A 288,358-nucleotide genomic window follows, 5' to 3' on the forward strand; every position below is an offset into this window, starting at 1 on the left:
ACGCGGGAGGGTCCTGCCCTGAGAGGCCGAGTGGCACGACTGCAGGTACACACACAGGCCCCTCGGTGCTCCTGCCTCCCGGTCTCATGCACTCCCCACCTCCATGCGTCCAAGGCAGGCTGCATTCAAGGCCCACGTGGCTGTGGCCATGGCCACTCCAGGCCCACCAGCCAGAAACAATCCTTGGCTCCTGGAGCAGCCAGTCACCCCCATGTAGCCGCCCCTGTGTGCTGGGCCTTTGCTCCATCCGGCATCAGTTACACGAAGATCTTGTCTCCTTCCTTAGGCCAAACCTTCACAGTAGGTTTTTCTTCATGAAAGTTCTTGTCACTGTACGTGCCAGAAACACATTGGGTCTAGCTTAAAAGGGAAATGTAATGGGGCTGGGTGTGGTGGGTGTGGTGGCTTATGCCCGTAATGCCAGCCCTTTGGGATGCTGAGGCAGAAGGATTACTTGAGGCCAGAAGTTCAAGACCAGACTGAGCAAGAGTGAGACTCCATCTCTACAAAAACTAGAAAAACTAGCCATATGTGCATGGTGGCTACTCAGGTGGCTGAGCCAAGAGGATTGCTTGAGCCCGGGAGTTTGAAGTTGAAGTGAGTTATGATGACACCACTGCATTGCAGCCTGGGCAACAGAGGGAGACCCTGTCTCAAAAAGAAGGAAATTTATTACCACAATCCTGGGTTAGCTCATGAAGCCTAGAGCCGATTTTGCTGGATGTCTGCCCAATATCTCTTATACTCATCTTCCTCACTGTATTAGCTTCCTAAGGCTGTGATAGCAAAGTGCCCCAGACTGCATGGCTTAAATAACAGAAAGTTATTATCTCCTGGTTCTGGGGATGAGACGTTGGAGACCACAGTGCCTGCAGGCCCGGCTCCTGTCCCAGCCTCTCGCCAGGAATCTTCAGTGTTCCCTGGCTTGTGGAAGCATCCGCCCAGCCCAGACTCTTCCTTCCTCTCTGCACAGCATTCTCCCTGTGTGCTGCTTGTCTGCTGCCAAAGTCTCCTTTTCTTAGAAGGACACCACCAGTCCTAGTGGATCAGGACCCACGCTGCTCCCTCTGATCTCATCCGGAGTTAACTCATCACATCTGCAACAACCCTGTTGCCTGATAGGATCACATTCTGAGGTACTGGGGACTAAGGCTTAACATATAAATTTGGGGAGACCAATTAACCCATGACACTTTGTAACAGAACCCCACCCTCCACCCCCATTTGATGGCAGTGGCAAGGTGGCCAGTCAGAAAGACTTCTTGAGAACCAGCTCTGGCAAATGAGATGTCAATGAAATTCTATTGGATGGGACATCTGGAAAAACTAGTGTCGTTCTTCACCCTCTCCCCTTCATCCTCCCTGAGCATGGATGTGATGCAGGAGGTAGAGCAGCCACTTTGCCACAATGAGGATGACCTCCATTTGCTAAAAATGGAAGAGAAAGGAGTTAGAAGCAATCCGGGTTCATGATGACTTTTTTGAGCCACTACCACACTATCTGTAGACTGACTATTTTCTACCTGAGAAAAATAAACTTCTCTTTATTTAAGTCAGAGTTTCTCAACTAGGAACAATTTCCTGCTGCCAGGAGACTTCTGGCAATGTATGAAGGCATTTTTTGGTTGTCACAGCTGGGGACAGTTCCATCAGTAACTGGTGGGTAGAGGCCAGGGAGGCTGCCTCTTAACATCTCACAGTGTACACAATAGCCCCTCAGCAAAGAATTATCCATCCTCAAACGAAAACAGTGCTGAGGATGAGGCACCCTGGCTAGAGTCACTGCTGACAGGTTTTTGATAAATGAAATCCAAACCGATAGGCAGGGACCTCACAGAGCCAGAAGAGGGGCCAGACACAGGGACTGGAGGCCACCAGGAATCGAACTGTATTTTTTCTGGTTCTCCAGGGTCACTGAACCTCCCCTTCTGTTTCTCTCTGCAACTAGTCTCCTTTTTCCTGACTAGTACTCTTTGCTTCTACTAAGTATGTAGAAAAACCTAATGTTCTTTCATCTCTTGAATTTGTGTGTCCTGAATTTAAGCCACCAGTAGAAACTCTCTTGTATCTCTGAATCAAAATCCCAATCCCTGGAATATAGACTCTGATTGGCCCATGTTGAATCAGGCAAATCAACATTGCTCAGGGGAAGCAGGTGACATAGCTCACTACAGCTACTATATCCCTGGCCACAGTGTGGTAGGACAGGCTAGAAGGAGGAATTTCCTACAAGTGGGGTGCTCTGGCTGCAAAGATCACCCAGTCAGTGTCTCCTTCGGGGGGGGGGGGGTGTCAGACATTTTCTTAGTTTTGTACCCTTCCTAGCACCTCGCATACAGTGCTCAGTAAACAAATTAGGAATGCTTAAGAAGACACAGAAATATTAACAGCAAAATGCTCTGTAACTAGGAGCCTGTGTCATCGCAGCATTTACTCAGGAGTCCCGGGCGTGGGGGCAGTTAGACAAGACCCTCTTCTCTGTCAGTCTACAAAGGTTGATGAAGTTAGTAGTATGTGGTAAGCTTGTGGAGGCCCCCACTCACACCTACCCCGTGTATTCTTACTAAAGTATTTTTTCTGGGTTTCCAGAATTCTTTGGCACCTATAGTGTATTTACTGTACTTTTTTCCAATAGTAAAAAAAAAAAAAAAAATGTGGACCCATTGCTTGAAGTTTAAAGTACTTTACCTAGAATGGTATCAGAAGTTAAATAAAAATACACTGAGCATATTATTTGAAAACAACTAACACTGTTTAAAGATAGATGTGTTAGAAACTTTGTAGCTTTTCAGATATATCGGATACTCTGTAATTCAGGCTTTACACCCCCACGCTGCCCACCCGCCCTGCCCATTTGGGGGGTGAACACTTCCTTCCTATTCCCTAAGGTGATTCTCATGCCACCCCTCCTGTCATCTTGCCTGATGTTAATTAACTAATAAATTACAATTAATTGCGAATTAACTGGTTGACTTGATAAACTAGTTCAGACAAAGGTATTTCTAACTAGGCAATCTGTTTCTTTTCCCAGCCCTAGGAATAAGGGCTGTGTTTTAAAGGAGCTTTTTGGTGGCAAAATGTGATGACTGAGTGAGTGGTGACAGGAGTTTCCTTCAATGACTCGGGTCTGTGGGGAAAATAATTTTGATTGAGTCTCTCCCAGGACCCACCAATCCTTAATAAAAATCTCCATGTAATGTGCACTTTACAAACATTGTCACATGTCACAAAGATCTTGAAAGGTAGACATCAGTAGACACACTTTGCAAACTAGGAGCAAAGGCCACAGGGCTAACCAATTTTCTTTCCGAGGCCACACAACCAGGTAAGGACTGGACCTGCAGTCCGAACCCAAGTCTGTCTGTCTCTCACCGCATAAAACCCTGGCCCCCTTCCTTGTATTCAGCTGGCTTCTCAGTGAACTCCAGGTGACAATAGCTCCTTTAGGGACAGAAATGCACAGAGGAGGGGCCTTCAAGCCGTGGATCTCCGGCAAGGTCTCCCGCCTTGTCTCCCATTGACTGTCCCAGAGAAACTCGCTGCATCTACGGCCACATCCTGCAGTCACATCTGCACCTACTGAGAGGGCACTTGTTGAGATATTTAGGGAAGAAAGGGCATCACTCAGAAAGTGCTAGAACAGATTCTCCAATACCAGCTCTCTTCCCTTCCCCCTCCTCTGTAGCGCAATGTGCAGTCCTGAACTCTGAGCTCTGCAGCCCAGGAAGGGGGCCCAGGAAGCTGGGGCCACAGCGAGGTGCCTGCAAGCCCCTCTCTGTCCCATGTCTCACCCCTCCCCAGGAAGGCTGTAGAGAGCAGCCCCCAGCCTTCATCACGTCTGAGGGCCCCCTGGGGCTGTTGCCATCAAAACCCATGGACAGGCTGCAAGCTTGCACCTGGCCTTCCCACTAGACATATCTACATTGACAGAATTTTTGCAAATCTGATCATAGCAAATTGGAATTAACTGTACACTATTAAGTTCATGGCTGTGGCAGAGCCTTGGAAAACAAAGAATCTCTTTGTAATCAAAATAAACACATTTCAGCTCACCTCTTTCCCTTTCCCTTCCTATGCCATCCTCTGAGCGTGTGAAAGGGAGGCAGGTTCTCAGGCCCGAAATGTGGCAACCTGGAATGTCCACCCCTTTCTAAACATCAACCACAGGGTTCAGCCTGCGCTTTCCTCCCTGAAGCTCAGGACTCTGAGGAGCAGGCAGGGGATGGAGGGCTGTGGGAAGGGCACTCTCGGGCTCTTCCCCTCCTGCATTTGGAGACCTGGCAAGAACCTCCGAGGTAAGAAACAAACCCAAATCATCACCCAGGCCACAGTGGCCAGCTCAATAATAAGGCCTGTGTGTTTAATCCCCAAACTGCACGTGTCCATGACAATGTGCATGGCCCATCTGATATAATACACACAGGAATATTAGCAACTCTAGATAAAAACTAAAGAAAAATATTCTTCAGAGTAAAAAATTGTTATGGGATTTAAATAAAGGCTGGGAAAAACTATTTTTTTTCTAAGTTTCTTTCATACCAGTGGGTGTCAAAATTTATAATAACGGAGTGCTCTTTGGTAAAGAGTGGCAAGTCTGGGGTTTCTGATTATAACTACATGTGCTTTAAATAGCTAGCATAATTAATTATTAAGAGAAGCAGTCTTCCTCTACACTTAGAGGACTAAAATTGTAAAGAAAAAAAGTACAAGATGTCATTACATGATCGCTTCCGAGGCACTAGAGCTTTAAACGGGATTAATGTTGGTCAGCATTTCAGGAGGCAAGATGTCACTTTTGAGGAAGTGTCTCCAAGAGATGTTTTTGCTCTCAGAAAGGCATGATACAGAGCAGGCTGTGCGTCTCCCACTGCTGCCGCTCTGCACCACGGGGGGAGTGATCAGACGGGCCCTGTGAGTGCTTCCCTGCTGTGGTCTGCAGACACGGTTTGACCAACAGCAAACTTGTTGGAAGTGACACAAAAAGGTCTAGACAGTGTCCACAAGGTGTGGCACACCAGTGCGCGAGGGGATGAAGAAAGGAATACAGCCAGCTAGATTCATTTCCTTTTTTGAGTTTCGGGAGGCCCACTTTCGTTTCCCCAAAAGACATTCGGAATTGGCTTGGAAGCTCCCAGTCTGGCCAGCCCCTAGCAGGAGCTGCAGACAGAACCTTGAGATTTGGGGCTAAATGTGCTGAAACACAAAATACCAGCAACTCCTACAGATCTGATGGCGTTCTGTCTCATGGTCACACACCCCAGCACCGTGGGAGGACAGGGGACTCAGTGTGGGCTAGAGAGCAGTTAGGGAAGCACTTGCCTTGGGTGTGTGCACACCTGTGCCTAAGTGTGGGTTGTACACATGTGCATGGGTGTAAGCTCTGCTTTGTTAGCAAGAGTAAGAGCTAGAAGAGCATTCAGAGGTACTTTAGCTAGGAGGCAGCTTTTTTTTTTGCTTTTTTTGCCTGCTTGGCTACACTGTCCAGAGGAAGTGAACCCACACTTGGTGATGACCTCATTTCCACGGCTTCTGACAGTCCTGCCAGCCCTTCAGGAAGAGACCCACTCAGCCAGTCACTCGGGTAGTGGGAAGGAGGGCACGGCCACAGCTGCACTCCACCTCCACCGCCATTCCTGCCAGGGCTGTGGGGGCCAAGTCATTCCCAGGATGAAGGGCTAAGAGCACAGTCAGGCCAACAGGATCCAGCAGAAGTTCTGTGCAGAGTACAGGACTGGCCGTGAGAGAAGTTTCCTGTGATCATCCCATGAAAATCAGTCACCCAGGGCGGCGCCTGTGGCTCAAGGAGTAGGGCGCCGGTCCCATATGCCGGAGGTGGCGGATTCAAACCCAGCCCCGGCCAAAAAAGAAAATCAGTCACCCAACAGAATCAGCAAAGCATCTATTATTGACATTTGCCAGACTGGAGAAAAACTGAGTCCTTTATCTTCAACCAGTGACAATGATAAATGACTTTTATTAAATCAATAGATCAATTCAAAACCAATAAGTCAAGACATCTAGAGGTTGATCAAAGCCATATACCCCTACAGGGAGCCCAGAGGCCAGCTGTCCACGAGCAGGAGCTTGTGAATGGCCTTAGACAGCCCAGGAATTCACAGAAAGTCAAAACCCACATTCTTCCTCTCTCCTCTCATTTCTTCAATTTCAGGCTGTATGAGCAGTTACATGCACCACACACACTGTTTGCAGGGGTCACGTCCGCTGCAGAGCTCGCGGGAGAGTCTCCGTGATGTCCAAGGGCTTCAGTTCCCAGAGCCCTCCAGGGGCGTCACCCACCGTGTCCTCCAGTATTCACTCGTGCAGATGGCAGGGTCACCATTTTACAGATTAAAATGTTGGGGTTCCCAGAGGGGGTAATGGTGTATGCTCGCAATAGGAGGGAGAATCATGAAGCACACATCGAATGTGGACATGCATCACAAATTCCGAACCGTGGGAAGGCCGTGGAGCCACACCTGGTACCTCACTGTGGCTGGAGTGGGCGGAGCCCGCTGGCGCCGCCCCGCCCCTGCCACCGCCCACACCCTGCCCACCGCACTCTGCATGCCGGGAGCTGCTCCTGCCTGCACCATCTGCACACACAGACACGCTGCCCACGCACACAGGTACACACAGACACATCACACAGTCACGTGCACCCTCATAAATACACATACTCAAAAACACACAGGTACATGCTCACAGGAATATACATGCACATCGGCACACACATACAGTAAACATACACATAAACACACACTTTCACACACAGACATGCACACGAATACACAATATCTACATACATTTGCACACATAAGACATACATAAATATACACTATCACACAACACACCCAAACATGCACATATACTCACACATACACGCACAGACACACAAACATGCTCTTCCTCACACACACACACACACACACACAGAGGTCACCAAGGCCAGCCCGGCCAGCACCTTGGTGAAGGCTGCAGGGAGTTCTGTCCATTTCTTCCCTTAAACCCGGCGCTGCCCTTCCGTGTAGTAGGCTCAGATAGCAAAGCAGAGACTGAAAAATCCCATTCCTTTTTCATGGGAACACTTAAAAAGAAATAATGTTGGCAGAGGATAGAAAGGCAATACTGAAATAAGAAAAAGTACTGGATTCTATGAGTGGCCTTTCTGTATATTAAAGAGAAGTAGATGTTTATTTAAGATTGCTGGAGCCTGGTGTGAGTGGCAACAGGCGGTCACAGAGGGGGAGAAGGGACTGCTGTGACATATCCCTTAGAGCTCGATCTGGAGAAGAGGGGATTTGGGGGTGTAGGTCAGGTTTACCAAGTACAAACAAACTGGGCTCAGGAACCCTAAAAGCTTTCTCAACAACATCACAGGACTCACAGACTGAGGGAATAGTGGGATGTGGACTTGCAGGAGGCTTCAGCAAAGCTACTCGGGAGAGGCCTGTGGCTCTCTCTTTGCACCGGTAGCTCAGGAGGACTTGGGTGAGTCTCCGGAGGGTGGGTTCGACCCCCAGGCCAGGCCGTTAGCAGGAGCCTTGTGGATGCCAACAGCACAGAAGGTGTTCCAGGAAGGGTGAGCCCACCGGACGCTGCGGGGTCAGCCTTTGGAACTGTTCACTGAGCAAAAAGGCATCGACCCTAATCAGGCAGCTTTTTTTGTTAGTCCACCAGGAAGGTCACAGGCTTAACAAACTAAAAAACTAATGGCATCATCTTTAATGGGACACTCATTGTATTCAAATCACATTTATTTTTTTTTTTATTAAGTCTTTTGTTCATAGATCATAAATACATTTATGCCTATTTCAGTGTGTTGATTATTTGTACAAATTGGAGTGCTTACATCATACTAATCAGCGTAGCTTTCATCTCATTTACCCAATTACAGCATTAGGACATTTGTGTTCTACACATGATAGAACCAACTTGTGCTTGCAATGTGCTCCATAGTCGTGGTCCCCCTACTATCCCTCTCAAATCACATTTTGTCAAGCTTCTTGTACAGAAAAAAAGCATTTGGAATAACACTTTACCAAAGTGCACATATATAAATAAGATAAGTTGTTAAAGGACACAAAGCCTGAATCCAAAAAGCTTACATTCAAAGAGTCCAGAAAACAAGCCTTACAGAAACAGAAGAAGAAATACATTATGGCTGTTTGTAAATGTCAAGGATTCGCTAAAAATAGCTGGGGTGACATGGACTCCTTCAGAGAATTTGATTCAAAAACTTCTTTAAAAAGTACGAAGAAGTGTGAAAGGGGTGTGGGTTGATGTCCAGGAGGACGGAGGGGATGACCAACAGCACATCTTGCACCAGGCAAGCTGGGTGGTGAGAGCGGCCGAGTCCTGGCAATGGGACCCATCTGGGGAGCAAGCTGGAAGAGCATGGTCGAACTTCATCCACATCTTAGGCAGGACGGATCCCAGTGGAGAGCCATGAAGATCAAGAGTTGTAGGTGACTGGGGCTTGCAAGGAATATGGTCCAACAGCCAGGGAAGTTCTGCGGAGGTGGGATGGGGGAGCGTGAAGGGGACCAGAATCACATGCCCTGTGAATGGGAAATGGAAACAGGTGACAGCTTTGCAAACAGGTCAGAGATGGGCTGGTTCTTGGAGACGAAGGAGAGAAGACAGGCTGGTAACCTGGAAGTTGTTAGTCTAGGCACGGGGATGGCGGGAGTCTGACGATGGAGAAACAAGGGAAAGATGACAGCACAGGGAAACCTACTGTGGGTCTTGGATTTGGACATGTGCAGCTTTCAGTGCTGGTGGATCTCTTTTTCTTTTCTTTTCTTTTTTTTTTTATTGTTGGGGATTCATTGAGGGTACAATAAGCCAGGTTACACTGATTGCATTTGTTAGGTAAAGTCCCTCAGTGCTGGTGGATTTCTAAGTGGAAACTCCCTAACAATGGAAAATCAAAGACAATGGCTGCACTTGGTCTGGACAAGTACAGTAGAACTCACAGTCTTAGAAGCCCCAGGATCTGTAGCGGCAAAGATGCGTCTTCAGTGGCTGGAGGAAGCCCCACCTGGGGGCCTCTAGCCCACAAGAAGGAAGATCTGTGGTCGACCAACAAGAGGTCACTGGTTGAGTACCCCAGAATACTTCTTGTCTGATTGAACACTTTTTTTCTCTAAAGTTATTTCTTTTCTTTGCTCTTTTTTTTTTTTTTTTTTGCAGTCTTTGGCTGGGGCTGGGTTTGAACCTGCCACCTCCAGCATATGGGGCCAGTGCCCTACTCCTTTGAGCCACAGGCACCGCCCTCTTTGCTCTTCTTTTATTGTATCAATATTTTGGGAGGATTAACCTTAGATCCTTGGATATATGAATAGCGTAGTCCCAGCTACTAACTTCAGCCACCACCTACCTTGCCTTTGAGGGTAGCTGGACTTGGTGACTTGTAATATTTCCTTAGTCCCCTCTGCTCTGTGACAGTTTCTTGGTCTGTCCTCGTTTTTAATAACCTTGACAATTTTGAGAATTACTGATCAGTTATTTTATTTTGCGAATGTCTCTCCATTTGTTTTTTTCTGAAGTTTTTCTCATGAATAGACTGCAGTAAATGGGTTTGGGGAGGAAGACCAAGGAGGTAACACACAGCCAGGGGACATATTGTCCATATGACTTATCACTGATGACAGCAACTGCAATCACCTGGCTGGGAAGTGTTTGCCAGGTTTGTCCAGAGCAAAGCTGCTTTCCCTCTTTTATATGGAGTGCTCTATTCTTTGGAAGCAAGTCACCAAGTCTAACCACCATCACGGGCAGTGTAGGGTGGTGGGTGAACTTACACTCCATGTTGGAACATGTGTTCATCCTTTCTCATTTATTTATTTATTTGATCATTTATTGGAGTCAATATGGGCTCATCCATATCTATATTTATGTATGGGGGGGCAGAATCTTGCGCTGTCACCCTAGCTTAAGTGCAGTGGCATCATGAAAGCTTATAGCACATCAAACTCCTGGATTCAAGTGATCCTCCTACCTCACCCTCTGGAGTGACATGGACTACAGGCACCCACCACCACACCTGTGTAATCGTTTTATTTTCAGTATCTTGCTCAGGCTGGTCTTGAACTCCTGCAGTAGAGCAATCCTCCGCCTCGGCCTCCCAGAATGCTGGGATTACAGGTATAAGGTCTATTTATTTGCTACTTTAAGCTATAATACAGTACTCCATTTCCTTTTTTGCTCAGACTTCTACAGCTCTGGGTGTTGGGCCCTTTCTCAGTTGGCTCCTGTCCTTCCGATGTGCCTCTGTCCTTGTATTATGTGAGCAGTTTCTCACTTTGTGCTTCCTCAAAGTGCTGCAGGCTCATCTTTTATTTTCCCTGAGCCAGCCCTAGAACCAGCCATTTCTGCAAGGAGCGCTCCTTCCTCTCATTGGAGAATGGTATTTAGAAACCAAGATGTGAGCCCAGGATGTGCTTGGTGCTACCGGGCTGTCCTTGCTCCCAGGCCCTCTCAGTAGACAGAGCAAGTAAACCGAATCGATGTACCTGTGCAATTCATGTGCACACACACATGCTTCCATTGGTCTTTGCCTTCACCCCTGCATCTAAACTGACAGTGCTGATGACAGTGCTGATGCCTCTGACTGCCATCCACTAGGCTTCTCCCGTCTGCACCTGTAACTTCCCTCCCTGCCAAGAAGAAAGCCAGCTCCCTGTCCCTGCCACTCACTTGCTGATTTGCTAAAGCCCAGGGTACAGGTAAACTCATTGGAAATCATTAGCCTTCTGCACCCTCACTGAGTGCCATCATCTGTGCTTCTGACACACAAAACGTTCATGTGTTCAATTTGTACACAATAAAAGCATGGAGGAAACATAAAGGTGCAGGAAAGAGTCAGGATTCAGAAAGATTCTCAGAACCAGCTAGAATAACCAATCCAGGTAACATGACACACAGGAGTTTAAAAATAAATACGTGACATGAGCAGGGAATAATAGAAAGGGGTGGAGGGGTCCGGCTGACTGCAAGCTCGGAGTATGACAGTGCTGCTAAACAAAACCGGTAGGTCTGAGTCTGCTCCGATGAAAATAGAATATTCCAGTAAAGGAAAGAAAATGCCCCACTCTTCTATGCTCAGGCCGGACAACATCTCTGCAGACACAAACATTTATATCCATCCTCTAAAGAGAGCAGGAGAGGGAAGAGCTGTGCAAGGGGAATAGGATCACACTCTTAAAATACCAGCAGGGATTAGATGTACCCAGGGTGGCTCCAGAGGACAGAACTGAGACCATTTAGATTTGTCTGATGAGATTCCCAAACTGAAGCGGCTGAACCACATGGGGCAAATGCTCAGCCCCGTGTTCTCCTGCTTTGGGGGACAGCACACTCTGAGGACAGTTAAGACCCCTGAGACAGAAGGACAATGCCACAAAGATCCTGAAGAAAGAAAGCTTCAAGGAAAAGCTGCAAACGTCAGGCCCACTGGGCTGTTAATGACGATTTCAGTGAAAAATGCAAAAAAAGTGAGGAGCACCAATGAGGGAGACCAAGGGACCAAGAAAGCTGAGATCAAACTTGGGGCCAGAGGGACTCCTGAGTTTGAAAATTACACTTTTTCTAATGGCAATGCTTGCCTGCAAGCCACGTCCATTTGAAAGGTGCAAAGAAAAATGGGCATAATGAGGACGGTTAGAGGAAGGCAAGCTTGTTTGATTGGAAGAAAAACTTACTACAATTAGAGTCATCCAAAAATAAAACATAACCCCTCTTGAGAGAGGTTTCAAACAGAGTTGATCAGGCAACATTAGCAGAGATAACTGCCAGTGACTGTCTGATGCAGACAGGCCATGACTATAACAGATTAATACAGCGTGGGAAGAGATACCTGGGTTCTGCTGGGTTTGGGGGGCAGTTGAGCCAGCGTGAGCTGACAGAGTCCCCCAGGATGTAAATAACAATAGTTGGAGATTCCAGATGCCTGGGATGAACTAGCACGTCCTGGTGCCATAAAACACTGGAAACGTGTTTGGTTTGATGTGGCGCTAGAAGTTGCTTTTGCTCTTTCTTTTACATATACACTTTCAATAAAAAAACAAAAAGTGAACTTTAAAAATACTCAAACTACATTGAGGCCAGGAGTCCAGAACGCTAACTCTGACTCAGGCATGGGCTCCCTGTGGGATCCCGGGCAAGTTCTTGCCTCTCTGAGCCTTGAATGCTTGATAAACCAGGAGATTTCCAAGGTCTCATCCAGCTCTAAACTTTTATGAGTAGAGAGGCCACTATTTAAGACAAGACTACATAGTAGCCTGGGTATAGTTTCTTTAATATTCTCGCTGACAGAAGGAAAATGGATTGAAAAACACAAGAAGGCAGCCTGCATTTGATTCCCCACGTAGTTCAAATAGTGATAAGGAGAAAAATATGAATGGATTCAAAGCTTACAAATAAAGGAGCCAAAAAAGTCAACTTAGATCTATAACGGTCCTTCACAATGTGTGCCATGGCGAGGCCGAGTGGAGGGGAGGTGAGATGAGACGTGATGTCAGTGTGAGTTTAGAAAGGGACAGGACACACAAAGGCCAGCGCTATTTTGGTTCTCACATGGAAAGACATCCTGTCACGGGATATTATCTTCTGTGTGGGCACCTCTGAGTGCGGTAACCAGAAGGGCTCCTGAGGGATGAAAGGGAAGGCAGAAAGCCAAGAACTAGCACAGAAGCAGACACACACACACCAGTCCAGCCCGGAGCCCGGCATCTCACAGAGGCTCAGCACGTTTGAGTTCAAAGGACGACTCAGAATGAACGGCAGGGGAGGCTAACCCACCTGAGAGACACGTATGTCTCTGTGTGTGTGTGTGTGTATGATTCATGAAAACATGTAAGGTTAATACCTGGACCTGAGCAAAAGATTTTCAATAAAGGTAAATGAATGCAGGATCACAAACAGAACGTATATGCTGGTTACCAGGGAATGGTGAGATTATTCCCCAACAGGATGACAAAGAGCACTATTGCAAACCATCCTGCGGAAACCCCCTTTCCATGTGGTGGGACTCAATCCTCCATAGCCCTGGCTGTGTCTCCAGGGGTCTACTTGTGTCTCTGGGGCCGATTATCCATAGCCCATGGTACAGGCTCAGGGATCCCTCCTGATCCTGCATTCTAGGGTTTGGGGAAGACAGTAATTTATATGAAAGGAAAGTCTTGGGTTTGGGAAGCTGCAATCATTCTGTTAGTCTGTCAGCAACCTCTTGAGCTTCTAAGGTGGACAAAACACTGAATGGGTGAGGAGTTGACAGAGGAAAGGCGTGTTCTTTTGAAACTCCATCATAATATCAGAGGAGGAAAGCAATAAAAACAGTAAATGTACTTTAAAAAATGGCAACTTTATTAATAGCAAAGCAATAAGAGGATGTAGGGAATGGATTTGGGAATGAGATAATGGTTATTAGATGTTTTGGTGTGACCACGGTGAGTTCAAATGCATGGAGGAATTTTTTTCCTTAGGATAAACTTTGGAAGGCTGAAGGCAGTGGTGGGTCTCTGACAGGCATCTTCCAAAGCCAGATGCACTCCGTGGCCTTCTGTAGCGCTGATAACTCTGGAAACTGGTACAGGGGCTTGGTTCTAGTTTACACATGAGGAAACCAAGTCTCGGAGACATTAGCCACTTGCTCAAGTCTCCATAGCCAGCGATGGGAAGGGCACAGATCCAAACCCAGATGGCCCCCCAGAGCAAGCTCTTCTGTTAAATGCCTAACTGACAGGGCAGAAGAGCAAAGGAGAAATTTCGAGGTCCAATCTTAGAAAGCGCTCTGTGGAGATTTCAAATGTGGCACTTCATGGGAGAGCTCTTCCTGTGGACAGCGTCTCCAGGTCAGGCTAGCCTGGTCCTGGGAAGAGCTTGGCTCTGCCTTTCCCAGGTTTCTCTGCTACCGCCACTTCCTCAAGCAGGATCATCTCAGGACTCGGGAGAGTCGCATGTGCCAGGCCGCAGGTGTACCTGGGCGTGTGTGCAGAGACAAGAACACAGCCTGCGTGGGTCCGGCCTGCTTCGCTCCCATAGATTCTGCCTGTAAATCAGAGACTTGGCGCCTAGGAGCAAACATTTTACCTTTTTTTCTTTACTCTTTGTTAATTTGGGATTTAAAAAGTTGTCGGAACATGAGAGCTACTTGGCTGGTATTTCCACCGCAGGGGTGGGTGGTGAGGGGGTGGGGAAAGCAAGGCTACTGATAAGCCTGTTTCCCTCTTTCCAGCTCCATTTTGTTTTCTGCTGCCATTTCTCCACTTCCATGGAGAAGAGGGCCACACGGGTACTTAATTCTAGAGCCAGAAATTTTGTATTCCCCATTAGAACTTGCTACAGTGGAGTCAATTCTGAATGTGAATGTCATGTTTAAGAGCTTTCAAGGTTCTCATAACACTCTATGGGATTTCCACATTGAAATATCAAGTTCTAGAAGAAATGGGTCAAAATACAACTCTTCAGTATTGTGGTTCCCAGTATGATCCTCTACTTTGGGCCCACCAGCCTTCTAAGAGGTCCTCCCTCACTGGCCACAGCCTAGCCTGGGGCACCAGGTCTGATTTCCAGCCTTCGCCACAGGACACAACGTGATGTGGGAAAACCACTTACCCTCACTGATCCTCAGATCCAGATGTAAGACCTGCAAACTCCCTGGCCCAAGCTCCAGAGTCCCAGTTACGAAGCTTGCATTAGAATCTGTACCACATGGACACAGGTAGTCAAGTATCTCATGATGCATCTGTGGAATAAATGAACAGACAAATGAACGATTGCCAGTTGAGACCCCCAAAACCGTTTCATTTCCTTGAAAACTCTGAAAGGACAAAGGCAAAGTTTAGCAACCAAAAGCTGAAGACTTTGATTTGCTGTCACTGAACAAGTTGAAAAATCTTAGTAGGAGACACTTGAACATTTTAAGTATCATCTTGTGATAATAATGACCTCTCATGCATATTTATACACTTAGCTTTAAAATAGCCACTTGAAAGACCAGGTTCCCTCCCTCCCCCACAGGGAATGAAGCTATGTGAAGTGTAACAAAGTATTCCTAGTTCAGAGGCCCAAATATGTAAAATACAAAATGTTGGAATTCCTTCTGTAGGTAGAAAGCACCTTGGTGCCTAAGCAAGCCCACATATTTATTGATTCAGGGAGTATAGTAACACTCCAGGAATCCTTGAAAGTTGTCAAACCCTTGCCTCCCCCAAACCTGGCATTCGGAGGAACACTGGCCTGCTTTGCTAAAGTGTGTGCAGTCTACTTTGGGTCAAGACAGGTAACATTTGCAGAGGGAAAAAGCCGGTACTCAGTCAAATATTTAACAAAGAATGCCAAACAGGCTCCACGGCCAGAGTTGTTCTACAACCCCTTTTTGTTACAGTTATTCAATGTCATTCATTACCCTCTCAAAGTAAAATCATATGACCCCATTTCCTCAGTAAGTTAATTATTTTATTTCTTTGTATGAAGCAAAACACTACTTTTATTGTTAATTAATATACTAAAATTAGGTTAGACCATTCTGGACATGTGAAATTGAGTTTAGTACTTTCAAATATATTTTTTTAAAGGCGGCTAAAAATAAATGCCTTAAACATCTTTTCTTTTCCCAGCTGAACATAAATTTCCTTCCTATGAAACTCCATTTCTTCTTGCTGATATGAATGACATAATGCCATTTATTTCTCAAAGGGCGGATAAATGATAATAGTGAGACATTCGGTTCATATTTCAAAATTCAGATATTTAATAATTGAGAAAAATAAAAAAACAAAAATGCAACAAAAGACAGAGGTAATCTTCCTAGAGTTTCAGGACCAAAATCATTAAATGGAAAAATGAAAAGAATTCTTTATTTTGGGACCAATTTCAGGCACTTAAGATTTTTCCTTTATTTTTTCTCTTGGCCTTGATCAAAGTCAAGATATAATAGGAAATTCAGAAACGTCTCTTTTTGAAGAAAAGCAGAGATAATGTGTCCATCCTAGAGACAGCACGAAGGATTCTTGCACAGTGGACACAGAAAGACCTCTTCATTCTCTTGTTCTTCCAGCCCTAATGGAATCCCACCTGATACAGCAGCCATAGCATGCTGTTAATTACTTTCTATTTAGTTAGTAACTCTACAAGAGAAGAGCAATCCACTGCTAGGGCATTGTGGACTCCTATGCCGAGTGGGTGACATTCCAATCCCAGGAGACTGAAGTCCACCAAAACCAAACTTGTATTTCTTGGTTGTGTCAAATGAGCCCCCAGCAGGCCCTAGATTCGAAAGGGATCTTTTTTCCTTCACTGCAAATGACCAATAGCTCTCAGAAGCTAATGAACTGATAATGGACGTCTCTGTCTCTGGTTTTGTCAGAGTCTACTCCTTTTCCCCTCCTAAAATGAAAGGATAGAAATAATTAAATGCAGAGTTTACATGTCAGGAAGTGTCTTTAGGCCAGACCTAACTGTAAGACCATACATAGCCTTTCAAAGCCGCGATGTCTCCCAGAGATGGTGTCTAAGTCCCCTGAGATTGAGAAGTCGTGATACGGCTTTATTCCTTCATACAAGTTCTCATCAAGCGAGTGTGTGAGTCGGTGGCCATGTCCACGTGGGCCTGACAGCCTCTCCACACTGCGGGCATCTGGTGGTCAGAGGAAAGTAAAGAGAGGCGGAGGGGAGATGTATCTTTGCCCCCCTCACTGGGCTCCACAGGCGCTGGGGAAGAAGCAGATGAGGGAAGGTCCAGCAGAGGCAGTGGTTATTTAAAGCAAAGAGGAAGGAACACAAATCCCATGACAAGGCCCACACGCTCTTCCCGCACCCAACAGAGGGAGAGCCCTTATGGGTGGGTCGCTCACCACTCAGCACTGGAAAATAAGGCCCTCCCTCCACTGCAGTCTCCTCTCAGCTGTTGCTCTCCTTCCTCTGTTTTTTCATTTTTTGGCTTTTGTTCTTGTAAGATGGTAAGACGCCTGGTGTCTCCGCAGAACATTTACATGAGCCCTGAGGAGAGGTGCGGTCGTGGAGGGAGCCCAGGGAAGGCAGCAGCCCTCAGCACGCGGCCCCTATTCCGTCGGCTGGGGCTGTTCCCTTCCTCGAGCCCTCAGATCCACCGAGCGACTGTTCTGCACAGATGGCGGCCTCTGTGCACTCAGGCTACACAGACGCAAGCCCAGAACCCTGAGGGTGCCCACCTGGCCAGCTCAGGTTTGCCCCGGTCACTCACACTGTCACGGCTCCAGGCCTGTGCCAGCCAGTGGCCCTGCATCCTGCCTGGCTCCTGCCTTCCACAGGACCTGGGGGGGAGGGGATACACTGAGACTCATAACCCCAAAAAGGGGAGTAGGGGCTCCTGACACGAGATAGCAGCCCCCACCCACACCGCCCTCTGCGTCCTCCCCTTTCCTTTGTGCCTTTGGTCCGGCTTCACAGCTGGATGCCATCCAGCTCTGCAACTGGGTCTAGTTTCTATGCTCTCCACTAAAGCCTCTTTATGGAAGGGACATGTCCCATCAACTGCCAAGACGGTCTTGCCCAGGGCTGTCCCCTCCATTGTCTTCTAGTCTCTCCCTGACTTTGCCGAGCTGACAATTGTCCCCTACCTCTTACCCCGTCTGTGTGGACAGACACCGTCTCATTATGGGAATGTTACTTTTGCCAGGGCTATGATTAAACTCCCTTTCTCTTTCTCTCCTGGTAGGAGAGTCAATTATGCATCAGAGTCTATTAATCTTATAAACAGTTATGGAACTGAAGAGGCCGAATCGAACAGCTGAGGTTTTAAGAAGTTGGAGGAGCAGGGCCATTATTATAATGAAGGTCTGAGATGTATAATCATGTCTCTGGGTGACCAGGCACAATTCTTGCCTGAGAAATTGTAAATTATGTGGGTTTTTTTTTTTTTCTTGTTAATGTATACCAAGTAGCCTCCCTGAAGCTGGTGTTTGTGAGCAGCGGTCCCCAGGTCCTTCTCTGGAGGCGGCACCTGCCCCCAGCCAGACCTGGGTGTGCTCATGTCCAAGCTGAGGCACACGGCAAGCTGGAAGGGGCTGGCTCCTCCCCCTGTCCTGTCCCCAGAGGGACTGAGAAGGACAGCCAGGCTAAGGAGGAGGTGCTGCTGTCCTCTTCCACTGAGACCTGTTTGTCTCTTAAATTTTGTTCAGTGGCATAAAAAATGGAATTTAACTTTCTTCCCAGATGCAACAAACAGATGCTAGGGACCAGAGACCTTGCATAGTCAATAAAAGATAAGTTATAAAATCTATAAAACTGCTGAAAGAAATCAGAATTTCAGCAAATTCCATTTTTTTTTTTCTTCAGGCTGCTCCTTTTGATCAACAATGGGGGACGGCTAGTTGTGCATAAAATTCCATCTGTGATGATAGCACGGAATGGCCGTGAGCAGAAGAGGGAGAGAGGCGGAGTGGTATGTGAGCTGTGATATCGGAGGGTAGCAATGGGGAAGGGTGCCAGTGATAAAAACAAAGTTGTCATCATCAATTAGCATTTAACTTTTGGTAAAGATCTTGGAGGTGATGGGTTCTTTAGATTTTAATCTGCGTCTTCAAAGTAATTTTGTAAGCTATTTAAATGATGCTCCCTTTTTACAACTCTACATAATTTGATTATACAAGCCATCCTCCGATCCTTGGATATGCAAATGAAAACATCAAAATGATTTTTTCCATATTTTGATAGAATTTGATGTTGGCTGCAGTGATAAGAAGTGACACAAATTACAGCAAGGCATCAGGAGCCTGTTCGTCTGGCATACTGAGGACATTCGGATTTTAAACGGCCACTTTTTGAGAATCACCTTTAAGAAAAAATTTGGAAACCGAAAGCAGGGCACTGACAGGGCTTTGTGGTCTGACTGACTGCCTTAGACTCTCACCTTAAGGCTACCGGGATGCTCAGCTTGTGAATGAGATTCTCAGAAACTCAGTTTTCCCACCTGTAGGATGGAAATAAGGCACAGTTCCCAGAAATGTGGTTAAGGGTTAGCAGTCAGAGTGAACACCCTGGCAGGACATGGAGAGATGCTCACGTGGCCCCTCCTGCTGTGACCACTACTACTGTGACCCTGGCCACTAACAGAAATGGGGACTATTCCTTGGCAAAGGTGTGTTTTAAGCAAGTATCAGGTAAGCTGGCCCGGAGTTAGCGCCCACCCCAGATTCTGGGGCTCCAGCAGAGCCGAGGCTGGGAGGGAGATTCTGGGGGTTGGAGGTATATTAATGGACTTTTGATCACTTTTGAGCATTAAAAACTTGGATTTGTTATATATGAAATATTCATAAATTGGCCCAATTTCACATTCTTATTGATTCATGTAGAGAGACATGTATCTCAGCAATATAAGTCATGGATACCATAAAACAGATTTTTTTTTAATGATCATCTTTGCTGAGATACCAGCCCGCATCTCATCTTTCGGACTGTTGCTTCAGTAGCTACTGAGAACACAGCCTCCACCTACACACCCTTAGCATCACTGGTCCCATCACGTGTCAGGGACAGTCCTCGGGGTCCAGTGCTAGCCCTGGGATCTCCCTCTTGGGCTGCGAGCCAGGACTGCGCTGTGTCATAGGGAGAACGTTCTGACTGCTCACTCCGTGCTGTTCTCACTAGTTTGTGTGTTTTGTCTCTGGTCCTCCACACACAAGGAAGAGACCCTTAGCACCTCATTTTTGGCTAGAGAACGGAGGTACTGAATGAGATACCTGCCCAGCCAGCTGTGTCAGAGCCAAGTTCAGCTGTGCTCTGAGATCAGGTTCTGAACCAGGACACTAGCAGTGCCCCAGGAGTGAGTGGTCCAGTGACCATGGGCAAGGTTCTTGCAGACAGTCTCCAGTCTCCATAGCTGAGGACGTTTGTGATAGCACTAAGATGTCATTTACCTTCTTCTCTCGCACTCTTGGGAGGGTACAGTGGCGTGTCCCACAGGCTCCTGGAAAGGGGCTGCCTGAGAGCGCTAACATCTCAGCTCTGACAACCAGTGGAGTGAATTCCTGTGTCCTAAAAATATCTCAGGGTCAAGCACAGGGTGCTTCTGTAGTGCCAGCCACTCTGGGGGCTGAGGAGAAAGGAACACTTTAGTCCAGGAGTTCCAGTCCAGCCTGGGCAACATAGCAAGACCCTATCTTTAAAATGAAAGAATAAATAAATTTCTTAGATGTCTCAGGCTTTGGGGCCCTCAATAATTTTTAAGGGTGCTAAGAGGTCCTTAGACAAAAGCAGATCTGTGTTCTTCTTTGGGTCTTACCACCCATCCCATCCCTTTTCTCCCTCTGGTCCCTGCAGTCCGAAGCCCAATTCCCAGCCCCAGTCCAGTTGCTGAGGCCCTGTGCCTCTAGCTACCTTCTACCCTCCTAACTCTGAGTATCACTGCCTGAGACCCCAGCTGGGGTGACTTCTCCAGCCCCACAGTATTCCCACAGGGGCTCATCAGTGCTTCCTGCCATCTGGGCCCATCAAACTCTCTCTCCAGAACTGAAACTTGAATGGGAAGAGAGCTGGGACATTATTGGAGAAGGTGCTCGTTAACTGCAGAGTTGTAGAAAAATGGCAGAGATCAGTGAGGGAACTGAGTTTGTGTCTAGCCTTGTATTCTGCGCTGGGTCCTGAAGTGGGTTGTTCAGCTCTTCTGTTAATCCTCTGAGCTGTCAGTTATCATTTTACCACTTAAGGTGGCACACAAAAAAACCAAAACAAGCAACTAATATGAAAAACTTAATACACATTTTTTATCCTATCTGCTTATCATAATCAGTGTTTTTTACCCACTATTTCACATGACTTTATCCTACCATTTTTTTCAAGTTTTTAAAATTTCGGATTAATATAAGGGTACATATATTTGAGTGACATTGCTTGGGTTTGTTAGGTAACCTGCAAGTTGTAGTTGAGCCCTTCACCCAGGAGGAGGTGTGTCTATACATTGTAGCTGTTAGGTGGGAGATTACCACACCCCCTCCTCCCTTCCTCCTTCTGGCTTCTGGAATTTAATTGTGTTTTTCTCTCATGTGAACATGTGGTTGTTCATCTACTAGTTTCATATTAGTATTGAGTACACTGGATGCTTGCTTTTCTGTTCTTGAGATACTTTACTTAGGAGGCTGTTCTCTAAATCCTTCCAGGTAAATACAAAAGATGTAAAGTCTCAATCTTCCTTTATGGCTGAATGGCATTCCATGGCATATGCAGTTTATTTATCCATTCCTGGGTTGATGATGACTACTCATTTACTTTGGCCCTGTCCGCTGGCCAGTGGCTTGCCTGCTGCCTGGCGTCCCCATGTGTCTCCATCACCGGGCATTGCTCACCTGACTACACATCCTAAACCAGGCTCTGCAGCCATGTCAGCCCCGCCCTGCCCTGGTGGGCACCTGTGGCTTCCTCTTCTTCCTTGCCCATCCCACATCTCCATAAGGAAACATCGTGCCTCAAGCTCAAGTGTTAAAATGGGACAAATGGAGCTTGTGGTACAACTAGTATGGGTATCCCTTGGAAGGATTAATTCTGCTGGCTCAAACCCTACTGAGAGATCTGGGCACCTCTCTTTCCTGAGCAGCCCAGTTGACGGGCACAGAATCCTCCCTTAGAAATAATCTGGCCATTGTGTAGTAAGAGAAAGTGGAATTAAAAGGAAATCAGCAAATACTAACTATGACATGTGTAACGGGAAAGGTGCGTGAGCTCCATGTTCCACTCCGTGTTCCTTCCCTGCTATTTGCCGTCAGGAGTGTGTTGAATGGGGGCTCCCAAACGATTTCATCTCCCAACTCCAGCAGCCTGTAAATGTGACATTTTTTTTTGGAAAAAGTGCCTTTGCAGGTGTCATTAAACCAAAGGTCTTGAGATGAGATCATCCTGGATTACCCAGGTAGGCCCTGAAGGCAATGACTAGCGTATTTAGAAGAGGAGAGACTGGGAGAAAGAGGACTCCGTGTGAAGGTGGAGGCGCAGACTGGAGTGAGGTGGCAACAAGTCAAGGTGCACTTGTGGCCTCCAGAAGCTGGTGGAGGCGAGGAACAGGATCTTGGGAGAGCCTTTGGGGGGCAGTGCAGCCCTGCTGACACCTTGGTTTGCGGCTTCTGCTCTCCAGAACCACCCAGTTTCCACACTAGGAAACTAACGCACCATCTTAGATGAACAGCCTCACACCTACGGAGTGAACTGCTGTCCACAGGTGCCATTTGCAGCCCTGGACATTTCATTATTGTGCTCACTTTCGCCCAGCACAGGGATGGTCCTGTCCCCACCCTCCTTGGCTGTTTCTAAGAACCAGGTCCCACTGTGTAGTTATTATCTGTTGATGAACTTAACTCATCTTTGTTCCACTGCTTTCTGCAACATTCTAGAGTTGCCCAATATTGTCTATAGCTCTCCTTTATTACTATGACTAGGTAAAGTTTGTTTTTGCTTTTGGTACAACTATCATGACCCATGCGAGTTTCATCAAAAAACAAAGGAGAATTTACTCTTTGGATAAACAGTATCTAGAGTTGAAAGTGTAGTCCAACCTCACCAGGACCAAGGGCTGGTGCTGACGGCCCCTCAGAACCCTGGCAGTCACTTCATGTCTAACGAAGCTTTTCTCTGCCTGCTTTGTCCCCCCATCCCATAGAGTCCAGAGTCCAGAAACAGAGTCCGCTCTCCTTGGTTCTGTCAAACAGATGGCCACCCACAAAACATCATTTTCAACTTCCCGATTTCATCTCAGTTCAAGTGAGCAGGAGAAAGTTAGTACTCAGAATTCCAAACCCCAACTTGGAAAGCATCTAATTGGGAAAGACCCCAGGATAAGAACAGAAGAGGGACAGGATAATGATGGTGATGTTCCTATCAGCCCTTGCAATGAGGGGCCGCGTCCAGGGCACATTTACAGTGACCTCTCCACACACATAAGGGTAACTTTGAAGGATCTTTGCCACTTTCCACTGTCAGCCCCTTCCTTTTGAATTGTCCCCTGCTAGGCTCATGTGGAAGAAACTGTTGTGGAAGAAGCCAGCTTGGCTCCTTTGATTCCTGCAACACCTGGGTCCTTCCACACCCCCAGATGGAGCATCTTCTAGAAATTCTCGCCTTAATCATGTTTGCCTACAAGCTTTGACCTCTCCTACCCCAGCTCTTCCTTCACCCTGTCAGATACAGGTGAAAGGGGGAAAATAGCCCTCCCCATTCGGGAGCATAAGTGAGTTCTTCATTCTTGGAGTGAAGACACAAACTCAATGTTAAAATCTCTAGGAGAGGACACCAAGTTGCATAGTTTCCCAGACATCTACCATGAGCTAAGCAAAACTGACCTGGGAAAACTGAAGCCACGCATCTTACAAAGCTACCAGGAGAAATGAAAAGGCAAAATGAATAAATTAAGACTGATTTGTTAAATGTGTGTACTATCTTTGTATCAAGTGATTTTTACTGCCAAATTATAATTTGGTAAATGATTAAAATGTTATGAAGTATTAGTTAAAAAGGAGTGTTCTCATTCTAGCTGATTTCTAAGCATACGTGCCTGGACACTCATGTTCACCTCTTGTGGGCGTGAGTGTGAGGGGGATGAGGACTCAGGGTTGTGCCCCAGCGGACCAGAGGTCATCAACCTGGACTTTCTCTGGTTCCTGGGGACCCTAGAAAATGTATCCTGATTTTGCATTTGACAGTGTGTGACACTCTAGATTAAAATCCAAGTTTCCAGTGAAGTGAGAGAAGCACAACCAGCAAAGAGGGCGATGGGAAGCACTGTGCCTGTGGCCCCTCCGGCGGGACCTTTGCGTTTCCATGACCCCTGCCTTGGCATCATGGGATTTGAGAAGGCCTTCCCAGCACAGGCCCAGCACCCTGCGAGGTGTGAAAGTGAACAGTGGTGAACCCCAGGCTTAGTCCTGCTTGGATAAGGATAAATAAAATTAAAACTTGGAAATTTGCTTTAAATGGGTTGTTAATTGCTGTTGAGCTTTAAATATTTGAGTTTATTAATTTCTCCCTCACCCCTTGAATTATATTTCAGCAACATTCCCCTGTTATTAGGCTATTAAATCAGACGTATCAAAAAGGAAGCATTTATTAATATCTTCAGAGACATGTACATCTAATTAAGATAGTGTTGCTGTGCATATTTTATATCAGGCAAATGCTGCCTGTGAATTCAGTCTAATCAGCTCTGAAGGGCCTTCAGAAGTGTGTGGAAGATTTGACTTGGGCTTTAGGAGGACAGCCTGTATCTACTGAACAGTAATTTCTAAAGAGCCTTCACCCTAAAGAAGTAGCTGTTCCCCAGGACATTGTAAAACCCCTCTCCAAGTCAGAGAACTCAATAAGGCCACCTCCAGGAAACAAAGGGTTTCAAGACTGGCTGTATTACTGGTATGTTTCTGTGTTAATTAGCGAACATTTAGAGATCACCTACTGCATTCCACAAGCTCTTAATGAATATTCATTAGCTCCTGTAATCCTCACAACCACCCAAGGGGGAAGGGAATGTTTTTATCCCAATTTTACAGATGAGCAAAACAGAGGCTTAAAGAGATGAAGCAATTTGTTTAAGAGGCATAGCCAGGACTAAAAACGAAGCCTGAGAGACTGAGGCCTACCCAGGCTTCTACCACTTTGCTCCCTGTTGTTGCCAAGAAAAGTTAATCATTTCTAGTACATTCTCAACCAGAGAGATATTGCCCCACCTTCCTTAGGCAGATGAAAATTGGTTCTTTGGGAGTATAAAAAAAAAAAAGAAAGAAAGAAAGAAAAGAAAAGAAAGAAAGAACGAAGGAACCACATTCTTCTTATGCCTAAAGCATAGGTCTACATATCGTACATAAACAGATACGCAGCTCATCTGTGGTACTGAAACTTCACAGGTGACAGCCAATTAGAAAAAGACCTCTAAAAGGCACTTTAGGGAGATGTCCACTAGAAAGGGTACCAGGCTCCAGAGTATGAACACAGAGGCAGTGCAGTGTGGCTTTGAGTCTGAGCTGAACAGCCTGGGGAAATTTACTCCCTCTGAGACATAGCTTCCTCTTCTGTGAAATGGGTATACTAATAACTTCACAGGATTGTTGCAAAGGTTAACTGAGGAAACAGAGGTCAAGGGTTGAACACAATTAGAGCTCTTCTCAGTCAGATAAAAACCAGTTTGTCCAGCAGGTATTACTCCTGCTTTCTGGAATGTGTGGTCTGTTATTAAGGCTCTATGTCATGATGTTCCTAGTAGTGATTTGATAAAAATGATTCTAGAGTTGTGTTTAGAAAGCCATTGAAATTCATGCTTTAATTCACACTTGAGAATTAATTGCTCACATAATAATCTTAACATTCTTGCTGGGATTGGTCGCTATATTTACAGACGCTTGGAGCCTGAAGAGATTTTAGAGAAAATATACTTGAATTCACCTCTGATAAAGATAAGGAAAATAAAACCCAGGGAGGGGGATTTGTCCAAAGTCACACTGCTATTTAGTGGCAGAATAAGGACTAAACCTCAGGTCTCAATTCACCAAATACAGTGTGTTCTTAGCATTTCAACTCATTTCCTTCTCTTTTTATTGTCCTGACAACTGCTTTACCTCACAAAAGAAAATTAGAAAAAAACCCAAAACTGTTGGTCATGCATAAGACACCTAAGTCTACCTCACTTCTGGACGCCAGAGCGAGTGTTTGTACAAAACAACACAAAAGGTACATCCTGGAAAGCACTCTGGGACTGCGTGCTAATCACTGTCACACCCAGGCAGTGGCGGTGGCCACCACCTTTCCTTATTTTAGTTGTTATATGTGCTGTTCCTCCTCAGCATCTCAGTTCTCTGCCTAAAACCACATCCTGAAAGAGGAGTTGCTTTTCCCCTTTATACTATTTTATCTCAGGAGTTCAGGGTACACCCAAAAGGAGACACAAGCTGGTCACTTCGTGTTTTCTGGAAACTGGATAAAAGAGAATCTTGTACTTCAACCATTTTTAGTGACACTCTCAAATCTTGAAAGAAAGAGAATTAGTATTAAGAGAAATAGCACAGGCTCCGCACCTGTGGCTCAAGCTGCTAAGGGCCCAGCCTGGGCCGCCAAACAACAATGACCCCTGCAACCAAAAAATAGCCAAGCGTTGTGGTAGGCACCTGTAGTCCCAGCTACTTGGGAGGCAGAGGCAGGAGACTTGCCTGAGCCCAGGAGTTGGAGGTTGCTGTGAGCTGTGATGCCACAGCACTCTACCCAGGGGGACAGCTTGAGGCTCTGTCTCAAAAAAAAAAAAAAAAAGAAAGAAAGAAATAGCACATATAAATTCTTGGGTACAAAGAAGGGAATGCAATTCTCAACCAAGTTTTAACTTTTCTACCAGAAAATAAAAGATTTTACAAAAGTGATAAATTTTCCTCCATGGGCAGTGAGACTGAATAAAGGCGGCTTTTTTTTTTTTTTTTTTTTTAAAGACTTTTTCTTGTTTCTTCTCCTTCAGAGTCTAAAATGTTTTTTATATTCCCTAGAAAGCACTGGGAATGAACGTTACAGTCCAGTCTGGATTATTCCTTATCTCCTGGTGTCTCCCGAGTCTCCATCCAATTAGGTGGTTCAGGCCAGTGAGGACATGGGACTCTCCCCCTGGCCACGTCCCTCCCTCTCTAGCAGAGAGAAAAGAGAAGGAAGGCATCCCCCCGCCTCCCTCCAAATTGTGGCATCTGAAAGCAAAATAATATAGGAAGAGTAACCAGTCACCAATCAACTGAAATTACTAGTGAGATTATAAACTTGGATAGCCACGTGTTCCATGATTTTGTCAGGAAATCTTTCAAAGAATTAAAAATCTTTAGTGTTCAAGCAGCAGGCACGAATACCACTCTACCTTTGTATGAGCCAATCGTAGGGTTTTGAAATATTTCAGTTTTTCAGCCCTATGGCTAAAGTAGATACCGAGACTGACTGACCTTTCTTTCTTTCTTTTTTTTTTATTGTTGGGGATTCATTGAGGGTACAATAAGCCAGGTTACATTGATTGCAATTGTTAGGCAAAGTCCCTCTTGCAATCATGTCTTGCCCCCATAAAGTGTGACACACACAAGACTGACTTTTCAACAGAGAGACTGAACTCTGATGGAGACCATCAGTGAGCGCTCGTGTTTCCTTTGGAATCCTAAGGCTTGTGGCAGGTGCGAAATGTCGCAACAGGAAGAGGAGGGGAGAGGAGTAAGTGCCGGCCGTTGAAGTGCGGAATCAACCTCAGAACCGCCTCGGGCCCATCCCCGCGCACGTGGCCAGCCCGCGAGGTAAGGTCATTTTCCTCGCGGGATGTGACGCGGCGCGGCGTGGCGTGGCGTGGCGTGGCGCGGCGTGACGTGACGTGACACCGGCTGCTGCAGGGTTTCTCTGCCGCACCAGAGCGCTCTGGACGCCCTGCAGGGGCCACGCCAGAACCGGATTGATTTCTACTTGGAGGAAGGTAACGTGATTAAACCCGACATTGGCTCTGGGTGCATCGCACTTGTCTGGGATCAGGGTAACTAAAGAGTGGCATTTCCAGCCCGTCCGTGACCAGTTTTAAAGCAGAGATCAGAATTCACTGGAGGAGTCCTGGGGGCGTGAGGGTCGATCCAGTGCAGGAACTCCTGGCTCCCTTCTGGCCCCACAGCTCCCGCACAGCCCGACAGCCGGGAGTGGACACACCTAGATGACCTTGGCCAGTGTGGCCTGTCGCCCTTGCTCCCTCTGTGCGCTCTTGGCTTTCTCTGTAGCTTGGCACCACTCACTTTGGCTCGGTAACTCGGCTCCCAGTTTTCCAAGTTACTTTAATTTATGAGACGATTTGGACTCACTCACTGGCCATGACCTTGGCCCTCACCCCAGGGTATTATTTTCAGCATTTATCCTCTAGTTTCTCCCCTTGCAGGAGAGAAAGGAGGTGTTCATCCGTCACGGCCCCACACTCTGGCCCCAGAGAGACAAGGCCGTTTCTGGACCCCAGCTCCTGGGCAGGTCAGAGACCCAGGGGACAAGGGGACTGTGCCTCCTGCTTTTCCTATGGCAGCAAGTTGGGGGGAGGGTCACCGCCCATTCCTCCCGCAGAGACACTGGCACTCACCCAGGTTCTAATCCTTTGGAGAGACAAGCCCTACGTCGCAGCAACTTGAGAAGACACACACAGCGGTGCCTGGAACGCGCCAATGAATGTGGTCGGGTCACATATTCACACAAAATCAAGAGCTCCTCAAAGGGAGAGGGCCAAGGGGCTCGATGTCCTACAGCCGGGAGTTCCAGCTGGGCCCGGATGGGCAGCGAGAGAAAGAGGGAGGCCCTCTGGGGGGCAGTGCCCATAGGGCTCAGCAGAGCAGCTGGATGGACCCCACCCCCTGAAGCCACTGCAGGGAGGGATGCGGTGCCCCTCACAGGGCCACAAATAGCTCCACACGACGGGGACAGCTAAACAGACACAGCTTCCATTATAGGCAAGACTCACCCCAGAGAAAATCGTTCAAGAATGGAAAACTGCTGACAGACCTGGAAGGAATGAGGCGGAATATTTAAACTAGCTCAGTATCAAGGAATCTCCATTTGTGTTGTTATTCTTCTGTGGTTTCTTTAGGCGATATTTATTCTCAAATATAGCCAACGATGTGTACATTATACATAATGTATTTTGTAATTTATAAAAAAAAATTTGTAATTTTCTGAGTGAAAAAATTTCAGGGGTTGCCCCAAGTAAATGTCATGCATGATTTAATAGGTGATGAATAAAATTTTAACTCTAAAAAAAGCTCTGAGTTCGTGCTGTTTCTTAACAAAATGGAACTAGAGAGTGGTCTTCATCTTCATTTCTGTACTTCCCTAAGAGAACTATTAGAGAATAACTCAGCATATCTTTTATTGGCACAGTGATTTGAACTTTTTAAGGCACGTGTAAATCTATTCTGTAATTCGTCCCTTGCATCCACCATGTGAGGCCGGGGTAGGCTTTGTGTCCGTGCCCCTATTCCCCAACTGCAGAGTTAAGTCAGTTGGCCTAAGGCCATCCTCACTATAGAGCCAGAAAGTAGGACAGAGTCTGGGTCAATCCTCTGCCCATTTGTGTGATGTGCGTTCATTGCCTCGACTGCCTAGGACCCTAACTCTGTTCTGAGGACACCTTCTCCCTTCTTTGGGAAAACTGCCTCTTTCTCACTCTAACCATCTGGTTAAAATACTGCTTACCATGTCCTGCACCGTCCAGGGTCTCTGACCTGAGCTCAGCCCATGAGATAGCGATTTGCCTGGGACTTCTCTGGCATCAGGCTTGGGGTGAGGAGGTGGGCAACTTTAGCTCGAGTTTCTTTTTGTGGTTGTTTCCTTGTAGCAAAGTTAAGAGGTGTGTAGACAGGAGTAGCTGGTGGGTGTCCAGCTATGTGCAGGAAGTTGTGAAAGAATAAAAACAAGGAGAAAAGTGTAGGTCTTGTTAGCATTCAAGTTTCTGGTTCCAGTAGTTTTTAAAGCTCAGTTGCTTCTTTGCCCTTTCCATGGTTACTTGCAATAAACAATATATACTTTTCTTTCTTCTTTTTTTTTTTTTTTGCTTAAACTATTTCTTTTTTTTTAATTAATTTATTATTTTTTTTATTGTTGGGGATTCATTGAGGGTACAATAAACCAGGTTACACTGATTGCATTTGTTAGGTAAAGTCCCTCTTGCAATTATGTCTTGCCCCCAAAAGGTGTGCACACACCAAGACCCCACCCCCCTTTCCTCTCTCTGCTCTTTCTTTCTCCCACCCCTCCCTCCCTCCTTTCTCTCTCTGCTCTCCCCTTCCCCCACCCCACCATGACCTTAATTGTCATTAATTGTCCTCATATCAAAATTGAGTACATAGGATTCATGCTTCTCCATTCTTGTGATGCTTTACTAAGAATAATGTCTTCCACTTCCATCCAGGTTAATATGAAGGATGTAAAGTCTCCATTTTTTTTAATGGCTGAATAGTATTCCATGGTATACATATACCACAGCTTGTTAATCCATTCCCGGGTTGGTGGGCATTTAGGCTGTTTCCACATTTTGGCGATTGTAAATTGAGCTGCAATAAACAGTCTAGTACAAGTGTCCTTATGATAAAAGGATTTTTTTCCTTCTGGGTAGATGCCCAGTAATGGGATTGCAGGATCAAATGGGAGGTCTAGCTTGAGTGCTTTGAGGTTTCTCCATACTTCCTTCCAGAAAGGTTGTACTAGTTTGCAGTCCCACCAGCAGTGTAAAAGTGTTCCCTTCTCTCCACATCCACGCCATCATCTGCAGTTTTGAGATTTTGTGATGTGGGCCATTCTCGCTGGGGTTAGATGGTATCTCAGGGTAGTTTTGATTTGCATTTCTCTAATAATTAGGGATGATGAACTTTTTTTCATATGTTTGTTAGACATTCATCTGTCTTCTTTAGAGAAGGTTCTATTCATGTCTCTTGCCCATTGATATATAGGATTGTTGGCTTTTTTCATGTGGATTAATTTGAGTTCTCTATAGATCCTAGTTATTAAGCTTTTGTCTGATTGAAAATATGCAAATATCCTTTCCCATTGTGTAGGTTATCTCTTTGCTTTGGTTATTGTCTCCTTAGCTGTACAGAAGCTTTTCAGTTTAATGAAGTCCCATTTGTTTATTTTTGTTGTTGTTGCAATTGCCATGGCAGTCTTCTTCATGAAGTCTTCCCCCAGGCCAATATCTTCCAGTATTTTTCCTATGCTTTCTTTGAGGATTTTTATTGTTTCATGCCTTAAATTTAAGTCCTTTATCTATCTTGAATCAATTTTTGTTAGTGGGGAAAGGTGTGGGTCCAGTTTCAGTCTTTTACATGTGGATATCCAGTTCTCCCAACACCATTTATTGAATAGGGAGTCTTTCCCCCAAGGTATGTTCTTGTTTGGTTTATCGAAGATTAGGTGGTTGTAAGATGTTAGTTTCATTTCTTGGTTTTCAATTCGATTCCAAGTGTCTATGTCTCTCTTTTTGTGCAGTACCATGCTGTCTTGAGCACTATGACTTTGTAGTATAGCCTAAAATCAGGTATGCTGATGCCCCCAGCTTTATTTTTATTACTAAGAACTGCCTTAGCTATATGGGGTTTTTTTCTGGTTCCATACAAAACACAGAATCATTTTTTCCAAATCTTGAAAGTACGATGTTGGTATTTTGATAGGAATGGCATTGAATAGGTAGATTGCTTTGGTAAGTATAGACATTTTAACAATGTTGATTCTTCCCATCCATGAGCATGGTATGTTCTTCCATTTGTTAATATCCTCTGCTATTTCCTTTCTGAGGATTTCATAATTTTCTTTATAGAGGTCCTTCACCTCCTTCGTTAGGTATATTCCTAGGTATTTCATTTTCTTTGAAACTATGATGAAGGGAGTTGTGTCCTTAATTAGCTTCTCATCTTGACTGTTATTGGCGTATACAAAGGCTACTGACTTGCGGACATTGATTTTATATCCTGAAACATTACTGTATTTTTTGATGACTTCTGGGAGTCTTGTGGTTGAGTCTTTGGGATTCTCTAAGTATAAGATCATTCGTCAGCAAAGAGGGAGAGTTTGACCTCCTCTGCTCCCATTTGGATTCCCTTTATTTCCTTGTCTTGACTAATTGTATTGGCTAGAACTTCCAGCACTATATTGAATAGTAAAAGTGACAGAGGACAACCTTGTCTGGTTCCAGTTCTAAGTATATGTTACTTAAAAAAATGGTAGAAGATACCCCTCTAAAGATTATACTACAATATAACTTATATCCCCATGAGTCCATTATATATTTCATATATGAAGAAATATAGGCTCAGTAAAGTTGCATAAAGTTGCCCTATAACTTATGTTGAATTATTGATAAAATTACATTACTTACCAGTATGCATTAAGATCCTATACATGTAACTTACAAAGTTTGGCGTATACTATCTCTGTTGATTTTTATGATAAGCCTTCAAAATAGACTGAACAAGCATTGTTAGGTCTAATTTTATTTATTTTTTTGAGACAGAGTCTCATTCTGTTGCCTTGGGTAGAGTGCTGAGGCATCTTAGCTCACAGCAACCTCAAACTCTTGGACTCAAATGATCCTCTTGCCTCAGCCTCCCAAGAAGCTGGGGCTACAGGTGCTCACCACTATGCCTGGCTAGTTTTTCTATTTTCAGTAGAGATGGGGTCTCATTCTTGCTGTGGCTGGTCTTGAACTCCTGAGCTCAAGCAATCCACCTGACTCAGCTTCTGAAGTGCTAGGACTATAGGAGTGAGCCACCATGCTTTAGTGGTTAGCTCTAATTTTAGATGAGAAAACTAAGGTTCAGAGATATTAGATGACTTCCTCACTGTCAGCAAGTAGAGAAACAGGGCTTGATCCCCTGTCACATATGATACAAAAGCCAATGTCCTTCTAAACACACCTCATTTTACATCATGTATAAATGGACCCCTGTGCACAGGGGTCAAATCAAATTTAGTGAAATCAATTGTCCTCCATGGGATTATTTTAAAAGTCTTTTAAGATATAGTTGTCTATAATTATTTGTTCTTGTATACTCTTACCAAAATATCAATATAGGAATCACCTAACTCTTCTGTAGCATTAAACATTTTCCCGTTGTCTAGAGACAAAATAGAAATAGCTTCTCCTTTGTCTCTCTTGGTGTTGATACCTAATGAAATGTGGAAAAGCAAGATGACACGTAAGGAAAGCAAAAGATAACAAATACAGAGATTAACCTTGGGAAAGCTCCAAAATTAGATCATGTAATTAGTTCACAGTTTAGAAGCTTTGGGTGGAATTGTATTTATGCAAAGAAATTTCATTCACATAGTTTAGAAAAACTGCATGATTTTATAGATGAATTATGCGCAACATTGAGGGTTATTTAAGTATTGTTCCTCATTTTCTTCCTTATATCAATTAGTTTTAACAATTAAGAAAGCCAAGATCTGGTTTCCTGGGGAATCAATGGTGGAAAGAAGGATGCAACAAGCTAAGTCACAGGAGCCCTTCCATAGACAAGCAGCCAAGGTTGGTAGACTCTAACTAAATTCGATCTAGCCCAAATGATCTAGCTCATTTCTTTGTGCAATACTGTACAGGGGTGAGATGAGTAAGAGGCTAGATTTGATCAGTAGTTGTCAAGTTGCATTTTTTGTTGCTGGAAGTCTAACATATAAAACAGTTAAAGGTGGACTGGCTGAGATTATAGCACTCAGGGAAGGAATATAGATGGGCTCTTCCACAGCCACTGGCTAAAACGAACTCCATGGGGATGTCCCACTTAAAGTGTTTATGACTCCATATTAGTTTCCTTTAACAATATGCTTAAATTTTGATTACAGCAAAGTGATTATAACTTAAAACATTACTCAGGAGGGAATTCTTCCTTAGATTATGAGAATTTAGATTCAAGTTCAACTATGTAGATAATTTAATGATTAACCAAAATAAACCATTCAACTAACTCATCACAAATTTTTTAAAGAAAATGTTTGCTTTTTTTTCTCCCACTGAATTGGCTAGTTGTTTCTTGGTATGGGCAAAATAAAATGATTATTTCTTTGTGGGAATGCTTCTTGGATAGTCTCTCCCTTGTTTATAAGCCAGTTCTTCTCAGACAAGTTTGCACGTGTACACACCGGCAGAGAACAGAGGCAGACAGGTCAGGGTAGTTGGAAATTTGGCAGTTCCCCAGTAAACTTTTAAATTCAATTTGGATTTAGGCTCAGCTGAAACATTTGTCTCAGTCCAGGGCAATAACAGTTTTAGGCTGGAGAAACATCACAATGTGAAACAGCCACTCTCAGGGCCTCTGTGGAAACAGCTGGAGGCTGGTCTGCCAGTTTCTAGCATGTTTGAGAACCATGTGTAAATATTCTGAAATAGGCAGTAGCTTTAAACTTTACAATGAGTTGGGTGAAGGTTTCAGGGATAAAATATTTGAAAATGCTTGAGAAACAAAGATCATGTCATGAGATAAATGTTTGTGAGAGAAGCAGTCATGCCAACTGTCATTTTTAATCTGTTTTCATAAAGACAGTTTTAGTTATTCCTTGATGTTTTAATAACAAATTTGAATAAGTTCTGGTTTGAGGAAAGATGATGTTTTGCAATGTTTTTCTATTTGTATGATTATTCCACGGAGGAATGTGCCCTAGAAAGAAAGAGAAGTTAGACACAAGAGGTCGTCTCCAAGTTTAGAATGTGCAAATGCTAAGTGTTGCCTGTATTTTGTGTGCATTTGGTTGTATTTTAAAAAGTGAATGAGAGACCATTTATATACTCTGGTAGTTTCAGAAATGTGCTACATATATTTGAATTTACTAAAACTTTTAAAACATTACTCAAAGGAATTTTTAATATTTTGTTTTGACATCAGGAGAGGCACGGTCTTGAGAGTATTTGCACACAGGTTTTACCTATGTCCTTGGACTCACGCATTTCTGTGACATGTAGTAGTTCCCATGAAGTTCCTGAAAGAGATCCTTTTAATCAATAAATGCCAAAGGAGCTCACTGACTATGGACAAAATTTTTTCTTCAATTTTATTGATGAGTTCTTAACACATAATTGACTCATGTTTGGTATTGAAATTATAGCTAAGCAAAAAATAATAAAATGATAAGTAACAATAAATAATAAAATAAAAAAAAATTTTTTTTTTTTAGACAGTCTCTCCCTCTGTCGCCCTAGGTAGAGTGCCATGGTGTCATAGCTCATAGCAACTTCAAACTCCTGTGCTCAAGTGATCCTCTTGCCTCAGCCTCCTAAGTAGCTGGTCTTGCTCAGGCTGGTCTTGAACTCCTAAGCTCAGGCAATCCACCCACCTAGGCCTCCCAGAGTGCTAGGATAACAAGTGTGAGTCCCCAGGCCTGGCCTAAAATTCATTCTTCTAATTTTTTCCCATTTGAAATAGTAATATTGCTATCTACATCTTTGTCCATTCATGACTATTTATACAAAATAAATTCCCGGAAGTAAAACTGCAGCACAGAGGCACAATCCTAAATCTTTTGCTATCTATTACCAAATTGCCTTGTACAAATCTTCTATCAATTTATAATATCATCATCAGTATATGAGAATGTTGGTTTCCTCACCTTGTTAAAAGTAGATAATATAATTAAAACATACATTTCAATATTACAAGTTTACAAAAATCATTTTTATGTTGGTTTCTTTTTCCTGGACAAACTTCTGTGCTGTGCAGACGCTGTCCTCAGCCCCTTCTGCCCTGCTGGCTGAGTCTCTCTGGTTCTTCAGCCCCCTCTGCCCTGCTGGCTGAGTCTCTATGGTGTGCTCAACCTGCATGCTGCCCTCCCCCCTTCTAGTGCAAGGTCCTAGTTTTTCCTCTCTTTGTGTATTTTCTGTTTTTAAATACAGCCCCCCTCTATTTTTTCCTGCTCAGATATTATACACAGCATAATTATACTCAGTAAATCTAGTAAGGGGTTAGCAATTGATAATGATATCCTCCCCTCAAACATGAATATTTGTTAAAGGCTTATAAATAAAGGAAATTTTAAGAAGTACATTGGTGAGGAGCATATTTTTAGTCAAAAGAAATCTTTCATGGAGACCCTCAAATTACTCATGCAGATCATGACATCCTAGTATGGTCACTAGTCTGCTCCACTGTTTTCTGAGTTTGGGTGGAGATCTGGGGATGGGTGTGATGAATGAGGCAACATGTGCCTCTAGCAAACCCTCTAGCTTGAAGTGTGGGACACTCCACAGCTTTAGCAATGTGACTTCAATAGAGGGAAAGGTTCGGCTTATGTATGTATATTTACTTATGCATAAAATGATCACTAAATGTATGTGTGCACATAGCTTATTTGTCCAAAGCCATGCAACATTCATTTAACAATGTTTACTGGAGGCCCATACTGATTTCCAAAGTTTGCTACAAAATGCCCTACTGAAATAGCTTTCAAGCAATGCACTGCCCTCCCTCCCACCAGTCCCGGGGGGATGTGAGAGAATTTTTGAACATTTTCATTAAATTTCTCTTTAAAAAACCTAGATATGATCATCTTTAAACTTACATATTGCCAAGTACCTACTCATTCAGACAAGTAATAAATGCCTAGGTAACAAGGCTGAGTACCATTCGGTGTCAGTGTATTGGGTCAAAGACTGTTACAAATTTCTGTGTGAACTTTTTGTCTTTGTTTTTTATTGATGAAACAGATTTAAAGACATCCTGGTTGTAAGGTAAGAATATGTAAAGCTTAGATTATAACAATAGTTACATAAATACAGTCAGTTATTATCTGGACTTCTGAAATAACAAGAATCAAGTAATCAGACATTTTCTGGTGAGCGGGGGTGGAAAATAGGAGAATAGGTTCTTCACTTCAATGTGCAAGAAATATTATCAACGGCTGGGCGCCTGTGGCTCAACCGGCTAAGGTGCCAGCCACATACACCTGAGCTGGCAGGTTTTAATCCAGCCTGGGCCGCCAAACAATGACGGCTGCAACCAAAAAATAGCCGGCGTTGTGGCAGGTGCCTGTATTCCCAGCTACTTGGGAGGCAGAGGTAGGAGAATCGCTTGAGCCCAGGAGTTAGAGGTTGCTATGAGCTGTGATGCCACAGCACTCTACCCAGGGCGACAGCTTGAGGCTCTGTCTCAAAAAAAAAAAAAAAAAAAATACATTGCATATATATATATAATCAACAATTGATTTTCAGTTTATCCCAAAAATGTGTAGGGAAGCCTTCTGTGCGCTTAACAGAAGTTGATTTATTTTCTGCTTTGCCTCCCTTCAACTAGAGAAGCCGTCTGGGCCATCATGGGGCCTGAGGTAGTATTTCCCACAGGATTTCCCTGTGAACGTGGATGAAGAGAGGCAGGCTGATTATTTCTTGAATCCTGAATGAATTTGCAAAAATAACCAATAAAATCTTAATCTTTTTGCATACTAAGAGAAAAAGTACACTTTTCAATCTGTTTCCTGATGTACATACAGGAAAGATAATGACAGCCCCCTGGGTACTTCCCAGCCAGTCTGACCAGCAGCTTGCGCACCCAACCTATGCTCACCTGAGAACAAAGGGAAGGGCAGGCTGGGAGATGATTAAAGGCTGCTAAGATGACTGTTTCTGGCAGTAAGATATTAAGGCTATTAATATGTCTGCACCTCAGTTCTAGTGCACTAATATATTATTCTATCTGTTAAAATACCATAAGGAACAGCTGTAATTAAAGATGATTTACACTCTAAGCCATAACTAGGTATTATTTTATGCAAACACATTTAAGGTAAATTCACTTTAAAGTGGAATTTAGCTAAACTAATGAAAACTGTCTAGAAGCCACGAAAAAGGAAAAAAAGACACCGTTTGTGGGCCCTATGTTAACAACCTAGCCGCCCTTTAGGTGTCTATGCCCAAATAATCTATATTGAAGGAACATGTAAAAATACTTCTTAAAAGACTATGTTGATTAGTTGTTTTCTAATAAACCATTTATTTCCAATATTGAAACTCTGTCCTCAATTGTTTCACCACCGGAAAGAGCTAGGCAAGCCTTCTTCCCTTGGCAATGAACATGTCTCATTTCTACTGACTCCAAACGACTGAAGGTTTCCTTTGCAGCTCCAGAAAGCAAAGATGAAACTTTTCTTTTGTATCCAGTTGTCCACATACCATTTCTTTCTACCTGGCAACAGATTCTACCTCTCCCTTCCTCCCCCTCCGCTTTCTTCCCGGGCCTGGGAACTGTTTGGGGAGCGCCCACGTCCGGCACGCCGCGCGCTGCATGTGTGTGAGTGCGCGTGCGCGGGGAAGGTGCGCGCGTGTCTCGGGCCGGTGCCCGCGTGGGCAGCGCGGCCGCGCATCCGGTAACGTGATTCCTCCGCACCCCACGGGAGCGGGCAGAAAACGGAGAGCGCAGCCTTCCAAGAGGACGGCGTAGAGGAGGAGGAGGTGGCGGTGGGAGCGCGAACGCACACCCGGCGGGCTCCCGACCCCGCCCGCAGCCACCCTCGCGCCGCCAGGCCTCGTCCTGCGCGTGCGCGGACACAGTTGGCGTCGGGCGGTTGAGTCGCGCAGGTTCACAGGCCCTCGCTCTCTCCGTGGTTCTTCGCAGTTGCTGCTGTCCGTAAGAGTGATGCTTCTGTATGCAGTAATTTATACAAGTATACGGGACGGGAAGCATGAGCAAGATTTTTATTCGTGGTAACAAAGTAGACCTTAAAACGACCATTTTGATCACTTTAAAATGTTGGATTCAGTGGCTTTTTGATCATATTCACAATGTTGTGTAACCATCGCCATCTATTTCCAGAACTTTAAATCATCCCCAACAGAATCTTTGTACACATTAAAAAAAAAAAAAAAAACCTCCCCATTTTCCCCTGCCCTCAGCACCAGCAAGGTATTTAAGACTCCGTTCTTAGAGCTTCTGCCTCCTGGGGGATAGGGGTAGGGGTTAGGACCCCTGGCACTTGATTTTGGAGGAGCTGGGGTGTGTAGGGCAAGGGACAGTGAGAGACAGGAACGTTCAAGAGATGAGCTGAGGCTACAAAAGTCTTTTTTTCCTAAGTGTGCTTTCACTTGGGTGATGAACTCAAAGCCTGGAAATGAATATGGGAAAGAAAACCTGGCTGTCCAATGGTCAAGGTGGTTTCCCCCAAAATGAAAGAAAATGCTAGCAACAAGTTAAGCGGCTTTTGTCCTCTTATTTTGATAAGGGATTGGTATATATAAGTAAGAATTTCAAAGTAAAATTCAAAATACAGTTCAAAAATAAAGGCCTGGTAATACCTTACAGTGTTTGAGATAAAACAAGTGGATTACACATTTTACAGAACTGTCCCATCACATATTTGGGGACATCTTATACTTGATCAAAAGACCAAAGTAAAGGTTGGGAGAACAGTGTGTATAGTTTATGGTCAAAATTAATTTATATTGTTATTTCCCATTTTGCAAATCTCTGGAGTTGCCACTATGTTGCTTTAAATGAAAACATTTAGAATCAAATTCCATTAAAAGGAAACACAAAGTGAAGTAAATTCATAAAAATTTCCAAACCCTCCAGATTAATCGCTTAAGAAATCTTTTATATGACAAAAGTTCAGGGCAGTAAGTAAAAATGAGTAGATCTAATGTGTTGTTACTAACAGGATGTACAGCAAGGCTCCCTCCCTAAGACTGAGCATTATCTGTTGAGACCACATGTGAGTAACTAACTACAATCTAAGTGGAGGTCATGCCTATTACTGTCATTGATTATTTAAGGAATTTTAATATTTTATGTACTGTGAGGATGGGCTTATCAAGATGGCACTTAGAGCAGGTGTTGGGGAGGAGGGAGTGTGTCCTGCCAGAGGCCAGAAGGGAACCAGACAATGGGAAAGCTAATAAATTACTAACTTGAAATTACAAGTACTAGGAAAACTAGCTTTAATCATCTTAAACAAAAAGAGATTTACTGACAAAAGTAATTGGGAAATGTGAATCAAACATTAATGCAAGAGCTTATTTTGCAAACTCTTTTTATGACCACTAGGATTCCTAAAATATCTTCATCCTCTAGAACAGCAATCCCATCAAAAAGGTGAGATCCCTTTTCTCCTGAAAGCTTCAGCATGAGATATAGCAATGATTGATTAGCCTGCCTTGGGTCAGGTGGTTACCCTGGAACCAGTCACTGTGGCAAAGGGCATGGAGCCTAGGGTATGTATGGATTGTCTGATGATTTTCCACAGAACAAGAGAAGTTTTCTTGTGGAGAGGAGGAGGAGGGGAAGGTGGAATATGCTGATAGACATTAACTGTATCTCTTACATCTTACTGCAAGGTTGCCTCTTCACTGAGCTCAGGGTATGTGAATTGCATTGGTCAGGGCTGGCCAGGCTACCAGCCAAATGTATGTGTGCTTACTTACGTGGCAGAAGTGTGCAGTGGAAAGGCTGAAGGGATGGTCTTTCTCTATGCAGTCATTCTGGGACTCCTGTCTTCAACTCAGTTCCATTCTAGCTGGCCTGAATGAGACAGAAATGGTGGAGGGTAGGGGCTAGACTTCATGAGGCACCCTGGAATGGGTACTCGCCACCTCAGCTTGGGTTCCACTGGCTGGAACTCAGGCACACAGTCATACCTAACTGCTAGGGAGGTGGGAGTGCAGATCAGCTACATGCCCAGGAAGAAGAGGACATGAATTCTTGTGAGCTGCCAGCTGTCTCTGCCTTAGCAGTCAGAACTATTCTGCAAATGGGTGTGAAACTAGAGGCTGGAGTGGCAGAATGACAGCCACTGTTGAGTTCTCACTATGTGCCACCATCTGTTCTAAGGGGTTCACATATTTTAATGCATAGCATCCTCTCACGGGGTGGGATGAGTAGCTCCTCTAGAAGATAAATAACTTGAGGCACAGCGAGACTACTTGACTTGCCCAGGGATGCAAAACTAGAAATCATAGGATCCAGGATTTGACACAAGTTGACCATACAAGGTCATTTTGGGGAGACTAAATGAGATGATGTTTGTAAAGGCCCCGGAGCACCAGATACATAGAAAACAGTCATTGGAAGTTGTACCGTCCTGGGGTTAAGCATGGCATCTCAAAGAAAGGCTTACCTGGAGATGGAGCTTTGAAGCTGAGAGATAGATGTCCATGGGCACCAAAGTACTTTTTTCTACTGAATCCACATGGCCACGAAGGGGACTGGAGCCACTGGTTAAATCAGAGCAACTGTTGGACCAGCCAAGTGTCACTGTGGGCAGGACTGGCTTTCAGCCCCAACTCTTCTTCCTTAGTAGGAACACTTTTCTTCCTTTTACCCCACAGAGATTCCCTTCCAGTCCCTTCCTACTCAGCTCACATCAATTCCTACCTCCTTGCTTCTTGTTCAGCATTCCTAAAGGACCCTGAGCATATTCACATTAAGACTTAGTTCATTGCTTTGTAATTTTTAGTGCCCACTTTACCACCCTGCAGACTTCTTAAAGGCAGAAACCATTACTCAACTTTGTATCCCCAGGACCTCACATTGTGCATGACAAGAGGAGGCAGACTAAAAGTAGTGATTAGGTGTTGGTAAGAATTATCATAGTCAATATTTACTAAGTAGTCACTGCATTCTAGGCATAGGCTAAGGGTTCTACCTCACAGTAACATGATAAGAGTGGGTATTATTAGTATCCCCATTTTGCAGCTGAGAAAAACTGAGGATTGTTGAGCTCAAGCTGCCTGACCAATGCCATACAGCAGAGATGGAGTTTTTCATCATCAAGCCGTATTGCCTCACTGGGCTGATTTTAACTCAGTGACAAAGAGGCTTGCACCCTGCTCTGCACCAGAGGTGCAGAGATATCCAGCAGAGACACAGAAGAGGAGGAGGGGCAGTGAGGACTGATCTCCAACAGCTCAACCAAGAGGTGCTCTCTGAGGAACCATGGTGGCAAACTGAAGGTCAGAACAAATGGCCGGAAGCCTAAGGGAGAGGCCTCGAGGGGCAGAAGGACAACTGGCTCTTTTGTTAAAGGGTCAGGGAATGGCCTGGGCCCTAAGAGCCTGGCAAAGCTCAGTGACAGAGAAGAAAGTACCTGCAGGACCTCCTACTACACAAAAGATTAATAAGAATATTTAGGAAATATTCTTTTTTTTTTTCCAATTTTAAATACAGCTTTATTTAAGACATTGCATTTTCCACTTACAATACAGTACTTTAAAAGTGCAATGTTATTTCCTTCCCCTGTGTACATGTTCCATATTCAAGTATTGAGAATGCCTAGTAATTCACTATAGCAGCCCAACTTTAAATCTGCCACGTAATTTTCTACAAATTTGGATCCTTCAATATTTTACTGTGTGGAACAGTGTTACATATACACTTGGGCTGGCTTAATCAACCTCTTCAATGGTGGGGCCAGAGTAAGCACCACCAGAAGGAGGAGCGCCACCACCAGGGAAGCCCCCAGGCATTCCTCCAGGCATGCCCCCTGGTATTCCTCCTGCACTCTGGTACAACTTGGTAATGATGGGGTTGCAGACTTTCTCCAGCTCCTTCTGCTGATGTTCAAATTCTTCCTTCTCTGCAGTCTGGTTCTTATCAAGCCAGTTGATAATTTCATTACACTTGTCAAGAATCTTCTGTTTGTCCTCATCATTGATCTTGCCTTGAAGTTTCTCATCTTCAACAGTTGCTTTCATGTTGAATGCATAGGACTCAAGTGAATTCTTTGAAGAAACCTTGCCCCTCTGCTTCTCATCTTCAGCCTTGTACTTCTCAGCTTCCTGGACCACATGTTCAATGTCTTCCTTGCTCAAATGTCCCTTGTCATTCGTGATGGTAATCTTATTTTCTTTTCCTGTACTCTTATCCACAGCAGAGACATTGAGAATGCCATTGGCATCAATATCAAAAGTGACTTCAATCTGAGGAACACCACGGGGAGCAGGAGGGTATGCCTGTAAGTTCAAACTTGCCAAGCAAATTGTTATCCTTGGTCATGGCACGCTCACCTTCATAAACCTGGATGAGCACACCTGGCTGATTGTCAGAGTAGGTAGTGAAGGTCTGTGTCTGCTTGGTAGGAATAGTATTATTGCGCTTAATGAGCACAGTCATAACTCCACCAGCAGTCTCAATACCCAGAGAAAGAGGAGTGACATCCAATAGTAGCAAATCTTGAACATTCTCAGATTTGTCACCAGATAACATGGCCGCTTGGACAGCTGCACCGTAAGCAACAGCCTCATCGGGGTTGATGCTCTTATTCAGTTCTTTTCCATTGAAGAAGTCTTGGAGAAGCTTTTGGATCTTGGGGATAAGGGTAGAACCACCAACCAGGACAATGTCATGAATCTGTGACTTGTCAAGTTTGGCATCTCGAAGGGCTTTCTCTACAGGGTCCAGGGTGCCACGGAACAGATCAGCATTCAATTCTTCAAATCGGGCACGGGTAATGGAGGTATAGAAGTCGATTCCTTCATAAAGGGAATCAATCTCAATACTGGCCTGGGTGCTGGAAGATAGGGTACGCTTAGCTCGTTTGCAAGCGGTATGGAGGCGACGGACAGCTCTTTTATTCTCACTGATGTCTTTCTTATGTTTGTGCTTAAACTCAGCAATAAAATGGTTGACCATTCGGTTGTCAAAGTCTTCACCACCCAAGTGAGTATCTCCAGCTGTAGATTTGACCTCAAAGATTCCATCCTCAATAGTGAGGATTGACACATCAAAAGTGCCACCTCCAAGGTCAAAAATTAGCACATTTCTTTCAGCTCCAACCTTTTTGTCTAAGCCATAAGCAATGGCAGCAGCAGTTGGCTTGTTTATAATCCTAAGAACATTGAGACCAGCAATAGTTCCAGCATCTTTGGTAGCCTGACGCTGAGAATCATTGAAGTAAGCTGGTACTGTGACCACAGCATTAGTAACAGTCTTTCCAAGATAGGCTTCTGCAATTTCCTTCATCTTTGTCAGAACCATGGATGACACCTCCTCTGGATAGAAACTTTTTGTCTCTCCTTTGTATTCTCCTTGGACCTTGGGCCTGCCTGCATCATTCACCACCACGAAAGGCTAATGTTTCATATCAGACTGGACAACAGCATCATCAAACCTGCGTCCAATCAGATGCTTGGCATCAAAAACTGTTGGTGGGGTTCATTGCAACTTGATTTTTCGCAGCATCACCAATCAATCGTTGGGTGTCAGTAAAGGCAACATAACTTGGAATGGTTCGGTTTCCCTGATCGTTAGCAATTATCTCTACTTTTCCATTCTGGAAAACACCCACACAAGAGTAGGTGGTGCCAAGATCGATACCAACCGCAGGTCCTTTAGACATGGTTGCTTACTCGTTGAGTCGGCACGGATTACGTAGAACACACAGAAGACCCAGGAGCTGCCACCGCGTTCAATGAGCAGGAAATATTCAAAGTGGTTGACCCAGGTCTCTATTGAAACATCAGTGAGGCCAGGCTCTGAAAACCACTGTTGGTAGTTTTTGAGATTCTCTGGCAACCTTGTAATTTCCCCAATGTTGGTAATTTTTAAAACTCTTTGACATTCCTATAATTAAAACTCCTTTATCCTTTTTCTAATCTGTTTGGGAGGTAGGAGGGATGAGGAGAGGCTGGGGTGCTGTGTCCAGCTCTGCAGCGGGCCTTGAGAGAAGAGCTTGGCAGAGAAATCGTGGGAGTGGATGGAAAGGAGAAGTGAGGTGCCTCAGCGCTGGGGGGTGCTGAAGAGGGAGGAAACAGCTGGGAGGGCACCAGCTGGCAGAAAGGGACTGGACACAGTTCTTTTAAGATCTGTAGCACTTAACTGTCAGCCCCAAGGAGGATCTGTATCAGACAGAATTTCATGTTAGTACTGGGGAAAAGAGGTACTTACCTCTTTATCATAAGTGCAGTTTAGATTAATTTAGGAAGGAGAGACCACAAACTCTGCAAAGCTCCCTTGTTAGATTTTGAGTGAACACAGGTTCCTGAACTGTTTGGTTGAAACAGCTGGGTCATGGAAGCTTCTGGTTGCTGTGCAAGTCAGGTCTAGGTAGGACAAACTGTGAGGTTTAACCAGCATGAGAATTTTCTCCCCAGCCTGGGGACCTCCTTTGACCCTTAAAGGAAAAGGTATAGCAAATGACAGCATTTTTTGGTTTTGTGAAGTTGAGAAGTAATTCAATTCAATTCCAATTAAAAATAAATGATAGATCCATGTATTTTGAAATGTTTTCTAATATTTTCCAATGGTTAACATTATTTACAAACTAGCATCTTTTATTCAACCATGCAGACCAGACCTTCCCAATGATTTCCAAACAGGACCAAGAATCTTTGTGCTGCCTTGAATAAACATGAACTGGAGGCTCACAGGGAGACGGGGCCACACGAGCATCATCATCCTCAGACAGATGAGCTAACCACTGTGCTAGCAGGCAATAAGTGGTATTTTTGTGCTTGGAATTAAAAAAAAAAACAAAAACAAAAAACCCCTGCTTTTAGGTTCACTTCTCAGCAAAGGAAATTTTGTGGGGGAGGGGCAGTTTGACTTTTTGAAACTTTTTCCTTTTGCTCTCTTCCTCAGTGCAATCCCCCTTTCCTTCCTTTATTGGAATGACATTGTTAATGAATGCTCTAAAAACAAATTTGGGACTATGAATACAGTGTCACATGCAGGATAAATAATAATAAATCATGTGTTAGGTACTTTTAAAAAGAGCTCTATTAAGATGCTACCAAACTCCTACACCCAGGCATTAAGGACAAGGCTATAGGTTGTATTACGGTGCTAATGTGCATACATTATACACATATTATAAATAAGAAAATGATCCGGTGGCGCCTGTGGCTCAGTCGGTAAGGCGCCAGCCCCATATACCGAGGGTGGCGGGTTCAAACCCGGCCCCGGCCGAACTGCAACAAAAAAATAGCAGGGAGTTGTGGCGGGCGCCTGTAGTCCCAGCTACTCGGGAGGCTGAGGCAAGAGAATCGCTTAAGCCCAGGAGTTGGAGGTTGCTGTGAGCTGTATGATGCCATGGCACTCTACCAAGGGCCATAAAGTGAAACTCTGTCTCTACAAAAAAAAGAAAAAAAAGAAAATGATCACATCACAACAAGTAGTTTCAAGATTAGAGTAACCCATGGTTCCTTGGAGTCTTTACTTAGAGGCTGTGGGACAGATGTGAGGGTCCCCCAGGCCACAATGAGAACAAAAAGAAGGGGAGAAGGCCCAGACAGGGGCTGCTGAACTGAAGGCTGGGGTGCTAAGCTCCAAGATGGAAGCTTTGTGCTGAGTTCATATTTGTGTAGCTTACTCAGTGAATGGCAGTTCAATGATTTGACAAAGATTTTGCTTTGGGGAAATCTCCTGCAAAAACAGATCATTTAAGCTTTTTGTAGTGGTCTACAGCATTACCCTTACTTAGTGCATAACCACTGCATACAAGAGACAATAAATCATGTTTGCAAAAATAGATCTCAAGAGGAAAAGTCTTACCAAGTCCCTTATAATGTCAAGGATTCAATTATAGTTCAGACTGAATCACATCCCCAGGTATCAGTAACATGTTGCCCTCTTGGTGAGCAAGAAAACATATGATGCAAATGTAAATTTTGTTCAAGATTAGTATTACAATGGAGTGTGTGATTCACTGTGAAGCTGGACTTATAACTGAATCTCAAAACTCTTTATTTGAAAGCTTGTTTCTTTCTCCTTTCAACTACTTTGATTTAATTGAATGGGTCCTGGCCTTCATTTTGAAATGATGTGCTGAAAACTGATACCTTGAAAATCACTCACTGAGGGAAAGTATGGGCTCCATTAGTAAATATTCTGGAGGTTACATGTGCGGACTAGGGACTGGGGGCAGGTGGATGTGGAAGTCATAGTCTCAGGGACCAAGTCTCCAGAGTCTTGCTGAAGCTGAGCCTTGCAGGGGGCGCACTCTAACGGGTGAAGTTCACATTTGGGAAGGCCCAGAGAACCTACAGGGAGCCACTGTTTCTAGTTCCTTCACACAGGATCTAACACAAAGCCAACCTGTAGAAACTACGTGTGAACGTGTGTACATTGTCTTTACACTTGTTTAGGTTCTTTAAAACAAGAGCTATTTTTCCCCCACTATATCTGATTAAAGCTTATTGCTGTCACTTACCAAGTGTCTGGGGAGATAAGAAGAAAGCAGGGTCTTGCAGAGTGGTCTGGTAGGGTGGATGCCTACAGAGTCCTTTCATTGTCCTGCACTTGTGGCTATAGCCACCATGGGGCAGGGATTGGAGAAAGTCTTTGAACTGGCATAATGTAGCCTCTCAGTTGCTTGGACATCACATTTTAGACCCTGGGTCAGCCCACAGCTGTCAGTGCTAGAACATCATGACAGAATCTATGCAGGTGCCATGGTTATCTCCTGTGAGTCTCTGAAAACAGGGTGTGGACACCCCGCTCTGGACCTTCCAGAAGATGTGATTTTCTAAGCTGCCTCGCCAACTGCCAGGCCAGTTCTAAGGCAGGAGCAGAAGGGAGGCAGCCTCTCCTTTTCCAGATTTGCCCCCCGTTACCAGAGCTGGCAGGCAGTTGAAAACTGGTCTTGGAGAACATGGAGACCCCTGGCCAGCTTTAGATCTGTTGCTGTTGCTCAGCCAGCCTGGGGCTGGGGCTCCTCTGCGCCAGGTCGTTTGTCCTTTTACTTCCTAGTGTCAGCAGTCCTGGGAACAGGAAATGGTTTGTGCAATAGGAAGCAGCAGAAAACTGATGACTACAAACTTTTGAGTTTTGTAAAGAAAATTTCAGTGTAGAGATATTTACACACATTCCAAAACATGTATGCATTGATACATATGAACTCCATCTAGGCCTCATTGTTTTTAATTTTTAAATGATGTTGTTTGTTGAAAGCTTACTGTGTGCAAGGCATATTGCTAAGGCACTTGTGTAATCCTAATGTTTTTGTATTGCATATCCCATTTTACAGGTGAGAAAAGAGAGGTTATAAAAAGAGTTTTAAGTAGCTTTTGGTGAGTAGCGGGGCCAACATTTGAACCCAAGGCCTCTTCAGCTCATCTCTGAATCTATGTGCTCTGCTGCCTTTTTAGAGGGCCAATAAACTCTTCAGGAAGAAGGTTTTAGGACTTTCATTACTTAGGGTCTAAGGGCAGTTTGTATGTACATAATCTCTGAGAAGCATCTTTATAAACTTGACAGGTGATTATGCAGTGGGACTAAGGTATTATTACTTCTCTTTTTCACAGTGCAGAAGGAGTACTTATTAAAAGGGCCCCAAACCAGTTGTCTGAGCCTAGAGATGAAAGGCCTCCTTCCCCTTACTTCTCCGTGCTGAGTGGCCCCAACCCAGGAGAGCCTGCCTCACAGAGTGACAGGGCCTGGTTGGAGCCGCTGTATTAAGCACAAGTCTGCCTTCATGAAATCAGGCATGGGACCAGCTGAAATGTTGAAAGCTGGTCAGCTGAGGGACAGAATAAAGTCAAGTCTGGCTATTGGTCTACAGAGGTCAAGAACCTGGCTCAGAGAAGGGCCTGCTGGCTCTGCTACCACCAGCTCAGAGGAACTGGGGGAGGAGGTGGTTTATTACTGGCCTGTCAGCTGATGGGCAGATTTACAAGATTCTCTTTAAACTCCTTGAGTAGGCAGTGGAGCATCCCTTTTCTCTTTCCTGATCTCACAATTTAACAGTTTGTTTTCCTGATTCCCTACTCACATTCTTTTTGCATCTTTAATAGCTTAACCTGCACAGAGAAATGATACAAGATGCAGCTCTCCATGGCAGGTTCAGCTCAGTTTCTCACTACGACTTAATTTCAGGCTCACACTATAAATTTAGGGCATGCATTTTAGAGCTGTTAAACAAAAAGTGTTACTCATTTTACTATGCTGCATGTCATTTCCATCCAAGAATTGATGCTCATTATCAATAGATACAGAGAAAAATGCAGTGTAATTAATGCCAGCTAATCAAGTTGGTGGCCCTTGAAGATCTATAAAATCTAACTGTTAACACATTTTTACAGACTGGCTTACACAGAATAATTAGGAAATGGTGAATGCTGGCATCATCACTATTACTTGTACAGCTCAGCAAAGGAACATGAATGGCTCTACAGGACTGAGGAGAGGGCAGAAAAGAGACACCTCTGGTGTGAAATGTGAAGGGTTTATCATGAGGAGGAGGATAAATCACTTTTCAGCTTTGGCAACAACCTGTTTTTTAACATATTATTTGTGCAAAGATGGAAAGTACAACCGAAGGCTTTGGTATTTCATTCTAATTGGGCAAACTTGATTTCCGTAAACCTTTCTAAATTGGGATATATGCCCAAAGAACCTATACATATTTTAGACCAGGCGTCCTCAAACTTTTTAAACAGGGCCAATTCATTGTCTTTCAGACCGTTAGAAGACCGGACTATAGTTAAAAAAAACAAAACAAAACAACTATGAACAAATTCCTATGCACACTGCACATATCTTATTTTGAAGTAAAAAAACAAAACGGGAACAAATACAATCACACTGCCTCATGTGGCCTGTGGGCCATAGTTTGAGGACTCCTGTTTTAGACCAAAAAAAAATCCATTTTCATTGCAATTAGTAAAGACTAGTAATAACCCACATTTAATGGAGATAAAGCCGTGAAGTAAAATAACTTTCTGACTACATAAAGAAGGTAACATAAACAGGTAATCAAAAAGCCTGCAACAATTGGCCCAGCATGGAAGCCAAACCCTCAGAATGTCTGCCAGCCCTGGTCGGGGCAGGGTGCCAGGCCTTCCGCCTTTGGTTGCTGGGTCAGGGGAGATTCCCAAGGGTTCTTGAAGAGGCTGGATAGTGTGGCTCAGACTGTGATTGTTCACTGAGTGATGTGGGAAGATTTCAAAATTTAAAAACTGACAAAGCTGGACTGGTGTGTCCCAGTTGAGTATCGTGGCTGCATATGATTGCTTTTCATCTTACACGCGAATGACAAAGTGAAAATGATTCTCATAGCACATCATTGCCACACAAGCACCTTTAATGCTTAAATAAGAGGTCCTCACCTTCTGACCCACTATAGACTCAGGATATTCTGGTCCAGTTGCCTCACATGGTATGTATCTTAGGAGTCAGACTTCTCTCCCATGCCAAAATACTATTCAGTGTGCAAAACCCGAAAACACAGCATCAAACACGGAGTCCCAGCCCCACTGCCCCTTCCGTATGTCTGAAGGCAAAGACATCCTTTGGATCTTCAGATGCTTCTGGGAGCAGCTGACACAGCTGCCTGCTCTCCCTAGAGTCCAAGTATGTCTATGCATTTCTTTTTGTTTTCCTTTGGTTCATTCAAACAATTATTGAAAGTGGACTACTGGTAAAGCGTTTTAAGAGCAGAAAGAGGAATAAGACCTAAATTCTACCTTGAAGGAATTTTTATGTTCTACTTGTAGTAATTTTGTCCATGAAGAGCTCTACATGAAATTTTTTAGTGCTTTTAATACAACTTTGTGTAAAAAAAAAACAACAAGATTTTGAAATTATAAAAATATAAGATTTTCAGCCAAATATGTTGTATTGCTCAAGGGTAACAAAAATCATTAAAAATATTTGTGTGTGTGTGTCTATATGTTTTATTTCAAGGAGTGAAAAACTGGATAAAGATTTAAAAATTTTCTTACTGTCATTACATGACCATCTAAATATAAGGTTTTCCTAGGCAGAGACATAAATTACAACATAGTCAATTTACTGATCTCAATGAGGACATCTTATTTTTTGTTATTGTTTCAGGTTAATTTGAGGGTACAAAGAATTAGGTCACAATGTTGCATTTCTTAGGTTCAATGAGGACACTTTATTTAGAATCACAGAATTTTAGAACTTTACAAGACTTCTGAGATCACTTAGCTCGACTCTCATTCAGAGTTACTGTTATATGGCTTATTATGAGAGAACTATAGTAAGGCTTTTTTATACCCAGCACAGCAATCCTTTCTCTATATACTACTAGCAGTATTTCAATGTTAGAAGATTTAACATCACTATCAGCTGGAATACTGAAAAAAAGACTCAAGGAAATTAGATATCTTAATCATTAAAAGACACAGCTTCCAGTATGTCCAAATTTCACTTAAATAAATGTGCCTTAAATCACTCAGGACATTGAAGGTCTGCTTTGAATCCTGCCCCCAGCATTTTCCAGTTATGTGACCTGAGTCACAGTACTTAGTTAACCCTTTGAGCCTCAGCTTCAACTGTAAAATGGGGGTAATTTTTTTTTTTTTTTTTGTAGAGACAATCTCACTGTACAGCCCTCAGGTAGAGTGCCGTGGCGTCACACGGCTCACAGCAACCTCCAAATCCTGGGCTTACGCGATTCTCTTGCCTCAGCCTCCCGAGCAGCTGGAACTACAGGCGCCCACCACAACGCCTGGCTATTTTTTTGTTGTTGTTGTTGCAGTTTGGCCGGGGCTGGGTTTGAACCCGCCACCCTTAGCATATGGGGCCTGCGCCCTACTCACTGAGCCACAGGCGCCGCCCGAAATGGGGGTAATTATTAACTTGAGCTGTCTTGCACTCACTGATAGAGGTGCCTGACAATTCACTTATTCTTGGAAGTGTTCTCTTTTTGGTTTCTCTCTGGTCTCACCAGTAACTCAGTTCAGAAGGCATGGATGTACAGAAATTACTGGAAAAATACACTTAGGCCCGAAGTTAAATTTTAGTAAAGGATAATGGCATTTGATTAAATCTCTGGGACATGAGTAGTCATTTCCCTTGCCTCTAAAATGTTTACCTACATTAGTTATTTAAAATAACTCACAAACCAGGAACCAAACAGTATCTGTTTAGTGTGTCAAAAATCTAACCATAGAGTCATCCTGAAGGGTCCAGATCCCTGAAGAAAAAAACTAAAAACCACCGCCCTCTCCCCACCCCCAAATAAGCAAACAAATCAACCCAATCCAGGGCAACCCTACTGAAATAGTTTTGCAATCATAATACCACCAGTATGAAAGATCAAAACAAATTGCATTTTAATTCACTCATGTTCCTGTAACAGTTATTTTTTAGGGAAGTTTCTGTTTAAATATGGAATGAAGGTTGGATTACACAGCAGAAGGGCCTGCATCCTGGCTGAGACTGTCTTTACCTCTAAAGTTTCTCTTTGGGTCAAGTAAGTAGAAACCTTACACTGTCAGTTAACCAGTTAACGTTTAACCACTGTGCAGTGGGTTAAGCTAACATTTTAGTACTTCATTTGGTGCTGTTTGTGGGTTTAAAAGGCAGCAAAATTAACATTAGAACAGATATGAGGAGGAATGCCTTTCACTTTACAAATGCTGTATCTGTTCTAAGAGATATAAGTAGACTTCACTGAAAGGAATCCATGTTACTGATTGATTCACTTCCTTGTATTAAAATAAATTCCCCAAGCTCTTCATCTACAAACATTTCAGCTTGACATTTGGTATTCTCCATGGAAACTCCTACCCTAACGACCGGTACTTTTCCACTTTCCAAGTCTTCCAACTCCCAGACCTTCTACTCTTTCACCTCCATATCTACCCCCAGCCCCACCTCCAGTGAAGTCTTGCTATGGCCTCCAGGCAGGGCATGTTAGTACTCATTGACATTTTTTACAGAATTTGTCTTTGGCCCTTACCTGGCAGTTAACTTTTCAAATGTATCTTCACATGCTATTAACTTCCAGCTTGGCCTCTAAGCCCCTTAGTTATAGGTTAATGGCATGCATTTACATATTACAGGTAATGGAAATATTTGGTTAAGATATTCTAACTTGAAATGTTTCATTTTCAATCTTTTAACTAGTTACCTGATGAATCATCACAATTTAAAAGGATACTCTAAAAATCTATTAAGACAATAATTACTTTCCTTTTTAGGAAAATTTAAGGATTAAGATTTTAAAAAAGAACAGTGGGACAAAAAGCCATTAAATGCTGAATCTTAAATCCAAGGAACATTTTAGTTCCTGTATAAACTCTGTGATAAAGAGATGTTTAGAGTATTGTAATTTTCTGTTTTAAACATCAAGAATAGCAGTAAGCAAATATAACCAAATTTAAGAGGACAGAAAATATTCTCACTCATGGTTAATTACTGATATTAGAATGTGGAACCATTTTTTAGTGTCAACATATTAGATGACATGATTTTTCACAGTGAAAAAAGCTATTAGAAGGATCTTCAAATGAAGCTCATTGTATATTCAGTGTATTTTGTAATTTATTTTGAATGTTAAGGTGGTTATTTTTGAAATAATGTAATTAAGAATCTTTCCACAACTTAATTTTTTTTTAAGACAAGCATGAAAAAGGTTTCTTGAGAAAGAGAAGGGTTCACAGAATTAAGAGCAAGGTGCAGGCTTACATAGCACGATACATTCACCATAGACGGCAAACACACCTCCATTGTTGCAAGAAGGAAAAAGGGAGCAACTTAAAACATTTTAAGGAAAGCCATGTATCCCTAAGAAATTTTGTATTCCTCATTGAATTTATCATATGCTAGGTAATTAATGCTATGATACATACCTAATACGCTTGAGGCAGGAGTGTGACAGCAAAGCAAGGGACACCGTGGCTACTTGGAGATAGGTCAGCTGTTTCCAATGAGAGGCCTTATACTGCATGGACCCAGTTCTGCCTCCACTGTCTACTTACCACTCTGGAGCATCAGTCAACTCATCTCTAAAATAGGGCTAACCATGCCTACCTCAAATGTTAAGGATTTAAACAATGTAGGTAAGGGGTTTCCAGAGTTCCTGGAACATAACAAGCACTCAATACTTCTTTCTGAACACATTTCATAAGTGCTCACATGTACTATATACTGTTCTAGATGTTAAGAATTTTCAAATATAAGAAAGTCTTTGTTCTTACGGAACTTGCAGTGTAGGGGCAGGTGGCAAACTGACCCACAGACACATCATGTCAGGTGGAAACAAACGCTATGAAAAGAATGAAAAGGGGGTAAATAGGATAATGGAGGAGGTGTGTGTGTGCACCCATGTGCTATTTTGTATGGGGTATGAAGGGTCTTAAGACTTGATAAGTGTGAGAACAAGGCTTGCACATGTATGAGGAAAAACTTTCCAATGAGAAGATACAGCAAGTGCAGAGTCCTGGAATAGGAAAGCATGCTTGTGATGTTCAAGGATCCAGAGGGAGTCCAGAGGGTTGAAGCCAATTGAGCTGGGGAGGAGGAGGACATAGAGCAGAGAGATGTGCGAAGGGCCACATATGCAGGCTCACGGTCCTTGGTGGACTCTTCAGATTCTTTTTTTTCCTTGGAGAAGAAACCATTGATATACTGTGAGCAGGGATGTTGTTCGCATGTATTTGAAAAGGTGATACATAATACCTGTTATCAAATGCCGTAAGCGTTAGAGATTTAATAGGAAATGAGTATTATCTACTATTGTTCTGTAGTGTAGTTTTAGTTTAAATTGTAAATGGTTGAGACTTAGGAAATTGCAGTTTCTATGGGCCAAAAATGGTGGAATCTTGTCATAATGTTCAACCCTTTTTATTGGATAAAGTCAGTAAAAAAAGAACAGGAGTTTTAGAATAAAATGAATTGGATTTGAATCTCTGACTCAGGACTCATTAGCTATAGTCTTGGACAAGTTACTTAACCTTTCTCCCTACATTTCCCCATATGTAAAATGAGGATGACAGTATCACCTATGCCACAAGTTTATACTGATGACTAAATGAGATATATATGTATTTAGCATAGGGTCTAGTAGCTTAATAAATGAGTGAGCAAATCGAGGAGGATTGCATCTTTTACACTAGTCAAATGAATAATTCAGCTTAAAACTACCTAGCATTCTTGGAGGTACTGAGGACGTATACTTTAAATTGCTTAAAGACACAACAGCTTTTTGATCAAATTACTATTCCCTGCATTTATACATCTTTATATAGATAATTTGGTAGGCAAATATTCTATGGCTCTATAAATAGCTATGGCTGTTGGAGAATTTAAAATATTTGATTGTTCGGGTGGCGCCTGTGGCTTAAAGGGGTAGGGCGCCGGCCCCATATGCCGGAGCTGGTGGGTTCAAACCCAGCCCTGGCTAGAAACTGAAAAGAAAAAAAAAAATTTTTTTTTGAGAGTTAGATGCTTTAACTTTTCCTATTAAGGCAATTCCATTTTCTCTATCATAGTAACTTAATTTTAACAATGAACTCCGTGTTCTATAAATGAAAAGGCCAGAAGCTACCGGCTAATTTGTTTGAGATTCCTTTAGCACCTTCAGTACTCTTCAGAATTTGTGTGAAGCAGAACTTTACAATAAAAATTACTTTGAATGACACGATTGACAGAAAATACCAACCACGTATACTCTCACTACAGTCAACTTTGCATTAAGTTTATCTGTATTCTTAACTGTTACAAAGGACTCGCAATAAAACGCATATGCAGATGTAGTGACTGACTTCTATACACCAAAGAGGACTTCATTGCTGTAGCTCAAAAAACTCTCCCAAACAAATCTAAATACGTGTTTGAAACCCACTATACTGCACGTAAAAACCTCCTGCTTACAACTATTTGTCGGTGAAAATAAATGTTGACTTTAGCTTTTCAAACTGTGTACGTGCTCTGTAAATTTCACAGCGCAGCTTCATTCCATTACTGAATATTGATACCATCGCGAAGTGAAACATTCCAGTCACTACTTACGTTCCCCTCGTCACCTAGAAAAGCGCTGTGCTCATTTCTAATGTAACTAGCTTTTGGAATAACGGAAGGGTGCAACCAGCACACCCTCCCCTACAGCCGCGCGTCACCCTGCGCGGACAGGCGGCGGACCGCCCACGCCCGCGCCTCGCGGGTGCGCACGCGTGTCTGCGCGCAGTCCGCGGGGGCTTCCCGCCCCGGCATCGTGCGCTTCCTTTCCAGCATCCCAGCAAATCACGAAAACCGTAGGGAATTACGGAGACGACTGGAGGGTCGTGACGCGGGAGTCGGGCGCGCGCAACGAGGGCGCTCAGTGAAGTTCTGCGGAGGCGAACACTGCAGCTCGGGGATCCGGAGACCCCAAACTCCTTTGCTTTGGCTCCTCCTCCCCACCCAGCACACCGCAGCCTGGACTTGGCTGTGCTCCGGACGCACCGGCCAGGGCTAACGCAGCACAGACCCATGCCCCGGCACCGCGGGCTCCCAGCCAAGGCCCGGCTCCAAACCCAGCGCCCCAGCCCCGCCCCTGCCCGACGCAGGCGCGATCTAGGCTTCTCCCCTCCCCCACCACGCGCTCGCGGGGCTGGGAGGGGGCGGGGCGACCTTCGGAAGGGGCGTGGCCACCGGCCTGGACGCGCGCACGCGCTCTCGAGATTCACGGCTACGTGTCTGTCCACGTGACGCCCACCCCGAAAGTCCCCCGTGAAGCAACAGGACGTTAAAAAATTTTTTTCTGGGGTGACGGAGAGGGTGGGTGAGAGGCTTATTAAAAAAACTGTAGTAACGAGAGGAAAGACGGAAGGGCAGGGAGGCGGTGAGCGCAACACTGTCGCGGCGCGTCCCGCTGGAATTCTCGTCTAACGCGCCACCCCGACCGCGCCCGCGGCCCATAGGGGCAGGAGCGCGGGGGGCGGCTGGACCCCGCCCTGCCCCGTGGAAAGCACGGCCACCCGGCTGCCCTCCCGCCCCGCCCGGCACCCTCCCCGTCCGTCGACTCCGCAGCCCACACCCGCCCCCTCCCTGCGGTCTCGACCACACGGGCAGAGACCCCCGTCCCGGCGCCCAGGCCCGGGCTCGCCGAGAGCGGCCTCGCGTCACGCCCCTGCCGTCCCCGCCGGCCCGCCTGAAGGCGGAGGGAGAAAACACGGAGGCGACCCGGGCCGGGGGGGCGGCGGCCGGCGGCGGGAGCGCGCCGGCCGGGCCCCGCTAACGGCCGCCCTGCGCGGCCCCGCCCGCCGCCCGCCCCCGGCCCTCCCCGCGCCGCGCCCCTCCCCCCGCCGCCGCCGCCGCCGCCGCTGGCAGCGCCGCCTGAACTGAGGCGAACTCCGCCGCCAAGTGAGTGAGGAGGAGGAGGAGGAGAAGGAGGAGGAGGAGGAAGAGGAGGAGCGCAGTCAGAGCGCGGCGGCAGCGGCAGAGGCGCCGCGGCGGGGACCAGCCCAGAGAGACCCCGAGCCCGCGGCACAGGCGGCGGCGGCGCTGAGCGGGCGCGACCAGCCGTGCGAGCGGCGGCCCCGGGTCCTCCTCGTCCGGCGCCAGCGGCCCGCGCCCGCACTCGGCCCGCCGAGACCCGCCTCCCGCCCGCCGGCCTCGTGAGGGACGCGCCGAGCCGGCGGCCGAGGAGCGGCGGCGCCGGGAGCGCGTCGGGCCCGGGCGGAAAGTGCCTGCGGGGGGCGGGCGAGCGCGCGGTGCCGGCCGGCCCGGGGCTCGGCGCGGGAGCCGGAACCGGAGCGGGAGCCGGCGCGGAGTGGGACGCCGAGTCCCGAGCGGCCGGCGGCCGGGGCTCGCCCCCGCCCCTCCCTCCTCTCCGGCGGCGGCGGCGGGAGGAGTGAGCTGCGGAGCCTGGAATATGGTCGGGGAAATGGAAACGAAGGAGAAGCCGAAGCCCACCCCAGATTACCTGATGCAGCTGATGAACGACAAGAAGCTCATGAGCAGCCTGCCCAACTTCTGCGGGATCTTCAACCACCTCGAGCGGCTGCTGGACGAAGGTGAGCCACCTCCCGGGCCCCAACCCCCGAGCCCCACCGGGGGTGGTCCCTTTCCCCGCTCGGGATGGTGGGGAGGGCGGGAAGGTCACGGCCGGGCGGGACCGCGCGCCCGGGGGGACGGGGAGGCCGAGGGGAGGACGCACAAAGGAGGCGCAGGGCCCCGCTCGCGGCGGGAGGGCCGGGGCGGACCCGCTGGGGCCGGACGCCCCCCGCCAGCCGGCTCTGCCGGGACTCCGCGCCGCGAGCGCCGAAGTTTGTGCGCTGGGGAAAGCTGCAGGACGAGCCCTCTGGCCTTGCTAGTTTTTACGGTCACGTTCCGGAAAGCGAGCGGGCACTATTTGGGCTCGGTGGTCCTTCCCGAGCCCTCCCTGAGAGCAGGGCCCGGGCCGCGCCGCCGGCCTAGAGGACATGCGTGTCCCTGGTCCCCGCGCGGCCTCCGAGCTGCTCTCAGCGCGGATGTGCGAAGCCTCTCCGTTTGTGGGAGCTCTGCTTTCCGAGGACTTCGGTGGGATTCGCAGGCGAAGATGTTTAGGGTGCTTTTTGTGTTTTGGAGTTTGTGTAGCTTGTGAACATTCAAGTTGAAGTCTGCATGGGGCTTGTTAATTTAAAGAAATTCCGTAGGAGATCGAAAGTAATGCTGATGTAGCCCAAGGCGACGTCAAAATGACAGCGAAAACCACTTTTTGTTCTTTTGTTTGAGGAAGCGAGAACTGTTAGGAGTTTAACTTCACTTTTTGGGGGGAGGGGGGTTGGAGTACGAAATACCGCGATGACAGATCTAAACGTAATCCCGAGTTTGAAAGAACTTGGGCGGAGGGTTTGCTCCCGGGACGCAGCCGCCTTAGTTTGTAAAATGGGAATTGAGACGGTTCAAGAGGGCGAAATGATTGAGCCAAAGTTTGCAAAAGGCTTTGTTGGTGAAGCTCTGTGGGGAGCGAAGAATGACAAGATTGTTGATCGACTCTGGAGTTTCTTTAAGAAGTTCTTGTACCAATAACCTGGAGTATTAATTTCTAATAGCTGTGGGTTTCTGTGGATACCTAGAGAAAAAGCTCACAAGAAGTCTTATTTTGGAAGTCGAGTAGCAAAGAGTGTTAATTTTCTTTAGCGGTATTACTGTTTGAAGGAAATTGAAAACTGTAGGTTGAAGAGGTGAACGGTGGATTTTAGATTTTTCATAAGGTTGGAGATTTTAAAAATAGAGCTAGGGAAAGAGACTGAAGCTTAGGGAATTGGAATGGCACTAAAGAACAAAAGACCGGAAATATCTCCATGATAAAAAGATAGTTAAAAATCCCAGGAGCTTTTGTTGTCTTGAAAGTGATGGAAACAAATTTTGAAGTAGAAAACTGTTAGGTTATTACTGCTTTCGTCGTAGTTTTGCTTTGTATAATATTAAGCGTACGGCAATAACCCATTATTAGAGTGGGCATTTTCCACTATTGGAATAACAAATCTGTTAATTGAAAGTATCTCCAGAGAAAACTTGAGCTGTCCCTTTAAAGGGTTCTGCTTTTCCTATTTGTGTTGGCATTTGAAAGATTGTGGAGGCAGAAAACTTTCTGGAATGTCAGAAAAAAAAATGCTGGAACTCTTTAACACTGAGCATTTCCAACCATGGGCGCTAAGGGGCGCCAGTTATTTTTTTTTAAGCTTGGAAATGTTTGTAATGAAATGTGTAACACGCTCAATAACCTGACCTATATTAAATTTAGTTGAAAGTTAAACTATAAATCATTTCATTTGTCATTGCGTGTCTGTAAAAGTGTTCATGAACACTGAAAACACTTTCTTTAAAAATATTGGTACTTTATCCCATTTTAAAAATAATGTGCTCTTGGTGTATTTGAGTTAAAAGTTTTAGTAGTGTTAGTAACAATTTCTGGTGAAAGTTTTTTTCTTAAAGAATATTTGTTGAGAAGGAATATCTTACAGACATGAAACTGGAAGTAGGCTATGAGAATTTTTAGGGTTAATTAAATCGAAATAAAATTGCATTCTTAATGTTGAATTTAATCAGAGAACATAGGATATAAATACGTTTTGAAATATTTTCACCGTATGTGTTCTTTTTAAAAAGCTAAATAATTTTAAGTTTTTTTATTAGTTATGAAAGACTTCTCACTTGTGCTTTTATGTTAACCTAACATTTCTAAATTTAGAGTGATTCTTTGTTAACAAGCTTTTAATTTTGGGCTTTAGTAATTTTAATCTTCCAAGTCTAGAAATTGCAATTATGTCAATATTTCTAACAAAGTATTCTTTATTTCTTTCTGGTTGAAAGTAATAACCATTTGAGTTTTAAATGTAGGAGACTAATAGAATGAATGGTATGTCTTCTAAATAAGGTTTGCTTTCCCTTTTAATATGGTTTATTCCATTTCTCAGTCTGTTGTTTGTTTTAGTTTTTTTCAACTCCTGAGGGTAAAGATGCTGTATGGTCGCTAGTATGTTTAAAATGGGCAGCATAAACACAAGGAAGTTTGATTGTTTTTTATCAGACCAGTACAAACATGCAGGAAAAAGGACTATTCCTTACTGTGGAATAAGCTGCTTCCTGTAATTGTTAGCCTTATTATAAACTTAATTTGAGTTAAGAAAAATACTGGTTTCTGAAGTGCATCACATTTTTTCTTGCTGGATGATTTAATTGTGAAATTTGGCAAGTTGGCATTACCCTTTTGGCTTGTCATTGTCCAAAACGAATTAATCTTGACTTCTCTTTGTGGTCAGGAATTACATTTTACTTGGCCCTTGATACTTGGCCGAAAAATTACTTTTAAATTTACGGAAAACTGTAAATTTTATTTCAGTGAATGAAGTATGTTGTACTTAGAGTAGATGTATTTTCTGATAACTAGAAATTTTGAATGAGACTTTGGAGTTTTATTTTAAGATATTTTTTAAATAATAAGCTTTAAAAACTTACCAGTTCTAGAATTTTTACTTGGCTAGTTACAAATTTGAGAATTAAGTGCGAAAGATTTCTTAGCTGACTAAAACTTGAATGCTGAGCATTTTAATTCTTTCCCGTTAATCTTCAGTCCTGTATCTTGGCTATGGATAATCTTTTTGTTTCACAATCTGTTTTTGTTTGGGCAGGGTGGGGATCGTGGGGGAGGAGGGAGGGCGGCTGTCAGTCTTTTCCTTCTACATATCTTCGGCCTGGTTGCTTTTTAAGGTTGTGAATACATTCTAGGTTGGGCTAGTCATGTAAGGGGCATTAACTTCAGTTTGGAGTCTTTTACTGAAGATAGAGATGATTATAGAATTACAAGATAAAATCTAGGTCTTAAACTGATCTCTCTTCAGAGGGTTTTCTACTAAATCCTCAGATCATCTTTGGGAAAGAGCAGTTAAAACACAAAAGATTGTTTAAAAGAAATACCTTTCTTTGTCATGAAAATGAAACTTAATACCAATAGTTGAATGGAAATTATGCTTTCTTAGGATTTTGCAATTTATAATATGAGGTGAAGAATAAAATCAGTTTGACTAAAAAAATCCCAAATGAAGGGAAACTAGAAAATGAGGTATTAAAATTAGATTTTGTGTTTTGTTTTTAAGGGAGGTTAAAGCTGCTGATGTGAAAATGTACAGTTTGTGAGGAAGGACAGTCTAAATCTTTTTTTTGTTGCTATCAGAAAAATTAGTGTGTGGCTCAGAAAAAGTGAGCAGATTAGATGCTCATTACTTATTTGAAAAATACATTTCCATTTTCTGATGGCTTTTTATTTTTATAATAAAATTTCTTTTGACCTCAATTTAGTTTCTCACCTATCTGCTCTCTCCCCCTTAAGCATGTGAGCAAAAATATTTTCAATTAAAACTTGCTTTACTAATCATTTTTTCATGTTAATGTTTATTTTTATTTATCATGGGATCATTGTTTGCATCATACTTCATTTTTCCTACGTTTAATTAATTTTTTATTTTTTAGAAATTTTCCTCATTTATAAAGACTTTGGTTAAAAAGACAATAAGGCTGTTGGCAATGAGGGGACTCTTGCTATATGGGTTTCTTAACAATTTAGTGTTTTCTGTTTGAAGAATCGGTCAGTTATTGTTGACAGTACTTGTGTCTATGATAAACAGATTTTCCGTAAGGCGGAGTACTGAATTTATTTTTTAGGAGCTAAAATTTTGCTGTTGTACACAAACTCTTTGAATTAGTTGTAATAAGAAGGAAGCAGGTATTTATAACCGTTTCTTTCTATTGCCTTACTTCCTCACCCAGGAGATGTTAGCACCTTCATGTAGCAGTAATGGAAAGGACCCTGTGTGTCACATTATGGGTTACTTATTCCGCGGTCATTTATACTTTCAAATTTAACTCTCCTGTTGTACATTTTATTTAGTTTTTATATGTTTTATAGTAAGAGTTGTATTCTAAAGGATAGAACACAATTTGGTTAATAATGTAGGTCTTTTTGTCGTTACGTTACTAGCATTTGGTATGACCATCTTTTCTTAAATGTCTTTTGAGTAATAAGTTAAAACATGGTAATTTGATTTCTTAAATGATTTGTTCACATCCTATTTTTGTTGTTACTGCCTTACTAGTCACTGTCACTGTGTTGGAGCTGATCAAAATTCGTCAGTTTTCCATGAGAACAAGGGGTGTAGACTTTTGGGTTTCTTTTTTAAGGGAAATAGAGATTCCTGTGACCTGGCCTTCCTTCACTGAAGCATACTTCAAATGCTGTACTTTTGATACCAATATGCTTATATGTTAAGGATTTTTTCTTTCTTCATTTTTTTGTTTTAGTATTATAGGAATTAATCATAACTTGTTGGGTTTTAATTTACTGATAACTACAGTTTAATTCAATGTAAACAAAATGCTGTTCTCTGTTGGAGATGGAAAATAACTATGACATTGTTGGATTTTATTTATTGATAACTTAAAGGCATGCCACTGAGCAACTTTCTGCTATTCCTATGTCAACTGCTATTAAATATACCAGGATTTATTTTAAGGCCAGGGGATCATAGGTAGTAGGCCTATGTTTGAAGGTCTACATACCAGTTTTTAATTTACATAATAGCACATCATTGTTTTCTCCAACTCTTACTTCTTTATTTGACATTAAGACAGTTCAGTGTTAATTTTAAGTGCAATAGTTTGTGATTTTTCACTTTAATTAGAACTTTCAGGGAATAGTTTGGTGCCCAAAATAGCTGGATTATTTGGTGTACAAGTGAGATTTCTACATTTTATTTTCACATTATAGAAAAGCAAAAGTAGCGTTAAACTTTACTAGTGTAAACAGTTTGTTATGTCAGTGTGACTGATAAGAAATTTGTTTACAAACAAAACTCTAGTCTGTGCTCGATATTGCTTACTATGTAATTATCATAGTCTATATTGGAATAGTACCCATTTTGTGTTTGCCTGGTCTATGTGTATATGACTTAATAAAAGGAAAAAAAAAAAGAACTAGTTCCTTGAAAGTGACCACCTCAGAGCCTGGCATGTACAACACATCTTGGTTGAGTTCTAGTTTCTCTAAAATAGGAGATGTGCACATAAATTTTTTAAATGAAAATCTAGAATGACATCATAAACATTGTCTAATGACTTTAAGAAATTAAGCAATTGTATAATGGTTAGTGATAGTTTGGGATATTTAGAGAAAAGGTGTGCATTTTTTTCTTAAAATGACATTTTAAGAAATCTCATTTTTAGTACTTACTCTCCAGGTGTTTAGTCTTAATTTTACTTTAAAGTCATTGGTATAAATGAGAATTAGAAAAATAAAATTGCTTTACTTAAATAGCATAGTTTTTAGTCAGTCTTTATACCAAAGTATATCAATCCATAAGCAGAGAAAATCTAAGTACTTCACCTTTTTAAAGATTTGGACTTTTTGAAATTATGTAGGTCAGTACATATAGGTCTTGTATTTTATGTAAAAGCACAATAGATAGGAAAGATTCCTTGCCCCTAAGTGCTGCTTTGCTGTGCCCAAGATAAATAAGCACTATTTAAATGGTTTTAGTTATGAAGAAAGCCTAGTATAATCATATGTGGCAGATTGTCATTTAACACACACAGCAATTTTTAAACACCAGATGTATCTTTAAGCTAATTTGAAACAGTGCCATTACTTAGAAGACTGATGAATTGAAAATTTTAGTTAACTGAAATTTAACTCTTATTTCTGAAGGGAATCTTCTACTCTGCAATAACAATGTTTGAAAATTTGTGGTGAATTTTTAAAAAATAGGTAGATTGCAGAAGATAAGTGATTTATCCAGAATTCTTATAATTATCAATCAAATGACTGCACTGACTTTCATTTCTTCATTTTCTTGAAGCAAAAACTATTTTGAAAACTCAATCCTATTGTCTAACAAAAAAGGATTTGTATTTATAATGTTGCTTTGTTTATTACTGATTTTTTTTTTTTTTTTATTGTTGGGGATTCATTGAGGGTACAATAAGCCAGTTACACTGATTACAATTGTTAGGTAAAGTCCCTCTTGCAATCTGTTTATTACTGATTTTAATCTATGTGTTTTATGGAACTAAATTTTGAGGCTGGTGAAATGAGTCAATTCACTGTAACATTTCTGTCGCATTATTTATGATAAGCAGAATTTGTCAGGTTGGGTTGTTGTGGATCTTTCCAGAGATACTGAAGTGTTAGAAGAAAACATCAAATACAGTTACATCTATGAAGTGATTTCATGTTATAGGCACAAAATAAGGAGAGGTCATGTGTGTTAAGACGTGTGTGTGGGCATTTATGTCTGTAAGGAGAGACAGTAGATGTGAGTTCACCTTGAAATATTTTGAGAGCGGGCGCTGGTGATGTTCCAAATTGTAAAGGTTTTTGAAATAATGAAGTATCTAGTGGGTCCCTGAATTGAGAAGGTAGCAGGTCTGGAGTTAAACACCTTGCTTTTGCTTTAGTGTAGGATAGGTCATTATAGAGACAGGTTGTGATCCCCTGGTCAGTAGCAAATTACTGGGGAGCCCTTGGCTTCAAAGCTAATTGTATAGTTTGAAATGCAATGTATTTAGAAAAAAATTAAACAACACAAAAATGTGATACGTATTTGTTGTATTTTAAGAGTAGAAGTTGGTTGGAAAATGCATAGAAAAATCTTGCAGTTTTTAAATTTGAAAGCTTTTTAAATTCAATGTTTTTAAATAAATTCTCAAATATACGGTGTCTCAAATTGTCTTAACAACCAGTATTTGAAGAGATGCATAACAAAAAATGAAAAGAAATGAACGTTTTTTGATGGATGTGGATGTCTTGAGTTGGTAGGGAAAATTAAAGAAGTATCAGTGGTTCTGTTTCATAGCTGCAGGGGACCTGAGACTTGAGGGGTATATTTTATGATAAAAAATTTTGTGATAATTATGAAGGTAAAAGTGAGAAAGTACAGACATTTGTAGAGGGTTTCAGTTCGTTCACTGAAATTTCTTTGTAACCAAAGGAGAGAGCCTCAGTTCTTTAAAAAATGTGGTACAAAAAAACCTGTATACATTTAATAGTGTTGTTGCTATTATTATTACTATCATTATTTTTACTGACTACTCAAGAGGAAACACTTGTGATTGGAAGATTTAATGTAGAGATGTAATATTGTTAAGTGATTCAAGTCAGGAACATACACATGTATCAGTTTTACATGATCATTGGGTGAATAGCCCAGTGGTTTGTCAGGTAGATAGAATTGGTGGAAATGGTGCTGCACTAGGAAACTACCACACTGGAAACCAGCAGAGGTCCTCAAACTTTTTAAACAGGCGCTAGTTCACTGTCCCTCAGACCGTTGGAGGGCCGGACTATAGTTAAAAACAACAACAACTATAAACAAATTCCTATGCACACTGCACATATCTTATTTTGAAGTAAAAAAACAAACGGGGAACAAATACAATCACACCGTCTCATGTGGCCTGCGGGCTGTAGTTTGAGGACCCTAGTATAGAGTCTACTCATCTCAAGTAGTATATTCATAGGAAGTAAGTATAAGCTGCACTTTTGTTCTTCGCTGTTAACAATAATTGTGTTCCTTTGATATAGTTGTTATGTGGCAGGTGAATTTTTTTTTTATTTTTTTTATTTTTTTTTGTAGAGACAGGGTCTCACTTTATGGCCCTCGGTAGAGTGCCGTGGCCTCACACAGCTCACAGCAACCTCCAACTCCTGGGCCTAAGCGATTCTCCTGCCTTAGCCTCCCGAGTAGCTGGGACTACAGGCGCCCGCCACAACGCCCGGCTATTTTTTGGTTGCAGTTTGGCCGGGGCCGGGTTTGAACCCATCACCCTCGGTATATGGGGCTGGCGCCTTACCGACTGAGCCACAGGCGCCGCCGAATTTTTTTTTTTTTTTTTAATGTAATTTTCAAACCCAGGATAAATAAAATTTATCTGAAATTGTGTATGTAATCTTCTATTGTTGCTACCACCAAGCTTGGGTGATATCGCCATCATGATGTCAGATATTCAAGTGTTAACTCTGCATGTGTGTGGATGCAAGATGAAAATGAGTTTGTATTTCTGTGCAAATTCTATTTTTTTTTTTTTTTTTTGTAGAGACAGAGTCTCACTTTATGGCCCTGGGTAGAGTGCCGTGGCATCACACGGCTCACAGCAACCTGCAACTCCTGGGCTTAAGCGATTCTCTTGCCTCAGCCTCCCGAGTAGCTGAGACTACAGGCGCCCGCCACAACGCCCAGCTATTTTTTGGTTGCAGTTCAGCCAGGGCCAGGTTTGAACCCGCCACCCTGGGTATATGGGGCCGGCACCTTACCGACTGAGCCACAGGCGCCACCCTCTGTGCAAATTCTAAATGAGACCATGTAGTGAAGTGGTTAGAGCTTGGATCTAGTCATTACTGCACTTTACTAATTAGTGTGGTGATCTTGCATGAGATACATAATGGCTCTGAACCTCAGCTTCTTCATCTGAAAGTGGAATTATCAATTGCCCTGCCAGTTTCAAATATTCTGAGACTGATGAGTATTATATGCAAAAGAGCTCATTTTATAAGGTTGGAGTATCATTTAATGTCTGTCAACATTTTTAGGTTATGATAGGACAAACAATCAGGTATGCAGAGCAGCTTGTTGATAAGAAAACAAGAGAAAGATAATTTATTCATAGGGGTGTTAGCTAGTTTTCATGTGTATGAGAATCACTCACTACTAGCACTCCTGCAGTTCAGAAGAAAACTTACTTTGAGCTGAAGTATCCAGATGTAGGTATAGATCTAGTAAGGATTTTTTTTCTGAAGTGGGACCTGAGTTGGTATGAGTAGATACAGGATTTAATGAGGTGAATGGGAAACTGGAGGATGTTCCAAGGGAAGGGAAGGTGTCAGCATCTTGGTGATGGAAGACTGCAAGACTTTATCAGGAAGTGAGTGTGTGGATTAAGTTAGTTGGAATTGCAAGTGCATGTAGAGAAGTAGTGGGAATTAAGGGAAAATTGGAGAGAGTAGACCACATTAGGACTAGACTGTGGTGGGCCTTGAAGGCCAGAACACGTAGTTTGAATTATATTCTGAAGGTTGTAGGGAATCATTAAAGGGTGTCATAATGAACTCTGGGTAAACTAACAAGAGCATAGAGGATATATGAGTTTAAAGAAGTATACTTCAGATTGGGCATGAAGAGTTAAACTATCGTATGTGGTTAAACCATTAGGAACATTATTTTGAATAGTTACATTTTTGTCAAAATAGTAATAATAAAAATTCATATTTTGAATTTTTTTATCTTAGATTTAAACTTTTTTTTTTTTTTTTTTTTTTGAGACAGAATTTCACTAAATCACCCTTGGTAGAGTGCAATGGTGTCATAGCTCACAGCAACCTCCAACTCTTGGGCTGAAGGGATCCTCTTGCCTCAGCCTCACAAGTAGCTGGGACTACAGTGCCTGGCTATTTTTTTGGTTATAGTTGTCATTGTTGTTTGGCTGTCCTGGGCTGGATTTGAACCCGCCAGCTCCAGTATATGTGGCTGGTGCCCTAGCTGCTTGAGCTACAGGTGCCAAGCCAGTAGATTTAAACTCTTTAGAGTTTTTTATTTTTTTAAGTGCATTTTAACTAGTAACAAACATGCAGAGATTTTTTTTTTCTTACTTACAAGTTAGTATATTCATCCTGAAGTATTAGAACATGTGAGGGTTTATTTGTTTTGCTGTGAGCCCAGTTTTGTTTACTTAGAATTCAGATTTCATTTCCCTGTGAGTTAAAGAGAATTCACGAAAATCTTGGTTTGGGAGACTCTTAGGAATTCTTGAATTAGTTTTATTTGGAGAAAATTTTGTCCCAATCTCACCTTTCTGTTAAATCTGTTTTGCCATGTGTAGAACAGACTTTCTGAGAACTTCATTGCAGTCATTGTCCAATTCATTTTATTTATAATTGTTTTTGCTTCAGTATTTTAAGTAAATTAGAAATATCTTGATTTTCCATCCCTAAATATTTGTGCATCTCTTTAAAAATTAATACTTTTCCTACGTCATGACATCACACTAAACAAGGTAGGTTAATCCTACATATAACTGATATATATTCAGATTTCTATAGTTGTTCCTCAAATGCTCTGTACTAATGGATTGATTGCTCAAACCAGAATTGTTCAGTACTACTTATTGAATCTGGTTACCACTTACCAGATCTGATTGTTCGGACCTTTAAGAACCATCTCTTTATGACACTGGTTTAATGTTCTTTGCCTTGTTCCTTCATGCCCTGTGCATCTGTACATTGGAAGTTAGATCTAAAGATAAAAAAGGTCCAAGTATAGTATCTTTGGCTAGAATATGTCATAGTGCTGCTGTGTATGCTTTATGTTGTGTCATACCAGAGGTGTAGTAAGTGACTCTTTTTCACCATTATTGAGGCTAAGATTCATGATTGGATTAAATTAGTGGTAGATGGATCCTTCTATTATGAAGTTATTTTCCTCCTGGTAGCAGAAATTAAACAGACACTATATATTAGACTTCCTCACCAAACATTTACACCATGGGTTTAGCCAGTTGCTAATCTGTGCCTGAGTTAGTTTCATTAGGACTTGGATCATGGTGATTTTTTTTTTTTTTTTAATTCTTTTATTCTTTCTCCTTGGCATTCTTTGTGAAAGGAAGGGCTTTTCTCTTACTATCAAGGACTATATTTCTATTTGAAGCAAGTTTCTAATATAAGAGCCAGGTAGATTTTTTCTATCATTTGGTTCTCAAAGTAAAGTGTTGGTTTTCTAGCTGCTTCCAGTAGGGAATCAGTGATTGTTTTTTCTTTTTTTTTTTTTTTTTTTTTGTCTTTTTTATTATGGGATCATGGATTTAACAGATTGGATGTATTTAAGTCATTCACAGTTAATTTTGATGTTCAGATTGTTAATGTTTAATGTTAATTGTTTATCAGCCAGTGATAATAAAACTGGCTCCTGTATCTTCTGAGATCTTGCTTTCTGGGACCGCACGATATTCCCAGTTCCTCTTAAGCTCTCTCCATCTCACAGCTAGAATTGGCCATTTCTCCAAGATTCTTTTCAGTGGGAATGGTATTAATTAGAGACTTGAATACTTGCTAACTGTGTTTATTGCTGGTGGGATCAGATTGCTTTCAGGCCATTTTCTGTGGACAGAGCTAGACAATGTTGATTTTAAAATTAATTAGTTTATGTTTGTATTTACAATTCAATGTTCACATTATTGTTGATGTTATAGTCATGTCTTTTTTCCTGCCAACACCAAACTAATGTGATTCTTGACAGTGACATAATTGAAGACAATACCTTCAAAAACTATTACTAATAGCATAAAACTGAATACATTAAATTTTTTTTATCCATTTCAGACTTAATACAAATTATAGGTACAGATAGTGACCCATTGTTCTAATTATTATAATTACCTTCATTCTTTTAATCTCATTCTGTGTATATGGTTTTGTTTTTTTTTCTTGAGACAGAGTCTCACTTTGTTGCCCTCAGTAGAGTCCTGTGGCATCATAGCTAACAGAAACCTCAAACTCTTGGGCTTAAATGATTCTCTTGCCTCAGCCTCCTAAGTAGCTGGGACTACAGGTGCCCACCACAATGCCCAGCTGTTTTTTGTTACAGTTGTCGTTGTTTAGCAGGCCCTGGCCAGCTTTGAACCCTCCACCCTCAGTGTATGAGGCTGGCACCGTAATCACTGTGCTATCTGCGCCAAGCCGTGTATACTGTTTTTATTTTTACCAAACCTTATTTTAAATATTTTTGATGATGTTACTTATTAGCTTAGTTTTTTTGTTGTACTCTTTGGTTCTATTGCCTTTTACTGTATTCTTAGCAGAAATTGAAGGAAAATATATGTATATTTTTATGTCAGATTTGTTTTATGTGTGCATATGTATGTATTTTATGGCAGTATGATCAGGAAAGGTATCTAACTTACAGAGAGATGGTTATTCTGTTTAGCATTTTGTATCTTGAGCATGAAAGGTAGAAAGAGTGAAGTAAGAGGCAGAATGTTTTAATTTAGTGAATTCTTTTGAATAATACTGGCAAAAAACTTAATAGCTCTTTAAGCTTTTAGTCTTATGAGGGTAGAAAAACCTCCTACGTAGAAATTAAGCATTAAAATTATATTTTTAAGTAGTTGCAAAATCTCTACTGCAAACTTTTTGTCATTAAGAACTTTTAATGGTAAGGAACTTTGGTTCCAGCAGATGGGGATATTAGTACACAAAAGAGATTATTTAGTAATTAAAAGGTATTGAGAAATAACCCTTTAACCACAAAGGAAAATATTTTCCTTTACCTTATAAGAGTTGCTCAGGAATGTGACAGATAGTAGTTACTGAGTTTAATATTTTGGGTGCCATGTGAACAAGTTGTGATAATTCTTTAAAGAACTTTTTAAGAAAAAAATCTGTTGGTATGTTGCCTATTAAGTATAACTGGGATTAAGACATTTGATTATAGCAATTTCTGAAATAGTTTCTGCCTTTATCAGCTTAATTTGAAGAGTTGTTATACTGTTGGGGGACTGAGTCAGATTTATTAAGAGGTATCATTTGTATACTATCTTAGTAATTCTAAAGTCTTTTAACCAGGGAACTGATACCTGTTTATTAATGTAAGTCAGGAAAAAAAGTGTATCATAGTTTACTATTATATGAAGAGAAAGTTCTTTTGGGGATCATAATTTTATTGTAGTAATAAAAGATTATCAGCAGTGAAAAGATAATCTTATCTAATTTTTTATTATGGCTTACAGCATTCCTAGTCAGTTTTTTGAGTTAGGTAAATATTACACGGTTTGCTTTTCCTCAAGTATGCCTTGCTGTTGTTAAAGATACTGCTCTTTCAAGTTCTTTCTTAAGATGTATATAAACTTTGAAAGCAATTATAAAATACCTGGTTTCCTTCAATTACTTGAATTGAACTGTATACATGAGGGAAGAGCAGGACTTCTTTATTCTCTGTAGGGAACCCGGGAGGAGAGATCTACTGTGCTGCCTTTGTCAAACTGATAATGACTGGCATTTTACTTTTGTAATGCCTAAACACTTTTTCTCTTTTCAGTTACTGTTAAAATATAGAGAATTGAAGATCAAACATTTTCAATTTGTTTTGTTGGTAGCTTAGTTTGTATTTATAGCCTCTTTTAATTCTGGGAGGGGTGGTGGTGAAGGCACAGAGATAACATAGCATATTGTCTTTGAACTTTAATGGGCATTGATAATTTTCAGGAAATTGCAAATTATGTGTGTACATTTTTAAGATTGTTTCTTGTAGTCGTTTGAGACTTCATGAGGAGCTTGAATTTCTTTCTCCCAGTAATCATTATAAAACTGTGTTATAAAGAACTGGATATATTTATTCATATAAAGAATATTCTTTATCTTAAGGGCAAAGAATAAAATGTATCAGTTAAAAAGTGAAAAATAGGCTGGGTATGGTGGCTGACGCCTTTAATCCTGTTACCTTGGGAGGCTAAGGTGTAGTGGGTTTGTCTGCTGAGCTCCAGGGGTTTGAGGTTGTAGTGACATATGATGATACTGCATTTTAGCTGGGCTAACAGAATGAGATCATGTCTCAAAAAAAAAAAAAAAAGGTAAAAAACACCCTTAATTCACTGATAATCACTCTCAGTGTGTATTTCCTTTCTACTCTACTTCTCTTCCCCCTACTTTATGAATCTAACAAAATTGGTGTTGTGGTTTCGTTTTTTAAAAAAATTAATTATGAGTCTTTTCCCTTGCCATTTCATATTCTTTGTGAATATAATTTTAATGGTATCATATTTCATGTTATTGAGGTATATTATACTTTATTGGACATGCCACTTGCTTCCAGGAAGTGTGTGTAATGATAACATCAAATGGTTTCAGAAGTTTATTACTCACTTTATAAAAAGCCTGAACTTACTGAATATTGTAACTGAGTGCTATGAATACCGTACTTTTTACTTTGACAATGCAGTCAATCTGAAATAAGCATTTTATGCTGAATTGCAAAAGTAAGTGATTATTATAATGCAACATGTAGTTTTCAAATAATGTCATAATTGCATATTTTGCATATTAGCTTTTAATGATTTAACATACTTGATTGAAACTTTTCATTCTGTTCACAAATATTTGCTTGCATACTATGTGTGTGTGTGTGTGTTTTTTTTTTTTTTTTTTTTTTTTCCAAATTAATACGAGGGTATAATTTTTAGGTTATATTTTTCTCATTTCCAGGGTAAAGTTACATTTGTGGAAGAGTCCCTCACCCAGGGGGCATGTTATACATTCTCACAATGTGCACCTTAGGTGAGATCCCATCTCATGCCTATGTGTGAGATGTTAATGAGGGATTCACCAAAGCTTCAAATTCATTCCTTATCTTCAAGTTATCTGAATATTTGGGAAGGTAATGTGAAAACAAAAGTAATATAAAGTCATATAGATATACCAAAAGAATTAAAGATTGTTGCTAAAGAGGTTGCTTTAGGCTGCAGAGGCTATGGAACATTTCAGGTTGAATAGGTAACATTTGGCTCCTGAAGGATGGATAGGATTTAAGTGGAGAAAAGGTAAGGGAGTGGTGTTCTAGACACAGGGAACAGAGCAGTGTTCTTGAATGTGAAAACATTTTGAGTAGGTAAGTAAAAAGTAAGTAATTCTAGTGGAGAAAGCTTTGAATGCCTGGAGTTGAGACTGTCCATTTTAAGGCTTTCTCTTTTGTGTCTTACTCTTAGTGTCTTCTCCTCCCCCCCCCCCCCGTTTTATTTGCATTCATATGTTTCTTTTTAGTCCAGGTTTTCTTGTGTTAAATTATAGTGTGATAGATTAAGTAGATGTTATGCTGATGTCTTTATCTTACCTTTGTTTTCAAATCCTTTTTTTTTGAGACAGAAGTCTTACTCTGTTGCCCTGAAGCTCACAGCAACCTCAAACTCTTGGGCTTAAGCGATTCTCTTGCCTCAGCCTCCCAAGTAGCTGGGGCTACGGGTACCTGCCACACAATGCCTGGCTATTTGTTGTTGTTGTTACTGTTTAGCAGGCCTGGGCCAGATTCAAACCCACCAGACCTGGTGCATGTGACTGGTGTCCTAACCACTAAGCAGCGACAGGCACCGAGCCAGTTTTCAGATATTTTTTCTTGACTTTGACTGTCTTGTTCTTTTTAACTATTTTATTCTTTTTTTCCCATAGTACATTTGGATTTTACTTACCTTGAAGCCATTTGTTTTTGTTCTTTTCTGAATGTATATGTTGATGATTATGTTGGGTGCATGGAAGACGAGGTACATCTGGATTAGTGAGGGTGAATTCTAGAGCTGGTGAGTCTAAGCTCTGAGCTACAGAAGAGTTGCTAGTGTATTCTGGTCTACAAGATACGACGTGGTTTTTGCCTTTTCTTTATTCTTCCTCTTTGGTTTTGCTGTAATGGCTTGGAAGACTGCAATCTTAGAGAGAGAGAAGGAAGATCTAATTTAAATGTGAACTGAGGGAGAGGCTTCAGGAAGTGTTAGCAGAGTACCATGGAATACCCACCTGTCTCCTGAGGTAGTATGAGAATAGGATTCTGTGGTCCCAAGAAGTGCTGAATACTTGTGTGAATATAGCACATGTTGACTTGCTAAGTAAAGAAGGGTAACTGGGTTTAACTGAGTATTTTCTGAAATTACTTGGTAAGGGAATACCTTTTTTCCCCCTCTCGAAGCGAGTTCTAAGAATACATAATGGGTGCATTTGATTAATAATTTCTTTTCTTTTTTTCTTTTGGAGACAGTCTAGCTCTGTCACCCTGGCTACTACAGTGCAGTGGTGTTCACAGCTTGCTGCAACCTCAAACTGTTGTGCTCAAGTGATCCTCCTGCCTCAGCCTCCTAAGTAGCTGGGACTACAGGCACTCACCACCATGCCTGACTAATTTTTCTATTTTTTTTGTAGCTACCAGGGTGGGAGGGTGGGGTGTGTGTGCGGGGGGGGGCTGGTTAACTCTTGCTGAAACTCCTGAGCTCCAGAGATCCTCCCTCAGTGCTCGGATTACAAGTGTGAGCCACCTAGCCTGGTCAACCTTAAATAATAATTGATTTGGAATCTTTACTTAGTTTTTAATGGGAATGCTGATTCAAGTCAGATCAAAGTTCTTTTTGAGGAAAATAGTCTATATGTATTTTTACCTTGGGCTTCAAGTTTCAGCTGAAAGGAAGCAAGAAAAGGGTATCCTTTTCTGGGTTTAATTAAATAATTTCAGCCAGTGGTTTCAGTAATACCTTTTATTTAATTCACATGTATTTATTGTTTAAATAAAAATTTAGATTGCTGTTTTTTTAAAATGAACTCTCTGAATACAAAAAAATTACCTGCCAACTTAAACATCAAAGTAAAACTTTTCTAAATACAGATGTTCACAGAGAAGTGTAGTTATGTTCAGCATATGCCTGGTTTTAGTCTAAAATTTTTAAACTTGGGAACTGAATTGTGAGGTGATGAAGAATTACTAAATTTTGAAAAGAAAAATGTTTATCTTTGTTAGATCATTTAAACCAGTGGTTCTTAACCTTTCTAATGCCATGACCCTTTAATACAGTTCCTCATGTTGTGGTGACCCCCAACCATAAAATTATTTTCGTTGCTACTTTATAACTATAATTTTGCTACCGTGATGAATCTTAATGTAAATATCTGATATGTAGGATGCATTTTCATTATTACAAAGGGGTTGCGACCCACAGGTTGAGAACTGATTTAAACAAACATTAAGATGAAGTGAGATCTGTCAGTGTCGGCCAGTTGAATTTTTTCTGTGAACTTAGATTTTAATCTGTGAATATATAATATCTTTATCCCCCTATTGTTACCATTTAGTTGTACCATAAAATGAAGGGGGAGTGTAAGAGTGGATAGCAGAATAACATTTCACTTGAAAGGCCCAAAGAATTAAAAAAAAAAAAAAAATTCCATTGTTGTTCAAAGGAAAACCGTATGATTTGGAGATTTTAAAGCTGGCATGGATTTCAGAAATCATTCTATCATTCATTATATATGTAAATATAATTTCTTTTACCAAAAGGTATGAAATTTTACAGGTTAGGAACTGCTGGTTTCAAGAATGGTAGATCATCTGGATCTTGGCACAGAAGTATATCTAAATTAACATTACTAGTGAGTAAGAATACCTCTGTGTCTCCATCTGAGGAGAATGATGTCCTGACTGATAATTTGTGTAATACAGCTACCTTCTGATGTGAGTAGCCTTAATTATTTTAAATTCTATTTAAGTTTCCATTTTGTTGTTTGAAATACCAACCCAGGGTATTTTTAACATTTCCTGCAAATAACAATAAAGTAAGCATCTAATACACAGAATCATATTATCATTAAACTGATGTTAAACGAAAAATGAAAGCCTTTCCCAGGTTCACAGTAGTTCCATTAGGATTTTCCAGAGGCTGAATCTAGGTTTAGGAACAAATCATTGTATTTGTATAAGGGTTTTCACTGTCTGTGTTTGACTCAATATAACTAATTTAAAATCACTTGAAGAGTGCTGTGGGGTCTTAGCTCATAACAACGTCAAACTCTTGGGTTCAAGCGATCTTCTTGCCTCATTCTCCCAAGTAGCCACAACGTCCGGCTATTTTTTAGAGATGAGAGTCTTGCTCTGGCTCAGGCTGGTCTCAAACCTGTGAGCTCAGGCAATCCACCAGCCGTGGCCTCCCAAGTGCTGGGATTACAGGCATGAGCCACCACGCCCAGGCCCTTCCATGACTTTTTCTTTAGATCTAGGTTCTTTCGCCTTGGAAGGCGATCAGAGTTTAAGATAAGGATTGCTAGACTAATATTTAGATGTGTTTGTGTTGATGTTCTATACAGGTTTAGTTTTATAGGCTAGGATAGTAAATTTTGAAGGGTAGTTGAGGAGAGGTGTCTAAAAAAAACCATTTTAAGTTGTCTTTTTATAGATATTTAATAAAAGAAAATAATAAAAGGGGAAATAGATAAATGGATCCCATAAGAGAATGATAATAAGATGAAAGTAAGATCTTAGTTGGAAAATCCTAAGTCTGTTTTTAGCTTATAGGAAAATTTTTAAGTTTATAGGAAAATTTTCACAAAATGGTAAGGGATATATATGAGAATCTTATTTTTCACATTTTATTTTCATTCAAATGAAACAGTTTTGATTTTCATTTCATTTTGCTGTTAAAAACATAGCTTAATATCAAATATGTACTAGTGACTTTACTATTTGTTATTTATGTAGATGTGTCTCAGGTTAGCACCTTCATATATTAAATTGAATTTAAATATTTAAATAAATATTGAATTCTTAAGTTATTAGTTTGAGCCCGAGAAGGGGGAAAGAGTGTAAGTATTGGAGCAAGTGGCAATAATTTTAATGGATCCTCAAAATTATTTCACAAATTGAGTCTCTTTGATTGTTAATGTTTTTGTTAATAATGGTAAGTACATATATCCTGACAGTAAAAATGGTATAAATATGAACTGGAAAAAATAGCATGTATCTTACATTTTTTAAAGAGAAATTTTTTTCATGAAACTAAAATGTGTACATATATGTTGATATAATTCAACAACTGAAATGCAAGTCTCACTAATAAAACTTGTCTGTACTACCTATGGTGCAACCTGGTATTTTTCTGTTTTATTTAATTTTTTTAAAATGCTGGTTGTAACTGATAATATTGATTTAATGGGTTGTGACCTGTGTGGTGTTAGTAAAACTGATGTTGACATTCTGCTGTATTTAATATTTAACAAACTCTTAATTTTTAAATCCAGCACTTTGCTGGGTGCTGGATACAGAGAATAATACGACATAGTCTACTCCTCCAGGGGCTGTAGAATGGTATGGAGAGAAATGAAAATAGGAAGCTACAATGCTTTAACTGCTTTAACAGGGGCATGCCCAGATTAGGATGGAAGGGACAACGTTATTTTCTGGCAGAAAGATGAAAATTTCTTCTAGGTTTACATATCACTGTGTATAATCTGGTAATTATTTTTTATAGGCTTCACTTAGTGTGAAATTCAGTTTTCTGTTCTTACATAAATCCTGCAAATTTTAAAATAATAACAAATTGACTTGGCAATAAGAGATTTCTGAAATTTCAGTTTACTGGCCAAGTTTATTAAAAAGAAGATACTAATTAGGTAATCTTAGAAAAAAAATCTAGATTTTACAAATGAGTAATATTGTTTTTCTAAATACATCATGATGACTAGCTTTAATGTCGTTGTTTGGGAAACATTTATTTCTTTTCTGACTTTCCCCCACTGTATTAAGACATATTAAGAAAGGTAAAGTAGGTAGAAGTGGTATGTAGACACACGTATTTGACTGTTGCCCAGATGATGAAAGTTCAACTACAGAATAAATCGTGAACTTTTAAATAATGGAATGAAAAATGAATACTTAATTATACAGTGCTTAAAAATGATTTTGGTTCTTATTGCAGTTTGGATATATTATACATATTGTTAGTTTATTCACAAGGATATTTAAAAGTTTAGTTACATTTTATCCAAAAAACTTAAAGCATGATATTTTTATAGAATCTATTTCCTGTACATTACACAGTTGTTACAGGTTTTTCCTGTGATAGGCTACTACATCAAGTTGAAGAAGCTAATGTCTGAATGAATGTGGTGGTTGCCTTCGAATGATTTTGCTGTTAGCGGTGAAAAATGTTTTCCTTATAGTTGTTGTGCAGCAGGCCATGGAGTAAAGCACATTTTTATAATAAAGGTGATGAATTTAATCGCAAACTGGCAGCCAAATGGAAATTGCAGACCTTGATACTGGGAGAAAATTGCCTATAAAGCAACTCTTGAGAGAACAGGCTTTAAATTTATCCACCCATTTCGACATTGAGGAGAACATGGGAATCATTGGATATTTTGCTTGGCCTGCTTGGTTCAGATGAATGATACTTGAGTGTTAAAAGAGCTAGAGATATAGTTGGTTTAAAGTTGCTTAAGCTTTATACATTAAAGCCTTCAGCACATGCATTTTTGTGTTGTATTAAGTATTTAAAATACCATGTTTTTTTCATTTTTTTTTTTTTGGCCGGGGCTGGGTGAACCCACCACCTCCGGCATATGGGACCGGCGCCCTACTCCTTGAGCCACAGGCGCCACCCTAAAATACCATGTTTTTATATGTCAGCATGATATGCTTGATCAATTGAAATCCATTTGCTGTATTTTAAATCATATGCCATGTAGTTCATGTCTCGCCTATGTATATGAGAACTGCAGTCTTGGAGGGTGCAGAATGTTCTGGGTTTGTAAGTAACATTAAGTTGATAGAATCTTTGCCATATGAACTATCAGTCTTTACTGTTCCTTACTGTTTTAAGCAGTTTATATTATAAAATTGAAACACAGAAAGGTAAAATTTCTATCATGAGAAATCTGGACTTTGTCATTTTTACTTTTTGTTTGTTTTTGGAGACAGAGTCTCACTCTGGGTAGAGTGCTGTGGCATCATTAACTCAGAGCAACCTCAAACTCTTAGGCTCACGAGTTCCTCTTGCCTCAGCCTCCCCAGTAGCTGGGAATACAGGAGTGAGCCACCGCTTCCAGCCATTTTTTTACGCTTAAGTGACTAGTGTAGAAATAACAGTATTTAATCCTTGTTATTTCTTAGAATAGCAGTTTTAAGTCTGAATCTAGGTTGAGTTGCCCCTTCTCTTCTGTGATACACATACTTTTTTAACAGAGTTATGTCCAAGTAGAGAATTATTTTTGACTATTGGAAAGTGAAACCTATCAAGGAAAGTAAATGATTGAAATGTAAAAATTCTAATGTAAAGTACGAAAACAACATTTCTTACTAGACTCACTGAAACTTCTGGGTTTTAAAGAGAAAGAAGGATTATTTCTAGAATGTTATTAGATTTGGTTTGGTACACAACCCTGATTTGATTGACTGTATTTTCTGCGTGGCACAGTATGTTATGTAGTAAGTATGTAGCTGTAGTAAATGTCTGTTTTCTTTAAGTGTAGAACTATAGAATTGCTTAGTTAAAGCAAATATGGGAACTTAATACTTGATGATGGAGAAAGCAAGAATAGAAGAAAAAAGTTTCCTAAATTCTCTGTTCAGGAAATTATTTATTTATTTGGTTTTTGGCCGGGGCTAGGTTTGAACCCGCCACCTCCGGCATATGGGACCGGTGCCCTACTCCTTGAGCCATAGGCGCCGCCCAGAAAATAATTTATTGAGGCTGTAAACAAAAGACTGAAGATAAGAAAATGTGGAAGAAATAAGAGTATTTTCTTTTTTATGTAAGAACCAGTAATTGTATCTTTGTCTTTGAAAGTAGTTTCATCTAAATTACTTTAACCTTTCAAAGATTAATTATATTACATCCATTAGAGAAGAGAGCTTAGCATGTAATGATGAATGTTTAGTCATCTCTGATACTTGCATGGGGAGCAAAATTTAAAATAAATCAACTTCTTTATTCTGTTATCAGTGATATAGATGCTTTGTCTTTTGACTTAGTTTCAATAAGCTTTGGCAAGTTTAGAATTCAGAGATAAGAGCCAAAAGATTGATATTTTTTTGGTAAGCCTTTGTGCCAGAAATAATACTATAATTATTTTAACTCTAATGCTCCTGATCCAGGAAATTGATATGTAGAACGTTTCTTTCACTTTTAGACAAAAGTTAAAATTTTATGTACCTTAACACGTGATAACAAAGCTAGAATAATGTGTGATGATACAAAGCTAAAATACATATATGTGTGATTTATAATATTACATATATAACTTTAGTGCTGTTATTTGTGTATAAATATATTACTTACATTAAAATTTTGCTGTTCTTTAGTAGGTTGTGAATTTAGTGTATTGGTTATCAAAGTGTAATTGGCTGAATATAATTAGTTGTTAATAAGCTGAATGAAATTCAGCTCCCATGCATACTGGTAGTTTACTTTTTATTTTTTATTTTATTTTATTTTTTATTTTTTGAGACAGTCTCACTTTGTTGCCCTCAGTAGAGTGCCATAGCGTCATAGCTTACAGCAACCTCAAACTTCTGGGCTTATGTAGCCTCCCAAGTAGCTGGGACTATAGGCACCTGCCATGATGCCCAGCTCTTTTTTTTTTAGAGCAGTGGTTCTCAACCTTTTAATGCCGCTACCCTTTAATACAGTTCCTCATGTTGTGGTGACCCCCAAATATGAGGAGAGGTGTCTCAGTACCTAAGACCATGGGACATATGTGTTTTCCCAGGTCTTAGGCAACCCCTGTGAGAGGGGAAAGGGTCATTCAACCCCCAAAGGGGTTGCGACCCAAAGGTTGAGAACCACTGTTTGGGAGACAAGGTCTCGCTCTGGCTCAGGCTGGTCTCCAACTGGCAATCCACCCACCTCGGCCTCCCAGGTGCTAGGATTATAGGCGTGAGCCATTGTGCCTAGCGTAGTTTACTTTTTAAAAAGGGATTGTTTTGTTTTGTTTTGTTATATACTTAAATCCATACCCAAAGTGCTACTGTTATAAATGTAGCCATAGTTTAGTTTGATTGTTTATGTCAGAGTCTGATGCACCTGAAGTAGTATCTCAGATTTTTAGTCATTGTGAAAGGATTTTAGAATTCTGTGTTTGAACAGTCTCATCACTAAATTAGTTACCAGTACAGGATTGTTAGGATGCTGTAAGGTAAGAAGGTGAGCACAGAAGTATTGCAGTTGCAGATTGACAGTATATGATGTGATGCTTTTTGGTTTTATTTTGTTTTTGTTTAGATAACTATTTTAGGTTTTGTGTTCTAGTTTTGCAAATGTACGTTGCAAAATGATGCAGTATACATTATGAATTTATGTAAATATATGTTACAAGTTAGAATGACCCTCTAATTCTCTTCCTCCCAAATGATTCATTTGAGGTTAAAATAATTTTAAACTCCAAGGAACATGGTTAAAATAAAAAAAATGGTCAGATCCTGGGATAAAAAGTTGACCTTTTTAAAAAGTATTGTGGGAAAAGTGCTAGAGACCTTTTGCCCCAACTATTTGAGGGTGATTTTAATAAGCTGAATGTTCTGTGGGTTAGTATTTGAGTAGTTCATAACATTTTCTGGATTATATTGTTGAATATTTGAGGAAAATCTAATGAAAATGAATTGGAAAAGTTAAACTGTGTCTATTACATTCTACCTTCCCTTTGCTATTTATAACAATTATACATGTGAGAAGTTATTTGAAAACAGAATTTATTAAGTGCTGGTTGAGTCTGGCAAAAGACCATTTTCAGATTTCAGATAGTTACCAGATTAGCAGATATTGGCAGATCTGTGTAAATACAGTATTTCCAAAATGTAGAATTTTATAACACATTTCTAGTGATAATATTGTTGACAATGCTATTATTATTTTGGAGATACACAGAGAGAGAGCGCATCCTGCATTACTTAACCACAGGAGTATGTTCTGAGAAATGCATCCTTAGGCAATTTCACTGACCTCTGTCTTTGAGAAGTTTTTGTATAAAAGGACAAGTACCTAGACCAGGAAAAAAAAAAACTACTTGCCTGGATAATCATAGGCATTATTTATAATATCAATTCAGTACAGAGAGGGGATTAGGAGTCAAAAAATAAGGTTTGGGGAAAAAAGTGTATCTCCCCCCACCCCCCAAGGCAAAAAAGATGTCATCCTGGGTAGAGTGCTGTGATGTTGCATAGCTCACAGCAACCTCAAACTCCTGGGCTCAAGTGATTCTCTTGCCTTAGCCTCTCAAGTAGATGGGACTACAGGTGCCCACCATGATGCCTGGCTAGTTTTTCTATTTTTAGTTGACAGTGGGGTCTCCCTGTTGTTCAAACTGGAAAAAGCATATCTTTAAAGCTCCTTTTGTAAGTGTGTCAAATCAGTCATCATAATTATGTGTTATTAGAGTGATGAATATGTGTCCATGTTTTTTCTACTTTCATTCCTCTTTCCTTCATAATAATCACAGTGAGAGATTAAGTGTCTAGAATCCAGTGTCCTTAAAGCTTGGGTCTTCCTATGGAAAACTAACTCTTAGGGCATACTCTTTAAAAATTTCTTAGTCTTACATTTAAATTCAAGTTACTTGTATCATAAAACACTAAGCCTCATCAATCATTTTTAGCTCTTTATTTATTATACATAGATCCTGGTTCTTTCTGCCAGAATTGTGATGGCAAGGACCATATGCCTACCAGTATGTCTCCAGCACAGTTCCTGATCCCACAGAAAGATAGGAAGTGTTCGATAATTAACAGTAGATTCTTGAGCACCTATTGTGTGCTAGACGCTACACAAATATTTATTGTTCAAGTGAAAGAATTTGTTCTTCCAAACTCTATAATAATCTTGGATGTCCTTATATAGATGAGTAAATATGGGTTGTGTAAAGCTTAAACAATTCTTAGAGGAATTGCAGAGCTTAAATGATTACCTAAGCTGATTTTTATTTGTTTTAATTTGGATATACCATTCTTTTTTTCCTTCATTATTGCCACTTATGTTTCTACTTTCCCTTCTTCCTTTTTATTCGTATTTCCAGTTTCTACTCTTTTCCTCATTGTTTTCCTGTTTTCTATCTGGCTCTTATTATCTATCATTGCTGCTTTTCCCACTATCAGGATCACTTATTCTAGTAGCATCCAAATTTAATCTTAGGGAATAATGTTGGAGAGGCTGTATGGTATAAGTAAAAGAATACGCTTTTGGAATCAGATCTAGATTTGAATCCTGACCTTTTTACTTACAACTTACGTGATCATTGGTGAAAGTACAGTAGAACCTCGTAGGAGTTAACCACCTCCTTACATTGATCACTTCCTTAAGTTGACTGAATTTTCATAGAGTGGACATGCACTATATGAAGGTGTTAGTACAGTAGGCCTCGTTGTTTATTTTGACCATCTCCTTATGTTGGCCAGTTTCTTATAGTCTGTTGAACAATTTACAGGGATTCTACTGAATCCACAAATCTCAGTTTCTTAACTGTAAAATGATGACGAGCCTATTACTTATAAGAAAATCCATTCAACCATAATATAACAATAAAGTATTGACCTTCAAGGCAGACTTTTTATGGAGACTCTGTGTGTGGAAAGAAATTAGAATTCATTGCATAAATTCTGTATTTGGGAGGTACCTTCCCTCTTTAATAATCACGGTGGCTCACTCCTGGAATCCTAGCATTCTGGGAGGTTGAGGCAGGTTGATTGCTTGAGCTCAGAAGTTTGAGATCAGCCTGAGCGAGAGCAAGACCTTGTCTTTATTAAAAAATAGAAAAGAATTGGCCAGGTGATGTGGTAGGCACCCGTAGTCTCAGTTACTTGGGAGGTTGAGGCAAGAGGATTGCTCAGGCCCAAAAGGTTCAGGGGCCATGATGTCATAGCACTGTACCTAAGGTGACAGAGTGAGACTGTGTCTCAAAAGAAAAAAAAACAACAACCAGGCTTAGCGTCCGTAACACAGTGGTTATGGCACTAACCACATTCACCAACGGTGGCCGGTTCGAACCCGGGCTGCACCAGCTAAACAACAATGACAACTGCAACAAAAAAATAGCCCGCCCGGCGTTGTGGTGGGAGCCTATAGTCTCAGCTACTTGGGAGGCTGAGGCAAGAGAATCGCTTAAGCCCAAGAGTTAGAGGTTGCTGTGAGCTGTGATGGCACAGCACTCTACCAAGGGCGACATAGTGAGACTCTGTCTCAAAAACAAAACAAAAAACCCCCCAGGAATAATTGTGTGTTGGACAATTGCCAGTTGCCTGCCACTAATTGTTTTATTCCCAGTAACACTCTGCTGTGACATGTACGTCAGTCTCTAGGAAAGATTTGAATATTGGGAAAAGTAGAGAGTAAGGCAGCTGGATCATCTATTTATAAAGGAGAAGTCATTTTAAGTTAAGTACTTCTGTAGAGAGGCCTCAGGTACAGTGTCTGGTTGGCTTTCCTGGTGGTTTTGCCATAGAATTCTACTTTTAGAAATCCAATCTCAAGCACAAATGCGGAGTCCAGAGGTAGCAGGAGCTCTTTTTGAATCTATGTTCTGGTTTCCTACCTAAGGACTCAGTTTCCTCTGTATAATTAATTCTATTTTTTGTTTTTGTATAATTAATTCTAAAAATATCTCTTAACCATGTAGATCACATGACCACAGAATCTGATACTTTTAATACCTGTACTTTGAATAGAGGGTTAATCAGGACTGTGGGCTATAAAATATAGGGGTTATGAAAAACATGGAGCGAAATGAATTACTGCAATCCCTTTTGTGTACACCTGTTAGGGGCAGCCTTTTTCTTATGGGTTAGGCTTTTTAAAGCTAAGACCAGTCATGTATTTAGATGCCTATGCATTTGATTTTCTCATGTGAGCTACCTGTGATACATTAGAGCCGTGTTTTCCAGACTTTTTTTTATTTCACTGCACACTTGAATGAATAGTTAAACTTCCACGTGGCACACTTGAATTATGTTGATCAAAAAAGGTGAAAAAAAAAAAAAGGAATATCCTCATTGTGCTTTGAACTTCTTTTGAAAATAATTTAATTAACGATCTTTAAAAATTTTCACAGCACACCTACAATCCTTCATGGCATACCAGTGTTGTGCAGCACACTGGTTGAAAATCACTGCCCTCGAGGAATTTACCACTGGTGTAATGAACATGTTAGTAATGTGTTCTAAACCTCATAAATCCAGAATAAAGAGAACAAGCCATTTTCAGAAGACCTGTAGTGTGCATTTGTTACTTTAAAGCAGTGGTTTTCAACCTCAATGCTGTGGCCCTTTAATACAGTTCCTGTGGGTTGCAACCCACAGATTGAGAACTACTGCTTTAAAGGGAAGAGAAGTTAAGCTAGTATAATAGATACCTTATTGATGGCTTGAGTGGAATTATAAGAATGTTTTGTAACTGTGCATGCTTTCGTGCTAATAGTCTAATAAGGTTGTTCAAAAGGTGTCCCCCTCTCCCTGAAAGGATCTACCAGGGATGTCCAGCCTTTCTTCTTTTCTGCCACACGTTAAATACATGAACATTAATGAAAGCTGATGAGCAGAAAAAGAAAATCCATGTATACTTTTTGCAGTATCCGACACCACAGATAAGCAAAATAGTTCTCACATAATCTACATGGGTCTCTCTGGCCATAGGTTAGACACCCCTGAGATGTTAGGAATATAGAAAAAGACTAAAACAAAGCCACCTCCCAGAGTTTACATTCTGTATGGGGGAACAGGTAATAGGTGGTAAATAAGTGCAATATGAGTGCAATAAGGCAATATAAGTGCAGTGTGAGTTCTGGGAATAAATTGGAGAGGATGAAGGCAATCTTGTGTACTGATAGACTAGGGCAATTCGCAATTTTACATAGGGAGATGAACATGAGCCTCTGAGAAATTGAATTTGGAGTAGAGATTTGAAGGATGTGCTGGTGTGAGCCATACTGCTCTCTGAGGTACAGCTGTCCAAAGGGAGAGAAGAATCAGCACAAGACCTTGAAGTAGAACCAGCAATTCTTGTGCTGGCTGTAGCTGGATTGGGCTTGGATCTTGGATCAGTTGTGAGAGGAGGTCAGAAAGAGCAGAGGGTGAGGCTAAAGGAAGCCGCCCAGGGATGTCGTAAATTCTTCCGGGGAACCTGGGCTTTGATGTCAGCTGAGATGGGGAAACCACCTAAGCAGTGGTTTTTGGTATTCTTTTAGGGAATTTGTGAAGTCAAAACTTACCTTCATGTGCTATGTGATACTGCAACAGAATGAATTCAGAAGACCGCAGGGTTCAGCCATATCTGTTGAGACAGACTTTTTCACTAATTCTGTTGAAAAATTATTTTCCATAAAATGTGGGGGTTTTGTTAATATCCGATGATTTTACTATTATTTTTAAATGGATAGGAAATAATTTCAACTTTTTTAGTTTTAATTTCTAGTGTGCCGAGTATTGATAGATATAACTTGCATGAATAGAAGCACCTGGGCTCCTTAAAGTAATCTGAGTAGAGTCCTGAGACAGAAAGTGTTCGAACAGATCTGTCAAAGTGTGTCGAGCAGAGGAGTGACATTTCACTTGGATTTTAGCAGGCTGTGACTGTGGATAATAAAAAACAGACAGGATGGTGGTGGGGGTAGGGAGGCCAGTTAGGTGAAGGTGAGGTGAGGGATGATTGGGGCTGGAACTGCAGTGTAGGGTTAGGTGGTGAGAAGAAATGAACTGGGGATACATTGTGAAAGCTGAGTGCACAGTACTCCCTAGTGCAGCAGTTCTCAACCTGTGGGTTGCGACCCACAGAAATTATATTAAAGGGCCACGGCATTAGGAAAGTTGAGAACCACTGCCCTAGTGGGTGAGGTGTGATGTGAAATTGAATTTGCCATTTTCTGAGGTCAGGAGAAACAAGTTCTGGAGAAAGATGTAAAGTTTGGTTTTGAATGTGGCAAGTGGATGTGTGGAGAAGGCACTTTGGATGTAGGTGTCTGGAGTTGAGGGTAGAGGGCTGATCTGGAATGTCCTGTACCACATTGGATTGTTCCTGTTGGATTGTTCCAGTAATTTTTTTTATGCTAGTATTTAGCTTCCAGTGTAATAAACTCTTATGGTCTCAATTATTGTATTTTTCATTTTAATAATTTATATTAAGCTTCTTTCCAATAGTATTATATGATAGTAGAATGTGTACTTATAAGAGGTAGTAATAGTGTAGTAAATGTAGACCTGCCAGTAGCATAACATTAGATTTTCTGAATCTAGTTCTTTGTAAAGTAAACCAACTGTGATTTAGTTAAAGGAGATCTCATGCTCACATATTAAAATAATGTTTTCAGTATTAATTACTTTGACATTTGAAGGCATTGTATAATATCTTGGTTGCTTTTGTTACAAACAAGATATTTTTGAATCTTGTTTCAAAACATGATTTTGAAGTTTTATTTTTCTTTCTAATTCAGTCTTGATGCTGGCCATAAATGTCCTTTTGGAATATTGTATATAGTAGATTGTTTATTATAACTTAAAACCTTCTTCTCTTAGGGCAGTGCCTGTGGCTCAGTGAGTAGGGCCCGTGCCCATATACTGAGAGTGGCTGATTTGAACCCAGCCCCAGCCAAACTGCAACAAAAAAATAGTGGGGACGTTGCAGAGGGCGCCTGTAGTCCCAGCTACTTGGGAGGCTGAGGCAAAAGAATCGCCTAAGCCCAAGAGCTGGAGGTTGCTGTGAGCTGTGATGTCACAGCACTCTACTGAGGGCGACAAAATAATAAGAAAAAAACTGTCTTGTCTTATATATGGGCTTCTGTGGCACCTGTGGATGTTATTTAGTACGCATTTGCTTTTCTTTATGGAATTCAATTGATGCTTGGGTAGACTTGTGCATGATCACGGATGTTAGGTTTTTCCCCTGTTGAACTTGGATGGAATTTGGAATATGACTGAAAAGGATAATCAAAACCAAACAAATTTTTACTAAGGAAAAGCAAATCACTTCTGCCTCCTACACAGACATAAGTCCTTTAAGATTTAAGTCCTGTTTCATTTTTACTCTGATTTACGAAATTTCTTTAAAAGTCCTGAGGGATTTGGAGCTTCGAGACGGTAAATGCATAGGGTCAGTCAGACCTTTCCCCATTTCACAACAACAGATGTCTAGGAGCCTGGTTATGTGAGGTTTTGGTGCTTTCAAGGATATCATTTAAAGTAAATTCTGGTGCCCAGTAGTAGTTTAAGATGTTTTGGAATGTATATGTAATTTTGAGAGGAGTACAATTGACTCATCTGTAATTTTCAGTCATTGAGTATATACAGCCCTTGTCTCTGTAATATCAACACAGAAAGAGCACAAAATGGAATTCTCTGTATAGAGCATGGAGTCACTTAATTGATAGTGTTTTAGAGCAAATAGAAAACCTAAATGTGATCCTTTCTAACTTGCCTTGCTCACTTTGTACTTTATAGATGAGGAAACTTTCTAGGAGACCAGAAAGTTAAGCTAAGTCATGTACGGAAGCAGTTTGTGTAACTCAGAGTCTGGGCTCTCTTCCTTATCACATGGAATAAATGTGAAAGATTCGCTTTTACTGAATGAAAGGTTGTTGTTAATCTTTATTTACCTTCTTCAAGGAGGATTTAAAGTGTATGTTTTTTAAGCAGTATGTATGAAAGAAAATCTAATTAAAATTTATTGATAAAAGTTGTGAAGCTCTGGCAAATAAAGTCATCTCCAGTTGAAGTTAACATGAGATCTTTTATCTGTGTATATCTTTTTTATTTGGGGGAACAGTAATTGATTTACTAACTTAGATTTAACAATAAAAGCTTCTATATTTTGGATGATTGGTAATAAGTGCTTATTTCAAGAAAGCAAATATGTACAGCTAAAATTTTAACTTTGTTAAACTGTAGGAGGGATTATTTTGAATGATTTTGATTTCTTCAGTTTATTAGCAAGTATTTTCTTTTTTTTTATTCATGGCTTTCATTCTTTACACAGCTGTTCTCCTGTGTCTCCATTGCAATAAATAACTCTGAAGGCCAAAGCAAACACTTTAAAAATTTTGATTCTCTATTTTGAAATAAATTTAGACTTGTAGAAAAGTAATATGGAGGTTGATGTTAAAAACGTGATGTTAATAACATAATTGTAGTACAGTTATGGAAACCAGGAAATTGACACTGATAGTAGTACTTTTCACTAATCGGTATATGTTATTCTAATTTTACTAGTTTTCCTACTCATGTTCTTTATCTGGTCCAGGATCCAATCCAGGATTCCACCTTGCATTTAGTAGTGATGTCTCTAGTTTCCTCCAAACTGTAACTGTTGCACATTCTTTCATGACCTTGACACTTCTGAAGGGTATTAGTTATTTTGTGACACTTTCGGGTCCGATTTTTCTGATGTTTTCTCTTCATTAGATTGACATTATGTTGTATGCATTGTTGGCAAGAAAACCATTCAGGTGCTGTTGTACTCATGCGGGCACATCCTCCTATAGGCTGTGTGTCAATACTGGGATTAACTGTGATGCTGGATTAAGGTGATGTGTGCCAGATTTCTCCACTGTACAGTTTTTCTTTCTATCTATTAATTAATAAATGTCTTATGGGGGAGAGACTTTGAAACTACAGATCTCCTATATCTCATATTTTTTCTCACTGATTTTATCATCCATTGAAATTTTGCCTGTAATAATTATTACTAATTGGAATTCTGTAAAGGAAGATCTGTCCCTGCCCCCCCACGCCTTGTATTTATTTGACTATATCAGTCTGGTTTCATAGGTTATAATCCATTACTGTCATTATTCATAATATAAGTAAAAACTTCTTTTTTTTTTTTTTTTTGTAGAGACAGAGTTTCACTTTATTGCCCTTGGTAGAGTGCCATGGCGTCACACAGCTCACAGCAACCTCCAACTCCTGGGCTTAGGCGATTCTCCTGCCTCAGCCTCCCGAGCAGCTGGGACTACAGGCGCCCGCCACAACGCCTGGCCATTTTTTTGTTGCAGTTTGGCCGGGGCTGGGTTTGAACCCGCCACCCTCGGCATATGGGGCTGGCGCCCTGCTCACTGAGCCACAGGCGCCGCCCTAAGTAAAAACTTCTAAGAATTTTTTTTTGAAAGGTTAATACAGTAAGAGAATTAAAAATTTAAAGGTCCCTTAGAGTACATTTTGAAAAAAAATCTCTTCTACCCCTGTTGGTTTGGGTATACTTTTACAGTGCTATGCCTTAATTTTTATTCTTTCAGAAATATTAAAAGGATTGGGAAAAAGACTTGTTATTAATAATTGGTGGATTCTCAATTGTTACTTTTTACTTGGATTCTGATATCTACTGGCTTACCATGGCATCTTCTCCTGGTATTCATTGATAAATGTGTTGACCTTCAGATTTAAATTTAAATTTTAGTACAGTGGCTATTGTATAAATACTGGTTTCCCACGAGTGTTCTAAGAAAGTAGATGACCAGAAGGCAACATTTTTTACTAAATAACAGTTGATATTTAACATGTAAAACTAACCAGGTTTAAAAGTAACCTCTTTTTTTTGTTAAATTGAAACAAAATTCAGTTTAAATGATAAAGGCCATCTCTCCCATTAAATAATTAATTTATATTTACTTTGTAAAAAATGCTATTCCTTTTCTGATAGCCTATTTTACTTAGGGTGCATTTTGGCAGTATCCGTTTATTCATTCAAGGTATCCCATTAGGAACCTAGTCCTGGGGTTCATCCACAAGAGTTGTGTTCTGTTAAAATAGGGAAAGAAAAGGGCTGCAAAGATTTTTTTTTATAGTCACTATTAAAACAGCACATTTGTCTGTCCTTACAATGTAGCCAGCAATAAATCAAGAGTTGGTTTGTTCCATTTTATTATTTCCATTCTCTAATTACCATTTCTTAAAATGAATTTTAAAAGCATCTTACTCCAGGAAATCCTCCATGAAACTCTTAAGTAAAGCTAGTTAGACTAGCTGTCTAATTAATATAAATGATAATAGCATTTATAATATAAATTGGACCAATTTTATAATTGCTGAGCATTAATTTTTCTTTTTACTTTTGAGGGAGTGGAAGGAGTAAAAATGGCATTGTAATAAATAGTTCCCTTCAGATTCTGGTGAAGATAAGTTGATTGATGTGAAAATAATTAGATAACTGTGGTTTTAGAGTTGGGTATCAATGACTTTATTCTTATAATAATATTGTTTTTATTTAGGGGATCTAATGCATGCAGCATTTTGACATAGTACCTTCTACCCTCCTAATGAGAATTATTTTTATTATTTTCTGAGAAGTGATTATTATAAAAAAATCATAAAGTAATTTGAAAGCTAAATATTCCTTATAGATCCATCTCAGAAGTTACTACTGTTAGTAGTGTTGTGTCTTTTTTGACTTACTTGTGTCTATCAAAAAATATACTTCAGTATAAATTGGATTACATAACTGATGTTCTTTTCTGTAATCTGTAAAAATGCCTTTCCAGCAATGTCATTGTATTGTTAAATACCTTGCATAATACAGCACTGCTACTGAGAACTCAGGGAAATAGTATTAACGTTCTTCTAAGGCAATGGTTCTCAATCTTCCTAATGCTGTAGCCCTTTAATACAGTTCTTGTGGGTCACAACCCACAGGTTGAGAACCGCTGTTCTTAGGTCTTTGCTATTTCATATTTTTGCATGTGAAATTTGTCAACAGTTTTGCACTATTAATTTTGGCAACAGAAAAGAAAGGTAATAATGTTGAACTTAATTTTGTGATTTTTTTTTTTAATTACTTGTAATTCTGAAGTGCAGAGTACACCAAAGTAAGTTTCCATTTTTCTGGAGAATTACTGATAGCTTCTTTTTTTTTCTGGCCAGTTTGAAAGCATTTGCCTTAAAATTAAATCAGTTGTAATCTATTTGTTTGTTACAGTAAGCAAAATATATTTCTTTGAGTAGTATGTACTATCTAGTAAATTTTTAATTTATTTGCTTTCTGTACAAATGTGGTTTCTTAAAAGCACAGTGAAATTTTATTTCATGTGTTTTTCTCTGCTAGAAATAACTTTAAAATTTTTCCTGTATTTAGTGAACCCTGAATTAAAGGTTTATTTATTATTATTATTATTTTTTGCAGTTTTTGGCTAGGGCTGGTTTTGAACCCGCCACCTCCTGTATGTGGGGCTGGCACCATACTCCTTTGAGCCACAGGAGCTGCCCTTTAAAGGTTTATTTTTTTGTAGACGAGATCTTTGTTAACCCTAAGTCATATAGATACGCAACAGCCGCCTCTTCATGAAGTGGCAGTTGTTCTCTATTTATAAATAGACCTACATTGTTACTGTGTTAAGATTTAATGAGTGTCATATAAAAACCAGTCATTTGTTGATTAAGACCTAAAATAACTGAAATCTTACTTTGCTCTTTGTGTTAGTGTGCTGCTTTAATGTCCAGCAAGAGGTTGAGATTGCACAGAGTGAGAAAAGCTGTCATTTTAACCAGACTTACAAAATCTATATGATGTATAGCGAAGTATGCGTGTGTTTACAATAGTCGGACCTTATTTTACTGAATAAATTGACAGGAAATGTTAAATTTTAAAAATGAGACAGTTATGGTCATTGATATTCATTCCTTTCTCTATTTTAGCTCCAGCTGTATTACAATGGTAAAGTAATTTTTTGTGATGGATTTAAATATACTGCACAAAGAAAAAGCAGATAGATACCCAAGTAATTTACAGGGTATCTATAAAGTATATAAAATAGTAACTGTTTTAAATTACATACAAACTTAATAGACACCCTGTGTGTGTGTGTGTGTGTGTATCTACAACATAAGCATAGCTGGCTGAGCAGTTGGGAGTCAGCTGCAGCACTGAGTGTATGTAATACATCTTGTATAAAAAATTTGTCATTATTTTAAAAGTCTTTTTAATTAGTATTGTTACAAGCCCTGAAAATAATTATTTTATGCACTTTTAGTATTTGTAAATCAGTCCTTCTGTTGCTTATGATTGAGCTAGTAAATATTTTTAATATTTCATTTCCTAATTTTCATTTTCTTGGTTTATATTTGTTGAAAAATATTAATCTAGAAAGTTAAATACTAAGCTTTATTTTTTTTTTTTACGTCTTTTTCCAACATGAGTGTATTGGATTTATATGCTGCCATAGCTGTGTAATTTATCTACATACGTTAGATAACAACTGCTTGCTTCTGTAATTTGGATTTCTCAGCCTATGTTTTTCTATTTTCTATTATTTCTTCACGTTATCCTCAATTCTCCTTTTCTAGTTTTCCATGGAGGGTTGATCTGTTAGTTAATCCAGTAATTCAGTTTTTAAAAGTATACATACAAATTGTGAGGCAGCAAAGGCTGGATTGCACATAGAGTAATTTGGATACAATGGTCAAAGAGTGGCAGTAATGAAAATGTGAAAGGCAAAAATGAGCTGAGGGTTATGTCAAACCTTTTAGTGAAATCTGTAGTTGAGTGAATTGAGAGAGAAGGGGGAGAGGGTTAAGGTAGATGATGTAATATTACCAAATCGCATAAAACAGAATTGTGCAGTGAATTAGGAACAGAACTTCTATGGAGCTTTAATTTGGAGAAGAAAAATTAGCAAGATAAAGCAGAGAAATGTGAGGAAACAGAAATATAACTGAAGCCAAGTTTTCAGGCTTAAATAAAAGTAGTTTTCAGCATACTGCAGTATTTGAAACAAAAGTAAATTCAAGAAACGTGGAGTATCGGAGGAATTCCAATGCTGCAAAGGAATAGTCCTCAAAGCTGAAAAATTTATATTCTAAACTTGATGGTATAACCTGTGATTCCAAAACATATTTCCTGTTTAAACTGGTGGATTCAGGAGAAGGTTCTGGTCCATGGGTAGCTCGAGATTTCAAGTAGTCTGCAAGGTATGCCAGACTAGACAAATGTGTTGTATGGAGTTGTAGTGAGTTGGATTAGAGACTAGTCATGTATAAAGAATGATAGGTGTGAAGGGGTATGTGTAGTAAAAAGTGACCAGGGATAAAAAAACATATAAATTATTTGTTGGTGACTAAACAAACAGTTGTGGAGGTATGGAATGGTGGAGACTTAGCAAAATGTCAGCAGTGTTGAAACCCTCAGTCTGCATACCCCATTGATGATTATGGAATAGTGTGTACAGCATGGTGTTTCACATTTTAAAAAGGACAAATTGGAGTATATCTAAACAAGTGGGAGGGTATGAAACTTATTTAGTATAGGTTAGAGAAAAGGAAGCTTACATATTATAATTGCAGAATTTTTCTAGTATTTGTGAAGCTCCTCAGTTGGGGCCACAGGATAAAATTTCAGGTGAGCAGATTTTGGTTTGGCAAATAAATTTGTAACATTTTAAATCAGAGATGTCTACAACAAATTGTCTTGATATTGGGAATACTGAAATAAAAGATACATGAATTGGTGGTTAGTGTTGGAAGAATTTTTATACTACTTACTAAACAATGGCTCTGAACTTTGAGTTTTCTGAACCATTGCTGCAGGTCGATGAAGGTAGTGTGGAGTTGAGGGGACATTTGGGCATTATAATGTTTGATACAAGGAAAGAATGTATACAATGTTAGTTATGAAGCCTTCTTTTGTTTCGTAAAGGAACAGCTGTGAATTTACCACTTACAACAAAAGGACTACAGTATTCCCTAAACCCATATATTCTTTGCATGTTTCTGTAATAGTTTGGGTATAATTATTATCAGCTTGCTAGGATAGCATTAACAGACGTTCTGATTTCCAGGACTTAAGGAATGAAAGATTTTGGAGACAAAGCATGGAATTATGGGAGAAAATATTAATAATAACAAGGTTCTTGCATACTAAGTTTGGAAACCAATGGATTCGACTGAGTCATTCATTAAGTGACTTCTGTAATTGTATGAGGCACAGGCACAGAGAAGTCTGATAGCAAAGAGTTACTGCTAGAACTAGACTCAGAACTTGTTCTAATTTAAGTATTCATTATAAATACACCAGAAAGTGCTGATGATTTTCTACTTTTTTCCTATCGATAAAAGTAGTATGCAGTTGGTCAGATTTTACTCCGATTAAGACTGTTAAGTCCTTGAGGACCAGAACTATGCCTTAGTCATCTTCTTATAGCCATCTATTCTGTCTTATACATAATCTGTGTTCTCTGTGATACTCAGTGGTATATCTAAGAGACCAAAAAAGTCATGGTAGATTTCTTACCTATCTCCCATGTTAGATTAAGTTCTTTGAGAGATGGAACACGACTTGTTGGACTTTAATTCTCCAGAACCCAGCTTAGTCCTCCCTTCATTTGCCTTCCCATCTACCGAACCAGTCGAGTATTTATTGAGAACCCACTGTGTTCCAGCCACTATTCCAAGACCCGGGGACAAGGGGGTAACAGAAATTCGTGCAACTTTTGAATTATTAATCAAAGAATCACAGAGATACTTATAGAAATACAGCTTAAGTGGAAGATGCATTATATTATCTAATTTGTCATTATTTGAAGGCTGTTGGTTTTGTATATTTATATATTTTTAAATCTAGTTAATTGAATTTTCTGATATTATACATTATTTTGGTTTTCCAAGTTTAGTAAATTTGTTTACCTTGAAAATCATTCCCCCCCCCTTAATCTATTTTTTCTTTTATGCTATTGTCAGTTTTCATATTGGTGCTATGATTACTTCATAGTAAGAACTGGGCAGTTTCTGAAGAAATTTAAACGATAATACTCAAATTGCTTTTTAGTTCTGACAACTGGACTAAAGGATATGTGTAATTTAGATTAACTTTTTCTAATGCTCTTTGCTTAATTATTTGCTGTACGTATGTACATTATATAATAATTTTATTTAAAGTGTTGGTCCTTGAAAACTTTGAGAATTGCTATCATATGGTAATTTGAGATAAACACTGATTTGATACTGGACATTATTAGGCAAGATTCTGTTATACAACTAGAAGTAAAAACGAACTTTAAGGAAGAATGAAGGTCTTACCTTAATAGTGATGTCAAATCCAAGGTAATCTCTTGATTGTTGTTGATTTCATTTGCTAGACAGAGGTAAGCAAATTTTGGTAAGCTTAGACAAGCAAATTGTTATTTCAGAGATAAAATTTGTAATATGAATATTGCTATCCATGAAGAAGAAAGTGTATTATAGTACTTTTTTTTTTTTTAAACAGATTTAAGATTTTATGACTGGGTAAGAGTACCTTTGATCATGCCTTTTTGGTGTATTGGATTTTGTTTAAAACTGATTTAAATAGCTAAGAAAATTAAAGAGGGCATTCACATTTGATGGTTCTTTTTTTTTTTTTTTTTAATTAAATCATAGCTGTGTACATTAATGCGACCATGGGCACCATATGCTGGTTTTATATACCATTTGACATATTTTCAATATATTGAAATTTCATGTTTGGGAAGCATACAAAATACATTTTTAAAATAAAACACATTTTGTTTTTAAATACTAAGACATGCAAGCCTTTTCTCCAAAGAGAACACAATCTATAGGATGGAGAAGAATGTATTATTCACCTAGCCTTGATAATGATAACCACTTATCAGACAGTAGGCTTCAGTAGACATGAGTCTTTTAGTGTGTAGTAGTTTATTAAATAATTTTTAAAAGAATTAATCCTCTTTATAATTATAATTAATCCTCTTGAGTCATTAAGAGTTCTCTTTTTTAAAAAAAGAGTATATTTATACCCGAGTACTGTATTACTGTTGTTTCTTTTTAAAAGTCATTGACTTCAGGGGTTTCCACTTTCCTTTTTTATATTTCACTCATCAACCCAGTGTAGTTTCATCTTTGATACCCTTTTTCCCTTGAAAGGTCTGTATGATCACCAGTAGCTTTATGATCAAGGTACTGTTTTTTGCTCTTTGTAGTATTGGGCACTGTTGATCCGCCCTTTTCTAGACTCTGTCATTTCTTAGCTTCTTTGACACGTGTCTTTTCTCTGTTTCTACTGTCTACGTCCATTTCTTCTTGGTTTGGATCTCCCCCGCCCCCACACCTGTGAATGTTGCTTTCCTAAGCTCTTTCTCCCTTTACCTTGCCTAAGACATCTCTTCTCCAAGCTTTAACTAGGAAAGGAGAATATCAAATTTCAGACTTCTGCTGAACTTTGCAATCTGTCGTTTATTGGGCCTCTGTTTGAATATTCCGGAGATACCTAAAAATACAATAAAGTGGTCAGTTTAATCTTGTTCAGACAGATTGGTTCCAAAGTGTAAAAGAGGTTGTGGGATTAGTTTTGTCTCATAGGTATTCTTGTGATAGTTGTTTGACGCTGTCATTTAGAATGACTGTTCTCATTAGTCACAGAAAAATTAGGTAAGATATGCCCATATCATGTTAGTTAAGAGATCAGGCTCTGAAGTTAGTTTTAATATTTGTTATTTGGTGGTATAAATTTTTGTGGTAGATATTCAGGCTGTAGTCTTTTTAAACATGGGGTTAATTCAGAGAATGACAGAATAGATCCATAGTTCCTTGAGTTTTAACACATTATTGATGAAATCCTCCCCTGTCCTCTTTTTTCCTCCTGGACTAGCAAGAATATTTTTTGTCTAACACATTTAAAATTTTTACTTTTAACAGAAATTAGCAGAGTACGGAAAGACATGTACAATGACACATTAAATGGCAGTACAGAGAGAAGGAGTGCAGAGTTGCCTGATGCTGTGGGACCTATTGTTCAGTTACAAGAGAAACTTTATGTGCCTGTAAAAGAATATCCAGATGTAAGTATGTTTTGTTGTTTTATTCAAAATTTTTTTGCTTCACCTATTTTGGGAAGGGATATATTTGGTGGTATACTCAAGCATTAGCCACTTTAAAAAAAGTTCATGCAAGGAACTGTGAGTTATAAATAATTTGGCATGGATAATTAAACATTCTTTTTCTAAATATGTTTTCATTTGATTGCTGCTATGTCGCTTTGGAAATGCATGGTATAGATGGTTTTGGATTTCAGAACAAAGTCAGGAATTATGGAGAGGGCATTGGGCTGAGTATTCAAAGAGAACCAACTGCAGCCCCCCTGCTCATCTTTAATCTGACCTTAGAGAAGCCACAGCTTGGGTCAACGTCCTTTTGGTAAAATGAGGATGTTGGACTATAACATTTCATATAGCTCTAAAATTTTTATAAAAACTATTGTTTATAATCTGGAATTTTTTCCCCTCTTAGTCTATTGCTGAACTGTTCTCTACAAGTACCTTGTTGCAAACAGCATCCTTGTCCTAAATCAATCAGTGAATTTCTAAATAAATCCAGGTACTTTGCCTTTTGTTCTAAACCCCTAACAATGGTATGGTCTATTCTATTAAATAATAATACCTTAAATAATTTTCCCTCTTCGTGACACTGTCTTTTTGAGCAAGTCAAGTCTGCTCTAGCCCTAGGACCTTTATGTTAGTTGTACTCTTATCTCTACTGACTGGCTTCTACTTGTCATTAAGAATTTAGCTTACATGTCATTTCAGAGAGGCCTTCCCTGACCTTATTGAAAAGCTATCTAGCTGCTCATTGTTTCACATAAGTCTCCTTTTTTCTCTAAACTAGCATTTATCTGGTATTTTTCTGGTGGCATTTATTTATTTTTCTATCTCACCCCACCAGAGTATAAGGTATACAAACAAAAATGTTGTTGTTATTAGCTGCTGTATCCCCCCCAATAATATTGTCACAAAACAGACCACTGAATAAATAAAAGAAACACGGTGGCATTTTGCTAGGTTTCAGAGGACTTTTCTGAAAGCAAACAAAAGAAGAGTTAATATTATGGTGTCAGAAATGTAATTTGTGCTCTAAGATTCATTGGTTATGTAGACAGAATACTGGTCTGCAGATGGAGAAATAAATGTCTTACGTTCAGTTAATGGAAAAAAGCCTTGATATTTCATTATTTGCATTTCTAATATGATCTTCTTTAAAGCCTATGCAGTCATTCTATTTTTGTAAGTATTTAAGGTAACAAATATACAAGTAGTACTGGGTAATGTAGGAAAAACAAAAGTTCGTTGGAAGATTATTGGGTAGTATGAAGAATTAAAATAATAGATGGAAAACAGAACTTTATGTAAAGCTAGCAGCCGGGACATCTCTGAGAACTTCAGCAGCAGGAGTTTGTAGACCTTTCTCTGTCAAGAGCCTTGCACATAACTTGGCATCAAAGTCTCCCAGACTTTTATCTTCAAATTTCAGATTCTTAGAAAAGACAATGTGTTGAGTCGGTTTGCCGTGACTAGAGAAGTGAGGTTACCTACCATAATCTAGATATGACCACTATGGTCCTACCTTGGGTATAAAGGAATATTACTAGAAATGGGAAATTATGATTGGGGTAGCTGTCCCAATTGTCTACTACTGTTTGGTGTTTTAGTATCCCCTTAAAGATGGCAACTTTTCATCTGCTTGTTTAAGCCTTAAAGGATAACATTTCAGCAATAGTCATTTACCCAGAATATGTAAGGTCATAAGACCTTGACAGAGAATATAATTACCTGGTTCTGTCTGGATCTGTTGGGTTCTTTCTCTCCTCCTCTCCCTTCCCCCACCTTTTCTCTCCTCTCCCTCCCTCCCTCCCTCTCCTTCTGTCTTTCTCCTCTCCCCCTTTCCCCTCCCTTCTCTTCTCCTCTCCCTTCTCTCTCTCTTTTAAATATTCTGTTCAGGGAAGGGATATTTATACTGTTTTATTTAAAAGTCATATTCCATACGGTCTTGTAAGTCAGGGCTTGAGTCTAGAGGGCACTTTTCCCCTATATTTCTTTCCTCCTTCTATCAGTTGTGACTCATTGCTCTGGTAAGCTATGGTTGCTGGTAGGTGTGGAAGCATAACATTGTCTAGATTAATAGTTCTCGATGCAGCATGATCTCTAGACTATAGTATCCATACCTTCTGGGAGCTTGCAAATGTTCAAGCTCCATTCCACACCCGTTGAATTAGAAACTTGGGGGTGAGGCCTAATTACCCTTTTAACAAGCCTTACAAGATGATTCTGATGCATGCTAAAGTTTGAAAATCGCTACACTATATTTATGTTGTTGTGAGAATAAGCCAGGTTAACAGGTAGATGATCTCATAATATGGTCATTTTGACAGGCATTATTTCAGGAGTTGGGTAAAGTGATGAACTAAATAGTGTCTCTGCTCCCAGGAAGTGGGCTTTTCAGTGGCAACAACAGATAGTAAGCAAATGATGAACACAAACTTTTAGGTGTAGTCAGTACTGTGGAGAAACACAAAATAGGGTAAACAGGTGAATAGTGATTGTGTGTGGTGGGAGGTGTTCATTTTTAAGGGTAACCAGAGAAGGAATCTCTTAAAAGATGATAGGAATGGAGAGAAAAGAACAGAATGATGAGAAGGAAGGCAGGAAAACCATCTGGGGAGAAACATCTCAGGCAGAGTGAATAGCAAGTGCAGTGGCTCAGGCATTAGTGTGCTTGGGACATGTGGGAAGATGTGAGATTGAGGAGTTAGCCGTGGGCCGTGTAGCACAGTAGTCAGAACCCATACTTCTGGCTAGTTTGGCCACTTATTTTGTGACTTTGGGCAAATTACTTTTCATTCCTGGTCATTAGTTTTCTCATTCTATAATGGAGATATTAAGTTTCTCACAAGGTTCTGAAGACTAAATGAGTTAATAAGTGTAAAGTACCTAGAAAATGCCTTTATGCTGTGTAAGTGTTACAAGGATATCAGGTCCATGGGGGGAGAAATTTATCTGTTTTTTTTTTTTTTCTAGCGCTGTATTCCCAGTGCTTAGAATCGTGTGTGGTAAATGGTAGATGCACAATAAATATGTTGTGCAGGGCAGCGCCTGTGGCTCAAAGGAGTAGGGTGCTGGCCCCATATACTGGAGATGGCGGGTTCAAACCCAGCTCCGGCCCCCCCCCCCCCAAAATTTTTTTTTGTTGTTGTGCATATTTGTGTGGAACTCATTCTTTCAAATATCATGAAACCCTTTTTTTTCTTTAAACCTTTTGTCTTTTGCATTTGCACATAGCTCTTTATTTACTGAAGTCAGTGTTAAGTTGAAGGTAGTATTTTGATCTTGGCTATGAAGATTTCTGTAACTGATAAAAGAAGGCACATTAGATTCAGTATCTGAGAAATGAGATAGTGCTGAATAATGAATGCCCTTCACAATGTTTTGAACCATTATGTCTTAATCATGTGAGAATGAGAAGCTAATATGAAGTAGCCCATTGAAAAGATGCTGGTTTTTTGTTTTTTTTTAACAAAATTTATATTAATGATTATTAGTAAATTTACCTCTACTGTATACCAAGTATATCCTGAGTGGGATTATTAATTCAGTTGAAAAAAACTCTTATTATAGTCAAGTTAGTTTTGAGCCACATGGGCCTGGATTAAGAATCCTGATTTACCCCTTTACTGTGATGGTATTTGTCAACAGTTGCCACACATCCTAAAATTCAGTGGCTTAAAATAATAAGTGTTTATTTGTGTACTCATTGACTTATATATTGACTGAGCTCAGACTAGGACTGCGTTAATGTAGGCTAGCTGTGGGTAGGCTTAGATCTTCTCCATTTATGTTCCTGCTGGACCCGGGCTGATGAGGCAGTTGCTGCTCTGGGCATGCTCTTAACCACGTCTGATCACTGGAATGCCAGAGCCAAGCTAAATGGCATAAGCATGTGTAAGTCCACTGTGGACATTTGGCAAGATCTAGAGGTATTTTGGTTGGCTAAACTTGTGAGGGGGTACTATTGGCATCTAGTTGGTAGGGGCCAGGGATGGTTTGCTAAACATTCTACACTAGAAAAGGACTGCCACCGTCCCCACCCCCAAAGAATTATCAGCCCCAAAAGTCAGTAGTGCTGAGGTTGAGTACCTGTATTTGCCATAACTCCATCCACAATGAGCAGGGGACTATATTTGCTGAAAAACAGTTGAGATTACGTTGACTTTGAGCATGTGGTTACTTTCTTTGTTGATAAGAAATGGTTACTTTCTTTGTTTATAAAGTTATGTGGTCCACCTCATAGGATTGTTCGGATAGAATTTGTTGGGAGCAGTAGAGATAACAAGTGTATGGCACCTGATAGAGCAGACACTTAGTATAGTTTGGGTGATCATGAGTAAGGAAGAACATCTTATTCTTGAAGGCGCTCTCACAGTCTTGTACACACAGTCTTGTATAAAAGATAAAATACAGAATATTTAATTGTTTAATACTTTTATCAGGCATTCAAAGAATGATAAAGTAAAAATGATTATATAAGAAAGATTATGTAGGGCTGCTCCTGTAGTTCAGTGAGTAGGACGCCGGCCCCATATGCCGAGGGTGGCGGGTTCAAACCCAGCCTCGGCCACACTGCAACAGAAAAATAGCCGGGCGTTGTGGCGGGCGCCTGTAGTCCCAGCTGCTCGGGAGGCTGAGGCAGGAGAATCCCGTAAGCCCAAGAGTGGAGGTTGCTGTGAGCTGTGTGATGCCACGGCACTCTACCCAAGGGCGGTACAGTGAGACTCTGTCTCTACAAAAAAAAAAAAAAGAAAGAAAAAAAGATTATGTAAGTAAAAAGTGTCATGTTTCATGTGAGCCAGCAGTAATTTTGTTGCAATAATTTTGAGTTGTTACTGTTTTGTAAGATCTGCCAGAGTAGTAGATAAGTAACAAATATTGACAAGGTCTTGCTGGTTAGGATCTGAATTGTCTTATATATACATAAACAGATTAGAATTGCTAAACTGTTGGCTTGGGACATGATACAGTTTTAGTGAGACTTTTTCTAAGGTTTTTATCTGGGTGTAACTGATTTTCTGACGTTTTTAAAATAGGTTTTAATTTTGGATAATGGCCTTGAAAAGCATCTCTCACGAGACAATCATTATAACACATATTGTCAAAGAGTTGTTAAGATGTATGAGTATCTCCTCAAATATGTTTTCTCCCAGCTTGTAGGATCCTAGCCTGGCAGTGAGTTATTTGTAGTATTCTTTACAGTCTTACACTAGCCTGCATTTATGGTGATACATGAGTTGTAAGTTGCTTTACCATTTAATTTTCCTGGGTTTGCAGAAAAAAAATTGGCAAGTGAGAAGTTCTGAGTTAGAAAGGGGTTATTTCATATTTTCTTCTGTTTCTCAAGATTGTCCCCTACAAATTGGCTGTTGAACAGGAGTTTGTTTTGGAGGGATTATGAGAAGAGAAAAGGGTTAGTGCAGTTAGTTATCTTTCATTAAGTCTTTGTTCTTTTGCCTATTGCGGCTCTCTGTGCTGAAGAATTAAGAGTCTAGATATAAGCTATTTTCATTTTTATTCTTCTAAATAACAAATAGGTGTTAAATAAAAAACAAATGATCTGCAAAGTCTCCTTTTTCAATACCCATCATAACCCTTGAATTTTGCCGGAATATGATCTTGATGATGAGTGAAAATATAATATTTAAAAAATAGATCTACACATCTCTCTTCTTTATAGTTTGTACAGGAAACTAAATATAGTTTTTTTTTTAAGGTTAATGTGTATTTTTATTGAGTATGGTTGTGAAGTGGTTCAGGTTACATATTGTTAGAGTTTTAGTTTAGCAGTGCGATTTGATAATATAGAGCATGTCTTTAAATTTTAGAATTTAAGAGAAGGGAAACTCTTAAGGTTGTCTTAGAACTTCAAGCAGACTAATTTAATGAAGGTCAGTTTCATGACTGATTTTTGTTTTGAAGTTTTCTTCTTATTGCACTCTATATTGGGTATATTGAGGGCCTGCTACATATCAGGTATTTTTAATAGGCTCTTTATGGTTTGTGAATATACTAAATTTTAAAAAATGTTAGTAGATATTGTTCCAAAAAGCATTTCAAGACAGTCTGAAAGTAATGGATTTCGTTTGGTTCAGAATTTTCCAAAGTTTAACAATATCTTTAAATTTTAAATAAGCCTTCTCAGTGTTTTTAAAATACAGCCACTTTCTTGTGTAAGTAACATCTTAATATTTAAAAGGAACTAGTGTTTAGAAGAACAAATGAAAAGATGGTGCTAGCTGGAAGGGAAGAATTATGTCTTATAAGCCAGTTGAGATTGACCACCAGCAATAGAAAAAAAAATTTTTTTTCCTTAAGGCTAGGTCAAGAGACATGTAAGTTGTCTATGTTTCATGAGGCCCTGTGCTCAAAACTAGTGTAAGCTAAATATAACTCTCATGGCAGTTAATGTATTAAATTAGATTAATTTTATCTAAAAAGAATTAGGATCTACTTTGTTAAAATTAATGCTGTAAGGACCAATCACAGTATCCCACTTCCATATCTCTAAGATTGTCACCGAAGTAACTAAAGGAATGTAATACAAAAATTGGGGAAAAACTTGTTTATCAGTGCTGTCTATGTTCTGGAAACATTGAGCTGTTAACTTTTAAACTGCCAGCCTTGGAACTAAATTTAGTTGATCATCTCATTGGGAAAGCATATTTTATGTCTTAATAAACCCAGCCATCTAGAACAAACTAGTTCATAAATAAATTGGGTATTCCACAAAATCTACTTTTGATTACCATAGAAAACTGCTTTTCCCAAATCCAGAATCAATGTCAATAAGCAGCCAACTTGTCCATCTGGTACAACTTGACCATCTTCTTGTTTCATATTGATATGATAATTTTTTTAGTACTTGGTAAAGAATTGATTGAGTCTAAAATTTTTGATGTATTGTTTGGGATATAGAGCCATGATTGTTTTGATTAGTTTTTTGCTTTACTTGTAAGATCATGTATGAACAGTATAAATTAGCCATTTTAAGGACAGATTAAAAGAAAAGAAACAAAAATTTGAAAAGTAATTAGAATATGAAAACTGAAAAGGACATATGAGTATAAAATAGCAAAATTTTCATGTCCTTTTTGTATCCTAGAAATGTTTGTGTGTGGCCTGCGCTGGGCAGAAGAGCACAGGAATATGAAAAGACATAATGTCATAACTTGTTCTCATAGTACCATTACAGCCCATAATCCAGGTATGGAATAATAATAACAGTAACCTTAAGAAAATGGCAGTTGAAATAAAGTGAAGGAAACAGATTAAACTGTGGAACTGTTCAGATTTCTTCATGTTTTACATGTGAAGCCTAGGAAGAAGGGAGAGCTTTGCTGGTGGTGCCTTGAGAGTGCAGAAATAAGAAGGGTTTTATGATATAGGGGAACCAAGATAAAGAGGTAGTAAACTTACTATGTTATCAGGATATAATAATTAAAAATCACTGTAAGCTGAATTTATTACAATGTAGAACATTAAGTAGGGCAATACAGTAGATCAGATGTGACTAAAATTTATGCCCCCCCCCCCCAAAAAAAAACGTTAACTATAAGAGCACAATTAGCATTTTTGGAACAGTTATGGGGCTGGCAATATTTATGTGGTAAAAGTTACGATGTCAGCTTCAAAAGCCTTCCTAATCTATGGTCAGAGCTACACCTATACATTTCACTCCTAGACTTACCTTCAGGGTTGGTAAGTGATACCCTGATGGTGAATCTAGGAGATGAAATGTATAGAGCATAGATTATATAAATAAAAATTTTTATACAATACTAATTTATTAGGATATTTCAGTGACAAATATGTATACCATTAGAAAAGAGGGAAGGAAATTATTTGAATAATAACCAGCACTAGTTATTGAAGAGACTATTTTTTACCCCATTGTGTATTCTTGGTGCTCTCATAAAGATTTATTGACAGTATGTGAGTAGATTTATTTGTGGGCTTCTGTTTCATTTTCATGTTGCTGTAGTTTTGTAATCTAATTTGAAATCAGGACGTGTGATGCCTTCAGCTCTGTTTTTTCTCACAATTGTTCTGGCTGTTTGGTGTCCATTGTGATTTGGTATGAGTTTTAGGATTTAAAAACAAATTTCTATGAAAAATGTCATTGGAATTTTGTTAAGAGATTGCATCAAATCTATAGATTGCTTTGGGTAGTTTGGATGTCTTAAGAATATTCTAAGATATTTTTATTTATGTATTCAATTTCTTGATCAGTGTCTTAACAGTTTTCAGCATACAGCTATTTCACCTACATGGCTAAATTTATTTCTAAGTGTATTGTTCTTTTTTTCTAAGTATATTATTATTTTGATGCTGTTGTAATGAGATTGCATCTTAATTTCTTCTTTGGATAGTTTATTGTTAATGTATAGACAGAATTGATTTTTATATGTTGATTTTGTATCCTGGAACTTTACTGAATTTGTTTATTCTAACAGTTTTTTTTGTGGAGTCTTTAGGGTTTCCTACAGAGATAATTTTACTTTTTCTTTCCCAATTTGGATGGCTTTTTTCTTTTTCTTGGACTAATTATTTGTCTAGAACTTCAATTACTGTGCTGAATAGAAATGACCAGGGTTGGCATCCATGTCCTGTTCCAGTTAGTAGAGGAAAGATTTTGAGCTTTTCACTGTTGAGTGTGATGTTGACTGTGAGTTTGCTACACATGGCCTTTGTTATATTGAGGCATACTCCTTCTGTACCTAATTTGTTAAAGAGTTTTTTATCATGAAAGGATGTTAAATTTTGTCACATGCTTTTTTCCTGCATCTGTTGAGATGATCGTCTGGTTTTTATACTTTATTCTGTTAGTTTGGTGTATCACGTTAATTGATTTGTGTATGTTGAATCTTCTTTACATCCAGAGAAAAATCCCACTTGATCACCAGGAATGAATGATGCTTTTAACGTACTCTTCATTTTGCCAGTATTTTGCTGAGGATTGTTGCATCTGTGTTCATCAAGGATGTGAGTCTATAATGATCTCATCTTCTTGTGCCTTTATTTGGCTTTCGTATGAGAGTAATGCTGATCTGGCAAAATAAATTTGATAGTGTTCCCTCTTCAGTTTTTTGGGAGAGTTTGAGAAGGATTTGTGTAAATCCTCTTTAAATGTTTGGGGAGAATTTACCTGTTAAGCTGCCTGGTCTTGGGCTTTTCTTCATTGGGAGGTTTTTGCTTATTTATTGACTCTCCTTTCTAGTTATTGGTCTGTTCAGATTTTCTGTTTTCTTTATGATTCACGTTTGGCAGGCTGAATGTTTCTAGGGATTTATCCATTTCTTCTCGTTTGTTGAATTTGAGGGAGTATAATTATATGTAGTTTTTATGATCTTATGGTTGTTTCTCTGGTATTGACTGTAATGTCTCCTCATTCTTTTTTCTTATTTATAAGAGTTCTCTCTTAATCTAGTTTGTCAATTTGGTTTATCTTTTCAGAAGACCAACTCTTAGTTTTGTTGGCCTTTTCTATATATATCTAGTCTTTGTTTCATTTATTTCTGCTCTGTAATTTCCTTCCTTCTCTTTCAGCCTATAGCACTCAGTGTTTTCAGGCTGTCTCCTATTCAATTTTGATCTCAGCAATTTTTTATGATAAGATTGAAAAATTACTATATATAATTTTCACTGCATAAATATTAATTTCTTACTTGGGCTATGTATTGTGCAAGGCACTTTGGATTAAAAAAAGAAACTGGGAGCTGGTTCCTGACTTTAAGGAATGACCTGCAAAAGATGTAACAGGTGGGTGCATAGGGCTCTGAGAGCATCACTTTGGAGGATGGAAACAGCTGTCTGTTGGAATCACAGACCATACAAGGAAAAGGAAAAAAAAAAAAAAAAAAACACTTAGGAGTTCAGTATTATGGGACAAGAAAGAGTTTGGCATGTTTGATGGGAGGGAAGGAGAAAGAAAGGTGTTCACAAGGAAGAAAATTTAAAGTACCTGCCTTTAAAAAAAATTTTCCTTTTTTACAGAAATATGAATTGCTTGTGTAGCTGGAACACAAATAGTAGTAAAAATCAACTAGGAAAGTAATCTGGGATCTTTTGAAAGGCCCTGTGTATAAGGTTTTAGACTTTATAATCTCACAGATAGAGGGTGATTTCTCAAAAAACCCTGAAAGACTTTAATTGCCTTAATATTTTTATTTTAATTGGTTAAATATTTTGTTTAATTATTTAGCATCTGGAATGATAATTATCTTATCACCTAGGTTTGTTTTGAGTGGCTTCATCCCAATACTCTGTTGCATCTGTATTTACATCTATGCAGGGAATGAGTCACCATAATTCAGGATATCCAAATTCATATACCACAGATTTCAAATTTTGATTGTAATTGTTTAATAGTTTTTTCCCTTTTGCTGTTGGTGTCAATGACTTTTTGTACATAACCTTATAAGAAAAATATTTATAAAGGCCTAATGTATAAAAGGTTTTGTGAAATGGTTCCTATAATAATAATAATTATGTAGTATAAATTAACTTTCTGCAGGAGATCTATACGTACTATTTACTATACAAATTAATAGAAAGGTAGAAAATGTATGTGACAATTTGTTTACCCCCAAAACACAAAGCACTTTGACACATAGATGATCCCCAATTTACAAAGATTTGATTTATGATTTTTCTGTGGTGGTACAAAATGATAGGCATTCTGTTATGCTCCTCAACTTACGATGGGGTCATGTCTGCATTAACCTATTGTGATTGAAAATGTTGTCAATTCAAAATGCACCTTGAATTTGGGATATCTTTAACTTACAATGGGTTTATTTGTACTTAACTTCATTGTAAATCAAGGAGCATCTGTGTTCATTGTATTTTTAATTAAAACCAGTTGTGCTAAGGGGTCTCATCTTACATACCTGTGTAAAATAGGCTCATTAGTGTCAGCTAGGTGAGGTATGATCCATTTTTGGTCCCCTGCCAAGTGAAAAACTTCATCAACAAATACACACAATTTTGTGTATATGCGTTTTCATAACTACTATGTTACTTACGTGATATAATGGACAATTTATAAGGCATAAGTTCTTGGGTTTTTGAGTTTTTCACCAAAAATTTAAGATTATTCATTAACAATTCTTAGAAGCGTTTCACCGAGATGCTTTTGGAGATCCATTTTTCATTCGTTACCACTTTCGATAGTGTGTCGCAGGAGGTTTTAATCTTTAATTGTGGAATTCTTCAAAGATTAATGGAAAGGATTTTCATAATATTTTACATTTTTATCATTGGGAGAAATCTGTCATTTCTATTTAAAATGAAGCGAGTAGCAATGAATAGCATTAGACATGATTGTTGTTAAACCTCTTGTTTAAAAATTAACATGCCACTTGCCAGACGTAATTGGTGAGCCACAGAGAAGGTCTGTACTTTTAAACAGTAGGGTTAATGAATATCTTTTTTTTCTTTCTCTTTCCCTTCTTTTGGCCTTTAAAGTTGTACTTGGCTCGAGCTGTTTGAAATGATTTTCTTCGAAAGTGCTGTGACATTGTTTTAATTGAATGAAGCTGCAGAGCTGGCATGATAAATCAACACAGAGTGAATTTTAATGCAAGGCAAACGATATTAACTTGGAAAATGGTTGCAGTAGACAAAGCAGCTGTTATGATTAGTTTTTTTTTTTTTTTTTTTATTCTCACAACATTTTGATAACGATGACCTTGACAGTTCCAGTTGTATTAGAATCCCGGTGGCATGTACTTGAAATACTTGAGCTGTTTGTTGTTGGATCTTGGGGTAGCAATTGGCTTATGATTATTAGGAAAATTTCATGTCACAGATTGAATGTTTTGGTTTTAAGTGCTTTGAAAAGATTTTTTCAATTTAATAAATAATTGTGAGGATTAATCAGCTGTAATAGAAGCCTTTTTCTATGTAATCTTGATGCTGTTATTCCACCAGAGGTTTAATAAATGAAAAGGATAGGATGCGTCAGATGGCTCTCATAAGTGGCTATAAAGTAAAGGCCCCGTGGTTTGGCAAAAGATATAGGTCGAAACCAATGACATGCATGCAGAATGCATTTTCCCAGACTCGTTGGGCCATATTTGAAATGCACGATGCATATCTAGTAGTTATATGGGCCGAGCACAACTGTTTTGAAGAGTAACTGGCAAGACTCTTACCTAAGAAAATGGTCAAGGTGACAGGCAGAATGACGGCACTTTCACAGACTTCCTGAGAAGAAAGAGCTTCTTTCTTTCCTTTTTGTATAAATCTCTCCATTTATTTTATTCCTTACCACAGAACAAGCCTTGAATTCAATAACTGTTGTGTTGAATGGAATTTGCAAATGAAAAGCTGTTCCCTATTTTATTGAAAAATAAAACTTAAAGAAAATGAGTGAGTGATGGGATGCAGAGATTGTTCCGATCTTCGTTATTTTAGAGGCAGGGAGTATGAAGTTTAATGTAATCTGTGACTGTAGAAACATGTTAAATTGTGAAGTTGTAGAAGAGTAGATTTAACTTACTAGACATGAACATAGGGCCAGACGTGTCGATAGACCTTTTCTATATTTTTTTCTTTTCCTCAGACCCTCATTCCTTTTCTATATTTTTTTCTTTTCCTCAGACCCTCATTCAAATATATTATTACTCTATACTGCCTTAAGTTCTATCAATTCTAGATCTAGTAAGATCAAAAGACAGACTTGAGTGTGTGTGTGTGTGTGTGTGTGTTTGTTTTGTTTTTGCAGTTTTTGGCCAGGGCTGAGTTTGAACCCGCCACCTTAGGCATATGAGGCCGGCGCCCTACTCCTTTGAGCCACAGGCGCCGCCCCAAAAGGCAGACTTTTAAAAAGCACAAGTGGACTTGAGTTTTTTAAGGATTGACAAGGTAATTCAGAGCAGTGGAGTAATTCGTGTAGAAGAGGACACAATTGGAAAGAAAAAGTCTGCTTGGATATATCAGAGACCTACCAGGATTGTGGAGAATTACTATTTCAGGATACTCTGGAGGTCAGGTGATCAAGGATATAAGCCTGGCTTTTGGGATCTTTCTCTTCCTCTGAGTTTGTACAATATGGAGAGAGCAGCCAAGAGGCTGAGGTAATCTCAGGTTGTTAGTAACAGTAGGTGCTGGGCAGAAGCTGATGTATATCTTTTTTGGAGGAGAGTAACATCTTTGGCCTTAAATTATTTCTGTAAGCTATTGAGTAAGTACATTGTTTGGCCCACACTAAAAAGCAGTGAAGCATGAAGAAAGCAAAGTGGCATTAACAAAAACACAGACTCATGTTAGAATTATCAGGTCCCTACTTAGTAAGAGCAGTGTTCATTGTATGCCAGGAGACAGAAAATAAAGAAGAAAAATGGAGAAGTAATGTGGTTTAACAGAAGATACAAAGCATTTGAAGAGAGAATTAGTGAACTGGAAGATAGCTCAGAAGAAAATGTTCATGTCCCCCAGCATGAAAGTGCAGATGTATGGAGAAATTAGGGAATGTGAAAAATAAAAACATACAGTGAAAAAGTTCAATGTATATAATTACAGTATTGGGAGAAGAGAAATAGAAAAGGAAAGAAGCAGAGTTTGAAGGAAATGTGGATGAGAACATCAAAGAAAGAAAGTCTTAAATTGAGAAAATTGACCCATAAGCATGATAAATACAGTACATAGGAACATCACTATAGGATGAATGAGTGAAGTATGCTGTAAAGTTAAGGGTAAACATGCATGTCATTTCCAAGCTAAAAGAAAGGAGGAAGAAAAGGTGAAAACCCGCTCTTATGCAACATCCCCCCCACACACACACACATACACACGGAAGAATAAAAGGAATATAAAAGAAGTAGGGGACATAGAAAGCACATAGAAAGAAGATCATATAATGTTAATGGGCTACATGTTCCAGTTAAAATTCAAAGATTTATTTATTGAATGAAAAAAAGAAACTTAGATGCTGTCTACCAGAGTCTGATTAAAATGTAAGTATGACAGAAGGTTGAAGTAATAGGATCAAGAAAAGTATGCTATGAAAAATCAAAAATTTGTATTTCTATGTTAATATCAATTTAGGATTAACAAGAAAAGGCTTTGTTAGAGATAAGGCTACTTTATAATGACAGAAAGATACACAGTTGACCCTTAAACAATGTGGGGGTTGGTCCATTGACCCTCTTCCCCCACGTAGTAGAAAATCCACATATAACTTTTAACTGCCCCCCCCCAGACTTACGTACTAACAGCTTGCTATTGATCAGAAGCTGATAACAAGTTGATCAGTACGCATTTTGTAATCTGTATCATATACTGTATTCTTAAATAAAACTATAGAAAAGAAAATGTCATTAAGGGAAAAGAATATTTAATGTTCATTAGGTGGAAATGGATCCTTTTATCTTACATTTAATGTTCATTAAGTGGAAATGGATCCTATGGTCCTCCTCATCTTCCTGTTGCATAGACTATAGAGGAGGAGAAGGGGTTGATGTTTCTGTCTTGGGTGACAAAGGCGAAAGAGGTGTGGAGGAGGTGGAATGACGACTGGGGAAGCTGGTACATTTAAGGGTAAACTAATACCCTCTCCTAAAGGTGTTCAATCTTTAGCTGGTTAGCGGAAAAAAAAAAAAAGTCTGTGCATACTTTTCATGGTATCTGTCACCACAGATGAGCAAAAATATCCCAACAAAATCAGCATGTAGCTCGGGCCTCAGGTTGGACACCCCTGCAACATAAGCCAAACAAAAAAAAGTGAAGAAGTAGACAAAGCTTTGAACAGTAGACTGCCTTCTGTCAAGCAACCATTATTTACAAAAATGGACATATTCTGTGCTGAAAACCAAGTCTAAACAAATAATTAAAAGGACTATACCTGATAGTCTTACTATAGCGTAGGAAGCTAGAAATCACAACTAAAGATGATTAGGAAATTCTTAAAATGTGTTTGAAATGTGAAAACACATTTAAATAGTAGATGCAAAATTATTTTGACCTGAATAATAATGAAAATACTGCCTTTCAGAACTTACGGGATACAGCTACCGTCAGCTTGGAGGTATCCATAAAACTTATTATGTACTTTAGAAAAGAAGAAAGGGTGCAATAGATAAAGTATTTCAGAGTATTTCAAAATATTTCAAAGTATTTTTCCATATTAACCCAAAGGAAGTGAAAGGAAGTAATAAAACTAAGAGTAGGAATCAATTAAAAAAAAAAAACAAAAAACAGGGCAGTGCCTGTGGCTCAGTGAGTAGGAAGCCAGCCCCATATGCCGAGGGTGGCGGGTTCAAACCCAGCCCCGGCCAAACTGCAACAAAAAAATAGCCGGGCATTGTGGCAGGCACCTGTAGTCCCAGCTGCTCTGGAGGCTGAGGCAAGAGAATCGCGTAAGCCCAAGAGTTAGAGGTTGCTGTGAGCTGTGTGACGCCACGGCACTCTACCCAAGGGCTGTACAGTAAGACTCTGTCTCTACAAAAAAAAAAAAAAAACAAAACAAAACAACAAATAATGGAGACTCAGTATACACGTATCAACTAACTATTGGTTCATTATGATTAATCACCTCAAAAATGTAAAACTTGAACTATTTATTGAGCTCCTTCTGTGGCTGGCTTCAGAAAAGCAATTCTTCTGATTTTGAACTGTGGTAGGTCAGTAGTCAGTCAGGAAGCTCATATGTTGGGAATTTTTTGGCTATGGGGATTGATGATGACTGTGCCATGTCTTTCATTCCCCCGCAGGTTAGTCCAAGCTTATATATGGGAGTAATAGGGTTCTAAAAGAATTGGAACCACCTGAAACTCGTAGGCATATCATTTTCTTTTCGCTGCATTGTATTGGGCAGATTCGTCACGGGGCTAACCCAGATTTAAGAAGTGGAGAAAGATGCAAACTGACATTGCAAATGGCAGACACAATAAAAGGAATAAAATTGTGGCCATTTTGATATCAGTCGACTCCAGTTAACAAAAGCAAAAGTAGGCTGGGCATGCCTGTAATCCTAGCACACTTGGAGGACAAGGCTGGAGGATTCCTTGACCTCAGAAGTTTGAGACCAGCCCAAGCAAGAGTGAAAGGTGGTAGTATCGTCATTACTCCTGTTTTTCTTTGTGAAAAATAGAAAAATTAGATCGGTGTGCTAGCACATACCTATAGTTCCAGCAATTCAGGAGGCTGAGGCAGGAGGATGGCTTGAGTCCAGGAGTTTGCAGTTGCAGTGAGCTATCATGATGCCACTGCATTCCAGCCTGAGCAACAGAATGTGACTCTGTTTTTAAAAAACGAAAACAAAAACACCAAAGCAAAAGCTAAAACAAATTCTTTGAAAAGACCGGAAGATTGATCAAGAAAAGGAAGGCATAATGAAGAATGAAAGACCAATAAAAATTAAAATACTGGAAGACCAATAAAGAATGAAAAATGAGACATTGCTTCAGAACTTTGTAAATCAGTGAATTTAAGGATTTAGACAATATGAATATAAACACAACTTAGAAAATTAGCGTAAGGGAATAGAAAATCTAAAGAAACCGAATCTATACATAATTAAAAACCTTCCACAGAGAAAACTCAGTCCCAGATGGTTTAAGTAGTGAATTCTAGTCAATTTTTAAGGAAAAAATAATACCAGTTTTAAAGGAGCTCATCCAGAGAGTAGAAAAAGAGAGAATATATCTCAGCATGTTTTGAGGCAAGTATAACCTTCGTCCGATAACAAAGAGTATAAGCCTTTTAGCCTTTTATTTATTTTTTTAAATTTTATTTATTTATTTTTTTTGAGACAGAGTCTCACTTTGTCGCCCTCTGCTGAGTGCTGTAACGTCACAGCTCCCAGCAACGTCCAACTCTTGGGCTTAGGCGATTCTCTTGCCTCAGCCTCCTGAGTAGCTGGGACGATAGGCACCTGCCACGACTCCTGGCTATTTTTTGTTATAGTTGTCACTGCTGTTTTACCTGGCCGGGGCTGGGTTTGAACCCACCATGCTTGGTATATGGGTCCGGCGCCCTACCCACTGACCCACAAGCGCCACCTTTTTTTTATTACCAAAATTCTAGGAAACTGAATCCAGTAGGTTTAAAAAAGAATAATATGATCAAGTTGAGTTTATTTTTGGAAAGTTAAGGTTGGTTTAACATTTGGCAATTTAGCTATAATCCACTGCAGTAACAGAATTAAGGAGAAGTAATGTGATTGTTTAAATAAGTGCTGAAAAAATGGTAAATTTAGACACCCCCTTCATTTAAAAAAATAGTTCTTAGCAAACTAAGGAATGAAATTGAATTTTTTCTTCTCACTTCAGATTAATGTGAGGGTATAAACAATTAGGTTATAATATTTGCATTTGTCAGGTAAGGTCCCTGTTATAGTTGTGTCCCACACCCAGGAGGTGTGCCATATGCCCTTACATAGTGCCCATTAGGTGGGAGCACCCCAATTTCCCCCCCTCCTCCCTCTTCTCCTTTCCCACTTCCTCTTTGCCACCTGAATTCCACTTTCCCTTCCCAGCTTGAATTAAATGGAGTTTTTCTCTTTTATGGGCACATCTTAGTTCCTCTATTGGCTTCATACTAGAATTGAGTACAAAGGATACTTGGCTTTTCCATTCTTGTGATACTTTACTGAAGAGAATGTTCTCTAACTTTATCCAGGTTAATACAAAAGATACAAAGGCTTTATCTTTTTCATGGCTGAATAGTATTCCATAAAAACCAAGGGACAACTGTTTACATAAAAATATTTATAACAGTGATGGTACCACAGAGCAGTTAGAAAACGATGTTTTTTTTCAATAAACTTCATTGGAACACCTGGGTATTATGTGAGAGAAGAGCAGTTATATAGATACCAGTTCTGTTACACTGTAAACATAAATGTGAAAGAGAACAATAAAGTTTCTAAAAAACAACGCCAGAGTGTATCTTGATGGTCTTTGAGATCGGGAAAGGCTTAATTTGAACTGGACACCTAACACTAACCATGAAGAGAAGATTAATAACTTGAACTACAGTGAAATTGAAAACTTCTAGTTATCTTGAGATACCACTAAAGAGGGAGACAGGATGGGAAAAGGTATTCTGCTACCCATGTAACCACAAAATAGAGATCAATATGAAAAATTAACAGTAGAAAACAGTAAACTTCAAATGTACTTCAAAAAAAGTATGTCCAAATGACCAATAAACATGAAAAAACATGCAATTTTGTTAAGTCCGAGGAGCGCTAATTGAAATGGCTCAGATAATGAACACTGACAATAAGGAATGTTGGAGAGGAAGTGTTTCATAACATTCTTTTTTTTTTTTTTTTTTGTTGGGGATTCATTGAGGGTATCAAAACAAATTCTTTTATAAAGATATACTCTTCTATTGGGGATACAAATGTGTGTATAACCATTTTAGAAAATAGTTGACATTATCTACTGAAGATTTCTTTGACCTCCTTTTTTCACCTCAATCATTTTTCTCAAGGGTCTGTCCCTTGTTTTGCTTCTTTATCTTGTTCTGTGTCTTTCATGTTAGAGCTCTTACTAAAGTCTTTCGTGAATGTTGATTCAGTACAAAGCACCAAAACTTTGGATTTGCATCTTGTGTTCATGAACAGAGCAGATGAGCTGACAGCCTCTGTTTGAGATAGTCACCTGACATGCCAGACTTTGAAATGGAAGTCATATGCTAGAAGATGGAAGTCTTAGCTTTGGAGTATTTAAGTTTTTCTTAAGAAATAAACTCTTGGTGTTCTGTAGACAAGAATAGTGAGTGCCCTGTGTATTATTTTTACCTTTTCTTTTCTTGCTGTCAGCAGAACTCAAGTGTCTTGAGTATTAAGTCTTTGTAGAGTTCTTTAGGGCAATTTGCTGTTGGACACATCTCCTTTGGTATTCTAAACTGAATTATTAAGAGTAAGGCCCTGAGGTTTTCTAAAGAGAATTTGTAGTGAAGTTGGTAATGCCAGATATTATCTCTGTTACGTAATTGAGGCTTATTTGATGTGATTTTCAAATTCCTAATTATTATTTTGTGTTCAGACTTGAATACCAGCAGGAATTTGCGTGCTTTCAGAGTTTAAGCACTTACCTACTCCTATGTTACCTGAGTTTGTTTAGATTGGAGTTGTAGTTAACAAGACTCTTAGTTGGAAGTAAATACCTTGTTAAAACAGATGACCATGGGGTTTACATCGGGTAAGGATAGGTGCATAAAGTGCGGTATGCCGAGAAAGTAGTTAAGGATACAGAAAGAGGTGATGTGGCCATTTTCAGAATGTGGGATCTTGTGGATCTAGATCAAGTGCTTATAGATCAAAGACTGTGGGTTTCGGCTTGGGGTGAAAGAAATTAAATGTAAATTTCCTTGGAGTGTGAGACTTTTTTCAGGAATATTACCACCATTAAGAATCATTTTTCTGGGCGGCACCTGTGGCTCAGTCGGTAAGGCGCCGGCCCCATATACCGAGAGTGGCGGGTTCAAACTCGGCCCCTGCCGAACTGCAACAAAAAAATAGCCGGGTGTTGTGGCAGGCGCCTGTAGTCCCAGTTACTCGGGAGGCTGAGGCAAGTGAATCGCTTAAGCCCAGGAGTTGGAGGTTGCTGTGAGCTGTGTGATGCCATGGCACTCTACCAAGGGCCATAAAGTGAAACTCTGTCTCTACAAAAAAAAAAAAAAAAAAAGAATCATTTTTCTAAGATATGGCAGTGCTGGTGAGCAGCTTTATGAGGCAGAGTAAGAGCCATTGGAATACAGAATATTGAAGTGCTCAAGCTTCTTAGCGTCTGACAGCAATGGATTTTCTGGCTTGTTACTTTTATGATTTACTAAGAGTAGAATAAATTTGAGGAAAAAGTAGGAATTATGATTTACTAAGAGTAGAATAATGCACGGAAAAAGTAGAAGCCATAAGCATAAGGATCGATGGAATAAACAGATGAAAACCATCCAGGGGTTTTTGTGGAACTGATGGTAAACACTCATTTTTTTTGTCTTCTACGCAGATGACATGCAAATGATGAAAATTTGCTTTTCAGTATTAAGTCTGTTCTTTCCTTTGGCCTTTAAATATTTTGTATATATGAATATTAAGTTTCTGTTGAGGGGTGCCTCACACACAGTTATTTATATTACGGTCCTACTCATGAAAAGAGTTTAAGCTTCTTACAAAAACAGTAGTATAAGTTAGATATAGAAATGGAAAAAGAAAGGAAAATAAAGAGGCAGACATTAAGTTGTGCAGGGAATATGGTAAAAAAAAATGTATATTTCTAAGACTTACATATTTAGCACAAGTTGCAATCCATATTGATCGCTAGTGTTCTAGTAGCCAACCCATAATTATCAGTTACACAATTCTTTCTAGACAGCTGCTTTGAGAAAGGATAACTTTTTTTTTGAAAGTAAATAAAATGTTTTCCCAAAGATTTAGGTAAGAAGGATAACTTTAATAGCATCATTACTAAGAGACAGTTGGGAATTTTGTGGAAGGTATTTGTTTCCTTGAATGGTATCTAATATTTTGCCAAATTTTAATGAAATCTATTTTAGATTATATGTTGATAGATAATTCAGTGTAGTACCTGTTTACTGTATTACCTGTAGATACCGTTATTCCTAATTCATAGTTTGTATTAATACATACAAAAATTTTGTGTTAAAAAGTGAGCTACTATAGTTATATCCCAACAATTTCATAAGGGTTCTAAATTTTATTTTTAACTTAGTGTTAAAAAAAATACCTAACTTGAGTAAGTAGTATATACTATGCTTTATAACAATTCTAAGAACTATAAATTCCAGCATGTGTATAATATGTGTTGGTTTTTTTTTTTTTTTCCAGTTTAATTTTGTTGGGAGAATCCTTGGACCTAGAGGACTTACAGCTAAACAACTTGAAGCAGAAACAGGATGTAAAATAATGGTCCGAGGCAAAGGTTCAATGAGGGATAAAAAGAAGGTGAGTCCTTAGAAATGGGACAAGTCTTCACACAAATAATTAACTTATACTTTTGCATTCTAATGATAAAATATCCATATCTTTTGTGCAGAAAACACTATTTTATTCCATGTCAGAAACTTTTCAGTTTTTTAAAGGTATTGTCATAGGTAGGAGGATTTCTTGAGCCCACGAGTTTGAGATTGCTATGATGAGACTCAACCCAGAGTAATACTCTTATCTCAAAAAAACAAAGAAAAAAAAAAACAATGTTGTCATGATTTTCCCTTGTTAATAATAATTTTTTACTTAGTGAACTAAAAAGTATTAGTCTATCATGTTAACTTACTTTGGTATTTACACTTGAGAAGCTTCCAATTTGGAATTTGTCAGACTATAATGTTAAATATGTAAAAAAAGTAACTCTAAGTTGAAAGATCTAAAATGTTTTATTGATGAGATTTAAATGAGAACAATCAAATTAATAACTTTGAATTAATTTAGTAAATTATCAGGAGAGTTAGAAGATACATTAAAATGAAGTGTTTTCACTAGTCATATAAGACACATTTTGGATTTCACCCACATTTTGTGTTGATTTTAATTGTTTAGACATTTTTCTTTACATTGTTTTCTGTATTTATCTCTTCTGCCACTTGTTACACTAGTTTCAGTAGTAAAAACCCAACTATCTGCTTTAAATATTGTTATTAAAAATATTTTGTTTGCTTACTTTCCTTTTTTAAAATCAAACACAAGTTGTATGACTAATTTGTGATGATACCGTGGAGCAGGATACTTTTGATTTCTATCTGTGTAAAAAACGGCTATGAAAATACCTAGGTTGCCATTTCCAAAGATTAAAGTTATTGATGGGAAGGGTGATTTTTGATTTTTGTTAAAATACGTTGACTTGAAAGGGCTATTAAATAATAGACGTTTGGTTAGCTTAGGATAAAGGATGTGAATCACATTTCACTGGAGCTTGTGAAAGGAATACCAAACCCACACAGTATCCAGACTTCATTTTGATAGGCTTGTTTTCTGATCTTTCCACTTAATTTCATTCCAGCTCTCCCATAAGCTAATGGATCTAAATTATTTTTGTTCCCCACCAGTAACTTATTAACCCTAAGAAATTGGAAAAAAAATCTTAATATTGACTATCTTTACATCTTAATGACACTGTTCTTGTTAGCTGAATTTTAAAATATTTTCATGTAAGTATATGAGTTCTTGAGCATCTTTAGGCATATAAGTTTTTTTTATTACAATCTTAATAAAACTTAATCCATCTCCTCGATCAGTGAATGGTAATCTTTTCAAATGAATATTTCCATGAAGTTTTGGTTCCATGGTTTACCATTACATTGGCATTTAGCAACACTGATATAATTGTCTAAGGGCAATGAATGAAGTCTGGACAAGTGAAGGACATATCTTCACTAAAAAAATCGCATATATATCTATCAGTTAAGTAGTTCTGTTAGTCAGTTAATGAAACATTTTTTCCCCCTCTTCTGAGTTTCTGTGAATTCTGAGGTAAAGGCCCTCCATGGACTTCATTCACTATTCCAAACACTCACAAATTAGGATTAGAGCTTGGAACTGTGCGGTCAAACATCATGAATAAAGAACATTTTCTGCTGTCTTTGGCAAAAGAAGAGAATGGTTAAGAATGAGCTTTGCAACCAGATTGTTTAGGTTTGAATCTTGGCTCTGCTACGTAATATCTTTGTGACCTAGGACAAATTAATCATGATGTGTCCTGTAAAATGGGATTAGTAATGTCATATCTATCGTACAGTGGTTGTGAGGATTAAATGAGTTCAAAAGCACTTAGAACGGTGTTAGATGTATAGTAAGTGATCATTTATTTAATGTTAATGATGATTCTTAATTTATCTGAACAGTGTAGATTAGGTAGTACATTTTTAGAGTTAGGTGCCACCAGGAAGAGATACTCTTACTTGTTTCTGCTTTGGTAGTGGTAATAATTTCTTGTCTTGTGTCCTTCTAACAGTCTATATTGTAGCTTTTCTGTTTTATTTCTCCAGTGATTGGTGCTTTCACAATTCTGTCTTGACTGTTTTATTCATAACCACAAGTAGGAACAGTTCATGCATTTTATTTGTTAAGTTTCATTGTTACATACTAAAATAAAAAGGTTGTAAATTATACATATTGTAAGAACGGGATGTGGGTCACTGGAAATTTTGAGCAAGGCCATCTTATGGCCCATTATTTCACTTCTCTTTTATTTTTATTTATTTATTTTTTTGAGACAGAGTCTTACTTTGTTACCCTCGGTAGAGTGCTGTGGCGTCCCAGCTCACAGCAACCTCAGAGTCTTGGGCTTAAGTGATTCTCCTGCCTCAGCCTCCCAAGTTGCTGGGACTTCACATGCCTGCCACAATGCTTGGCTATTTTGTTGTTTTTGTTGTTGCAGTTGTCATTGTTTTAACTGGCCCAGGCCGGGTTCGAATCCGCCAGTCTTGGTGTATGTGGCCAGCGCCCAACCCACTGAGCTACGGGCGCCGTCTGTTATTTCACTTGTAAGGAAGACAGCTGACAGTGTCTTTTCTGATTCACTCCTTTAAACAGCACTCCCCTGGAATTTTAGCAGTTTCACAGCTTCAGACTCCACTTCTAGTTCTGTTGCTATTTCTTCCACATCTCTACTTATTTCCTTCACTTCAGTTTTGTACCCCTTCATGTCATCCATGAGGGTTGTTGGAATGAAGGTTTTTCATTTGTATTTAGACCTCTTCCCATGAATCACAAATGTTCTTAATGGCATCTAGAATGATGATTTCTATCTGAAAGATTTTTAGTTTACTTTGCCCAACTCTATCGAAGGAATCACTATCTGTGGCAGCTATAGCCTTAAGAAATGTATTTCTCAAATAAAAAGACTTGAAAGTCAAAATTGCTTCTTGATCCATGGGCTGCAAAGTATATGCTGTGTTAGCAGGCATGAGAACATCATTCATCTCCCTATACATTTCCTTCAGAGATTTTTGGTGCCTTGTTCATGAGCAGTAATCTTCTGAAAGGAACCTCACCCCCACCCCCCCATAGTAGGTCTCAACAATAAGCTTAAAATACTCAGTAAACCATGCTGTAAACAGATGTGCTATCATCCAGGTGGTGGTGTTCCATTTAGTTCCATTAGTTCCACGGTAGATTTAGTATGATTATTTTGTTATTATAATTTATCTTTTGTTTTTCTCCTCCCTCTCCCATCCCTCATGCCTCCTTTCTTTCAAGACAGAGTCCTGCTCTGTTGCCCAGGCTAGAGTGCAGAGATTATAGCTCACGATAGCCTCAAAGCTCTGGGCTCAAGCCATCCTTCTGCTTCAGCTTCCTGAGTAGCTGGGACTGTAGGTACATGACCACTGTGCCTGGCTGGTTTAGTGTAATTATTTAAGGGCCCTCGGATTTTCAGAATAGTGAAGGAGCATTTGGCTTCATTTTAAAGTCACCGTCTGCATTAGCCCCAAACACGGGAGAATCAATTTGTGCTTGGAAACTTTGAAACCGGGCATTGACTTCTCCCCTCTAGCAATGAAAGTCCTTAATAGTATCTTTATCACTTTGAAAATCTGTTAACTTAGCTTAAGTTACTTAACATAGCTACTAAACACAGCTACCTTTATTACTGATCTTAGTAAATCTTCTAGTTAACTCACTGCATCTTCTACATCAGGACTTGCTGCTTCACCTAACCTTTTATGTTCTAGAGGGGGCTTCTTTCCTTAAACATCAAGACTAACCTCTGCTAGCTTCCAACTTTTCCTTGGCAGCTTTCTCACCTCTCTCAGCCTCCACAGAATTTAGTAAAGTTAGGACCGTGCTTTGGATTAGACTTTGGCTTAAGAGAATGTTGTGGCTGGTTCAGTCTTTTATCCAGACCAGTAAAACGTTTTCCACCTCCACAATAAACCTGTTTTTGCTTTCTTATCATTTATGTGTTCACTGGACTAGCACTAGTAATTTCCTTCAAGAATGTTTCCTTTGCATTCACAGCTTGGCTAACTGTTTGGCACAAGAGGCCTAGTAGCTTAAGGCTTATCTTTACATGCCTTCTACACTAAATTTAATCATTCCTAGCTTTTGATTTTAACGTGAGAGACAAGTGACTCTTCCTTTTACTTGAACTCTTAGAAGGCATTATAGGGTTATTAAGTAGCCTAATTTTAATATTGTCGTGTCTCAGGAAATAGGGAGACCTGAGGAGAAGAGAGGTGAGGTATTGCTGGTTAGTGGAGCAGTCTGAACACATATAGCATTAATTAGTTAAATTTGCCATCTTACGGGCACAATCTGGTGTGCCACAAAACAATTACAATAGTAATCACATAGGTCACTATAACAGATAAAATAATAATGAGAAAGTTTGAAGTATTGTGAGAAGTACCAATGTGACACATACACTGTGAGGACACACTGTAGGAATATGGTGCCAGCAGACTTTCTGGCTGCAGAGTTCTTCCAGACCTCAGTTTATAAAAATGCCGTATCTGCATAGCACTGTAAAGCAAAGGGTAATAAAATAAGGTATCTCTGTATTAAGGTATGCCAGAGTTCTAAAGGTTTTAAGAGCCACATGCCAGGGAACCAAGACCAATTGATACTCAAGAATTCTTGCTAAAGGATTTACTCCCATGTTTTCTAATGGAAAACTATATACTTGAGCAGAATACAGATGTTACAGAAGTAATTTTAGGAAAAGAAAATAATTTACATTTTTCAGTTGACGTGGGAGAAAGCTTCAGAGGCCACTTGGAGGGCTATGGGGAAAATGCATTTTGTGCTAGAAGGAGTGAATGGTCTACCTTCGGAAACAAAAGTGGCAGTCAGCTGGTTCTAGTGTAGCAAATGAAAACATGTAAGTCATTAAAACAGAACAATGTTTTGTACATAAGTAGGTACTTGATAAATTGTGGAGTGAAAGTTAAATGATAAATGTAGTTGATCTTTTGGGGATGTATATGCGTGGTCTTTGTAGGGGGATACCATTCATGGATTTATCTTGTCACTTTACAATTTGTTAGCTGTTCTCTGATTCTTCCATCATAAACAGGAGAGGACCAAGAAGTCGCGATGGGGCTTCCTGCTGCTCACCCTCTCCTGTTCCTCTCTCTCCCTCAACATGTTGATGTTCGAGATGTCTGTAGTTGATTAAAGCCAGGTCAAATGTTGTGTCTCTTGGAGATTTGCAAATGTAACTGTAGTTAGAGCTCTTTGCTTAAAATAAAGGGAGATGCCCTCTATTCTAGCCATTCTAGGGTTACTAGTAACAATGGCCAGATGGTATCCACCACTTTCCCTGTCTGCCCAGTGTCTCACTCAGACCATGTGACATCTTGGAAGATAGTTACATTCTTCTAATAGGAATGGAGGCTTTAAGAGGTGAAATCATTCATCTAGCTCTTCATTTCTGACTTACTAGTTTACTTAAATAGAATCCTATATATCTTATGGTTAGTCAAATTCAGCTGTGTAAATCTCTCCCCAGAATTTAAAATCAAATAAATGAATACTAAAGTTTTTGACTTAACAATTGTTTCTCAAATAAACCTCACTATAGTCTTCACTGTTTTAGAAATGTCCCTATAACTCTTTGAGGAACAACATTTTGTGGAACATGACTTATGAAATGTTATTAGAGAGGCATATTGTATAATTGTAAACATGTGGGAAAGTCTTGAATTCTGTTCGGAAAAACTTGTTTAATTACAGCATTTCATAACATTGTTTATATGCTATTTTTCATATACATTATACATTTTCCTTGAGTATCTCATATACCAGAGATTTCTTAGTTCTTTTATTTCATTTCTTATGCTTAAAATATATTTTAATTAGTTAATATGTGATTTTTTAGACAGGTTAAAAAGTACCAGATGGTCTGAAAAAATATTAAAGGCTCCTGAAGTCCAGTCAGTCTAGAGCAGCAGTTCTCACCCTGTGGGTTGTGACCTACAGGAACTGTATTAAAGGCTCGTGGCATTAGGAAGATTGAGAACTACTGCTGTAGAGACTACCTTGTTGGCAGCTTTGGTATGTCTTGTAGATGGTTCTTCATGCATGTTTTTCGTGTGGTATACAGAGAGGATCATACTATAATGCTGCTTTGTTTGTAATCAGTATATTTTCCTGCAACTCTGTATCCTGTCTATGTCAGTTCACCAGTTAATTGAACTTTATATCTAAGGCTTTGTGCTAGGTGGTAGGAAAGCATACTAACAGGGAATTCTAAGGCAGTGTTGATAGTGATATGTATGCAAAAATAAATTTCCTTTTTTGGAGGAGAGGGCCATAGAAGTTTTTGTGAAATAAGTTCTGCTGTCTCAACCCTTTCACTAAGATCAAAGCAGTTGAGTTTTGAAGTTGACATACCACAGTGGCTTTGAGAGCTGTTAGTACAACTCCGAGTGTCAGTGTGGTTCCAAACAGCCTATAGTAGGTAGTTACATATACAATTTCTATAAGAAAGGCTGAATAAATGTTCAGTTCTTTAGTCACTAGTTTTTCAATAGTGAATTGATTCTCAAGAATCCTTCAAAGGTAAAGAATGAATTTTTTGTTTTCCTTTCTTTTAGTATCATTTCCTTTTCCTTAGTATCATTATGAACGCATATAAACAGTTTCGATATGTTTTAGTTTACTGTAGTTACTGTTTTTAACTGGTGCTCAAATCATATTGTGTGTGTGTGTTGGTAGGGGCTCTTCAAGTTGACTTACAGTTCCTCTTAAAACAATCCAGGTAACTGGGGAAAGTAACTTTGCTTTGTGCTGTGGTAGGATAGTTCACATTTATCTCACAAGATTTCCTTCCAGACTTGGTATCAGCGAGTTTTTTTTTTTCCTCTCAGTTTTTGGCCAGGGCTGGGTTTGAACCTACCACCTCCGGTATAGGGGGCTGGTGCCCTACTTCTTTGAGCCACAGGTGCCGCCCAGGAATCAGCAAGTTTTTAAAGGAACCCTGATTACTCTTAGTAAGAAATACTATAGAGACTGCAGTTTTAAGCCCTAGTAATGCTCATTATAGGTAGACCTTTTTAGCAGAGAGTAATGAAATACATGCGAACATAGATATATTTTCACAAGTTCATTCTCATGTGTATTCAGGAATATAATGTTTTTATTTAATTGATCAAGTGTCTGTATCTTCTCTATCCCACTGAAATTGTGGTTCTTAATGTCAGAAAATAATGACCCATTTGCTTTATTCTAAAATGTACGGAACAGTCCTATAACAGTACAAACATCATCAACAATGTAGTTAGTGAAAATAATTGTACTGTATTCTTACAGTATTTAGGATAAATCCCACTAATGATACAAATTCTATCTTTTAAAACACTGATACACAGTTCATTTCGTATTTTGTATTTGGTTTTCTAGTTTTAGAATTATTTAAAATATTTTCCTGTTTCATACTTTAGAAGATTTACAATGTTCCAGAGTAAGACCTACAGAGAATTTTTAGAGATGTCCAGCTTTCATCCTTGGTCTGTTTATGTATTCCCTCCTTTGCCATTTGGGCAATTTTTTTATTTTTAGTTTTAGGTTTATCTTTAGTATAGTTTTTCACACCTTTCATGGATTGTTATATATTCAACACTTTATATCTTGCATTTTTGCTTCACAGTATGTCATTGAAACCACTTACTGGGACTATATAGGGAACAGTCCATTCCTTTTAATAATTTCATGACATTCTGTTATGGGGATATACTGTGAATTGTTCTAGCGGTTCCTTATTAGTGAACGTTTAGATCGATTGCTTCTAGTCTTTTGCTGTTTCAGATAGCAGTGTTATATTAGTTTTTATATATGTTATTTTGTGTAGTTGCAAGTTTATGTTTGGGATAAAATTGTAGAAGTGGTATGCTAGCACGTGATTTTTCTAGGTTAGTGCTAAGTTCCTCTCTCTGAGAGTTTTTCTTTGCATTATCATCAGCTCTGTATGAGGATACTAATTTCCCTACATCTTCACTACAGAGTTAAACTTTCATATGTTAGGCAGGAGACTGAGCATCTTTAAAGGCACTTTTAGAGAAACTGTGCCATACCTATTGTGGGTTGTGTGTATGAAAAATTGATTGCTGTTAGGAGCAGTACAGTCATCTGTTTCCCAACTAATCATTTGTTTGTAGTGTGTCTGGTTTTCCAGTTGAAACAGCCTCTAAATAATGGCGGGTTTAGTTGAAATGGTACTATTATAACTGGTCTTCAGGTACATCATAATTGTAATACCTTCTGGTTGGGCCTCAGAAACTAACTGCTATTTAAAATGTTAAGAGGAAATGTGCTGGGTTTTTTTTTTTTTTATTATTATCATTATCTTATGAATTTTTCTCAGATAGGGTTCCTTATCCAAACCACAGAACATGAAAACTGTTCCATCTTACAAAAGATGGTTCATCAGGAGTACCATCATAGTTACTCAGGAGGAAAGTATCCTAAATTATGTATAATTTATGCCTTGGGCTAGACATCAAGATTTGAACAAGTGGAATTCTTAGTTGAGAAAGTTCATGCTTTCTCATGAGGAATGATTTTTTTTCTCTGCATTTTTTGTTTATGACTCACCATCAGAGTATAACCCCTCCTATTTCCCTTTTTGGTTCCTTTTGACAAGATGGTTTAGAGAGCAGGAACTGTTAATAGTTCTCTCACACATTGCATATTTAACAAACTTTCATAAATCTGATTGAGTAATAGAATTTATGAAAACAGATGATTGGCTTTAGAAGAATAACAATGAAATATATACTATTTATACAATAGTATAATTACATTCTAGTTTAGAAGGAACCTTAGTAAGCCATGGAGACTACCACTCTTGTGATATTTGTGTTACATTTCACTTCCTAGTACTACCAACAGTTGTTACCCAATTTTTACTACCTCCTAACTTCTCATGTAGCAGTAATTTTTTTGAATGCCTGTGTTTTTTTTTCCCTCAAGAACAAACCTGGAAGACTGATGTATTGGCAGTCAACTAATACTATTATACAATAGAAATACACATTGTGCTATAGGAAGTCAAGAAATACTGAGTTTTTTTGGAGGTCGAAGGTTTTAAGGAAGCTAGAGAAAATTCGTAAGAGTAGGAGTTTACCAGGCAAACAAGTAGAGTGGTGTTCTAGACATCAGAGATACTTAACAGGCTCAAGGGTGTTTGTTACTGTGTGGATACTTTGGCTTGTGGCAGTGGGGGTATGGTGTACAGTGGACAGTTGGTTTTGGAGATAAGGGTGAGGTCTGAAGATTAAAGATCTTGAATACTGTATCAAAGGGTCTTTTTTATTTGGAAAGTAGTGCATTGGCACTGGTGTTTTTAAGATGAGAAGTTATGATCTGTTAAACATTTTAAAAAGATAACTCGACAGTAAAGGAAGAAATGGGGAGAAGCAGGAAGTGACCAAAGGCTATAAATGATCAAATCTCAGGCGCATCTCTCCTTATAAAGTTCTTCCTTATGTTGACAATAAAATCTGTCTCTTGAAACTTCAATCCTCTGATCTTAATCTACTTTGAATTCAAAACTAATACAAAACTTAAATCTTAAAACTTAGATCCTTTGATATATTTGTTGACAGTGTTTATGTCTTAAAGTGTCCTACCTACCATAGCTAAAAAGTTAATTACCTACTATTAGTTGTCAAGTGTATTTTTTTGTAGAGATAAGAATTTCACTTTATGGCCCTGTGCTGTGGCATCACACAGCTCACGGCAACCTCCAACTCCCGGGCTTAAGAGATTCTCTTGCCTCAGCCTCGCAAGTAGCTGGGACTACAGGCGCCCATCACAACGCCCGGCTATTTTTTTGTTGCAGTTCAGTCAGGGCTGGGTTTGAACCCACCACCCTCGGTATATGGGGCTGGCACCTTACCAACTGAGCCACAGGTGCCGCCATGTTTTTTTTTTTTAATTAAATGTCATGGAACATGGCGTTGAATTCAACTCCATGGTTTGTTTTTATATATATTTTTTGGAGGGAGGGTGGGGGACAGAGTCTAACTTTGTTGCCCTAAGTAGAGTGCTGTAGCATCACAACTCATAGCAACCTCCACCTCTTAGGCTTAGGCGATGCTCTTGCCTCAGCCTCCCGAGTAGCTGGGACTGCAGGCGCCCGCCTCAACGCTCGCCTATATTTTTTGTTGCAGTTTGGCCGGGGCCGGGTTTGAACCCACTACCCTCGGTATATGGGGCCAGTGTGCTACTCACTGAGCCATAGGCATCGCCCAACTCCGTGGTTTGGTTTTAAAAATAAAAAGAAAGCCATCCTCTCAGTGCTTCTCAAATGATCTATGTAGTGTAACACAACTAACAAAATTCCAATCCATTATAGACAGTCTTATTGTAAAATATCATAATATCATAATATTAGTAATCTGACAGGTAGAATTTTAAGAAGACATTAAGTCTAATCCTGTTTAAAATTTTTTTATATCAACATGACATGAAATTATCTAGTCAGAATGCTCTAGAAGTTTGGAAGGATGCTTGATATCTGTACTGGTGGACTGCACTTTAATAGTGCACCTGTTTAAATAAGCAGTTCAGTAGAGTAAACCAGTTCTGAGGTGTTTCTCTTCCTCTGTTTTTGTTCATTCTTTTCATCTCATTTTTTCTGTTTTGTGTTTTTAAAATAAAATTCATTTTGGATTTATTTTAGTTTTATTTCTGGTTACATGTTCATTAGGGTTCATGTGGCTTAGTTTTGTTTAAGATAAGAGTGTAAAGGGGAGCAGTAAAATTTAAATGTTTATTTTAAATTGCATAGTATCTTAGTAAGCTTATAAAATGAAATTACTGCTTTCTCACATTAATTGTTAAGGAATATTGGGAAGATTGAAATAAAAATTTGCTGTTATTAAATTTTGTGAGACACTTTTTGAAGGTTTAGACCCAAAGAGAATAAATAAACCTTTGTTTTTATGAATAAAGTAACACTACAATAACCTGTAAAACTTAAGCTAATTACTCAGCCATAGATCTAACTCCAGGATGAGTTAATTGTCCTTGTCTAATGAAATGAGACATGCATTTCAGCACAAACAGGGAGGGGGGTGGTCCATTTTATTGCAAGATGCTCTTAATGAGCCTTCTAAAATTAAGTCTTGATTGGATTGCGGTCAATTTAGTTAAGGAATATTTGAGCACCTTGTAGTTGTATTATATATAACAAATTTTTAGAGGATTTAACTTTCTGTTGACATCACCAGAAGTGGAATGTTGCTTATTTGCATATTATTATGCTGCTTCAATTGATTTTTATTTTCAAAATCTTTTAATAAAGAACTTCAATTGGAAATTTTTTTTTTTAGTCATATTAGCGACAGATTATTAGGGACTTTCCTAAGGCTGGTTAGCCATCATATTCAGTCCTACTAGTTTTATTTTTCTAATTATGCTTTCAGTTATGAAAGATTGTTACTAAATCATTTTATTGCTTCTTTGATTTTAAAATGTGTTGATTTTGATTTTAAAGACATACAAATTTTAGGATGTTTTTGGTTTGGTTTTGTTTTTCTTAAATTACAGGTTGTTATAGGACCAGGGTGATGTCATAGTCTTTATTCTATATTTAATGGTGAGAAACATTAAAACTGAATCTCAGATAATAGAAATTATAGCAGATAGTAAGGAATGTTTTTAAAAGATCTGTTTAATTTTGTTTAATAAGGTTCTTGAATTTAAATGCTTATAAGGTACTCTGGAGAACTAATCGTTTCACAAAAAAAATAGTGTTGAGAATCTAATGTGAGGGAAGTTTTGTATAATTTCACCTTTGTACCTAATAAGTTTAATCTCTGAGTAGTAATTTGATGTTCATTAAATTTATATGAGATTCTTTTAATAAGAAGGAACAAGTGAGCAATCAAGTTTATTAAGGTGCTTGAAGATGTATAATATGATCACGTTACAACATCAAATTGTTTAAAATGTTTAAGATTTAAAAGAAATCAGGACTTTTAAAGGAGTCATTTTTAAAAAATAAAAATAAATTTTTCTTAATTACAAAAATCTTTCATAGTTTGGTGTAGAAAAATTAGATAACCATAATGTTCCCCATTTTGAAGTAATTGCTGTTTAAGTATTTGAGTATTTTGAAGTCTTATGTATTTGTGACCTGATAACATTTTGCTTAGGAATATATTGCATTTATGGCCATAAAAACTAATCTATAATACTTTTTAATATCCATAAGTAATACTGTTATACTTATGTGTTTTGAGATATATCAGAGTCTTCTAGAATAATTGTTTTTAACTGTGAAAATGCTATGAAGAACAGCTGCACGTTAAGTTTATAGGATTTGAATTGACTTGTTGAAAGTACTTCATCAAAATTGCCTTTTAATGACACCGTTTGAAATTGTAAGCCCCCTTGCCAGAAAATTTAAATGTTTGTGTATAGTATATAGTGAATCTTCACTACAATTAGGGACATTATTTTTTTAGGGAGACAGAAATATAGTCTGTTAATACTTCTGGCTAAGGAGGTTAAATTTTTTAATATAGAATGCTAATTTTCACTTTTATACTGTGTCATGGCTGCCATTCATAAACCCCATATCATATTTTCTTTTAATAATCATTTTGAAAAAATTACATGTACTTACGGGCTAGTTGAAAGAGTAGTATAATTAATTCATGTCTACCCTAAACCTATATTTGCCATATATTGTCCCTCACAGGTTCCTCGTCCTCCACTTCAACCAACTATAAATAAGAAATATTTGGTAGAAAAAAACAGTAAAAATAGTAATACAAGAATAATAAACCACACAAGAAATACCATGTAACAATGATGTACATAGCATTTACATTATATTTGGTGTTACAAGGTGTGATGTAAGTTCATGAACTTGCCACCCTGTGCTTATGTTGGCAACACTGTACAAACAACTGAGTAAGGTTTCACATGAGAGTCTCACAGCTGTTTTTATGTGTTGTGTGAGTGGCATTCATTGTTGTCGTTGTTGTTGTGTGTTCTTGTGTACTATCTTGAGACTGTCAGAACCTGAATTAGAGCAACGTGGCAAGCATGGACGTAATGTCAGGGACATGTTAGTCCAGATATGTGGGGATAATGGCCATCAAGAAAATGGCAGTGTACAGATGGATTAAATGTTTTTCTGAAGGGAGGGAAAATGTCACTTATGAGGAGAGGTCAGGGCAACCAGTAACGAGTAGAACTGATGAAAACATTGCAAAAAGTCATCAAATTGTGCATCAAAATCATTGTCTGAGAAGCACAACAGATGAAGTAAACATCAAGAGAGAAAATTAGGAAAGTCTTAACTGTAAATTTTGGCACGAGAAAGTGTGTGCATAAATAGTCCTGAAGGAGCTCACTGATGGACACTGTCTATGACGGAATTTTTAGCCAGTCAACAAGTAAGTATATTGGAACACCCTCCCTACTCACGGAATCTGACCCTCAGTGACTTTTCAAATGAAGATAAAGGAAATACTGAAGGAAGATATTTTGACAACATTCAGGATGTCAAGGTTAATACAACAATAGCTTTTCTGGACATTCCAGAAACAGAATTCCAAAATTGCTTTGAAGTATGGAGTAGGCACTGGTGTCAGTCCATAGCTTCCCAAGGAGAGGAGTACTTCAGAATTGACTATAGTGATATTCAGCAGTGAGGGATGTAGCACTTTTCCTGAGATGAGTTCATGAACTTACTTGTCAGAGCTCATGTAGGTAATAGATGAGTTGAAGTCTGTGGGAGGATGTATGAAGATGATATGCAAATACTGCTCCATTTTATATCAGAGACTTGAACATGCATGGATTTTGGTATCCAAGAGGAGGTGTCCTGGAAACAGTCTCCTGAGGTTACTGCGGTATGAACATTTTGTACACAAACATGCACAGTTGATTTTGTATTTGGAAATTCATCTACTTGGTAAAACTTGTTTGTAACCCCAAAATCAATACTCAGGACACTTTCATTTTCTTGTATTGTGAACAAGTTTTTTTTTTTTTCACGGTCTGTTTAGTGCCATGGTGGTGTGTGTATGTGTGCACGTGCACTTTTTATTGGTGATTTAGCTGTTTAAAACAACCCTCTAATGCTAAAGGGGCTAAGATTCTTAAGATCAGGAAGACCATGATGTGCTATAAGGATAAAATACATGATTCGAGAAGCTTAGTTCCAGCATGAGTTATAGTGCTGTTAGCTGCTCAGTGTTTATGAATTAACAGTATAGGAGAGCTGTCTGGGAAAGTTTCCATCCCTGTAAGTCTCTCTCTTTCGTAGTACATGGCTAGATACTTTCCGGAGAGCCCTTGTATACATATATTAAATTAGATGTCTTTAAACAGAAACAACACAAAACAGAGTTATGTGGGTCTATATTACTGATGGGTCAATACATATCAGTCATATATTTTCATTGTAAAGGGAACTTTTTTCTCTTCTAAATTCACAACTAATCTAAGGAGAATTACTTTGAAACTCTGTAAATATCCTTTCCCAACAAACTTTTGTCCGATGCAGTTAACACTGGTAATGACTATCGCTCAAGTCAGTGTTCACTCTTTGTTATTTTCCTCTCCCTTTTACATCTGTTAGTTGACATTCAATTGTAATGAAGATACTGCCCGTCATTTGTGGTAGGTTAAACGTCTCTTTGTTACATACGTTCTCCCATACTTCATCCCTTGGTTGGATGATGGTGGTGGTGGGGACAGGGATAGGTTGTTTAGGTCTGTATTACACAGGGCTATGATTTAGGCACAGCTGTCAACATTCTGTGTGAGTTAACCCATTCCATTCTCAGAGAGCCTTATGATGTAGCTACTATTTGTTCTCATTTTATAGATAAGGAAATGGAGGTGTTAAGGAGGTAAAGTACCTTTTCTGGCTAGTGAGTTGCTTGCCTGGTACGTGAGTCCCGGCTGGCTTCGGTGCCTGAGTTTACTACACTGTGCCTTTCCTCAGTAGTTTTCTCATTTCTTTATTTTCATTCTTCCTCTCAACAACCAGAGTGAATTTAAAAAATAATCCTCCATATTTCATGGATTTAGTTAGAGTCAAATCTTTACTGTGGCTGCAAGGCCCTACATGCTCTGATATCTTGCTGCCTTCCCAGTCTTCTCTTCTACTCTTTGCCTTTTGTTTCCCAAAAGGCCCCAACTCGCAACACATGAGTTTTGGGGGACACAACTTAAATGAAAACTGAATAAAAGAAAAACAGTTTATCACATAGTTGCATTGAAGTCCTCAATAATGGCTTGTGCTTAGTTGGTGGCTGCCCTTGGTACAATAGATACAGACCATTCTCATTGTTTTTTTTGAGACAGTGTCTCACTCTGATGTCCTGGATAGAGTACCATAGCATCATAGCTCATAGCAGCCTCATACTCCTGGGCTCAAGTGATCCTCTTGCCTCTCAAGTAGCTGGGACTACAGGTGCACACCACAACGCCTGGCTAATTTGTCTATTTTTAGTAGAGATGGGTTCACATTCTTGGTCAGGCTTGTCTCGAACTCCAGAGCTCAAGCGATCCACTGCCCTCAGTCTCCCAGTATGCTAGCATTGTGAGCCGCCTCACTGGGTCCTCATTCCCATTGTTAAAGCTTTATTGGACAGTGTTGGTTAGGCAGAACAATTTTGTACAAAAAAATTAGGAGAAATGAAAGTTTGGGGATAGGTAACTTCTGGTTTTAACTTTATATTTTGAAATAATTTTAAACTTTGAAAGGTAGTACAAAAATAGTAAGTATAAAGGACTTCCATACACCTTTCACTTAATTTTATCAGTGTTTGGCATTTCCCCACATGTAGTGCTTCCTGTGCTGGCCTTTGTACTTGGTTCCCTTTGCTCCCACCCTTCCTCTCCCTGTTCCTATCTCTTACTTCCTCTCCCTTTTAATTCGAAGTAATTTCCCAGCCTTTGTTTTTTCCTCACATCAACTGTTTTGAAGAGAGTTAGGGCTGGTTGTTTTCAAAAAATAATTTTTATGACTAAAAATACTTTAAAAACTGATTCTGGACTTTTTGACAGGTTTATACACTAATCTTCTATTAGTATTTAAACCAGATTTGACGGTGCTTCTTGTTGGTCTTTCCTTCCATTGTCCTTGATACAGTATGTGTTTAGTTACACAGGTTAAGTATCCCTTACTCAAAATGCTTGAGATGCAAAAGTGTTTCAGACTTTGTATATTTTTGGATGTCAGAATACTTGCAGATACCCTATATAATGAGATATCTTGGGGATAGGCCCATTCATTTATTTTTCATGCAGCTTTCTTTTTTTTTTTAGAGAGAACAGTCTCACTTTATTGCCCTTGGTAGAGTGCTGTGGCATCACAGCTCACAGCAACCTCCAGCTGGGCTTAGGGGATTCTCTTGCCTCAGCCTCCCGAGTAGCTGGGACTACAGGTGCCCGCCACAACTCTCGGCTATTTTTTTGTTGCAGTTTGGCCAGGGCCGGGTTTGAACCCGCCACCCTCGGTATATGGGGCCAGCGCCCTACTCACTGAGCTACAGGCACCGCCCCATTCATTTATCTTTCATGTACACCTTATATGCATCGTCTGAATGTAATTTTGTGCATGAAACAAAGTTTATTTACATTGAACCTTCAGAAAGCACAGGTAACAGGTGTGAAGTTTTCTATTTGTGGCTTATCGGTGATCAAAAAGTTGTCATATTTTGGAGCATTTTGTTTTTTTCAGATTTGGGATGTTAAACCTGTATTCACTATCTTAGAAAAGTCACTGGTTTCAGCATGTTTTCTTTTGTTGAAAATCTTTTTAGACTTACAAAATAATCCAGGAATTATGATAATTGGGCTCTTAAATTTTACTCATATTTACCTAGATGTATATGACTTATTTTGGACCAATTTACAATATACAGGGTGTCCATAAAGTTCATGTGCAATTTAAAATTTACAACGAATTTAAATTGCACACAAACTTTATGAGCACCCTATATAAGCCAGCGATAACCCAAACCTAATCTGACATAGCAGTTGAGCTTTTTTGGCAGTGAAGCTGTGAAGACTGTCACTTGACTCATCACTTTTGAGGAATTCTCCTTTGATGATATGATTACATATAGAAGAAAATATTTTATCAAGAGGACAAGGAAGACCAGAACACGTTGTGGCATTAAGTGCTAGGTTTGATGAAATACATACTCAAACAGATGACTTTGTTTCATTAGCATCAACAACAGTGTATGTATATTTAGTTTAACAGTAAATGGCAAATAATTCCGTTAAGCCCATTCATTGTCTCTTGTTCAGTGTTAGTTTCCAATACCTTGTGTTGGCAATCCTGTCTCCTTGCTTTCTAAAATCAGATGACTCTTATTCCTCCCACATATGTTTTCTTTCACCTATACTATTCTTTGTTCTGCCTTTCAAAAGTTACTAAGTATTTTTTGATATTCTACTCTGGGCCTGTCAGAACCGAGAACTTCTTGGTCTTGTGGTTCATAACTTAGAGAGGAAGATAGAAAATAAATGAATAAATGAACAAGGCAGTTTCAGATAAGGACAAGTGTCATGAAAGGAATAATAATCAGGTAGTCTAAGTGTTCTCTGGGAGGAATACTTTTTTAACAAGGGTAGCCAAAGAAGGACTTCGTGGCATCTAAACTGAAATTAAAACATGAAGGCTGAATGTTTCTGGGTGAAGATAGAGCAGGTGCAAAGACATTCGCTTGTGAATGACGTTGAGCTATCCAAGGAGTAGCAAGAGCAGCCTGGAAGACAAGGCGTAATGAGGTAGCCTCTGTCCACGTGCTTCCTTATAAGCATGGGAAAGAGTTTGACTTTCAGTGAGAGACCACTGGACAGTCAGTTGAAAGTTTTAAATAAGCAAGTGGCATGGTACGTTTGTGTGTATTTATACATATATATATATATATATATATATTTTTTTTTTTTTTTTTTTTTACGAGTTCTCAGCCAGGTGCAGTGGCTCCTGCCTGTAATCGTACCAATCAGGGAGGCCGAAGTGGGTGGATTGCCTGAGATCAGGAGTTCAAGACTAGCTTGAGCCAGAGTGAGACCCCATCTCTGAAACTAGCCAGGCATCCTAGCTACTTGGAAAGCTGAAACAAGAGAATTGTTGTTGTGAGGTTGCTGTGAGCTATGATGTTATGGCACTCTACCGAGGACAACAAAGTAAGACTTTGTCTTAAAAAAAAAAAAATAAGTTCTCATGTAGCAGTTAGAGAATGGATCAATGGATCATAAAGAGGTAGGTATAGGGAGTTGGGTCAGAATTGAAAGGAAAGAGACTCATTAGTAGACAGTTAACAATTGTTGAGGTGGGAAATAGTGCCATGGACTAGGAATCTTCCAGATTCTTTGTATTTCAACTCTGTCACTTGATAGAGATAGTGTTTAGCCTCTGCTAATCTTCCTTTTGATGAATTTCCAAAGCACTTGTTGTCTAAATATATGAAGTAATGTTTATGTTAGTTACATTGTTAGCCCTTGTTTTCATATCCAGGCTGTATTTGTAAAGAGCAGTAATTTACATTTCTGATTTCCTCAAGGAAGTGTGGACATAATTAAAAAATTATGTTCTTCTTGCCATGGAATTTTAGTCAGAACATTTCTTATATAGGAGCATCAAATAGATAATGCAGAAGAAACACGGAAAAGATTGATTTAGGTATAAACAACTGACTATGACTTAAATTATTAAAAGGAGAAAGAGGAAAAATAAACCAATAACTGATAAACTTTATCAGTTAGTTGAATAGGAGTTGGGATTAAGAAGCAAAGTTGAAATTTAAAATCTAAAAGTAAAATTAATTGCCAAGCTAGTGGCAATATGTGAACACATTTTGCAAAGAACATCGGTGGCCATATTAGTTTTCCAAGTCACACCCCACACAAATACATAACCAACAATCTTTGATCTTCATGAAGTACTACAAAGTGTCTATAATTCTCCACAATAACAGCTGCATGTTGCTTATAAAGTAAAACTCATAAAGTAATGTGAAAATAGTTTTTCAGTCAAAGGATTGGAATATTCAGTAAAACTTGGTAATATTTTCTGTTTGTTTTGTTAATAATCAGTGTCAGTTTATAATAGAGTTTTAAATTGTGTATTAAAAGAAATTTTAAACAAGGTTTGAGGCAAGTCTTGAAAGTGTATGTCTGGCCCTCAGTAGATGATGGGAAGTAAGGCACGTCCTTTGCTTTGGTCACTTACTGTGACACCCACCAGCACTGGTGAGGATGTGCACTTCAGGTAGCCAAGACAGATTTGTACATGGATGTGATCTGAATGTTTTTGACATTAAAAAAAAAAAAAAATTCAAAGCATTTGAAGCAGGGATGTTTTTTAGACAATGCTGGTTTAATGAGCCGCGTGTGTATACAAGAGAATAGAATGGGCCTGATTGCTTACAATCTGATGTTTGGAAAGTATTTTTCCATATCTCGTGCATTTGCATATCTAATTGCTATGTAATCAAGACTAAGTGAACTGTAGCTACTTGAAACTGTAAAATGAAAGGCAATCATCTTTATAGGGAGGAGGGGGAGAACCCCTTTACTTACAAGTGAGCCTGAATATTAGCATTATAGTCTTCTTGTGTTTAATTATAGTGTCTGAGAAGTAAATTTATGCTTGTGAAATAAAGAAGTGAATGTGACCCTGAAACAGCAGCTCAGCTTTGTTCTAACCAAGCATTGGCTTTGAGGGAAGTTGGCATCCATTGTGTATTTTGGTGATAAGGGATTGTGCCAGAATGGCTGTTAATTACCTACTTTGTCTGATACGGAAAGTAGTGGTTCCACACTTGTCTTCCCACCAGTGACAGCACTCAATTAAAACTTGCATTAAGCAGTTATAATGCCCTTGTTTATCTATTGGGCGGATATGAGGTGAAGAAAAATTAACTATTTTTTTCCAGCTGTTTCTTGGCAGCTTTGTTTTTGGTAAATCCTTTGAGGATATAAAGCTGTTTGTCATTAAGGTGTGTCCTTTATACTTCCATAGACTTTAAATATCTTATTTATTTGTTACTGCCTCACACAAAGGGTTATTAATTTAAGAGAGATTTTATATTCTTAATATTCTTGAATATCATTTGGAAGTTTTCTGGTCACTAATCAGAGTGTTTCAGACTACTTACAGTTCTCTTTGTATTTTAGCTCATTTGGACTGAATGTTAAATTACCAAATGCTTCTTGATAACTTAAACTCTGAGAAGAGAGAGGTGTAGCCAAGATAAAGGATGTAAGATTGGATAATACAAAATATTAAATACTTGAGTAAAACTATGATTTCTTAAAAAGTACTAAAATATTTACCTTCCTCCAGTTTTTGTGTTTAATAAAGGAACTCCATTCCAATTTGAATCTAACAGAAAAATAATTGTGTTTATGGTAAAACTTGAAATTTACATTGTCATTTAAAATTTCCTTTATACATGTATTCAGTGCTGCCCTTCCCCTCTCTTTAAAAAAGCTTGTTACTTCTGAATCCAAGCATTCTATTAAATGTCATTTAAAAAAACACTGCTATTTCTCTTGGCCTTCTGAAAACTGTTTCTGACATTTTGAGATAAAAATGTTTTATGGTTTAAAACTTTGAGATAGAGAAATTTCGGTTATTGTGCAATTTTCTGGATAATTGAAACTTAGGTTGTTGGTCTGTTTTACAATTAATGCACTTACTTTGTAAAAGCATTTTAAAGTATATAAATGTAAAAATGTAAAAGCATTTTAAAATATATAAATGTAAAAGCATTTTTAAATATGTGTGTGTGTATATATATAATTGAGGATTCGGTCAGTAAAATCTGAGTGTATCGAAGTTCTGTGTTTAAGAAAAATCCTTGTACTCTGTGCTGGGCATCAACAGCTACAGGAAGGTTGAGGATAAATGCCCTTTTACATCATTGGATCTGTAATCTTTGCAAAATCTTCCAATTGCCTACTCTAGTTTCTGGACTTAAGATTTTTCAAATGATTTTGTAAGTCTTAGGCAATATTTTCAGACAAAATTAGTTTTTTCTTACCCTGTTGATCCCATAACATGCCCATATCTCCATTCTAGTATTTAATGTATTTCTGTAATTGATTACAGGGTTCTTTAAGAGCAGTAACTTTATCTTAGTAAACTTCGAAATAATGCACGGTGCCTGGCACATAGTAGATACTCAGGAATGCTTTTGATTTATGTTACCCTTATATTTATTATCTTATATTTAAGTTAATCATGGGAATTTTTTATGTCCAGTGTTGTTACTTTACTGTTTTCATACATAATTATAGTCCTTTCGATGTGTTTTAAAATTACACTTACCTACCCACCTACTTTATCTTACATTTCGCACCTCCGCCTGCCAGTAGCAGTTTTGGTTAACGTGTGTGTGCGCATATCTTTACCCCCCATGAGCCAAAAACTGTAGAGATGTAAGCAAGGACTAAACTGGACAAGGACCTACTCAGTCTGGGGTGATTAAGAATAAGATGGCTAGGAAATGAACTGTTAAACATGGATGGAGGGATAGTGAAGCCAAGCTCAAAGGGGTAAACTAGGCTTTGAGTGGGCTCCGTCACCTGTGAACAGAAACTAAAAGCTATGCTTGCCACTTATAAAATGTTCTTAGTGGCCGGAGGAAGGAGAGAGAGAGTGTCAGAACTAGAAGAACTAGGACCAAACTGCCAAGTGTGAATACTGGATTATTGATACTCTCGTGGAATAAAGAGCTTTGAAATGTGAAAATAAAAACTTGAGTGTTTTCTGTTTCTAGTAATGAATGAATAAATTTCTCTCAGGGTGATTTCCCTGCAGTAAGGAACTTTTAAATAGACACCAAGAAAAACAGCGACCTCAAGGAACAACTAGAGAGTGAACACAGTCTGGAATGGATTTGGAATCCGTGGAGGGGCAAAGTTAGTCCAGTGAGTAATTGTTTGCTTGGCTGTTAGCCAAAGGAAGGCTCAGTAGGTGGTACTAATTTCAACCTGGGAAAATCCCTACTTAATGGAGAAAGGGAAAGAGAAGGTAAAGGAAAGGGAGAAAGAATTCCCAAATTCTAGCTGACCCCAGGATTGCTCATGTGTTGAATAGATTTAACAATCTTAACTGAAGATGTAAACTTAGATGAGAACTGGCACCTAAGAAACAAAGTTTGCAATTCTCAGTTGAATCAATTTAATTGCCTATAAGAAAGCAAAACAAAACTGGAACCTAAAACAAAACTCTAAAAAGAAAAATAACCTGGAATCAGCATACAGGTCAAAATTAAACCCTGAAAATGAATCACATTCTCAAAAGGAAATCAATTGATAACAACCTCCACTTTTGCTGTCTAAATTTTCTTCTATGTAAAATAAGTTAATGATAACTAGCATTCAAGGTTATTAAATAGTAAAGGAATTATCTTTAATATTTTTAATAATTACTATTTTAGAATATGGGTGATTAATAGATTCTCGAATGTGGTCATTTTCAGAAAGATGTTTTCTCCAATTGTGATACTATTTATTACATTATTTAAATTGGCCATTGGTCTCAAAATGAATTGCAGTAATAATTTATAAGCATTACAAGGATTGCATATGGTTGTTAAAAAGTTTGTTTCTACCTCAGAGAATTTTTCTGTTGTATTCATAGTTTAGTTCAATGGTAAACAGTATCTGTTGCATCTGTTCCTTAATTGAGAGGGAGTGCAGCTTTCTTTTAGGAAAGATGCGTGTTTTAATCACTGGAGGACAAGTAACGTGCCCGTCCCTTGGTCACTGAAAATATTTCCTTTATCACCCGTAAAACATATTTCAAAACTGTTACCGAGATTGTGGAACAAATAACTTTAATAATGTAGTCAAATGGATATCTGTTGATAACTGGGAGAGGAATTTAAGATTCAGTTTAATTCCATTTTTCTGAAGTGTGAGCATACTTGAGGTGATTTCTAATGAAGAAAACAAAACATAGATTCTGTGAACTTTTTTCCTGCTAAGAGGTTGATGTAGTTTAATTATGAGGTAATTACAATAGGGTATAAAATAATAAAATGGTCATTATTTAGTAAGTATTAATTATCACATTGTGTAATGTATAGGATATGTAAAAATGGCACTTTGTAGTGGTAAAAAATCATGAGTGTAACAAGTTAGGTTTTAATTAGCAAATATTTTAGGAATTTTTTTTTTAAAAACAGTGTTCAAGGAAAATATAAATTTTGGTTACATAAATGTAATTTATGAAGGAAGATCTTCATCCAGATTTTTACCTATAGAATGAAAAAAATAAACACATTATCCTGTTTAGCTTGACTGTTGCCCAGGATATACAAGGCTTTACAGTGGTACTGTTAGCTGTGTTTACATTTACTCGTATCTCAACCATGTTGAAACCTTTTCAGTAGTACTGACCATCATCACTGATGAATGATTTTTTTTTTTAATGCTTTTAGTTTGTCAACATCTTGGGATGTACATACCATTCTTCCTGTGGGTAGGTTACATTTTAGAAGTACCCAAATGGGGGGCTATATAATTGAGTATCTTCGAGAGAAAGGGGAGAATGTGTTAGTTAATATCCTATGCTGCGTTAAATATATATGTCACATTTATGACTGTTTTGCTAATCAAATTATGATGGATTATAGGGAAGACATCACTTCTTATATTTTATACCAAGCTTTTATAACGGATTAGAAGAAAAGTCAGGGATTATTACAGGTGTTAGATGATAGAAATATCCTGTAAGTATAGGAGAAATGTATATACAGAACCTAGAGTCACCTAGTTTTTCTAATTAAATAAACTTATCCTTTTATCTGCTGAGAAATATCAGCGTGTGAAATATTGGAATTATTAGGAAAAGAAAGAACTATGTTCATAAAACATTAAACTTTAGACTAACCAATGTTAATATTTTTGATCTCCATCAGACATAATGTAATTCAAATTATTAGGAAGTATGGAAGTATATTATTCATAGTAATGATACATAATACTACCTGGATATCCGTGCTGCTTTGGACCCATCCCTGTGATAATTGTTGGGATGTATGTGAGTACCTGTCATTAATATATAAGTTTCGATTGAAATCAGAAGGATGATCTTTAAGGTACTAAATATGCCATATCTTAAATAGAACAGATGTTTTAGTAAACACATTTAGACTATTAACCATGGGTTTGGTTTACTTTCATTATTCTAAATGTAATTGTAAAATTTTCAAAGGTTGAAATCACCATTAAGAAAAAACTTAATAAAAAAATAAAATATAATATAAAAAAAGAAAATAATTATTACATCCCAAGTACTTTGGGTTGGGAACCTATTTTTTTTAATCCAGGGGAATCATTGACTAATTCCTAACTTATTTTACTGTGGCTTTAGTTTCAAGGCTTCCTTATTGAGGAACTGGGACATCCCTCATGCTTGGTTATGTTAACTTCATGACAGCCAAAGTTCTGCGGTGTAATAGAGGGAAGTTCCTGTTAGGTGGAAAGGCATCTCTCAAAGAAGACATATGGAGGGGTTAGAAGTAGGAATTAAATAGAACACAATACATCAGTTAGGTGTACTGTAAGCTAGTCACTGCCTTTACTATCCTTCAGTTTAATCCTGTGTCACCCTTTACAAAAGAGGAAATAAGATTTTAAGAAATAGTTATGAGAAAACCTTAATCATTCAACCTTGGTGTGTATATACAACACAGTGAAGTTTGGTTGGAGTCTTCTCAATTCCAAGTAGTTACTATCTTGTAAGCTCTTCCAGCTTGATTATCTGTCCAATTACCCATCATAACCTTTGTGCACTACGATTGTACTTTCAGTGTAGTAGAAACTCAGTTAATATTAAATGAATACTGCATGGATGAATCCTTTAAGGTTGCAGAATACTGAAAATAAGGATGGCATTTGAGTCTGTCCCACTCTATTATGCACCCTTGTTCATTTTGTGGGCGGGGGAGGGGTACAGAATGTGGAGAGAGCCTCTTGTGTATTTCATTTCTACTTAACCAATTCTTTTTATCTTCTCTATACTGAGCAAATGATAATTTAGGATTTGGAGTAAACTTAATACTCTGCTTATCAGTCAGCAAATATGAATATTTAATAAGTGTTTAACACTGTGCTGAGCTCCACAGAATAGAAAAGTTACAAATTATGTGCCTGTTTTCTTACCAAGGATCTCAAAGTTGGGTCACACCAACATGGCTCTCCTATACTCATTGTTATATTTTCCCGAATGTTCATTCATAAGCTAAAGTCATTATTGTGACATTATTGTGTTTTTGTTACTATTTATCACCAATGGGTTCAAGATTAGGCAGCTATCAATTACTATGTAGGCCGTATGAATGTTGTTAAGTATCCACAGTATCAGACTAAACAGGATACTGCAAAGTAACAATTACAATAATGGAGCTGCTCTTTATCTTCTCTCTCATTGTCCCCAAGGAAAAAGCTCCTTTTGTAAACATTTGCTCTCTTATGAAATCCTAATGTATAACATTAGGTTATGATCTTTTGCTTGAGGAAGTAAGGCAGACTATTTGTGGATCCTTCAAGGTAATTCTTATTGTACCTGTAGTTGACTCTTGATTCATCTCTTTATTGTGTGTCTTTGTGTTTTATTTTAATTTCACAGAGGCAGGTGGAATATTGTCTTCTGCTCTTGCCTAATTGAGTTTTTTAAATAAATCCTGAATTTTTTCTGATATTTGATAATTTTTCCTAACTCACGTAGGAAAGTACACATGTAGAATGCGCAAGAAAGCACCATATGGCTTAGGAGCTTAGTAATCATATCACCAGTATATTTTATGTTATTTGCTATTATCAGTTTACGTTAAATCTAAAATTTAAAATATTTCTTAAAAATACCTTACTCTATGCAAACGTTTTGGTGGATATTTTAAAGAAGTGGTTTAAAGAATAGCAGTTTAACATGTGTTGAATAAATGCATAATGACAAAACAACTGCTATAGATTAAGTAATGCTTTTAAAATGAATTGGTATTATGTAAATTTTGGTAGTATGGGTATATGTTGAGAAAGCAGTAGTACATAAGTATATGACATTTCATTTATAGAATATAGAACTATTATATGCACATACTAAGACAAATGATGAAAATAATATTTTAAAAGCTAATGAAAATATCATAAAAGAACTACAAGTGCAGATCTCTGCAGGGGAGAAGAGAACTATAATTATATTAATTACATACCAAACTGATTAGGCATTTTTAAATGCCTTGTGGATAATACAAAAAAATGAAATGGAACCATCTTTGCTTTCTTGCAGCTTACCATTACGTATCATAGAAGGTTAGAGTATAATACTAAGTATCATTTTAGAGCCATAAAATTTTCTAGAAGCAAAGGAAGGGTGGTTAGGGTGGGGAATGAATTCTGATTAAGTAGGATAACTTGGGAAATCATAATGGGAGAAGTAGTGTTTGAACTCATTCATGTTTATATAAAACATATAAACATGATATATGTTTTATATATATAAACAATTATATATAAATTATTATATATATAATTCCCTTTACCACTCATAATCCATTTTGTGAAGAGCTAGTGAAATTGCCCTAGCTATAGTTTCTATTTCCAGGAAATTGTAAAGATCCTCCTTCGTTGTAATTTTAAATCCAACCTTTTCATGGCAGGGAGCTGAGTGCTTGGATCACCTGAGCTGGACAAAGATTGCAAGTGACTCCACAAAGCTGCTTTTCCGTAAAAATTATATTTAACAATAATTTCATGTTTTTATGTAATATGTTTAATATATTTTTGTTGACAGTGTATTTTTTAATCAACTTATTTAAAAGATACATTAGCTTAAGCTAGTACTTTTCATTCCCAAAGTACATTTCCAATTTTATTTTTCTAAATGATAACTTTACTTGTGTCACTTTATTTGTTGTCCTTTTCCGATAGTCATCTGTCACTCTTTGATTTTAGATTTCAGCCTGTTCAAACCATAGCAATAGTAACATCATGGTAACATAAGTTACATATGAAATGCTGCTATCCAACATTAACACGTTTAAAATTCATATAGTTCTGTGCTGTAAGTACTATACTTATCACTGTTTAAAGTTCAAACATTTTGCTCAGTAGTAAACAGCTAGTAAGTGGCTAGTCAGCATAGTAAATTCTTCTGGTTGTCCGCAAATGAATATTCAAAATTCATATTTAAAAATCACATTCTAAGACAAATAAATCATTTTGGTTTGAATTTTCTGTGAGATTTACTGTCTTAAGTGGAATTCCATCAGGAAATGTGGCCTTTGTGTAGTGAACGATATACTGCCACTCTATTACCATCTCCTTAAAACCATCATTACATAAACCTGTTAACGACCTTCACTTGAGACAGTCAAGATCTATGGATTTTTCAAAATAATAATCTCATTTTTTCTTATTATCATTGAAATTACTGCAGTCTTGACTATTTTGGCTTTCATATTACATTTAACCTTTCTTCTTTAATAGTTTTAGTGTATTCCAAGGTGGAAGTGTGTCTTCTGAAGCCAGTTTAACTGGAGTACATTGAGTACAACTGAGCTTCTGCCTATAAGTTTATCTCACTTTTAAATGAGAAATAGATAATTATAATAATAAATACCTACCTCTAAGATTGCTGATTGGGTTATTTTATAAAGTGCTGAGTAATGCCTTGTGTAATTTTTGTTGCTAATAATGCTAATAGTTCTGACTGTGCTCTAGTAAATAATGAATTTAGGGGGCACTTTCATGCTAATGAGTCATGGAGAGGAGTTTGTTTCCATATTTCTTAGAGTTTTTTAGATAATATATGTGGTACTGCTTATGTCAAAAGAAAAATAATAGAATGAGTGTATATAGGCAACATTCTGTCCAGGATGATCTGAGTATAAATTTCATTAATGGGTAATTTTTGAAATTGAGATTTTGATGATTTGGAATGGAAAAGGGGTATAAGAAGTGTTTTGATTTTTTAAAATCTCCTTTCCTTGGCATACTATTAGTATGAATATTTCAATTTAATGATTTAGAACTTCACATTATAAAAAAATGACTGTTTGCTTTTTGTGTGTTTGTTTTAGAGACATAATCTAACTTTGTTGCTTGAGATAAAGTGCCAGTAATGTGGGCATAGGTCACTGTAGCCTGGGACTCCTGAGCTTAAGTGATACTCCCACCTGAGCCTTCCAGAGTGGTAGTGCTAGAGATGTGAGCCACTGCACCCAGCTGATTTTTTTCTATTTTTTGTAGAGACAGGGTCTCACTGTTGCTCAGGCTGTTCTCAAACTCCTAGACTCAGTCCTCCCACTTGGCCTCCTGAAGTACCACTCCTGACCTCTTTGCTCTTACAGTCTTTTCTTGTGTCTGCTAGATGGCAGAGAGAGTAAGACCCAGTGTACAAAATTTCACGTATGAATTAGTGAAAAGATTCTATTAACGCTATGAGGAAATACTTCATGCTTTCATGGGCAGTAACTACTATTATGTGGGAGGTTGTTCAAAAGAAACTCAGCCCAAAGTTTCTAAAAAGGATTCCCCATGGGTCCTGTATTCTCTCCTTACTGTTTTTGTTTAAACTTTAGCCTAGGCATTGATCTTTACATTTATTGGGAAATAAAATTAAAAGTCACTTGATTATTTTTATGTTTTCATGGGAAATTGAGAACATACTTGATTCAATCTTTTCACCGTTAACAATGATATCAATATTCAGCTTCCCAACCAGTTTTGTTCCAAATTGTCTCTGCATTCTATAACCAACTCAGATCTACAGAAGTTACTTTGGGTCATCATTTGGACAAACCAGTATTATTTGAGTAGGACTGGGGTTCTGCAAGTTTAGTTTTGACATAACAGTAATTAGTTAAATTAGTGGAATCAATACATGAAATTTAGAAGGATGTTATAGCTGGGAGTCTTGTCTGCATTGTATCTGTAGGAGATAATTACTATTCTGTTGTTAATTCAGAAATTATTTGGTGTAAAACAGTAAGTTCTTTGAGCAACTTATTTCATTCTGCTTAATTTAATAAGCATTTGTTGAATGCCTGCCGTCTATAGAGACTTTCTTAGGTGATGATTTCCACGAAATCAGATATAAAACTAACCTAACTATCGAAAAATAATTTACTTTGGAAATACCATAGTTGTTGAACTCAAGTTCAAGTTAAAAGTTTTTGAGTTTTTTAAGTTTTGACTATTGTGACTGAAGTCAGTGAGGGAGGGATTCAATTATTAGATTATGCCCAAGTGTCTCAATGAACATTTCTTAAACTAATTTAAGATTATATGTACAGCTAGAGATGATTATAAGTCTAAGCTTTAGTACTTGGCTTAAAATTAATATATTCATTATAAGTGTGTTTTTTTAGAACTTTGGTTTGCTTCACTATATAACGCAGAATTCCTTTCTAAGAGGTTTTGGCTTATGAACTTTCACATTAAGAGCACAGTAGGAACAGAAGTCTTGTGCTCATTTGCCCAACTACAAATGCATAATTAAAAGAGTCTATCAGCGGGGGTTGAGACAGTCAGTGTATTCTAATGCTTCATGTTACAGAATTACTTTGTTGTTCAAATAGATACTATAATTAGGACATAATTTTAAACTTCATGGGACAGTGACTCATCAAGCTTCTTTTTTAAATCAAAATCAAAAGTAGTTTATCAGATGTTGAGAATTTTTTTACTTAATATATTTACATCATGTGTATGACAGCTTCAAAAATGAAATGGATGTTATTGAAAAAAATGTTTAGAACTTAGGTATGGTGTTAATTAGGCCTCAGTAATATTGTTAGAAATGGGCATTGTATAATAGATTTTAGTTTCAAGAACCTTTCCTATTAGAAACTTTAAAGACTGAAGAAATTTTATGTAAGTTAAATGGCTAGTAGTTTATCCTTTTTGTATATTTGTATCATTGAAATTTGTTAGGCAGTTCTCTCATTAGGGAAAAAGCATTTCTGTAAGTCCAAGGAATCTGTTTTCCAGGTGCTTTTCTCTCAGTTGTTGGTAATATTCTTGATGTGACTTATTCAGGAATTTATTTATGGAGAACAAGAACTGGGCATAAATTTCAGAGATAGGACTAATATGCCAAAAGGCAAAACCAAATCTACCAAATAATCTTGGTAATCTATATTTTTATCTGTATCCAGAATTCCTACTAGCTCTAAAACCCTGTGAGGACAAGACATACTTAGAATTTTTTTAATATTTTTTATTTATTTATTTATTTATTTATTTTATTAAATCATAGCTATGTACATTAATGCAATTGTGGGGTACAGTGTTCTGGTTTTATATACAATTTGAAATATTTTCATCAAACTGGTTAACATAGCCTTCACGGCATCTTCTTAGTTATTGTGTTAAGACATTTATATTCTACATTTAGTAAATTTCACATGTACCCTTGTAAGATACACCGTAGGTGTGGTCCCACCAATTACCAGCCCTGCACCCATCCTCCCCCCCTCCCCTCCCCTCCCTATCCCCTTTTCCCATATTCTTGGGCTATAATTGGGTTATAGCACAAGAATCCAATGTACTCAGCCCTACTATGAAATATGAAAGCTATGTTTTAGTTAGATAGAAGTATATTTCATAGTAAGGCTGAGTACATTGGATTCTTTTTCTTCTATTCTTGAGATACTTTGCTAAGAAGGATATGCCCCAGCTTCATCCATGTAAACATGAAAGAGGTAAAATCTCAATCTTTTTTAAGGCTGCATAATATTCCATGGTGTACACATACCATGTATACTATTCGTGGTTCCATGGGCACTTGGGCTTCTTCCATGACTTGGCAATTATGAATTGGGCTGCAATAAACATTCTGGTACAAATATCTTTTATTATGTGAGTTTTGGTCTTCTGGATATATACCTAAGACATACTTAGAATTTTACTTGAAAATATTTAAAGGTAAAATGGTAAAGTAAAAAGAATTCTAAAGATTCAAGAATTCTGTGTTCTGATACTCTTTTAGGACAATTTGCTTAATTTCAGGGCTCTCATATAGATGCATCTTGTGCAAGAATTAGTTGCTAAGAGTTCAGGCTCTAAAGTTGCTATACAAGACTTTCCTGTCTGCCTGACATGGGCAATCCATGTCTGCCTCAGCCTTTATGTTAACATTTTGGTAAGAATAATAGGCCAAGACCAATATAATTTTATGTAGGAATATTGAATGATTATGTTTATACTGCTTAGCATTGTATTTGGCAAATAGTGAGTGCTTAATAAAAGGCTAGTTACCATTATCATTATTTGCATGTTTAAGTTAATCATTGTCAGCAGCACCTGTGGCTCAGTGAGTAGGGCGTCGGCCCCATATTCTGAGGGTGGCAAGTTCAAACCCAGCCCCGGCCAAGCTGCAACAACAAAAAATAGCCGGGTGTTGTGGTGGGCGCCTGTAGTCCCACCTACTCAGGAGGCTGAGGCAAGAGAATGGCCTAAGCCCAAGAGCTGGAGGTTGTTGTGAGCTGTGATGCCACGGCACTCTACCGAGGGCAACAAAGTAAGACTCTTGTCTCCAAAAAAAAAAAAAAAAGTTAATCATTGTCACCTAAGGCTAAGCGTTATTTGAAATTTATTTCTCATAGGGTAGTTTTCAGGAAGGTAGACCATATTTCTGTATCCCAAAATGTATTTGAATAGAATGAACACGAATCCATAGCAGAAAAAAGCGACTATAATCTACAATAAGTTTGGTTGGTATACTTTACAATATCTAAAAGAGTTGAATGGGATGTTCCCAACACAAAAAAATCATAAATGCTTGAAGTAATGGTTTGATTTGATTAACTCACATTTGTATGCTTGTATTAAAACATCACATGTACCCTGTGAAGGTATACAAATACTATGTACTCACAATAATAAAAAGTTGAAATATTTTTGAAAGATATACACCAGAGTAAAGTACGTATGTATCAATAGTACTTATGTTAGCTCTATGATCAGGTATGAACGGATTATAAAGTTGTTTAATATGCTATTAAACTTTAATTTACAGTATAAATAAAAGCTTCCATTTTCATGAATCCTTTTACTTTACCCTACCTTAAATCAACATCTGAAGACCAGTAATTTAGAGCTTTAAACATGCGTTTATACATAATAGTACTTATATAGATGTTAATTCGTGTAAATGTAATTTGTCTTTGCTATCAGTTTGCTGTTATGTTGAGAGAGAACACTAGTTTACTGTTTTAAGATTTTTGATCCTTCTTATTCCCTGTTCTTTTGATACATTGAAACAAGATAGCATTGAGGTTTTAGTCTAAAACAGTGGTTCTCAGCCTTCCTAATGCCGTGGCCCTGTATTAGAGGTCCTGTGGGTTGTGACCCACAGGTTGAGAACTGCTGCTCTAAAAGAAAATCGCAGTCTTTGGTAGGATACAAAAATCAGACCTGATTATCATTATTGTAGAAATGTGGGAGAATTGACTAGAAGTACGATAATAAGAATAAAAGATAATAAAAATGGTCAAATATGTCTGGCTCCTTAGGAAGTCAGTAAGACATAGGCCCAGAAACCAAGATGCATGAGCAAGGGAGGACATATGAGCATCATGTGAAGAGAGAGACAGTAATCTGTCAGTACAGCAGAGCACTGTGGGAATGTTGCACAGTCTGATACTTGATGCTCTTCAATAATAAAAGTACAGTTATTCAGTAAATATTCGTTTAGGGACAGAGCACGTAAAATCTCAAAAGTATAAAAATCAATGAGGTACATTCTGGTCTTTAGCTGGAAGCAAACTTCTAATAGCTAGAACAAGACAATGCTCAGGTAACTTAAGTTACTGTATTATATAGCAAAAGAGGAATAAAAAAATAAATGTTAAAAAAGAGAAGAGGCGTTCTGGATGTAGGTGATAGATACGTTGTATAAAGTTGTGGATATCAAAATCTATGTTTTGGGACTGGGCCAGTTCATTTACAACATGGATTAAATGTGAGCCTGTTCTGGGAAAGTAAACAAGAATGGTACTTAGTTTGTGTGGATTGAAATGAATGGGTGAATGTGCAGCTACCCAGTCTCTATTAAGGCACAAGTGAGCTGTAACTGCATTTAAGAAGTTTTTAAACTCATTTAGGGTCAGTAATAGCTAGGACACATTGTGGGCAGGGTCGGGGGTGGAAGGGAGGAGGTAATCAGTTCCATTTTGGACATGTTGAGAGGGCTTTAGAGACTGAAGTAACAATGTCAAGTTAGTTGTTTTTGGAAATTGGGTAGTACTGTACTAGAACATAGATATTTGAGGATATGTTTATGAAAAGAAAACAAAACAACCATGTTTTCTATATTGCCAAAGATTCACCTACTATGTGATACTTGAAATAATAATATTGCTTTAGGTGAGGTGATTTAACGGCAGACGTATTGGTATCTCAGGTGTTTACCCATGAAATATTATTTGAAATGTAAATGTGAAAAGAAACTAATGCCCTTCTAGACTGCAGTTTATGGTAGGTAAACCAATTTTGGTTAATGTTCATCTTGTCATCTCCTGTCTGCTTCATTTTAACCTTTTTATTTGTACTGGTTTATTTATTGAAATGAGAATTTGAGGGAGTGGATTCTTAATGTGGCTATTTTGAGCTTAGAAGTAAGCATCCTATCATCATATACATTTCTTTTTACTTAACAAAGAGGACCCTCATGTACACGTTTTATTTCCTTCTTTTATAATATCTATCAATCCCAGAATACCTTTACATGTTTAAGAAAAAGAATGAGATCACAGGGAAAAATTATGTATATTATTAAATAATTACTAGGTTCCAAACACACTGTTGAAGGAATTAACTTTTCTTGAGCTAAAATGGACTATAATAGGATCAATGTGTCTTCTGGGTAGAATTACCTTAAAACTTTTTTTAGCATGAATTTTGATGTGTACACAGATGAAGGATTTTATAAGGCCTAACATGAAAAACAGAGGCCTCTCCTCTCCTCTTCCCAACCCTCCTCAACCCTTCCCTCCTTCTCTGCTTTCTAGATTGTGAATTTTTTTTATTGCTTTCCATTATCTTATATAGGTTTGTACATTTTAAACTCTACACACAATGTTTTAGAAGAATTTTAGGAGTGAGTAAAAAAGTACATGATTACATTAATGTCCCCGTCTTTGAAAGTTTTTGTTGTTTCACCTGTTTCTGAAGCTATAAGCTAAAATGGCTCTTTTGAAGCAAGCGTTAGGATAGGTGTAACATTATTGTATTTTCAACTGTCATTGAAGTTGTTGAATTAAGAGTATGCATTTGCCAGAAATGTTTTACAACTCAGTTATTTATTACTTCAGTAAAGCAAATGGCAAATTACACTCCATCTTTATTATTTCTATCATGGAAAAATCTGGCTTTTTTCTTTACCAAATGTAAAAGTTTCTGTGGCAAGTCATGATTTTAACTTTCCTGAAGTATTATGTATAATGTTTTTCAGTTTCTCCTGTATTATTAACTGTATGCTTATCTGACACACACACACGTTTTTTTTTTTTTCTTTGGCCGGGTCTGGGTTTGAACTCGCCACCTCAGGCATATGGGGCCAGCACCCTATTCCTTTGAGCCACAGGCGCCGTGCACACACACACACACACACACACACACACACACACACACACACACACAGAGCTTTTAAACTCTTTGACCACTGATTATAACATCTGTGTCAGTTCTAGATTGCTTTTGATTATTGATTGGTTTTTTTCATCTCATATGTATTACATTTTCTTGCTACTTTGCATGCCCAGTAATTTCTAATTGGATACCAGAGAGTATGAATTTTACCTTGTTGGATGGATATTTTTATATTCCTGTAAATGTCCTTGAGCTTTGTTCTGGGATACAGTTAAGGTAGTTGGAAAGAATTGATGCTTTTAGGTCGTGCTTTTAAAATGTATTTAGGCTGTACTGAAGCAATGCTCAGATGAGGCTTAATTATTTCCCACTATTGAGCAAGATCCTCTGTGTACTTCACTCATTGTGATCATGAAGCCTTCCCCTGTCTCTTTGTGAAAACCTGGCACTTGGATCTTGAATCCTTGTGGGTGGCACCTTCTCTGGCTTCTGGAATTTCTTCCCAGTCCTATACTCAAGTATTCAGCTGGGCCCTTTACAGTTCTCCAGAGTTCTTTGTGTGCAGTCCTGAACTCTTTTATTATTTGTGAACTGTAACTGCTTTAATTTGCCTGGACTCTCATTAGGGAGTGGATCTGGAGACTCTCAAGCCTGTAAGCTGGGACAGTGGTAGGCTCACCTCGTTTTTTTGCATCATTGTTCTTAGTTATCTGATGTTGGTGATTTAAACTATTGCTTTCATACGCTTTACATGTTCCTTGATTGTTTCAGAAGAGAGAGCTAATCTGATTCTTCTTGGAACTTTTATCTTGGCTGGAAGCAAAACTCCTTGCATATATGGGTTTAGACAAAACAGGTACACTTTTAGGTCCACCACATAATAACCATACCTTTTGTCAGAGAAAATAAAAAATACACATTAAGGTGGGAAAACAATTGTTATTCTTCAACATAAAAATTAAAATCTGGATTTTAAAACTGCTTTTTCTTGCGATGGTGGAGATACTTATATACATTTGATAGCCTTTGCTGTATGGATACTCCCATCAGTCTCCTGATTGATTGACTCCTTAGTTTCTCAGGTTTTCATATTAAACTCTAGGCTAAAAGAAATATCTCAGTTCCATTTATTAGATACTTATTTCTAAAATAGCATTTGATATAAATTTTGATATGTTTATGTCAAATACTAATTGTTTTAGAAATATTAAATAAATTGAAACAAATTTTGTTTGTATTGTGAATAACCACATTATTTATTAAAAAGCATTGTGGTTTTGGGGGGTGTTGTTCAAATCTTAAACCTTGGAATCAGGTTACACATCACCACCTTCTTTTCTTGTATTGCATTGATTTACTTTTTTTGTTTGTTTTATGAAATCATAGCTGTGTACATTAATGGGATCATGGGGCACCATACACTGGTTCTATAGACCATTTGATTTACTTTTTATTGCAGCAACTGATGAACATTTCACTTAGTAAAGACACAGACATCACCAAAAGGAATGTGGTGTGATCTAACACTGAAATGGTCAAATATTTTTATCTAGTAGTTTATGTGTTATTATCTGACAGGTATTATTGCTGTGTTTCCCTTGAAAATTCAGACATGCCCAGTACCACTGTGGGACACTATGCTAACTTTGAGTTTACTCTTTGGAAACATGTAGATAGCCTAACATAAGACTCTGCTTTGTTTCATTTTTTTCATAATCCCCTTATAGCATGTGGATGTGTTTTGATTCTAAAGATAGTAACAAAATATAAAGCAGAAGTATTTGCTTCACTGTTTAAATTTATTTTTATCCCTGTTAGCTAAGTTCAAACTTGTGAGTTTTAATAGAAAGCTGTTTTATTATACCAGCTTTTTTGTTTATTGGAGTCTCACAGTTAGGTAGATGCCTTTAAGATAAAAATCCAACTGCATATACTGTTTCTTGTTTGTCTACCGTACGTTCCTCTGAGCCAGATGCATTTGTATATACATTTATATGTTATTTACTTATAAATCTATATTCTTATTTTAGAATAACTTAAAATTTTAAATTATTTGTACATGTTTATGTATTACCTCTACAACTTAAAACAAGAAGCAGCTCTAACATTAGGAAATTATTATATCAAAGGTGAAGGAGAAGTGTGGCTAACTACTTCTGAACATCCTTGTAGCTTGACAAGGTTTTCTATATGGGGATTTTTTTTTACTAGCTGATGAGAAGACATTGAGAAAATTAAACTCTTAGGTATTCTCTATGAAACCTCAAATTATTTATGATCTGATATAAATAAAGGGTGGCCTAATAGTTTATCTTTTTAAAGTATTGTCAGAAATAGAGTTAAAACTATTCTTACATTGATTTCTTTTTGTGGTTATAATGAAAGGTTTTCATAATTACCACATGAAATACTTAAATAGGACTTTTCCTACACGATGTCTATTTGCAAAATACTTTATCTAATGTTGAATACAACTAGTATTTTTTAAAACAGTTGTAAATGAAGTGGAAAACTCATTGAATTTGATAATGAAACCTTTGTTTCAGCTCCTAAATTGACAGTTTGTCACCTGTGTGACTAGAGAAGTGGCTAGCTTAACTTTGATGAACTTCATTTTACTCTTAGATCAAGTATGGAAATAATAGTGTATTTCTCCACATTTCTTTGGTTATAATTTAAGGATGATACCATGTGTACCCAGGAGCACTCCAAAGGTTTGTGATTGTCATGTTTTACCACTGTATCCCTAGCATCTGGTTCCATGTCTGGTAGTGTGTAACAAGATAGTTGAACTGTCTTTTTTGGTAGTGTGTAACAAGATAGTTGAACTGTCTTTTAACTTAACACAGTCAAGCATTTTTTTCCCCCCTTCATAGCCAGGAAAATAATTCAGAAGGTTTATAATGTCATCATAGCAAAATAATTTAAACATAGCTGAAATGATTGATAACAGGTTAATTTTATGAAAGATAACTCTCTCTTTAAAGAGAAAAATTTATACCTTATAAATTTTTTAGGAGGAGCAAAATAGAGGCAAGCCAAATTGGGAGCATCTAAATGAAGATTTACATGTACTGATCACTGTGGAAGATGCTCAGAACAGAGCAGAAATCAAACTGAAGAGAGCAGTCGAAGAAGTGAAGAAATTATTGGTACCTGCAGTAAGTAATAATTTCTAAAGCTAGATTTGGGCCTCCCCTTTTTCAGTTTTTTAAATTATTTTAATGTTTATGTTAATAAAGAGTCACTGGAAATTTCATTTGATCATAAAATATAAAAATAATTTATAACTTGTTGAATGTAGTGTAATATACAAACACAGACATTGCTCAAATACTTAACTGGGAAAGCTTATTTATTTTTGTGAAGGAGATGTTGTAGGGAGAGGAGCCAGCTGAATTTAATGAGCTACTTTCCAAAAGTAGCATTCAACTTTTGAATCACCATGAGTAGGGTGATAAAAGTTTTTAAAATATTTTTGGAGGAGGAATTTCTCATTGTAAGCAAGTAATGAGTATAAAGTTCATATTTAGAAGTCTTAGGTAAGACATTAAAGTAATTTCAGAGAGTGACATAAGAAATTATTCAGATACCTTTGTATTCTCAGCCTCCCTCCTGTTTTCTTTTTCCTCCTGTCTCCTCCTCTGCCTTGGGTTGCTCCTTCTTGTTATGTGACTCTTTATTAACTTTAGAAATGGTGATTGAATTATTGCCAGACCATTATCTTTTTTAACAAGAAATGAAAAATAAATTGTGGGTTTCCTGAGTCATTTTTTGAAAATGTTTTTTCTTATGTTAGTCATCATATATGGAAATGTAGAGCCTAAGTTGCTGTTAAAAAAACTAGGAATACTGTTAGCATCATGTCCAACGAAAATGTATTGGCATTTACATAAAATGAGTATAGCAGCTGCTGTTTTTTATTTCCCAGATAAGCCTGTTCTTTATTACCATGAAGGTCTATTCTGCAAATAAACCTACAAGTCATTTTCCATTAATTTTACAAAATTACTTCCTTTGAAGAAAAGAATTTTATGTAAATCTGTTGATCTTATAAAGGATATAAATAAGTTAACTATAAACTAAAATCTGTATTTGCACACTATCAAACTACGTAATCTTTCTCATTTTCCTTAATAATTGTGTGATATTTTAAAGCTATAGGGTGTTAGTCACCTAGTCATACTAGGGTGTTAGTCACATTATCAGAAAAAAGTTATTTAACATTAGACTTCCATTGAGAAGTATATCCGAAAAGATTCAGCTCATTCTTCTACTGTAAGCAAATGAGTTCACCTAGTATAGGAAATCATTGTGTAACAATCAAAACTCTTACCAACTAATTAGATTAGTCTGATCATTTTGTAAACTACTTTATTTCTAAAAGGTATTAACCTGGGAAAGAGCATTCAATTAGAAGCTGTGTTAGTAACTACCTATATGTCTCAGAAAGTTCTAAATTCTCTGTTTCTTCATTTACAAAATAAGAGATTTGGAGTAAATCTCTACTGAGGACCTTTTTATTTTAAAGATTTTTTTTTCTTTGCAGTTTTTGGCCGGGGCTGGGTTTGAACCCACCACCTCTGGCATGTGGGGCTGGCACCCCACTCCTTTGAGCCATAGGCGTTGCCCAAGATTGTTGTTTTTTGAATATGAAGGAAAACCTATCTCCTGTGGAAATATTTTTAGAATGTTATTAAACAAATAACAATTTTAAATTGTGCTCCTTGAAATTACTTATCCTGAAGCAATAAAATTTAGAATTACAAATCATAGGATAAAAATATTTTAAGGTACAGGTTTTATATAGTGATTGAACCTTGCAGTAATTTCTTATTCCTAATTGTTTTGTTGAATATTTATTATAGCATAGATGCTATCTATGTCAAGGAATTGGTTCTAATTAAACTGAACATTATTATACGTTTATGATGATGGTGCCAAGATAAACAGAACTTTAAGAAAAATGGAAGCTTTATTGTATTTGAGGTCTCCATCTTTATCCATGTCTCTCTTTGTAACAGTTTTTAGCCTCAAGCAGAAGAAACATAGTATTTGATTTGGACTTTTATGCAAAGTCATATTTACACCAACATGAAAAACATGAGTGCCTGTAGCTCAGTGAGTAGGGCACTGGCCCCATATACCAAGGGTGGCAGGTTCAAACCTGGCCCCAGCCAAACTGCAACAAAAAATAGCTGGATGTTGTGGTGAGCACTGGGCATCTGTAGTCCCAGCTACTCAGGAGGCTGAGGCAAGAAAATTACCTAAGCCCAAGAGCTGGAGGTTGCTGCGATGCCAATGCCATAGCATTCTGGCAAGGGTGACAAAGTGAGACTCTATCTCTAAAAAAAAAAAAATGAGTAAAACACAAATAATCAAAATGCAACGTTTGAGTGCTGTATCATGGACATTTCATGCACCTTATCCAGTGTCGCCTCTTAAGGCTGCTTTTCTGGTACTCAAATTGCCAGTGCCACGAATCCTCTTTATAGTGGTTCTGGGATATCTCTTTTATTCTGGGGGTATCTGTGTTCTTCAGAGTAATCAAACTACTTTTATTTTCAATCAGATACTTTTGCTTTCTCCCTGGTATGATAGTAAGCATTATTCAAATTCTAGATTGTAGGATGATTGCCCACAGAGAGAGAGAGAAAGGCTTACTCTTGGTACCCACTGGCCATTTTTCTTATTTTGATTAAATGTTAGTTCATTACACATTGTGTCTCACTGCTTTACTTTTTTTTTTGAGACAGAGTCTCACTATGTCGCCCTCAGTAGAGTGCTATGCTGTCACAGCTCACAGCAACCTCAAACTCTTGGGCTTAAGTGATTCTCTTGCCTCAGCCCCCTAGTAGCTGGGACTGCAGGCACCCACCACAATGCCCAGCTATTTTTTGATTGCAGGTGTCATTGTTGGTTAGCTGGCCTGGGCTGGATTCAAACCCGCCAGCCTTGGTGTATATGGCCGGCACTATAACCACTGTGCTACGGGCACCAAGCCTGCTTTACTTCATGTTGAAAAACATTGATATGTAGTTGGTGGTAATTTATATTTATCACCAATATAGATCATATTACAAACTTAGTTCAGATATTTTCATTTTCTAATCCATTAGGCTAACCGCTGCCTAATTTCTACTTGAAAACAAAACCTAACAGATGTATTATTGTCCTTTTTATAACTTTCAGCTAATTAAATACTTTTTGGAGAAAACAAAACCACAGAGAAGTTTTAAGGAAAATTACTTTTATTAACCAGTCCTAATTACCAGTGTTAATATTACTAGCTTATTTTTTTAAGAAACTAGAATAATCTTTTTTTAGTGAATATACTGTTAACATCTTTCCATGTTGTTAAATAGTAATTAACAGTTACATATGATTTTAACTGGTTGCATATCTGTAATCCATAATGGTATGGATGTGCTGTTATCAACCATTGGTTTTTGGACATTTAAGATATTTTTTACTTGTTAATAGTGTTGCAGATAATATATCTTTGTAAGGAAATGTTGTGATGCCCTTTTGAGTATTTTAAGATAAATTTTTATTTAGAACTAAAATTACCAGAATTAAAATGTGAACATTTTTAAAGCATGGATTACTACTTGGATTAACATCATATAAATAATTCTCATTTTTAGTTCACTTATGTCTAGGTGTTGTAATTTGAAAATGCCATTATCTATTTTGATAAATTATAAATTGATATCTAATTGCTAAATTGGGTACTTGCAGGAAACACGAGGGCTTCAGGGTCTTCTTTGTGAATAACTCCTATTTTTATTGTCTCTGAATTATCTTTTTGTCTTTCTCATATCCTTTGTTCAGTTTTCTATTTGAATTTTCTTATTAGGCTTTTGTATTAGCTGTCTGTGCTAAGATATGTATGCCTAATATTTTCTAAGTTGATTCACTTTTTAATTTTTCTATTTTTAATCATGTAGACATTTTAAACTTTTAGTTGATACTATGGAACTTTTCCTTTGTGTGTTTTTTTTTCCATTTCATTTATGTCTTTTCCTTCTTAAAACAAGTAGATTTTTTTTCCCCTTATGTTTTCTTCTAGATTTTTACTGTTTTATTTGGTGCTTTGATTCATCTGAAGTTGGCATCATGCTCCCCTTATAAATTCTTTTGTGTTTATGAAACCATGCTTTCCCTATGCTATGTAACCCACATTTCCCCCCCCACTCCCCTTAAAGTTTGGGCAACTTAAACTTTCCTATCTCCTTCCTTTCCTAACTGGGTTGTGGATGGTGGTTTGAATTGTGAGCTCTTTTTATTTTTAGGAACAAAAGCTCCATTGCCCAGCTTTTTTTGTCAGTTTCTTTTCCTAAAATCTAAGATTAATGATTGATTAAAAGGATGTGCAGTCAGCTTTTCTGCATTTTTGGGATTCAATCAACTGCAAGTCAAAAATATTCTGAAAGAAGCCAGTAAGAAATAATATAAATTAAAAAAAACAATGTAGTATAACAACTATTTATAAAGAATTTGCGTTGAATTAAGTATTGTAAGTAATCTAGTGATTATTTAAAGTATATGAGAGAGGGGGGCCAGTGGTGCAATGAATATAGTTTATGGAGGATTACATACATTATGTGCAAATACTATGTCATTTTCTATAGGGGACTTGACCATCCATGGATTTTGGTATCCACAGAGGGTTGTGGAGCGAGTCCCCCACAGCTACCAAGGAATGATTGTATGTACTTTGAGCATTTATGTAAAATAGACAGTTTTAAGCGCTTACAAAAGAGCACTTGTACTATTGGCACGGCGGACTTTTTGCTTCCTGAGCTATCTAAAAAGGTGGGAGGAAATGAACTAGATTTCAAAACATGGGGGAAAAGTACAGTATTGTTCAACGATAGAGTAAGTATGTTTAAAGAACCACAATTAATTTTAGCTTTTTGGATTATAAGAAATATAAAGAGTTATAATGGGATAAATATCGAAAAAGATTTATATACTTTGGAAATTTACAACTATGAGCAGATGGGGGCCTCACACAGCAAATTAGCCATGCCAAACCATTTCAGGGCATAGAAACCCTTTCTCATTGAGATTTCAAGGCATAGTTTTACACTGTTAGTATTCACTGCCTAGGACAATGTCTGGGATATAATAGGTTTTCCACAAATACTTATTAAATAAATAAAAAGATTGGTGTCAAAGTTAAGAATTTAGGTTATTTTAGTACAGTAAGTAATGATTGATTACAGTTGTTTGAAATTGCATTATGAAAAGGAATATTTACACAATTACTATAGAAAATAAAGGCTGGCTTTTGATGTAGATTAAAAATAATTTTGTTTACTGAAGGGTTTTCTATAAAAGAAGGAAAGGAAAAACTATGGTGAATAAACTTGTTAATTCTGTTAATATTATCTTCCTATTATACATTGGCAAATTAGGTTGAATGTATTGTGACTACTAATTCAAAACATTGGCTTTTCTGAATCATGAGGCCTTCCTAGACTCAGATAATTAAACCATTTTCACCTGTTTTCTTAAATAATGTTAATTGTATTGAAATAAAACCTGAACTGGAAAATTCAAGCTTCAAGTTAAGTGTTGATAGGTTTAATGAATTAATATTATTGATAGTGATAGGTTATATAAATCAGTTCTGAACTTAGAATTGTCCTATATTATGGTGATCCAGTTTAGAGATGAGTTGAAAACCATCATTTAAATTGATACTAAATATGATGACTGCCCAGTTCCACGAAATGATTGGTTATACCTAAAACAATATAAGGCATCCAAAAATCTGATACCTGATTTTGTAGTAATTTTTTTGAACTTTTCTCTCCTGTAGTTCTAAGCCATAAAGTCATAATGGTTATTTTTAAATTTTAAGCCTTTTCTTTTTCTTTTTTACTTCCCTGGTGTGGATTTGTGTGTGTAGTCAAAATATCTAATTTTGTGAGGCAAGTTATAGGATATGAATTATCTTAATTTGATTTAAGTATTTTTTTTTTTTTTTTTTTTGTTGGAAACAAAGTCTCACTTTGTGACCCTCAGTAGAGTGCTGTGGCATCATGGTTCACAGCAACCTCAAACTTTTGGCCTCAAGTCATCCTCTTGCCTCAGCCTCCCAAACATCTGGGCCTATGGGCACCTGCCACGATGCCAGCTATTTTTTAGAGACAGGGTCTTGCTCTTGCTCGGGCTGGTCTTGAACTCCTGAGGCAGTCTTCCTGTCTCAGCCTCCTAGAGTGCTGGGATTACAGGCATGAGCCACCGTACCCAGCCTTAGCAGTTAGTTTAGAATGTTTTACTAGTTTAGAATGTTTTACTGGTCCTGAACTGAGAATTGCAGAAAAGAACTATTGCTCTAAGTCAATGGGATTTCACTGAGGGGAATCAGAATTCTAACAGGATAGAAGCATATTTTTTAGTAGTGTTTATTTTTTGTCTAGCCTTAGATTGTCATTCCAGGGAGCTGCCAACAGGATCCTTCAAGGTTTCCCTCTTCCTCTCTTCTTCCCCCTCCAGAGGCAAAGTCTTGCTGTGTTGCTTGTGCTGGCCTCAAACTCCTAGGCTTAAGCTATCACCAGGACTGTAAGCATGTTCCACCACACTCATGTATTGCATGAAAACATTTTTAAACTTTTTTGTGGTTTTCATGTCTCAGAATTTACTTTGAGAATAGCAACGCTCATAATTTTGTTTGTCATCAGTTTCAGCATGTCGGTTTCTAACCTTGTCGGTTAACAAATCATAGGTCTTTGGGGTTTGGAATTGTGAGTTATACCTTTCCTGTCTCCAGTATTCTATTATGTAATTTAGAGTTTCTTACTGTTACTACGGTTCAGAAAAATCACAAGTCAGTCAAATTATTTCTTACTTTTCTCAGGTTTGCTCACCTTTCTGCCCTACCATTTCCTTTGCATTCATTTATTTATTTATTTGAGTTATAGTCTCACTTTGTTGCCCCTGATAAGTGCTGTGATGTCATAGCTCACAGCAACCTTAAATTCTTGGGCTCGAGTGACCCTTTTGCCTCAACACCCAGCTAATTTGGCTATTTTTAGAGCCAGGGTCTCACTCTTGCTCAGGCTGGTTTTAAACTCCTGAGCTCAGGCAGTCTATCTGCCTTGGCTTCCCTAAGTGCTAGAATTTTCAGACGTGAGCCATCACACCCAGCCCCTTTGCCCTAATTTAAATGACAGTTAACTCAAAACTTCACAACTAATGTTCCTGTTTAGGGACCCCTTAAACTTAACTTTACGTGTAAAACTTGGGAGTTGTCATTTACTAAAACTTTTTTTTTTTTTTTTTTTTTTGTTGGGGATTCATTGAGGGTACAATAAGCCAGGTTACACTGATTGCAATTGTTAGGTAAAGTCCCTCTTGCAATCATGTCTTGCCCCCATAAAGTGTGACACACACCAAGGCCCCACCCCCCTCCCTCCGTCCCTCTTTCTGCTTCCCCCCCCCATAACCTTAATTGTCATTAATTGTCCTCATATCAAAATTGAGTACACAGGATTCATGCTTCTCCATTCTTGTGATGCTTTACTAAGAATAATGTCTTCCACTTCCATCCAGGTTAATACGAAGAATGTAAAGTCTCCATCTTTTTTAATGGCTGAATAGCATTCCATGGTATACATATACCACAGCTTGTTAATCCATTCCTGGGTTGGTGGGCATTTAGGCTGTTTCCACATTTTGGCGATTGTAAATTGAGCTGCAGTAAACAGTCTAGTACAAGTGTCCTTATGATAAAAGGATTTTTTTCCTTCTGGGTAGATGCCCAGTAATGGGATTGCAGGATCGAATGGGAGGTCTAGCTTGAGTGCTTTGCGGTTTCTCCATACTTCCTTCCAGAAAGGTTGTACTAGTTTGCAGTCCCACCAGCAGTGTAAAAGTGTTCCCTTCTCTCCACATCCACGCCAGCATCTGCAGTTTTGAGATTTTGTGATGTGGGCCATTCTCACTGGGGTTAGATGATGTCTCAGGGTTGTTTTGATTTGCATTTCTCTAATATATAGAGATGATGAACATTTTTTCATGTGTTTGTTAGCCATTCGTCTGTCGTCTTTAGAGAAACTTCTATTCATGTCTCTTGCCCATTGATATAAGGGATTGTTGGCTTTTTTCCTGTGGATTAATTTGAGTTCTCTATAGATCCTAGTTATCAAGCTTTTGTCTGATTGAATATGCAAAAACTTTTAAGCCATGTAGTAAAGTCCAAGGACTGAGCTTGGGGTATCTCACCAGAATGTAATCAGGAAGAAGAGGAGGATCTGTAATAGAGGGGATGGTCTGAAAAAGGGTAAAAATGTTTTCTGTTTTCTCTGAAGACTCCTTCACTCTTCTTGGAAATTAAAATCTGTATCCCTTCTTGACACTAGTGGTTGGGAGAAGTAAAATAGTGTCCTTTGTTCTTTGCATCCAAGGAGATTGCTCAGGGGAATTGTCTTTCTTCTTGTCTGGGTGGAGGACATAAGATTTTCTTAGCTGGAGATGGGATTAGTTAGATGTCACAAAAAACGGGATTAATCAAACGTCCTGAGATTATCTTGGCCAAAGATGGGATTAATTATAACTATCCCCTATAAAAGGGGATTTCTGTATTTCTGCTCAGAACCAGAGGAGAGTCTGTCAAACTTACCTTGCTGGCAAAGTAATAAACTTCTCTTTCCTTCTCAAACCAATTATTCTCATTCTTCTGTTACGACCTTGGAGACCAGTGCCAAGTTTTTGGTAACAGATTCATGAAGGAAGATCAAGAAGGAGGAGCTTCTGGGGGTAAAGGAAAACTGAGAGCAAGTCCTGAAGTCAAATTTACAAATTTTCAAAGAGGAGTGAATGGTCAGATGTGTTGCTGAAGAAGATTGTTCATTTTAGATGATGAGGAATGGAAATCAAGCATCCTTTTTTTTTTTTTTTTCTTTTTTTTTTTTGCAGTTTTTGACCTGCCACCTCTGGCATATGAGACCCGCACCCTACTCCTTTGAGCCACAGGCACCGTCCCTTTTTTTTTTTTTTTTAATGGTGAGGTTAAAAGCCTGATTTGGGCCAGGCATGGTCATTCCTATAATCCCAGCACCTCTGAGAGGCTGAGATGAGAGATTGCTTGAGGCCAGGACATCCAAGGGTAGCCCAAGCAACAGCAATATTCTGTCCTTAGAAAAAACAAAAAGTAGCTTGGCATAGTGGTGCATGCCTATAGTCCCAAGCTAGGAGGGAGGCTGATGCAAGAGGATTACTTGAGCTCTGGAGTTGAAGGCTGCAATGAGCTATGATGATACTACTGCATTCTAGCCTAGGAGTAAGACCTTATCTCCAAAAAAAAAGGAGGTGGGATTTTTTTTCCCCCCTCGTAAATTTTATTTATATAAATGATCTTTCCAGTTCCTTGGCCTCTTAGTTCTTTTATATTGGTTTACCTTCAGTGATCTTATCCTCCACTCAACATTATTTACCCCTGCCCATGTGGCTCCTTACATCTTTTTATTACCAATAAATGTACCTCCCTAAATAGCAGAGTGTCCAGCAGTGAACACTTCCCTTCTATTCAGTAAAGAGTTGCTATGTAAATTTGGCAAGCAGAAAGTGCATTTAAAATTTTAATACTCCATCCTTTCTTCCAGAAAATTTGCACCAATTTACACTCCTGTAAATTGTATGGAAATACGATGGTTTCAAACTCTGGATATTAACAAACCTTTTTGATCTTTGCATTTCCAGTAGGTTTTTTTTTTTTTTTTAAGAAAAGACTAATAACTAATAACTCTTGGTTCTTACAACTATTTGTTCTTTTAGGTCATTTTCTGTAATAAAGGAGTTTTGTGATGTTATAGATACGCATTTGACTCACTGTTTAGCTTGTATAAATTATAACATGAAACATTTTTAAAAATTAAGTGAGATAATAAGAGCCATAATGAATAGAAAGATAGTTTTATTTTGAAGTCTGTTTTTAAATGAATTGTTACTAAATCGATGGTACTGCATGTAGTTCTTGGCCAAATATCAATAATTGAAAGCCTTTTCATTTTATTGAGAGAGAAGATGAGGTATTAAAAGACATCTAGCATAATGCATTTATTTACTCCTTGATAGAGCTGTAATGTGAAAGAGCATTTCTCTCATGTAAAGAAGGTGTTGCTACTGATTTCTGCCACGCACAGCCATTTTAATCTGAATGGGAAATCTGTCTAGGGACCCAGAGTACAGTAATTAGCAGTCTCTTCCTAGTGTCAGAGCAGAATTACCATTGTAATGGTTTAGCTGCAGGATAAAAGGATTGAATTTGGTTCTGCCTGTCTGCCAAACTAAATGAGTTGTCCTGGGAATTTTCAAATGTGAAAGGCATTTACTTAAAGCAATTTGGTGGCTTTGAATAAACTTCATAAAATACGGGTTTGAAAGAAGCCAGTCCTTGCTTTCTCCCATATAGATAGGACTGTATAGAAGGTTGGTAGCCTCTTAAATCCTTGATAAGAAATGAGCTGGTCCATGCTCGCATGTAGGTGATCAGTTTATTAAGGCTTATTTTTTCCACTAAACATAGTGTAATATACACATTTGAGGAAAGAGATTTTGTTCCAGATCTCTGAAGGTTACAAAGTAACAACTCTAGACATAAGTTTCACTTCCTAAAATGCTGATTTTAGGATTTTTTCGGTGATTAGAAATACTAATTTGGGTGATTTTTTTCGTTTTTAGAAGTACTAATCTGACTCTAACTTTACTCAGTGACTGTAATAAATACATATTTTTATCTTGGTCATCTTTGTCTAAGTAAAATGAACCATTTAAATAATTTTTTTTTTTTTCTTGGAAAACAAGCTATTCAGGCTCATGAACAAGTGTTCAGGTCACATTAAATATACCCCTTTGTATCCATGGATCATGCATCCCATGGTTTTAGCTGCCAGAGTTGAAAATAATTCAGGGGAAAAAACAAACGCGAAGCTCTGAAAACCAAAAGTTGAATTTGCCACGATCAAATGCTGTGTTGAGTCTACATAAATGGAGTAATGTATAGGTATTAAGTATTACAAGTAGTCTAGAGATGATTTAAGGTATATGAGAGGATGTATGGGTAAGTTATATGCAAATACTACTACATTTTATAACAGGGACTGGAGCATTGGTGGATTTTGGTGTCTGAGGGAGATACCCTGGAACCAGTCTCCAATCCCCCATGGATTCTGAGGGAAGACTGTACTTTCAGAGGGAGTTTTAGCTTCCTTCCATCTCTTTATTTAAAGAATTGGATTTTGGTATAAGGACCTTTTAGTAAGAAAACACTCCTTTAAATTTTGAAGGTGGTGAACATATATTTGTATAAGCTTGCTTATTCTCATGTTAGTAATGACAGTTCTTGCATTTGTAGTTTATGCCTGCTCTTCAGAAAAACATTCAAAGTGAAATTTATATGTTAATCTTTTCTGCTTAATGTGTAATTATACTTCTGTGTAATCTGATTAAAATCCTGTAGTCCTGAAATTGTTGTTCAGCCATTTAATAAAACTTAATGACAGACACAATCTAAAATCTCATGTAAGTGTACAATACAGAGATCTTCACAGAATTCCTCAACAGACCACCTATCTCTAATTTATGCAGAGCTCCTTGGAATCAAACTGACATAATGCTTAATGTGCTGTGTATAAAGTCCTCTAATGGGTGTGTACTGCTTTAGGAAACATGATGGGGCGCATGTGGAGTAATTGAAATATGCTTATGAAGAGAGACAATTCTAAAAAATTAGTTCAGTTCTATATCAATATCATTATCTTTATGTCCCATCTCTGTGTTTTAGCTGGTTGTCTGTTCTGCATTAGTACAATAGGAGCATTGTTCTGAGTAGGATTTTCACAGATAATCAGAAGTACTGTTTTCTTTGCATACTAGTCTGTTTAGCTAGATTAAGAAGTGTGACATGGTGTAGGTTTTAAGACTTCTATTAATATCATACCATAATTGTATATATAGCACCAGGCAGGTATATAATCTCTGTTTATTCTTGTCCAGCAGTGACTCAGGCTTCTTAAAATACAGTAGAGGGACTTTTCCCCAAACTTGGAGATTTAGTTTGATGTAGCTCCTTGGTGATAATAAAACATATCTCATCTCTGGTATTACGAACAAGCTTCCACAAATAGAGGCTCTGTATAAATACCATCCTCCTTTTGATTCTTACAAGAATTCATTGAAGAGTAGCTTCTCCCAAAACAAGGTTTTGTTCAAGTTCACAAAATAGTTTAGACAGCTTATAGTTCTAAATTTGAGGTATGGTAAATATAAATTGAAGGATCTTGGGCATAGAATAATAAATCAGTGTATGTTTATTCCCTAGGAAATATGTTTTTGCTATTTATAAAGGAAGTCCTTTTGTTTTAAAAGGACTATCATAAATATCTATCATAAATATCCCTCTGAATTTGCAAGTTGGATTTATCATATAACATTTTATAATTGCTTGTACCTATTAATTCTTAAGTATTAATGTTTACATCCATAATTAACTAATATTAAAGGGGATAATGCATTTTAGTTTCTTAACATTTCCCTATTAAGTATATGACATGCCACCCAGAAACTCTCAGTAATTTAAATACATACTAATTTTTAATTAAATATTTTAAATGTATTTAATAAAAGAAAAATAGGTGAGAAATTTCTCAGTATCCTTTCTTTAGTTCAGGTATTTTCATACATCCCTTTAATTTGTTTGCCTGCCCTTCTGATGGTTGGTAAGTAGCATCATGTTCCTTTATATTGGCAAAGCATGTGAAATCCATTTTCTTCATATTCATGTGCATTGAAATTGAATGATAATAATCATGGTGACATTTTAATAGTATATTAAGTGATTCAGATAAGCACTTTAAGATTGTTTTAGATAAGCTTATTTAGTAGTTCATTATAACTTGATTCTCTTCTGTATTTTTGATAACTGAATTTTAAAATGTAATTTCAAAAGTGAGATTTTCTCACTTACCAGAATCATTAACTCTGAAACCATATTGCTGAGTTATATAAGTAGATGTGTTTTTTTATTCTCTTAGCCTTTAATGCCTGTGTAGAAAAAAACCTTTATAAGTCAAATATAAAAATATGTATTGAATTATTTTTAATTATGTCTTTAAACTGACATGGGATCAGCTTATTTGTGGTAACTCTCTGAGCAAGGTAGCAAATTCATGATTTAGCTTACTTTGTGATACTCATTTATTTTATGAGCTCTTCTGTAAAGAATGATATGTTCCTTTTAAATATAATAAAATACTTCGATTACTGAATGCAGCATTTGTAGAATTATATTAGGGAAGTGAAAGAAAGGAACGATTAAATGACTGACAAAAGCAATTAACTTCACAAACTTCTACTGAGAAACTGCCTCCCAGTGGTACATGACTGTGTCTTTTCCGTTGTCACAGTTGGACTAGGTCTGGCTTTTTAATATATAGAAATACCGCCACATTCCTTCCTTTTGGTTCTTAGTGGCTTTCTGTCACCACATGGTAAGAATGCATGGCATTCCTAGCCCGTCTTTATCTAACGTGTCGCTACCTTTCCAGCTTTGTTTTGGGTCATTTCTCCCAAATTTGTACCCACTGATTTTTAAGTAACTTGCAGGTCTCAGAACACCCTGTGTTTACTTAATACATTATAACTATCTCCCTGGAACTACTTCTGTGATTTTATTTATTCCTACTAATATTACAGTAGTATGCATTATTTATTACAATTGAATTTGTGTGTTTATTTATTCCCTTTCTCCTGACGGGTGGGCATTTCAGCTTAGTGTCTTTCCCTCGTTGGCTTACAAATACATAATAAGTGATCAGTAAATATTGGTTGAATTAATGAATATTATTTAACAAAGCACCTGCTACTTTTTGTGATAACGAGGGAACTTAAAACCACATTAATGTAAAGTCTTGGATAAGTTCAGTGTTTTTCATCACTTCATTAGGTTGTTCTGGTGTAGGTTAATGTATATAAAGAACTTAATGTGTGGTGAGTGTCCTACATATGTACATAAGACCGTTGAATTATGCATTTTAAACATTGTAATATGTAAATTATGTCAATAAAACTATTTTTAAAAAGGTGGTAAAAGACCATGATCAATGTAAGGAACTGAAAGAAGATCTGTGTGGCTGAAGTACAGAGAATGAAAGAAAGATTGGGGTGAGGCACCCAGTGGGTAGACGCAACAGGATGTGTTTAGGGTGGTGCTCTTCTCTGAAGGGCACCTGCCACTACTGAAGAGTTGTAAGAAGACATAATCTGATTCATATTTTCATTTTGTCAAGATCACTCCTACTATAGGGTGAAGAAGATCCAAAAAGGCCAGAGTGGACATGTGGAAGGGGACTCATTACACAGCTATTTCAGTCTTTTGGCAGCTTCAACCCAGAGAATGGGAGTGGAGTTAGAAAGAACTGTGTAGAAAAGGTAGCTGTTCAGGAATTAAAACAGAGCTTAGGAGTCACAAGGGAGGGAGTAACGTTAGATGTAAAGAGTTGATTGACAGTATCAGATGCCTCTGAGGTCAAGAAAAACAAAGATTTTGTCACCAGTTTGATTAGTTAGTGTTACAAAGGTTGCTAATAACCTTGAGAGGTGCTGTGGTGGAGTTGTGAAGGCTGGGAAAAAACCCAGTCTGGAGTATACTGAGGAAGTGAATGTGTGGAGAATAGTATGGTTGTAGAGGTGAGGAGAAAGGCAAGCAGCAGCCTCACAAGGCTATGGGGTCTGGAGTGAATTTTTAAAAGGATTTTGAAGTATAATGCACAGGGTGTATGTAGTTTATGAGAAGTTATAATTGCTCATGAGAATTCTTGAGAAGGTGTAGAGAGAAACCCCTTCTCACTAAAAATGGGTGTGCAAGAGAAGGCAGCCTAGGAGAATGTAGAAGATTTAACCAGAGGAGTGTGTGAGGAGGGGCTAGAAAACTTGAGGGCCCATTTGAGGTTGACGGTGGAGTGGATGTGGAGAAAGTGGATAGGAAAAGGCCCAGGAAACATGAAGAGGAAAAAGTTCTTTTAGCACATTGGTGCCTTGATTAACTTAAGACTTAAGTAAAAGACCAGCAAATAGAACACTTGATTTCTTTTTTTTTTTTTTTTTTGATAAATTACTAAATCTATTTATATTTTACCTTTTGAAAGCCATAACATAACAAAGTTCACTTTCTGGAAAGTCATCTTATTAGGAATACGTGAAGTGCACTTAACATGAGGAAATAAAGTTTCTTGGTACCACCAGTGAGATGGACATATGCTCTCATCAGTTCTCTCAAATGAGGGTTTTGTCAAATTTCCGGCCTAACCTCTGCTGAAATGATTTCATTCCAGGGAGGTTCGAGTAAACTTTTTGCAGAAATTTCAGTGAAGAAGCTGACCTTTAACATTTGGGTCCTCCCAAGTACACATTAGAAAAAAAAAAAACTATTTTGCCTCAATGGGCCCCATCTTCACTGGTGACTAAGCATTGGCAGCTTTTTACCAGCAGGCAGGGAGAGACCACTGTCCCCTGAAATTCAGCCACTGACCAGAAAAAATGTCCATATTTAGATTAGATGTGTGACATGAAAGAACAAACCTAAATCCGTATGCTTTTTGGTCAATCAGAGGTTCTATTTCAACAGATTAGGCTGATAGCTCTTAGCCTTATATTTATAAATATTTGTAAAATACGTTGAACTTCTAGCTTCTGAAGGTGTTAACTGAAGTTTCTAGTAGACAGCTTTTGCTAATAACTGCTCGTCATGACATGTGCCTTATGAAGTGTGTCTCGGAAGAGACAACAGAGTGTGACACTGGGTTTCCTACAGCTGTGCTCTGCGTTCAGAAAGCAGATTTCCAAATATGGATTCACATGTTAAAACCAGTGTCATAAGGAAACCATCTGCGATACAAAAACAATGGTCAGTTTAAGTTACCAAGAAGAAGATAAAAGAATTAGTATCTGCTTGGAGCCTTCTCTTCCTTCTTAGTCATTTGAGGACTCCTTTTCGTGCGTCAGGCACAAGAATGCAGGTATGCTCCCAGAGAGGCAAACATGCCCCAGTCATTTGAAAATACCTCATGAGTTTGAAAATTAAGACCAAAAAGCTTATGGCCTCCCACCTCTCTTAGCTGACCCTCGTCCCCACTTATAGATTAAAGAAATTTCAATCTTCCTGACCTGGAAACACTTGACTAAAAACACATGTTTATACCTTATCCTAAAAAGGCACCATGCAGGCATTTAAGACCGAACCAGTTTAATTCTAAGGATGTGCAGGAGTAGTAGGAAAATATCACTAATCAAAACTTCCAGCATCAGATCATGCTGAACTCAGAACGCTCACCCTGAGGACTTAAGAAACGCAACCCCAGCTTGCAGCAGCTGTCACCAGAGCCCACACACCTCGGGGCAAGGAAAGGAGAAGCTGGTTTCGTTGTGCTCTTCATGACCCACAAAAGGTCTGGGCTGGTGCAGAGGATCTGAGAGTTGAACACTGGATGGGAAGAATGAGTGTAAAACAAGAACAGGGAGGTGAAGAAGCTGGATTCTCTTCCAGAAGAAGAGCCAGACAGAAGCTCCAAGAAGCAACTAAGAACCAATCGACTAGACCACGTGACAAAGGTTAACAGCAGGTTAGACAGCTTTAGCAAGAGCCCAAAGGAAAGGAGGGCTCTGATCTGGGGACCCTGTCAGAACTGTGTCCCAAGGCCACAGATCATTTCCAGGTCTGTTGTACAGTTAAGGTGTAGGAGTCAATAGTTTCAAGTTTTAACACGTAATGGAAGCTCTGGAACATGAGACGGATGGCACAGACTACGCTCACTGGTCAATGATGGAACCCTGTGACGCCCGGTTCATCATGCCCTCTTCATCAACATCATAATCCATAAACGTGTTGTTAAAAAAAAAAAACTGTTGCTGGCCCTGGATGTTCTCTATGAACTTGGCACTGTGGTAGTTGGGGTCTCACCAGGGCATCAAGGCATATACCAGACAAACCAGATTTGGTATCCTTGCTGTGGGATACTTTGCAATGTTCCACAAGTCCTGCCTGGTCAAAATTCTCAGGACAGTAAGGACAAGGAAAGGTATAACGATTTGGGACATTCCTTGGCTGGCTGAAGGGACATATCCTCAGTGGTGGCCTTCACACTTTCCATGATGTAATTCTGGTATTTAGAATAGGTAGCCACATGGGCCTGGATATTGGATAAAAAGAAATTCTTAGAAGCCTTTGCTCTCTATCTGCTGCTGGAGCCCCACGGCTCAGATGCCAGGTGCCAGAGCACTGCAACAGACCCCACATACGGGTTTTTTTGGCTTTAGACAATCCTGCAGGCATGCAAAGCAAAAGACGTGTCCACAGGGCACCTGCACAGGCTTTTGGCACACCTCTGGGCACGTGAAGTGGCCTATGGGGTGGGCCTCCATGCCGGCCCGGCCCGCTACGCATTGCCCTCAAGCTCCTGCTATTGCGCCACCATCTTGCTGTCCAGAAAACTTAATTTCTTAAAACCACTCTACAGTATTTTTAAATTATCTGTAGCTTTTAAACAGGCATGTGATAATACGCAGTAGTAAGTATTTTATTATCCTGAACATCTTTAAGGAAAGTTACATTTGTTTTTAATCTATCACATTACCGTTTAAACAGGCATTTTAAGCATCTGCTTGTGTTCATTGAGCAAATATTTATTAGTGTTATATATACTTAGAACTTAATGGTATACTTTTGAAAGTTAAACTGTGTAATTTGTTCTGCAATAAATAAAGAGGTACACTTCTAATACAATGTAGTCTAAACCATAGACATCTTTTCATGGGAAATTAGGAGAGTTTCAAACTCACAGTATCTTAACATATTCTGTTACTTATAACTGAATATCTGGAAATAGGAATTTCTTACAGAGGCTGGGAAGTCCAGCCCCAGGGTCAAAGGGCTGTATCTCATGAAAGCCTTTTTGCTGGTGGAGACTCTGCAATAGCAAGGGGATTAAACATACGGCTTATGTTTGCTCAAGTTTCTCTTCCTTTTGTAAAGCCACCAGTTCCCTTCCCATGATAACCCATTAATCCATGAGTGGATTGATCCTTTCATGAGGACAGAGCCCTGGTGATCCATTCACTCTTTACAGGGCCACACCTCTCAGTACGGCCATATTGGGGATTAAGTTTCAATAGGAGTTTGAAGGGGACACTCAAACCATAGCACACAGTAATAAAGTTATCTTTTCCTGTAGGAATTCCAGTAATCAAAGATTTCTAGAAAAACTATATTTCTAATACTATAAAGCCAAGTTTGTAACAGGGCAAATCCATAGTGGAATTACTTCCAACCCAGGAACGATAGCAGTTGCCTGCCTTTTCACCACCAATAATTTTTTCTTACATATTCGTACCAAATATTTAGAGCACTGACCACCCTGTGTATGTTAGGAGCATTGAACAAACTTTGACTAATAGTGGACAGCCAGTGTGAATGTTCTCTAATTCATTGATTTCTGATTCCATTTCTTCTTATGAAAATGTATCTGTTAGAAAAATAACCTATGTTTACATACTAACCTATGTTTACATATTGATGTAACTATAGGAAAAAATTCAATTTCTGTTACTCCCACAATGCGGAATACTTCTGTGATCTCTGGATAGAAAGATGTATAGGGATTCCTTCCCCACCTCCAACTGATGAGTTGTGACACCAGATTGTCCAGCAGCCACCAGCTGCATGTTCTCTAACTCGATCCAGTTCTGATGCTCTCTACCTGGAAATAGCATCAGATCCCCCAAGGCTGAGGTCTCTAGTCAGACTTTGCCTCCATTTCAGACACTAATCACGAATGCTGGGTTGTCACTTATACTTCTTCCTTTCCATACTTGTTCTACTTTGACCTGACTTTGAGTCTCAAACTTACAGTCATTTATTTACATTGAAGGCATGCCTTTAAGTATCTGATGAAACAACAAAGAATAAAAACAAGTTAAAATGGGAAACAACCAAAATTAATTGCCTTAAAGGTCACCACAATGACTGCATCCAAAAATAATTTGGGTACAGGTGACACCAAGGAGTGGTGACTTAAAATTGCTCTGAATGCCAGGAAGCTTTCTACCTCTCTTCTTCTTGAGGTTGTGAAGATTATCCTTGATAGCTCAGAAGTCTCCTGGTGAAAAATGGGTTACTTTGATGGTTATTACGTGATTGAACACATTATATGATAAGATGACCTTAAAGTCTTGCAAGAACAATTGGAGTTAAATAACAGTTTAATCACGGATCTTCATGGGTGAGTTTAATACTTGTGTTAATCCCCTAATAACATTTGAAAGATTTTTTTGCTTATACACGTAACAATTGAACAATGTAAAAGTCAGGAGTACCGAACCCTGCACAGTTAAAAGTCTACATACAACTTTTGACTTCCCCAAAACTTGACTACTAATAGCCTGCTGTTGACAGGAAGCCTTCCCAATAACATGCACAGTTGATTAACATGTATTTTTTGTGTTGCATGTATTATATACTGTATTCTTAAGGTAAGCTGCTGAATGTTAAGAAAATCATAAAGAAGAGAAAAGGTATTTACTATCCATTAACTAGCATCATCTGAGGAAGAGGAGTCGGTCTTGCTGTCTCAGGGTGGCAGAGGCAGAAGAAAGTCCACGCATAAATACACCTATACTAAAGTACGTCTTGTTCAGAGGTCAACTGCTTACTTGTGTGCTTTCTAGAGAAGGAATCTGTAGTTATCCTAAGACTTTTAAAGTTTTTCATGATCCTTTCCGATGCCTTTGCATTTTGTCTTCCACTACACCCTGTACAAAACTCATGTCATAGTACGAGTTACACTTTTTAAAAGATGTTTTACTTTTACTTATTTATTTTGAAACAGAGTCTTGTTCTATTGCCATAGGTAGAGTGTAGTGGTATCATCATAGCTCAGACTCCTGGGTTCAAGCAATTCTTTTGCCTCAGTCTCAGTCAGCTGGGACTATAAGCACTAGCCACAATGCCCAGCTAATTTTCCTATTTTATTTATTTTATATTATATTACATTATATCCTCATATCATATATATTATAATTTAGTATGATATTTATTTTATATATATTATATTTTTCTATTTTATATAATATGACATATCATAATATTGTATAATATAATATGTATGTAATTGTTTGGGATTCACTGAGGGTACAAAGAATTACGACACTAATTGCATTTGTTAGGTAAAAGTCCCTCTTATAATTGTGTCCCCCCACCGTTATACTTTACTGAACTTGCTTTACCTTTCTATCTTGGTGCTCATTCTGAGTACATACTAATCTAATATACTTTTACTTCCAATTTATTTTTTGCCTCTGTCCCCCACCTCTCATAACTAACAGATTTTTAGTTCATTATTTTCAGGTTCTTGCTCTTTATCTGCTATGGTAGAACAGGACTCTTCTTAGACTCTCAATTTGTATTTATATATCCTACCTTCTAGCCCAACCATATGCTCTAATAATACTTACCTAGAACACAAATCAACATTAGAGGTTTTTACAAAATAATGGATGTGGCCCTATTAAGGCTAATACGTAGCCTGAATTATGGGTTGTAGAAATCTTTCAAAGGCTTAGCATTCCTATTAAGCTTGCCATAAAGAATAAAATTATAAATTGTACCATGTTGTATTTAGCAGTGGAAGAAATAAATGCTTATTCAGACATGACTTTTCTTTTCTGAGATTATTACTGTTTTTAAGTTGATCTTGTTAAAGAAAGGCAGAACATAATATCTTAAGATAGAAGTCTTTGTTTTATATAATTTAAATGGAGGTAGCATCGTGTATGTGTGTGTTTAAATGTTTTAAGCTTTACTGGTTGTATAAAGTACCTCAGACTTTCCCTCTACCTCCGTTTGCTTTATCTGTGGAAAGTTGTTGCTACTAAGCCCCAGGTATTATGATTAAGTGGAAGTATGTCAGATAGTGTAATGGGAAATGGAGGAAGATACACGAAACTTTTTGGCCTTATTGTGTATCTAACATTTGGACCTATGAATTTGTCAGTGAAACAGCAGCGCCTTTTTGGGGTAGGGGGAGCATCTCATAAGAACTAGGGCACTTTGGGGAAAGGAGAGCAAGCTACATTGCTCCAGTGAGTCATCATCCTGGGAAGTTCTCTAGTGGTTTTGGGCTTGTGAACATCTCTCTTTTTTTGTGTTGGACTTAGCACAATGTCTGTGTGATGTTAAATGCTTACTAGCTGCTTGTTAAGTGACTGAAAACAGAAGACTGAGGAAAGGAAGCACCGTGGAGTTGAGGAAACTTTAAATAATTTAGAAGTAATAGTTGAACGTGACTGGCAAGTAGAGTTCACATGGGCTTGTGTCACAAAGGGAGGTTGTTGGCATAGAGGAGAGGCAGTTGGCATGGGGCACAGATGTCAGTCTAGGAAATTCTACTTCCATGAACCAGGTTTGGGGAGCCATTTGCCTTCTCTGTCAGTCAGGAAAGCAGAAACCAATGTCAGGCATTTTCACCTAAGGGACTTAATGGAAGAATTGGTAAAATAGGTGTTGAGAACTGAGAAAGGAGAGAGGGGATGGGCTGTAATACAGATTTTAAAACTGTTAAGAAGTGGCTCTGATCCTTGGACTGGGATCTGTCTGTGGCAGCAGCACTGAGACCCTCCGTGATTTGCTGCTCAACTGGTACAGGAACCTCAGGGCTCAGAGGAGTAGATGCTAGCTGGCTGGTGCTGGTAGCTCATTGGGGGTATATGGGGGCTGTGCAAGAAGCTGGCTCTAGAGGTGCTGGGAAAGAAATGTGGAGCCTGGGAACAACTGCCTCTCGCAAGTGCATGTCAAGAGGAGGACACATCCCATCCTTCGACCAGCTTTCAGGTCTGCCTTAATACCCCCACTGTATTTCTCCTCTGAGAGCTTCACAGAGAACCATCTGGCAAAGAAGTAGTTGTAGAGTCATAGACCGAGTATTTTAGAGCATGTGGCAGGTCAGTTTGGAACTTCCTAACTGTCACATCATCTTAGAGAAAAATTCTGAAAATGGGAGGAGAGCGTAATTTTTCTACTAGCTTTATAGAATAAGTTGAAGTAGACCCCAGATTCGCATTTAGCTATCTTCTTGACATCTCCACTTACATGATCAAGATAGGTATTTCAGACATACCTTTTCAAAACAGAACTTCTGGTTCCACATTTCTCAACTTTTATCACCTCATTAAGTGGAGCTGCTATTGCTTAACCCAAAAGCCTAAGTATCATGCTTTAACTTATTTTCTTTTACATACTACATCCATCTGATCATCATGCCCTGGCAGATTAACCTAACCTTTTCAGCTCTCTTATTATCTCACTCCAAGATCTTCTGTTGCCTCGACTGTATTAAAGCTCATGAGCTTCTCATTAATCATGCTTGGTACCCCCGACAGCCCATCCACGAAATAGCAGAATGAGCCATTAGAACAAATCCTGTTCTTTCACTTTCCCCGTAAAAATCCCTTTATTTATATTTAAGTCAGTTAAGTTTTTTAACAGACTTTTGTCTGGGAAGATGAAAGCAATGATTGGTATTAAAATTCTTTATAAAATTTAGTCACTCTTTTTCTCTTCTCTACTGATTGATTGTTCACCTTTTATTTCCCAAATAAATTAGTTATGTATTTGTATGTGTGTGTATTTAGAAAACCTTTTTTACCCATTATTTAAAATTTACAGAAAAGTAAGAATCTTTTTTTAAATGTATTGAACAAGTTTATCTTTGTAAGGTATTGGGAGTTGCAAAGAAAACAAGTTGACAATTGGATAGATACGAGAAATTTTTTATAAACAACATAAAAAAAAAACAGAAAAGGGAAGATGGCACATGGCTATGTATGATCAGTGTCACCCGAAATAAGCATCATGAATTTATGAAAGTAAGACCCTTAGGTGTGAGAATGCTTAGAAAATTCTGTACTCTGGTGAAAGAAAACGATTCATTTTGTTGAAAGAGGAGCAGCGCAGAATGCTTCTGGACGGGAGCTACAGGTTTTTACCATTGAGCAGGTTGTCCAAACTTTTATGTTTCAAAAGTATAATGGTATTATTCATGATGTTTTAATAATCTTTACATAATACATTTTCATGCAAAATACCAGAGAAATAATCATCTACCCCATGACCAAGCAATTCTACTCACAAATATTTAAGATAAACGAAAACTTTATATACACAAAAAATTCTCTTTGAAGAGGATTTTCTTAGTGGTTTTGTTTATGGATTCCAAAATGGGAAACACCCGATATCTATAGCAGAAGGATGAATAAACAAACTCTGTTCTACTCAGCTATTACCACAAATGAACTACTGATACATGTAGCTATATGGAGGAGTTTCATAAATGTTATACTTAGGGAAGGAAACTGAACACAAAAAATGTTATATGATTTAATTATATGAAACTCTAGGCAGATTGAATTGTGACGTTGTAGAAATCAAATTGGTGATTAGGGCTTGGACACAAAGCACAACCCACATATTCTGGGTTGGTAGAAATGTTCTGTGCCTGGATGTATATTTCATCAAAGCTGACTGATCTTGGGATTCCACTACGTGTAAAATACATCAGTTGTTTCTAAATGTTTTTAAAGTATGAGACAAAAACATAGAAAGTGAGAAGTTCCAAGATTTCAGACAATCATTGAATTCAGCATTGTAAAATATAATTTCATGACCTTGTATTTTACAAAGAAGCGGCCAAAACATTTAAATATTTTGTAAAATATTGTAATTAATATTTTGTAAGTAAAGGTACTTTCTGCTATAATTTCCCTTTTCCTTATGTATGGTGACTCTGTGAACGCCCTATATAATAAAATGTCTTCTCTTGAGACATACAGCTTCATCCTCTGTGAATACAGAGTGATTGGAGTAGTCAGGACACAATAGTGAAACCCATCCTGACGTGAGACCCTCTGGGTTCAAATTCCAGTTCTCCCAACTAAATCCTGTGCTCTGCTGGAAGGTGTTAATACCTCCAGACTGCCGTAATGGGCTGTAATCGGCGGAGCGTGCCGTCACTCCAGCAGCATCATGTGGAGACTACACAACACCTAGTGAAGGCTGTGCTGCTGCTCTTGCTCTCCTCTGGGAGTGATCTCTGTTCTGTTTTCAGTATCCAGCAGCCTGCAGATGATACATGTTTGCGTGCACACTGGTGTGTACATGTAGTTCTTCCATCATTTTTCTCTTTGGCTTTTCTTCCATGCTTGATACATTACCTGCTAATGACTAGTTGTTTTGTTACCAAAGAGAAGCAGTTCAATTCACTCGTGTTTACAAGCACTTACTTTTTGTGCAAAACTCTTCATTTCTTCCTTAATAAAGGTAAATGTGCCCTCTTATTTGCTGGACATTTTTAAGGTTGTGCCACTTACTTCTCATTATAGAAGATGACTGGGGGTATACCTACTGCTTTCTTCCTTTTTATTTGCATAGGATATAATTTATAATACTTCTGGCATCCTATTTATATATATACAAATTTGAAATAATTCTTGATTTAATTTTTAGTACGATTAGTTTTTAGCAAACAAGTTTAAGGAGTTTTATTATAATGAATTTTAATTCTTCCCTTTAATGTCAGCTTACCTATTTTTTTTTTTTTTTTTGTAGAGACAGGGCCTCACTTTATGGCCCTCGGTAGAGTGCCGTGGCCTCACACAGCTCACAGCAACCTCCAACTCCTGGGCTTAAGCGATTCTCTTGCCTCAGCCTCCCGAGCAGCTGGGACTACAGGCGCCCGACACAACGCCCAGCTATTTTTTGGTTGCAGTTTGGCCAGGGTTTGAACCCGTCACCCTCGGTATATGGGGCCGGCGCCTTACCGACTGAGCCACAGGCGCTAGCCCCTATTTTTGTTTTTAACAGATAATTTCTGAGTCTTTTAAAGAAAACTTAATTCATTATTTTTGCTGTGTCTTGAACAAGTTGATGGGAGTTAAGTTACAGTAGTTCCACAAGCATGCAAATATCTTCTCCCTGTACTCTCCTGCCAAGTGGCAGTGGCACACTAAACATTGTTTTCATGATGTTTTCACATATCTTTTTAATTTTAATGCTTAATGATTAAAAGCTCACTCAGTGGTCCTGTTTAAATATAAATCATAGTGCGCCATTCACTGCTGTAATGCAAAGATAGAATTTTGTGTATCATCACAGCTGCAATAGAGAAGAGAACTGAGAACTTTGTCTCTTATCCTGGTCCTGCCCCTTTTTTGAATGAGGAAGGAACAAAATCATATCGGAGAATTGTGTTGTTAGATTATTTAGCTACGTTCTGAGGATTAGCTAATGCATAAAAGTTGGGGACACTTAGTTCCATCTCTACACAAACTTTTATTAAAAGATGGACCTTAATCTACTGCCTTATTTTTTTTCAGTGGCTAAAGTTTATTCTCTAGGACTTAGACGTTAGCGATTTAGAAAGAAAGTTAAAGATTTCTCATATTAGCTAGGCACGGTGGCTCACATCTGTGATCCCAGCACTCTGGGAGGCCAAGGCAGGTGGGATTGCCAGAGCTCAGGAGTTGTGAGACCAGCCTGAGCCAAAGCGAGACCTCATCTCAAAAAAACAGCCAGGTGTTGTGGCAGGCACCTATAGTCCCAACTACTTGTGAGTCTGAGGCAAAAGAATCGCTTAAGCCTGAGTTTGAGGTTGCTGTGAGCTGTAATGCCACCCCACTCTACCAAGGGCGACAAAGTGAGGTTGTCTCAAAAAAAGAAAAGATTTCTCATATTAGTTATTTAAAAAATAAGATTTAGCAAATAACTTGACTAGGTGGCTATATGGAGGTTGGGCAGTGATAAATAAAAAGCAAAAGTAAACTCTAGACCAGGCGAAATGGCTAACACCTGTAATCCTAGCACTCTGGGAGGCCAACGCAAGAGGATTGCTTAAGCTCAGGAATTTGAAACCAGACTTGGCAAGAACAAGACCTCATCTCTACTAAAAAAATAAAATAAAATAAAATGAGCCACGTGTTTTGGTGGGCACTTTGTAGTCCTTAGTCCCACCTACTTGGGAAGCTGAGATAGGAGGTTGAGATTGCTGTGAGCTAGGCTGACACCTTGGCACTTTAGGCTGGGCAACAGAGTAAGACTCTGTCTCATAAAAAAGGGGGGGTGGGGGCGAGGGGGTTAACTCCATTCACTGATTTGACTTTTGGAGTGTGATATTAAACTATAGTTCAGGAAAAAACAAAATACAGTAGGTTCTTATGAAACATTGTTGACAGGATCTTGGAAACTACAACTTTAAGCGTACTGAGTCTAATGGCATTGAAGGCAGTGACTTATTCAAGGACCTGGTGTAAGTCATTTCACTTAAAGTTTTCCTGTAATCTTGGTGTGACCCCTTGAGAAGTTAATGTTTAGGTTGAAGTTTGTGGTGACAGGTAGGATTTAGAAAGAGAGAGGGGTAGACTGGCATACAAAGGAGCATTTACCAGTGGAGGGAAGGGGGATAACATGCAGATGAGTAGTGGGGAATGGTCTAGTTTGATTTTTACAAATGTTTAAATATTTGATAGATGCTTAACAAACGTGAGATAGGTTTGTTAAATAGTAGAAGATTAACTGGTTTAACTCTTTAAGAAGATAGTTTGGGACCAGATCATAGGTAAGGCTTAAATCTTTGGAATTTTTAGATACTAATAAGAAGCCTCTAAAGTGTTTGAGACATAAGAATGTTGAGAAACATTATGATAGAATTGAGTTTGAGGCAGTTAATCTGGCCTTTGTGTATGGGTTGATTGTAGGACAGGCATCCTTAACAGCATATTGTAGTAGTTTTGGTAGTATATCAATAATGACTAGAGCAAGGGGGCTATAGTAGATGGAAAGAGTGGGATAAAGCTAAAGTAAATGGGGTGGCCTGCCCTCTTGACGATCAGAGCTGGTCTTGGTTTGTGCCTGTTGTTGTAGCACAGTGCCCCTTTTTTGCTTTTAAATGTTACCTGGTTTAGCCAGTAAATCATATGGTGAACTTCAAGATAGATTGACATAGATTTGATAACACTTGTAATTAATTAGATTGTGGGAGGAAAGGAATGGTGGCATAAATGAGCAGAATGTACAGTCATTAGAAGTTCTTATGATTTTGTAACTTCACTCATTTTTCCTTTATGGAGAATTAAATATAAAATTCTTGGTCTGGCGTGGTGGCTTACGCCTATAATCCCAGCACTCTGGGAGGTTGAGGTGAGACGACTCCTTGAGCTCAAAAGAGTTTGTGAGTGAGAGTCCATTTCTACTTAAAAAAAAAAAAAAGAAAAGAAAAGAGAGAGAAATTAGCCAGGCATTGTGGCACAAAGGTGTAGTCCCAGCTACTTGGGAAGCTGAGGCAAAAGGATCACTTGAGCCCAGAAGTTTAAGGTTGCTATGAGCTAGGCTGACACCACAGCACTGTAACCTGGGGCAACAAAGTGAGACTCCATATCAAAAATAAAGTAAAATAAAATTCCCTTACCTGAATACCATAATAAAATCCTATGTTTAAAATTGCAGCGTGTTTTTTCTTTTAAATGAACACATCTGAGTTTTGAAATAATTAGCAAAATGATAGATACTAAAGAAAATACACTATAATCTTAACATTTCTGTCCATTTAAAAGCAGCACTTTTCAGAAGAACTTTAATAAATCAGTGTAGCTTACATAAAAATTTTCAAATAGAAATGCAGCCAGTAGCTGTTGAGAATAGGTGTATCTCAACATGCCATCATCGAGAGAATGGGCTCCTTATATCAGCACCTTTTGGTTCCTGATTTTTTTTCTCCCTTTTGAAACAGGTGGTTATATCTATTTTAAGGCTTGTGTGTAGACACACCTATGATGTGTGGACGATCTCAAATGTTTCTTTTATGTTTCCCACCTGTAGGCAGAAGGAGAAGACAGCCTGAAAAAGATGCAGCTGATGGAGCTTGCGATTCTGAACGGCACCTACAGAGATGCCAACATTAAATCACGTAAGAATGAGACTGAGGCTCAGGGTCACTGCCGTCTCGGCTGTTTTATCTACCACGAACCTTTCTCCTTTTAGCAGCATAACATGAGAAACCTTTAAGTAAAGTATAAAGAGTTGAAGTAATTGTGTAACTAGATAATGGGGCATGTTTATTATACTTTCATGAATTGAGGACAGTCTTTATTTTATGCCAGCATGTCTAAGTTTAGGGGTTTGTAAACTTTTATTCTTTTAATACAATCTCAATTTCTAAATTTTTAAGTTTTAAGAAATATCCTATTCGGTTATCTGCAGATTTAAGGCTTCCAACTTATTTTATTACTTTTATGCAAGAAACAAAACTTTGAAAGCTTATTTTCAAAATGCAAATTTGAAGCATATCCAAATGAAATGACCCTTCTGTTGAGTTCTGTCCTTTACTTTTGCTTGCATGTTTTCCCTTGGATATTATTTCCCTGTTGATTTCATATGTGAGTTCACAGAGATCAGTGGGTGATAACTATTTTTTGAGTTCTGTTTTTTTCTTCATATGTGTCTGTGCATGTTTGTATAAGCCATAAAAATATTCCTTTTTTATATTTAAAATGAAATAATGTGAAATCTATATTTTGAGACATCTAAGGTTTATGCATGTCATTTGTATGAACATAATATTATATTTAAATTACTAATTTTTTGAAAGAAATAGAATTTTAAAGTCCTAGCCAACTTTCCACAAGGTAGACAACCCATTGGGTTTAGAAGTAGTTACTTTGCAAAGGGTTGACTTTAATTTACTCATGAGAATGTGAGTATATCATTAGTACTAGTTAGGAATTTAGGACTAATTGTATTTTTTTAATGAGGTTAACTTCTAAAGATGCAGATAATTTATATTAATTTATATGTATGTTACACACACACACACCCCTTACAGTTACTTGACTAAATACAATGAAAATTATTCTTTCTTTAATTTGAAACTAAAGCTACTCTTGAGAAATATACCAAAACCGTGTTTCTGTGGACTCCAATTAAAAATTATTTTTTAACATCTTTTACTGCAAGTGTTTTCTTGTGCTTTTGCATGTACCTTTAGTCTTACAAAATCTTAAAAACACAGAGATATCAAATATACCAGCTTAATATAATCTATTTAATGGTCTCATTCATTTTTTTACAGTGGCTTTTTAATTTTTGCACAGTCTTAATCACATTGGGAGAGGGAAAGCTGTTTGCATTTGATTGGTGTGCTTTGGCATTTTTGTGTGATTAGCGCATGTACTAATGATTTCCTTTTATTTTTCTTCTTTCCTGCTTTTTCCGTTCTTTTTCCTGTTCCCTTCTCATTCTCCCATATTTTATACTGCTGTCTCTGTACTTCTTCCTAAATTTCTTTGCTTACTGTAGCAGCCCTTGCCTTTTCTCTTGCAGCAACAGCCCAGGCTGCTCCAAGGATCATTACTGGGCCTGCGCCTGTTCTCCCACCAGCTGCTCTGCGTACTCCTACGCCAGCTGGCCCTACCATAATGCCTTTGATCAGACAAATACAGACCGCTGTCATGCCAAACGGAACTCCTCACCCAACTGCTGCAATAGTTCCTCCAGGCCCCGAAGCTGGTTTAATCTACACACCTTATGAATACCCCTACACATTGGCACCAGCTACGTCAATCCTTGAGTATCCTATTGAACCTAGTGGTGTATTAGGTAAGTTCTTCTCGCTATGTGGTTAAAGTCATTGTTCTTTATAAATTTTGCTGCCCCAGTCTTGGAAATGATTTTATTGGTTTTAGAGAGGGAAGACATGTTTCATTTTGGAAAGACAGAAACTTTCTATTTCAGCCTCTGATGAGGGCTCCTTTACATAATATGCATATATTAAATTATGTTTAAATAGTCATACCTTAAATTTGTTAAGATCCACTTTGGTAACTCTAATCCACTTTGGTTGGGTAAATTTGTTATATACATTTTAAACAAAATACTTTGTACACTTGAGGTCACTCTGAGTTTTAGGTTTCTCTTATGGCCTATCAACTCCCATCAGCTCCACCTCCCAGAGTTATATTTCTCTTGTCTCACAAACTTATTAAATTTTAAATTTCTATGTGAACATATTTGCGACCTTTGTAAAATGTGTTTTTAATGTTTGTGATCACTTAAAATATAAAAAGGACCAGATAAATACAGTCATGCGTTGCTTAACATGTTGAAGAATTGCGTCAGTAGGTGATGTCACTTTGTAAACAACATATACAGAAACATAGATAATGTGGTCTACTGCACACCAAGGCTGTATGGTATAGCCATTATAATCTTGTGGGACCACCGTTGTATGTGCAACCAGCCCGTTGTTACCCTGAATGTTATTTGGCACATGACTGTAGTTGAAGTCTTAAGGTTTCAGTTTTTGTCTTTTGAAGTCCTAGTCAATATTAAACATGAGAAATACTCTTAATTTCAGGAGTACAGTATGGAATAGATGAATAAATACCAAGTCACTGAATTGAAAATCTCTTGAGGCAAAAATTAAAATCATGCTATAATCGCTTGGTTTTTACATGAACAAAAAGTGGTATGCTTGCAAAAGACATTACTGATGCCTTTTTTTTATAGAGTGGATTGAAATGCCAGTCATGCCTGATATTTCAGCCCATTGACTTGCTGGATGAAGGAGTAGAATACAGCAGCTGTTATAACACGACCAGTCAATGTGGAACAAACTTTCTGTGCAACCAGACAGAATTTGAATACTTTTTCCTCCCTGAATTGTATATGACCTTGGTGCTGCATGCATGCTGTTGACTTTTAAGACTTTTATCTTTTAAGGGTTTTTTTTTTTTTTTTTTTCAGCATTAATACTGATTTATACAAATTTAAAAGTCTTTAATGAACCGGAACACTAAGATTTAAACTCGGAAGTTCATTGTTCAGTTAAAGGGACAGTGCTCTGTATGTTATCTGTGTGTGCATGCACTCAGGTGCCTTTTGTTTTATCAGCAAATACATTTTATTGTACATGTTTTCCGTTTATCTCTAAATCATTGTGTATAAAGTAATTATAGGTCAGAATTATACCACAGGTCTGTTTATGAGAGGCTTGTTTCTGTTGCACATTTTCTTGAAGCATTTTAAAAATAACATGTAACCTATAACCTTGTTTAAGTTTTCCTTTCTATTAATACTCTGTCCTATGGTCCTGTGCATGCTCCTTCCCCCAGAACTCCTCTCTGCTGCACCCACAGCATCTGTTCCCGAGGAGTTTTGTCTCTTGACTTCTTACAGGGCTGGAACTCTTAGCCACCAGCTGCTGTTTCAGCACTTTCAGTGCAAGATCTCCCTGATTCTGCCACATGGAATTATACTTGGATATGATTAGCTTATCTAAAATGAATAAGGGCTGATGGACCAGTTTATTGCTTAGAAACAGCAAGAGGCACTGCAGTAAAATCTGTTTCTCATTGTAAAGCAACATGTTTTTTTGTTTTGTTGGGAAATTTTTATTATAAAAACTTAATTATTAGACTGACAAAGAGCAAAATATACTGATCCCTAATTGGCATTCATAGGTAAATAGTAATGAGTACTAAATGGAAAAAATTTTATAATCTATTTTATTTCTTGCTTTAGCACCTAAGCAATAAAATATGATATTGACCACTTAGAGAACTGAGAAAATTATTTTAAATTGCAAAGTTATAATAAATTTGCACACAGATAACATGCATGCTATCTATCAAGTCTCACATTAAATTATTTTAATAGAAGCAGTGCCCTTCAAAACAGATGCAGACATGTGTGTTGGTAGTAGTGAGGAGATTGGTATTAGCATCAAATCTTCATTGATGACTAATTTTTAATTCCCTTCCTTTTATCTTTAGGTATGGCTTTCCCAACGAAAGGCTAAGAATTCAAGAACGGTCTTAACTGAACCCTCATCAGATCTGAATTTAACAAATGCTTAGTCTCAGCAGCCTCCGGGGGAAAAAAAGCTTAGCCTAGCAGTCAGTGACTTACTTGCACTTTTTGCACATAGTTATAAAGTTATGTTATTAATTTGGTTTAGTCTGTAATATTACAAAGTAATGGTAATTTATAAAGGAGTGTATAGTAGTATACTGACTGCTAAGTGTACTATACTGTTTGCTTTACTAATCACCTAATTCATTGCAGTTCATACTTATTGACTCAAAGTTTAAAACCACAATCTGTAGGCTTTAAGAATTGCTTTTAAACCTTTTTAAGTGATAAACTCTGAAAGTGGTCTTAAGGTTAGCAAATAATTGTCAGTATTAAACATGGCATTATTTAAGTAGTCCTGCAAGAAAAGGCACTTCAGTGAATATGTGACTAGTAAAGCTTAAATATGTTTGGATCTAATAGAGTTCATGAAATACTGTAATTTGGGGCTTGTAAATGAATGGCTGAAATAGGTTAAGGCCTAGACGTTTGAAATGAATGCAATATTAATAGACGCATATATACGTGACATTATGGTTAATTTTAAAACTACTGTGCCTTAACGTGTTTCTTAAACTTTTGTAGTAAATGAACAGTTGAAATCCATCTTGATAAACCTGCTGTTAATGTTTTTTCCCCTTGTGAATGTTTTCTAACTTTGTCTTGGTAATTACAATTTAACTAGGTGCGGTGGCTACTAAAGTTCGAAGGCACGATATGCGTGTCCATCCTTACCAAAGGATTGTGACCGCAGACCGAGGTTAGTTTAGTTCTGCAGTTCTTGTTTATAAGAAATTGTGTTGGGTGTTTGTAAAATTTGCAACACCACACCTGATGGAAAAATGTAACTGCTTGCCTGCAGAATTTCTTTTCCTTTTCTAAATTCATTTGTAATAATTGACAGATGTAAGGGTTGGGTTTTTTGTTTTTTTCTCCCGTTATATTTTAACTTATTAAATCTTCTATTATAATACTATGATTTATTCCTACTAAACATGAATTAGTCAATTTGGAAAGCTATTAAATTTTGATGTTGCCATAATTATTTTTCAATAACTTTTGCTAAAATTTACCTTTTAATTATTCTAAAATTTGGGGTTGGTATTGCTAAATGAATTGAACAGATGGTGCTTTAAAGAGAGAAGTAAAGGAATATATGCCTCCTGTATACTTTTTGGAGAAACTGAAGATTTAGTTTCCTTTTTTTTTTTTTTTTTTATATAGTAAAGTATTTGAGCCACTTTGTAAACTTAAAGGTTGTACATGTTTAGCACTTAGCTGAAATAAACAGGAAGGACTGTGAAGGTAACTTTTATGTAGTTGAATTTTTTTTATACATTAGAAAGTCTCAATTCCCTTTTATTCTTACATTCTCTTGCCAAAATGGATCCTTTGATTTTTGTCATTTGCTGCTAAAATATATTATCTGAAGGTAAACTATCTCTTGAAGTTCTGTGGTGATAAGAGATCCAGCTGTTTGAATATCCTTTTTGACTAACCTGTGACTGGAAAATAAGTCTTCATTTTTCTCCTTTACAACATTTGTAATTTGTGTCCTGTATATGCCCTTGGACCCTTTTATAAATTATTTATGCTTATCGAGGAGTGATATTTTCGGTTTATTGGCATTGAATTCTTTTCTCAGTTTTTTATCACAAGGTGTAGGAATCTCAAGCATAGTAGAAAAGGATTTTTTTGTAAGTTTCTATAATGGCATATTACCTACTAATTAAATTGATCAAGCCATTGATACTAGTGGGGAAAAAGTGGTGAATTTATACCCAGTCATACATCTTCTATGGATTTATGAAAGACTTTCTAGTTTCCTTGAATAGACACAACTGTTCCCCACATCAGAAATAAAATGTCTTCCCAAAGACATTATTGATATTTATTTAGTATCATACCTAATTAAAGAGCCTTGAAGACTTCTAAACTAGTACACATTACTTGTGATTTTTCAATGAACACAGTAGACCCCCAGCTCCGTGACTGTCCGTGGAGATAATACTTCTTGTGTTATGTACAAGCGTGTAGGCCACTTCTCTTGAGTCAGACCATGTTGTCTAGGGATGGGGACATTTTTTTAAAAGTCACTTTAGTTTTAAAGAAACTGGATAACTTTTTGAATAATTTGAATCTTTATTTATATTGCTAGTATCTAAAATAGTTCTAAAGAATATTTAAAGTAGTTACACTAGTTTTTTTTCCCCTGTTAATCTTTCCCTATATGTCCCATTTCAGATTTCTTACAATTTTGTTTTAACAGAGTAATTATTGGCTTGTGTAATACTGTACTTCCTTGAGATATTTGAAAATATCAAAGGAATATTTTATTATATTTGGAAAATTACAACACATTCCATGCATGGCTTTTGTAGTTATATGTGTTTTGATTAGTCCTGTCATTGTTTTTATTCAGAATGCAATGTCAGCAAACCGAAATGCTAACTTTTTTTTTAAATAACAGATTACTTGTATTCTTATTATCACTGTATGTACTCACTGGGTCTAAGGGAGATGTCTGAAGTCCTTCAAACTTAAATTATTTTATGATACTACTGTTTTCTCTACTTTTGAGGTTTTTAAAAATATTTTTCAAAAGAAGATTATTATGAGCATTTGTTTAATGCAAGGAAACTCAGCCCTTGGAACATATAACCATGTAATTCTATATGAGCAATTAGAGTACTACATGGTTGACTGATACTTAGTTCTTTACTAAAAACATACCCACCTCTATACGTATTTTAAAACTGAATTTGAAGCCTGAAAAAGACCACTGACTTTTTAGTTACAAGGAACTATAAATGGTTTTGCACGGTCAACATACCTGTGTGTACTACTGTAGGTGGCCAGGACTTGGCAGAGGATGGATTCTAGGTGCAGTGGTATACATATATATAAATGGTAGTTTGGTTTGCTTATATATTCCACACTCTAAAAAACATAATTAGAAATTTTTCTGAGTTAATGATTTTACAGAACCATCACTTACATAATTTGTATTAAGAAACTTAAACAATTTTAATGAAAATTTTAAGTAATATCAAAAAATGCTTTAAGATTGTATTTTGGAATACTTGTGAAATAGTATGACTACATCATGTTAAATATTTATTTTCTTTGATTTTGGAGCAACAGTTGTTTTAAATAAAATTCCACTTTTTAAGAAATTCAGGGAAGATTTGGTCACATTGAAGATACAATATTTTTGTAGTATGTATAAACTATTCTAAATAATAGACTTTAGAAAGCATTTTTGTCATATGAAGGTAAATCAGTCCATTATATAGATCGTTTAAACTCTGTGAGCATGACACCTGCTGTTTTGATTAATGAAGTGGCCCAGAATCTAACTTTGCACTGAGTATCCTTTTTACTCACATTTCCTCTGCCTTAGTCACATGGCAACAGTACAGAAAATTCTACCAAACCTCAGAATATAGTAGAAATAATTAAGCTGTTGAATGAGTCTTAAAATCATACTACTGTTAAGTGGACCAAGTTTGGTGAAGGAGGAATGTAACAGGTTGATTAAGGAAGGAACTACTCAAGGACATTGGGAATGATAACTTTTCCACTTGAGAACTACTTTATGTTTTACTGTAATTTTTTAAATTTTTTTCTTTTTATTATTTTGCAAAAGAAAATAGTATTTACAGGTGGCTTCTTTAAAATATAAAAATATAAAGCAGGAATGTATATGAAATGTCAGATTTTATTGTATTTGCAGAGTATTAGCTTTGAAATTGAATAAAGAAAGCTGTTTGTAGTTTTAAAATGCCTTATTGGTATCAATTAGAAATTTCTTCTATTTTTTGATGTACTTAGAGCTTTTTGAGTATAGAATTTTAAATGGCAGGATTTTACAGTGTTTACATGCAAGTGCATTTTATAAGTGTTCTATATGTGTAAAATAGTATTTTCAACTGGAAAATGGTGGCTAGTACAAAACCCTGGCCTTTTTCTGGTTCCCATGATGTTGCCTACACTGATAGACTCCAGTTTAGTATTGCTTTGTATCATGAGGCCAAGAAATTCCATGTTGTTTGTACATAGAATAATTGAAAAAGCAATAAACATTTATTGAACAAAAGAAACTGTTTGGCCCAGAGTTTATGTTGAACCAAATTGGTTATAGAAATTTAAATTTCTTTAGATTCATCTCTGTTAATCATCAGTTATTAATAATCACATCCATCATTAATAGTTGCTCTAATGCTTGCATCCAAGAGTATACTAATGCTTAATAGCAGTCAGAGACTGATACTGTGCTGACTGTTTCAGAATCCTGTATATCAAACCTATTCATTGTTGTTTTTCAATTTCCTTCATTGACTGCTACTAACTATTAGTCATTAGTTGTATTTTATTTCTATTTTTTTCCTGTTAACCAGTTTTTTTTTCCTTAATTTTTTTTTGTGGGAGTGGGCTCCTCTTCATTTGTTCAAATCATGATATGAAATTGTCATGATTTTTATTGTATTCTGTAGATGGTGTCGATCAGTTTGTCAGAATTAAACATGCTTTTTTTTATTAGTTGTGATTAGTTTTTCATGTTGTCATTAAGCCGTCACTAGCTGAAACTAATCTCTTCTCTATCTTTTCTTTTCTTTTTTTTTTTTTTTTTGTTTTGTTTTTTGTTTCTAACCACCCAGCCGCCACCGGCAACTAACCTATGACCTTCTGACCTCTGAACTCTTCACCCAATGATGACCTGACCATGCCTGCCTGCTGATCAGTTAACTGGTAATCGCCTTTGCTTGCCTGTCGTCAGCGCAGCGAGCTGAGGCACTTGTCCGTTCGTCTTACCATCTAACCAAACAAAAGACAAAGAAATTGTTGTCCTCCAACTCAGCTTCCCCCACCCCACCCCACCCCCCACCCCCCGTTTGGGTGAAAGTGGTTCTAGAACCTGCACTGAATAGTAGTAAAGCAATAAGGCCCAATTCATCCCACAGCACTGATCATCTTTTAATGTCCCACTCTAAGCGAACGGTAAGAAGGCCTCTCTTAAGAAGGAGAGACAGATGGCCCTTAACTACTCAATGACAGAGGCAGTTACTGTGAGAGACTTGTAGGAATCCTCTTCTCATAGCAAAGTCAAAGCTCTCTCTGAATGTACTGTGTGATGATGCATCATGCATGAACCTTTGGTCAGGGATGTCATAGGTGAAGTGATTTCAAAAAGTATTCAAAATTTGACATGCTGTTTAGTCACTACAGTGCCCTCAAAGGGCAGAAGTTGCAGCCTTTTTTTATATTGCCTGCCAAAATTTGGAGTATTAGGAGAAACTGTGCCATGAGAGAAAAACTTTAACAAGGAGTTTTGAAAAGTAATGCAAAGAACAAAACTGCAACACTATTTTTAAAAAGATAACTATCTGAGTTAAAATTACTGAACCTTTATTTTCCGCCTTCTTAAAAAAATATATATGAGAACAAGGTACATGCATTATGTGTCACATTACTGGGCAAACTGTTCAAGTATTTTTTTTAAACCTCCCTGTATAGAAAAAATCATTAAGGATGTAAAAGCCATGCTTGCCTATTTGCTGTATACATGTAATGAAATTGTAGATAAAGTGTAGTGCATTGAAACAAATGAACAAAAAGTAGATACTTTTACTATACAAGGGTGCTGGTGCAGAAAAAAATATATATATTTTTGGAAATGTAGCATTTTATACTTTCAAGTGTTATAAAAAAAAAAGAAAAAGAACAAAGAAACCCTTTATTTCATGAAATGATTTTTTTCTGGTGGTTGTCAAGAACAAAAGACCAAAAGAGCCTTTTTGTCTTTCTTTTTTTATTTTTTAAGTATTGGAATAAGTCTAAAGAAAAGAAAGTGCCTTATTTTCCTTCATGGTCATTTAGTCGAGTGTCTCGTGAGATCAGCTCCTCCCTCAGAATACAAGTCAATGCACGTTACTCAGTCGCCCAGGATGTGAAAGAAGAGACGAGGGAGACAGATGAGTTGATGATTTGAATTATATGATTTTTTTTGCCACGTTACCTTGATGCAAATTTGCCAAATCTGATACTGTGAAAAAATTTGATAACTTTTCTAATGTCTTGAATAGTAAGTTTTAAAACATCATTCTTTTAAAATTCATAATTGAGTACTTTTGGTTATTGCAGTCTTCAATGTTAGCCCCCAAAGAATTCTGAGATTAAGATTATGTGTGATCTGAATATCAGTTTGTAGACAAAGTTAGAGCTTTATTTTATTTGGAGATGGGGGATGCATTAGATTTTTTTTAAGTGGAGATAATAGGATACCTAGCAAACTTTTTCACAAAAGTGAATCCTTGTGATTTTCATTCTGGAAAACACTTTTTAAATGACCCAAATTTAATCAGACTTCTTCGTATCATACCAGAGATGTAGTCCATCTCTCCTGGTTTCAGTAACTTTTCCTCCCCCTGAATACAAACCCTGCCTTTTAACTGTAAAAGAATGTGAAAAACTAGCATCATTGTGCATGTAAGTACTCAACTACGTTTCAGCTTAAGCTTCTGATTTCTCTTGAAGTTCAAACGGTTTTGTAGTTGAAGCAATTTGTGCACAAAGCCTACATCTAAACACTTGAGTAAATAATGATTTACTGCTCAGTACCAGACTTGGCAAATCTCAAGTGACAGTGGATCCCCCTCTTACCAACTCGTCCCCTCTTCCACACCTTCCCAGCGTCACAGTCAGAGGCCAGCAGGGAGCTCAGCCAGCACCTTCGTGGTCACCTCTCCACCATCTTGTCTCACTTAGAAATGTTTTCAGTTTATTTACTATGCAATAGACATTCATTGTTTTTTATTCAGCTAGCTTTGGTTTAACGTGCCACTGCTTTGTCTTTCTGTTACACATACAGTTTTGATTTATTTACAATATATGCTGTGCCATTTTGATTTTTATATTGTTTGGTTGGTTGAATAAATTTGCGACACTCAGCACTTGAGGTGATAGTTGTTAAAAACAATACCAGTATTTGATCCAGTTTCATCTCAACTATGTTATACCTGGACATTTTAGATATTTATCAAAGGTCTTTTATGGGGAAGAAAGTAAATGTATAAAATAATAAATGTATGACATTTACAAGTAATGTTGGCTCTGAACAAACTTTTGAAAACTTAGTTGACAAAATTTTGGATCAACTGAAAAAAAAAAAGCATGACTTTTGAAATCTCTGAATGCCTTGGTTCTCAGTATTATCATTCTTTATTCAATTTATTTCTTATTAAAATATGTAGTTTTTAAGATTTTTTTTCTGACAGTATTATGTAATTTTTTAGCGTGGGTAGATGGGAGTGTCGCTTGTATGTTACCATACAGCTGACAGGTATTTTTGTCTATTCTTTATTATCTTAGTAGTTTCATGCTATGTATGTACCATAACCAACCTATTGCCTATGAGAAACATGTAAGATAATGTATTTACAGCCATTGTTACAAGTTTATAATGTATTTTTCTATCTTGTTTTATATGTATGTTATATAACATTCAAAAAGAATTTTTTTCTTGATTGAGAAAAGGATACAAAATGCAAAATCCACAATTTTGATAACTGAAAATTGCCAATTGTTTTGCAGTACTTTATTATATTGGGTGTCCTGTCTTTTTTTGGGCTTTAGTTAGCTAATGAATGAATACATTAGACACTTTTGGGTTTTAGTTGGGATTTTACATAGCTTGCATTTTAATTCTTTGGTTCTTTGCTGTTTCTATTAACCCATAGCATTATTTTAATAAATGTTATAATACCAACCTACTAACTCTGGACTATGTCTGTTTATTAACCTTTACGTGTTTAATTAAAATGAATAAAGACAAAAGAATGTAAAGTCTTGAGTTACTGGACTAACCCTGAAGAACGTGACCACAGATAAATAACATAGCGTGACTTGTTTTTATGTTGTCTGTCAGCTGACAGTTGCGCACACTCCTGTTCAAGTGGCTTGGGTTATTGTGGGCTTTCACTTGTGGGGTGAGAGCAGCAGAGACGGGAACAGAGCATCACTAGTCTTAGGGGTTCTATCTCGTCTTGCCACTTGCCTGTCAGCATCTGCATTACTAATTCCACACTTTATTTTTCCTTCTCCAAAATAATCACTGTCTGCTCACAGCATAAAGAGTAAAGAGATTCATTGTAATGATACATACCCAGAGAAACCAGTTTGATTCTTTGTTGAACCATTTCTTTTAATTTCTGTAAGTAGGTAATGTTATGGTCCCATTGTAAAGCAAAGAATCTGATCATATTTAGCCTTTATTTAGATTTTTGTTTCACTTTGACATTTTTTTCTTTGTAAACACTGAACTTGTTTAGCCCACTGCTCTTACTAGGGGAGCTCAGTGTAGAGTCAAAAGCTGATGGGCTGTGCCCCTGGTGCCGTCCAGAGCAAATGGTTAGCAACAGTGACACAGCCCTGCCCTGCTCCCAGTGGAACCCTCAGCACATCACTGAGTTCAGGTATTTTTTCACTCTCACCCACTTCCAAAATACAGTAAGACTAATATGTTAAACAAGAAGTTTAAGGGGGATGAACACTGGAAGTTTGAAGTTATAAATGATTAATTTCTTGACTACAGATCAGCTTAAGATTTCTTAAATATCCTTATGCTTCTCATGGAGGGAGCGTGGGTAAGTTGATCTCTAAGTCTGAATTTTTTATTTTTATTTTTTTTAATTTATTTTTATTAAAAAGTCTGAATTCTTTAGTTTAACTCTTGGTGCATTTCTTCTGTTTCACAGATCGCTAATAATTGCCTTTTCTGTGAAATAGTTCTAGATAAAGTTCTCAGGTCAAATATTTGCATTTGTAAATAATTTTATCTTTGTAGATTACACTTTATTTATTTGGAGTTCAAAAATTTCAGGCTGACATGAGTTACATGTAATTGAACACAAACTGTACCAACATGACTTAACCAATAGAGTAGTGATAACTGCTGACTCGATGACAATTGAGATCTCAGCTGTTGGGATCATGTAAACAAGTATAGTCATTCTCTGATGGGAGGAGCAGTAATGCCAATAATACACTGGCAGTAATACTCCAGTATCATTAGTCGATAAACATACATATTTATATATTTTTCTCTTTTTGTTGGGAAGACAGAATCTCTTTTGCCCTGGCTAGAGTGCAGTGGCATCATCGTGCAACTGCAACTCAACCTGCAACCTCACACTCCTGGGTTTAATCAATCCTCCTGCCTCTGCCTCCTGACTAACTGTAACTATAGGTGCTCCCTGGCTGATTTTTTTTTTTTTTTTTTTCTGTTTTTAGTAGAGACCAGGCCTTTCTCACTCAGCCAGGTCTCAAAACTCCTGACCTCAAGCAGTCTGCTGCCTCAACGTGCCAGAGTGCTGAGCCACTACCCCCGGGTGGGAGAACTTCACATGCTATTGTTGGTGTGTGTCCCCACTACACAGACAGTCTTAGGGTACTAATCTCTGAAAATGCGAAGATCTTTATGAAGTCGCTAATAAGCACATCATCATGGAACCATGGCACCTAAATTTTAGTTCTATCTAATTTATTCTCTGAAGCCTGTGAATACAGTCTCATCTCCTTCTGAGTTAAGGGTACTTCATATGTAATCATGTAACATTGTAACCTTTTATGTTGGAAAAATTGTAAAAGACAGTTTTAAAAGGTGGAAATAAGATTACAAACCCTACTTTTATGCAGGTTATAATAGTATTAAATGTGAAACTGCCAAATGCCTTGAATGGTAAAATTCTAAACTCGGTTGGTTGTTTTTTACTATTATTTGACAAAATAATCGAAACATTAGGCTTTCCATCTCAAAGTTGATGAAATTGATGCACTTAGTTAAGCCTCTTTTTAATTTTTGTTTGTTGTGAGACAGTCTCATTATGTCGCCCTTGGTAGAATGCTATGATGTCACAGCTCACAGCAACCTTCAACTTTTGGGCTTAAGCGATTCTCTTGCCTCAGCCTCCCAAGTAGCTGGGACCACAGGCTCCTGCCACAACATCCCACTATTATTGTTTTTGTTGCTGTGGTTATTGTTTGGCAGGCCCAGGCTGGGTTCAAACCCGCCTGCTCTGGTGTATGTGGCTGGCGCCGTAGCCGCTGAGTTACAGGTGCTGAGCCTTTTTTTTAATTCTTTAAGCAAAATGTCAGGAAAAACTTAACAGAGCAGGTGTTCAGCTGGTAGGATGCACATGAGGGGTCAGTACAGCTTCCTGTCTGGAAACCAAGGTGTGTGTCTACATACTCAAAGAAAATAACCTGCTTACCGTTTCTAAGTAAGTACTAGATAAATACAAAGGATTTGAGTTTTCTAGTGTACCAAAAGCAAAGGATTAGGCTTAAGTGAAATTGCTCATTACCAAATCAAGAAATCAATATCTTTTTAATAACAAACTAACACTATATATCTTAAGTAACAGTCTAAAGTTTCTGTAGGTTGTGGTGGAGGCTCCTTTGATTGTTTGGCTGGGATGAGATGTCTTTCTTTATTCTCTGATAAGCACTAGCTGTTAGGGCATTTCCAACAAGTGATTATTGGTAGAATTAAACATACTGCCAAATTACAGTATGTTATTTAGTAAAAATTACTCTCAAACTTCTTAGACTCACAGATTTTCTAAATAGAGTTTTTTAACATGGTTGCAAATTCTTTAACACTTTAAAATGGAAAAAGTAATTTAACTCATTTCATGGATACTACTACTTTAGAAACATCCATATGGTATACACATGTGGTTTTATCTGTGGTTTCTTTAATATAAAATGATCTAAATTGAATTACCTTTGTTAGGAAGAGACTTAACAATTACATGCATATGTGCACACCTGGTCCTCAATGCTGAATCAAACTGGTTCACCTACGTACAGTACTGTCCTCTCTGTGTTTCTGCTGCACTAATTGCCAGGGCTGGGGGAAGAGGAGGAATTAATTTACAGAAGTAGGTGATAGGTATAACAAATAACAAAATATTGGTTCCACATTACTTGCAATTTTGCTGTCTCTCCTTAGCAAAAGACACCACACTGTGGGAAGAGCTCAGTCTACCAGGGTAAAAATTTGTATCTTTTTAAAAATGCTATTGAGAAGTTTCGATTACCAAATATATCTTTTATGGTATAATTGTATGTACAGAACATTTAGAATTTTATGTGTGTGTGTGTATATATATATACATAAGCATATGTATAGAAGTCGGAGTAGGTACCCCCTAATCACACGTGAACGGAGAATTGTGTGCACGGCTGTACACGCAGTGCAGTAAACCACTGGAAAGGGCACGCGCCACAGCTTCAAGCCAACTGCAGCGGAAAAGTGCTGCGGACCTCTCAACCCCAGAAAATATCTGTATAAATACCAGAATAAAGAATGCACACTTTTGTTTTAAATTTTTATTGATGCTTTTAGCAAAGATTTAATAATCTGACGTTACCATTTTACTTTTTAAAATATGAGCACATTTGCTCTGACTTCAGTGATTAAAGAAAATTGGTAAACAGACTTCATCAGTGTTCTTCAATTGGACTGTGTATCCAAAATTGTTACTTCTAATCACCTTTAAGAAATTTTGGTTCAGTTTTATGTAGTTTTTAGAAGAAAGGGATGCTGAACAAATTTTAATTCCATCAGCTGTATATACAGAGGGCTAGGGTGTCATTAATTTCTTAAAATAGAATTGGTGAAAAGATAATTTACAGTAGTTTGAAGTCTCTCCTTTTGCTAAGTTTTGTGACTCCTTGCTCCTTAAGTTTCCCAGGTTTCCCAGTCTTGTTTGTCTGCTCTCCAGCTTCCTCTGCCTTTCACTAGAGCCTTGTTTTTCCTTAATGGAACACTTGCCTCACATTTGTAAAAGTAGCACCAGGGGCAGGATTCATGGCATTTTGCTTTTTAATTACTTGCCAACACTTACGTTGGCAACCCTAGATTTTTGAAGAACTGATTACCAACATTAGACCTTAAAAATTTTTTTTCATGAAGTCTTCTATTCCTCAAAGATCAAAATATGTAGAAAGCTCTAGTCTACACTAACCCGTAGCAGCCGTCCCCTTTAAATTCTCGCTGCTCACTCACCACCCGCCATCCTTCCTGTCCCTGCTGGCTTGCTTCTGTCTTGTTTTCATCTGTTCTCTCCTCCCTGGTTCCCGTTGACATCTGTGTTTGTCTCTCCTGATCCATAATGCAGACTTCAAACCCCAAACTAGCTCCTTAAAAAGAATGATATAAAATAGGTTTTAATGGTTTCCCTCCTGCAAAATCAGGTGAATGTTATTTCTGAAATTATCAAAGATGTTAGTCACTATTATTCATGCATGCTATTTTAATATTTAATTATAGAAGATCTCCTTTGAGTGGAGGCACTAGACATTTGGGTTACCTTCTTGAAATTATTTTTATTACATGTCACTTTTTATGGTAATTATGGTTGGTCTTGTTAGAAAGCTGTTAAACTGGCTCGGTGCCGGTTGCTGAGTGGTTAGGGCACCGGCTACATGCGCTGGGGCTGGTGGGTTCAAACCCAGCCCAGGACCTGCTAAACAACAGTGACAACAATAACAAAAAAAAATAGCCAGGCATTGTGGTGGGAGCCTGTAGTCCCAGCTACCTTGGAGGGTGAAGCAAGAGAATCGCTTAAGCCCAAAGTTTGAGGTTGCTGTGAGCTGTGACGCCACAACACACTACCAAGGCGACAAAGTGGGGCACTGTCTAAAAAAAAAAAAAAGAAAGCTGTTGGCCAGGTGTGGTGGCTCACACCTGTAATCCTAGCACTCTGGGAGGCTGAAGTGGGTAGATTGCTTGAGCTTATGAGTTGGAGACCAGCCTGAGCAAAAGTGAGACCCCTGTCTACTTAAAGGTAAGAGGATCTTTTGAGCCCAAGAGTTGAGGTTGCTGTGAGCTATGATACTACAGCACTCTACCAAGGGCAAAAAAAAAAAAAAAAAAAAAAAAAACAGCTGTTAAACAGATAGGACATTTAACAGCTTTACCGTAAATATATTGTATCTCAAGGACCATATTAGTTGCAAGTTGGGGATTGCATCTTTCCAGAAAATGTTTATTAAGATGAATTTTTTTCAAGTTAAATGCTGTTTTGTGAAGTACACGGTGTAAGACTCCTAAAGTGCTTCTGTTTCTGGCTGCACACCAGCTCCAGCTGCAGAGTGTCGTAACAGCGTTGAAATGCACTGGAGTCCCGGTTTACTTAATATATGCCCCACTACATGCATTGGTCACTTAACTGGTATTAGTGAAAGTTACTATGCAGAAAAATGAGAACACAAGGAGAAGAAAATATTTGCAAGTGAATCTACAACTACTTTCTTGCAGAACTGTTTGAGTTGATCCTACAACTCTCTTAGAACTGCCAAGGCTGGCAATGATGGAAGTGTCTTGACTGTATTTGAAACCTGAGTTTTAAATGCTGCTTTTATCACAGCGTTTTAATCTATAAAATTAAAACAGACTAGCAGTGCGAGTGGAAAGTTGGCTTGAACACATTTTAATTAAATGATTTATATTAATGAATGACGCTTTTATTCTCACTGAAGTAAAAGGGCATTAAAAAGTCCACAGTTTAAACTGACTCTAGGTTTCTAGATGGTGGGAAAGTGCAAAAATTTGCAGTTAGTGAGTAGAGCACAGACTGAGGTGACTCCTGAAACTTAAGATTTACACTCAGATAAGAAAAACAGATGAGTAAATCAAACATACAAATGCCCCACCCTAAGTTCAGGCATCAGTTTTCAGGCTACTAGCAGTAACACTGGTTTCAAATGAAAAAAATTCAGACACTGGGGAAGTTTGCTGTCACACGTGGAAGAGGTCTGACTTCATAAATGTTGGTTCTCATATGAGTTGGATACCTCCCATTGCTCTGGGAGTACATAGTGAAAGCAACGTGGCATGGAGAGGCATGAAGAAATACAGTATTAAGTTTGACTTTAGGTCCTGCAAAAGGCACTGCATTTCCCTGAATTTTGTATGAGTCCATTTAACAAAGACTGTACCATTCAAGGGGAGAAATCAGTGATCTGGACAACACCAGTGATATCCGTATCATTAGGTTATTAGATACCAGATGGCCTTGTAAATAACCTGAGTCCTTCAGAGGAGTGTCCCAGTCCATGGCTATAACAGAATACTCAAGGCTGAGAGGTTTGTAAAGAAAATTTTATTTGGCCCTTGATTCTGATGTCTGGAAAGTTCGAAATACGGCAGCTTCATCTGTTGAGGGTCTTGTGTTGCTTTAATTCATGACAGAAAAGACAGAAGGGAGTTCAGGTGGGTGCAAAGACACCACAGGTGCGAAACCCAAGGAAGCCACAGTCTTAACAGCCCACTCTGGGAGGAATTACTCTAGTCCCCTGGGAGGGAGGACTCCCACCCAAACACCTGACCCAAATACCTCCCGCTAGGCCCCAGTTCCCAACTTTGGGGACCAAATTTCCACGTGAGTTTCAGTGGGGACAGACCTCATCCAAACCACAGCAAATGCAAACCCCAGTGTTTCTAAACTACCTGTCAAATTAGCATTGTCCCCCTTCATCCTACAGAAGTCATATCAAAGAAAAGTTATTGAATCAGAAAGCAAGATCGTACCTGATCTAAAAGAAGAAATAAACTAGAAGGTATATAACTGCTTTTAATTGTTGAATTATATGTATAATTTTTTTTATCTATAGAACTTTCCCTTTGAGTAAATGTGCAATGTACTGTGTCCAGAAAGAGAGCATGTTAAGGGAAATACTAGGAAGCTCCTTCTTTTCTTACCACTGTATCCCCTAAATTCAAAGAGAAGTACTACTTTCTTTAAGACTTCATTGAACAGAACTAATGGAAAAGAAAAATGGAAAAAACATGTCAAATAATGTGAACGTGAAAAATGTAGATGGATGCTACACCACCCCCCATTGAGTACCTTTTGTTTGTCATTCTACTAGAGCCAAAGGTGATGAAAGTAACAACAGCTGTGAGGTCTGTGTCCATGCCAGCAGGTGGCTTGCTGGGAATTTGACAATAGTGTCAAAATGAGCCTTCTTGCCAATTGGCTTCAGCAGGCTGCAGGGAATGCACAGGGGTGTCTGTGCAGCGGGGGCTCTCTCCATCATCAGCTTGAATTACTGCATTTTTCCTCCTATGAAAATTTCTTAGGAGTAGAAACTGTAGAATTGTGGTAATAGAATTAAAATACAGAACCACCAGAGGAAACATTGCTAAACCATACATAGAAAAGGATTGTTGTAGTAGATTGTTGTGGTCCTACTACAACAATCTTGTACTTGGTGTTACTCAAATTGATGAAGCTGACCTCTGCCATTAACTTTTTGAGAGCTTAACTGTATACATAGCGTTAATTAAATGCTACGATACAATAAGTATGTGCTTTAATAAAATCGGTAACATACAGTTAATAAAAATTACTTTATATCAAAATGCATGAAAACCAAACTTTTATGCGTCAAATTTATGTAGCCATTCATGGTAAAGCCATGTTATAGAGACTGTCAATGAGCAACCAAGGGGAATCCATGCACCTAGAATATCCACGTCTTCTCCAGAATACTCGTGACTGACTGACTTGGGAGATTTTGCTAGTATTGTTATAACTGGTACGCCTCAAATATATAGCCTATAGGCAGTCAATATGGGAAATTTCAAATGAAGGTATCTTTTAATAGTTTTACAAAATTTACAAATGTTTTACTGCCACCCTTTGAAAAGGTAGAGTCTTCAATGACTCTACGAAACTTAAAGGCAAAATATTTGTAAAAGGCCACAAGTCAAAAACCATAAGGAGAAATGTAACATGTATGCTGCGCTTTTTTTTTTTTTTTCCAGAGCAATGTAAGCTTGCTACTCACAGTTGCACCATGGACTTACTTTGTTAAAAGCATCTGGTTGTCCAAAAGCTTGGCATATTGCAAAGCAAACTGAAAAACATAATATGCTCCTTACGAGCTTATGTGTTACTGTTAGTAGGCTATCAAGTCTGTATGGCCATTGTCCAAATGAAGATTTCAATTACATGTCCGTCTTAGGCCAAATTGAACTGGGACATGGGGACTTACAGAGAAAAGTTGTCTCCGGTGAGGGTCACGATGTCAATTGTTTGTCTAGGGTTCCTTCCATCACAGGAATAGCACAAACTACTAAGGTTTTTTGTTTTTTTAAACCTGGTGATGCTGATGAAGTCTTTTTGGTTGTTGGTTAAGCTAATTTTTTCCATTATATTTATATTCTTAGTTTTTGAACATAGAGTAAATTACACCTACGTTATTGCACATCACAGGATTTCAGAGAGAGTGATGACTAAGGATGCGGATAAAAACGACATGGGAGCTTTGAGACTGAGCCGGCAGTGAGTTTCAGCCAACAAATCCAACTTGGAACTCATATGCTTAATTTATTAAAAATCCAGATATGAGCGAAGGAAGAATTCCTAAAGTAACTAAGCCATCTTACTCATTCTAATAGTAATTTATGTGCTGAGGTGATTGGGCTGGATACAGGGCTGGGCCTCTGGGTAGACAAGAGTAAAGGAACTCTCTTTGAACTCCCTTCAAACTCTTGTTTGAAGGTTCCTGCTTCAAACCCCTCAAAGTGCAGGACTAGGAAAGACACAGGTAATACCAAAGCAGTGTCGTGATTAGCTAGCAGCGTTCCAAGCCCTGATTTTGTGCAGGACATCTAGTTCATATCAGAATGTTTATGGTAGAGGTGGCTCAACTTGAAATGTTTCTTGGCATAGGCTGTATTTGAAGTAACCTCATTCTCTAATATCATAACTGATTCACCAAATGTACATACATATATAGATATATATTTACCAAACATATGCATAGATATATATATATAATTTTTTTTTTTTTTTTGAGACAGGGTGTCGGTCGCCCCAGCTCAACTGCAGTGGCATCACTCACTGCAACCTCAAAATCCAGGGCTCAAACGATCCTTCCACCTCAGCCACCCAGAGTGCTAGGATTACAGGCATGAGCCACCATGCCTGGCCCCTCAGAAATATTTTTCAAAAGTCAATGTGTTTTGGGTGTTCAGTCCTAGGAGAAGTGCCATTTCTCCTCATCCATCCTCTCCATCTTCAGGAATTGCTTGTAGAGGCATTTTCTGCCCCTGCAGGCCTCCCTCGGGGTTTTCTTCAGACCCAAAGCCAAGCCCTAGTCTGGGTGTAGCCCTGTGGGTGGACAGCTCGTGGTCCTGGTGCTGATTCCAGGACTTTCATGTGCCCTTGGGATACCACATAATGACACTGAAATTCAGCTGCTCTCCTTAATCCATTTGCCTAAAAATGGTAGCTTTGCTTTTAATCTTAGAGGTCTTACACTTTTAGAGTAGTATTCTTCTTCCCTGAAAACCGTTAGTCTTTTGTTAGCTTGGCTCTGTGAAAGCAGTCTCGGATATGAGTGAAAGTATACCAAGAATGCTCTTCAGAATGGGAGTTTCCCTTCTTTTTGATTTCTCTAAGTGTTCAATTGCGATTGCAAAGTAAGTGCTCAATAAATATTTATTGAGGGAATAAATGTCACTTATGCCCTGTTACTAAAGCTGTCCCTAGAATTCAAATGAGAGATTGGGCTGTGAAATTGGAGGGGAAGCCAGTTGGCTGGAACTTCAGTGGAGGTGTCGTGCAGCAGGGAGGAAGGTGGCCGTTTGCTGGATTCTAAAACAACTGAGCCTGAGCGTACATCATCAAGGCAGTGCCACGGCTGTCTGTCCGAGCACCAGCTCCTCCATCTGCAAAACGTAAACTGTATTCCTTACCCACATTCCATCTCCAAGACTGTCTTTGGTAGGTAGTCACTATGCAGACACCTATGCTGTGATAAGGTTACTGAGAGGCAGGCAGAGCTTAGAGCAGTGATTTTCAACTGGTGTGCCGTGAGAAGATTTTAGGTGTACCACGAAAATTTTTAAAGATGATAAATTATTTGTGAAAGAAGTTCAAAGCACAATAAGTATATTCCTTCTTTCTACTCTTTTTTTTCTTCTTTTTTTAAAGTGTGCCACTGAAATTTAACTATAGGTTCAAGTGTGCCTGGAGGTTGAAAAACACTGGTATAGATAATAGTTTGCCCAGTTGCCATATCTATGAGGTAACCCAGCATCTTTTTGTAAGTGTCATAAATAAAAAGATGTAGAACACAAAAAAGGAGATGAAAGGCCCTTAGAAGTGAAAGCAACTTTGCTGATCATAAGGAATAACTAACACTATTGATTACAGACAAGAAAACAGATGCCCAGAGAGGAAGGCCCAGAAATGACACTCCTAAGCTCATATACATGGTTGACAGATTGGGAATGGAATCCCTTGTTGCAGCCAACCCTTGCAACATGCCCAAAGGGTTGGCACCGCCAAAGCAGAACAATTAAGACTTAAAGGCACAGTTTTCTCAGAGGGCTCTGGCCTCACTGACATGAAGATCTCTACATACAAGCCCACAACTCAGTCTAGTTTATTTACTATTCCAACTAGTATTTGCTAAGAAAAAAAAAATAAAAAACACAGAAAACAAAAAGGCAGCCTTCCAGAATGTGTGTCCCAGGGATGTCTGCTAGGCCTCTGAAGACTGGAGCGGGAAGCAGGTGCGTATGCAGAAAGCACAGCAGCCGGGCCCCTTTCTCGGACGTGCGGGGCTCTCGGGGAGCAGCTTCTGAACTCCCGTCACTTCTTGTTTTCATCACTGCCGTAGCCTCTTGGTCCACTTCGTCTCCTACCCTTGTTTATCCAAGTCGTCCATCTTTATGCTTTCTGCCAAACTAACAAAATTCCCATCCATCACTTTATGGCCCATTCTACACACCCTGTCCATTTTTTCTCCACAGAGGAGAGGGTTAAGGAGGAGAAAGGGGTGTGCTGGGAGGCCTGGGTCCTGTGTGAGCACCTGGGGGCGGGGCAGGTAGGCCCCCACTAGAGGGCTTCCCCGAGGTTTTGAAGTCATGGCACACTCAGAAAGTTATCTGTGAACAGCCAAAGAGGCCTCTGATAGCTGGAGACAGGGGTTACCTTGTGGTTACCAGCTGAGCGAACAATATCTCAGATGCATTTACAATCCTTCCCCTGCATTCCAGGGCTGGGTGTGGGAAGAGCAGGGCTCCCTGTGGAAAGGCACACCCAACAGGACTGCCCATTCAGAGTGCGAAGAAGTTGAGAGTTAAGATAGAATCTTAAAACTAGGATTGTTAATTAATTTACCTATTATATTTAGAACTACATAGCAAATGCCACATATTTGACTACTTTTAATTTGTAACAATTTTTAGAAATAGGAAGTCAAGCTAACTTATGTATTTTTTTTTTTTTTTGATCAAAACATAAGCTACTATCTATCAGAGATGAGTTTTGGTCTTCCTGATATCCAATAAGTTCTATTCATAAATCCTTGTTCACTTATGACTTGAAGCAGTAGATCATTTTATCAAGAATTGACCTCTGGGAAATCATTTTACACCACTCTACGTGTTGGGGAGAAATCTACAGACTACTAAAAACTTAGACAACTCTGAGAATACTAAGATTAGCATGTTTTCTCACTTTGATCCACAATGATAATGTTCACGTTATCAGGAATTTGAAAGACCATCAGGATTAACTAATTACCTGACCCAGAGCTACTACTAATCTCCTTTTGTGGGGACGCGAATTGTTAATTGAAGATTTCCACTTGGCTGTGATGCTGCTGGAATAACTTGGGTTCTTTCTTCTTTTTTTCCCTTGTAACGTATTCAAATTCACCATTTCATTTTGTGGGATTTCAGTTTCTTTGAAACTAGCATTATTTGATTCTCTTCATACACAATTTAGTTCTCTGTGGATTATATGATCAATCATAGCAATCAGGAGGGTTGTGCTTTCACTTATTTAATATTCTTTAGACTGACTATTTCTAGAGGAGGCATTCATACTGCTGCTTTTATCAGAAAAACAAAACATAATTGGGCCTGTACACTTATAAAGATTTTGTATCCAATGTGGGTCTCTCCAAACCAAATAGCCATCTAAACGTAACTGAAATATTGCGATGAAAGCATAAGACCTCATCTAAATTGAGCCCTAGACTACAGGCTCTTGTTATTTAATCTAAAAACCATTTATAACAATAATTATTAGTAATACAATTAAACTTACATTACAGTGTAATAATTAGGAATACAAGTGCCTCGTTCCCTAAAACAAAATTTAAAAAATCACCTTACTGCTAATAATTTATACAATATTAAAAATCACAGTACCAAATATATGTCTGCTTATTTTTGCCCTAAACTGTATGTGGGCTTCTAATGGAAATCTGACTGTTGTTTTAACAATAAAATCAATTCATTTTGACGTACTTTTACAAATGAACTTTTGGAAAGTATAGACTTAGGTTAGGACTGAGAGAATCAAAATACGCAGTCCCCTCTCTCTGCAGCGGGTGTGTTCCCAGAACCCCACTAGATGCCTGAAACCATAGGCAGTATGGGACCCTGTATGCACTGCTTTTTTTTTCCTATATAAACATACGTATTATAAACGTTTCCCTTTTCACTTAAAGGAAGCATTTTATAGCTTCTCCTTATCATGTCTGAATTGCCAGCATCGCCACTCCTGCACTTTGGGGCCATTACTAAGTAAAATAGGGTGACTTGAGCATAAGAGTCTGTCTGACAACTGAGACAGCTGCCCGGTGACTAGCAGGCGGCAGGCGCCCACAGCGTGGGTGTGCAGGGCAGAGGGAGGGCTCACCGCCCAGGCAGGATGGTGGGAGATCTCATCACGCTACTCAGAATGGCTTGTCCTTTAAAACTTGTTTTATTTCTGGAAGTTTCCATTTAATATTTTTGGACCACAGTTGATCCTGGATGACTGAAACCTTAGAAAGGGAAACGTGGATGGTCGGGGTCGGGTGGGGGAGTCTTTTATCTTTCAACCACTTTTCAGTAATCAAGGAGTGCAGAGCGTAGATTGAAAATGCATCCATCAAACGGAAGAGCAAAAACACACACAAAAAAATGCATCCGTCAGCGCAAGGCACCTGGTGAGACACTGCAACCATCAGGTCTAGGAATTAGCGCCATGCATGCTCCTGTGGGAATTACTGTCTTGGTTATCACTCAGAAACACCAGGGGAAGGAAGGGGAGGCTCTTTAAGCGAAACTTATTCTCATACTTCCCCTGGGGAGCTTGGCAACATGATTTGTAAACCCACCTATTTCTCTGTATGACATTTGGTTTCCTTCTTTGTATCTAGGAAGGGTTGAAGTACTTGAATTTGCCTTGGGATCTCAATTCCCAAGTCTCTTCTTCTGGGTCTCTGTCGTATTGGGTAGTGTGCTCTTGGCAATCCGTGCATGTTTTCAGATATTAAAGTGATCCTCGCCCCCCACCCCCATTCCAGTTTATCACACTGCCATGCTAGAAAAAAAAATGTTTTTTTCTTTGGGGCCACAGTGTTTTATTAGGTCAAGATAGGTCAAGAGTCACATAAGTCATATGAGCTTCACAAGGCCACAGGCTCAGAACTAGTGTAAATTAAATACAACTCACATGGCAGTTAATGTGTTAAAGATCAAGGCATTTGTATGCTCTGTTATTTCCACTATAAAGAATTTTAGGTTAAACAGAAGTCTACCATCCGGGCAGCAGCCAACACACTAGTGGTCACCATACTGTGTCACACGCCTGCCCAAGAGGACCTGGGTCTAGGCCTTGAGACCCAGGGTTTTACCCCACAATTGTTAAAACCAATTTTTGCATAGCCACAGTTACGTTTAGAGACCAATGGTAAAGAATGAAAAGGGAGGGCGGCGCCTGTGGCTCAGTGAGTAGGGCGCCAGCCCCATATGCCGAGGGTGGCGGGTTCAAACCCAGCCCCGGCCAAACTGCAACCAAAAAATAGCCGGGCGTTGTGGCGGGCGCCTGTAGTCCCAGCTGCTCGGGAGGCTGAGGCAAGAGAATCGCGTAAGCCCAAGAGTTAAGAGGTTGCTGTGAGCCGTGTGACGCCACGGCACTCTACCCGAGGGCGGTACAGTGAAACTCTGTCTCTACAAAAAAAAAAGAATGAAAAGGGAGTTTTCCCTTCATGGCCCAAGGGCGGCCCATTCCCCATCTACTAGGACACAACTGGGCTCATAGGTACTCAAACAAAAAATAGAATTAATTTTTTGAGGGAGTAAGAAAGCACTTATACTTGTCAATCATTCCGAATTTCCAAATAGAAACCTGAACATTTAAAGTGTTCTAGAAACACCTTTCTCACAAGCAAGCACGTCAGTATAACATAGGCTTTCTGGATTTATTTATTTCTCACTCTGGTGATTTTGGATAGGTAGCTTCATCCTCAAACCTCAAGATGTCATCTATAAAATGGGGATAAAGTGCCTACCTCACAGGGCTCTTGAGAGGATTAAATGAACTAATTAGTTAAGCCCCTTAGCGCATTGCTCGGAACTGATGTGTGTTCAGTATCTGTCATTAATATTTGCTTCTCTTATTTCCTGGTGCTGAATTAAGGACATGTGTATAAACAACGTGTCTCCTTAAGAAATGCACATACGTAAGGGGCTGCCCAGGCCTCCTTCCACGTGTTAAGATGTTTTACATGTTTTGTACATGATTACAGTCATTCATGTATTTTATAACTACATGAAATGAAATCAAATCAAATCTAGCTGAATTCCTATCAAAAATATAGTATAAAAAGTCGTGATTGCCTAAAAAGTCACTACTATGCAACGATATTTAAACTTTACATATCCTCATGTTAAATTCTATTTTGCATATTACACAGGCGTTTATGTGACCTGGACATGTCAAAGATAAACAATTGCTGTGACTCCCCCAGCAATTAGACTAGTATATTTACTCCTGTGCGTTTTTTCCACCGTGTGAATATTCAGGTGAGACACAGACACGCCAGCCCGCTTTAATCAGTAGCCCAGAGGAGACACAGCAGGAACCAGCCGAGTGCCAACAGCCTCTGCTACTCACCAAGGAACATTCACAAAAATACCTCTTAAACTTTTAAAGTTCTGACTGTGGCTGGGAACTGTGCTCCCTCATGCCAAGATGCCATCAGCATGACCTACAATGACCAGAGACGCTAATGTCCTTTTTCACTGACCATACAAATTGGCGAAAGCCTCTTCTAAATGCTCATGGGGGAGAAACACAAGCAAGAAAATAAGCAAATGAAGACCCAGGAGGAGGCCATCCTGATTGACCCGGCCTGTGCTCCCAGACAGCCCCAACGCCAGGCCACCTGCAAGGGAGAAACCTCTGCCAGCTCACAAAACACGTTCCTGGCTGTCTCAGGAAGTGACTGACTTCCCTGAGGTCAGAGTAGGGTGCTCCAGGGAACCCTCCCTTGAGAAATGCATGATAGGCCATGAGGCCAGTTGGGTGGGTCGTTTGCCCCTTTCGTTAGGCAGAATAAGAGAACCCATCTTGCACCCCCTACTTGGCAGGCTTTTCTCAGCTCCTTACTGAGTACAGATTTTGCTTCACTAGTTGTGCAGAGACCAGGCAGGAAACAGAAGTGCCTGGACTCAGTCCGGCGGGGTGACCTGCGCAGAGAGCTACTGCATGGCCACGGTTATAGGCCCCCAGGCTACCTGTGTGAGCAGTTTTGCTTAGCAAGGAATCAAAGCCCCTCTGGAAAATGTGACGGGAAGTATAGGAACAATAATATACTCCCTTGAACTTTACATAGGCCTGCTTTTAAAGAACTCAGAGAGGAAACCAAGAAGTGGGGGACAACAGACTGAAACTGACCCTGGGTCCCTGGTGGGGAGTCAGGAGAATTCAGTCCAAAGGAGAGAATGAGCCCGCTTGCTGGGGGCTGGAGGAAGATGCTGTTGGCGTTTCTGCATGTGAACTCTCAGGCTCTCTGGTCTTACGTAGTATATTCTACAGCTAAGCAAGTGTTATAAATATACAGGTACACAGTAGGACCTCCATAGCTGACCACCTCCCCACACTGACCATATCCTCACACTGACCACCTACTTACACTGACCATCTCCCCACACTGACCATCTCCCTGCACTGACCACGTGCCCACACTGACCATCTCCCCACACAGACCACCTCCCCACACACTGACCATCTCCCTATACTACATCCCCACACTGACCACCTCCCTCACTGACCTCCTCCCCACACTGACCACCTCCCTCACTGACCTCCTCCCCACACTGACCTCCTCCCCACAGACTGACCACCTCCGCACACTGACCTCCTCCCCACACTGACCGCCACCCTACACTGACCTCCTCCCCACACTGACCACCTCCCCACACTGACCGCCACCCTACACTGACCTCCTCCCCACACTGACCACCTCCCCACACTGACCTCCCCACACTGACCACCTCCCCACACTGACCACCTCCGCACACTGACCATCTCTCTATACTACATCCCCACACTGACCACCTCCCTCACTGACCTCCTCCCCACACTGACCTCCTCCCCACACTGACCGCCACCCTACACTGACCTCCTCCCCACACTGACCACCTCCCCACACTGACCTCCCCACACTGACCACCTCCCCACACTGACCACCTCTGCACACTGACCATCTCCCTATACTACATCCCCACACTGACCACCTCCCTCACTGACCTCCTCCCCACACTGACCGCCACCCTACACTGACCTCCTCCCCACACTGACCACCTCCCCACACTGACCTCCCCACACTGACCACCTCCCCACATTGACCTCCTCCCCACACTGACCACCGCCCTACACTGACCTCCTCCCCACACTGACCACCTCCCCACACTGACCATCTCCCCACACCGACCATCTCCCTACACTGACCACCTCCCCACACTGACCACCTCCTTGAGCTGACCTGATTTTCACAGACCAGACTGGCACCACATGTATCAGCACGGCAGGCCTTGTCCCTTACGTTGCCATCTTCATGTGTTGACCAGCTTGTTACTGTCCCTTTGGGTGGCTAATTGTCAGAGACTCCACTGTAGTTGTTTTTCTCTGAGTACATTGGAGTGTTGGTCACAAACTAACAGCCTTCAGGGCAGTGTCTGAGCGCAGGAGGTAGGCTGGGCGCAGTGGCCCGCCGTGGTGTGAGGAGGGAGGCCTGCACGGACCAGTCACTGCTGCAGAAATCGTCCCAGGGAATGAATTGCTGAGGTTGTGAAATTTTAAATTTGCCAGGGTCTCATAATAATGGAACTACAGGTCAACTGACTAGAATGACGAAATTGAGTGAAAGCAGGCAGGTACTCATGCTGGGGTCTCATTTTTTTTTTTTTTTTTTGTAGAGACAGAGTCTCACTGTACCGCCCTCGGGTAGAGTGCCGTGGCCTCGCACAGCTCACAGCAACCTCTGACTCTTGGGCTTACGCGATTCTCTTGCCTCAGCCTCCCGAGCAGCTGGGACTACAGGCGCCCGCCACAACGCCCGGCTATTTTTTTTTTTGTTGCAGTTTGGCCGGGGCTGGGTTTGAACCCGCCACCCTCGGCATATGGGGCCAGCGCCCTACTCACTGAGCCACAGGCGCCCCCCTGGGGTCTCATTTTTTACTCAGGGTCTTATAAGAACTTTGTTTCCACCTCACCCATATTTAGAAGTTAAGTGAAGTGACAGCCTCCAACCCCCTCATCATGAAGAAACCTCCACGTCAGGAAGAGACACGTGAGGCTGCAAACTGGGAATGGAAAATGGGCCATGAGGGGCGCGCCACGGGCTATCACCAAAGGCTATCGCCCTTTCAGTTCCCACCACAATTTAGAATTAAATTCAACATACTTCCCTCCCTGGGGTGCCCTGAAAGCTACGGAAGACCGGAGATAGACGGCCGGCCCTGAGTCCAGCTGGCCAGCCGGACTCCGTCCCCAGCTGTAAGCGTGCGCCCTTCTCTTTCCTCTGAGGACGGCATGTGTACCTCCTTTCACCCAGCCAATTGTTCTCATCCCTTAAGGCAGAACTGCCAAATGAGTTAGTTGGTGGCTTCTGCCAAGTATTTCATGGCTCCTAAACACATGGGATTCTCAGTAGCACTCTCCCTTCTCTCCCATTACCCTTCCTCGAGTCCGCCTCTTCCATTCTGCGTGGACATCCTTGAGAAGGAGCTATGGGTTATTCATCTGAGACACTCTTTATCTCAGCACCTAGAGTAGCCTCTAACACGGAGAAGATAATAAATGTTTGTTCTCAAAGTGAATGGGAAACTTCCGTTTCTGGTAGTATAGCAGGCTGGGCACTCAGACACATGTTTCCCCTGAAAACAGCAAATTTTTTTTAGTAAGATATATTGTCCAGTTTTTAAAGCAACAAAATAACAAGAAAGGAAAAACCCTCTGGCCAAAATGTAGGTGATGGCAGGAACTTGGAGATGTAACACAGTCTTGAGACTGGTTTTTGCTAAGGGGATATTTACCAACCTGGGTGACTTGAGCCCCACAGGATCCTGGAGGCGATGCCTGGGGTCCTCGGGGTGGGGTTCCAACAAGAGCCCCTCACCCACAGTGCTGGGAATCCTTAGTATAAGGATAAGTTAGAAAGGACTTGCCCACCCATCCACACACACAAAGGACTAAGGAAAATCCCTGAGTCTGAACAGTAGAGAGAGAAAGAACAAAGGCCTCGCTGTCCTTGGATGTTTAGCCACAGCTGTCTTTACACCGGCTTGCAACCAGAATTCAGATCACCTTGCTGGACTAAAAGAAAAAAATCTCGGGCGGCGCTTGCGGCTCAGTGAGTAGGGCGCCAGTCCCATATGCCGGAGGTGGCAGGTTCAAACCCAGCCCCGGCCAAAAAAAAAACAGAAAAAAAAAAAATCTCAAGACAAAGATTTAGTTTACAGAGGGACCTTTCTAGCTCCTCCAGAAACAAACACAAATCTTTTCTGGAAAAATCTTTCTTCATCCCAGACCTCAGAATATACCATAAAATGTACTCCAGGAAAAAGCAACAGCTCACAATGAGAATGAATAAACAAACACGTAAGTTAAGCAGGGGACGAAGGCACCGTGAGTGAAAAGTAGAATGTGTGTGGATACACATCCAATTACAGAGGCATACATCCATATAAATACATATAAACTCAGAAGTAGAGTCACAGATGTTAGTTCAGAGAAGTACCAGACATAAAGTTTAATAAATTTAATGAAATGAAAGACAATATGTGTGGAGAACAAGAGACTATGACAACGGATGAGCACACATAAGTAACAAATGGGATATCCGTTAGTGAAAAATGAAGGAATTGAAAGAAATATACCAATGGACCTTTTTGACGGAAGATTAGAGAGAGCTAAAGAGAGAACTAAGACATTTACCGGTGGTAGCACAGACAGACAATACAAGCGAGAGATTTCAAAATATGAAGGATAAGACACTTCCCGTACATAACTTACTGGGTTCCACAAGAAAAAGGAGGAATCACTAGGCAAAGCCTATTAAGTCTGTATAGAGAACTCGGTTTCCCAAACTAATGAAAAACACCAAATTATAGTTTCAAGAAGGTCCATGAATTTAAAACAAACAAATCTAGACTATTGAACTAAATTTTATCATCAATTAGAATATACTTAAAGAGGGCGGCGCTGGTGGCTCAAGGAGTAGGATGCCGGTCCCATATGCCAGAGGTGGCGGGTTCAAACCCAGCCCTGGCCAAAAAAAAAAAAAAAAAAAAAAAGAATATACTTAAAGAATAAGTACAGGCTCGGGGCCTGTGGCTCAAGCTGCTAAGGCGCCAGCCACATATACCTGAGCTGGTGGGTTCAAATCCAACCCCGGCCTTCCAAACAACAACAACTACCCTGTTTCCCCCAAAATAAGATAGTATCTTATTTTAAGGTGTGCTCCCAACGATGCGCTAGGTCTTATTTTCAGGGGACGTCTTATCTTTCCTGTAAGTAGGTCTTATTTTCGGAGGATGTCTTATTTTGGGGGAAACAGGGTACAACCAAAAAATAGCCAAGTGTTGTGGCAGCACCCATAGTCCCAGCTACTTGCGAGGCGGAGGCAGGAGAATCGCTTGAGCCCAGGAGTTGGAGGTTGCTATGAGCTGTGATGCCACAGCACTCTACCCAGCTTGAGGATCTGTCTCCCCAAAAAAACAATGAAATAAATAAGTACAAAATACAGTTTTAGATAAGCCAAAAACTAAGAGAGAGTTTGTCAACAGATCCAATGTCTAAATACTATATTTCAGGCAGAGGAAAAGTGGTCGTTGATGAAATATCTGACAGTTAAACAGAAGTAAAGAGCATAAGCAGTTGGAATAAATTTTGATCATATAAAATAGTATTTTTTTTTTTTTCTATTTTTAGTAGAGACAGGGTCTCACTCTCGCTCAGGCTGGTCTTGAACTCCTGAGCTCCAGGGATCTTCCTGCCTCATCCCAGAGTGCTGGGATTCCAGGCCACTGCAGATGCCCCTTGGAAGACAATTTTACCAGGGATGGGGCAGGGGTGGGGGGTGAGGATCTGACCGGAGGTGATGCCAGCTCTGGGGACAGGCTGTAAGTAAGGCAACAGTCATAAATTTCAGACATTCAGTAGTGGACCGCTTTGCGGGGAGACATTATTCTGTCTCCCACAGAGAGGGAAAGAGAGGAAGGGAAAGGGAAGCTGTAAATAAAGGAAAAAAAAAACCCAAAACACCAAGCATTTGTATATTATGTAAAACAGTATGTGTGTATGTATAAAGAGTTATTTTTTTAGTTGAGACAGAGTCCTGGTCTCTGGCAGTGGTGTCATTGTCACTAACTTCAACCTCAGATGCCTGGGCTAAGTGATGCTCTGCCTCAGCCTCCCCAGTAGCTACAGGCCAGGGCGAATGTTTCTAGTTTTAGTAGAGACAGGGTCTCGTTCTTCTCAGGCTGGTCTCAAACTCCTGAGCTCAAGCTTCCCGGAGGGCTAGGATTACAGATGTGAGCCACTGTGCCTGGCCAAAAATAAGTTTTGAAGAGAGAAATATTCGAAAAAATAATAAGGAAGGAGAGGAGGAAGAGGAGGAAGTGGAAAGAAACCAATGCTTTTGAGGAAAAATTTAAACAAGTATAGCCATACATGCCTTTGGGCAGGAAAAGGTATTTCACAGGAAAGCATTTGAAAATTAGATTTCTTTTCTTATAGTTTGAGTTTCCGTTCCCTTTTTGGGAACAGAAAAGTAAGTAAAGGCATGGACAGGGATTTTTATTTTTGAAAAGTTCCCAAGGTGTTGGTTTCTAGAATAGAAACCTGCGACTCCCTCTTCATTATAGACTCAAAAATATTTTCTTTCTTTCTAAGCTGGTGTTCGGTGAACAGGCTGTGCCTGCGGCCCGGTGGCTCTACCCTACACTCTCCAATTGATAGGTGCTGGGGAGTCCTTAGAAAGCCCAGTGTCTCAGAGACGGAAATGGAAAAAAGTAGCATCTAAAATAAAATTCTTAGAGGGAGAATCCCTTGGAGAGAAATGAGCTGAAATTGGATATATAATGCCTATTTTTATCCTTTTCTCTTGAAATTCAAATTTTCTGGAACCCAGAGCAAGATTATTATGTGAGCTTTTCTCTTTAATTCCTAAAGAGTTTTAAGAATAAAAACTTCCATTCTTTCCTTTCTTTTTCTCTCACATTTGAGACTGAAAGTGTTCTCACAAGGGCCACCGATGAACTAATTCTAGCTCAGAGTATCACAGGAGGGGGCTGACTGCAAGGTACTCCCCACTGTCCCCGGCCCCCAAGAGCTCAGACGTCCCAAGGTGAACCCTGTTGTAAGCCTGTTTGCCAGACTAGAAAGCTGCCTGCAGTGGGAAGGGGGCGGGGTACAACAGAGATGGGAGGCCATGTGAGCAGTGCGGTGGGGAAGGCCGGGGAGTCCAGGGCCTGCGGGGGCCAGCGCTCGCTCGGGGTGCAGAGCTGAGGGAGGCCTGAGATGAAGGCGTGGAACGGAGCTCAGGGAGAGGGCGCCCCGGGGCTTGTTTAACTTGAGGCTCCTGGTGTTGCTCAGAGGTCTAAGTTGATTCCTCGTTTACAGATTTTATTTGGAACAAGTGGAAGAGAGACAGAGTGTGTTTGTGTGTTGTTAGAACTGTCCAGTCCAGGTAGGGTACAAAAGAGGTAATTATTGTTGCTAAGTTCTCATTATCCTGTTGGAATCTGCAGTCACCGTTTCTTTCAAGCTTTTATCGAGCCAGTCCATTTGGCTCATTGTATGGAGTCCATGAAGATTTACCATAGGAATCCCTCAGACACCCCTGGGGCAGCACCTGCCATTGGCAGTGTCCAGTGTGAAGTACTGTAGAAGGGACAGGGGTCACTTGTAGCCCAACCCCTTGTCCAGTGCGGAGCGTCAGGAGGCTAAGTTCTCACACAACCCACAACCAGTCCCTTCACTCTTAAACTGTGGTAACTACACTGAATGACTTCTTCATCAATCAATACAGTTTTCAGCCCTAATTATAAATGGAACTTTCTGTATGTTTACTGAAATCTGTCTCAGGGGAACTTCCCCGGCCCTAGAGCTGCTACGATCCCGGAATGTTTTGTGTTTCATTGGTCAGTAAATTCCGCCCCTGCCAACAAACACATGTACTATTATTGCTATTTTGCTAACTTCCAATTTTTCAAATTACATTTTAAAAACGCCATTGTCTAATATCACCATCATTTCATAAAGCAAAGGAAAGTTAAAGAATTCAAAGATATGGTTTCAGAATAAAGAACAATCCTTTATGTTGAATAAATTAATAAACTTTAGGAAGATTTGCTGTATTGTCTTTATTCTCTTAATTTCTCTAGAGTTTGGAGAAAAAGTTCATCCTGGACCAGTAATGATGCTCAGAGCAGGTTCAATGAACACTGTTTAAAAGGAAAAAATTGTTTTGTATAGCGAAGGGGTTTAAAATGTTGATTTTAGGGCGGCGCCTGTGGCTCAGTCCGTGGGGCGCCAGCCCCATGTACCGAGGGTGGTCGGTTCAAGCCCAGCCCCGGCTGAACTGCAACCAAAAAATAGCTGGGTGTTGTGGCGGGGGCCTGTAGTCCCAGCTACTTGGGAGGCTGAGGCAGGAGAATTGCTTAAGCCCAGGAGTTGGAGGTTGCTGTGAGCTGTGATGCCACAGCACTCTACCAAGGGCCATAAAGTGAGACTCTGTCTCTACAAAAAAAAAAAGAATGTTGATTTTAAACAAAGAGATTATTTTTAATGAGCTCTTTGTCACCAAACCTTACCACCACCCCTCTCAACACTAAGCAGAAAGTGCCCCATTTCCTGAGAGGGGACCCTCACTGCAGAGAACCTCCAGTTCTTACACACCATCGCCTTCCATCAGCGTGCTGGAACTTACTTCATGTGACCTGGAAGACAGTGTGTGTTTCTGGGGCTCAGCTTCCTCCTTCCTTGCAACCAGCTCTCCCCACTACTCCTGAGCCCACTAGGCACAGGCAAGGACATTTTGGAAAGGGACATAATTGAGATTATTCTCTTGTTCAGACAAGTGCTTTTTAATTTATCCAATAGATGCCAATCAATGTTATTTAGTGTGTCTGTTGTCTACTTAAAATAAACAGAAATGTATATAGTACTTGCTTTTGGCCTCAAAAAGACTGTTATTGGCTGGATGTGGTGGCTCCTGCCTGTAATCCTAGCACATGGGGAAGCCAAGGTGTTTGGATCACCCGAGCTCAGGAGTTTGAGACCAGCCTGAGTGAGAGTGAAGCCCCCCCCTCTACTAAAAATAGAAAATACTTGGGAGGCTGAGGTGGGTGGACTGCCTGAGCTCATGGGTTCGAGACCAGCTTGAGCCAGAGTGAGACCTCATCTCAAAAAAAAAAAAAAAACAAAAAGAAAAAACAGCCAAGTGTTGTGGCAGGCACCTGTAGTCCCAGCTACTCGGGAGGCTAAGGCAACAGAATTGCTTGAGCCTAAGAGTTTGAGGTTGCTGTGAGCTATGACGCCACAGCACTCTACCGAGGGTGACAAAATGAAACTGTCTCAAAATAAATAAATAAATGAATACAAACAAACAAATAAATAGAAAATTAGCCAGGCATCATTGTGGGCATCTGTAGTCCCAGCTACTCAAGAGGCTGAGGCAAAAGGATTACTTGAGCCCAAGAGTTTGAGGTTGCTGTGAGCTATGATGATGCCAGGGCATAGTACTCAGGATGACAGAGTGAGACTCTGTCTCAAAAAAAAAAAAAAAAAAAAAGAGAGAGAGAACATTTTTAATAATAATCTACATATTTGTTTCCAATGGTGATGTGATAATGTTTTGCATGGTTTATATGGGGAAATAGTTGGTGAATCTATGCAAGCTTCACTATTCACTAAATGAATGTTTATGGAATGCTTATAATCAACGCCCGGTTTTTCTCAACCCTGGGAAGGGGGTCAAATAACACTATTTTGTACCATGAATCAAGGGATCTCAAAGTACACTCCAGATGACAGGCGGGTAGGTGTCTTGTCCTGTGAGCTATTTGTAATATGACAAGTTCTACATGTTGCTCCTGGAAACTCTGCACTCACAGCTGTACTCTTACAGTAGTGAGCAGTGCCGTGCTCCCTGAAATGCTGGATGTTTGGGCTGTGAGTGTGAGAAGCGGGTATAGCTAATGGGGACCAGCAAACAAGTAACAGTCCCTGAAACAGCTCTTGCGCTGTGTCTCTCACGGTTCACCAACCATCTCCCTATTTCTGTTCCTATTTGAACTTGCAAGTAACAGAAAGAACTGGAGTCTTTATTTTTCTCATTTTCACATGGAGAAAACTAAGGCTTAGAGGCTGACTGGCCTGCAGTCTTAATGCTGCTCAGTGAATCCAAGGCCCTGGGGCTAGTACAGGCTGCGGGGAGGTGAGGAGACCCATTTGGGGCTGGAGCCACTACCGTGAAGCAGTGTTTTCTGAAAAGGTTGGTTCCACAAGGCGAGGACAGATGTCTAGAAGAGAGTGACACAGCAGGGGAGGTTGCTTTATGACAGCTGTGAACCACATTCCAGAGGATCCAAGATATTCCCTCTGGCCTATGTGTCTCTGGACCATTATATTCATCGTTTGTGGCAAGCTCCAGGTTGAATGATGGATTGTGAGGCTGGACTTGGAATGATGATGCTGAGCTTGCATGAAAATCCCACGAAGGAACCACTTGTCCCGTGTCCCCAGGAGCTGGTAGGATGTTGTGGGAGCCGGGAACCTGCGTGCCCCCAGTAATGGGGGCAGCTTCTGCGCTGGGGTCTCCTCTGCTCGCTCCAATTCACAAGCTGGGTTTGCTTTCTCTGGGTCTCAGCTGGTTTGAGACGTGCAGCGTCCTCCTCTACTTCCTGGTCTCCACTGCTGCTTGTCAGCTGTTACCTCTCCTAGTTCCCCCTTTCTGTTCCCAGTGCCTAGTTCACACACGTTGCCCATTTGAATGGAGCTTCTTGTGCCCAGGACACTGCCCAGGCTACTAATGGGAAGGAGAGGGAGCTACTCTTGGCTCAAGTCAAGGCCCATCTTGGGCCTGGTTATCAAAGGTAGGAGAGAGGGGTCGGAACAAGGCTGTCCCGTCAGAAGGGGCTGTAAGCACAGCAGCACCACAGTGGGCAGAGCGGGCACAGTGTGATTACCTTTGAGTACCTTTGTGCTCAACACATCTGCAGTCCCAAGAAATCTGTCTTCCTGCCCGTGAGGGTCTTTGCAAACACTGTAATGCAAATCACTTGAGGTTGCAGAAGCAAACGAGCTCCAGAGTCTCTCATTCCCCTCAGCTCACCAAAGCCAAGGTGAGGATCGCTGTCCCCACCCTGTCCGGACCCAAGGGCTTGGCCTTGCTGGGCACAGCACCGAGTTAGAACTGCCGGCTCCCAGGTGCACATGTGCTGAGAGCTTCAGGTGTGCGCTCTGTGACGCTGCCTCCATGGCGGCACCAGCTCTGACTCTTTGTTTAGACAGTAAAGAGATGATGAATCCAACACTTACACCTGCCCTAGGTAAGCTACTGTTATTCGTGAGCCTTTAAAAAATATGGCTTGCCCAAGAAGGCATTAGCGCTAAATTATCATTTATGTCTGTCACAGGGGTTGCAAATGTGTAATGAGATTCCAGAGTTAATGTTTTGTACAAAGCACTTAGGAGAGCCAGGATGAAATTGGTTCAGAATTCTGATGTGGTGTTTTAATTAAAGAGAGTTTCTAATCAAGGGTGGAGCAAAGGCTACTTAAAATGTCAGTTCAGCGTCCAGTTCACTGGGCAGTGATGGGTGGGCAGCCTGTTCAGGGATCCTACTGGCAAGAGTGAAGGCAGCGGCCGAGGGAATGCACTCTGGGACAGGAGTGCAGTGATCTGCCTGGAGGTGCTGCCTGGCCACCCTGAGCCCCTGTGCATGCCTTTGTCAGGGTCCCTGCACCCCTCGACCTGGGGCACCACCTTGTGCAAGAGCAGTGCAGTTGACGGGGCTGCAGATTTTGTGTTATAGGTTAAGAGGGATTGGGCAGGTGGGTACACAGGTGTGGCAGCCCATACAGCCTATGGCTAGGAGGAGTGAGAGTTATAAGAAATACCTGTATAGCTCAATGGAACACCTTGGTGGTAAGGGCATGGAGAGGGATTTGGCTCTCCTAACAAGCATGAGAGCTCGCAAGATGAGAGCAGTGGTGAATTGGCAGTCTCTATACCTGTGGTGTTGAGAGGCACGAGATCAGCCTTATATTAGGCTGGAGGAGCAGACAGTCGGGAGCATGCGCATTCTATCACGGACCCGCTTACTCTGACTCCTCTCCTGCCTGCAGAGCGCCAGCATGGCGTTTCTCTGCTGAAGATGACCAAGCTCTACTCAAGACTAAGATCTGTCTTTCTAAGAAGACTGCTTTACTCTAAGACACTCTCTTTCTCTCTCCAGCTAAAGTAACAGCCCTCAGGCACCTAACAGACCTGAGCAAAGTGATTTAGCAGTCCGCGTCTAGAACCTAGTTAAGCCGCCGGAGACCTGGCCAGTCCTGGGCCCTGACAAGTGGTGTCAGGAATGAGATGTGACACAGGTGTGACCTGCAGTGAGCTTCGACACCTCGGCCTCTGCTGTCACTTCATGCGTCACTGGTGGCTTTGTTGGCTTGTTTCCCATTTCGGTAGGAGCCAGAATACTGCCTCTCACTAATTTCGCCAGGCGCTGGTAGCTCATTTCCACTTGTAGGGACCTGGTCTGCGGAGGGGGCTAGAGCCCCCTGTGCTCCCAGCTGCATTACTTAATGCAATAATGCTAATGGAGATTGCCTGTTAGAGTTTGAAGAGTGACCCTCCTCTTAAAAGGGTTAATGCCAGTCGCTATCAGGCACAGCTCATTTCATTACTGCCGTCGCTGTGAAGCTAAATTTGAGCTTATGAAGTTAATTGAGTAAAATACTGAGAAACAGGCATCTTATCATGAGGTCTCAGGGACCAGCGGGTTTTGTGGGAATTGCTAATGCATGTGTTTGGTGATTTATAGAGATTTCCTCCAATATTTAAAACGTGCAGTTGTAGGTAGCCTGCTCACTACACCCAAGTGTATCCTCTTAAGCATTAAAATGTTATAAAGTCATCATAGTTTTTTTTTTTTTTGCAGTTTTTGGCTGGGGCTGGGTTTGAAAGCCCCACCTCCGGCATATGGGGCCAGCACCTTACTACTGTCTCAATTCTCCTGTTTGTTCATATCTTGGTCATTTTACTGTTAAATTGCATCAACATCCACACAGGCAAAATATTTTGGTGTGAGTTGAACCTGTAGATGAACGTGGTTGCCTCAGCCCAAAACCGGGGACAGAGAGGACCGCTGGTGGCAGAGGGAAGCAGGAGTCCTGGGTGGGTCACAGTGAAGGCTCCTCTGGGTTCTCGCCTCTCAGCTCCTTTCCGCTGCACCAGCCCTTGCATCTTCAAGTTCCTGAAATTCTCTTGGTCTGTGCTACCTTCCCGGGGAGTGGAATTTTGTCTTTCATTAAAATGTAAGTTCCCTGGGAGGGGACATATTTTAACCCTTACTGCTCTTTGTAATCTTCCAGTGGGGCAGGAGCCCAGTGCACTGGATTCAGAACTTTCCACAGTAGCACTTCAATCACACAGGATAACACAACTGTGAAACTACACCTTATATTGTAATGTTGCTGATTTAAATCAACTTTTTGTCACTTTTGTTTCATTGTATTGTTTTAGTATAAAAGGCCAAATAATTTTTCCATTTTCATGCATGATAGTCACCAAAATTATTTAGCTGCATCAGTTAATAAGAGTCTGTCATCCAGAAAACTAGTTTGCATTTCATTTGGGGAAAAATTTTTAATAATCAATTAAAATTATTATGGAATTATTATTATGGAATTATTCTAGCAAATATCTGAATCTGGGAAAGATGTTGTCAATTTGCGTTTAGTGCTAGCACTATTTATTCCATTAATGGCTCTTATTTTAACAAGCTTAATCATCTTTATAGGTTTCTCTCTGATTCCATCTCCTTTCCCTTTTTAATTGTGTTGCTTGTGTAAATGCCTCTGCAATTTAATTACTATGAGGCAGGAGGGAGGTATGTATTTTCCCCCGTTGATATTAGCATGAGGTGAGTCCCTTTGGTGATCTCTCCATCCTGCCTACACTGTGTGGGCTACCTCGTTTTTACAAAGCACATCTGATTAAAGAAAAAAAGGCAGATTCCAGTCTTAATTTCAGGACTCAGTCAAAGGGACAGAGCTGGTCAGCATCCAGCTCAGCTCTCTGTTCCCTTCGGTTTCCCCGGTGCCTTGATGCTGCCCATTGGAGGGACGCTGGGGAGGGTGTCAGTCACTTAGGCCGAGTCTTCCCTGTGGCACAGCCTTGGGTAAATGAACACCGAGCTGCCTTACTCGAGGTGCTTATCAGGACGAAAACACTGTAAAGTTCCCACTGGACTACTGCACAGGACCGTCTCTGATTGTTACAGCTCCCATTTGAGGCTCTGCCCCCTCCCACTGAGGATGTGGCCACTTTGAGCATTAAGTGGTTAAGGACCCAGAAGAGGGACTTTACTCCTAGGTGACCACCACATGCCTGGGGAAGCTGACAAAAGGGAGGACTGAGAGTCTCTGAAGGGTTCTCCCTCTCTCTCCCCCAGCCCATTTTAGGCGTTCTGGGAACCCTGCCCTGCCGGCGACCTAGTGATGCTTTAAACAATCGTGAGGTAGGATATAGCTGGGCTTGAATATTTATAATTAGTTTCCTGTTATTTCTAACTTAGAAAAGCAAAAAAATACTTTTGCTTATAGACTCTGATACTTAAGATTTGCAGATTGTGTTTACATGAAGTGGAGATGAAATTTACTGACAAATCGGCTTCTGGGAAGTGTAGGTAGCCCTCACCTGATCACCTGATCCTGCACACCCAGGTTCTGGGACCAGCGGGACCCCCCTCTCCCCCGCCATGGAACCGACCCAGGTGACGGCCGACTGGCGTGCGGGAGCGGCTTGGGTGCCGGTGGGCCCGGTCCAGCTTCCACTGCTGCCTCGAGGGGAAGGAGCCAAGCAGGGTAGCGGCTTCCCTTGCTGCGCTGCACACGTTGTGCTTTGAAAGTCTTTAAAAAACAGACTGTCATGCAAGAATGAAAAGACATAAACTTCTCTGCAAAACCTCGTTTCCACTTTCTGCGATGGTGCTGTTTGTTATCTATTTTGCAGCAGTGTCGGTGACCTGCAGGCTCGTGCCAGGCGCTGGGGCGCAGAGGGGCCACCGCGGCCTCGCCTCTACTGGGCGCACCTCCAGCCTCACAGGCAGGCATGACCAGAGCACAGCGGAAAAAGGCGCTCCCATCACAACTGTATAAAGAAAACAGAAGGAAAGCTGTTTTTCTTCAGTGTGTAGAGTAAGGGGCGGGCAGGTGCGGATGTTTGGAGCTAATTACAAGCCTGATGTCCCACCTGACAGCAGAGGACAGAAAACTTGCCTGTCCCCTTCTGCGGCTGTCTGGTTTGGGGGTCCAAGGGCCACGTCTTGACGAGAGGTTTACTTGCTTTGGGAATGAGGACTTTAAACAGCCATAAAATATTCTTCCCAAGAGGGGAAGGAGGGAGAAGCCGAGAGAAAAGCGGTGACACACACGCTCAGATGAACTCAGGGGGAAATGTGTGTCTGTCTTCAGTCAGAAAAAGCGTGTCCGAGCTGTGGAGTGACACAAAGGGTAACTTGGCGGTTGGGAGACACGAGCGCGGCCCAGAGCTCTGCAGAGGCCACCGGGATCCCCGGAGCTGCGCGCTGGAGCCGGCCCTGGCTGCGCCCCGGCCTGCGCGCTGGAGCCGGCCCTGGCTGCGCGGGGCGCTGCGCCGTCCCGGGACCTGCTGCGCGCAGAGGACGCGTCCATCCGCGCGACGGGAGTGATGCGGTCCATCGTATTTAGTAACGTGGAAGACGGTCACAGCTGCCAGACTGTGATTCTCACCTCCGGCTGTATCAACTGAGCGCTTACCGCTTGCGGGGCCAGAGCTTCGTGTGCATCAGTGTCCCACAGGCCAGCTGCATCCAAGTGGCCTGGGAGGACCCGGGGTCGCGCGCACACTGCCGGGCCCACGCCCAGAGCCTCCGTCCGACTCAGCAGGGCCTGAGGGTTTCATCTGCAACCAGTTCCTAGGTCCCACTTACCCAGGGACTGCACTTTGAGAGCCACCGACCTACCCTAATTAATTTAAGCCTCACACTGAGCCTATAAGCTACCAGCACGGACTGTCCCCGTTACACAGCTGAGAAAGCCGGGGTGTACAGGGTTAACCGACTCGGGTCTGCCTCTGAAGCCCGTGACTGCTTCACTACACACAGACACCACGTCAAGTCTGCAAAAGTGGCCGTGCACTGAAGTGTCATCTTAGAACCCCCAAAGCCGTGGTGTTCAGCGAGGCCCCTAACCCAGGTATTTGTCTTGGCCTTTGAAAACTCCTTCAGCGTTCTCATGATCCCTAGTGTTCCCATAATCCTTCAGGGTTCCCATAATCCCTTGGGGTTTCCCCACAATCTCTCAGCATTCCCACAATCCCTTGGTGTTTTCCATAACCCCCTGGGGTTCCCATAATCTCTTGGTGCCCTCATAATCATAATGAGTTTTCCCTTCTGCTGAGCTGGGGGCGTCAAGTACCAAGAGTGGACTTGTAGCTCTATTTGATGGCTTCATAATGAACCTGAACTCACTGACAAAACTTGTTCTATGGGAGCATCTGCTCTTTGTAGAAACAGGACTCTGTACTCTTTGATGAGATCAAAGAAAGGTACCAGATCTTATTTCTGTTGTTTTTTGCTTAAAAGTATTTTCACCTCCCTACCTTCATGGAAAGCAAGTTTTCATAGTTAGTTCATTGCTAGTGAATTTAAATATTGTTCTTTCAATATGTGTATTTTAATTCTGAGTGTAATGTTTTAGTTTGAAAAATCTTGAATGACAGATATAATTCCAAGGTCATCTATAAAACACTTGAAAGAAACTTAGACTTTGAAAACCAGTAAACTGAATGGCCTTCATAATTTGAACTAGCTCTAGAACTAGTTGGGAATTACAGGAGATCCTTCATCCATTATAAATCTGCACTTGGTATTTGCCAAGGTTTCTTATTCATCATTAAACATTCATTTTCAGACTCTGAATCTGGTCTCCAGACAGATGACAATCTCTTCTGTTTTCTCTAAAGGAATACAACTGTAAAATAACACAAGGGATAGGCCCACCTGGGAAGCCAAAGCATTTTTTTTTTAAGCTGGAAAACTTTTCTGATTTACAGAAAAGGCATTTTTGTGAATGTGCATATGACACTCTGCTATGGCTTGGACCTTTGTCTCCTCTAAACCTCATGTTGCAACCTGACCCTCTGTTGGAGGTGCAGCCTACTGGGAGATATTTTTGAGGGGGAAGAGGTGCTCCCTCATGAATAGATTAGTGCTCTCCTCTGGAGATAAGCAAGTTCTTTCTGTCTTAGTTCCCATAAAGAGAGCCTGGCCCCTCCCTGCTCTCTCCTTGCTTTCTCTTTTGCCCTGTGATCTCTGCACACACCAACTTTCCCTCACCTTCCACCACAAGTAGAAGCAGCCTGAGGCCCTCTCCAGGGGCAGATGCCCAATCTTGAACTTTTCAGTCATCAGAATCCTGAAGCCAAATCAAATTTTTTTCCTTATCAGTTCCCCAGCCTCGGGTATACTCCTTTCTAGCAAGATGAAAAGGGTTAAGACACCCATATGAAAAGAAGAGACATAGGAAGCCTCTCCAAACTAGGTTGCTTACAACAACAAGTGTTTATTCTCATACCCTCTAATCTGTGGGTCACCCAGTTTTGGCTGATGTTGGCTGAAGGCAGCAGCCATTAGGGTCTTGCTATTCTCATGGTGGAGGAGTAGAGCACAAGGTGCCAGCCAAACCCACAGCACACACCAGCCTTCTGCTGTTTTGTGCCTGCTAAATTCACTGGGCAAAGCTAGGTTCATGGCCAAGTTTACCTTGAGCCAGGGAAGGATATTCTTCTTGAGTGGATGGAGAAGGGAAGAGAAAGTTTGCTGAACAATCATCAGCACTGTCAAACTTACTGTGTATCACAGCTCCATTAAAAACCCAATCACTTTCCTGATAGATAAATTAAATTGGTGGTTTGTGTAGTTTTAACTTACTTATTAATTGCTTTCTTGCTAGAAAAAGTGAGCTGTTAGGTATGACGTGGTTGAACGTTGGCAGTTTCAATATTTTTCAATTTGATTCACTTAGCAAGGTCTCTAAAGCATTTGGTGATATGTTCTGCAAAGGGGCCTCTCCATCTCTTTTTACTACTTCAGTTTTACCATAATTGGGATACAGAGGTTTTGGCTGCAGGACACCAAAGGTGAGAATTGTTTCAGGCCAAAACATCTACATCAGTCTCTTGTTTCAAGGGGTTTGGAGAGAGGTGGGGGAGGATAGTCTGAGTGTGTGCTTCCTTCAGGCTGCCTGGTGGCCCTCACAAAGATATGTGGACATCGTAATCCCCAGACCCTGCAAACGTGACTGCATTTGGAAGTCTTTGCCTGTGTAGTTAGTCACTAATCTTGAGATGAGATCATCCTGGATCACTCAGGCAAGTCCTGAGTCCACGACAGAAGAGAAGACACACAGAGAGAAGACCATGTGATGATGGAGGCTGAGACTGGGGTGGCCACAGGCTGGGGAATGCTTGGAGCACTCACCAGGCTTTTAGTCATCCCTCAGAAGTAAAGAGAAATGAACAGCCCACATCACAAAGTCCCAAAACTGCACATGGTGGCGCAAGTGCAGAGGGAAGGGAACACTTAAAGGCTGCTGGCAGGACTGAAAACTAATACAGCCTTTTTGGAAAAAAATATGGATAATTCTCAAAGAGCTAAAAGTAGACCTTCCATTTGATACCACAATCTCATTACTAGGTATCTACCCAGACCCCCCCCCCAAAAAAGAAAAATCATTTTATCACAAGGACATTTATACTTGAATGTGTATAGCAGCTCAGTTCACAATTGCAAAGATGTAGAAACGCCCCAAGTGTCCATCAACACAGGACTGGATCAATGAACTGGGGTATACGTAGAACATAGAATACTATTCAGCCATGAGAAAGATGGAGACTTCTTTTTGTATTAACCTGGATGGAGTTAAAGAACATTCTCTTTAAGAAAGTATCTCGAGAACAGAAAAGCAGGCACCCTATATACTCACTACTAATTTCAAAGTAGTAGATGAACAACTACAGGCTCATGAGAGAGAAAAACACAATTAAATTCAGGAAGTGGAGGCGGAGGGAGGTTTGGTGGGCTCCCATCTGCTGGGTACAATGTAGGGGTTTATGACAAACCTCCTGGGTGATGATTCAACTACAACTGGGCTATACCTTACAAATATGGATAATGAGGCCTAATCGTATGTACCCTCATGTTAATTTAAAATGAATTTTTATTTTAAAATGAATTTTTAAAAAATCAAACAAACGGAAACAGAGGTTTAGCTTCATGGATGTACCATGGCCTGACCTTGAAGGGTCAACAGAAAACTACAGCCTTAATTTCCATAATAATTCTCTTTCCCCATTTTTACTATAGCCAAATTGGAGTTTTTTTTTTTTTTATTTTTCAATCATACTCTATGGTTTGAGTCTTTGTTTTCATTTGTGAGTTGTAAAATCTTTCTTCTCAATGGCTACACACCAGAATGGTGTTTCCACAGGTCAGATTCATGGCTGCTCCTTCCTCTAAGCCTCGGTTCTGACTGCCCAGTGAGAAGTGGCCTGTCATTACCTCTGCCCTGTGACCTTCCTTTGTCTTGTGACTTGGTTTGTATACTCATGTCTTATGTCCCCTTCTGGACACTACGCTTCCTTGGGGGCTTGTCTGCATGTGTCCAGAGCCTCAGCACGTACCCTTGCACATCAGAGGTAAAAAAAAAAAAAAAAATTAACTCAGTGGTGCGTGGAGCCACACATGCCACTGGGAACCGTTTACACCACTGGACACTATGGATGCCACCAAGAATCACGGCTCTTATGTGGTCCAGAAAATGTCCATGTTTTGTTGGTGTCAAAACATAACTAGGGTGGTCTTGTTCCTGTCTTGATCCAACCTGGTCACAAAGTGGCCTTGTCTGTTATTAGGTTTTATGAAATGGTTTGTGTTCAGCAAGAGGACTCCAGCTAGCAGCAGCACCAACACCAGTGTGGCAGTGCTGGGGCTGCCCCCAGAGGTTTGGCTTCTCTGCTATCCTCAGCAGGTGTCTGCAGTGACTCAGGCCCTGTCAGTGAGCATCAAGTGACCTATTTGTAATGTTTGGTGACTGAAATCCTGAGGAAAATGACAGTGCCCACACCTTGGCAAGGATGTCACCCCATGCTGTGTAACATCTCATCTCAGGCCTCTGACTGTGTCCACCCAAGACAGCCGGTGTCTAGGACCGAGTTCATCTCTCTGGCTCAGCCTTTTGTTTAAAATGATTTGGCCCAGGGTAGAGGGACCAGACTTCAGAGAAGGAAATCTGACTTAGGAGAAAGAAAAGGAGAGGCTGGAGGGATACCACTGCTCTCAGAAGTGCAGCTCCAGAATGGGAATTTGGGGGGCTGATAATCTACCCACTTTCCTATAGTTTCCTTAAAATTCCTGCTTCTCCTCACTCGCCACCCTTCTAAAGGTGAATCTGGCTCTAGGGTAAACGTAAATGAATAATAAACCAGAGAAAAGAGGCTTGGCCAAACTTATAATCTGGGAAATTGGAACAAAAACTCATATGACATCTTGAAAGGGCCTAACAAGGAGAGTGTGGTTTTCACGCTCCCTGCAGCACACCTTGGTGTGATTAGGAATCTTCACAGAGGGCAGTGCCTGTGGCTCAGCGGGTAGGGCGCCGGTCCCATATGCCGGAGGTGGCGGGTTCAAACCCAGCCCCGGCCAAATTAAAAAAAAAAAAAAAAAAAAAAAAAAAAAAGAAATCTTCACAGAACGAGGAAGACTCTGGAATGCTTCAACATAAAAGGTCCATATGTCAGGTTTTAAAAATAGTGTATTAGACCAATAAGAAAACAAGCCTCTAGGTAATTAAAAACAGCACTACCTACTTGGACACTGAAAATGTATTGCAACCACCTGGAACGTTATATCACATTTCTGAACTTTTTTCATTGGCAAGAAATCTTTCTCACGTAGTTGTGATAGTGATTAAATGTGGTGACGTGTGCACTTCCTGGCACACAGGAAATATGTGTTAAATAGTAGTCAACCACAAAAATAAGCAACCTGAAATTTCTGCCTCAATAAAAATATTTTCCGCATCTCTAACAAATTACGAATGTGACCGTATTCTCCCTTCATAAGTGATTCTATGTTGTAATGCCAAGGTCTTAAGTGAGTTTGTCTACTTAGCTTGGATGCTGAAAGTTAAAAACAATTAGGCTGCAGGGGTCCGTCCTTGAAAAAGAAGCCGCAGCCTGCCTGGCGGCCCAGGGCTCCGCGGTCCGTGTGGGCTGCTGCTCCTGGATCAGCCAGGTAAACGTGGAAACAAATCTTCACTGCGAGAGTCTCACCTGAGTGTGGCCCTCCCGGCTTAGGGCACGTCTGAAGGATTCTTCCCAGTGTTGGTTCTTCTGCCCTAAAGGTGCCTGAGAGGCAGGGCATCCTCCAGCCCCGTGTAGGAGAGGCCCGAACCGGGCTCCCTGGCGTGGTCCTGAAACGGACAGCACCTGGCTGGGCCTCCCTGCCCCTAGACCTGGGGGAGCGCCCCCCTAGAGGCTGGATGGTACTGCCCGTCACACCCCCAGGAGCAGAAGCTGATTCACACCTGCCAGGAGAAATGTCAGTTTGGCAGAAAAGCAAGGAGGGTGGGTACTTGGCACTTACCCAACTGGATTCAGCCTTTTGCAGCGGAGACACTTCTTTTGACCTTCATCTAAGCCTTCTCCTCTGTAAGACGTGTTTATCATGGAACTGAATGGGGTTTCCTGAGGTTATGCAGCAGAACAAACTAGCCAGTGTTAAAAAAAAGTGATAATGTCTATGGTTTTCATTAAATGTCCTCCAAGAACTAGTTAATAATGTTTTCTGCAATTTTGTCTGGGCTAGACCACCCTGTGCCCATAATCCGAGGCAGCGGTCCTCATATTGTGGCCCATGGGCCACATGAGGCGGTATGATTGTATTTGTTCCCGTTTTGTTTTTTACTTCAAAATAAGGTACATGCAGTGTGCATAAGAATTTGTTCATAGTTTTTTTTTTTTTAAACTATAGTCCGGCCCTCCAACTGTCTGAGGGACAGTGAATTGGCCCCCTGTTTAAAAAGTTTGAGGACACCTGGTAAGGCCTTGGCCACTTGTTAACTGAGAGTAAAGTCATTCTGAGCATGGCTGAAGTTGCCAATCTTTACTTTTGGGAGTGATGTAGAAATGTACTATATAAATTTTAGATAGGTTTTTTCTTTTAAAACATGAAATGCTTGAGGATGGAAATAGTTACCTGGGGACCTTATGATTGAAGATAGCAGTTGAAGTCTTAAATATTCCAGAGTGATTGGCTCTACCCTGGCTAAATACTCATCTGTTGAACACTGTGATTTGCAAAATAACGGCCCCTGAAGTGGTCCTTGTCCTAGTCCTCAGAACCCGTGAACAGTAAGGCTACATGGCAAACAGAAATTATGGCCGGAAATGAAATTAACGTTGGCAGTCAGCTGACCTTAAAATAGGGAGATTATGCTAGATTATCTGGGGGTGGGGGTGGGGCTGTATTATAAAGATCCTTACATGTGGGAGAGGGAGTCAGAGAGTCAAGGTCTGGATAAGGGGACGCTGAAAGAGTTGCCTGGCCATTCTTGGCAGTAAATATGGAGGGGCCAAGAGCCAAGAAATGTGGGAGGCTTCTAGAAGCCAGAAAAGGCAAGGAAATCAATTCCCCAGAGCCTCCAGAAGGAACCAGCCCTGCCAACAGCATGGCCAGATGTCTCACCCCCAGAAGTGTGAGATGACCAGTGTGGCTGGTTTAAGCCACTGTATGTCTGGTGATTCTCTGCAACAACAGGGAACTAATATCTCACCTGCATGTCCCAGGCTCTGTGCTGGGCCTGCCACATGGACTCCTGGCCTCATGGGGGAGGACGCTGGGCAGTTGTGGTGCAGCAGGGCCAGTCCTCACCTTAGCTCCCACTCACCAGTGCTGTGACAGCCTGTCAACCCAGGGGATAGGAAGCAGGGCTGGAAAATCACTGAACTTGGTGAGAAAGACATGGAACTCAGTGGAGAAGGAACAGCTATTTGAAATTGTGTATCTAACCTCCTCTTCACTCCAATAAACTGCGTTACATATTAAAACAATTTTTTTTTCCAACTGTTGTTTTGACATTGTTACCAAACCCCAAAGGGGTCCATCCTGGGTCCCACAGCTTGCTGCATGGAGAGCTAATGATTGAGACCCAATGAGGACTGCCAGGGAAGGGAGGGATTTTAATGTGAAAGATGTCTATTGGGAGAATGGGAGAAAAAGACTCAAATCCACCTCCTCGACTGAGGGCAAGGGCTTTCACGGTGGGCTGTGGAGTGCACGTCAGGTGCTGGAGTTTGGGGCCACAGGACCTTCAGCTTGTGTGATTCAAGGAGGAGCAGTTGGTGACAGGTGGTGAGTCCTGCAGGGACACTAGTGAAGGCTGGTGGTTAGGCTTGACCGGTAAAGTCTGAGGGAGCTAAAGACAGCTTAGGAAGGGGATCATTAGGAAAGCCAATTGCAACATTATAAAGTTTCAATTTAACTCCTTTCCAGTCAATGCTTTCTTCTTGGGGACAGATTAAGAGACTTTTGATCATGTAATCAGGCATGAGGTCATCCTAGGCATCTGTCCAAACGGCCTGGTTACATAGGATGGCCAGAGTCTGGCCTCCCGGAGGGCTGGGGTGCCCTTGACTGGCTTGTGGGAGAACAGAGAGTCCCTACTTCCTGGTTTCAGGGGGGTACTCTTGCTTGGAATCATTGGGACTTTGGCACCCATGGAACCTATAGGAGAAATAAACAGTTTGGGATGGGGCTGGGGCTGGGGTCTGAGGCAAGAAATGCTGACATGAGGGAAGTGGACAAGCAGGTTAGAGCAAATTCCTGCACGTGAACCTAAATCTGGGCCCATGGATTGCTTATTCCTGTCATCCCTGCACTTTGGAGGCCAAGGTGGGAGGATCACGTGAGGCTGGAAGTTTCAGACCAACCTGGGCAACACAGTGAGACCCTATCTCTACAAAAAAAATGAAAGAAAGAGTCAGCCAGGTGTGGTGGTGGGCACCTGTAGACCCAGCCACTTGGGAGGCTGAGGCAGGAAGAACTCTTGAGCCCAGGAGTTTGAGGTTGCTGTGAGCTGTGATGATGCCATGGCATTCCGGCCTGGGTAACAAGGCAAGATCTTATCTCAAAAAAAAGAAAATAAACAAATAAACAAAAAACAAAAACAAAACAAAACACAATTTAAGAACCACCCAAACCTAAAAACCTTAATGGAGGCCTGGGAGAAATCAGAGGGAAGCTTTGCTGAGGTCAGCGGGAGCCCTATTGCCATCTCACTGCCACAGACTTCAGCCGTGGCTAGACCAGGCTGTCACCTGCTCCTGCCTCTGTGAGAACTGGGTGGGTGCTGCAGGCCCAAGGCTCTGGGGAGGCACCACCTTGGCATTGGAGACGCGTGTCCCACCCATTACATGGGGCCTATCATCTCAGGTGTCCCACCCATTCCATGGGGCCTATCAATCATCTCAGGTGTGTGAGCTGTTGGCAGGTGTGGGCCCTGCCATGGTCAGTCACTGCTCTTCACAGTGATCTCCAGTGGTTATGGCCTTACCTTGCAGGACGAGCTTTTTTCTGTCCACATTCCCAGCTTGTGGAAAGTGTCCTTCTTCGCTTTTCTTTTTGTTTTTCTCTTAGTAATCTGACCAAGTTCATCCATTGGCTTATTCAGTCCTCTCTGAGCCTCTGTGCCTGCCGTTTTCATGGGAAGGAGACACAGTCCCTGCCTTCCTGGAGTTTATTTTCCAGTAGGAAAGAAAAACATGCAAACAAGCCCACACATACATAATTTCAGGAAGTGCGGGGTGCCCAAGGACAAGGACAAGCCAGCAGGGAGGGCACGTCTTCATAGCAGGGGACAGCCCCTGTGTGCTGGGACAGGTGGGATGGAAGCCCCAGAACATAGAGGATGGGGCGCAGAGGGGGCTGCTGCAGAGTTCAGGTGGAGGCGAGTGAAGTCACAGGCTCCAGACACAAGTGTCCTGTCCCTTACACATGAACCCTCTTCATGTTTTTATGTAAATTACGAAGACGTTTCCACCTAAAATAGAAAGGAGATGTTTGGCCTGTTCAGGCAGTTGCCTCGGTTTTTCATGTCCTTTGCAGGTGGAGACAAAGCCTGTGTCAAAGCCTTCTTTACGAATGCTGCTTAAAACTTACCTTCTGTTTGCAGAGAGCACTTTCCACAGATGGCTAATGTTAAAGATACCACTTTGAGCAAAGTTTGACTTAGGGTTGAAATTGGTTGAGATGTGTGGTGATGCCTCCCAGTGGGGCAGGAATGAGAAAAATGTTATGATCCCATAATAAACCCATAATAACAGAAGCATTAATTTACCAAATAACAGGTTCTATATATTGTGCACAGAGGTTGCTCTGTCAGAACAGCTAGTGCATAAGATATGATTTGGAACAATCTTTCCAGGTAATGTACGGAAAAATGTAATTTTGCAACACTTGATAGAGCAAGAGGATAGAAATTGCGATTGAGGGAGGATGTTGTTCCCTATTTAAAGAGCATGAATATACATGCAGAGAAAATATTTCCTGCTCTTTCTCTTTTTTTCTTTCATTTTAAAAATTAAAAATGTAAAATTTAAAATGCAAAGAGAATGTAAGAAGGCCCTGGTATAAGCAGGATAAAAAAATGGGAAAAGGTGATTTAGAAGATCCTGGCTAAATTTAGCTTCTTTTATGAGCAGCTCATAGAATTTCTTAGTGAGTAAAAATTAAGTGAATGAACAAAAGACAATTCTTCCCCAACTTAGTGGAAATTTGAAATTCTATCTTTAAAGATGACAGTACAGAGACTGGCTGCAGTATAATCCTAGCACTCTGGGAAGCTGAGGTGGGTGGATTGTTTGAGCTCATGAGCTTATGTGTTTGAGACCAGCCTGAGCAAGAGCAATACCCCATCTCTAAAATTAGCTGGGTGTTTGTAGTCCTAGTTATGCGGGAGGCTAAAGCAAGAGGATCACTTGAGCCCAAGAGTTTGAGGTTGCTGTGAGCTGTGACGCCACAGCACTCTACCCTGGGCAGCAAAGTGAGACTCTGTCTCAAAAAAAAAAGACAATAGTATAGTGATATCTTGGTTATCTATAGTATAGTAAATTACCCTAAAACTTAGCAGGTTCAGGTAACAAACCTTTATTATCTCTGTCTCTGTAGGTTAGGAGTCTGGGTGAAGCTGATCTGGCTACTCTGTCTCTGAGTCTCCCAGACGGTGGCAACCCAGGCGTCAGCTGGGACTGCAGTCTCATCTGAAGGCTCCACAGGGAAAATCTCTTTGCAAGTTCACTTATGTGGTTGTTGGCAGGATGTGGCTCCTCGCTGGCTGTTGTCCCAAGGATGCCTTCATTCCTTGTCCTGTGGGGGGTTGCATCCCTTGGTCTCTTTGTAACTTTAACCTCACAAATGACATCCATAACTTTTGCTGTATGGGCTCTGTCTCTCTCTCTTTTTTTTTTGAGACAAAGTCTCACTATGTCACCCTCGGTAGAGTGCTGTGGTGTCACAGCTCACGGCAACCTCAAACTCTTGAGCTTAAGCTATCCTCTTGCTTCAGCCTCCCAAGTAGCTGGGACTACAGGCACCCGCCACAACAGCTGGCTATATATATATTTGTTGTTGTTGTTGTTGTCATTGTTGTTTAGCAGGTCCAGGCTGGGTTCAAACCTGCCAGCTCCGGAGCATGTAGCCAGCACCCTAACCACTGAGCTACAGGTGCCAAGCATTTTGCTGTATTCTAGAAGCCAGTTACTGGGTCTCAGCCGTGCTTGAGGGGATGAAATTATAGCAGGGGATGAATGGCAGGAGGCAGGGCTCATTGGAGGCTCTGCTCAGAGGCCCTGGGCCCTGCTTTCCACATCTCTGTTAATGCTGCTTAGGCAGAGAAATTTGAAGTGAAATTTGAAATTTGAAATGATTTCCATATCATTTAATGGGACCTCTGAAAGGATATTTTGACAAAAATATATCTTGATAGTTATGAAAGAGGGAAGGAGGGAGGCAGTGAGCTCTTTGAGAGATTCTAGGCCAGGCATTAGATCTAAGGACATTCGAGTAAATTCTTACCTGGTCATAACTGCATTCCCTTTCCCCACCCCTGGAGGAGGTCCGGTGAAAAGGTATCAGGTTTTCTTTTTCCAGAATCCTTGGTGGTCAGCGGTCCACTTATTTGGAGGCACCTGCCACCCCTCCCCTCAAGTTCTCTGCCAAGCACCCTCTGTGCTTACTATTCTCAGAAGAGGGGGTAACTGAGGGTAGATATTGCAGTTGTGAATTCTGGGTTACAGACTTGGGCCAGCAAGAAAAGTAAGCTGCTACAGTTGTCTAAAACCCAATTCGTTTCTGTTTTTCTAGATCTTAGTCAGCTTAGTTCTCCCACCACTGTTCACCGGTTGCATCTGAGCTTTGCCAGTGACTGTGCCTCGGGTCCTTGACCATCACGTGTCCAAATTTGCATCTGTAGAAATGTCCTCTACTCTGTTGGGGCCCTGGGCTCTGTGGACCTGTCACATCTGCATGTGAGGCCCCTTGGGACTTGCCCTTTGCTTGTGGGATTTGTCTTGTTGCTCTGGAAGCTGCAGCTCCAAGCAGCCCTGCGGCTATTTGCCCAGACTTGCCACATAGCTGCCTCTCCTCTGGACTGGGCATCTTCCCAGTGCTCCACCAGACCAAGGGGCCAAGGGACCAAGGGGCACAGGTCTCTGCCCCACTGAGGTGTCCCCTCTCTGGGCTACCTGGGCTGTGAGAGGAAGGGGCCTTTCTCAGACACCTGACCTGCCCTCTGCTTCTCTTGGTTTTCCTTCTCAGCGAGTCGTTTCTGGACTGAGGGTGGGAAGTAGTGCTCTGAGCCCCCCCTTATTCCCGCAGTCCTAGTGCCTGACCTATGTGCTTTCTGTTTCCCTCAGGGCTACGCTGTGAAATTCTAAAGACAAAGGAACTCCTGGTCTTCTGCTTTCCGGGAGGCCACAGATCTCCCCAGAATACTGGTGGCTGCAGATACTAGTGCCGGATGAGTGTTCTGGGGGCACTTGAAATGGCTGCGTGTGTGTGCATGCACACATGTGAACGGGCGTGTGCCTGTGTGTGCAGGAGTGAGTGGGTATGTGAGTGTGTGCACTGGTTAACATCCAGCAGACATTTCCTGGCCACACAAAGGACATCCTGACATTTCCAGTCCTACTGGAGTTGGCTGACAGTAACTGGGCAAGGGCTACTGAGAGGCTGGGGAATGTCGAAGAGCCAAGACTAAAAATAGGAGAAATGAAATGTGGGGTGTGTGGAGCTAGCCCATGTGACAGAGAGATGGGAGAAGGGCAGATAGCCCTTCCCTCCCTCCTGCATTAGAGCTGTCAGACAGTGGCCCAGCGGGGAGGAAGATGTCCTGGGAGGGAAGAGAGGCTGGAGGGACGGCCCTTGTCCCCAGGCCTCTGCGCAGCTGGACTGAAGTTCCTGATGGCCTCCTGTAGGTTACTGCCTTGCTCTTGCCTGAACGCTGGGGGTGAGATGGCTCTGATCCCAAAGGTTCCTGCAAGGACATTTGAATGAGTTCATGTTTTCAAATGTGCGATTTTTCTGGAAGGTTCTGGGCTGAGGAGAATCTACCTCTTTATAATTATAAATAAAGAGAAATGACCACTTAAGGCTTATGAACAGAATGCTACAACCAAAGTTTAACCCAAATATTAACATTGGATTTCATACTTTGATTCTGGTAGAATAATTAAATGGTAAACTTACAAAGATAATTAGATTGTATATTTTTAAATTTTTTAATTATTGTAGGGTCTCATTCTGTTATCCAGGCTGGCCTTGAAATACGAGCCTCAAGCGATCTTCCTGCCTCAGGAAGAGGCAGAGAAGGCTCTCTCCCAGAGAGCTGGGATTACAAGTGTGAGCCACCACACCTGGCCTAGATTGTGTATGATTTTGATTTTTTTTTTTTCTTTAGTTCTTCCCTCCTTCTCTGTCTGCTCTCCCCTTCCTTCATGCCCCACCAAGTCATTAATGATTTTATGATTTTTTAAATGATTTTTTTCATCCTACTTCAGATGGCCAAGGCCTTTTGTTTATTGTAATCATTTTGCTCACTGGTAAGCCTGTTAGGTCAGGCATGTGGAGTGCGTCCCCACACTTAGCCTTCATCCTGGACAGTCTTGCATGGTAGGCAACTTTGTGGCAAGGAAATGAAAGCAGAGAGAGAGATGAGGCCAGGTTCTCTGGGGGAGAACGGTGGAGGCTGGGCTTTCACAGTCCAGGGTCATGTGATGTGAAAACCTCTGCTCTTTCCTCCTCAGGAGTTCTGCTTTGCTGCACCCCCTTCAGAGCTTCTGAGCAAGATGGAAGATTTGGAAGGTCAGGACTTTGAACACTGTACACAATCAATATTTTTTTTGAATTGAATAGAAAATTAAACACATACATTAAGTAATGTGAGTGATTAAATCTAAAAAGCAAGTGGTTTTATGTTGAGGTGGAAAGTCCTTTTTTAAAGAAAATGCAGTGTTCTGTAAGAATCTGATATTCGTAAAGAAATAATAATTTGCTAGGAACACAAATTCATGACCTACCACAGACACTACTGGACTTCTGACAAATAATGTTTGTTCAGACAGGGTGTTTTAAGGTTATGAATTATGTAATTTCTCCTTCAACATGGAAACCAATCCAGATCTGATTGCATCTTTTTATAATGTCAAATGTGATATTTAACCATTTTCTTAGCATCTCTGCTGCTGGAAACCAGGAGTCCCTGGATAAATACATTCTGACTGGCTGGTTCTTTCCAGTTAAGGGCCCTTCAAGATGCTCTCAAGAATGTTTCTAGGAAGGAGCAAAGAAATGCAGTGAGGTGGAGTGAGAAGGTTGCTGTGCTCCAAACTTGGAGACGTGGAAAAGTCGATTTCAGTTGACCAGAAGCAGTGAGAGCCAAGAACGATGCTGCGGAGCAGGGGACCACCCACCTCAGGGGGCTTCCAGGACAACGCAGAGCCGGGAATACCAGCAACTGAGACTGGGGACTGGTGGAGCCCTGAGGGCCAAACTGCTGAGGACGGAGAACCAACGAGCTGTGCGCGGGGCAGTCAGTCCCCCTGCGCCCGGGAGGCGCTGTTGCAGCCGGGTCCCGTCCCCGCAGCCCGGGGAGCAGGAGGCTCTGGGTAAATGTGGTTTCCGCTTTCTGAGAGTTACTGTTGAAAATGGGCCTAATTCTATGCCCCATACTGTACCATACCATAAACTCTGCATTGACTTGACATTAATTAAAAAGCAAATTAAGACAGATAAAAGCAACTTGCTGTGATACAGCTTTGTAAATACAGTGCACAGTACGATTTTAGTTAAATGGCAGTTGATAGACTTTTCATCTTTACTACCACATTTTTTTTAACTTCAGGTAACACGTGTTAACATGTGAAGCAGTTACAGAAGGCACGCAGGAGTGACGCGGGCGCAGCGGCCACAGAGCATGGTTTACGCTCGGGTGGTGCCCAGCTGCTTGGGCTCCGGATAACCGGACTTGACCAGGCCCATTTTGCCCACTGGAGAACTCAGCCTCAGAGCAGTAACGCAGCTTCCTTAGCACTTGACCGGGAGCCCGGAATTTGTGCTCAGGTGCGCTGACTTTTGAACATAGGGTCTTTGTCGCAGATCAGCTCTGTCTTTGAAATCTGGACATTGTTCTGAAAAGTTATGTAAATCTTTTATTCACTTCGTAGTTGTATGCATTTAAGATCGTGCGAATGTGTTATATCCTATCTGCAAAATCTTGACATATGTTTGGTGCTCCCGGAAGAAGCCCGGGTTAACCTGTGGCTTCCCCGCCTCCGCCTGGCAGTCCTGGGCCTGCGCAGACGTGGGAACCCTCGGGGGTCCCGCCCCGGCTCTGCGAGCACCTGCGGGCGGGAGCGGAGGCTCAGCCGGGTAAGCGCCATTCCCACAACACGGAGACCCAGCCCCTCAGCCGGAGGTGTTTCTGCGCTTAGCGGCCCCCCGCCAAAGACGTTGTCCGGGGAGCAACAGGAGAACGATGTTCTTTATGGGATTAACTTCTCCTCGAAGTGTGGTTTCTCATGTTCTGTTCCCTAAGAACGGTGATGCGAGTTTTGTGCTTGGCTGAGCAGGAGGCTCAGGGCCAAACCTGGCGCTCACTTCACCCCCAGTTTGAGAGTTGGCCACTCTCCGCATTTGGGGGAAAGCTGATTAGTCACGTGTTTCCCTACTTTCCTGAGTAGTTTCAAATCCCTTCAAGTGTCTTTTGTACATTTGCAGATGGGGATTTACCACAAGCCCTTCTGCATCTTTTCTTAGAAGTATGTGGGCGTTGAGATGGAAAAGTCAGAAGGTAACATAGCCCTCACACCACACCCTGCATTTTGCTATGAGGATGGCCTAGGTGGTAACAGCCACATTCTGGGTCTTGGCGCACCACAGAAGCAAGGGCTGGCAAATGCCAGCACACAGGCTCAGTCTAGCCCTCTGCATAATTTTGTAAATGAAGTTTTATTTGGCCACAACTGCCTGCACTGCATATATTGTGTATGGTCGCCTTGTAAGTAGCAGCAGCAGAGACCTGTCATGTAGCAAGTCCTAAGACATGTACCATATAGCCCTTTGCAGGAAAATGTTCACTGACCCCTGAGATAAAATGTAAAAGAAGGCAGAGGTTATAGAAGTTCATGTAGAGAGGTAATTTCAACTGAACTGGCCAGATAGTAATTACTCATTTAATTTGTGTTTTTTTTGTAGGTGTTGGGGGCATGTTAGGGTTACTGAACGTTTCTACTATAAACTGCTCTGCTTTGCATATGAAGTAATGAGAAGAGGTCTGGGTTCAGCAAGCAAGCGTCCCCATCCATATTCATCCAGGGGAACCAGGGCACCCCCCACAGTTTGCCTCCTCAGCCTCATCTACCTCTTAGCCAGTTGAGAGGGTCAAAAGAATTACAGAAATGAAATTCTCTGTCAAGTGCTGCTTTGTGGGAGGTCAGGGTTAAGTGCTACGTTTAGCCCTGGCTGAGGGTATTTTCAACAGCAATTTCTTAGGGATCCATTTAAACTAAGAACTCTTCTGCTACCTTCTCAATCTGCCCTCCTTCGATTTTTGAAGTAGTTTGTTAGATTACCTATTTATCACAACTTTGAATCCCCATTATGAGTGTAGGAGAGCGTTCCAGTCCCTTCATCCTAAACTTGAGGGAAGACAGCGGGAGCCGCACAAGGAAGACCAGTAGAGAACTGAAGTGGAACTTGTATAAATAGGACAAACCTATTTTAAAATATATCTGCCAAATAATTTGCCACCCTCCCCGCCCCATTTTGTCTGTAGTGTTTGGCTATGCAGACATAGCTTTAGTTAACTGAACTCATAAACTGCCACCAAACTGAGAAAAATCTGTATTAAAACAAGATTTAAATGATTTTTCAGTATGAATAGAAAACAAAAACCCATAAAGATTTATTGTTATTATTTCAAACATCATTGAAATTAGACTTAATTATCTGTGCAATTTGCTGAAAATAGCATTTTAGTATTTTTGATCAAGTATATGCATTAAATTTAAAATAGAAATGTACTAAGCTGATTTTTAAAAACTGCCCCAAACCATAATTTCTAAATTGCCTCTTTGGGAAAGTCCCTCTCCTCTCTCTCCTTATCCCGAGTGTCCTGCTGCTCCTAACTCTTAAACTGGCAGACGACCTATTTGTCTGCTTATTCTTTTTTTTCCACCATGACAACTTTGAGTGGCCGGCAGGGTTCGGGCGAGTGCCCAGGGTTTCACTGCAGAGGAAGACGGGAAACAACTTCTCTCTTCAGATTCAGACTCTGAAGGGACACAGGCTAATGGCTTTTATCACTGGACTTCTCTTTGGGGAAAAATAATCCTGCATTTTCTTCGGGTTTCCAGGCGTCTGTATCACACAGAGAAAAGCTGAAATTCATCAAATTAATGAACTCAGTAATCATACCCCACAGTATACTTTGTTAATGGTTCATTTTCTATTGCGGTGACAGTGCTGAGTGTATATAGCCCAAGCTCTCAAGGCTGGGATCTGTTTCCCATGCTTTCCTCCTTCACAAAAATCTGTTTCACGTGGGTGAAATGCATTGCAGTCTGGCAAGGCTTCTGTTTGTGCACTACATGATTTGAGCTTGTTCCAGAATCATCCATCACCAAGTCCTCCCCCCCCCCCCCGTTTTGACATTTTGGCTTCCGGTCTCCCTGCCCCCCTGCCCCTCCCAAGACCCTGCTTTCCAAGGGCTTCTCTTCGCTGTCCCTCCAGTCGGCTCCATCCTGCCCCGTCCCTCTTCTCTGCAGCCCAGTGCATCCCTCCTGTCCCCACCTCTGCTAATCTGTGCTGTCCTTCTGTAGGAAAGGGGGGCTGCACACAGGAGCCCCGGGTGCCTTGGTCAGCACCGCTCTGTGCTTAGGCTGTGGTGGGGGCAGCTCCATGATGGCAGGGCGGAGGGACACTAGTCCAGGCACCAAGGTCAGGGCAGGCCACTGTGGGAATTAATGTAAGGGATTAGGTGATCCCTTGGAGAGGAGCTCATCCTAAAGAAAGTAAAGGGCACAAACAAGGGCCAAACCCAGCATGACAAGAGGACAGCACTGCCTTAGCACTGGGGTCTATCTCCTGGGTCAGGATTCTGTGGGTTTACGCGTGATTTTTAGGGTGTATGTGCGTGTGTATCTGTGTATGTGACAGAGAGAGGGAGAGACACAGGTACAGATAGGAGGTCGGACAATTAAATGAATTAAGGGTCCTAGAAAAAGTACTATATGCTCATTGGTGAATATCACTGTCATCCCCTTTGAAGTACTTCCTTTGGGAAGCTTTGCAAGTCTAGCCCATGCTTCAAAGCCATTTTTCTGGGATGAGTGCATAAGGCCTTCTAGCTGTGCCCTCATATTAGGAAGAGAGCCTGGTGAGTCTCCTCAAGCCCTTTTAGAGGCACTAATACCATTACAGGTGTGGAGCCTCAGGGCCTAATCACCTCCTGAAGGCCCCATCTCTTAACACTGTCACGCTGGGATTTAAATTCCAAATAAGAGCTTCAGTGGGACACATTCAGACCATAATAGGAGCTATTACTGTTGGTAGCATTTTATTTTCTGGCTTTCTCAAGCAAGATCTCAGAAGGACTTTCACTCCTGTATGACCTTTCCTTTCTTTGAGCATTTTGAGCTTGCAGGGTCAGCTCACTTCTGTGAGGTCAGGGTCTGGAGCTCCTCTTCCTTAGTTGCGATGGGGGAGAGGTGGAAAGGTTTTCTCTCTACTTTGCTTTTGCAGAACTTATTTCTGATTCCATAGAGCTCAAAAGGAAGAAACTGGAGTAAATAAGGAGAGCCAGGAGAAGTAATCTAGTGCTCTGGACTCAGAAATCACTACTTTCAGTGACAGAAAAGGACCGTCACCATTGAGAGTGGCCACAGAGACCACATTCCCCTGCCTCTTGGCCATCTTTGGAGACAACCCAGCTTCCGGGAGATATAAGTTTGGTTCTGTTACAATCCCAGTAAACGCTAACTTGGGAAACAAAGTATTAGTGGCTTTACATCTTGTAAGATTCTCCAGAGGTCTCTAGATGACAGGTTTATCCTTTTTGCCTTTGTTCCTAAGTGAGCTATGCTCATTTAGAACACAGCTGATTCAAAACCAAGCTCTGCTGCATTTCTGCAGCCGGTGCTTGGAGCATCGAGGTGATTCAACGAGGTAATTACCGCCAAACATGAAACAATCGGCAAGTGTGGGTGATCAAGTCTAAATAATTCAAAAAGAAACACCTGATGTGTTTGGCATGTTTAGATACAGACTCTCACCCCGTTTGCCTTTACAATCGGCTCATAGATTCCAGGTTGGTTTGTAGATTATGAATAATGAGCATATTACTCATGCCCCGAAAGCATGACATTTGCAAATCACATCATCGTTTCAGTCTTAAGAAAATACCACATTATTCTGTTCTGACATATTTTATTTTCAGCAAGGAAGGAGAGCAGTTATCTGTCCACGCTCACCTCAAAGTGCCTACAACTGATAGGGCATTATCATATTGCATAAATAATTTAGGCATGAGTGTCATTATAGGTATAAATCACAAGGACAACTCATGCTTCCAGACTCCCTTGTGTTTGTAAATTGATAGCGTGTTTAGTAAGGAAGGGTGGAACCTGCAGAGCTATTCAAATGGCTGAAAACTCACTAGCTGAGGGGAGCCAGGCTGCAAGACCAAGAAGCTGCAGCCTCATTGGCTGGTGGTAAAAGAACTGATGTTTGCGATGTCAAGGGGGGAGAGGGGTTTTTGTTACGGCTGGCTTCAGAGGGGCGGTTCTCTTGTGCCTGCATCAGTCACCTGGTGGACTTGCTCCACCTGCGTGCAGAGTTTCAGGTTTTATTTCTTTTTTTAAGAATGAGTCTCACTCTGTCACCCTGAGTAGAGTGCAGTGGTATAGCTCATAGCAACCTTAAACTCCTCGGTTTGAGCAATCCTCTTGCCTCAGCCTCCCCAGTAGCTGGGACTAGAGGTACCTGCCATAACGTCTGGCTAGTTTTTAGTAGAGACAGGATCTCACTCTTGCTCAGGCTGGTCTTGCACTCCTGAGCTCGGGTGGTCCCGCCGGCTTGGCCTCCCAGAGTACTGGGATTACAGGCGTGAACCCCTCGCCTAAACAGGGTTTCAGATTCCTTGCGTTTCTGACCAGGCCCACGTGACACTGAGCACCATTTCAGAACCACCTGGGAAGAGAGCAAAGGGCTCCTCACGGGAAGCAAGTCAGGCTTTACTTTAGGGAAGCATTTTGAGGGGACATTCCCATTGACAAGTTCAAGATTGCTATGTCGGCTAGTTCTGATTCAAAAGGAGTGAGGGAGAAGGGAGGCAGAGTCACCCTGTGTACTGAGCAGGGCTGTGCGCTGAACCGTGGCTGGAGAGCAGAGTGGACTGTGGGTGACCGGGTAAGGCTGAAAGGATGTGGGGTGCAGTTCACCACAGATAGTGGTGTCTGACGTTCAGTGTGAACTGATATTCTCCCTGTTCGTCCCCCTGTGAAGTGCAAACAATCTGAGTCAAGTCTGGAGTGTACCCAGATCCCCAGGTGCTGTTTGCACTTTAGAGTCTGAGGCAGAGTTGTCCATTTCTTGATAATCAGCACCATAGTTGTATTATTTTGTGATAATCGGCACCAACTAGGAGTCTGCCTTTCATAAGAGGATCAGCTAATTCTTATGAGCAGGCAAGTTTGGAGGAACTTCTTTAGGGGATGAAGGTGAATTATTCTCACACTTGGGGTAAATGGAGGTGGGGATGTGATGTCAGCCATAAGGGACTGTGGCTGCCTGGGAGGAGAGAGAACAGAGAACAAACTTACAATAAAAGGCTACAGAGGAATGTAAGTCCCCTGCTGGGAACCCTTGGGCAATCTTGGCAATATGACCCTGTTGCTCTCAACCAGGCATTTGCCAATACCTGAAGACATTCCAGGTTGTCATAAATGGGGGTGCTGCTGGCCTCTGGGGGGCAGAGGCCAGGGATGCTGGGGGCCTTGCTGCAGTGTGCTTTACACTGGGTGGGCTGGCCCCAGATCTCAGCGGTGCTGATGGTGAGAAACCCTGGTGTGGGGCTGTGGCACTGAACATGCAGCCTAAGCTTCACCTGGGAACTCTGGACTTGTTGGATAGATGTGGAAGGCCGGGCTGTCACACCCCGTTGAGCACACAGTGTCCTGGTGCACACTCCAGTCTGTGCTGACTTTGGAGGAAAGGTGTGGCTCACACCTGTGTCCATATACGTGTGAATCAGGTGCAGGGGGCCGGACACTGTGGCCTCCTGTCAGTGCCCTGGGTGTGTGGTCTGCACAGGGGCTCTGAGCACCTCCTGGCAGGACTTAAGACCCAGGGACGTGTGGGGACAACGGTCCAGGAGCATCTCCTGTGCTCTTTACTGGAACGGAGGTCACTGTTTCCTCTAGTCCTGTCTCTGGCAGAAAATGGTATTTCCTTCATTTTAAAGCTATCCTTGATGTTCAATTGAACCTGATTTCATGGACATGTGACAGCGGATACACATACACTCAGGGCCGGGATTTTGCCACCTTCCGCACAGAGCCCCTGGCGCTCTGGGGAGATGCCTGAGGGCTCCGGCTAGCTTTGCTGCTGGGCTGGTTCTTGCTTTTCCCTTCCCTCAGCCAACAGTTAGAAGCTCTAACTGTTGTGTGAACTGGGCTTCTGGGGACAAATAGCTTCTTCTGCTGAGAAAGGACAGCATTTCCAAACTTCATGTCCCAGCACTCACACAGAATGAGCTATTTGTACAGACAGGCATCACTTAAGGAGGTGGTGGAGCCAGTCAGAGGTCCTCAAACTTTTTAAACAGGGGGCCAGTTCACTGTCCCTCAGACCGTTGGAGGGCTGAACTATAGTTTTAAAAAAAAAACTGTGAACAAATTCCTATGCACACTGCACATATCTTATTTTGAAGTAAAAAAACAAAACGGGAACAAATACAATCACACCGCCTCATGTGGCCCGCGGGCCGTAATTTGAGGACCCCTGCTGGAAGCTAGAAGGCTGCCCAGCCAGCCACTGATGCCAGGTGGGGGTTGCATCCCGACAGAACTGAGCATGTGGGAGCCCCTCTCTTGGGGCAGCCAGTGAGCCCTGTGTCCTCTGACTCCAGAGATAGCTCCACGTGTGTGTACCTGCCCTTGTGAGGACGGCACCAGTGACCCCTATCTGTGGGCTTGGTAAGTTGGGGTTTCCCCTATAGCGTTGACAGATTTGGGTTGCTCTGATTGTCCCAGGTCTCAGGGCCTGGCCTAACTTCTTGTTTATTTAGCAATGGTTCATTGAACGTCTCCTGTATGTTAGACACTGTGACAGATGAGTTGACGTCATGCGGCTTCGTAGCAAGGCTTCAAATCACGTCAGGTGGGTGTTATCTTTGTTCCACAATGAGAAAATAAAGTTTGAAGAGGCAAGAGACTTGGCCAAGGTTACTGCCTCAAAGTTCAGCAAGATATTACATCTACCCTTCGCCTGGTGCTCTTCCTGAAGCATGCCATGCCCCTACTCCTACCACCCCTCCGACACGCTCTCCCCAGTGCAGTGACAGGCTAGGCTATGATTCCAGCTGGCCAAAGTGAGGACAGAGTCTCTCTACCCAACCCCAGAGCTACGTAAATTTATCTAAGTAAGTATTTCTGAGTGCCCACTATATGCATAGCACCATGCCAGGAGCAATGAACTCCATGTAGCAACTGGGCATTTTTTCAAGTAGAGGGTTTGTTGGTCTGTATTCTTCTAGTTTGTTTTAGTCTTAATAATTGAGGCCTTAGCACAAAAGAGAGATATTTCCAACCAAAACAAGGATGATATTGGAGAACATAAATTATTTTCTTATGATTTTATGGCAGAACAGCTGAGAGATCACCAGATCTTTTGGCCTCTCTCCCTGAGCACTTGGCTGGACTCTGTCTGCCAGCTCCCCAGTAACTGGGTGTTGTTATGTCATTAAGTTCTAGCTGCTTGAAAGCAAGAAGGTGTGATATGTGTCACTTCCAGGCCTGCCCCATAGAAGCAATCTTTGGTCATCCTTCCACCTCTGCTGGGAGGACCAGGTGACCTTGGAAGGCCTGTGTTAAAGATGGCAAAGCCACCAGGTGGAAGGGGCTGGGTCCAGAGCTGCCTGTCCACCCTAAAGGCCTGTCGTGGGCTTTCCCCAACAAGCCAGTAGGCAGTGAAAGCAAACAGTGTGTTCTGGATGCAAATAAACCCTATGATCTGAGTCCTGGCTCTACTGTGTTAGCTATGAGGTCTTTGGCAAATTATTAGCCAGTCTCAGCCTCTGTTTATTCTTCTGTAGAGAGGAGATACAATATCCACCTTGCCAAAGTGGTGACCCTATGGGAAGATCAAATAAGCAGGCAGGTCGCAATCAGGGGTCAAGGGCTGGACTGGTTACTAGACTTGTATTCATTAGCTGCTCAGGCTTCTAAACACTTCTGGATTTGTTGCCAAAATTTAAACGCCAGGAGATTTAACATAAATATTTCTGTGTTTCCACTACCTCTTGATAGGTTGGAGGATCTGACAGTATCTAGCTCACATTTTCAAATGTCAATGACTGGCTAGAGCTGGGGACAGTGGCTTCCTGCAGTCTCTATTGCTATTTATAAGGCATCTATGCTGTTTAGTTACTTGCTGGCCTTTATAGCATTTGAGTTTCCAATTCTTGTATTATATATATGTATGCTTTTGTTATTAATACTGTAGCTTAGGATTCATAAAATAATATCTAAATTAAAACAAGAACTAGCAATATATTCATTATCAAGTTCAGCTTAATAATATGCACCAGACTATTACATTAGGAACAGATGGTTGGGACACCTTCCAGCAACAGCTAATGAAGAGGGGAGATGATTCTGATTCCTAAGGGGCTGAAGAGAAGACCCTCAATTATTTGGTATTCCTTGTTCCGGGTGCTTTGTTGACCTAAGTCAACTATCATGAACCTTAGACCTGCTGGAGAGAAGGAAATCTCACCCAATTTTTGAGAAGTTGAGAAACTTATTTAGATGTCAGCTATTTCCTCTGAGCTGTGGCTCTGTCAAGTTTCTGCTGGGCCACAGAGCAAGGAGGCATTCTCTCCTTCCAAATGCACACTGCATTTAGGTCAGGAGAGGCAGCCACCACGTTCTCTGGTCATCTAATAAGGTAGTCCACGGGAGACGTCCATTATCTCAGTGAGAACCACAGCCCTAAACAGCACAACACCCTCGGGTGAAAATGTATTAGCGAGGCATGAGGCTAAGCCCGGAACGCTTCCCCCAGGACTGGTGTTGGCAGTCCAACGGGAGGAAACAGCTTGCAAAGCAGTTAAAGCCTGAGAGCCAGGAGAAGAACAAATTTTGAGAAATGGATTGCTGAGAACCAGTTATGTTTAATTCAAAGAGGAGCCGGCGCTGCCAAGGCGCCACATTGCTGAAGCCAAGAGAACCGCGCTTGCTACTCGGAATATAGTTAGGGTCTTGATTTTGTGAAAATGAAGACTCTAACTCTGCAAGCAAAGGAAATAAGATGGAAATATTGGTTTATGGGGAGTCAACTAAAGGATTCCAAGCAATTTATTTCAATTCAGTTTGGTTCAAGAGATCAGTAGTCATTTATTATTCTACCTTGTTTTGAAATCATCTATGTTTCATATTTCTCTCCTGGTTAGGAATAAAATAAGTCCTGTAGCAGGAAAATATAAAGGAATTCTTCTTATTGAAGGAAATACTTATGGTCTGTTAGCATGTGTCATCCTTGGGTCTTGTGTCCAACATGGAGCAGGGGTTTTGTGGGAGAGCCCGAGGGCCGTGGCCCCAGGAGCCGCGCAGAGCATCCGCACAGGCCAAAGCGAAAGCAGGCTGACACAGCAAACCGCCAAGTAATCCTCCTTTTATGCGCTGTGTGGGCAGTCTGTTGAAAACATGCTTTGCAAATAGGGGCTTTTCATTGAAGAGTCCACGGTGGAGGTCAGAAGAAGGTCACCGAGGTAATCTAAATGTGGAAAATAGGAACCCCGAGGGAAGATGGGGACAGTTCTTTGAGTGTGGTCCCTAGTGGCAGCCACAATTGGGAACTTGTCACAGATGTGAATTCATGGGCCCCACAGCAGACCCTGAGTCAGAAGAGCTGAGGGTGAGCCCTGCAGGCAATCTGTGTTTTAACAAGGTCTCCCTGGGAGATTCTGACACAGCTCAAGTCTGAGAACACTGGGTTAAGGGGACTAATGTGTTAGCTCGGAGAAGGCTGAAGGCAGATTGACACATCTTCACTTCCAGCCCAGGGTCAGCACTCAGCTTCCTCCTATTCCCACCACTTCTGCTGGGGCTTGCTAGTTGGCAGTGGGTGCTGGAAGGTGGGCCTCTGGCCTGGCTGCTTGTCTGGGTCACCTGGGGGCTGTCCCAGTACCTCCATGCTGGGACATTGTGAGTTAATCAGCAGTTTCATCCCTTTATTTTGTAAGTCCCTCCCCCAGTAGTGAATGGCAAAGGCAGCCAGAGTGGAGAACCACCAGCACAGGACAGGACAGACACCCTGATCATGGCAGAGGAGCTGGACGGCAGTGGAGGTGTGGCAGCCCTGCTGGGGCCTCACAGGCAGAGGCAGGTCCTGAAGCAAGTCAATCTGTGGAGGACCTTTTCAGGGCACCAATCGCAGAAGGGGGCTCCGTTATCTCAGGACTTCTAAGAAGCTCCAATTACCCCAGACACTTTCCCCTTGCCCAGCATGAAGGCCGCCTTTATATCCTCTAACGTGCTGTTGTCCTGGGATCTGCCCCTGCCTTCCCTTCTCTGAGCCGTGTCTCCTTCCCACCTCACTGCACACTCAATTCCGTCATGTTGACCCCGACCGTGCGGGGCTAGCAGGGAACACCAGAGCTTTCTGGCTTGTATCTGAAGAAAAGTGCTTGCTTTCCTTTGGACATTCATCTGCTTGGCTTTTGATACAAGGGATATATTTATTTTTAGCATTGCTCTAGATTTTGGTGAAAGGGGAAAAAAAGTTCTTTTTGAATTATTCATATCCTCACTTTCTCAATGGCCAGGAAACAATAGATGATAATGGGGAACTTCCGTGTCTCGGAGGTAAAATGACACCTGAGCATGCGAGCATGCCGTAGGATGGAAGGCCCTTACGTTCTCTGCTTCCCCTCATAAATAAGAACCTGCCTGTGTTTGGAGGGGATGCAAGGTAGAGTTGTCTGCTGATGTTACTGCTCTGAGCTCCATTCCTGCAGAGTTAGAACTAATATTCATTTCTTAAATGGGGTTAAGATAGCTGAATTTGTTTCCAGAGTTTCTCTCTGCTCTGCCCAGCATTTCCTGTGAGGCAGTCAGTGATGGTAACCTGGGAGACAGTCTTTCAGCGATGGTAACCTGGGAGACAATCTTTCAGCCATGGTAACCTGGGAGACAGTCTTTCAGCGATGGTAACCTGGGAGACAATCTTTCAGCCATGGTAACCTGGGAGACAGTCTTTCAGCGATGGTAACATGGGAGACAGTCTTTCAGTGATGGTAAGTGGAGCATTCTTCTTTCAGTCCCTTGGTTTGCAGACTCAGGTGTCCCGGTGGGGACATGATGTGAGGCAAACAATGTAATCAATGTGTATCCACCCCACTGGGCATGGTGGCTCTTCCCTGAAGAGTCCTCCTACCTCTGCTCCTGCATTTCCCCTGTGCCTTCAGCAGGCTGCTTTGTCTACAAAGCAATTTCTGGTTAGGACTGTGCATTATGTGATAGGTATACCCCAGGAGAACCAGCCCATCCCCATACCTCCCGTGCTGTAAAGTGGGGGTGACATTCTGGAGCAATGTCATAGGGGATCCTGAACCTGAGAGCAAACACTTGGTTAGCCTTAAATAGTGGTTTTGCCTGAGACCCTGCAAGCAAAAAAAGGCAAAGCCATACTATGAACACATGCTTATGTTTTATAAGGCATAAACAATGACCCTTGCAGAACGGAAGGGACTCCATATAGTCAGTTTGCCACCAGGTAGATAGCTGGTCTTCTGGAAGGATGACACCATATTGGAGACTCAGCACTGGTCTGTTGCTCACAGGTTGGAAATTCAATGACAACAGTGACTTGATCAGTCCAGTGAGTCCAGGCCACTGGTCATGAATGGGTTCCATCTCTGTCACGTGACCACTTTGTCCTTGTATTCACCATGCGATGGGTGGGGCCTAGAACTGCTTGTTAATTTAGTGCCCATTCAGTGTGGATACCTTCTGGCGGGCATTAACATGTGATATGAACATCTTTACACTCAATACCCACTTCAGAACGTCCATTTGGCTCTGTCTCAGACATCTTTGTTCCTCGTCTTCTAGTCTTCTCCCCTGCCCTGGTCTCTGATCAACCAACCAGTCTGTTCACAGCTTCCCATGAATGAACTTATTTATAGTCTATACTTGGGGCATTTCTCTTGCTACCCCAGAATGATCAGATGCATTGCCCAAAGTTCTGCCCATTGGGAGTGTCTTCCCACAACACTCCCTTCAAAGGCGACGCTGACGCATGCCCACATACCTCACTGATTTAGCCACAACTCAGCTCAGGTTGCATGGACGCAAGCTGAGGGACAGGTGTGGGTAACTGTGCTGGACACTGCTGAGGTCTGGGCCACCTGCTGCTGCACGTGCCTGTGCTCTCTGCTCCTACTTTCGAGGGAGCCCAGGTGGACCACTTCCAGCTTACAATGGTGGCTGCTAGGTGCTGGGTCTGCTTTGACTTAGGGCTTGGTGGCTCTGAAAGGCCCTAGCTCATCATGGGCAGTTCCGGTCACAAGGTCACTTGCTCTCCTGGCCAGGCACCCTGTTTGTACCAGGGCTCAGCAGCGTTTTTCAAAACACATGCCATTCTCTTTGCACACAGATGCATGCCCTTGCTCTGGAACCCAGGGGATTGGCCTCCCACTGGGCTTGCTCCAACCTCCATGTAGTGTCTTTTCCTGTCAGTGATACCCCACAGAAGAAGGTCTGCCAAAATGTGTGGCCCACGTGGCAGTTCTGCTGGTGTTACAGCTGTGACTCAACCCTGTTCTTGATGTAGGTCCCACTTAAAGGTGAGAGGTCTTCACAGGACCCATCACATGGGTGGGAGCAGTGCCCCAATTTTTACCATGTTATGATAAGAAAAAATGCATCTAGAATTGATGATGCTGGATGGTGTGATGGATAATTTTATGTGTCAACTTGACAGGCGAGGGTTCTCAGTTTCACTAACATTAGTCCAGCTACTAGACTCTGAGGAAGGCAGATCACCTTCCATAATGTGGGTGAACCTCATCCAATCAGCTGAAGGCCTTAAGAGTGCAAAGACTGAGGTTTCCCAGGAAAGAAGGAATTTTTCTCAAGACTGTCATGGAGAAATTCTGCCCAAATTCCCAGACTGTTGTCCCATCTATCCCAAGGATTTCAGGCTTGCTGACTCTCAATTTGCATGAGCCAGTTCCTAAAAATGAATATCCCATCTCTCTCTCTCTCTGTGTGTGTATGTAATATGCAGGGATATATGTATTATTAATAATATATGTGTATATACACTATTAGTTATTTCAGAGAACCCTCAGTAACACCTATGATGTATATATCTTTGTGGTAAAGCATTGAAAAAACCCTAGGTGAAATAGATAACTTGCTAGAAAAATAAAAATAAAAGACTTAATAAAATAATAAAATTAGAATTGTCTAAATAGACCAAAAAAAAAAAAAAAAACCCAACAGGGAATGATGGGAAATGGCTAAAACAAAACAACAAGCAATTGTCTTCCAAAGTGCACATATAGCTTTATGGACCAATCCTATCATACTCTTATAAGCTCAAATAGGTACTTCCTACCCTATCAAAGTGTTTGACATTTGTCATTAACAATAATAACAGCAACAAAACATCTACGGATGAATCTTGCTTATGAGGAGAAATACAAATATTGGGTTATTTCAATAGGGCCTCTTTGAAGCATAATCACAATGAAGTAAGGCTTATTCCAAGAATACAGAGGATTTGAGCTTAGGTGATCTAATAACCTATTTTATTAACAAGTCAAAAAGAATACCAGATCATTACACATACATATCCCACAAGGATGTTTTATGACATTCCAAAGCGATTCTTTTTTGTTGTTGTTGCGGTTGTCATTGTTGGTTAGCTGGCCTAGGCTGGGTTCGAACCCGCCAACCTCGGTGTATGTGGCTGGCGCCACAACCACTGTGCTACGGGCGCTGAGCCCCAGAGTGATTCTTGATGTCCTTTTAAAGACATTACTTTCACTACTAGTAAATAAGGAAATAAAATTTAAATGAATTATAAACCTGGATTCAAAGCCTGTTCAGGAATTCCAGTGGTAGCACTGCTGCCCTGAAGGCTTTCCCAGGCCTGTGTGAGTGTGAGTCTGTGAACATCCACGCAGGAAAGCATTTTTTATTTCAGAGTAGGTGTTGCCAGCTCCACAGTTGCTGCATCATCAAGAAATACTTGATTGACAGCCCGGAAGTCACCATCCCCCCTTGTTCCTTGGCGACCTCCCCGCTCCACGCTTCCCACGCAGTGAGTGCTGCCATTTATGACGTGTTGGTGCTGAAAATCCGCGTGTGATAACAAGGAAATGCATTATTTCAGGAATTAATGGCTGTTGTCTATGTAAATGCATAATGATTTAAGGAAAAAAACGCATTGAATTCTTCGTTGTATTTGTTTTAGACATTGCTCCTTACTTTCTTATGTCACAGGAGATTCTGCTGCAGCAGAAGCATGCGGTAGAGCCACAGCTTTCACGCTCAAAAAATAAATGAAGTTTATTAAAAATGAATGAACTGTTACAAACAAATGCTGCTCAAAGAAGGACATTTCTGATAATTTACACCTTTGAATGTAGGTAGGGGGTCCTCTCCTTAGTTCTGCTTTTGAACATTGGCTATGTTATTAATTAAGATCGTGGCACACTAACCAGTAACTGCTTTCCTTTCATACTCAGAATTTCTTTCTTATTCCCCTAGAAGGACTTTGAAATGGATAAAAATGGAACCAAGATGGAATCTTCCTAATTCATTCCCTCATTATGCTCTGCATTTGACATTTCAGTAACTCTTTGTAGTAAATATTGGAATATGTGTCCATGTCCATTTCTCTCTCTCTCTCTCTTTTTTTTTGCAGTTTTTGGCCAGGGCCGGGTTTGAACCTGCCACCTCGGGTATAGGGGGCCAGCGCCCTACTCCTTTGAGCCCTCTCTCTCTTTTTTAGAGTGAGCTGATGACCTTTGAGGCGAGAGCAAAGGGCTATGAACTGAAGCCTCCGTGAGCAGATGGGTACTTGGAACTGAAGTTCCTCAGATATATTTAACTGCCTCGAAGTTTTTATTTAATGAGATTTTGCTTATTGCACTTGGATTGGCCTCCCTGGTAAGTCCTAGTCCCACATCGGTCCCACTCTGCCTTCGCTCTGTAGCGCCCTGGGCTCAAATCTTGTGGGAGTGGGGGTTTCATCTGTTGTCTGGTCCCGCTCGTTCGTCTCAGTCTGAGCTTTTCAGCTCTGCCTCCTCCCGGCTGCTGGTATTGCTCTTCTCTTTCCTTTCCTTTCCTTTTTTTTCCTTCCCCCCTCCTTTGCTTTCCCCTTTCACTCCCCTTTCCCTCTTTATTCTTTTCTATTTTGTAAGCATCAGAAGCAAACATTTACACAGTGCCAAGAGACCCCCAGCACTGCTTCCTTCCCTCCCCTCCCCCAGCACTGCTTCCTTCCCTCCCCTCACCCAGCACTGCTTCCTTCCCTCCCCTCACCCAGCACTGCTTCCTTCCTTCCCCTCACCCAGCACTGCTTCCTTCCCTCCCCTCACCCCAGCACTGCTTCCTTCCCTCCCCTCACCCCAGCACTGCTTCCTTCCCTCCCCTCACCCCAGCACTGCTTCCTTCCCTCCCCTCACCCCAGCACTGCTTCCTTCCCTCCCCTCACCCCAGCACTGCTTCCTTCCCCAGCACTGCTTCCTTCCCTCCCCTCACCCAGCACTGCTTCCTTCCCTCCCCTCACCCCAGCACTGCTTCCTTCCCTCCCCTCACCCCAGCACTGCTTCCTTCCCTCCCCTCACCCAGCACTGCTTCCTTCCCTCCCCTCACCCAGCACTGCTTCCTTCCCTCCCCTCACCCCAGCACTGCTTCCTTCCCTCCCCTCACCCAGCACTGCTTCCTTCCCTCCCCTCACCCCAGCACTGCTTCCTTCCCTCCCCTCACCCCAGCACTGCTTCCTTCCCTCCCCTCACCCCAGCACTGCTTCCTTCCCTCCCCTCACCCAGCACTGCTTCCTTCCCTCCCCTCACCCCAGCACTGCTTCCTTCCCTCCCCTCACCCCAGCACTGCTTCCTTCCCTCCCCTCACCCCAGCACTGCTTCCTTCCCTCCCCTCACCCCAGCACTGCTTCCTTCCCTCCCCTCACCCCAGCACTGCTTCCTTCCCTCCCCTCACCCAGCACTGCTTCCTTCCCTCCCCTCACCCCCGCACTGCTTCCTTCCCTCCCCTTCCCCCAGCACTGCTTCCTTCCCTCCCCTCCCCCCTTTTCTTTCTCTTTCTTTGCTTTTCCCAGAAACAACTACTTTTAATACTTTCAGCTGATCCTTTTGGTACTTACTTTTGTTTCTCTAAAAAAACTGTTTATATTAATATTTGTCACTTAATTTTAATATTAGGTATTATTCATCGACTTTACCTACTGGAGGGATGAGGGTTTATTTATTTTCCAACACCCTCTGTCCCAGCCCACCGCATGTAAGTGTACCTTCAGGCAGCTTTCTATGTTCTTATCACCCATTAAGTTAAAACTCTCTAGTTATATGAATCTTTTCACAGTATCTTCAAACACAGTGCATGGTTTATCGATTTCATCTTGAGCACATCTCTGGAGCTTTCTGACCAGCTTCAGACCAGACCGCTGCGCTGGTTCAGCTCCAAAGCTGGCATCTTCACACTGCTGTTCCTTGCCTTTGGGGATCTCCCTTGCCTCTTTCTCATTTCAGATATCTGCTTTCCCAGGCCCTAGTTTATGTCTTCTTCTTATTTATTTAATGTTTTTAGTTTAATCCTTGTTTTATGGAACACATCCTCCTGTAATTTCCTGAGAGAGTAGTAGGAGGTACATTTTTGGAGAATTTGCTGCTTGAAAATATGTTTATTTTACCCTCATACTTGATTAATACTCTGGCTGGTTACTGAATGCTAAGTTAGAATAATTTTTTTTTTGTAGAGACAGAGTGTCAGTCTGTCACCCTTGGTAGAGTGCCGTGGCATCACAGCTCACAGCAACCTCCAGCTCCTGTGCTTAGGCGAGTCTCTTGCCTCAGCCTCCTGAGTAGCTGGGACTACAGGCGCTCACCACAACGCCCGGCCATTTTTCTGCTGCAGTTTAGCTGGGGCCAGGTTTGAACCCACCACCCTTGGAGCCCCACTCACTGAGCCACAGATGCCGCCCAGAATAATTTTTTATTGAAATTATGAGGAATTTGCTCCAATATTGCTGGTAGAAGCTGGATAACATCTTGATTTCTTTGATCCTTTGTTATCTGTTTTTTGATATGTGGAGGTTTTGTTTCTTTGTTTAATTCATGAAAGATTATAAAAATTTTTCTTTGCCCTTAGTGACATAATTTTATGGCAGTGTGTGTTGGGGTAGATCTATTTTTACCATGGTAATAGACATTCAATGGGTCCTTCCAATTTATAAACACATATCCTTCATTTCTTGGAAAAATTTTTCTTGATTTTTTTTTTTTTGTTTGGATGATTTCTCTCCAATTTTTTGATGATTCCTTTTCCTCCATTTTCTCTGTTCTGTCTTCTGGAACTCATATTATTTGGATCTTGTAGCTTATCCTCTAATTCACTTACTTTTATCTTCTTTTCTCTTTCCTTCTCTCTCTTCCCCCTTCCCTCCTCTCTCCTCGCCTCTCCTTCCCTCTCCCTTATTCTTTCTCTTCCTCTGCCCCTTTCCCTTTCTCTCTCTTCTTTCCTTCCAGCTCCTTGGAGATTCACTCAGTTTTTATCTTTCAATACTCCATAAGATCAGACAGGTTTGGCTGCTGAAGTTTGGGCACAGGGACACATACAAGCAACTTCTCTCTTACGTGATGGCCCAGGGACAGTGGCCCAGGGCTGCTGTCATGACTCTGAGGTATCGGGGACCCAGGTAACTCCACCCTGTAGCTTACCATCTCCAAGGTGCTGGTCTCTTCAGCGAGGTCCTGGATGTTCCACCACCAAGTCCATGTTCCAGCTGTTGGGTGATGGGAGGGCACAGCTTAGACGTGGCACATGCTTTGGGCCAGCACTTAGCCATCTGGGTACATCTAACTATGAGGGGGTTGGAGAGTGTGTTCATTGTTCTTGGGTCTCATGGTCCTACCTAAAAATTGTGGGTTCTATTACTGTTGGAGATGGACATATGGATAATGAGTAGCAACTGAGAGTTTCTGTCCCAATTTTCACTATTGGCAACTCAGAGAGCCACGTGTTTTCTTCTCCCCAACCCCAAACACATTCACACCTTCCCAAGAAAGACAACTCTTAAATTCAATCCACTTACTGCATCCAGCTCAAAGTCCTTGCCTGCCTCCCCACCTCCACTCAGTGTAAGGATAACCAGGGCAAAGAATAACCTTAGTGAAACTCCCACTGGATGAAGGAGGAGAGGAGAAAACCACGGGGACCACTGACCCACCGTGATGCCCAAGTCCTGGGAGTGCAGGTGCTGCTGAGCCCTCCCACCACAGCTGCTTTCTGGGAGTAACCAGCCCTGAGTCCACCCAGCTCTGGGCGAGAACACTCTCTGGGAGGTTCCTCCTTGCCATGGTCCTCCATGGCCACATGCAGCACAGGCCTTGGAGCCCATGGCCTCCTTTGGGCTGATGGGTGCAGGTCTGGGAATCAAGGATTTCTAACCAGCTAGATCAGTGGTTCTCAACCTTCCTGATGCCGCGGCCCTTTAATACGGTTCCTATGGGTCACAACCCAAGGTTGATAACCGCTGGGCTAGACGGTCACAGGCCTTTGCAGGGCTGCTGTGTTGCTCCGACCATGCAATCCCCTCAGAAATGTTGCAGACCTCACAGTCCACTTTCTCCAGCTGTTTCCACGTGTAGAGAATAGCCAGGGATCTCAACCGGACAGATTTTGAGCTTGATAACTTGGTAAATATTTTTTCAGACTTTCTTCTTAGCATCTCCCTCTCAATTAATAGTGGCTCCCTGAAGGTGCCAGAGATGCCTGGGTTGGGTGGCAGGCGGCGCTCTTCTTCTGAGTTTTGCTGGCTGGGCTGGCTCCCCTGACCTGCCCGAGAACTCACAAGAAGAGGTCACTGAGACAGGATTGGGGTCAGTACTTCTCTGGCTGAGGGTCTCCCGGCTCAGAGCCATCTGTTATCACTGCTTCATCTTGGGTCACAGAAGCATTTGGCATTTTCAACTCTGCAAGGCTGCAAATGCCCAGACTCTTAGCCAGCAGGGCCTGCAGGCTGCAGATAGAGAAAGCCCCGCCACCAGAGCTGTGTTCCTGTCCATTTCTGTGCCCTTTCTCTCTCTTGTGGGGCTTTCTGGAAGGAGCCAGGAGCAAACACACCTCAGCTGTTTCTGCGTGGTGATGCCGGCCTCACTGCTGTGGCAATGAGAAGGGGCTTGGAAGGCAGGACAGGGACCTGCGCTGGCTTGGGAAGGTCCACTTAGGAGGGGTGTAGGGTTAGGAGGACACAGGGTTTCCACCGAGGGGAGGCATTTGAGTCCCTGGCCACTGTCTTTCTCCCTGGGCTCCAGTGCCCCGAGAGGAAGCTGGATCTGACGCAGGTGATGACAGCCGACCTCACATTTTTGCTCAGCTTTGTTTCTAACAGGCACAGATAAAGAGAAGCTGGTGTAGATCTGAGTTTTTTTGTCCTTCAGGGTGAGTGAAGCTTAGCTGAAAAATTCGTCCCTTTCTGTATCTCCGAATCTTCTCCGCCCACTGTTCACGCCTGTTTCAACAGGGGGAGGTCAGGCGGGTCAGGCGGGTCAGGATTTTCTGGTGAATGAACTGGAACAGACGTGGGCCTGCTGGCGGCAATTCGGAGCCCAGGACTTGAGTCACGAAAATTCGGCTGCTCAGTCCAATTGCCATCCAGGTAAACAAGGAGAGGAAGGGTGACTAGGAAAAGATAAATTAAATCATGAAGCAGATGTCAAGTGGAGGTCACAGTGGATGCTTGCCCTGAGACAGGAGGATTTCTGATTCACAGTCTGTATTTCCTTCTACATGTATGATGGGACCACATTAACTTTGGGAAATGGAGGCAGCTGCACAATAGAGATTAAAAAAAATATATATATATGTATGTGTGTATATATATATATATATAGTATGTGTATAAATATATATATATATATAGTAGAGATGAGGTCTCACTTGTTTTTGCCCAGGTTAGTCTTGAACTCCTGGCCTCAAGGGATGCTCCCACCTTGGCCTCAAAGTGCTGGGATTATAGGCGCGAGGCACTGTGCCTGGCCCACAGCAGGGATTTGTAGATTTAATTGGAGGAGAACACTCCTGTGACCACAGCTGGTGAGGAAGGAAGTGGGTGTCCTTGCCGCCGTCTGCCCGATGCTTTGCAGTCCTGAGCCTGAGCTGAGATTCCCCTTCCTTCACGCGCAGCCTTGCTCAGTTCTGCTTAGGGTCAGGTCTCAGCACAAATAACCCAGCTGTCCTCTCCCTCTCGGGACATGGGACACAGGATGCATTTGGTGACTTCTGGCTTTAGAGTGATTCCGGCTGAGTCTTTATTCTTGTGTAGATGGATTTTTTTTTCTCTCAAATCAATATTGTCTCCCAGCCTTGGCAACTCCCTCCTCCACCTGGGTGGAAATCCTTTTGCCAGGAAGGAAATAGATGTGGGAGGGACACAGCTTCTGTCCAGAAAGCCTCTGTCCAGCAGCTGTGAGCAGCATTTTGGCCCACTCGATCCCCCTGCCACAGAGATGCCATGGAGATGCAGGTTCAAGGAAGATGGCCGCTTTTCACTCCGAGGCTCAGGATGGCATGTTTGAGGGACTTCTAAGTGGAGAGACTGGTTACTCTGTAGATATAAAGCAACACAAGGAAACGGCCTGCCCACGGGCCTCCTGGTGACCCATGGTGGGAGCCTTGACCCCATCTTGACACCTGCCAGCTTTATCCTCAGGAGCCGGAGTCTCACCCTTGCCCTCATGGACCTGGCACTCTGATTGCGGTGACCACACAGGCACATACAATGACAAAAGAGGCTGACACAAGGCTCTGGGGGAGAGACTAGAGTGGGGCTCTACGTGCTGGGGCCTGAGCGCCTTACTGGCTACTAATCAGTGGTGAACGTGGGCATAATAATTGACCTATTGGTGCCTCAGTTTCCCCAAGTGTGAATGGAAGCTGGTAACAGTACTTACCACAAGGAATTAGTTCCACATGTGAAGCGCTGAGCAGAGCCTCTCACAGAAAGTGCCCGGTGTTATTGGCTGAGCTGTGCGTCCTCTTGCCCGGGTCCAGAGGGCTTGCAGCAGTTCCGGGAATCACGACGCCCCTGTGATTGGGCTGAGCTGGGCCTGGGCAGATGGTTAAGATTATGTTAGGTGAGGGGACCGAGGGGAGTGCTCCTGGCAGGGAGAACTGCAAAAACTAAGCCCATGTCAGGGAAGGCCAGAAACCTGTCAGCTTGTGGGGTAGGGGTGGGTGGTGGGGCCCGGCTTGGTGTGGTCACCTTTCTGAGTGAGAAGCTTGTCTGGGAAAATCCTGAGAATAAATCCAAAGGTTGCAGCAGCCTCCTGGGCGAACCCTAGTGCCCGTGGGACATGAGCTGAGCTTGCCTCCTGGGAGGAGCCGCCACTGCCAGCTGGAACAGAGGGTTTGTTTTGGACAGACATGAGGGACATTGAGAGCAAGACTGGAACCAGGAATGGCTGCAGGAGTGGAAGGAGGGTCTCATCAAAGTGTCACTGTGGGGACAGAGTGACAGCGGATACCCATCAATCCGAGTGGACATGGGGATATTGTGAGGGCATCAGAAGTCATGCTCACCAGGACACTTCCTGCCACCCTCCCTTGTACCTCTTAGCTTGTTCCCTTTGCTGAGCCACCACATGTGCCCACCTTAACCCCCTGCCACCAAGACCCCACATCTGGTTTGAGACAACCCTCTTTGTCCCTGCTCCCCGAGAGCAGCCTTCCTTCTGCAGTGGAGGCAAACACCTCACCCACAGTCATGGCCTCCACACCACAGACTCCGCTGCTACAATTAGACCTCATCCCCACTGGGGGACCTCGGTGGCTCCTTCAGTGACCCCTGGGGATGTAGATTACATGGTGTTCATCCAGCTTCTGCCAGGGGGTGGGTATAAGTGGCCAGGATTGCTGCCAGGTTGCAGCCTTGAAGATAAGAGATGTAGACCCCTGAGTCTGATTTGTGCCCGAAATTACTCAGAGTGCTGTGTTCACTGTGAGCTTACCCTGGGCTGGACTTGGACCCTTGGATTGTCCCAGGTGTCTGGGAGCCCCAGAAGGTTCCTGTGAATTCCAGAGAGAAGACCAGTGCTTTATTAGCGCATCTTTGGAGCAGATTTAAATCTCTGAATTCAGGCTGGACATTCCGGCAGCTTGAGCAGCATTTTGGCCCACAGGCTGGACTCCAGGAGGTGGCAATTTTCTGATTAAGCACCTTGACTGTCCTTTAGGTGATAAACATGTTTGAGTGAAACACAGTTCTTCACAAACTTCAAGTGCATGAAGTTAAAAATTGGCTGGTTTGGTTAGAACTGCCTTAAATGAGCAGACGGGAGTCCTCATCCAGTGACTCCCAGCCCTGGAGCATTTCTGGCGCCTGGCCCTTAGGAGTCAATTGTTGAAGGTGTATCAAAGCTTTCATCAGTCTTAGTTTTTCTTGGGATTAAAAATAAATTAGTAGGTTTTGAGTATATGGCCCCTAATGCCCTGACTAATTTGTCTTAAAGGAGAGAAAATATCCAAAAGGAATGGAAATTGACAAAAGGCTGCATCGAATCCATCAGTTAATCAACAGGGGTATATTGGCAAGGTGATTAATTCTGCTAGAAGATCACATCTCTGGCCATTTCTATTCTAAATCCAAGTAAGAATGATAGAAAACGTGTGTTTTCTTGTTTAGCCTAACAGTTATATGGACACACATTTTATAGATTGGTGCAAGGGAGATGGTGTCTGGGGAGCAGCAGAATTTGCATCACACGTTCATTCCTTGAAAAATCAAATGTTCTTTATACCCTAGCCATGACTGTTAGCATTTTGGAACATTGTACACACCCACACAGAGACAGGCAGACGCAGTCTCACACAGACACACACAGGCACATGCAGTCACACTCAGATACACAGAGACATACAGATACGTGAACACACACTCATACACATACCTACAGTCACACAAGCACAGAAACACACACACGTAGAACACACAGACACGGAAACACACACGGACACTCACAGATGTCCACTCAGCAGCACTCACACATACTGACATACAGCTACAGAGTCACAGTCATACACACCAGCACTGTCACACACAGACACACACACACAGGTACACAGACACACAAAAATAGGCAGACACACTCACCGTCACACATACATAGTCCCACTCACACACAGGTACACACTTATTTTCTTCTCTCAAAAAATTTTGAGAGGCTTCTTTGATCTTTTGATATCGTTAAAACAATTTTGTTGTCAGAGCAGGAAAGTGATCTCTATCTTTTGGGAGGTGGGCACAGGCAAAACAAAACTGGGGCTGAGACCACCTATTACACCTCCCCACACTCACGTTGGATGGTCACACATGTCAATACCCACCACCCTCCCCACACCCCGCCCCGTAGTCCCATTGCATTATATAATAGACCTCAATAACTCTAAATGAGCTATTATGCTCTGCCATATAATTATATATTTAGGACACATGTATGGTTAAAAAAAGAAATCCACAGGAAAACACTGAAACAAATTGCAGAGCAATTTCAGTGACTGATTATATTTAAGCTGCAGTGTGTCAGCTGCTCTCATATTTTTTTCAGAGTTCCCAAATTCAGTAGACAATATTCTGAAGCTATCAAACATCGGTCTTTATTTTTGAATCAAAGTCATTTTAGAAACATGAAAAGCCCACTTCCCTGATCTTTTCTTTTTGAGACTCATGAAATGTAAAAATGGCATCTCACTTATTTTTTTGGACAAGTCTTTTATCTGCCTTGTTCCGTTCAAACAATAAAAATACTAACAATAAAAAATAAAAGCAGTTGCCATTTACTGAGCCCTGACTTTTTGCCAAGTACTGTGACACACATTTTGTATCACCTCATTTCAGTCTTCACCACAAACTTAGGAATGAGCTACGACTTGTGGAAAGTTCCTGAGGCTGAAGAAGTTCGAGTATCTTATTTAAGGACACGCAGGTCATAAATCGCAAAGTCACGACTAGAACTTGATTAGTCTATTCTTATTTTTAGCAATGTTGGAAACTACCAATAATACATGTATATTTTCATTTCCTGGAGAATTTTCACATTTGTTAGCTCAATGATCCTTACAATAATCCTGAATAAGATCAATCCTGAGTATAATATTATCCCCATTTTATAGATGGGAAAACTGAGATTCAGGAGATTGATGAACTCAAAAGCAGCTCAGTTCTCAAAAGGGAACTGGGGGCCGTGCTAGGCACGAGACAAAGCCAGCCTGCAAGCCAACTCCAACTCTAGTGTCCACCCACAATTCTGCACTGGAAAAACAAAGTAACAGATAAAGCAAACACCCGTGCAGAACCACGTGTGGCATCAAGGTCGTCTTTTCTGCCAAGTATGAGCCAGGCTAGAAAGGGATTCTCTGCTCAGACAGACAAGGTGATGTATACCTAGTGTGACTCCTACCCTGGAAGCTTCTCCTTACACCTCACTGTGCACCTGCCCTGGGGAGGATGCCGCAGGCTTAGAGTCTGCTTAGATTCAAAACCTGGCCCCCATCACCTGGGCTGCTTGCAGTCAGACCTGGAGGGCTTCCTGGGCATGGAGGGATGGGGTTTGGTTCCTTTTAGCACCAAGTGCTTCATGGAGATGTCTGCACACAGGGGATTTCGGGGGTTGGGGCAAAACGAGAGAGCCCTAGCTTGAGATTACCTTGACTCTTCTCACAGGCCAGGGAGGGGAAACTCAGAGAGCCACAGACAGGGAGAAGTGTTGGGTGACTAGGGGCTGGAGCCCGGTAGGGGGCCCGAGGGGAAGGCTGCATGGGGTCCATGGTGAATCTGACCTCATGGGCACAGTGCTAGCTGGGAGAGCATTAAGGAAGTCACTGATCTTCAGAATGAGCTCAAAGGTGCATGGGGGATATAGGACTCCTGCTCATTCATTTAATATATGATCAGATGTCAGTGTTGTTGGAGCTACGTTTTAGGAAATGTCTGTTGATAATGGAAGTCCTGGTGAGGTTTCTTTCTAATCAGCAGAACAGGGGGTGGAGGGCTCAGCTGTGGCATCCGTGCAAGAGGCTCTTAATTTATGAGTGATGTTAAATTACGCGGCTGCCAGATCGTCAGATACGGGAAGTGATACAATAAGTCACTGGGGTATGCTAGTTTTTCTTTTTTCATTTGACAACCACAGGAAGTGGCCATTAGCCAAGCCATCTGAGAGAGCGCATCTGATTGCTATGTTGCGTGCACAGATTCTTGAGTAACTGCAGAGGCCTGACAGGAAGAAGGACCACCGGGGTGGGAGGCAATGGTGGGGAGCAGTGAGGAGGACAGGGAACGGGGTGGGGTGGGCTTGGCATTCTCAGAAACCTGGGTTGGAAGGGCCCCGGGACTAGTCCAGGTTGGGCTAACCCTACTGAGGTGTGCCTAAGCCTTTAAAAAAATAGTTTGGGTTATTTTGGGGGCAAATGATGCACAAAGAACTTACAAATATCTTATTTCTGACTCTACTATTTTCTACAAAGGGCAACTCAATACGATGAGATTTCCAGCCCATCGTTTCTGGGTGAGGGCCTAGATTACTGATGTTGCAGACTTTGCAGCCAGAACTAGCTACTGACTGCTGAGGGAAGCCCTTTCCTCAACTCTCTGAATCCCCAGACTGGGCTCAAAGCTAGAGAAACTATGGGGTTGTAACCTAAGTTGACGCTGTGGGGAGAAGGATGGCATATGTGTGCTTGGGGAATGTGTGGCTCATAGCAGCAGTGCAATGTATGAATCCTGGAGGAATATGTTACCATATTTTGCTGAAACACTGACTTTTGCTGAAACATTGACTGCAATGATATTAGGTAATCGAAGTGACAGACAGTGGGGTCCCTCTAGGGATGTGTGAACTGACATTATAGGAGTCCCCCTCGTATCTGGGCCAGATAGATAGATTGCAATTTTCCTTTCAATTTAGATTAGCCTTTTTATCTTCCTTTCCTGGCAGGGCCAGACATTGCTCTTTGACTTTCTTGAGATAAATACTTTTATGCTCATCAGAAAAATGCATTGACTGAATGGTTTCTAAGTTTTCTTGCATATTGGTGTCACTTGGGGATCTTTATGACATCTCCATGCTTTCCCTGAGGGCCCCACCACCCTGGCCCCATCACCCGCTCTGATTTAATCTGCATGGCATGTTGACCCAGACATCAGAATTTCTAGAAGGCTCTTCAGGTGATTGTAATGTGATGAAAAGTTTGGAAACCACTGCTCCTGTATATTAACTCTTCAATGACATTCTTTGGCATATCTGCTTAAAAATTCTTCAGAAAGATTTTTAGTCTTTTCACAGGCCCTTTTCTCCAGCTTGATGTCCCTGCATTTTCCAGCGCTGGGTTGTTGGTGTGGTATAGCAGTCTGTTGGGTAGGGCACGCTGCTATAACAAGCAACCCTAATGTATAAAGTTAGAGGAAGCAAGGAAGCTTAAACCTACCACATTTCCAGATGGAAAGCCGGAAATGTTTGTGGAATAGTGATGATTATTACACAGAGATTGCTGATTGTGCACTTAAGATTTTTTTTAGTTTGGCTAATTCCTTTAAGATTTTTTCCTTACAATTTTGATAATGAAGAAATTAATCTTGTTGCTTCAAAATGTAAATGCTTTCTTGGTCTGAAACCAGGGGGGTGATACATCTGTTTTTCTCAGACTCTTTTGTGACTATTTTCTTGGTTTTGATTATTCCAGCTGTTAGGAATTTTTTTTTCTTTTTTTGTCAAATAACAGTAAATCCCATTAGTGGGCTGAGACAGTTAGTGATTTCCATGCCTCACATATCAGCACCTTCATATGTCTGGGTGCCAGCAGTGCAGGGCTGGTCCAATGTCATCAAGGACTCCGATTCCTTCTGAATTTCTGCTCCACTATCCTTAGTATTTACGCTTTTGTCTTCATGCTTGCTGACCCATAATCACAGGACAGAGGCTGCTCCTGTAGACTCCAAGTCCAAGATGCAGAAAAAATACAAGGGCCAAGGAATCAAAGAAGCCCACAGCTTTCTCTTCATAAGGCTTTACCCTTTTATTTAAAAAGGTGATCCTTCCTCTGGGACTTGCAACTCCATCTTACAGGCCAGGGCTGTGGGCCATGGCTACTGGGAATACAAAGGAGCCTCTCGCATAGAGGCTGAAAGGAAGAAGGGTATTGTGTAAACGGATCTGATGGAGCCATATGCACAGTTTGAGCTACTGGGAGTGGGCTCAGCTTGTGTTGTGAACTCAAGTCTAGGCCTTGGGCTGTTATCCCTGATAAGTCGACAAACCCTCAAGTTAATGCCTAATAACTCTGTGACCTATGAAATGGGCTGTGGACTCCCCCTTATGAAAACAACTAAATTACTTTCTATCACAGAGGATCCATCAAGTATTCTAGGCCACTCTTTACAATTCACACACACCTAGATTTTGGGTCATTGTGAGCTAGCCAGACCTGGATTGAATACCAAAAAGTGGAAAACGTCTCTACCAAAGCGATCCATCCAATGAAACTATATTTCAAAGATAGTTTGAAACACAGCTACACAATATGGAGGCTGGATGGAAAGCAGGCAATGGAGCAGTAAAAGTTAGACATCCTCTGTCGAAGCGAAACAGAGAATCAAGGCATTACCTAGTACTTCAAGCAAGAAAAGGAAGTGCTTGTCTTTTAGAGAATAACCTTCCTGAGTCTTACAGTTTTCTCCAGGTCACCAAAGATACGTGGGGCTGTTCCCATATTTTCCCTGGACTATTGAGTTTTTTCATTCTGGAGGAAAATGGCTTTCAGGAGTTAATGGCATTAAGATGTGGCCTGGGCTTTTGGCTGGTACATCTTCAGTGAAAGCAGATGGCCACAATGGTATTAAAACTAAAGACTGCAGTAAAGCTTTTAATTGAAAACAATTGGACCCTGCTGGATGGTAATTACCTTGGCTGCTTGCAAATAATATCTCGCCCCTGATGCCATGAAAGAAAAGCTAAAAGTAAGCGAACGGATCTGCCTGAACTGCATCTCATCAGGATAGAGCTCCCAAAACTATTTTCTCTAGGGGTGCTCTAGTAAAGAGAGTTAGAAATGAAGAGGAGAATTTGCCAGGGCAAGAATTGTGAAGACAAAGCAATCATTTAAAAAACAACCCAATGAGACCACGTTTACTTGGAGAAAATTGAAATTCCATCTACCTTCAGGAAAAAAAAATGATACTTTAAATGCTTCTTTCTTTTCTCAGTTAATGATAAGCCCCAAAGAGAAAGATGTCTCATTTGGATGACTTCCTTTGAGATGTTTGTGCCGTGACCTGCCATTACGCCTGAGAAGTCACCAGAATCCGGAGGCTGAGGCTGAATTGTAAGGTTCATTTTCCTCTTATCTTAAAGCTTTAACCTCCCAAAGCTACCTTTGGCTCAGATAACATTTAAATGTGGACAATAAATATTCAGGAGGCAGTGACATACTAATGTTCCGATGGACTCAGCCCTGGAGGTTTTAAATGCATGTCTGGATTTTTACCAGGGGCTCCCTTTTAAACCCAAACTACAGGTAGTCCCAGCATGGAGGACCCGGGGCGCAGTGGGGTAGGAGGACGCCAAAAGCTCAGAAACCACAACCCGAGATTCTCAGCCGGTGGAAGACTGCGAAGGGATGCCGGATCACTAGTCTTTTACGGCCTCCAGGTGATTTTGTCTCCTGCCAGATTTGAAAGGCCCCGAGACACGCACTCCGGTGGTCACAGGCACAGGGAGGAGCTGCCTCTCTGCAGGCCGCACCTCACGTCGGCGCCCCCAGGCGGCCACCTGGGGATGCCGACTCCACCCCCTTCCAGGTTAGTACGATCCCGTGACCCGCGCGGACCAATGACGTGAAACGGAAGTGAGGTGGTGCTCCCAGCGGGCTCTGCGGGGACACCTGTGCTTCTGTCTGCCTTGGCCTGTGGGCCTGGGGGCTCCTGCAGCCAGCCTGCTGTCTTCCTGAGGGTGACCCTGCTTACTGGGAGGCTCTGCCGGGAGGAGGACACAGCCGCAGCATCTCCCGGATGTTGTCCTCAGCTTCCTTAACGCTTTGCTCCAGGTAGGATGCACCTGTTTTAGTTTTTTAATTTTTTTTCCTTCTGCTGTTCTCTGTTTCTCTAACAGCTGTTTGCTAATTACCTCCTTGGATGGAAGAATATACATTCTTCCCATACATGAGAAATTATGGGAAAAATTATGGGTTAGTTTCATCTAAGTCTTAATCTCTCTCTGTAAGATGTACATGCGTTTTCATTCCGTTTAGCTGTTCAGTCTGCAAGCTTCCCACTGTTTAGTGCCAATAACTTTGGCTTGAAGCTCTGTGAAGGCCTTTTTCAACTCCAGATGCACAGGAGCCACCATATTGATGGACCCTCTCATTCTTCTTGGGTCTTCATTTTTCCTGCATTTTTCCCATTCTTTTCTTTCCCCTCCTTTAGGTCCTACAAATTTTTGCTCAGGCATGGGTGATGTGCCTGCCCCTGCTGAAGCCAGGTCCTTACTAGATGCTAAGGGAGGGTCAGGCTGCATTGGAAGTCTGCAGCCACAGAAATTCTGTGGCCTGAAGAAAGCACAGGCCCAGTAGTAAATACGCCCGGCTTTAGCAGAACAGTGCATTTCTCTCATACGCAAGAAAAGTAGGGACAAAGAAGGGTGATAAGGTCCCGTCAAGGGATTCAACCAAGTGGGCCTAGAAGAACAGACACCTTTTTTGGGCTGTCTGCAGCCTTGGCAGTATCCTACTTGGAACCAAAGGGAGCCCATGCTTTGAATACAATTTCTGAATCATTTTATTGGTCCCATTTAGCACTAACATTTCCATTTTGGTGACAGTGCCAGAAGATGTGAATAAAGGACTGTAATATACTTCTTGATATTGGATTTTCTTTGAGAAAGATGTAATGGGAAGCAGGTTAGCTTGAAACATCCCATAATTTTTCATGGGCAGTTAAGATAACTACTTGCTGTTGGTATTATGCTATATAATTGTACCGTATAATTGCTTCTTGTAGTCCCATGGTATCTGTTCTATAGCATTCAATTTTATAGGTATTTTTAAGGTGCATTTTTTTTGTATTGATTTGGCATATACACAGCAATAAACTGCTGCTGGATTGATTAGATACTAGAGTGAAGCTGAAACATTTAGTGCATTGATTCTTAATCTGTAAAGATGTTTATTTACAATTCTGCATATATTTATTATTATAGTGTAAGTAATGTTAACATTAACAAGAATATTTGGTGTGTGTGTGTGCATTTCTAATGATAAATTAAAAGTTCCATGGTTAGCTCTATAAGGATACTTCCCAGTCAAGTCTAGGTCAATGGTAGAAAACATAAATCTATGTGCAAAGTATCATTTTCTAAGCAGGGATAGTTCATGTTTATACCTTTTCCATTGCTAGCACTGTGCTTGTGACATTGGAGGATCATGATAAATGTTGGTTGACTGAGTAAATCTAGGGAAATTATTGTTTAATCTTCCAAAAACTGATATAGTTGAATGATGTATTTTCTCTATCTTTGTTTTCCTTGTGTAAAAATGGGATGATTCTGGTTGCCTCTTTAAGAATAAGCATCACTCACTGTAAAGAAGTGTTTATGGGTCTTTTCGCTGGGTCCTTGCTAGAGATCTTTGGAAACTCTTTTTCTTATTTTAATTTTAGTTTTTGCTCTTCATTGGTGCTTTATTGAAATGTTTCTAGTGGATGCTACAATTTATATATGTAAATATTGTCTGTCTTTAGACATTATTTTATTTTGACTAATCCCTGCTCTTTCCTTCCATTTTCCCTTTCCTTCCATTCCCACAGTGGTAATGTGCAGGTTAGAAGACTGAGTTTCATTTGGGGATGAATGGCCAAAGGAGGCTTTTAAGATGGAATGGAAGCTTTTTCTTTGAAATAACATTAACCTTTCAGAGTAACAGGGGACCATTTAGTGCATTGATTCTCACGTTTCTGAAATGTTCTCATTTTCTGTTTCCACGTTTTGACCTGGTGAGTAAAGATCAGAGTGAAGGGGAGAAAGATGGTATGTGATTGAAGATAGGAAAGACAGATGGAGAGCTGACATGGGGAGAGCAGATCTCGTCTCTCTGGGTCCTGGCAAGCTCACAGATGGATATTGGCCTGGAAATGGCTGGGAGAGCCTGATTTAGTTTATCACTGTTAGAAGTAGTTGGGTGAAGTAGCCAGGAAACGTTATTCATAGCTCTCTGTTAAGTGAATAATTTACTCCCTTCCCTCTGATAGAATGAAATCTGTAAAGCCTTTGGGACTCTTTGGATAAAGTGCTCTACAAACATGTCAGATGAGTTTTGGTTTTATTACAGAAGAGCCTGGTTAGGATGGAAGATGGGACTTAAGTTAAATGTAAGAATTTATTGCCTAAGGGAGCTTCTTTTAACATAATTATTTTAAGAAAACAAATATGTGATGAAAGAGTTGAAACCATCTGAGTGTTTATAAATTTTATTAGATATAGTTACATTTTTGCAGGTGCAACTCATTTTTTGGTAAATAATATTGTATCTGTAGACTTATAAAATTCTATATTATTATCACTTGATTTTTACACATGGTGTCTTGACAAACCAGCATTTACTGGGTCTCACAGGTGTGCACAGCAAGCACACCACACCAGTCCCGTGCTGTACTGGAAATCAGAGAAGCAGGTGGAGAGGGGTGATGTGAGGGTATAACTACTCCTGGGGGAAGGAGAAGGAAAAGAAGTGGTGAAGAAGGAGCAAAGGGAAAGGGTTGGAGGAGGGAGAATTGGGATACTTCCGAGCAATTTGGTCTCAAGTTCTCCATTTCGTCCTTAAGATGTGGTGCTTAAATTTACCATGGTGTTGGGAGTGTGACCATTGTTACAGGCAACGTTGTGTCACACTCACATGCTCCTTGTCCTGGTGACTGGGCTGGGAAGGTGTTGTTAAGCCTGCAAAGCACTTGCGCTCCTGGAGTGTGACATTATGTCAATGCCGTCCAAAATAGAAGGGGACTTCAGAGGAAGGAAATGTGAAAAGGTGAAATGAAATGAATAATAGGAGATGTCTTTGAATGAATTTAGCCTTGCTTGGTACCATAATTTTAACAGAGAAGTTACTTCCTCTCTTTCTTTAAAATTAGTGTTTTCTTATGGCTTCTACAATTGCTGTTGACCAAAATATATTCTTGGATACTAGATCTGACTCATAACCATAGGTGTCAGGTCTGGCCAAGTGAAGGAAACATTTTGAAATAAGTTGTATATCATATAATTATATATGCTATATATTAAAATATAGAATGTATAATTATATTTGGTATATGTATATTATTTATATATAATTCACACATATTTGATAGATGACATGTTAGATACATCTACATATTATATGGTGTGTACATATGAGGTTGGACAATTCAGTTTGCAAACTCATCCTAGGAAAAGTGCTACATACCTCATTGCTGAATATCACTACCGTCACATTGGAGGTCCTTCCCTTGGGAAGCCGTGCACTGACACCAGTGCCTGGTCCTCCCTTCAAAGCAATTTTGGAACTCTTTTTCTGAATAACCATCAAGCTGTCCTCATTGGAGATTTGAAAATTAAGTTTGCAAACTCATCCTTGGAAAATGCTATATAACTCATTACCTCATTGCTGAATATGACTACAGTCACCTGCAGAGTCTTTCCCTGGGCCATCTGGTGACTGTAGTGATATTCAGCAATGAGGTATGTAGGACTTTTCCTGAGATGAGTTCATGAACTTCATTGTCAGACCTCCAATGAGGAGAGCTCTGATGGTCATTCCAGAAAAACAGTTCCAAAATTGCTTTGAAGGGCGGACTAGGCCCTGGTGTCAGTGTATAGCTTCCCAAGGGGAGGACTTAATTGTCTGACCTGGTAATCATATTAGACACGTGTGACATATACATAAGTGTGATGTTACATGCATAATATATACATTCAGCTGCCTGTTGACAGCTCTGACCCTGTGCCACCTCCCTAGGGTGATGGAATACTCAGGTAAAATATAAACACACTACTTTCTTTTGAAGTAGTAGTTATTATCAAGCAGTTTATTTTATTTACACATAAAACGTGAAGTTGAGTGACACCAAAAAAATTGGTTATTTTTAGAAAACACCTCAAATATGTCCTGTCATCCTACAATCTCTCTTTTCATTATCTCATGAGCAAATAGGCTCTTGGACTGTTGCTCTGGTTTTGGCCTCAAGAGTCCCAGGTACTGCTCCGTGAGGTGATAAGTGTGGTGATTTGAGATTCAAAGTTCTTAAATGCACTGAGGATTCCTGGGAAAATTCTTCACTTAAGCTTCTGAATTCCAAATGGATAACTTCAGATACACAGTGGATGCCTGACTGTGGGTGACAAGTCCAGAGTGCTGGTAGGAACACAAATAGTTTGTCCTGACATGCTCAAAATCAGTTTGCTGTTGAAGCAAGTTTCCTCTTACCCTTGATCGTTTTCAGAAGAGAAAGGCTGTGAATCTTTGCTCAGGCAGGTCATTTGAAACAGGCCATTATTTTCCTCACTAAGCACAGCAAGCCAGTAAGGATGGTTTCCTCTAACACCGGGTGGGGCCCTGGCATCAGGCTCCTGCATTCAGGTCTAGTAAGTGCAGGCACACCCACCACCTCTGCAGTCAGGCTAAAGGAAGAGTTTTGCAGAAAATAGTCAAGTAATGTAGCAAAACAGTTGACTAATGAGGGGACAAAAGACAAGGTGGACTCTGCTGTTGGCAGCTAATGGGAGAAGGTGGTCGTGGCTGTGATTTCCTCATGAACAAGAGCTGTTGTTTATTCATTTTTGTAGATACAGCACCTAGAATAGTAGTTGGTATGTTGTAGCCAGCAGGAAAATGTTTGTTGAATGAATACCTAAAAAAAAAATTAGAGGTACAATAGTGAGAACGACCACAATATTCTGAGAGACTGATTGCTCATTTCGGTATTGCAGGACAGCGTTGTAACCCTGCCCTTGCAGGAATTTAAGGGATGCTGGACATGGGTATTCACAGTGTGCCTTTCATGGAATGCTTCATTTACCTGTTGGACAGCCTACTGCAACCAGGGGTCTCTCACACGACATACTTGTTTTTACTGCCAGAGGCCTGGTGGCTGGCGGGGGTACAGTTTATGCCTGCCTGGACATTTCTGTGGCACTGGGAGCCTGGTCTTGTGTTCTTTCCAGGGGAAAACCTGGTCAGGGGCAGCCTTTAGTTCTTCAGATGGAAGGCACAAATTCAGTGCCTCACCACAATGGGAAGTGAGTTCAAAGATGTTTGCTTATAGCAGGGTGTAATGAGTCAGAAGGGTAGTTTCTGTCCCCAGGTCATGGGAGGTAGGACTGAAGAGTCGGGCATTGAGAGATTGGGAGCGGCAGCTAGTGGTATACAGTAAGGGAACAAGGTGTGGTTTGCTTTAAGTTTGCAGGCATATGCCTGCCTGGTCCATTTAAAGGAAGCAGCGGGAAAGTAAGGAGCCCAGTCTGCCAGGTGGGAGGGATGCCTCTTAGTTCTTATCTCTGGCCACCAGCTTGAGCCATTTGGGCGCGGTGTGTGTTAGAGCTGGAAATCGTGTCAAGGATGGCTGACCCCTGCTTCTGGGACGAGAATGTTAAACCTGTATTCAAAATGAATGCTGAGGCAACAGAAAATTCTAAAAATTCATTAGAGGCCTGACTTAATCAGGTGAGTCTTCTAAAAGAGATTCTCTGGGTCAGACTTTCTCTTCTGCTGGCTTTGAAGAAACAAGCTGATGTGAATTTTATAGCTTGACAAAGAGGATTCTGCCAGCAACCAGGTGAACTGAGCAAAGAACGCAAACCTCAGAAGAGACTTCTGCCCTGATCAGCACTTTGCTTCCAGCTTTGTGAGAGCTTGAGACCAGAACCCAGCTAACTGTGAGATACCAAACGTGTGGTGTTTTAAGCCACTAATTTGTGGTAATAGACAACTGGTACAAAGGGCCTCTGAAGATATCTGCGCTGTATTATGTTGTCTATATTGTATTAAAGTGCTATGTTGCTTCTAATGCTAATTGTAACCTGCAATCGCTGTTCCCTTTCATGTTAAAATATTAAAATATCATCCTGCATGTAGGAACTTGACCCAGAAAAAGATTCTGGGAAGAGATTTTGCTTTCCCTTTTTTTGATTATATGAACAACAAGGCAACTTCACTGACATCTTCAGACTTCAGTGGATAAACTGGAATATGCCTTAAAATTTCACAAAAATTCTATCAGCTTTTTACAAACGATCACCCATAAAATGTTGACAGTTCTTCATATCCAGCTGATGGTAATGACTGTTAGTTTAAAGGAACACATTTCAGTGTCATGGGTTATATGACCTCCAGTTAGGGATTTGTCTTCAGCTTGACGCTTTCTGGATCCTGAGCTCACTGACACGGCCCTCCTGTGGCAACTTGTAGACCCCTGTATGCAAAGTGAACGGGACCAGGGAAGTTATGTGAATCATTCAGTCCGTATGTTAGCTACTTAATACAAACATGAGGTCATGTTTGAGAGGTAGAAAAAAGGGAAAGAAAAAAGGAGAAGATAGTGGATTGAGGCAGAATATGACTTGTGTAACTGGCCTTATTGGACAGCAAAATGGAGTTTAAATAAATTTTCCTATCCTGATTTTTATGAAGTTTGAGAAGAGCTCTCTTCCAATGTTAGGTATTTTTAGTGCTTGTCTGTAAGAAGCAATTACAGCTTGATGGAAGTGGTGGAGGATGCGTCAGGAGAGGGATTTGTGTGGAGATTGGCGCTCTTGACCGCCTCCCTTCTATTTAGAGAGACAAATTACATAGTTGGCACTAATTAGATGCACTGATGTGGAATCTGGAAGGCCTTAGTGAGGCAGAGATATTTTCCTGCCCCCTTTTGGCTGTTAGTATGTTCCAGCATCTGTGCTCAAGCTACTGGGTTACAGGAGGCCACTGTGGGTGTGTCTGTGGTGTCAGCTTCTTGACCCTTTGATGGCAGCTACTGGGATGTGCTCTTGAGCTTCTACCTCTAGTGAATAGAAGTAATAGTGGCTTCAAAAGAAACAGCTTCCTCTCAGGGACAGTTCTAAATTACTATTGGAATCCTGCTTATAAGTCTAACCTGGAAGACTGTTTCAGACCCTACAACAAATTTTTTGCCCCTAATTTCTGTGTGTTAAATCCTTTACAGTTTGAAACACCTTGAATGACTTCTCCTGAGTCTGGATGCATATGCCTAGTTTTACATATGCACTGAATACTTTTTTATTTATGCATTCTTTCATCTTGATGAATCTTGCAAGAGAATTGTCTGTACTTTAAGCCCTTGTGAAAAAATCAGCTTTTGGTTTTGTTAACCCCTCTTCTGTGTATCTTTGTTTCCTATTTCATTATTTTTTCTGTTCTACTTGTATTATTTTTTCCCTTCTGAATTTTTAAAAGTTTCAGTTTGTTCTCTACATAATTACTTAGGTTATACACTTGCTTTATTAACTTTCAGGCTTTTTAAGACTTTTTTTTCCTAAAATAAGCATTTAAGCCTCTAAACTTCTCTTTGGGTATAGTATAGCTGCAACACATGCGTTTTATTTGTAATATATTTATTATGTAATCCAGAGTATTTTAAAAATATCAATGATGGTTTCTTCTTTGAACTAAGAGCAATTTAACATGACATTTTAAACTTTACACATGGAGATGTATAACATTTTTTTTTGTTTGTTTTTTATTTTTAACTCATTTGTATTGGGGCCAGAGCATGTGGTTTGTATAATAACAATTTGAGAGATATGGTGAAACTTTGTTTAAGGCCCAGACATATTTTTATACATTTTCCATATCGTCTAGAAAAAAATTCTGTAGTTATAGGGAGTAAGTCAGCATAATTAATTGCATTGTTCAGATATTCTATATTTTTCTGATTTGTTGTTGTTGTTGTTGTTACTGCCTGGTCTTATCATTTAGAGAAGAATGCTACAATCTTCTTGTATATTTGTAAATTTGTGATATTCTCTTGAAGTCTTGCCATTTAAAAATGTATTTTGCAGTTATATGCATTTATAAGTTTAAGATTTTTCTATTGTTATAATAAATATGATAATAAAATTGGTCATTTTATTATGATCTAGTGACCCCATTTATCTCTACTGATGCTTATTGCTTTAAATACTATTTTTCCTATTATTCCAATTATTTTGGTTAGTATTTTTATGTATATCTTTTTATTTTCAACTTTTCTGAGTCTTTGTGTTTTAGGTGTATTTTCATCATACTGTATATATAATTAAAAAAAACAAAAACCAGAAACAGTCTGACAATCTATGCCTTTTAACTGATGAGTTTGGTCCTTTCACCTTTATTGTAATTATTGTATTTTATTCATTTCTACCATTTACTTTTTGTGCTTTCTATTTGTTCTGCTTTTTCTCAGTACTTTTTTTTTCCTTCTTATTTACTTTTGGATTGACTGGACTTTTCTTCCTTTTCCTTCTTTGTTATAATTTTTCCCTCTACAAGTTTAAAGTAATGTATTATCTTGTAGGGCTTCCCTTAAAAAATTAAAGTGTATTTAAAGTAACAAAATCTAAATTCAGTTAATATCATTACTTTCCTTCTAAAGAATACAAAGCCCTTAGACTGTCTCAATTCCAGTCATGACCCTCCCAGCTAACATACTATTGTTCTTCAGTATTTTAGTATTTATTTTTCTACCTGAGATCTGTTAGATATCTTGACTCTAAAGATTTGTGTCTATCATTAATTTTGGAAAATTCTCGATTATTACCTCTCAAATATTTCTCCTTCCTCATTGTATTATATCCTTTAGAAACTTCAATTAAATGTGTGGTAGGCCAGCTTACTCTATTCTCACATTCCTCAATTCCTTGCTAATATATTCTTCTACATCTTCCCATCTCTTTATAGCTTTGATTCATTCTGGAATATTTCTTCAAATCTATCTTTTAGTTTACTAATTCTCTCTTCAGAGATTTTCAGAGATTTTTAATCCTCTGTTTTAACCCACCCTTTCTATCTTTAGTTATTTTCAATTTATTTATTTATTTTTTACATTTTCCAATGTTAGAAGATTTATTCAGTTCCTTTTCATGATATTAGTTTTGCATTTTTCAGTTTTAGAAGATTTATTTGGCTCCTTTTCATGATTATTAATTTTGCATCATGAGTCTGATATCCTCTTTAATTTCTTCATATATACTAAGTGACATATGAAGTAGTGTATTTTGTATTTGATAGTTCTAAATTCTAAGTCTTTGTGGGTTTGCTTTAGGTGTTTATTCCTTCTGTTAATTGTTACTCATGGTGGCTTTTATCCTTACACACATTGTGTGATTTTGAATTGTGAAATATATTACACGGACAATTATGTATAGGAATTCTCTGAGGTCTTTGTTTAAGGTTCTTTTATTTATTATTATTATTTTTTAAGAGATAGACTCTCACTTTGTCACCTTTGGTAGAGTGCTATGGCATCACAGCCCACAGCAACCTCTAACTCCTGAGCTTAGGTGATTCTCCTGCCTCAGCTTTCCAAGCAGCTAGGAACACAGGTGCCCGCTACCATGCCTGGCTATTTTTTTGTTTGGCTGGAGCCAGCTTGGAATCTGCCACCTTTGGTATATGGGGCCGGCGCCCTACTCACTGAGCCACAGGTGCTGCACCATTTGTTTAAGGTTCTTGTTCTATGCCTGTAGAATGTACAACAGGGATCACAGGGCTGGCCCCAACACAATGGTGACCAGGAAGTGGTTAGAAATTCCCAGGGAACTTATCTTTCTCCATTCAGAATCAATGGTGAAAGGGTCTTTCCATACTGTGTCCTTTCGGCACTGTCTTCCCAGAGTCCTGCTGTTCCTTACGGCATATGACCTGATTTAATGCCCTGCACAGATTCCACCCTTGTTCTCCTGTTTTCCCTGCACAGCCCTGGAAAGATCTTAGCAGATCTTTGCATCTTTCAGCCTTAGCCTTTGCTTACCTCTTTGTGTTCAGGGTTTGTCATTATCTTTGGTATGTGAGGGTTTCCTTTAAATTCCTTCCTAGCTATAAAAAGAATTAAAAATGAATATTTTATATATTCATCTTAAAATTTTTGTTTTTGGAGACTTTTGAGTGTATGTCATCGGTTACTTTAAAGAGAATGGAAAGTATCTTAATGGAGAGTCCTGCTGGAGGTTAGGCTCACCTGGTCCAGGTAATTAGGCTGTAACATCCCTAGAGCATCTAATACATGGGACTTCATGATGAAAATAAAAAGGATACATTCAGGTGTTGGAACTCATGCTAGAAAGCTCCAAGATTTCATGTACTTAAATAGTCCCTAAAGGAGGGCCTTGTTCTCTGTTTTTGTTTACTTGGTCTGTCTGCTGCTAGCCTGCTTTGAGAAAATAGGAGTCATCATAAGAAAACATAGTCACTAGTCGATGGAAGAATGGCCAGTTTCGTGCAAACTTTCTTCTTTCTTTACCAGTCTGTACCAGTTACATCAGACACTGCTATTCAGATGCAAGAAAAACATTTGCAAAGTGAAATTTCTAGTCTTTCCAATAGAGGCAGGATATATGAAGGTGATATTGAAGAACTGTATGGATTTTGTGCAAAGCACTTGAGAAGTGAACTCCTGAGAAGGCTGTACTAGCTGACGAGTGAAGAGTAGAAAAACTAGCAAAGACAGTGATGTGGTAAGTTTCAACAGACAAAGATGAAAACTTGAAAGCATTGAGGAAGCATGCTATGATATTTTTGCAAAATGGAACCTCTTTTTGGTTATACCAAGGAGGGTGATGTCATGCCGTGACACCTCCTCCATGAAGGCTTGATACATTATTTATTTAATAAGAACCTAAAATGATGTTAAATGTAAATAAAACACATTTTTTGAATTGCAGTTCCAGATAAAATCTCAGTTGAATGGTTTTGATTATTCAGCTGTGAAATATTGTTTGTTCTTTTTAAAGGTGGATTCACTTGAGCCAGCTTTTCTTCCTTTAACAGTAATGAAGTCTTAGTATAACAAGTGATATGTAGCAAAAGTCTGAAATAGACTATCAGATCTTTTGTACAGAGCCCATAGCCAGTGGGGCAAGAGGACACGCTGTGCTGGTCTGGGTGCCTCTCCTGTCTTATGCGTGGTCCAGATGTAGAAGGTCCTTTTCTCTGTGTTCCATGCACATCTGTACTTAGGGGGTCACTTTGACATATGAAGACATTTACAACCTTTAGGGAAAATTTGTAGTCTGCACTGGTGACGGTTCAATACCCATTCAGAGTGTCAAGTGCTTCCCAATGTTGTTCTTGAGGCTGTTCCTCCTATCAGTTGTCTTACTGCTTTCACTTGGCCCTGGGGATTTACCCTGCTCAGGGATATAATCTAACCAGAAATCTTGGCAGATTCTGCTTGCATCTCTGTATCTGGTCATTGATGTGCTGTAGAAATGGAGAACATGTTCTGTTATACACAGTTGATGGATTCAAGCTGAGAGTGGATTCTCCAAATGGGGCAGAGACCCACCCAATGTCCTGATCTTTCCTGAGTATGCAGCAGAGGGGCTGAAGTTCCCGTGAATGTGGTTACTACTCTTTCAGTGGCCACTGTGAGAGGCAGCGTAAGGGTTGAACATATATGCTCAGGGGCCAGGTAGCCTTCATATGAATCCCAGTTCCACCCCTTTCCAGGTAATGTGTCTTAAATATGTGTCAACCTCTGTGCTTTCATTACCCCACATGCAAGATGAGCACAGTTTGTTTTCCTATGTAATGGATTTCTTGTGAGGACAAACATGAGCTACTATTTGGCATGTGCTTAGGAAATGTCAGTTAAGTGTTTTTAAAAAATAATTATGTATACCACAATGCCCATCATATTGAGAATGAATGAACTCTGAGATTTTTAGGCGTAAAGTTATGTAGAATGGCTGAGAGGAGCATGTGTGTGTGAGAAGATGATTCTGAATTAGGGAGCATTCAGCACCACTAAACCTTCCTCAAATGTCAGAGTCCAATATTGGCACATAGAAAATGAAGCGAATATTTGCTGGGACTACAGGATTCTAAATTATTCATGAAGGCTTTGCAATCTTGAATCCTTTAATTCCATCACATCTCTAGTACAAAAGGCAAAGCCAATGTTCTCTAGTTATAGATTTTGTAAAATAAAACCCTTCAGCTGTGCCAACCTGGTGAAACTCTTTTCTTTAATATAAGGTATCAGCTGCTGTATCTATTGCTTCAATTAAAGCCTACCACTGGAGAGAAACCAGGAGAAACCTAACTCCATAAAAAAACTCACGAACAGCAGCGTTTTTAATCTCTGGATGTGCTGTGAAGCCTGTGGAACTGTGCCCTGGGATTTCTACACACAGACGAAGTCTAGAGATGGTAAATTAATTCTTTCCCAAGTGAAGCAAGGCTATCCAGTGCCTGGAGTCAAAAACTTACATTTTGGGGTTTTCTTGCTGGCCCAGTGTCTTTGCTGAGGTGCCGACTTATGTGGTTCAGCCTCTGTGGCCCCGTCTGCCTCTCCTGCACTGTTCTCCTGTGGCTCGCCCTTTGTGGCCCCGTCTGCCTCTCCTGCACTGTTCTCCTGTGGCTCGGCCTCTGTGGCCCCGTCTGCCTCTCCTGCACTGTTCTCCTGTGGCTCGGCCTCTGTGGCCCCGTCTGCCTCTCCTGCACTGTTCTCCTGTGGCTCGGCCTCTGTGGCCCCGTCTGCCTCTCCTGCACTGTTCTCCTGTGGCTCGGCCTCTGTGGCCCCGTCTGCCTCTCCTGCACTGTTCTCCTGTGGCTCGGCCTCTGTGGCCCCGTCTGCCTCTCCTGCACTGTTCTCCTGTGGCTCGGCCTCTGTGGCCCCGTCTGCCTCTCCTGCACTGTTCTCCTGTGGTTCGGCCTCTGTGGCCCCGTCTGCCTCTCCTGCACTGTTCTCCTGTGGCTCGGCCTCTGTGGCCCCGTCTGCCTCTCCTGCACTGTTCTCCTGTGGCTCGGCCTCTGTGGCCCCGTCTGCCTCTCCTGCACTGTTCTCCTGTGGCTCGGCCTCTGTGGCCCCGTCTGCCTCTCCTGCACTGTTCTCCTGTGGCTCGGCCTCTGTGGCCCCGTCTGCCTCTCCTGCCTGTTCTCCTGTGGCTCGGCCTCTGTGGCCCCGTCTGCCTCTCCTGCACTGTTCTCCTGTGGCTCGGCCTCTGTGGCCCCGTCTGCCTCTCCTGCGGCTCGGCCTCTGTGGCCCCGTCTGCCTCTCCTGCACTGTTCTACTGTGGCTCGGCCTCTGTGGCCCCGTCTGCCTCTCCTGCACTGTTCTCCTGTGGCTCGGCCTCTGTGGCCCCGTCTGCCTCTCCTGCCTGTTCTCCTGTGGCTCGGCCTCTGTGGCCCCGTCTGCCTCTCCTGCACTGTTCTCCTGTGGCTCGGCCTCTGTGGCCCCGTCTGCCTCTCCTGCCTGTTCTCCTGTGGCTCGGCCTCTGTGGCCCCGTCTGCCTCTCCTGCACTGTTCTCCTGTGGCTCGGCCTCTGTGGCCCCGTCTACCTCTCCTGCACTGTTCTCCTGTGGCTCGCCCTTTGTGGCCCCGTCTGCCTCTCCTGCACTGTTCTCCTGTGGCTCGGCCTCTGTGGCCCCGTCTGCCTCTCCTGCACTGTTCTCCTCTCACCTCTCCAGCCCTGCTTGTCTGCTGCACCCCCTTTCTTCCCAAGGCATCTGCTCAGACTGATGACGGGGAAGTCATCTCTCCCCATGTAAACTCTGCAAGTGCCATTTGCTGTGCCTGCCATTTGGCATGAAGAGTGTGTTGCTGGGTACTATCTGTTTCATATTTTCAACTAAAATATAACTTTGACAAAGATAGGAATTTCATTTACACTTCTTTAAATCCTCACACTGCCAAGAATAACAGATGCTAAATAAATAGTTACCTCAGGATTGGATTTTGGAGCCCTCAGTTCTAGTCCTGGCTCTGCCACTAACTTGCTAAAGTTTAACTTTGACGTGTTGGCTACATGCAGTTACACACAGATGCCTGCAGTAATTGCAGCCATGATCACGGTCACCACAACTGATAACACTTACTGAGTTCTTATGCTTCGGTGCAGTTCTAAGCATTTTACATGTGTTACAGAGGAGGTGCTGTTCATCATCATAATTTCATAGATGGGGAAATTGAGGCACTGAGCAGTCAAGTAACTTGCCCAAGGACACAGAGCTAGCAGGAAGTGACAACACAGAGTTCAGACCTGGGGAGCCAGCGACCTCAATTTACTGAGCCCAGTAACAACAAAAATAACCACCCCTGATGGCTTTGACCTGTTAACTCAGGGAGGCCAGTGTCCCAGCTGTTCAATCCAAGGCTGGTCTAGGTGTTGGTGTGAAGGGATTTCGCAGGTGTAATTAAATCCCTACTCAGTTGATGCTGAGGGAGATTATCCTAGATAATCTTTGTGGGCCCTCTCCCAGAGAGAGAAGAGATTCGCCTGCCTTTCCTGGCCCTCCTGTCCTTGCCCGCCTGTCCCAGCCCCATCCTGCACCCATCTTCTTCTCCCGACTCCCCACCCTGTGGGGTGCAGCCTGCTCAGCCACTGCCACAGATGGGGTCTGTGTGTGTGGCTCAAAGTGGCCCTGCTGCCCTGGTGGGCCCTGACTGAGACACACCCTGACACCTGCCTGGAGTTGTCATGCCCTCTGTCCCCAACACTCTGTTCCCTGTAGGGGCACTCCAGCCTCACTCCCTCCAAGGTCAGGCTCAAATCTGCATCAGACAGGAAGCACACTTTCTCCTCTGCACTTAGAGCCCATGATTTCTGTAGTTTATAACACTCTGCTTTGCCTTACGGGGAATTCTGGCCCCTCTCCCCTGTGGACAGAAGCCCTTGGGGATTGTGGCCTATCCTTCCTGTCCAACCTCAGGGCAACTCTGGCTTTTGCAGAGTGTTCCATGTTTGTGGGGTGTTTTACTCTTTTTTTCTCTTAAGTTAAAATTTGTTTTATTTACCTAGGTTTCAGAAAGAATGTGAGAGAGAGTGTGTGTGTGCACATTTACACTTTACCCAGGCACTTTCATTCATTAGTGTCAGAGCCTAAGCTTGTGGGAATAAATGTCCATTTGCAGTAACCAGAGATTATGGTGTATTCGTGGGAGTAACTGGATCAAAGGAACCTCTCTTTAGAATATTCGGGTCTCAAATTCATTGAAATAGCACAAGCGCAGTGTTTTAATTCTCTCTCTCTCTGTTCGATCCTTTTCTCCTTTTGTGAAACAAATGTGCGCGCGCACGGACACACACACACACACACACACCATGACCTCCTCCAGTTTGGTAATTTTGTTCTTTGGATTAAGAGGTGGGAGCAGGTGAGTGGAAAGTTGTGGCCTGGCAGAAGCAAAGGCACAGTGCTGAGAGCAGCTTTCCTCTGATTGTGTAGCCCGTGTAGCTGCTTGGCCTATGCTGGTGTGCATGTGTTTGTGAGCATATGAATGTGTGTATGTGTGTGTGCAAGTGTGCATGAACACGTTGCCATTCCTCCAGCCTGTGACAATTCTGTCAGAGAAGTTGGCTGTAAATAAACATAATCAGGCTGAGCCTCTGCTGTGGGGGGCGGGGGCGGGGGGCGTGACCTTGCTGTGTCAGCTGTGCCTATTGGGAGAAAGTGCAGCCCAGCGCCCTGCCTGCTTCCCAATGTGGGTGGCTCACATGGTCATTCTAGGGATAATAGTCTCTGATGCAGTGCTCAAATGAGATATGACAAGGTAGCTCAGAGTTAAAAGAGATAGTGGAGTTCGAGAAGTTTGACTTGAAGTTGAAGTCATTGGTTTTTATGTAAAGTAGAAGAAATCAAATTCTTTTGATCCTCCTGTCTGCCCCGTACTAAGCACTTTTGTGTAAGTTTAGTAGCCAAAGATGCAATCATTGCATTGATTTTGATTTCAGTTCTTATCATTTCTAAGGCCTAATTCATTTTTGTCTTTCCTAAGTATAACCTGGATTTAAAAAAGAATCAGTGGGGAAGGAAATGAACTTCCTTACTGATGTTACAAACAGCGGAGGTGTCAGAGAGAGGGATGTGTGAATGTGCCCGTGCTGCTCTTTGAACTTAGTTTAAAATTTTCTGTTCAAGCTGTTCTATATGAAAAGAACCCAGTCTTTCTGGGGGTGGGGGTGGGGGGGAGGGGCAGCTACCAGTATTTTAAAGATTAATCGCATGTGGACTCTGGGAAGGTGTAAAAAGTTTGAGAAGGAAAGGGCTTGTTATTTTCCTTTTTGAAAGTTACCGCACAGGGTGGGAAGATGGAGGGAGGTTGGAGTAAAACTCAGTGTTTCTTGTGTTTTGCACGAGAGTATTTCTATGTCCCAGGTGGGCAAACTGAGGCCCTACAGAGCTTAAAGCTTTTTTTTTTTCCTTTCTTTTTTACTCTCTATTAGAGGTTAGGTCATATTTGCTCCCAGATAGGGCTGTTAGGAGAGGAAGTTTGCAGCAATGTGGGAAGCCCTTAGGCGGTGCTGGAGGGTGCGGGGCAGGGAGCACAGCTCAGGCCAGGACTGAAGCAGAGACAGCGAGGTGCTGTTAGTTCGTTAATAAGGCTAAGCTGGTGTCCACTCGCACACTTAATTTCAAATGGGAAGGCTGCAGATGTGGCAGAGAGGATGCTTTAGGATGGTTAGTCTCTGGAGGAGGACTGTGGAAGAGGGTATTTAATCACCATCTTGGGGAAAGTTGGGGAAAGAGCAGAGGGGGCCAGGCCAGGCCCACCTGTGGTGCCAGCATGCTCAACCCCTGACATTGCAGTGTCCTTATGCGCCTTGCCTGGCTCTTGATCCCTTTTCATAGCCAGCCAGGACACAGGCATTTAATAGATACAATCATCCTCCGCCGTGAGAACTGGGCGCCGTCTCCACGAAAAGGGAACTCCCAGTCGCTAATGGGTGATCACTGTGTTTGATGGACAGTGGCTATTTTCATATTTAGATGATTCTGCTGGGAAAACATTAAAATTGCTCAAAAGGCTTGAAGGATTTCACTGGAAGGAAAATAATAGTTGAACCCAGCGTGGTGTTAATCTGTCCCTTACAATGAAAAGCTATATTCACTTCCATAGAATGTCAATCAAGTAATTTATTTATTCTACCTATTAACGACACCACGAAGCCCTCACAGTTTAGCTGGGAAGATGGACTCACAGATGAACAAGGATCACAGTGCATGGCTATGTGGAGCAGGTGAGCTTGGAATGTGGGGGGAGGAGGTAGCTGGGAAAGGCTTCCGTGGTCAGACTGCTTTTGGTCTGAGTTTTGAAAGATATATAGGGATTTGCCAGGGAAAGGGGGGAAGACAGTAGTGATAGGAGGAGGAATAATAATAATAATGTTGTTCATAATTTCAAGAGAGGGTGGTGGGGATTCAGGCCGACCTTTTGTATGGGTTTTCCTTAATGGTAAACGACCGAGAATCAGGTGCTTCTCCTGCAGGTCAGTGGGTGACTCAGCGTTCTGTGCTGAGAGCCGGGGGCTGGGATTGGGCAGAGCTCTTTCTTCTCCTGATAGTGGCATCTCTAGGTGGAGCCTAAGACATGGCCCAAGAGGCCCTGCAGAGCCAGGGCTCAGTGGATCGTGGCTCCTCCCGTGGGGGCACAGGGATGCCTGAGCTGTGGGTGCTGACGCCAGCCCTCTGTTCCTTGGAGGAAGAGGGCCAGGCCCAGGCAGGTCTTCTCGGATGATCCCCCAGGAGAAGGTCTGTTTGTGGCAACTCTGGAAGTCCAGATTGTCTTAGAACCAGAGCCGTCCACCTGATGTGTGGGCAGCAGTGGCAGTCACACCATGCTCCTCTGTTCTGGGGTTTGTGGAATGACTTACACCTGAGTGAAAACCAGGAGCCCACTCCACATCCTCCTACTGCCAGTGGGAGGTGGCTGTCTTAACTTGCCTTTTGTGGACCAACATTTGTTTTTAAATCATAGATTTTTCTTCCTATCTTTATTGAATAATATTTAGGAAAAAAATTTACTAAAAACCATACATACATTATCAGCACAGGTTCTTAAAGCAACTGTGATATGACATCAGCTTCAAGTTCAGTGAGTATTAATGACATTTCTAAGCAGAATGAAAACAAATTCAACTTTTTATGTGTATCTAATTTATTGAAGATGAACCCCATCCACGTACTTGACACCTTAATAAGACATGCAGATTATAGATTTGTTCTTTTAAA

At 40.4% G+C, this 288,358-nt stretch overlaps 2 protein-coding genes and 2 pseudogenes across 7 annotated transcripts; 2 read left to right on the forward strand and 2 right to left on the reverse strand.

The window, feature by feature from the left end:
- Window positions 1–16,958: 16,958 nt before the first annotated feature.
- Window positions 16,959–28,677, forward strand: LOC128585597 (uncharacterized). The gene is made up of 3 exons (XM_053590621.1): window positions 16,959–17,205; window positions 27,351–27,430; window positions 27,878–28,677. The coding sequence occupies exons 1-3, from the start codon at window positions 16,959–16,961 to the stop codon at window positions 28,409–28,411; spliced, it is 861 nt and encodes a 286-aa protein (XP_053446596.1). The 3' UTR covers window positions 28,412–28,677.
- A 12,854-nt stretch (window positions 28,678–41,531) lies between these two features.
- On the reverse strand, window positions 41,532–44,122 carry LOC128586635 (heat shock cognate 71 kDa protein-like; annotated as a pseudogene). Its single transcript, XR_008380274.1, has one exon. The product of XR_008380274.1 is annotated as a heat shock cognate 71 kDa protein-like (transcript).
- A 12,311-nt stretch (window positions 44,123–56,433) lies between these two features.
- Window positions 56,434–195,160, forward strand: QKI (QKI, KH domain containing RNA binding). 5 transcript variants are annotated; one of them, XM_053590345.1, is made up of 8 exons: window positions 56,434–57,130; window positions 96,743–96,885; window positions 117,725–117,841; window positions 155,449–155,592; window positions 183,360–183,447; window positions 184,836–185,135; window positions 188,074–188,148; window positions 192,050–195,160. In XM_053590345.1, exons 1-8 carry the CDS (start codon window positions 56,989–56,991, stop codon window positions 192,064–192,066), a joined length of 1,026 nt encoding a protein of 341 aa, XP_053446320.1. In that variant the 5' UTR covers window positions 56,434–56,988; the 3' UTR covers window positions 192,067–195,160. The 5 variants fall into 5 exon arrangements, with proteins under 5 accessions (XP_053446320.1, XP_053446321.1, XP_053446323.1 ...); XM_053590346.1 differs by having other exon boundaries at window positions 184,860–185,135; XM_053590348.1 differs by lacking the exon at window positions 192,050–195,160 and having other exon boundaries at window positions 187,310–191,487.
- Window positions 171,120–172,914, reverse strand: LOC128585355 (E3 ubiquitin-protein ligase RNF114-like; annotated as a pseudogene).
- Window positions 195,161–288,358: the final 93,198 nt, after the last annotated feature.

The sequence above is a fragment of the Nycticebus coucang genome, chromosome 5, assembly GCF_027406575.1.
Source record: "Nycticebus coucang isolate mNycCou1 chromosome 5, mNycCou1.pri, whole genome shotgun sequence".
NCBI classification, from domain to species: domain Eukaryota; kingdom Metazoa; phylum Chordata; class Mammalia; order Primates; family Lorisidae; genus Nycticebus; species Nycticebus coucang.

What these genes read in the sequence shown, in the direction of transcription:
- QKI (XM_053590345.1), top strand. Translation starts at nt 56,989, where the DNA reads ATGGTCGGGGAAATGGAAACGAAGGAGAAGCCGAAGCCCACCCCAGAT. An exon ending in AGAAATTATTGGTACCTGCA is followed by an intron (nt 155,593 to 183,359) that starts GTAAGTAATAAT and finishes TCCCACCTGTAG; the next exon opens with GCAGAAGGAGAAGACAGCCT. An exon ending in AGATGCCAACATTAAATCAC is followed by an intron (nt 183,448 to 184,835) that starts GTAAGAATGAGA and finishes TGCTTACTGTAG; the next exon opens with CAGCCCTTGCCTTTTCTCTT.
- LOC128585597 (XM_053590621.1), top strand. Translation starts at nt 16,959, where the DNA reads ATGGTAAGACGCCTGGTGTCTCCGCAGAACATTTACATGAGCCCTGAG. An exon ending in TGCCCACCTGGCCAGCTCAG is followed by an intron (nt 17,206 to 27,350) that starts GTTTGCCCCGGT and finishes CGGCTGCTGCAG; the next exon opens with GGTTTCTCTGCCGCACCAGA. An exon ending in TGATTTCTACTTGGAGGAAG is followed by an intron (nt 27,431 to 27,877) that starts GTAACGTGATTA and finishes CTCCCCTTGCAG; the next exon opens with GAGAGAAAGGAGGTGTTCAT.